This window comes from Enoplosus armatus, chromosome 2 (assembly GCF_043641665.1).
Source record: "Enoplosus armatus isolate fEnoArm2 chromosome 2, fEnoArm2.hap1, whole genome shotgun sequence".
In the NCBI taxonomy this organism is placed as follows: domain Eukaryota; kingdom Metazoa; phylum Chordata; class Actinopteri; order Centrarchiformes; family Enoplosidae; genus Enoplosus; species Enoplosus armatus.
In genome coordinates, this window is record NC_092181.1 from 22,080,364 (window position 1) to 22,319,309 (window position 238,946).

Here is a 238,946-nt window from a genome sequence, read left to right on the forward strand (position 1 = left end):
GAAAGATCGCGGTGGCCTTGTACCAGCAGAGAAAGTAGAAAACATGTTCATTTGGCTCTGCATGATTCAGATGTCTTCGATATCTGGTTTAAACTGCAATGTCACTTTTTACAAATACCTGATATATTAATATTACTACAATATATAAAGTCACAGATTATAAGCCAGTGTATACCAACTGTGGTACTCGTACCTTGTGTATGTATGTGTCAGTAGTTTGTAAATGTGTTAGAACTCCTCCATAATATCGTGGAGCAGACGTGCACGTAGGAAACGTTTCCTGTATACTGTAGGCTTACACACGATCAGTGCTAACGCTGTGAGAGAAAAGCATCTGAAACAACGCTGAAATGATCATCAGTCACGTGATTATTTTGACAGTCTGGTCTAATTTTTCTACTGTGAATGTAGTCATCTCGTATATTCTCTAGGCCTGCACCTTTCTTGACATGGTTAAACTACAGTTGCCCTGACTGGTCATAATTCAGCCTAGCTCCAGTTTGTGCCTCTCATGTGTTGCTACAGAGCTCAGTATCTTTTATTCCAAAAAATAAATACCCAGAAGGTTGTTTAACAACACTAATCGCTGTTTTGAAAATATTTACAGAATCCTACAAGACTTTTCTAATCACGTGGATGAAAAAATATTCGGTCTGCTGGACGATAAAAAGATTTTTAGACAGTTTCCCAAGTTGCGACTGTAGTTCCTGTGCAGGCAGCCAGAAATGACACACGTCCTTTTCATTTCATTTTGTACGTCACAAGAATAATATAAACGCATTATTCAGTATGGAAATATAAAGTAATACAATAGTTTCATCAATATGGACAAACATAACAAAGACAAAGGTGATAGATTTTGTTTCACATTATACAAATTGAGCACTTTGAGGCTACCATTTTTGTTTCTTTGGAAAAATATCCTGCTGCACAATAATGCAATAAAAGAAAAGATTTAAAACTAATTTCTCAAGTTGCAACAATGTTCCCCAATCCAAAGATGGTAGCCGGACATATACTGCATTTGTACAATGCGAAACTAAATAAAAAAGTTGTCAGTTATATTTGTCCATATTGAGGTGTTTTATATTTTCATACAAATAACTGGTTTATTTGTATGTTTCTTGTGTCATACAAAATGAGGATGGACTCATAATTTCCTGCTACCTGGAAAGGAAATATAGTCGCAATTTAGGCTTAAAAACCTTTTTAATCATGTGGCAGACCAAATCTTTTTTCATCCAGACGGTTAAAGTCTTTGAGGCTTCTGGAAATCCCTTCAGAACAACCTTCTTGACTTTTCAAAGATCCCCAGTTATTTATTTACAAAAAAAGCAAGGCATGCTCAGCTCCGCGACACAAATATAACAGAGATACATGAGAGGCACAAACTGGAGCTGAGTTCAGCCCCGTCGACCATTTCACACCACTTGCCTTTCAACCTGCATTGTGCCATTGCCTTGATGGCAACAACACTCACAACAGTGCATTGCCTTAAAGCTTAATGTAGCCGATCCATCACCAGTAGAAACTCCTCGACAGTAAAAGGAGAGTAGAAAGTTTTCCTACATTCCTGCATCACACTGAACTGAAACAGTGACTCCGCTGGTTACTGATTCTCTTTGTAAATAATGTAAAGTCATAGTATTTTTCTGACTATCAATATGTTTACATAGCATTAAAAAGTGAAGGGTAAAAGAGTGAAATTTGTGAGCGCGCAGATGTTTTAAAATGGTCAAAGCATCCATATCTTCTATCAGATGTTGAGCCCTGACGTCGCAGTGTGTTGACTGTGGTCTTCCTGTTCCTTGTAATGCAAATGAAGTGGATGAACAGATGACACAAAAGGCCCAGTGTGACGTGCCGCTGTGTGTGTGGCCCGCATGTAGCCTCACATGCAGTGTCAAGTAAAGTAATGGACGGCTGCAACTAACGATTACTTTCATTATTGATTAATCCGACAAACATTTTCTTGGTTAATCATTGGGTCTGTAAAAAGTCAGATAATTGTGAAAAATGCCTATTACAGAGCCCATCCTAAAGTAGACCTGTTCAAAATGCTTGTTTTGTCCAAACTCAAAGATATTCACTTCACAATCATATCAATCAGTCAATCAAGACTCTTTGCTGGTTTTCTAAGCACATTTGAGAAGCTGTAACCGGAGAATTTTTGGATTAAAAAAAATGATTAATCTGCTGATTGATAAATCAACTAATCAACTAATTCAGCCCTAAAGTGTGGACTGCCATTCCGCCTAAAATAAAGATATATTTGGTTTGAGTGTGAAAATTCACCTTGGAAAAAGAAAGTAATTGGACCTTGAGTTAAGATTGTCACACCCATTTGAGATATTTTAAAGTACATCCAGCTGAAAAAATCTACTCTTTTAACATTTTGTAGCATATAAAAGTTATAAATCACAACATCAAACCTGAGAAAATGTGTCTTTAGCATAAAAACACTAAATGTGCCACTTGGATTGTAGACAAATGTCTCCTTACAAGGTTTCATTGTGGAATCTTTTGTTTACATTATGGATCGGGCTGTTTAAGAAGAGGACACACAAACTTATTCTGCAGCCTCAGCAGCTGTAGAGATGCTACTGACCTGGACTCAATTTATACCAGACCTTGTTCTTCTGCACTCAGTCCGTCCTCAAGAGAGTCCTCCTTTGTGTATCCCACAATGCCCCCTGCTGCCATCTTTTTAACAGCCCCTGGCATTACAATGGGTGCCCTTTACATTACATCTGACTGGCTTAGAGCAGTAGAGCTGCTGTGGAATTTGAATACAGACTTGCCCTTTTCACCACAACTTCCTTGTTGTGGGGTGGTTACCATAGCAACAGTCCAAACATCAATTACCGCTATTTACTGAAGACGCTGTAAAGCTAAAAGGTCAATGCCGTCCACAAACTTTTGTCACGTTACAACCCCCAGAGAAGCCTGAACTGGTATTGTGTCATGTCACTCTACTCGAACCTGCTCACTAAATGTGACTTTATTTAATTCACAGTGAATCTTTTCTGGGGGTTTTTGTTTTTTTTTATTATTACCTGCAGAAATGCTGAGTCTCTTGTCGAACTACATGTATTCCCTCAATTTATCTTTCACCAAATGATTAATGTGTCTTGTTCTGGCATTCATTTCCCCAAATAAGTCTTTTGTACACTGGAATAATTAGTATGTGTATTTTTTTTTTTACTTTTTGATGAGGATCTGCTGTAGTTTTCACACCTGAAGATTATAGCAGGTGCTCCACTGCTCTGCCTGCTCTTCTACAATCTGAAGTCTCACGATGAAAAAGAAACGACTGATCACTGCGTTACAAAGCAAACGATCCTCTCTGATCACTCGACTGCAAAATTGTGACGTCATTGTGCTGCGGTTTATATTTCTGATGACGACGTCTGAGAAATAAATAAAATCACATGTTGCTGTGTAAACTGAAAACTTGTGTGTTTCTTTAAACTGATCGGTCGTCTTGCTACGTGAGAACGGACGCTGTTACGAATCCTGAACTTTGTCTGTTTTAAAATAGCTGGTTTACTGCAGTCTAGAGGGAATAGATATAGAATAGATAGAAGTGACTGCTAATTCCAAGCTCTGCATTCAATCTATAATGCCCACGAATCATAAGTAGTCTGTATTGTTGAAAATGTAATGAATATGTAACATAAAGATAAATAAGTTATGTTATTAAAAAGTGATGACAATTTCTCATTGGGATTATTGTCAACTGTGTATATGATCTTATATTTGCAATATCTTTTTGGGGAAAATATCTAAAGAAAAGGAACAGCTAATATCGACTGAAACCAAATGTGCAGTTATTTAAAATGACACACAGCAAAACAGTACAAAAACACTTTAATCGGTGGTGGAAGAAGTACTCAGATTCTTTACTTAAGTAAAGCTAACAATATCCCATTGTGACAATACACCATGACAAGTAAAAGTCCTGCATTCAAAACTTTATTTAAGTCAAAATATGTCAGTAAGTATTGTCAGCAAAATTTACTTAGAAGTAAAAGTATTCATTCTGCAGTAAAAAAAATGTATGTCATTTTAACTACTTTATACATATTGTTGGGTAGTTTAATCTACAGCGATGCATCATCTTCTATAAGATCATCATATGTTTGTGGCGTTGCTGTCCTGTGAGAACCACGTATCGCGCCTATAAAATCAGCCCTGTTTTCAGCTTTGTGACGATGCATTGTCCAGCTTTCCAGTTTATTTAGTTTAAGAAGTAGGAGAACTCATAAAGGAACTCTTCATCCTTCAGTTTATCAGAAAAACTCAAAGTCACCAAATGTGGAGATACATGGTTTTCACAGGACGGGAAGGGTTTGAACAATTGTAATCAGAAAAGTAACTAAAGACAAATGTAGTGGAGTAAAAAGTACAGTATTTGCCTCTGGGATGTAGTAGAGTAGATGTATAAAGTTACATAAAATGTAAAAAGTACCTCAAAGTACAGTACTTGAGTAAACATGCAGACTTATAACGTCACACCTCAGCCTCTGAACCACCAGAGTGCAGCAGAGTACCTTTTGTGTGTCGTCAGTCCTGGAAGCGACCTGTTCTCCGGTTCAGAAACTGCATTTTAGTATTTTACAGTATTGTGTTTTTACATTTTGTTGTTTTTGCTGTCGTATTGTTATTATTACTGAGAGAGAGGAGAGAGGAGGACGATACTGTTTTTAATTTCAGGCTTAAGAAACCTTATAGGACCAAACTTTAGCACCATCCTGAGCTCCTTAAAGGAGTTTCACATCCACTATAAATACTGTATATTAATCAAGAGGATTAAACGCCTTTTCAAGCAAAGTTTGTATGTAACTAAAAGAAGGGTTAACCACTGAATGAATTATACTGACCATGGTGTTATGATGTCTTATTCTTCATTTATTTGAATTACAAATAAGCACTCTGCTTTTCATAAATCATAAAATTTGATGGAAATTCTCTGTAATTTCTTTATAATATTTCAGGACGTGCCGTTTCACATTGTCCTCTACATTCAGAGCTTGAGTGGCATCATTTAGCCACGTCAAGAGCAATCTCTTGATTTTGATTTTATTTTCCTTCCAGAAGCAGAGCTAAAGCTGCCAGAGAGGAGCAGACAATAGACGATTGGAGACGTGATATACACACTGGTCTTGTGCTCAGATTTTTAATAATTTGAGTCAACAACATTGAACATTTCACCATTCAGTCATTTGCATCAGACAGAAAGCTGAGCACAGTTATTCTTACTCGCCTGTTTGTCTGCTGAAGGCTCCCAATTAACAAAGTCCATGTACCACACATACTATATGTGCAGCATATAAGACTCATATGCTGAGGATGTTGTATGAGTCTGTGGTGGCCAGTGCTATTCTCTATGCTGTTGCATGCTGGGGCAGCAGGCTGAGGGTGGCGGACTCCAACAGACCTTGTTGGGGTGGAGCTGGACTCTCTGACGGCGGTGGCAGAGAGGAGGATGCTGTCCAAGCTGCAGGTCATCTTGGACAATGTCTCACATCCTCTCCATGACGTACTGGCCAAGAGCACCTTCAGTGGGAGATTCATTCCTCCCAAATATACAACAGAGCACCACACGAAATCATTCCTGCCTGTGGCCATCAAACTGTTCAGCTCCTCCAGCTGAGTGTCACTGACACTCAGAATAAACAGACTGGAAATCTGGACCTACTTCACCTGCCATATACGACCTCATTATTTATTCTTTTAATCAGTGCAATACATATATATATATATGTATATATATATACACACATACACATTGTTTTTGTATATATTTTTTATTTTTATTTTTCACTTATTGATATTGTAAATGTGTATATTTTTTATTTCTTATTTTTTATATCTCATTTTAAATACCCCCCCCTGGGATCAATAAAGTATTTCTGATTCTGATCTGATTCTGATTCTGATATAGGATGATATGTTATGGCTTAGTTCTGTACATATAGGCCTGTATGCTAGAGGCTCTGACCAGTGTGGGAGACCACTCAAGACAAAGCACTTTGTACTGAATGGCATGAGATGTCAGAGAGCTCGTGACTTGGCACGTTTATCTTTAGATCAAAGTTGCTGTAGCCATGTGTGAGGGATTATGCTCCTCTCAATCCCTCCTTATCCTGCAGCTCAACCTAACACCTGAGGAGTCTTTACTTTCACTCTGATGCTGCCGCAGGAGGTAGTGACGGCTCGTCTCGTTATTACGTGTCATCCACAGCTAGCGAGGGGAAAGGGACTCATGTTGGGATTTTTTTTGGTTTTGTTTTGATGGATGAAAGAGCAGCTCGAGGATGTTCTCCTGCTCGCCGAGCACGTCATGAAGCAGACGAGTGGGATCAGACAACAACCTGGACAGGAAGGAGGTCTCAGCAACGGCGTCCCTAGAAAGAGTGAGTCACAACTTCTGTTTTATGAGCAATATTCAAGGCACATTAACAACAGAAGTGGTTTCTGGGAGTAAGACATGAAAAGCACCTCTTCTTCTGGTGACTTGCATATTTGCAGCTGATTTTCTCTGACATCAAGCATTGACAACCAAAATACTAAACTGTAAAATGAAAATATGCCACTAAAACGAGGCTGTGACCTTTTAATCATGTAATCTTGAGTTCATGTGAGTTCCTTCTTCAGATCTGGTTTTCTTTGCAACACCAGGTGACAGTCTATTCAGAGATTTACTGCAGATGACCTTACTCCCTGTCACGTCTGATTCTTCTCACTGAGTCGCTCTGACCTTTAACAAATACATGCATACCTACATGTTTGGGATTTCATAGACTCATTCTACTACAGCTACAGGGATTATCAGTGTGAGGTCAATAGGGGACCACTGAGATTAGCAGCCAGTCTAAATACAAGTGCCCACACTGTACAGAAAATCATCTAATAAAATCACACATTTGCTCAGGATGTCTTTTTATGAGAATTCAAGGACAAAACAAACGTGTAGGACAGTCGAGTGCTGATGTGGGTGATGCTGACGTCCACTTCTTCCTCCTGTCTCCAGATCTTCATGACATGAACACACAGTGAACGGACTCCACTGACGCAGAGAGACGAGAAAACTAGGAGATAAGCATGGGGTGAGACGCGCTGCATCGGTGTGATAAACTGCTTCCCTTTCCTGTTTGGACGCTGCTGTTTACATGTTGGGTTACAGTTCGACGCTGGAGTCTCTTTCTTCAGCCAAGCATAGACATGAGGGAGAATTTGTTGCTTTTCTATGTCATATTGTATTGATGAGAGTTTGAAGACACCTCATAGGGCTCAGGGAAAGTGTGACGGGCATTTTTTTAAATATTTTATGACTGTACAGACAAAAGGATTAGTTATCAGTTATCAGCAGATCAGACGCAGCCCTAATATTTGCTTTACAATCAAATTATTGTTGATTCAGTCCGTATATTATCGATGCTGATATTAAAGTTTAAATACAAGATTAAAGTGCCACTTACTGCATCAAAAAATGGTTTCTGACAGCATGTTGATAAAGCTGTATTCTGCTGTAAGAGCCAATATACCCTCTGAAGGTTTGACAACATCCAAACAGAAATCCTACGTCAGAGTCACTGCGCTGTTTTACGTCATACACCCGTCATCATTGGCTCATAACTCCGCTCTCACCTTGTAAATATCAGTGAATCTCCCAGTTACTCTGCAGTAGCTTGACTTGCACATTTAACAGCAGCCGTCCTAATAACTGTTTTGCTCCAGAAATGCCCCCCTAATTAACCATTTCCACATCAAACTTTCATTGCAATTTGGTCCTCAACATATGTTCAATCAAAACAGCATGAATGAGACAAAAGAAGTCGGTCAATTATTCAGCAGCCATTCACAGGACTCTCTCTGCTAATCCCGCCATGCTCTGCTGGACTAATGACAGCAGCAGGTGCAGGCAGCTGTGACCAGTGCAGGATGAAATGACGTCTGTATTTTCTGCTTTTGTCCTTAAAACTGTGGAGAGAACGAGCTCGGCTTGGTTTATGAAACAGTGTGGATGTATGGACTGTTTACACGTTGCTTCTTTGATGCTATGATTTCTATTTCATTCTCAATCACTCGAGGCAGAAAATACATTATTGATGTCCCCCCCCACCCCCCAGACCCCCCCCCGAACAAAGTTTGATAATGAGTATTGAGTTTTTACAGCCAGCTTCATTGTGTTCGGGTATAATTCTCAAAGCTGCAGCACAAAGCTGGTGTGGATCTAAACTGTCTGAAGGGACTTGAAGTTGGGAGTTTTTAAGCTGTTAAGTTATTTTTTTTTAAAACGGAGAAACGGACAGAAATCTTTGCACAGAGCCTGTGATTGTGCACTGCATGTTAAGCAGGTACCCTTTGACTGTGGTGCACACACACACACAGTGCACTAGTTTTATAAAATAGTTGTGAGGCCTTCGGATGCATTGAGACCCCCCCCCCTCCCCCTCCTCCGACACACACCACACAATAAACCTCATACCGCCTTTTTTTCTATCACACAAAATCTTTAATGGAAAAGGAATGCAAATAACTTGTTTCTGTCTTTCTTTTCTTTTCTTTTTTTTTTTTTTAAATCTGAAAAGAGTCTTTCATGGGCTGCTGCATAATGTGGGGTTGTCATGGCAACAGCCTCCCTCATAAGAAGGGAGGGGCTTGACTGGAAGCCACAGTTACTGCTGGTGTTGGGATGTCCCATCAGGAGACTGGTGCTGCTTAAAAAACTTTTGTAATTTTAAACAAAATGTTTGATTTTATTTTGTTCTTGTTTAGGTAGATCTAGTTTTTTAAGGTCACTGTTTACTTGAAGCAAAATGTTTCTGTGAAGAACGCTCATTCGCTTTCTGGATGATAATTAGATGAGATTATATCTGTCTGTTAAATATTAGGCCACAGCCAGCCGTAGGTTAGCTTAGCTTAGCACAAAGACTGGAAACAGGGGGAAACAGCTAATCAGGCTAAAGGGGTAAAGATCCACAGACAAAGGTCACAGGTCATAGGTGCACAGAAGGCCAAACATCCAACTTCAGTGGTGACTAGACAATGAGAAAAAGACATTATGTGACCAAGTACAGCAGCACAATCAGGCAAAACCTCAGAAAGCAGAGAGAGGAAGCATAGTGCAATCAAAAGTCACACAAAATCACATCAAATTCTACTTGATGTGATCTTGTAATGATTCTGATTACCAGATATGAATGTGGCATGGTCATGAAAGGAAATAAAGACAAACTGACTAATGAATGGTTCAGTGAATTTAGTGATCATGTAGATAAAGAAAATCACCACAAATGGCCAAGAAATGAACACAGTAGTTGTATCTGACTGCAAACTCACTGAAATTCAGAAAAGCTATATTATGTATTTAGCACAGTGCGCAGTCCTCATCAGTTAACTCCCACTGAGTCTGCTGCATCATTACTAGTATTTGTTTTAGTATCACCACTTGCAATTCCCTCTTATTTATCTTGTTTTACCTTATTTTATATTATCTTAAGAACATATATACATATATATTTATAAACAAACCCATATACATCTCAGAGACAGTGTTGACTCACAGGTAGAAATATATATTCTGGAGGACAACAAGGCATGACACGACACAAAGCAGCCTGTGTAACCACTGTAGGCACAAACAGAAATAATGCATGGATACCAAGGCTATTTTTACACGTGAATGTAATATTTATGAAGTTTTTTTTTCCGGACTGGTTTAACTCTTAACTGCATCCGGCTGCGGTTGCCTTTCCCTTTTATTGTCGGCGGGTCCCTTTAATGAGGAGGTGAGGTGGGAGCGAGTCTCAGCGGCTCTCAGATCGGCTGTAGTGTGTTTTTATGCAGAGCAGCAGACAGGACGGCGGACGCAGAGGAGAAACCGCCACAGCAGTTAAACTGGGACAAGTAGTCCAGCAAGGATCACCGTCATCACATCCTCATGCGTCATTGTAGCTTTCACACCGGCAGATAAGAAACGTATATTTAGGTGAGTGAATCGGAACTTCCTGCGTGTCTTTCTTTAGAAAACATTACACGAGACTGAATGAATGTCCGCACTGTGGCTCACTTGATTCTGTGAAGGATGCTTGGATTCATGCGTAAACCAGAAGAAGCGTTGAAAGGCAGAATCTGGATTAACATTCAATTTGCATCCAACCACATAAAGTGTGTTAATGTTTATATGATCGTCGATTTACAGCAAACAGCAAATCAAATCCGCAGCATGACGAGCTGCAGGCTCGCGTTCGTGTCAGCATCTTAAATCTGTGAAAACTTGAATGAACCTCTGTGCCTACCGATGCACCTGCTGAGCTATGAGTGTGTGGTGTGTTTATGTTTTATGTACACAGTTTCATGTTTAGAGTGAGTTTTAATAAGTCTTAAGTCCTTTAGCTCCCAGGTTAAGTGTTAAATTAAGGTGGAAGTGTGTCACTGTGTGTTTTCTTGCACTTCAGAGAAGAGATATTTAGATCTTGGGGAGTATTTTATTATCTGAAGTTGGATTTATGAGTCAGCGCAATTAGATTTGACACTAAAGTTGAGTAAAGCTTCTTTAGAAATAACAATTAATTGATGGTGCATTGCTTTTTTCTGTTATGACAAGTCAAAATATCTGCTGTGAAAAAGTTCTAAGAGTCTGATTTATTTGGGAACAATAAAGACACAAGAGTGCTAAAAATCTTTAAAATTTTAAAGCAGTTAGCCTACAGCACAAAACCCCCCATTTAAAAAACAACTTATCGTTCTTGCATATCTGATAAATAAAGACGTAACATTTATTCTGTCTAGTGAACTTTAGAGGTTTGTTTTTAACTTTGGAGAGAGCCGGGATAGTTGTTTCACCCCACCCGTTAATTCATACAGAAACAGTAACCAGCTCCATGGTTATATGAACAGATGTGAGAGTCAGATCTTCTCAGCTGAGTTTTGGCAAGAAAGTGAATTTCCCAAAATGTCTAACTTTTCCTTTTAACTTTCTACTTGAACACATTTATCAAGTGAAAACGTTTAAATAGCAAAGATGAAGTTGAAGCTAAACTTTGACGGACATTTTACATTTGACATTTTTTAGACTGGATGATATTCAGTTACAGGAGCCTAATTAATGGATAGGAAAACGTCTTAATATGTTATTCAATAAAAATAGTGTTTACTTGCATTACTGTTGTCATCACTTGTCTTTCTATCACATCGTTGCAGCACAACACGAAGCCATATTCATGTCATTAGATGGCTCCTCATAGATAAACTAAGTGGATTAAAGTCTCATTACATTTGCCGTCTCTTTCTGTCCTGTCTCTCTCTGTCTGCCTCTCTCTGTCCTGTCTCACTCTGTCCTGTCTCTCTCTCTGTCCAGTCTCTCTCTGTCCCGTCTCTCTCTGTCCCGTCTCTCTCTGTCCCGTCTCATTCTGTCCTGTCTCTTTCTGCCCCGTCTCTCACTCCGTCTCACTCTGTCCTGTCTCTCTCTGCCCCGTCTCTCTCTACGTCCTGTCTCTCTCTGCCCTGTCTACCTCTCTTTGCCTGTCTGTCTTTCTTTTTCTGTCCTGCCTGCCTCTCTCTGCTCTGTCTGCCTCTCTTTGCCTGTCTGTCTTTCTTTCTCTGTCCTGTCTGCCTCTCTCTGCCTGTCTGTCTGTCTTCCTCTATCCTGTCTGTCTCTCTCTGCCTGTCGGCCTGTCTCTCTCTGCCCGTCGGTCTGTCTTTCTCTGTCCTGTCTGTCTCTCTCTGCCTATCGGTCTGTCTCTCTCTGCCTATCGGTCTGTCTCTCTCTGCCTGTCAGTCTGTCTTTCTCTGTCCTGTCTGTCTCTCTCTGCCTGTCGGTCTGTCTTTCTCTGTCCTGTCTGTCTCTCTCTGCCTATCGGTCTGTCTCTCTCTGCCTGTCGGTCTGTCTTTCTCTGTCCTGTCCCCTGTGAGAGTGACCGTCCCCTCCTTTGATGTCTGATCTGTAGTTTTTCTATGGGGTCTGTTTTTTCAGTCATTGTGACATTCGAGGTGCTTGAATGCAGTAAGTGATTCTGGGAACAGGAAGTAGAGATCGATGCAGTAAAAGCTACATAACTCTCCCACCACTGCAGAGCACTGTGCTGCAGCTGCAGCGCTGCAAGTGTTGGAGTTTTCTCATGCTAATCAAGAAATAAACTAGCCACCAAGATGACTCATTATCAGAATCAGAAATACTTTATTGATCTCTGCGGGGAAATTATACATTAGACTCATCATGACTCACTCAGTAATACAAAATGTACACTCAACCTCACTGTTACATACAATAGTTGGCTCACTTGTCACAGTAAAAGCAGTTAATCTTAACTTGAAAACTTTGGCTTCTTTAGTGAAATTTAAAATAAAAATGTTTTGTAAAAAATAGGACTATCAAAAAGTATGGATTTGGTACCAAGACGCAGGTATTATATCAGCATTAGCATTGAAAAATGTCAAGCCACCAGACAGTCCAAGGTGGGATTTATTCCAGGACTGACTGACTGTCGCCTAGATGTGTATTTTAATGTTACTGTATCTCCTTTATGTTTGTATAGTAAGGTGACCATGAGCATTTGATTATCCAGATAGACAGACATATTTTTCCACTGTAAATGTCAACTGGTGGTTTTATAGTTGTACGTTGACTGAAGGCCCTGCAGGCTGAACTGTTGCCCTGTGACACTTTAACCTCCCAGGATCAATGCGCTCGGTGCTGCGAGCTCTGCTGGGGCTCTACAGCGACGTCTGTCTTGTTAAAGCTAATTGATTAGCATTGGACGTCAGCCAGCTCAGTGACTCTTAACTGAGTAGTAGCTCTGGGTATAAAGGATGTGGAGAAGTCACTGTGTGTTTGTGTGTTATGGGTCGTAACATTTACTGCAAAACAACAGAGGCACTTCAGTGTGGGACACTCTGTCACCAAGACAGCTGTTTAATCAGTGGATGCTGCACAAAAATAAAAACATAAAAACACCAGATCAATGCCACAATGCATGATCTGGTAAGCCAAAAAGTCACTAGCATTATATTAACAATTTTAGGATTCATTTTCTTTTTGTCTTTTTTGCAATTTTTTAGCTGTTATCTTAACCATCAGATATATAATGTACTGACCTGCAATTAATGATTATTTTCATTATTTGATTAATCTGTCAATTGTCTTTTGATTAATCCACAATTTGTTTTAAAGGAATAGGTAATTAATCTATACACAAATTGAAAGCATCAATATGTGGTTTTCTGTGGAGCTACGTGTTGTAACTTTCTGGCTAAATAATGGTCGGGTGCAGTGACTTCCTGGAGTACATAGGTTGCCAGGCAACCAGCTGAGATGCTGCACAAAAGTGCTGGGTAGACAGAGACAACTTGTAGTGAGTTGATAGCTGTATTTTTGAACGCGGTAAAAAGCCAGGCTAGCTCTTTCCCCCAGTCTTTACGCTAAGCTAAGCTAAGCTAAGCTAAGCTAACTGTCTCCTGGCTCCAGCTCCGTACTTGACGCACAGACAGGAGAGTGGTGTCAATCTTCTCATCTAACTCTTGGCAAGAAAGCAAATGCGTGTATTTTCCCAAAATGTTGAACGATTCCTTTAATCTATGAAATGTGAAATTGTGAAAAATGCTCATCTGAAGTTCCCAAATGCTCATATCATAGCATAATATCTTCCATCAGTCCAAACGAGCAAAAATATTCAATCATATAAAACAGAGAAAAGTATCAGCGAATTTCTGCCTGATAACTTAAAGTCCTGCACACCTACACAGGTGTTTTCAGTTATTCTGGCCGGATAGACATCTTCTTAGGATGATGTTGGGCACAGCTATGATAGGAGTTACACCAGGTCACCAGACGCCATGTAGAGAGAGAGTCAGGAAGCTGCCAATCAAACACAGTCTGTACAAAGAGTCCTGAGAGGAGCTCTAATCAGGTTGATTCAGTGAAAACACCTGTGTGGGTGGACCATGACTCTGTAGAGGCTTTAAACGATTTAGTGTTCATCAGGATCGTTGAAAATGTATTTTCTGTTTATTTCAGTACTAGTGAACACTCTTCAACTGAGGCTGGGGATTATGAGAGTTCTGATAAATCCGTTTTAGACTGAAACAACCTTAATACTTCCTTTTCCTGAAGCTACAAATCCTCCCTGTGCTCTGAATTCTCACACACGCTCTGTCATAATGTAATGTGCAAGTCATGCTCCAGCCAGCAGGGGATATCAGTGTTGCACAAAAGGCACATGACCCTCCCAAACAATCACAATAAGCATAAAAAAAATGGGCAGATGATGCCTCTTAAACATGCCCAGTCACCAGTTGGCATTGCGAGCCAACATGATTCCAGTCTGTTGGAGACAGTAAAGTGGTCCATAAATCTGTCCCTTTTTTGATGAGTTGTTTCACCTCATTGGTCTTATTTGAGAGTGATGAAGAGGTGAAGTGGTTTGCAGCAACCACTAATTGCGTGTTTGTGTGTCCACGTTCACCTCTCTTTGTCATTCAGACTTACTGTTTGTATTTCAGATTATTCTCTCGCTGTCTGCTCTAGGCCGAGCAAGTTGTCTTTGTCTTCCTTGCTGAAGGAAATGCATTTACATGCTCTCAGGGATCATTAGTTTGGTTGATTGTAAATTGTACAGTATATTGTTGAAGCTCCGAAATGCATGTTTGTGGGTTGAAATTTTGGATCTTTTTAAGGGATATATTCAGCTGGTTTCCTTTACAAATGACAGTCAAATCATATGAAGCTAAGCTGAAAAATGATTGAATCATAGTGTCCTTGTGTCCGTACAGAGCCAGTCTCTCCGCTGTAAGTAATCCAGTTAAGTGGCAGTGGATGTACTGGGGGAAAACAGATGCATTTAGATAATTACTACAAACTGTGTTTGTGACCTGGAAATAAGATTAAAGCTTTCAAGGAATAGGAAACTCTCTAGGGGCATACATGTCTCTGTTATGTAGCGTATGTGTGTTCCTGTCTGTAGGAAAGTGTGTTGGTGTGGGTGTGGGTGTGGGTGTGTACAGCCTGAAAAGACAGCATGAGGGATTTTGTTGTTTTGGAACCAGCAATGTTTCTCTGCCAAGATGGAAGTATGAAAAATGTGGTAACAATGAAGGGAAGGCTGCCCTCTTGGTGTCAGAACAGGATGCTCACATTGCTCTCATGTTTGTACAATTGTACTTACTGCAAAAAGGCCGGTTATCAGACTTTAATACTTTTTTGGTGCTGACCAAAATATGTCCATAGCAGAGTATCGAGAGGTAGCATCAAATGTCAGAATGTAGTCTTGTTTTCTGATTCTTTGATTCGATAGTTCTTGAATTAAATGAACACAACTCACCACAAGGTCCATTTTGTATCTGTTGGCAGCAAACTGTTGGCTTAATTGTTTTGGAATTGTAGATGTTCAAACCTCAATTTCTTTCTGAGCACTTGAAGGACTTCTAATAGTGAAAAGAAGAGAAAGAAGTCTTTAAAGTGCTCGGATAAAATCACCATCTGATATGATCAAAAGCAGAGCAACTATTGAATGGACTTGGTGGTGAAATTGTTCGCTCAACTGCTCTCAAGCAAGGTCAGTAACAAACCTTGAATCTCATAATACAATACCCATCCCTTCTGCAAATCATGAAATTGAAGAGTTTCTCAAACTTGATTTGTGTTCATTAGAGCACAGTGGATGTGTTGGTTTATCCCAGTGGTTTGTGGGTAAAGCAGTCCTCTCCTGAGTTGTAGTCTTTGGTTCTGTTGCATCATCTCAGTCTTGTTTACCAGCTTTGCTTCAGTCCCCCGGGGGCCAAACAGGACAGATGGTAATGTACCTGTTTAGCTGGTGAATAACTGCAGTTTCACCCTTTTGAGTGACCATGTTCTGTATTTGACTGCACTGTGATGATTATTCAGAGGATTGTTATGGTTATTATGGCTTTCTGTCGGACCTGCTTTCGGACCATCTTGTCTCACTGTGACTTTGGCCACCTGTTACTCTTGAACTATTGCGTCAATGATTCTCAGGAAGGGCACTGAAAAAACTGTCAGTTCAACTCTCTAAGGACATATGTTTTAGCTTTGTCAGTTTAGACTTATGTCCTTTAAAAGATAATGTCATTCCAGCTTGTTGAAGACAAAAGTAGAGCTCACGTACACTTGGTCTTTCTTGGAAATGGAGATAAACTTGTGCACATGGAACTTAACCATTGTTATTTGACAAAAAGAGACAAAACGGCATAAAGTTTGTAATAGAAAGACATAAAGGTACCATACTAACATATTGTACCAGGGTCAGCGCTTGAAATAATTTGGCTCCTGTTGGAAATGTTTGGTTTCTCGTCTTTCCTCTTTTTCCTCCGTCACTCCTTATCTGCTTCTCCTCCATGCGAGTCATGCCTCTGGGACTCTTGTCCTCACCGGGGTTAGAGAGCAGCACAAGCTTTAAGTCCAGCCTCCCGCAATCTCACTAAACCCTCTGATTGGTCCGTGCTTTCCCTCTACACCACCGACGGGCACTCCCACCCCCCTCCGTCTCCGCTCACCCGGTAGCTCCCTGTCAGTCTGTTTGGATTATTGTAACAGCTCAGGCCTCTCACATGCGCTTCCCTCTCTGCCCACTGCGCACACTACAGTATATCAGAGATGAGAGGGATTAGGTGACAGAGGGCAGCGTTTGTTTTCACCCCAGAGACGAGAGAGGAGAGGAGAGCAGCCATGGAGTTCAAGTAAGTGGCGTGGATTTAATGATGGAAAGGGGGACTGGAAAGAGTGAGTAATAGATGGAAAAATTACACAAGGAAAGAAAAAGGAAGGGGGAACTGTACCAGTGTTGATTTGGGAAAGTCCTTGCGCAGGGTACAATGTTTATGAATTATTTGTGTGTCAGTCTGTTTGGCTTCTGTAGCAGGAAAACATTGTTATTAAAAGATGCCTCTGTGATTCCAAGTTATTACCCTGGAAGTCTTGTGAACTAATACTAGAAATACAGGTTCCAGCTATAGTTCACATGCTCGCAGGTGTTCACATATCATTTACTCTCAGCAGATGTGCTCCAAGTGTCTTTTCTATGCAGGTATGTACCGTAGTGTATGCTTGCAAGAAAATATTTGCTTTACTCTCATTTCCTTTTCCTGTTTATCACACTCAGTGGCCTCAGATCATCTGTATTGAAACCAAGCAGGTTTACAGTATATGTACATATTCTGCGTACTGAGATAAAGCCAAGTTTATTTATATGACTCAGAGTTTGTCTCTAAGCGTTTTACAATCTGTACAACATGTTGCTCTCTATCTTTAGACCCTTGATTTGGTTAAAATGCTCTTATTTGAGCCATTACATATAATCAAAAGTGTTTGTAAGTCTGTTATTTATCAGTGTGAGAATAACAGAGAATAGACAACAATACAAGCAGAAAAGAGGACAAAGAAGTGTAATGTAAACACATAGCAGCAGATTGTGTATCAGCTGCTGATGTGATGAAATATGACATCCAGCAGCATCATTAAACTGTTGAGGCAATGAGAATTGGCGCAGTCATCATATTGTAACGCTAGTTACTCATTAACTGTTAACTAATTACTGCGTTACAGCTGTTTTTAGGACATGGGTATAAGTAAAAAGCACAGGGACTTCTTTTTTACTGCAACTTGGTCCGCTGTAATGACTTTAATGCCAAGAAAGTTGAAAAACTGACAACAAACACAATATGCAATTCATCACTTCTCTTCTTAACAACTGCTAATACGCCTATTTGTTTTCTGGCAGAGAGTTAGATGGGGAGTTTCTCATGTCTGTCCAGTAAATATAAAGCTAATGCCAACAGCTTGTTAGCTTAGCTTAGCACAAAGACTGGAAACGAGGGGATACAGCTAGCCTGGCTCTGTCCAACAACTATAACAAAACCAGCCTACCTTCACCTTTCAAGGCTCACTAATCAACTATATAGTTTTTCAATCTGTTGTTTTTACACTTCAATTCATGTACAATTTGCCATTTAATGGAGGGCTGTGTGCTGGACAGTAACTTCCTGGAGTCTCTGCTGGTTGCCTGGCAACTGCTACCAGCCAAGAAATAGTCTGGCACATAACTCACTGTAAATAGCAAATTGTTTATTGAACAAACAAGATATAGTGTTTGTTTTTTTAGTGAATTATTGAACTTTACAGGTGCTAGTAGGCAGATTATGTTACCGTCGAACAGAGCCAGGCTATCTGATCTAACAATCCGGCAGAAAGTAAACAAGCGTATTTACCAAAATATATGGAGGTACTACTTTAAATTTCAAAACAAGGGAAGTTAATCTACAAAATAAATCTTATCTTGCAGTACAATACGACACAACAGACTGCATTACACATACTTTTTCCAATTTAGCAAATAGCAATTTATCATTACAATATAATCCGTAGAAACTCTTAATGTGTTTCATACATATTGCTACCTTTCTCTCCTTGTATGGATATGTTAAGTGCCATGCAGGAGTATTAAGGATCGATTAAATAAAACACTTAAACCATTTTCTATTGGTGCATTTTGTCTGGACATGGAGCGACAATGTTTTACCGTCATTGAATTCTGGTTGACAGATGTGCAGCATGGACAGTTTCCAATGGCCCTACGCTAGCACATCTGTAGGCCTTAATTTGAGGTCAGTATTTAACACACACGCACAAGACACCCAGACAGAGCATTGTCTTATCTCGTGTCACCAGATTGCATGGTTGGCTGATATATATCCCACTGATGCATTGACATGAGGTTTCCTTACTCACTCTGAGTACAGCCTTTTTCTCTGAAACATGAACATTTGACCCAACAGACCTTTTTAAAGAATGGTAGGGAAATTGAGGTTTTCAGGAATAGTACACAACTCTTTGACGTCTTACCGTTTATTAGATAAATAAATTATAAATGCCTTAAACCTGCCCAAACAAAAACCCCTAAAACAGTGCTCACAAAATGACCACGGACTGTTGAACGAGGGCATAATCTCTCATCGTCCTGTCCCCAGTGGATGCTTTAGATTAGCATGAGAGTGTTCTTATAATGCAGCGGGGCTTATGTCACTTATGTCATGTCCCTCCTCAGCATTGAAGGCATGTGAAGCCCCTGATTCCACTGAAACTGAGAGCTGGAACGCACTATAATAAACTATATAGCACAACATAAAGGCGTGGCGTTTTGGCAGCTTCCTGGAGCTGCTGCTAAATGCCTACAGCATCTTGAGTATGGCAGTCTCTCTCTGAATTTAAGTATTTTGATGTGAAACTGCTGCAGCATTGATGACAAGGTGCGATTACCAGGGTCACCATGGACATAAGCCTTATAGACAGACCATCTGGCTTTAGGCGCTGAGAAGATTTAAAATACAATAAATGCTGAAAACAAACAAACAGCAACTGTCAACTCGCACATAAACATTAGTTATAATGATGATATAGTGTGTTGACTCTAAATATAGTAGTAGTGTTCAGACCATGTTGTCCTCTCTGTAATGAGCGTCTGACAGCTGTTGCCTGACTGAAAAAGTAATCTTAGTCTTATCTTGTGTCCCCAGAATGAATGGTTGTCAGATATACAGCCAAGTGACGCACTGACATGGGGTTTCTTTAGTCCTTCAGAAGACAGACCTTTTCTCTGACGCATGTAAAATGTGAACAGAGAACACTGAAATAATGCGATTACCAGTATGGAACTAGAGCAAGGATGCAATTAGCTTAGCTTAGCACAAAGACTGGAAGCAAAACAGCACACAACTTCCCCTAAAACCACAAAGGTTTTTAGCCATGCTAGCTGCATGGCCCCAGGGATGGCAATGTCAGTCTGTTGCTCAATCCACCGGACTTTCCCTCCAGTGGCATCCTGAGGTTCACTCGTGTGTTTTTGAGTGAAACGTCGACACAACTATTGGAATGGTTGCCATAAAATTTGGTATACACACACTCATGTTGCCCTCTGGATGTTTTCTAATAATATTTGTGATCCCTGAGCGTTTCTACAGGCTCAGCCTGTAGTTTGTGTTTTGTGTTAATTAGAAAATTTTAGCATGCTAAATGTTAGCATTTAGCTCAAAGCACCGTTGTGCCAAAGTACGGTGTGTGTCTACGGATCAAATAAGTGAGATTCAACGTGTTATTAGTAATTACTGAGCTTTAGAAGTGATGGTAAGCGTTCATCTCCCCTTCCCTTCAGTCTTTATGCTAAGCTAGGCTAATCACCTCCTAGCTCTAGCTTTGTACTTTATGCACAGACAAGAGAGCGGTATGGATTTTTGTCAGCATATTTCCGTCAACCTATTAAGTGTATCAGTCTTCGTAACTAGTATGCTGTGCTAGATTGCAGCCAACATGACAAATGTAGCCTGGTTTGAATATTCACAAGTTCTTATAAATAATCCTCTCTTTAGGAGTTTTAAGATAATTTACCTTCATTAAATACACTTTAATGAGAGCAAAATATTACTCACACAATAATGAAGTCTGAATTCAAATTGCTGATTTTAAGATAAAGTGTCAAAGTGCATAAACAGAGCAGCAATAAACTGTCCTGTGATCACTGACACCAACATGGTAGCATAGTAGTGAACCTGCATGTGACTGGACTCTTGGACTTCTGACCTGACAAACGAATGAGTCTTACATCATAAAACATTATAAAACGTTCAATAATGTGCAGGTGAAGTGAGACAAACCAGCTGGTCTCCATCAAACGGAGACATCTCCCAGTACAAACCCACCTATTCGTTTTCACCCGGGTTGTTTACATTTTGAAAGCGGCCGTTCTGACAGTATCCTTATTGTGCAGGGTGGCATGATATTTTGTGTGTTTAGAAACAGAGAGTGGCTGAAAACAGCTGAGGTCAGTGCTCTGGAAAGAGCTGTGGGATGAACACCAGAGGGAGACCTGGAGTAACATACAAGCTACTGCAGCCACGATGTCAACCAAAACCTAAAATATACCTAAAAGTTTGAAAACAGTTTGAAAACTGTCTCATACTTTTCAGTTAAAGTTAAACATTGGTTAAAGTTGTGTTTTCTTCAGTGGAGGATGGGTTGAAAGAGTAGCAGACCTTGTATGTTTTTTTTCCGCTTACAGCCACTAAGTCAGTTGGAAATGCTGTTTTTGCTTTACGGTAGTCTTTGAAGTGTCTTAATGCATCAGGGATGATGATGTGGGTGTGAACAGTGGAGCAACAAAAACAGGTTAAGTGACGTGTATACTCCTCAGTGTGTGAATGTGTGTGTTGCGTTGGTGCCCCTGAGCTATTAGTGACTTTATGTTGCTTTCACACAGGCCTTCCAGAGATGTGGTGGTCCTGCTGGCCTCTTTCACAGTAAAGGACTTAAAGCCCCAACACTTCATTTTTAACCGCGTGGCTCCAGGAGCAGCAATACCGATCTGTCGACCATTTGGTCCACCACTTTAGTCCAGATTATTTGTTGTTTTGAGGATTGATTGTAATAGCTTTGGTAATCCAGAAAAATGTTTGGGCTGGAGAGCTTCCGGGACTCAAAGTGAGTGATACATGCAGACTCGCATCACAAGAAAACTCCAAGGGACTCTCTTTTTAAACAATTAAAATGCCTTTATCCTTTATTGTCATGGCATGGTCACGTTAGACCTTAAAACAAACTTTGGTGATCCGTTGACTCTTTGTGTTGCGCCATCATCAGGTCAAAGTATTAATTTGTAAAATAGTTTGGTTTATGACCACATACCTGCTACACTAATAACGTTCCCATCAGTTAATTATCAAATGTTAGCACAGCATACTACATGCTACACAGCATACTAAACTCAGATGGTGAATATAGTGAACATTATACCTGCAATGTCATAATTGTTAGCATGGTAGCATGCTGACAATTACAACTTAATGTTAGCATTTAACTCAAAGCACCACTGTGCCTGCAGCCTCAGACGTGCTAGCATGGCCGAAGACAGTTAGTCTTGTTTAAGTATATTTTAAAAATGAGTGAACAGCAGTTTGTGTGTCTTAACTGATCATAACTGTAAACATTGCATAAAACGAGGCCTTTATTTTCAAACACTGTTGATGTAATGAAACCTTTAACCGCATCTGTTAACTTTGATTTAGCTGTTGCTAGCGTTAGCATTGAACGGCCTTGTCAGAGCAGGTTCGAGTGCTGTGTTTTGATTTCTAGTGGCGGGGGTTGACATTTTAGCTTACTTTCAGATTGCAGACTGTGCCTTTTAACAAATCAGAAACAAAGTGATGAAGAGTGCGTGTGTTGTTTCCAAAGTTTGCATTATTCAAATTGAAAGCAGCCTCTATAACCACTCATGAAAGGTATGCTTTGACTTCTAGTAGGGCTATAAAGCAATGTGTTTTTGTTTTTTTAAGGGTAGTTTCAAAGCATAAGGCTGGTAATCTATATTTTTCTGATTGCCCATGAAAAGACCAAAACCAACAATGTGATAATCCGTCTCTCAATACTTTCAGTCTCATCCCTATTGAATCCAAGTTGATGCTTTGGATACTAATTCATTGTTTTATACATCTGCATGTTACAGTAATGCTACGGGCACAAAATCGGCCATTATGTTTTCATCTTTCCTCCAGAGTTGCATTCGTTTCTCTCGTTGTCCCACTCCTCCGGCTGACTCAGAGCTCGCTGACTTTGGCAGAGGCTGAGATGAGATCACTGGAACAGCGTCGGAGCTGCCAGGCATGATGAAATGTGCGAAAAAGCTCTGAAAAGATCAACTAGTGTTATTTTTGAAATGGAAAGGTAGAAATGCAACAAAAGAATTGAAGGACTCAGTTATTCGCTGGTAGATGGAGAACAGAAACTATTACGCATATAAAAAGATGAGATCATTCAAATCAAGCAATAAATCCCAGCCTCAGAAACTAGATAAATCTTAGATAGATACATGTCAATACATGTCATGTTGTTGTTTCCCTGTTACTGACGAGGGAAATGCAGTGGAAATCCCCCTCACAATGTTTTTATTATTATTTCCTCAAGTAGACCAATTTTGATTCAGAGCAGACTGAGCTTGATCTTGAACTGACTTCAAAGTATGAATGTTATTATTTGAAGACATTTCCAAGAAATAAAAGTAACTCTTATTGATATATTGAAATCATTCAAGTCTTAAATGGACTCCCACTCTTCCCATCAAGGGTAAAAGTTGCTTTAATGTTTGTACATGATATGTTTGATCATGCAAACAAGATACTTGACGCAAACAACGGAGACAATTTAGCCTGATAATCTTTTATTGAATTGCGATTCTGTTTCACTTCATTCATTCAGCCTGACATTGCGTTCATGTTAACCGGAGGGTTGTGTTGTTTTGTTTTGCTCTAACCAATCAGTGGCGAGTTACGCATTCATCTCGCTGATGCAGCGATACTTCCACATGGATCAAAGAAAAATGTCAGTTTTAAGAGTTGTTATTTCTGTGCACAAACAACCATTTGTACCACTGTGTCCATCCCAGCCATTTGTCTGTTGCATATTTTCATTAATGCAGCTAATTAGCTAACTAGCTAATTCCCATTCATCATCCCGACCTTCTAAGATTGGTTGACTGTTTCTGTGAACGAGCACAACGCCAGACGAGATGTGGGCAGCCATTCAGAGGTCTGGCAGACAGGACTTTAAAGCAATTATTTTGTTGACTAAACACACACACACATCTCCTCTTTCTCCTGTCATCCATGTGCATACAGTACATAGTGTGCTGCTGATGCAAAAATATACAGTATTAGCTTCATTCAGACGTTCAGTGAGGTCAGTGTTTTACTGCCTGAAGGTTAAAACTTTGCTTTCGTGGTTTCGGTGGTATGTTCAGCTCATCACACGGAGGCCTTCATCTTCATCTAGTTTCACCTCAGAGTTACTATGAAGGAATAACAACATACTATGTTGTTAAGAATTTACCTACTTATGGTATGTCACACACCACAGTGATGTGTGTGAGTGTGTGTGAAGCACTCTGCTGAGCTCTTCCCTTTCTGTTATACCTCCATTTCCTTATACTTGGTAATCATGATTGTCTTTCTTTCATATTCATTCCCTTTCTCCACATTTTGCCTGAGTTTCCCTCTTACCTTTTGTTTTGTTTTGCTCTGTCTCTGCATGTACAGTGAGTCAGCAGCATGCACCCCCCCTCCACCCACACACACACACATACACACATACACACACACACACACACACACACACACACACACACACACACACACACATGCGCTCAGAAAGACCCCTTTGGCTTTAACTCCAGGAGGGGACCTATAACTGCTGCCCCCCTTCTTTCCCCCATTTGTCTAATCACCAGTCGTCAGCCGGTAGTCACTCACATACTCCTGATGCTGCACACGCTCTCTGCACTGCAGTGAGCCAGCATTTACTTCAGACAGAGAGAGAGAGAGGAAGGTAGGAGGGAGATGAATGGATGAGACAGACTGAGCCAAGAATGCAAGTGATGGGAGGAGAGGAAGTGGTGAGGGAAAGAGAGAGAGAGAGAGAGAGAGGGAGAGGGAGGGGAAGAGATGATGTAAAAACTGAAACACAATCTGGCTAAATCGCCCCTCCTCAACTTCGCCCACATGTGTGCGCGCACACAACCATAAACACAGGGAGCAGCTGCCTCGCTCGCACATACCCTGTCGTCTCCTGTTGGGCTCGTCGCTGCTACCTGCAGGGAGGCATAATTTTATGTCGGAGCTCACAGGACGTGAAGGCAGGTTTAGAGGGATTTCGGGGCATCAAATTCTGCCTGTTTCACTCACATGGAGCCGGTGTTTCGGTCTGTGTGCTGGAGTGGATGACGCCTGTTGATCGGCCTATAGATGCAGCACTGTAAGTCTTCCTATTAATAATAGTAATAATAATAATGTCATGAGCCAAATACTGAGCCTTTTGGAATAGCTGGTGTTGTCAGGAGCTCACATTTTTTGCATGATTATAACTAGTTTCTCTTGGAGTCACTACAGTACATGCAAAAAGGTAACATTCCTCTGATGAAGTATAAATTCCTCTAGTAATATTTCCCTTTTTTCACGTGTGCCCTCCACTGCGTAGTAGATGAATCTGCTCAATCCAGCAGGAATTATTCCGCTTAGCTGGTGCGGATCTGATTATGTAAGAGTGGAGCGCTGTGTGGCTGCTGCGACCTTGTGCACCGTCAGCACAGGGCTGCTTCTGTTGTCCTGTTGTGGCTGTCTGCAGGATTTAGGAGTTTTCGTTTTATAATCGGTGCCATATTTGATGCTCTGTTTATCTGCTTAATCTGGTCCGTGGAGCTGGTAAGTTATTAACAGTCAGCCTAAATCCCGAGCTTTTGTGATTGTGCATGTCTGTGCTACAGTGTATATATTATAATCTCACAGATGTAAATTATTTATTTCCTTTTATATATGGATGCATGTTTATGAATTAAGAATATGGGTTCTGGGCTGGTCAAATGTGAGACTAGATTGTGAACATCTTGTTGAGGTTTTGTTTAAGTCATCTGCTGCCCTGTAACTTGCTGAGCTGACAGCAAACACATTACATACCAGCCATGTAACATATTGGACATTTTGGTAATAACCCAATGACGGCATGACGTCTTCATTATGGCAGTAATTTCATCCATCGCTGACCAAATCATCACATTGTAGTTACAGGATCTGCTTTTCAGAGAGGAGAAAGAAAGGGAGGAGGAGGAGGAGGAAGAGAGAGATTAAGAGAAAATAGAAGAGGAGGAGAAAGAGAGCATGCACTGTAGAAAGAAGTACAATCCCCGAGGGTTTCCTCTCAGCAGCAGAGGTGGCCTGTTTCTGTGCCTGTCTTGAATGTGAAGAGACAATAAAAGCCCTGACACACTTTCTGTGTCTAAGTTAGCTGCCAGATAACGTTACAGAAAAGTCACACGTTAAAATAAAGGATGCAGTAAAAGGATGTTTCAGATAAAACTCGAGTTAGACTTCTGTAAATATTGTGAATAGTGGTATTAAAATGAAGTGTTTATTTTTGTAGGTTCAGTGTTCGGTCTCTCACTGATGAGTGCTGAACACAGTGTGCCATGCTTTCACTTTATAATCAAATATTTATCACTCAAAGTGCTTTTTATGACTAACATCCAGCTCATATTCAAGCTCCGCTCTGACTATCTCATACTGCAGTGCCTCCTGACATGGGGGTCGAGAGCCCCTGAGATAAATTCTGCTATGTTTATTTTCTCAGACTTTTCTCTCATGATGTAGGATAGTTTTATCTCTGTAGGACTCAAACAATTAGCACCGATTAGACTTTTTCTCACCCAATACCAATTCTGATACCTCAACTCAGCTGAAATCGAGTACTGATCCAATAACAGTGTTGTCTTTTTCCCGAATTTCAAAAATACATATTTTATGTGAGGTAACACGAGGCCAGAGATCGCTGTAGCAGCCAGTCATGTCTGAATGAATGAATGTGACTGCTGAATTTTACGATGACATTTGCAAAGAAACGTAATAAGGTCCGTACAGGTGCAGATAGTGGTGGATCATATCAGTGATCCCTACTAAAAACGATCTGAGAAGGTAACATCACTCTTTGGTCATGGCCTGGATTAACATTTTACAGGTGAGGTACCAAAAATGAATTGACACATTGACTGTGGGGCTATCGGTGCCCCTAGAGGTCCGGCACCACAGGGCAGTTGCCTGCTTTCCCTGGTTGGTAAGTCAGTTTTGGGATTGGTTGAATTGCTCGCAACTCAGACATAGGCAACCTGTGGCCTGCATGGATGTATAATAGGAACTGGATACCAAACTCAAGAAGATGGCACCCGGTCACTGGACGCTGTGTTTCTACTGGTGGCTCCACCCACACACTCCCACTCGGACCATAGACTTTACATTGGGAAAATAAAAATAGCTCTACATAGCTTTACAAATAGTTATAACTATAAAACCTCCATGTATTAAAAATGTATAATAGAAAGGGTAATAACTGACCTTCTTGCAGTTGGAGGTGTCCTGTCAACAGTTCTTAAGACATCTCTTTTACAATGGAGGTCTATGGGGAAAATGCCTTTTGGGCTACAGGGCATTTTTTCATTGGCAGCAAAGCTGAGTGACAAGAGGTCACTAAATCACTTTTGGGGTCATGAGCCAAAAAGGTTGGGAACAACTGTTTGAAAGAGCTCTATGGACACACTGAACACTTCTCAGAGGAATGGACATTTAAACATTTCAATGACAGTTAGGTAAACTCTATCTGCTGAGGAAGGTTGTGTGATTTGATCAAAAGAGCAGCTACTAAAAAGATAATTTGGTCAACTGCTGTCTCCAAAGGTCAAGAGTGGACTTTCAATCTCAATATTTGCTTTATAGTTAGAGGTTAATAACTCAAGAGTCTCTAAGAACTTGCATCCACAACACTGCAAATGCTTTAATCTTTAGTTAGTTTTTTGCAAACATTTGATGTTGAAGCCACAACCTCAGACCTATCACTCTCTTCACAGTCTCATCTGTTCCCAGGATGCCAGGGCCATTGACCCAATGAAAGTAATTATATGTAAATAAGTTTATTCCACTGACCAAAAGGAAAGACATCTACAGTTGGTTTTATCTTTTATCTCTGATTGAGGGGATGTTTCCAGTCACTGTTTCTAACCTTTATACTTCTGTGTTGTTGGGTTCGAGTTGAAGCCTGTAGCCACAGGCGCTGATTGGTGTGTCTGTTTGTGCTTTTGGCATTTCCTCTCTCAGTGAGGGGATGGAAGGAAGAAGGCATTTTAACTTTGATCTTTACAACCAACACATTTCCACTCACCTCTGTGAGTCACCATCACTGTGTGTTTGATCATATGTCTTTTTGCTTTGTCCTCACTTGTCCCGTCCTCCCTCTGTTTCACTCTGCAGGGTGCAGGGTAAGAGGAAGAGGGACTCGTATGTCAGAGTTTTAGGATGGCCAGTGAAGGCTCCACTATTCCCAGCCCCGTGGTCCGCCAGATTGACAAGCAGTTCTTAATCTGCAGCATATGTCTGGACCGCTACGAGAACCCCAAAGTACTGCCCTGCCTACACACCTTCTGTGAGAGGTGAGTGGAGTTACCATGTTGTTTTCATGTAGTTATTCCATGTGTTAATCCTGTAAACATATACTCTGTGTGTGTGTGTGTGTGTGTGTGTGTGTGTGTGTGTGTGTGTGTGTGTGTGTGTGTGTGTGTGTGTGTGTGTGTGTGTGTGTGTGTGTGTGTGTGTGTGTGTGTGTGTGTGTGTGTGTAGGTTGAAAAAGTGGTCAAACACAACTTGCGAGAAAAAAACCACTTTTGTAATCAATACTGTATTGTTTTTTTTGTGCATCTCTGTTGTTGACTGTGGTGTGTTGGTGCCATCCTCTCTGACAACTAGCCTTTGTTTCTGACGCACAAAAGAGAAACTATGGACTGTGCTTGTCTGTCCCTTCGCTCTGGTTGCTTCTGGAGTCATTAAGCTGTTGCATTTAACAATAAAGGTGTTTTCTTTTAGTATATTCATTTCTCCCTAACGTGTGTGTGTGTGTGTGTGTGTGTGTGTGTGTGTGTGTGTGTGTGTGTGGTACAAGAAAATGTGCTTGTAGTTGCAGGAGGAAGCTATTTGAATATTTCATTTGATCAGATCACACGTGTTGTGAAGTTAAAGTTGAAATGTTAATCTTTTTGTGTCCTGGGCTTTAATTTATCTGCCAGAGAGCAAGTACCTAAAACTATATTTGGTCATGATTTATGATTATGAAACCTAAATGTTTAAAGTGTAATATGATGCTAAACCCTCAATGGTAGAAAGGCATTATTGCACTGACCTGTACACATGCTGAAAGCCTCCTGTACTCTAACGAATTTCTGACCACATCCAACACGATGCTAGGTGTACTCACAGGAGTGACCACATGTACTGTTTCTCTACACTGAGTCACCATTTTATCAAATGGATGTACATACATTTGTGGAACAAGGTTTATTGTATCTGTTGAACTATACTGTACAGATGTAGATAACAAACTGGTAAGAAAGTCTGTTGTAACTGTTCTGCAACTGTAAATCACTTTTGGGCTGTAAATATTTCAACCACTAGATGGCATTAAAAGGCAAGATTTCCACCTGGGTTCATCCGCCAGTTGACAAGGTCAATGAACCGGTAGATTATAGTGTTGAATGTTTATTTATAGGCAGCTGTGTAAACAGAAAAAACAAGAATTGTTGTCAAGAGACGTTCCGGTACAGAAACATCTTGCTGTATTCACAGTAATAACTGCATATCTACTGTATATCATCACTCTGTATACAGTATAACTAGGTCCTTTGTCTTTCCAATGCCTTCTCAATGTCACACACACTCACCACACCACCTACGCCTTTCTCCAGACTCTCTCTGGTACAACTTCCTACAGGGTGCTCCCACTCAGAATCAATACCACCACCCCCCCTCCTGCTCTCCTCCTCCAGGTGCCTGCAGAATTACATCCCGGCCCACAGCCTCACACTGTCGTGCCCCGTGTGCCGCCAGACCTCGATCCTGCCGGAGAAGGGTGTGGCGGCATTGCAGAATAACTTCTTCATCACCAACCTGATGGACGTGCTGCAGCGGGCGCCGGACAGCTGCAGCCAGGAGGCCGCCGCTCTCAACAACATCACCACTGTGGCTACAGGCCAACTGCTCTCCTGCCCCAACCATGGAGGCAACGTAAGAGTCATACACGCTGTCAGCCTGGTTCTGTCTTTTCATTTGATCTCCTCTCTGACTTTCACACACATACATAAAAGACTTTGTCTACTCAAGTCATGACACTACTACTAAAATATGATACTACTACTAAATTGGGAGCTAATAAGAGTTGTGTATGTTTTTAGTTTAGTTTTAACTTTAGACTTTAGACCTATAGAGTTTTCAGCAGAACATGAATTATTATCCATCTTCCATGACTGGAGGTTAGTTTAAAGACACTAGCACAGCCTTTACTTGTGTGCAGTGTTAATAATGAATAATCACTGTCTAATAAAGCTGATAAACTTGAACAGCTTAGATGTAAAGTTTGTTGGTCACTGGTCCTTTTTTAAAGGTTTACTCTCAGCCAAACATTCACAACCAAAAGTATTATCATGAATTATAAATATAAAATTAACAAGACTAAGAGTCACAATGACGATGCTAACATGCAGATGCATAATGTTTACCATATTCACCATTTTAGTTTAGTGTGTTAGCATGTTAACATTTGATAATTAGCACTAAAGGCAAAGTACAGCTGTGGTTGATGGGAATGTCATTAGTTTGGCAGGTATTTGATCAAAAACCAAACATTAATCATTTGACCTGAAGATGGCGCTAGATGAAAAGTTGAGGGATCACCAAAGTTATTAGAATATTCTTGTCAGTCACACAAGTCTCCAGAAAAGTCAGTAGGCTTCATCCTTTGGGGAACATGAATGTCTGTACAAAATTTCATGGTAATCTGTCCAATAGTTGTTCAGATATTCCAATCTGGACCAAAGTGGTGGACCAACCAACATTAGCCAAATGTGGCTAAAAAACTTTAGTACTAAACCCCAAACCCCATATTTACGTGTAATCTCTACCTTCTCCTGTTGCTTAGGTCATGGAGTATTACTGTCCGCCTTGTGAGACGGCCATGTGTCAGGAGTGTACAAGTGGCGAACACGGAGAACACCCAACTGTGCCTCTTAAAGACGTAGTGGAGCAACACAAGGCCTCATTACAGGACCAGCTAGACGCTGTCAAGAAGAGGTACAACAGCAGCATTGTGTAGACTTCATTGTGCTGCACTGCACACTTTGTGCACATTACTCCCAAGTAACAGCCATGATGGCACGAATGCAACAAACACAATCGTCCTTTCTGTGCGCGCTCTGTCATATGACTGTCGACTCGCTACATGAAAACTCGTCATTCCTACAGTCCCTCTGTCGCTCCCAGGTTGCCAGAGATCGACTCGGCCCTGCTGACGCTGTCAGAGATCCTGCAGCAGCTGACCAATCAAAAGAGCTCCATTGAGGACGACATTCACACCACCTTTGATGAGTTGCAGAAGACTCTGAATGTCCGCAAGAGCGTTTTACTCATGGAGCTGGAGGTCAACTACGGCCTCAAGCAGAAGGTGAAGTAACATGGTCTGAAGTCCTCAATGTAGCTGACACATGCACACACAGTGTAGCGTCAGTGTTATGCTTGGATGTTAGGTTTAGATTTTGGTCCTCTCTGGTTGTGGTCACAATAACGATAAGTGTTGTTTGAGTTTCTCAGCTTTTTATCAGCGTAAAGCACTTTGCAGTCTTTATCTACCTCTTAAAGGGGCTGTATGAACTCGGAAGCTCTGATGTGTTCGTATAACGAGTTACTGGAGTGTCTAACAAAAGGAAATGGACGGAAAAAAAGGGTTAGGGTTAGAATCAACGCAACGCTGACCTAATTACAGTCCATGTTTGGAAAGCATTTAACCTATCACAGGCTACTCGTCAAGCTGTTTTTGCTCATCTATGTGTCAGGGGCTCAGCTGGTCTGATAGCCGATTAACAGGCAGAAAGAGGGGGGCCGGTGGAGCTGGTGCACCACCCCAATCCGGACAACCAATCGTGCAGTGTGGTTAGGAGCCTGCTGTTCCCCCCTCAGGGAGCTTCATCACATGGGTTGCTAATGATTTACAATTCACTGGCTGGTGTGCAGTCAAAACAGTGGAGCCCAGGGGAAAGTCAGATATGCGACTTTCAGCTGTGTTGTTGCTTGTAGCTAGATGGAGCCAGTGGACTGGATGTACACTCCGGTTGATTTGGGTGTGTCATGTGCAATGAGGGAACACAGTACAGCTTTGCTCTTCATGCAGCAAACACGTCCTCTTTCTCTGCGGCGTGGTCTCACAGTATGTATGGACAGTATCTTAGTTTTCAGAGCATCAGAGTGTGAATCAGTATACAGAGGAAGAGATAGAAGAAGGTGTTTGGATGAAACATTTGACTCCAGTGTGAGATAAATGGCTTAATGGCCTCTCTTGTTGGAGAAGAAGAGGAGCTTGAAGGCCAGATGGGGGTGAGTCAGTCTTGGTTCTTTCATCAGGGTGCCGGGATATCCCACTAACAAAGACATATGGTGAAGAGGCTTCTTAAAGTACATCAGCGACAAACAACTGAGCTGTTTCATGATCTAAATGTGACTTGTGTTAGCTTATTATTAGCTAATAAGATATCACTTGTATACTGATGTTACAAAACACAAAATGCATAACTAATGCACGACTCGTGATTTAATGCAGGATGTATCATGAATTCCTGTTGAAACGATCAATTAACTATGAGTATTATGTGATTAGTTAACACAGGAATATAGAAATAGACATACAGCTAAAAGCTACATACGTAAAGGAAAAAAATAGGTGTGTGTATATATAAATATATATAAAAAGCAACAGTAACCAACAACATACAATGTCTATATAAATTAAATAAATTGTAAACAAATACAAATACCTGTTCTCCCCTGTTTTTATCAGTCACTTGCTGCATGACCCAATGCTCTTTGTTTATGTCACATTTACAAGAGTTTAATTTACAAGAGTTTTTATTGAAAAATGTGGAGAAACCAAAAACATCTCGCAGGTGCCAGTAGATAGATCTGGTTAGAATGAACAGACATACCAAAGCATATGTCAACCGTTTAATTAAGTGAGAAAGAACAACGTGAGAGTACTGTTGGTGTCTGATTGTTTCTGTTGACCGTAACAACTGTAAGAGTAGCTTCACAGACAGATCTCTGCATGTCACCACAGGATGATGTAGCCATGTCTAACAGATATCTATCTGTGTTCGTGGTCAGTCACTGCAGAAAACCTGCAGCTGTGTGTGAGGACTTGTTGGTTTGCATATTAGGAATCATAACAATGTACATGTTTTTGCCAACATGCACGTGAGCCAAGGTCCCATTTCCCTGATTGATGCTTTATTTTCACAACGACATTGATCTCTCAGAGGAATTCTGTTTTCACTTGCCCTTCTACAACACAGTGGAGCTGGTTGGGTTTTATGTGTGGGCTTTAATGCTGAATCTCAGTGGTTCTGGACCTCCAAGAGATCACAATAAATCTGTGGGGTTGTGAGATGCATAAAGGGAGAGGGACAAAGAGGGAAGAACATTTTTGCTATTAACAATGGTGTTTTGATCTTTTTTTATCCAATATTCTTCTTTCTTTTAAGGCACTTTGTAATTTTACCTCTTCTGGCCTCTATAATGTATTCAAATGCATAACTACAAGAAAAGAAAATCATTCTTTGGCCCACAACTTGTTGACATGTGCAAACTGTGACATGGGGGTACAAGAAGACACTGCTTTGAACGACTGGTCTATATAACCACAAAGTAACCCTGCTGCCCCCTGGTGTGTCTGTGTGTAGGTGCTCCAAGCCCAGCTGGATACCCTGCTGCAGGGCCAGGAGGGTATCAACAGCAGCTGTAACTTCACGGAGCAGGCCCTGAGCCACGGCACAGAGGCAGAGGTGCTGCTGGTGAAGAAACAGATGAGCGAGCGTCTCATCGAGCTCGCCAGCCAGGAGCTTCCTCTGCAGCCCGGAGAGAACGACCAGCTGGACTTCCTCGTGGAGACAGAGGGACTGAAGAAGTCCATCCACAACCTGGGCACTATTGTAACGACTAACGCCGTGGCCTCTGAGACTGTGGCGACAGGTGAAGGGCTACGGCATTGTGTGGTGGGCGTGCCCACTTCCATCACCATAACCACTAAGGACAAAGACAGAGAGCTGTGCAAGATGGGTAACGCAGTCATCACGGCTGAAATCTCCTCACCTGACGGCAGCAAAGGTGAAGGAGAGATACTGGACAACAAGAACGGCACTTACGAGTACCTGTTCACAGCTCCTAAAGAGGGGACTTTTAATTTATCGCTGCGCTTATATGACCAACATATCAAAGGAAGCCCCTTTAAGATAAAGGCCACCAAGTCTATAGATGTGTCGCCAACTTCAGACGGCATGAAGAAGAGGCTGAAGTCTCCAGGCAGCGGTCACATCAAGCAGAAGGCCATCAAGAGGCCGGCCAGCATGTACAGCACAGGGAGGAGGAAAGAGAACCCCATCGAGGACGACCTCATCTTCAGAATCGGTAAGAAAGCTTTAAGACTTTATTTGGTACCAACCGAAATGTGGCTGTAGCTCCAGAGATGTCGAGTTCAGATTCAGAATCAGAACCAGCTTTATTGGCCAGGTATGTGTACACGTACAAGGAATTTGACTCCGGTTCAGATTCATTCAGAATCGAGATTTATAATCTTTTTAAAGAATTCTTTGCTTGTTTCTGATTTATATCAAAATTGAGCCAATTATAAACCTTTTTTAACCACAGTTCTTGAACAGCTGCTTAAGTTTAGATGACATTTTAAAGATATGGCTTCCTTCTTAAATGGGGGTTTGCAGAAAAGCTTTTTCTCAAAGTAAGGTATTGAGAAATGTATCAATGTGGTATCAACACCAGGTGTCATATTGGCAGTAATATAGATATATCTTAAGCAATAGACACCCTTAGCCTCGATCAGCATCTCGTTAATTTGTCAGTTGTAGTTAATGTCCAATGTGCTCAAAACAAACTATATTTTTAAAATCTTTTTGAAAATGACCTCCAACATGTTTTGCAAAACTTTGCAATCATGTTTTCACTACGTATATATGTTATTGAATAACTGTTTTTCATAACTTTTACTGTGCAACATAAACAGCAACAGTGATAGACAGCATGCATGTCAGTGTTTTACATAACATGGTGCAATTAACTCGATAAAACTACATTTCAAATGTCAGATTGATGACGAGTTCTAAACCAACTAGTCACGTCATCAGCCTACTAATATGTATTTGGCTTTATTTCATGTTTTGCAGGCACAAAAGGAAGAAACAAAGGGGAGTTCACTAATCTGCAGGGGGTGGCTGCCTCCTCTCTGGGAAAGGTGCTGATAGCAGACAGCAACAACCAGTGTGTGCAGGTGAAAATAGCTTCCTGTGCTCTCAGCCTACAGTAATAAGACGTCATTGGTGGAGAAATATAACTTATCATTGAGTGATCTTGAACAATGCTGCCTCTGCACTTTGCCATCTCCTCAGGTTTTTTTTTTTTTTTATGTGTTTTGTGCTGCAGATTTTCTCAAACGATGGTCAGTTCAAAAGCCGTTTCGGCGTCCGGGGTCGGACTCCCGGGCAACTGCAGCGGCCGACGGGTGTGGCCGTCCACCCCAACGGTGACATCATCATCGCTGACTATGACAACAAATGGGTCAGCATCTTTTCAAGTGAAGGCAAGTTTAAGGTAAGTCGAGCTTTAACCTGTTCTTAACTTTATTCTCTATATATGTAATATAAGTACAATGTAATTTAGTTATATTACTTTCTAAAAAATAGCAGGTATGTAGGATGCTGCCATAAATACTGGTATTAAATGGTATATTGTCTCCATACCACCACTGTATTGTTAAAAAGATCCTTATAAATTCTCATGTAAGCGTGACTTTTTTAGCGATTCAAACAGCAGCAGTCTGTCCCGCCCTAGATCATTTACAATTTGCACACCTCATTTGCAAATTTCTGGAGTGTTAAGAGCACTCATGCAGATTTTCACTTCCCTCTTCAGTCTATTTCAGTCTATTTCTACTTCAGTGTGCTGAATTGTAAAAGAGAGTGCAGATTTTAAAGTGAAAATTAATTGGTTTAGCTTTGTGCTTTGGATAGTTTGATAGAAGTTGTCCTACTTTCTTATTTACAGTTACAGCAGAGTTGCGATGGCAAAATGTAACATACGCCCATGTTCCATTTAGAGCAGACTGCAGCTCATTCACTGAATGCAAGCCTTCTCTCAAACATCGTCACAAAATTACACGCTACACTATGGCGAGTCTGTAATGTTCGATTATTCATGGGATGGTTTATTTTGCAGCCTGTTTAACTGTAAGTCACATATCTGTACATTTCATTCAATGTGTAATATTATGCAATATGATTTACTCTGGTATCACTCTATTCATACTACTGTTTGTTCCCCATCATGAAGTATGTGATTAAAAACAGAAATGTAAAATTGTTGACTCATCCAGAACAAGATTGGCTCAGGGAAGCTGATGGGCCCTAAAGGCGTGTCGGTGGACAGAAACGGCCACATCATCGTGGTCGACAACAAGTCCTGCTGTGTCTTCATCTTCCAACTCAACGGCAAGCTGGTCACCAAGTTCGGTAACCGTGGCAACGGTGACAGGCAGTTTGCAGGTACACTCAATGGTAATATGTGCACTGCCCCCTACAGTCTCTCTCCAACCAGCTCACACCTGCATGTGGAATGAAGACGAATGCCAAACCAGGAACCATAAAGATCCCATTATCCTTTGGCTTTGGAGGTTTTTCAAAATAATAATAATATTACATATAAACACAGAATTTTTCATTGATATCAGTTTAAATCATATGATAGACAATTTTTTTTTTTTTATGAATTAAATGGTCATGACATAATTATTAACTCAACTGTCCTAAAAGAGCATGAAGTTCCACTTATTATGGTTTGAATATTTTAGTACAATCTTAATTTATTTTGTTTTTCTTTGTCATTAAATGCATTTCTCTACTTATTAACTTGCATGTCCTCTTGAAAACACCTGCCATGAAGTTGTTTTCTAAACTGAACTACCTCTGTCTGGTTCTGAAACGGCACATGTCTGAGACCTTGTTGCTTTATGATTTGTTCAGGTCCTCACTTTGCTGCTGTCAACAACAACAATGAAATCATTGTGACAGACTTCCACAATCACTCAGTCAAGGCAAGTGCAATATCAGAGCAGTTTTTCTATTCTATTGTAATGTCTTAGTTTTTCACCTCTAATCAAATTTTTATTAAATTTTATTTATTATTAAATTAGCTCTTCTTTAGTTGATTTAGTATTTTAGTATTACTTTGTGTATTTTGTTTACTGTGTTGGAATACAGTGGCTCACTGTTTCGTAGTAACTTACCCCCTTGAAAACCAAAATGTAGGTGTTCAACACAGAAGGAGAATTCTTGCTGAAGTTTGGTTCTAACGGCGAGGGCAACGGCCAGTTCAACGCCCCCACAGGAGTCGCAGTGGACGTCAATGGGAACATCATAGTAGCAGACTGGGGCAACAGCAGGATACAGGTCAGTACAACAAGGTCACTTGTCTTTACAGCTAATTTCTACACCTTTATGACCTAATGTCATACATATATAAAAATGACGTACATATTTGTATGTCACTTTGGATAAAAACGTCGCCTGTACAGAAAAGGCTGATTACACTTTGGAGTCTAAACTTTGTATATAATTAAATGCATATTCTCGTCTTCTTCTAAATACTTTGCATATTTATGCAAACCACTTCAGTCAATGTGAATCATCCTTATTCATGAAATCATTCTCATCCTTTATAAAACAACCACAGGATCAAATACTGTGTTTTCCAGGAGGAATTAAAACTCATTTTTAATGTTCACTGGGATAACACGTTGGATAAATTAAACTTTCCTCTTCCACAGCAGTGTACGTACTTGTTTCAGTTTGAAGTGACAGAATACCAATGGTAAACTGAGCCCAAAATACAAACAATGAGAAATGAATAAATGTAACTTTTAGTAAAGGAATTATATTAAATTTTTCACTGAGTGAGAAAAACAATATTTTAATTGACTTTATTTCGCCAATACCACCCCCTAACTGCTGTACCCTGCACTGAATACCTCACACCATTGTATATACCAGGTAATTAATATAAAGTGGCACTTATTTCATATTTCTCTCTCTCAGGTGTTCGATGGCAGCGGTTCGTTCCTGTCCTACATCAACACTTCAGCAGATCCGCTGTACGGCCCGCAGGGACTGGCTCTCACCTCTGATGGACACGTTGTGGTTGCAGATTCTGGCAACCACTGCTTCAAAATCTACCGCTACCTGCAGTAGTAGCCCTTCTCCCTCAGCACACAAACTGTACAGTGTATATATATACTCACATGCACTTATTGGTATGGAGCGACAGTCAGATTTGCACTCATCCGCTCACCCTTCATCCTTGAATCGTGCTGTCGTTGTGCCATCCGTTTGACTGTTCTCCACCTGTACATCTGTGGCATCCTGTTTGAAACAACAGAGAGAATTACTTTGTGGTTTGAATGAAGTGCGAGGATCTATGATATTCACAGACGGCTGCTGCTGATTGGTGCTTCGTGGAGTCACTCATTACCTTGTTCACATTCCATCTTAATCTACACTAATTTGAAAAAATAAAACTTTAGTATTGTACATATGATAGACCTTTTGATTTGTTGTGACTGGAAAATAATGGTATTGCACTTGTTCCTACAAACACTGTGTTAAATGAGATTGAAATTAAAGTAAAGAAGTACCTTAGTCACCTGAAAAATAATGGGAATTCTATTTATAGCTCCGGTAACTGCAGCTTCCTGTTAAATGCTCTTAAAAGTCCTCACATTTTGCCTGTTCACTCTAAAATAAAAATCTTCCACCTACTGTAGTAACAGGGTATTTTAGAGCATGATTAAGCATTTCTGTGCATGCTGTTTTTACTAATAAACACCAGAGAAGCTACTGTGCACTATATAGAAATCTGTTTCAGGCTGATATTTAACAACATCACTATAAACGAACTTTAAATTGAAGAACTCTTTCAATAGTACTTCTATATCTGTGTGGGAAAATGACTAGTCAATGTTATGTCATCACTTTAAAAGAACACACACGTGGTTATTAAATTATGCTGATGACTTCTAGTTAATTGGTTTTAAAGAAATGTGTTTGTGTATTTAAGGTACCAAACAAAAGTCACTTGATATGGGATCTTGATCTTGTGATCTGTGTGTGTGTGTGTGTGTGTGTGTGTGTGTGTGTGAAGCCTCTTGACATTTTGACTTACAATCTGCTGTGATTATGCGCAAACATCTTAGAATGTGTTGCAGAATTTGAGTAAATGGCTAAAATGCTGAAAATAAACTCAGTTACGGTGCATCAGTCCTCACTGAAAGGGTTTGTTCATCAATCTAACAACATCAGACACAGAGCTGCACAACTGCGATCACTTTCACTCCTTTCCATGTGTCTTTCAAAAGATTCTGTAGAACTACTAACAAGTTGTATTTTAGTAAAACAATTTGTCTATCCTCAAAAAAAAGATGCAACGTGTAGTTCACTGTGCTTCTGTTAGAAACCCTTGTTTGTCTTCAAGCACACAGTTCTCATTACTTGTTACCCTGAATTTGGTCATCCATTTTCTACACAGTCCTGTTTAAATTATTTGTTTTCCATTGTCTTGTTTATATTTGTAATGCCAAATGGAATTAAAGTGCCCATAGGAAAAATTAGTGTTTGTTTTTGATTTTGTGTTGTATATACTGTATGTTCTACTAAGGTGCATTTATTATTAACTCCATACCTAGCATCTATTAGTTTACAATGTATTTTATAAGACAGCAGAGGGCGTCAGAAAATCATGAGATGAAGTCAAACAACGTCGCTCCTCCCCGTTAAAGTAATGCTGCCTCCCTTGTAGTCGGAAATAATACAGACTGAAGCGATCAAAGACACTAACGACTCAAAACGGTGGTAAACATGACAGTTTTTCTACGATACGCTAAGTTCAGACATGCGACCTGGAAAAGTATCAAAACCGTGTTAACAACATAACATGTTTTATTGATCCACAGTGTGTTAAAACGGTAGTCCACTGTTTTAAAATTAATTTATCATACACATTTTTTCTCAGACTTCAGGTGTTGCAGGACAAATAATCGATGCGCCTTGTATCTTATAAAATAAATATAATTAGCACAATCATTATTAACTGTTCGTACAGTTTGTTATCATATCCCATATTCAGTCAGTAGAGGAACTGGCTATATAGCGTTTACGAGGGGCAGTGAAGGCAGCACAACCCCGTGACAATCTACCGCGGGAAATTCAGTAGCGTCCTGCCTGAACGATATTTTTCTTGTTAGGATTACAAACATAACAACAGCGCTAAATAAAATCTTACAACGCAAGTGCCGAAAACATTAATACTAGTGGACGTTGATGGTACAGCCAACACAACAAAATGGTAAGCAGATGTTCGCATTTACCTGCAGTTGATGTGATAGTGCTTCAGAGACGTACAGGCTAGCATTACCAAGCTATTGCTAGCTCCTAGCTAACAATAGCATCAGCTTTAGCTACCAACTGGCAGTAACTTCACCAAACTAGTTGATACAATAGGATTATTTGGAGCTATACTCTTAGCAACACGTTATCAATTTACGTGTCACAGGGTCAATATTAGCTTACTTCAGGAACGTCGTACTCGCTAGATATCATTCCTGTATTGCTACCATAGTGATCCACCCACCTTATGTAATCATCGCTCATTAACGTGCCTTAATGGAGGGCGGATAAATACAGGAACACAGCCGAGGGAAGGTGAACTTGTCTGTTAACTATCAGGAGAGAAACAGACTTTGTCAGGCGGGTGGAAAATAATAAAAAAAATATTACAACAGCCGCTCGAATGGAGTTCGGGTAATTTCCATTATCCTGCAGCAACCCATGTAAATGAATAGCCAACATCGTTGCCCAGTGCTGCCTGTGGTGGCCGGAAGCTATATTACAACAACAGTGATGAAGGAGTTTGTGCTATGAGCCACCACAGACAGCAGCCATAGCCTATATTAAACATGCATATTTTAAAGTACTGCAAATGGTAGATATGTATTGGTACATGTTCATACTTTGGTCCTTATTGCATGCAAAATACTAGGACATATTTACACGAACGTGCAGTCAATCCCTCATACAGTGTTTACTGCCATTGGGATATTATTCTATTGTTGTGTAATGTCGTAGCATATTAGCTGCTGTTACTGAAGTTATCCAGGCCTTGTGTTACATGAAACTATCTGTTACAGTCAAAGAAGAAAGGACTAAGTCTGGAGGAGAAGAGAACTCGCATGATGGAGATTTTCTTTGAAACGGTGAGTTTTCCCATTGCAGGCGACCACATAACATTTTAAAATATGAACTATATCAATATAATATGAGGCCTCCCAGCCTCCATGTCCCGTTTGTGCTGTCTTGATTACACTTACTGCCTGGATTTAAAAGCTGCTCACTAAACTTACTAGTCAGTGTTGTTATGTGTTTTATTTTCTTTAACACAATCTGAAGGGAAAGTATTGATTTGATGTTGATTTAAGCTGCCCACTTTTTGTGAAGGACACAAAAGCTAACGGGCAAACTACTCCAAAATGTAAATGGACCTGTAAAGACTTGATACTGAGGACGTTTTAGTGTTTTAAAAACCTGCAACAGATACACATACACATCATCTGCACACACAGCCACACAAATACTTTTCATAACTACACTGGCCCAGCAAAGTCGGATTAGACAATGTTAAAATGAGATAAAACATTTCAGCACTACTAATTAAATACAATCAGTCAAATAAAAGTGCAGATAATGGAATGGTTATTAGGCTGCCTAAAATAGGTATACCATGAATACAAAGTCATGTTACTGTATATTATATTATTAATTTCCAGAAAGCCTTAATAAAATGCAGCCCAAAAACTAGTAATGATGCAGACTTCGATAGATATTAATATATTAAATAGTTCCCTTTTCTATGATACTACGATTAGAATTTTTTTTCCTTGAATATGTTCTCTCATTCTCTTTCTAGAAAGATGTGTTTCAGCTGAAAGACATTGAGAAGATTGCTCCTAAGACAAAGGGCATAAGTGAGTAATGATCAACAGTTTTAGTAGAGAAACATCAGTAACATTATTTAACACACTGTTTAAATGGTCTGTCCATATGTGTTCAGCTGGTCAAGTGTTCAGGTTTGCTGCCTGTTTAACAAAATGTGTACAGTATTGTTTTGTGTGTTCCCTTCTGGTTTCTAACTAAATAATTTAACAAATCTAAAGGTTAGTAGAGACGTCACTCCACTTTTAGCAAAGAAAAACATGAATGTGGAGACACTCAAGTGATTTCTAAGGGAAAAAACATTATGCACTACATTTTTAACATTTGCCATGTTGTGGGACTAATTTTTCTCACATTTTCATAGCGCTTACTGTTTTCTAACCACACTGACCTCATATTTCAGAGCTATTTATTGTTGCATTACACTTCAGTTGAACATGTACTTTCAGCTGAAAAGTCTGCACTTTTACACTCTGAATTGTCAGCCACGACTCATGCATACAAATGTATAACTCTGGCTAAATAAATAGTTCTTAAAGAAAATACAAAAACATCCAGGACGTATAAACCTAGGCACGACTGTTAGTGAGACCAGTGGAGAATTTTTTGCTAGTTTTGTTACAACGGGTGAATATTCAAAGATGTAAAAAGTTTGTTTTAGAAATGTTGTGTACATGAAGAGTAATAAATGGGATAAAACATGCTCAAATACCAACTATGGTTTTTTAAGTAAAATAGCATCAGTTTATTTACAAAAACCACACAGTCTGTGTCAACAGGCATTGCACCCTTATGCATTCTCGAAAACATTGTGGTGACATGCTCGCAAAATAACCATGGCAACCAGGATTAGCTGTTGCCATCTTAAATGTATTTAGTCTGTATAAGCAGAACCAGACCTATCAACGACAGTAATCTCATAGTGTAGAGAACTGCTGAAAGCTTTTGGCTTTTAAATAAAACATATTCCCTCAATGTCAACATTGAGCCAGACATTATGAGTATCGAGGGGAGGTTTATAAAAATATAAACTCGTATTTTTAAGTGCTAGACCCTGCAGAGGAACAAAACTGTGTTGTGTGTCTTTGGGTGAACTGAGGAGGGATTTTTGTTTTAAAGTGGACATAACATCAATCTGGGCAAACTGGATCGTGTTGCTGTGATTAAAAGCACATGTTTTTGACCCCCTTACTTGGGCATGATGTAGTTACTGAGTGATGGGGGAGGGGGGCAACAAGAGATCTGCATTATGGGCACATGTTCCTGTAGAAGGGGAGGAAATGTGAGAAAAGGCGCCAAGGGAGTGATCTCAGCTAAATTGGGGAAAAAAAGAGTGGTAATAACATACTGGTAACCATTAAAAGGCGGAATAGTTTGACGTTGAAAAGGGGCAAAAAGCTATTTGAATCACATGAACAGAGACGAGACAAAGGACTGGAAAAGACAGTCCTGAAGTCATGCACATACAGAGTTTGTTCGATCCATCCAAAGTGTTTTTTTTAATTTTCAATCCTCGTCTTTATTTTCGCTGCTGTTCAACATCCTCTCAGGACGCAGCTCAGCTCAGCCCTTAACACAGCAGATAAGCTCTTTCAGTTTCACAGTGGACCGGCTGAGCAAACGTGTGGGAGTATCACATTTCACCGCTGACACTGTTCAAGATGGAGCTCCTGCTCTATTACATCCTCTCATGCACTGTTCTCTCAGATAAGTATTAACCGGCCAGATAGGCTGCAGATGTGTGGGTTTAGTTTTGTGAACATTTGAGTGGTAAGCCTTGCCAGCAGGAAAAGAGGAGATCTGATGCTGAGTTGTATTTTTTAAATCCTCAGTAGAATGCAATACTATGCCTAACATCAGCTACATCTTATATTGCCTGAAGTCTTCTATGCTTGTAACAGTCATACCTCTATCATAAATCAGTGGACCACAAATCAAATCAAAATGGAGGATTGTGGACCTTTTTTAATGCCTCTCTCTGCTGCTTTTAAGCTCCCATGTCTGTGAAGGAAGTGCTGCAGAGCCTGGTGGATGACAACATGGTGGACTGTGAAAGAGTGGGTACATCCAACTACTACTGGGCCTTTCCCAGCAAGGCCCTGCACGCTCGCAAGCACAAACTGGAGGAGCTGCAAAAACAGGTGAGGAGACTTTTTTTTAGTGTGAATACAATGACCTCATGTCTCAAGAGCTGCAGATGTTATTAAACAAAACACACTGAATACTGAACAGCTTGCTCGAAACAGCATAGAGAAGTGATGTGTAGCAGAGCTTTCCATAAAAAAGACCTATATTTTATGAAAGGAGAAGATATATTTCAACAGATGTTGACCAAAGGTTGTTGTGTTTTCAGTTTGAGGACACTGCTCACTGTAGTTTACAGTAAATGGTCAGCATGTCACCCATAAATCACTGCTGGTAATAGAATAAGGGGAAGAAAACACAAATGAGCTGCTGATTATGGACAGGTTCATCTGAGTAGAGTGGTTAAATGTATTTATTGTTGTGTTTTTTCATCTTATTTTCACGTTTCTGATATTCAAAATAAACAGATAAATTCCCAAATAGAAAAAAACACCATAACAAAATAATGAGTCCTATTTCTAACTTAGTACTGAGAATCTTCCATGTTAAATTTGGTGGCCTTTGTGAGAGATTTGTTGTCACAGAACGTAACACTGCCTTTGAATTTCTCTGTGTCTGTAGAGTGCTGCGGGAATAAGCCCTAAAACCCGGAAATGAGTTTGAAATGAAATGACATTTTTGCACTTCCGGTTCCCTCGTCTCGAAGTCAATGGGATTTTTTTGAATGGGTTTTTGGTTAGATGCCTTAACAAAGCTTTTCATGTCTTCTATGACATAAAATTTGTCAGCAAATACCCTACTCGTGAATTTTGAACCTTATATATTAATATATATATTAAAAAAAGCAGTTGCTATTAAGTGGCTAAATGAGACTACAGAGGTTGGCGGGGACATTAAACGTCATCACGCCAAACACGGGAACTCATCTTTTCACTTCTTCGCCTTTATGGCCTCGTGTTTATACTCGCGCTCTTGCAAACTATTAACTCAAACTTTCCAATTGACACAACCATGACCACTAGCTAGATCATGTCACGCTAAGAGGAAAACCTTTGTAGAAGAGGTAAGCACACAAAATAAAATTGTAAGAAGTTGGAAGCTTAGTGGTGGAGAAGTCATATGACAGTGGTGTAGTTCGTTTCTAACCTAACGTCAGCTTTTTACTTCTGGCGATTGCATTTACGCTTCAGAAATTGTTCATTTGTGAAGATTATCTTGCTGAACAAAGCGTGTAACTATCATAAACTTGCCACAGAGCTTATTTTCTGCAATAATCCAAAAAAATCCCATTGGCAGACAGATGGTGTGAGGGAGGTGACTCCTCAGCAAATGCTTAAACGCTGTAGAGCAGCTATCTGTCTACTAAATAATGACGTGTGATTATACTATAAGCATTTCAATACACAGGCATGGGTGACATGCCACATCAGTTGATCATTAGATTTACTGTAGACTCGTGGTGGTTAAAATTATACCATCTGTTTAAAACAGCAATGTTGTATGCTTGATGTTTTGACAAAAAAACAAGCAATTACAACTCTTCTTTTCTTTCTGTCAAATTAATTATATAGCAGGCTTTAACAGTGCAAATTACAGCACTGTAATTGGCAATTAATGCCAGCAAACATTAGCCTCTAAAGCACTGTTGAGCACTCATGGTCACTTAAGATTTTTAGGGCGTATACAACGCAATTAAAAACTACAAAGGCCAGCTTAGCTTCTGATCTCTGGCAGAAGACGTGCTAACCACTGTTGATTTGTTACCTTTCAGGAGATTATTGGTTCATCTCATTAACTGTTTCACCACTTTTAGTTTTAATCAACTATGTCATGAACTGAATTGAAGAATTGACTTTATGGCAGAGTTCAAGAAAATCTCTGTTTTTCCTTTGATAGAAGTTTGGTGTCAAATATCCCTAATGTAAGACTCTTTTACTTTAAAGAAGTCTCAAGCAGAGCAGCGGAAAGTGTCTCTACAGAAGGTGATTGAAAAAGAAAAAGTGGGACGTCAAGATACAGTAAGAACATTATCATATGCTTCCCCACATGTATGGAAAAATATATGAATGTATAAATCTCACAAACACACACATGATCTCTGTGTGTGTAGAAGGAGAGAAGCTCTCTGCTGAAGGAGTTGAAGGCTCTGAGAGAAGAACAAACTCAGCTGCAGGCCGAGTTGGAGAAGTACAGAGAATGTGACCCAGAAGTCGTTGAGGAGATGAGTGAGTACAGATGCAACATGACCGTTTTTTTTTTCAAAAAGTTTTAAGCTTTCAATCGAGTCGCCTACGATCCATGACCAGATAAATATAGAAATGTAATACAATCCAGTACAATAGTCTTGAAACAAACTCTCCCTCTGTGAAACTTTAAATGTCGGCGTGGTGGTGATTAAACTCGTATCATGTTTGAGCTGTGGATGTTGTATGCAGTTGTATGAGACTGCATTATGGTCAATAATTTGTTACAATCTTCACAAAGGTGATATTTGTTACTGCTGTGTTGGATTGCATTACGTTGCACTAAAGTTACCGTTTTACTGGTCACTGAGTGCATGTAGCATTAAACAGCACTTTAATTACAAAGTGGATGTGGGCAAAGTACAAGCATTTCATTTGTTGATTTGTCGTAAGCATATCTCACAAGGTTGAATCAATTGTTGTCACTGTGGTAGAATCATCTGGCAGCAAAGATTGTTTGTTAGCGACTGTAGCTGAAAGCTTTGAGTAATTTTTTTCTGCATCTAGTGAAGAGCTGTTATTTAGAAGAGAGAGAGAGAGAGAGAGGAGAGAGTTGGGCAACGTCCAAGAAACAAACCATTTTTGGATCTTCTATATGACTCAAACTACCATGAGTGGTTTCACACCAGATAATTGAGCATTAGGAACTGGATTATTTCAATGCTGCCTCCCACAAGTTGTCAAATATTGGGATGATAAAAATAAGACCTTGGTACAGTATATATATATTTTTTTAGCTGTTCAGCACATTAATCATACAACACAGAGAGAGGTACATTCATGGAAATGATACCAGGAAAAACCTCCAATAACCAGTGCTGCAATGAACTTGGCCTCCAATCAAAATCACCTACTTATAGTGCAAAAAATAAAAATAAATAAAAACATAAGCAGGCCGCGGAAAAACATATTTTACACCTTCAAATTCCCTCCTCACACATTTCACTGAACGCTATGTGAATGCATCCAAATGCATTAAAGAGATGCCGGGATCCAGTTGGTGACCAGGGACACATTCATATGTGGTATAACTCTATGAATGACAATGCTTGCCTTGCACTGAAACACTGCCCAGTCAACTATATAGCACGTGTGTGTATAGAACAACAACACAGTGTAGTACAGTTTATTTGCTGAGTCACAGAACCTGGGACATGCTTTTGAGGTGCAGGTACTTGTCACAGGAGTCCTCGTCTCTAATTGGGAACATATATGTATTTTGTCTGGTTAGCAGTAGAGTCACGGTTTCTCACGGTTAAGCGAGGTAGTGAAAACTGATCACAAGTGGCGGCATGCATTTGAGATATACTCTTATATCAGTTTCAGCTTGAACCTCAAACTTGTTCTATGTTGATACAAGACAGACGGTGTGATCAGTGTGAACCTTCCTGCTGAAACAGGGGCGTCTTTTTTTCTAGTCTTAAGACTTGCATGGCAGTTTAAATTGCAGTCTAAGTGAACCTTGTAACCTCTGACCTCTCAGCTCAAAGGGTTTGGACTTAAAAGCTTTTAAAAACACAAAGGCAAGGCCACTGGCCATGACTTATTTACTGTCTGTTACACACCTCTTCCATAGTATGTCCACACAATGCACACAGCTATTAGTGGCATAACAAAAATCCTATACGGCCTTGTGTTCATGTTACAGCTGACCTGCGGTAAAGGGCGTGTGTTACTTTATATACATGTGACATGTGTGGTGTCATAAAAATATCTGGTCTGTTTACCTGCACCTCCCAATGTTGCACCAAGCATGCATTTAGTTTAGTTTCCCACTCCAACACGACTATTTTATATTGTTTAATCCCATGTCAGTACACCTGCAGGTAAAAATAATTCCTGACTAATCTACTTGTAATCCAAATGACACATTTAGATGTTTTGAAATTAGTTGAAGTACGTTTTGGGGCTCAGGTAGATAACCATTCAAGATAAACGTTAGAGAAATCTTACTGTTCAGGTAATTACATTCACTCAAGTCATCTCTGTCATCTCTGTCATAGTCTACTATGTAAGTACTATATCAAAGGCTGCTGGATGTATTATTTATAATGGATGTCCAGTATATTGAGTATTTGACACAGTACATCTATATAATCACATAATTTCTCCAAGGATTTAGCCATAATTTAGACTTAAGTGTAGATGGAAAGTGAATTTAAAGACTATGATATTTGTTTCCTATAGCTACAGTACAGACAAATGCGTGGAACCTAAAGTTTGTATTTTTAGCTTGGTGCCAAAACAAGCTAAAATCTAAAATGCCACCATGTCCTTTTAACATTTTTATTTGGGTCCCAGAGCAATGACTTCATGATGACATTGTTGGACCCTCTGCAGAAACTCAGCCACTGGTGCCAGTGATAAACGTATTGCCAAGTTTAATCACTGCAACAGCTGCTGGAGTCCCGCTCTTTTTACAACTATCCAAACAGTGTCTAAAAAGTGGTCTTTCCTCTTGAAATACTGACAAGTGTAAATAAAACATTCAAGTAGAGTATATATAAGTATTAAATGTCAAGCCAAACTGGTCGTATGATCATGTTTGAAAACGAAACAGAGATATTAGATGTTTATCTTTATTCCCAGAGGGTATATATGGAATCCAGGGCCTTCCTATCCATTAACGGACATCTGCGTGAACTCTTATATTCACTCCGTGGAGTTGCTCTCTGACTTGTGGCAGTGGTTTATGTTGATCTGGTCAAAGTAGATGCCACAACTCTCCACTGTAGGTCGAGGAGGCTATGGCAAAATGTCAGTCTCTCAACTGCGTACATGTTCTGCTTCGACTTGTATGACAGACAGCGAAAGTTGTGTAATACCCAGATTCAGTAGATAAACTTAATAGTTGGTTTCAATCTCTTGTGCTTTGTTTTCACATTTATCACCGTCTCCAGTTGCCTTCAGGTCTTCTTTTCTTCTTTTCTAACTTCACCACACACACACACACAGCTTTGTCACAGATAATCATCTCCCCTCAGTGAAACTTGAATATTGCTCTGAGAGCTGCGTGCAGGTATGTACAGAGTGTATGACATCATGTTATGTCTGCTGCTGGACAGAACTTGCAGAATGGGCTCAGACCTGTTCACGCAGATGTGGTTCAGAGAGCATCTTTAAGGCAAATGTCTGTTGAGACGAGTGGCGAAATGTATTTAAGCACATGTAGTCAAGTACAACACTTTAACAGTAAAATGCTAATTGCATATATATATGCATCAGGACTAATACTTCAGTAATATAATATATTATAGGACCATAGCCAAGAGTTTAGAAATAGGAAAGTCACAAGTCCAAGTTCCCCTTGCTGGTCGTAAAGTATACTTTACTCCACACTAAATTATGAGTACTTTTACTGTGGATTCTCATAGTACATTTCGCTAATAGTACTTTTACTTATGTGACGTGCAGTACTTCTTCTGCCACTGGTTGAGACACTGCTGCCACAACATTATTACACATTCATTTTAACCATTAATGCCTTTTATTTTTAGGACTTTTTGAGGCATTTTGAGATTTTGAATGATAAATAATGATAATTATATAAACAATAAAAATGAAAACCATGAAACCAGACCCATGCTACTATTTATTATGTACTGTGCTTGCTACGCCCAGAGATAAAGGCAGGGTTAAAACCACTAAATATTTTGGCAACTGCAAACCAAAATACATTTGTGGATTGTAGTCCGTGTTTAAGTGTTGGTCTTCTCATTAGATCAGACCAAACTACTATTAAAAGTTATTAAAATATTAGTAGTGGTGCCAACGAGTGGACAGACAACATTTTGATTGAAGTTGGATCTGTCAGGTCAACATGTTTGACAATGGCTACCACACCCATAGATACCAACAAACTGCTGCGGTAACAGGTGGGGTTAAAAACCACCAAACATGGGAAGGGCACCTCAAAGAAATCACAGTCATGTGCATGGCAGGTATGACACCATATGAGGAAGCACAAATCAGAGTTAAAAAGTTGGACATAAAATAAAAAACTTTCTTTTTTTCTTTTTTTATGTATGCTGTTTCTTTTGGCATCTAAATTCTCATCCATACTGTGAAATCACAACGTCTCCAGATCCATGAGTCACAAGTTATTCAATTCAGTCCCTCCCACTTGCAGCTGCTGTTTATTTTCGTGGATATCTTTCACAGTGTCATTATCAATAAATGCTTAAATAACTGATGGGATGGTGTGGAGAACACCACCTTTTCATGCAATGTATGTCACCAATTGTGACAACCATAGCAGATATTTCTACTGAACATTGCTACTGATGGAGTCCTTGGACCAGATCGATCCTCTGATTTTCATGAAGGACAAATCGGGGAGAAATCTGCTGTAAATTGAGCCTGGCCTGAAATAGCTTATATTGGCTGGATTTTAGGATGCTGCAGCCCAGTCTCATCAGCACAGCAGCCAAATAAGTGTCAGTTGATAGTTCACATGGATTCAACAAAAGGTTATTTTTAACTGCTGGTAAAAGGGCGAGCGATTATTCCAGGTGCCTAGCAACTTAATGACGATACCTGCTGTTGCTTTAGGATTCAGTTTTATGGGTCAAGTAAGTCACTTAAGACTTGAGAGCTATGCAGTCAGAGCACATTGTTCAGCTCTATTTCAGGTTTCTAGCCACAGCTGCAGGGGTGTTTTAGGCTGTCCACTTTAATTTAACAGTAAATCACCACTTCTTCATACAGTACGGCTGCAGCTATCCAACCATCACATCACTGACCAAACTGTCGTCCAGAACAGATATTGTTTGCCGCAGACCTTCATTTATGTCCAGCTGGGCTTTCACATTAAGCATTATTTGTTTGGCCTGTTTTACATGCGCACAGTGTGTAAGACTTGCTCATAAGCATGGGTCACAAAACATACACATACTGTATGGATTTGCAACACAAAATGGACGATGATCTGTTTCTTTCATCTGTAACATGACACTTTTCAGTCTATACTGTTTTGAGCGATAATGCAAAACTGACAAGGAACATTATTCCCTTCTGTCAGTATTGCATTATTGCATTTACCTGATAAAATGAAAGAAACCTTAACATTTTAATTGATTGCATGTAGTATTTTCCTTTCATTGCTGTAATTAATATGGCAAATAATAATTAAATCTTAACACACACTGCAGACATAATGTATAATGCACATATCAAACATTTTGTTTTGCAGGAAAGTCAAATGTTGTCGCAAAAGACGCTGTTTCCAGGTGGACAGGTGAGTCATCTTTTCTTTTTAATACATGTAATGAGTCTGGAATTGAGCTTCAACAATTAGTTGATCAACAGAAAATTAATCTCAAGTCATTTCTCAAGCAAAAATGCCAAACTTTTGATGGTTCCAGCTTCTCAAATGTGAGAATTTGCCCATTGTTTTCCTCGTTTTATATTGTAGTAAATTGAATATTTTGGGGGTTTTGACACTTTATAACATCACCTTGGGCTTTAGGAAAATGTGATGGACATTTTGTACAGTTTTCTGATGTTTTATAGACGATAAGTTGATTAATCAAGCAAATATTCAGGCAGATAAATCGATATTAGTATAATTAGTAGGGCTGCAACTAACACTTACATTTTGAATTAATCTGCAGATTATTTGCTCCATTAAGTGATTTATCGGTTGGTCTATAAAATGGCAGTAAATAGTGAAAAATTATAATTTCAAACAGCCTAGTGTGACGTGTTCAGATCGCTTGTTTTATTTAACCAACAGTATAAAACCCAAAGATATTCAGTTTGATTATATATAACGAAGAAAACCATAAAATCCTCACATTTGAGAAGCTAGAACCAGTGAACATTTTGCATTTTTGCTTTAGAAATAACTAAAACAATTAATCGATTATCTTGCAGCACTAACCATAAATTAGTCCTAGTCTGGATCCAACAATACAGTTATTGCGGAAGTTGCCTCTGAATATTCAGTACAAAAATAACTTTAGAATCATTACGGCAGAGCTTCCTCCATTGATTTCTCCTTAGTGTGCAAGCTGTAAGGGCACTTTGTGTTCAGCATGTCACCTCCCAGGAGTCAACACTTAAACTCTCTGTGTGCATTCATTGACCTAAGCGGTAACCTAGGAGACAGCTGACCTTTGGGGATCATGGTAACCAGCCAGGCCTGTGGTGTTTTGACTCTTTAGGTCAACATTGCCTGTTACTGGTCAACAAAGTCACGATGTCAGTTTGAGTTGGCACATTTTTGCTTTACTTCCATGCAATTATATTCATTTTAAGAAACTATGAGTCACATCTGCCTCTTCCATGACTTGTACTTCCCTCATCTGGGGTGGACACTACTATACCAATACATGTTAGGCAGCAATGAAAGTGTTTTCATCACAGTACCGTGTACAATGTTGCCTTAGATCAATGTAATTTTAACTACAAGCTGTAATATCCTCAGCTGTCCTGTTGCAACTAACAGCACTATTTCGTCAGTTCTCTCAACTGGCTGTCATTTCACATTTTTAACAAATTTGTTTCTCTGTTGCTTTTTGACCAAACACCAAAATCAACACAATAAAGCCTTCTAGACTTGATGGAAGAAGTGGATGCATCAAAACAAAACATAAAACAGGCACTGCTATTATTGCTGGCATTATTTCAACACCTAGAAGGGTACAAATTAATTACTAGTTGTTTTTCCAAAACTATGTATTGTGGTTTTAACCTGTATCATTGTCACACTGAGACACACCCACACATACAGACTCACATACAAGCCCTGGCACAGTGAAAGGCATTACTAATATCATGATTCAGAGTTTATTGACTTAAGCTCTTGATAAAGCTGGTGTTAATCTATAGGAAGCTATTTGATTTACTCTTTAAATGAATGACACATCCGCAGTTTTCAGCTTGTTTTGTGAATGACTTTGAAAATAAACTGCAATAGAAAGAATAGTCAAGTCATTCCTGATTACAGCCATGTTGAAGATTATCTCGGATACTTGTGGACTTACGAGCTGATATGTGAATGAAGTACATCACATTAATTGTGCGTTTGGTTCAGTACTTAATGTACCGATGTGTTTTGAAATATTATGCTTGTATGACTTTTGTGTACAAAAAGGTATCGTCACATTTAATATGAAGCTGAATTAATCATCATACATCAAACTCAAGTTATGCTTTTAACTAAGAGTTAAATGGAAATAGACTGGTGATTATACGCATTCATCATCAAGGATATGAATTGAATCAAACATTTTTAGAGTGAAGCTAATACATTGGCTGAGTCTGTCAGAAATGTTAAAAGCTTGTTATTATAAGGTTGTTATTCCATCTCTTGGTGGTTAAGGGCAGGTGCCAGAAATGTAAAATACAAACAAATTTACAACACTTTTTCAGGAACATTTCCAGACAAAGTTCCACCTCACGCACAGCTCCACCTGACAGATATATGGTATCAAATCTGCACTTTGCAAGATTTTTATGCAGATTACTGCAGTCTGCGTAACACAGAGTGCCCCTCCTTCGTTAAGACCCACCAGATTCACCCTAATTGCCCAAATTCTTTTCAGGTGTGGTAGATGGTCACTGGTGGGAAATGTTCTGTGCTCAGGAAGTAATAATCAAATCTTCAGCCAAACTAACTCAACTTTCGCCAAAACAGCATTGAACAAGTGCTTCAGAGCAACAAGACAGATGGTTTGTTCTTGGACTCAACCGTCATTCTCAAGTCCAAGAGTATTCTCATTATCCCAGACTGACTGTGCTTCCTATAATGCTATATAACACTGGAGGGGCAAGTGCATCAGTGGTACATTAAAGATTTTGATTTATTTTTTCAGACAATATTTTCTCCATCAAGTCCTGGACAAAGAAGAAGTTTGCCTTTGATGACGGTCGCATTAATAAAGCCTTTGGGATCCCAGAGGACTTTGACTACATGGACTGACTGCCAGCTTTTCTACCAGAATTCATGGTCACAAGAAGTGTTTAAGCTTTAGTTTGGAGCCAGTATACCCGGTCTCAGCAGGTCTAGTTTATGTTCTGTGTATTAGAGTGAAAACAAATGCACCAGGATTTATATTCATGGCCTGCGGGGGGCTTTGAATGAGGACGGATATCGGTCATTTTGCTGCTGCAGATGGACTTCATCAGCGCAAATGTTGCTTTGGTGCAACCAGAGAAGAGAAGCACCGACCATTAGTGACTGTGAGGGGTGATGGGGTTCTGTGATAAACACAAACCTTGCAGCCTGATTTTTGGGACACCTGTTTGCATGAAAACTGAGAACCCCGAATTGATGGAAAGGAATGAACACTTAACACATCTGTGCAGCCAATGATCTAATTTATATGGTTTAAACAGATGGTTTGGAATCAAATTCTTGTGCACTTTTTTCCTACGTTTTCCCCATTTCATTTTTGCTTGGGGGAGAAAAACTCTTCATTCCCAAAAAGTGCACCGTGACTGACGGGAGAATTCAATTACAGAGAATATGTTTAGGATATGTTATGTCTACAAGTGCTGTAAACGTTTAAAGTACATTTACTTTTTGTTGCGAATAAAATGTCCCTCTTGAGTTTTACAAGCCGTTTTCTGCAGTGTACAAATGTATTTACACCAGCCCTCCTATCTTTTCTGCCTTCATTTCTTTAGAAATTGCCACTGGAAAATTTCCGAATCTGTCACAAAAGCATAACTTTTTTCCAGAGCTGCACACTCACTTTCTGTATGAACAAAAAAGGAACACTGTTGTTATGACATGTCTAGAATGACTATTGCCCTGTTTAATTTCCTCCATTTTTCTCTGTCAAACCAGATGCAAAACAGGTAGTTGTGTGTTCTGTGTTTACTCAATGACCTAGTTGCCAATGTGTCTTGGTTTGTTTATTTAAATTTCAGATGTGCATCTCATCTTACTCATCAGTTTAGTTTTCTTTCCAGTAGATGAATAATTTGCAAACATATTGTTAGTTCTCTGTTGATTCATGACCTGCTTTTTATTTATGTTTCTTAGTGCAAGTTATTTTTATCTGTAATTCATTAAAGGAGGGACATGTTAGTATTAAACAGAGACATATTTTGTGAAAGATGTATCCTTGCAAACTACTTTAGCCTACAGATTAAAAGTGTTAGCAGTTTCCTGTTCATAAGGCTTCCTAATGCCTAGGTTTAGTTATTTATACTTTTAAGGATAATCTGCTTCTAAGCAATGTGCAGATGCAAATGTCAGTGCTCTCCCATGTTGTATATTAATTGTGGAAACCCCAAACTCTGTATTAGAAGTGTGCAGGTGACTGTAGCAACACTGATCCAGCAAAAAAGAATATTCTTAAATGCCTGGCTCCAGTTTTGTTTGGTGGGACTGACACACCCACAGGAGAGTAACCTGAGTGTATGTTCATGTGTGTACCTGCCCAACCTGTCCTAACTATGATTCATGAGTCGAACATGCTGAGTTGTTCTCTAGCTCTCCTAAAGGCGGTGCATAGTTTCACCTCGCTGTCATTAACTTGAAGACTATTGATTGCAGTGTCTTTGGTTAAAACAACAATACAATAATTACGCTGACTAAAGAATTTCACTGAACCTAAAGTATCGGCCAAAAGAAGGACGTAAGATTATATAACATTAAACTGATGCATAAATAGCTTTTATTGCATTAAAGGTATGCTTTCAAGTTCTCATCGAGCAGGGTACATACAGATTTTTACAAATCTAATAGTACATTAAAAGTACCAATACAACAATGTAAAATAAAAAGCATTACATAAGTAAAAGTCCTGCATTCAGAACACTACATTAGTATGCATAATGCCCCTTGGGAGTGTTGTACTATTTTATATGACATTATTAGATTATTATTACTGATGCAGTAATGTATAAGTATTTTAATGTTGTAGGTAGAGACATTTCTAACCATTTTATATATTGTTTGGTCCTTTAATTTATGGTCTAAAGAAATCAGTAACTATAGCCGTCAAATAAATGTAGTGGAGTAAAAAGTACAATATTTCCCTCTGAAATGAAGTGGAGTAGAAGTATAAAGTAGCATGAGATGGAAACAGTAAAGTAGAAGTACCTCAAATGTGTATTTAAAGTACAGTACTTGAGTGAATGTATTTAGTTACTTTCCACCACTGTTGGGCACATTATTCATGCAAATCTTTGTTTGATGCCCTGTTTGACAACTTTGTTTGGTTTACCTTCAGCAACGGACACGTAAACAGCCTTGTTGCAAGTGTCACTGGAGTGTGGCCTCACTGTACGATGTGATTGAGGAGGCGGGGAGGGACAGAGGGAGGGAGCTGCTGCCGCCGCCGCTGCTGCTGCTGCTGCTGCTTGGTGAGAGAAAGAAAGACCAACACAGCGAAACACAAGGTAGGCTGCTAGCTGAGAGGGCAGCATGGCGGGGCTACAGGACTTCCAACAAGGCAGCCACTGTCACAGGAAAACGTGGATCAATATACTACTAGGAATTCTACAATTACTTTTACCCTGCGTGCAGCACGGAGGGGCACAGCTGCAAGGTTTGTACTCACCTTTATTTTCCGCTTCGGTGGTGCAACACGACCGTTGGAAAAAATAATGTAAAAATGTTAACTAAGCTAGACTGACTTGACAGCAAACGTTACAGTGGAAAATTGTGGCAACGTAAATCCAAACATGTAAAATTAAAACGGCCTAAAATGTTCTGGATTTATTTTGAAATAGTGACTATAGCATATTTTGTGGTGTGTGTGGTTTTTTTTTACCAGCAGGGAAGAGGGTTGTAGCTAATGTTTTGTCACCCTGCTAGTTCATGCTAGCTCCCAGTTCCCTGTGCTGTTTGGTTAAACGTAACGTTAACTTGGTCAGACAGGGAAGTAACGTATTATCAGGATTTAAAAGGGACACTTAACGGTTACGGTTGTCACTGTAATAAAGCTACAAAATGCCGTAAACTAACGCTACACGGCTAAACAGTCGTGTGTACTGCAGTAACAGGAGAGATGTTTTCCAAGTTCGTTAGCCACCGAGCTAACCTTCCTGCTAATGAAGCAGCTAGCAAACAGCCTTTGTCAGCCTGCCGAGGCGAAGTCATTTCCTCACTTGTCTCTGTGATTATCATCCACATATTTTCAGTTTATTCATTTGTTATAATCAGTAATACTAATGTAGGTTGGTGGTTTGCAGTTTAATTCTCTCGGCTGCTTAAATTTGGTGTATTTTCAATCGGCTGTCTTTTCCATGTTGCCCAATTTCCAACCCTAACATCTCACTGATTCAATTTCTTGCTCCCACAAAGCTCTGAGTCAGATGTCCACCAACGTGGTCGAGGTCTGGCAACCGGAGGAGGCAGACCCATTAGTCCCACTTCAGGTAATCATAATTTCTCTCTTGGGTGTGTTTTGTATGGAGGAGGAATCGATAGTATCTATATGCAAAAGACAACTCACCCAACAACAGCTTTCAAATTGCAGCCAGATGCATCAGCACGTGTGTGGTTGGTGCAACCCCATTGTTTTTGGCTCCACTTTGCAACTAGTTGAGTTGTGTATATTTATTTATTTATTTATTTATGTGAGGAAAGATCAGTGACCATACACGACTTTGTGGCCATACTACTGTACAAATGTTGTAGTTATTTAGCTAGTATCCATAGTTCAATACTGAAATGAAACCAGAGCGGGAGGCCACCTGCCATGTGGCTCCTCCTTATTTTCTTTTGTACATAGTGTCCATTGTGGTGTTCAGTCAGTAGTACAGAGCACGTTAGGAGTGAGGCAGTCTGAGTACTTCTTTGCAGTCCTTTCCTGCATACGACTTTGCAATTTATTTCTTGCTTCTGTAGTTTGCATGCTATGTTGTTTGTTGTGCAGGATTTTTTTTAGGATCTGAGTTACAATTACCTAAACATTTTCAAGTAGGCGTGTGTGACGGTTATGTAATTATGTAGCAAGGCCAGCACAAACAGCAGGAGTTCAGTGTTTACTGATAAGTTGTCATGAGGTCACCAGCTGACTGTCATGTTACCTGAGGGGGGTGTGGCATTTTCTGCAGGCCCTTGTAAACGGATGTGAATAGCCTTGATAATTTGGTGCACATTACACCAAAGTAGTTTTGATACGTTAAGTAAAGTCTGTTTTTCAAGCGAGTCTTTTGGAAGTGAAAGTTGATACATATAGTAAATAATAAAAATAGATAATAGTTTTACACAAATATTTATACATAGTTGATTTTGTTGCTATGCTTTACAAAGTTTTTAAAAGACTTATTTTGCAATCTGCACACTGCAGTAATTACCATAGACATGCCCAGACCGGAGATAACACAAGAGGAGATGATTCAACATTGGAGGGTGATTATTGGAGGTTGTTGTATACATTGAAAAATATGGTTTAAAGAAAGGCCATAAAGCGTGGGGATGTCAGTGTTTGGACATGTTTTTTCCACTCATCCCTACCTTGCAGACCAATTGGCAGATGGTGGAATTGTTGACATTGTTAGGTGTCATGTTTAGATAGGCAGCGGTGACTGGAGTGACTGTCTCAGTTACATGGGCTATGTGAAATAGAGCATGACATGGGTGCCTTTCTTCTATGTTCCAGTGCTGTTGGTGGTCAGCTGGTTAAGTAGCGAGCTGTATGTTGCTGTGGGCACATTGAAGTGGTGATGCAGGAGATACTGTGTTGGGTGCCATGATGCATAGTAAAAATCAGATATCAGATTTGGGCAGCCGAGATCATATCCGAGCAGATATTGTGTGCATGACTAGAGCTTGTACTTGTTGCCATCTTCATCTCATACTCTTACTTGAGATTTTGTAAACATTGGCTTGTGTTGTGGATTTGATGAAGGATCATGTGTTTGGATTGGCTGCAAGTCTAAATAGGTGGCTTCCAGTCCCTTCATGATTGTTGGATTAGTTCAGGTTTCCGTCTCTTTCATCTTCAGATTTTGAGTTTTGTGTTTTGTATACAGACCCTTGTCATGCATGTTTTAAATCCCAGTACTCATCTTAAAATCCCTGCAATTAGAATCCAATTCATTTACAAATGGTGCTGCTCCATATTCCTCGTGCTTTCATGGCTCACCTGCTGCAACAAGCAGCAACAGAATGTGTTCTGTCATTGTTGTGCTTAATCAGCTGGAAAATCAGTTTTGTCTCGTTCACTTAAGCCATTAACTTCACAGCCTTCAAAGGTGTTGGGGGTAGTTGCTACCTCCGCAAAAACAATATTTACTGGTTGACAAATCTTAACGTCTCGCAGTATATAGTGTCATATATCCCAACCTTGCTTAGACTGCAGTAGAGACGACGCAGCATCTGATGTCATTGTAGCACTATGTTCCTTAAGGTGTGAGCTGGCTCGGTGCTTAACTTAAGTAGTTTGCACTAGAGTGCAGGTGGAAAGAAGGGAAAGGAGATAGTAAGTCTGACAGATCAGGATTCATAGTAGAGTTTTAGACAGCCACTATACTTACATACAGTATGTCCTCCATTGGTGTTGTTTTGTGGTGTGATCATGAAGCCACGATGTACTGTACATTCTGCATTTGAAGAGACCAAAGCTTATCTCTATAGGCCATGCATGGTGCACATAACCTACTACACTGTAGGTAACAGTGTGTCTGTTTGAACTGCTGTGTTGTCATTTTCAGTCCCTTACTTATTAGTAAGCCACATTCAGTAAAATGTACACCCCTTGTGCATGTTCATTGCTTATTGTTTCATGCACTGCTGGCGTGTGTACTTTTAAATGTTCTGCTGTGTGTGAAAGGATTTCCTCACGTATTTGTCAAACTGAGCCTCATTTGGCAGACTGGTCTCAAATATTTATGAAAATGTGGAGAAGATTAAACACCATTATTGCACAAATCCATGTTTGGTCCAAGCCACATCATTGTTACAATGATCAGTCAGTTGTCAATTAACTACAAAGTGCACTGCTGGTCAATTTTCCCCTCAAGAAGAATTAACTTGGTACATGCAGTATGTTGACATGTGCAGTGTAATCTGGTCAGGCAATAGTTGCACATGTGCGCATGGTTTAGCATAACTTGATTTTCAGGATTTGCGATAATAGTGTGAATATCTGGAAGCATGCGCTGTACTCTGGAGGAAACCTAGTATTTGTGCTACCAAGTGAGAGAAAGAAAAATGGAGGGACTTTGTTGATGTTTGTTATTTTACATGTCGATAAACACAAATTTCCTCCGCAGTAAGCAGCATTGATATTAGGATGGATGGATAGATATAAAGATATTTTATGAATCCTGCGGGAATTATTCTAGTCATCAATGCACCATAACTAACAGAAAACTATATCATTAACTAATGAATAAAAAAGACTAAATATGTAGAAGATATTGTATAGAATGTAAAAAAAAGAACCTCTCTAAGATCAAGAAAAATGAAAAACCCAATTTCACCAGTCATGTCAACATTATCTAGCGCTGTTTCAAAGTCACTGATCTTCAGAAATGCTGTATTCATTCAGTAATCCTGAATGCACAGCGTGAGAACATGTGGTGGACAACAAACTGGATGTTCATTGTCTTATTCTGAGAACTTCAGTATGCTCTGCCAACACTGGCAGAAATTGCTGCCTGCTGTCTAACCCTCAGAGTCCGGGTGGAAAAGATGAAATGCCAGTTTTAGTTTCCCGAGGCTGTTCCAGATTTCTGCTTGGATTTCCTGGTTTATTTACAGTGAAATCATATTTTATGCAAAATAAAACCTTTGCCATTTCAAGAAATAAATTGCAGATGCATAGTGAAACGCATTCGAGCAGTTGGTGGTGTATCAGTGTGCATCAAACCTCGTCTTTATGAAAATAATCACAGTAGCCAGAAGGCTGTTTGGCATACCAGTAGATTTATATCCCACAGAGCCTCCTGATATGGTTCTTTCTAAACCACAGTGTGAATGTAGAATAAATGGGTTGCACTCTGCTGTTTTGACCATATAGTGTATTTTTATTTTATTTTCAGGTGGAGAAGGAGCGAAGAAAAGATGGTCTTCCACTGGAAGACAGGTAAGCTTTTTCTTTAGTTTATCTTGTGTGGCAGCAGCATAAAACTGAAATTCCTCTGTGGGTTTTGCCACACATTTGTAATGTATTACACATTCATGACAGCGAACATGGCAGCAAACCCCAGATGAAAAGGTGTAAAAGACATTTAAACCATCTCACTTTGCTAGTTCAAACATTGGTCAGAGAAAGTCACACATACATTCAGCAATTTCAAAAGAATATTTCCAGTTGTGTGAAGTTGATGAGAAGTTTCCACCTGTTCATGAGTGGCACTTGGGAATGGGTAGAGACTTTCCACCAAGCCACATAATTACCAACAAACCTCAAACCAACACACAGATTGTATCATACTGTGTGTGTTTTCTCCTGTATAGTGTAGACTAAAATTATACTGTAAGACACAGAATGAAAGCAGGGCTGTGGCGGGGTTTGGTTTGTGAACAGCCTGATGGAAAAAACAAGCCTACCTCTGCAAGACCAGAGAATTATTGTGCGTTATAGTACAGAAAAAAATGTTCCAGTAACACATTTATCAAACTATAAAAAAATAGAGTTCTTTTACATTTAATATGCAGAATTAAACTGTAAGTGTGGGGTGACATGATTTTGTGTTCACACAGACAAATGATGTGGTGTAGTTTCAGTGTAATAGGATTGAAGATTTCTAAAAAGGCTTTTAAAAGTCCTCTCCCGTATGCAGGCTATGTTGTTTATGTTGGTGAGTGAGGGGGTGTGTGACGGGGAGAGTTTGGGGGGCGTGTGTTGGAGAGGCACAGAACCAAATTCCTGCCTAATTTTAGAACTCCTTGAAAGAAAAAAGAGGGGAGGTTTGTCTTTCCCAGCTGTTTTTGTTCCTGCAGAAAATTGTTCGGAAAATACATGTTTGCAGGAAAATATCAACAATTCATGGTATTATTTAGTGATAGCTTGCTCTGAGACAGAGCAATCTTTCGACTTGTTTACCCCTCTTTCTGATGTTAAATACAAGTCCCATATATATTCTAGCATTTGTGCTTGCTCCTGCTCCTTGTTTACCTTTACCTTTGAGCCCAGCCCATCATAAACCTAAACTGGCTCAGTATGTTCCCCACACTCGAGTGTTACTTGCCTATAAGTTTGTACCTTAACAAATAACATACAGTTTGGCTGGCTTGTCAGTATCACAATAATATGAAATTAGTTTCATGTCCAAATTCAATGAAGAGTGCTAATGCAGCCTAGCAAAAAACTCATCTCCTGCAACTATATGTTAAAGCTGCCTCAAACATTAAATAATAATGGACTAAATAGTGCCGGAACATTTTAAAAGCACCATTTGTTATTGAGGTTCTTACATTTTCTCTAGTAAAAGTATGTTAAAGGAGCATGCCACCAATTACATACTAGTGGGGAAGAGTACTAGTCATCCTGTGAAAACAGTTGTTTAATGTCTTATTTGGCTCTGTAGGGAGCTTTCCAAAGTCTGAATAAAATAGCACTGATGACATTGTGGTGATGTCAAATTTATAAGAGAAAGCCTGCATTACAAACTTTGGGTATGAAGTTTAAATTATGTGTTTTTTTTACTAGCCAGGGTCGATGTAATGGAAAGATGCTATCAAGTTGCATTATGGAAAATGTAGGATTCAGTGTTTTTAGAGCTTGGCCCAGTCTAGGGACTAAAAGTAAGCATATCTAGGCCGTTTCTGCTTTGATTTTGACCTTTTTCCCCATTTCTTTTGAATCCCCCAACTTTATGACAGTGCAGTACTAAATCACTGGAGTAAAGTGACAAGCTTTCAGTCTCGATATAAAGTTAAATTGGTTTACATGCAGCCAACTGTTGCTGAACAGTGGGGAATATGGCTATTTTTAAGTCCAGGGAGGGGAGAGGCCAAAGGAGGCTTCGTAGTAATGCTTGACCTCCAGACCTCCAGAGCTGTGGGCTGCGTAGGCCTCTCGTGCCTGGGTTATCAGGTACTTGGCAGGCCTGCCATCACTCTCTCCTAGCCTGAAGAGCAAAGCAGGCTGCAGATACAGAGGTTAATGATATAACTGTCTGAGTCCAGCCTTGTGTCAAAATGTCTTCAAATACCCATGTTCCTTCATTCTGTTGATTTAAACACACCTACTCTTTTCTGCAGTATAGTGTTAATACTGTGGCACAAATACTACTGTGCCTTGTGGTTTTAATTTCACCGTTAATCTTACTGTATCGCTCTCTTCTACAAATGCTTGTGAACACCAGTTGACCCAAACTCTCCACTGCTCCTAACCTCTCCCCTGGAGCACGGCTGAGGTCACTGCTAACATTGACTTATTTGAGTTGGATCCAGGGGATCAAATAGCGCCAAACATAACTTGTTATTTTTGTACTGTGGCAGTGGACAGAACCCTTGGATACAGCTCAGTGGTACGCTTGTTGAGAGTGAGTTTTTCTTTATGGGCAGCTGCTGTTGAAGAGAGAAAATACCAAGTTACTCATACATATGCAGTGTTTCCCACAGAATTAGATTCTATCTGTGGTGGTAACTGAACTGAACAATATATACAGATCTAGTGCTTCACATTGTGTAATTATATATATATATATACATTGCACCCTTTGTATGAACATCTTATTTTACGGGGCTTTCTGACAAAGATATTCCAATGCAACACCATATGAGAAGGTTTCAGGTCGGTGTTCTTTTTGAAGCTGGTTACTGAGGTCTGTTTTCACCTTAGGATAATTACGCATTTTCTTTATATTAGTGCAGTTTGTGGTAATGCTTTTTACAATACCACAAACTGCACTAATATAAAGAAAATGCGTAATTATCCTCAGAAAAAGAAAATGCGTAATTATTTGTTGTGATTCTCTTACCCTGTTCATCATCGAGAAATCACGTCCACAGTTCACACTGGAAACTTGGATAACTAGTGCAATGCCCGCAAGGAGGCTCAGTCAGGGGTAGAGGTTGGCCCACTCGTCAAACTCTCTTGCCAGTAGACTCATGATCTCCTCTTGGTTCTTGTGCTTGAAACAGTATTTGGTTTACCATGGCATTAGTGTGTTGTATGTGTGTGTGTTGTGAACCATAGTTGATTGAAGTCACAATCAGCTTAAATCACCCACCCTGAGTGCCCCAGTGAGGACATAATTCTTGAACGAGGACCACTCCTGCAGGACCTCATTCTCATATTGAGGGCCAAATTTCCTTGCAAGAGTCCTCAGAGGAGAGATGTGCTGATTGTATCGTCTTGTAGAGCAGCTGATTGCGGTCCCAAGACACTGAAGGCCCTAAGGATGCCCAGATCTTAGGACTTCGTGTCCACGTGTGTTTCCAGGCCAGTTGGATGCCATACAATGAGCAGATTGACATGTTTTTAGGAAGAGCCTACACCCACCTTATACTGTACAGTCATTAAGGGCCAGGCCGTATAGAAGCCATACAGTATTTCTGGTTATTTATTCATGATGGCACAAATCATGCAGATATTCAATTTACCATGCTGTGTGTGGTACAGCCACAAGTCTTAAATTGAGGCATATTCCGCCTCTCTGGACCAAATCCAATGCCTCAGTGCTTGCTGCTTGCTGATGTCCCGTCTACAAGGCACAGAAGAATAGAAATGAGGCCCCTTTTTCCTCAGAAATCTGCTTTTCTTACCTGTCCTGTTTCTACATCTCTCTGTGTTTGCTGTCAATCTCACCTGTTGCTTCTGCCTTAGCTGGCTCTCCCACAGCAGCATGTTGGCTGCCCTCCTCCTCCTCCTCCTCCTACATCTCTCTCTTCATTAGCTACAGCTATCCCTTCCTGACCCTCTCTTGCTGCTTCAGATGCCACAGCAGCACTGGTTGGAATCTGGAAATATTCAAAACAAATGAATTGGATAACTAATCACACTGGTCGGACTGTTCAGCTTTATCACGTGTGTTTTCTTAAGTTTCTAGTTACTACCTCTGGCCCAGACTGTCTTTGCGCCTCCTCAGGATGAGCCCTTTTGAGTCTCTAAAATATATTTCAATATTTATTTGGATTGAGGGAGCAAACATTCAGAGTTAAAGAAATAACATTAACGTTATCCACTAGCACAAGCAATCGATGTTGACTAGCAGCTGCGTGCAGCGTGCTAACCTCGACCACCCAGCTGTATTCTAACATTAACTTATAGCTCTCCTTACTAGCTAGGCTCCTCCTACGTGCCACCACAAATATAACAATGTATGGGTAACGCTGATGTGACAAGATGAATGCCCTCCTCCACCTTTTAAAGAAATACATAGGAACCTGAGACGACATGAGAACTTGACACTACTAACCATTAGAGAGAGTGCAGCCCGTTTTCCACAATCTTCCAGATTGTAAATGGGTAGTGCTTTCCTAAACATGGTCTTTAACAACTGTATTTTATTCCTAATCACGATGATTAATCTGCTTTTAATTAGATAAATGGCTATGTGATGTTGAAACTGCTGACCTTAGATTTCAAACAACAATACTAGATCTTTATCAACTGTCTGCCATCACGCAAGACTCCTCTGCAGAGGAAGACGACCTCATTTCCCCTCCACATTTGACCCCTCATATGCTCACCCACGCACACAGCTTTTCCGCTCTGACTAACACTGTTTGACAAGTTATGAATTAACAAACAATTAGAACTACAGAGAGCATGAGAGAGAGAGAGAGAAGCACTCGTTATCTAATAGAGGAGACAGTGTCCCTCTCATCAAGTCAAACCCCACTGCCAGCTTATTTTTTGTTCTTTGTGTTGTAGTATTACATTTGTTATAATGGGCTAAATCTACAGCAGGGGGAAAGAAAGTGAGATATTGTAATTTCACAGGTGGTAAACCATGAGTCAAAATGGCCATTCAGACCTTTAGGAGCAGGTGAATGATTGGCTGTAACTGGTAAAGAGTAGGTGTGTGTGTGTGAATAGTGAATAGGTTCATTTGACAGCAAACAAGGAAGACACTGAATGCTAGACACTGCTACTGTGCTTTGGTCTCGCTCGTTGGAAGCCCACAGTGAAACATTTTATCAGCATCATGAAATAAAAAGGACAACGAAGGGATTTTGTTGTTGTTTTACTTTTTGCTTCTGTTTGTGTGTTGGATCTCCACTGGCTCACTCTGTGGAAATCAGACTAAGATGTACACTGTGGCTGTAATGTAAAAGGTTGACGTTGAATTGGATACATTTGGCAGTTGCTTTTGTCCAAAGCAGCTTACAAATAAATGCCTTCAGCCTTAATAGGAACAAGAGCTAGCAAGGTGGCAAGTTAACTATGTATGTGCAGCTGTATGTAAAATAAAATACAACCAGCCATGTTTAGCTTTCCTCTGCAGAAATAGCTCTTCTCTGATGTACATCACCACTAGTTAATATGTTCTTTTAGCCAGTGGTAGTTTACAGATTCATACATAATTCATTGTGCTTGATACCTCCAGTGTTTCAACTCTACAGTATGTCTAGGTTTTAATTTCATCTTCCAGCAGTAGACTAGAAACACTGTACTGTGGAACACTAACCGCACTTACCAAAACAGAAGATACATGTCTTTACAACACTCTCAGACTTTCCTGTAAAGTGTGGCTGTCCCCACAGTCAACAGATTGAACTGAGATCAGTCTGATATCCTGCATATTAACTTCACATTGCGCTGGCCTCAGTAGTCGCTCAAATCGGTCTTGACTTTGGCTTATTTTTTGTTAAGTAATGGCCACACTTAAAGAAAGCAACTACATTTGTATCGACTATGATCGAGCGGTAGTCTGTACATTGTTATACAAACAAGTTATTATGTGTCGGACTGTTTATTTTTAGGAAAAAGATTGGCAAGTTAGATTACTTGCTTTAAAAGGAAACTATCCACTCAGAACATTTTCTAACATTTGCATTTATTATATAACCTTGTGTACTTCCATGTTGTGTATGCATATGCATTCATCACTGGAAGTCTATACAGCACTTCCTGTTTTTCTTGTAATATATTTTACATAGTATTTCAGCAGAGGCAAACAGTCATGAATTATAATTTTGTTGGTGTAAAACATGCTCTTTTTTTTAGAATAATATTAAAGGAGCTTGACAGGGAGTCCTGGTGTTTTGGCTTGGTCCAATAACAGATTCATTGTGTCACCTTTAGAGTCATGCAAATCCCGTAGCTGCTTCCTTCCAGTTGTTATAAGGAGCCTTATGAGGCATGTCCCAGCAGTGGGAGAATGTGTCAGCAATCATTTATAGAGACAGTATCTCACCACAAAGCCCCTGTGGTTCCTTATTCATGGTGTGAACTGTAAAATGCCCCATGACAATAATTACATTTAGCTATTAATGAGACATGTTTGCAAATGTAAAAGTATTCTTCAACTTGTACATTTATTTGCACAATAAGACACTCTTGTAGTCATGTTTTTTGAAAAAAATCCATGCTTTTAAATTTACCAGACGAAAGAAATGTAATCAATAATCTGCACAGGTGAGATGGATGGAAAAACCCAGTTTTAACAACAAAAAAATGATAAGCAGAGGGCACAGCTGATTTTGATGATTTAAGTGCGATACACAGGGTTAACATCAGGAGGAACACAGACTTAGTCAAGGTAGTTGTGTAATGTTAAAAAGAGAGTTCCCGTAGGGTGATCTTTGTATTACAAAATTCCTTATTACTGATGTTCACAATTGTTTTGAAATAGTGAATGCTTGTAAGACTAAACCTGCACTCTGTCACCAAAGGCACAACACACCTTTTTTTATATATTAATGTTTTAAACACATTGTTTAGAAAGTCTAATGAGAGAAACATTTTGCACTTAAAGTGTAATTTGTTAGGAAGTGTATATATTATGTAGATAAACTGAACTTAATTAGGGAATACTATTTAAGGATTTGCTGCTTTTCTTTCTTTGAATATCTTTGAGTTTTGGCTTGATATTCGATTGATGGTAATAGCATCTTTTTAATCGTCTTTTTCTGTGCTGTTGTAGCAGAGGGGACAATGAGCAATTTAGGTGAGGATTAGAGTTAAATAACACACAAAAGACTCTTGAATCCACTCATGAAAACACACAGAAAAGTGACTTCCTTAAAGATGGCAAATACAGTATTTTGCAGGGGTGATCTACATGAACACTTGAACCGTAGGTCTTCCACTTGCTTGCTCCTGTTGGTCAACAGCTATGAGAGTCTTCTGTCAACAGGGTTCAGTCTTGTCTTCATACATGCACACACAGACATTCACAACCACAAATCAGCTGCTGCTTCCCTCCTTCTAGGCACCCATTCCCAGAGCTCATTAGCACAGGATGTCTCGCACACCGTCACCAATAAAAACACAGTGGAGCTCCAAAATGAGCGACTGGAGAAAAGAGTTTCCTGTTTCAACCCTGACTTGTGGTTGGTTGCTTGTATTCAGCGTTGCTTGCATGCTGTGCAAAGCAGCATAGATTCTATATGCACCTGCTGTGTTGTGTCTACAGTGGGAAGTTTTTATATGACATTAATATGGGCCTGTTGTGGGTTGAGAGCATTCAAGTGAAAAAAATAACTCATAACTGGTTAAAAATAACTCCCCTTTCCTTCCTGCACGGCTCTCTATAGAATTAACTTGTGAGACATTGACTGGTTCCAGTACTGCACTTGTACAACGCTGTACTTGTGAGCCTAAATGTATCCTGCCTTTTCTACATAAGCTAGTGTCATCATGGTTCATCTCTATGTAAAATTCCACCTATGAATACATACATCCACATTTTTTAATCAGGGTAGTCAGAGAAAATAAGTCATGGTGAACTCTCACTCTGAACCTGTGATCTTTAATCGAGGCCTTTTTTTAAACATAGTTTGATGGCAACCTTTTTTTAGTTGTGGCCAGTTTTAGGAAATTCATTAAAATACAGAATAATACAAAATTGTAGTGTTATCCAACAGAATTTAGCCATGTGTTTTCTAGTTGCAAACTTGAGTGGAGTCTGTAATTATTATCATATTATTTTCAGATTATTTTCATTTAAATTATGATTCATACTTGCCTCCCCTCTTTGAGTAATAATCATCAAATTTCTGTGCTGGCATGATCCTAGTCGTGGGAAGTAAGTGGTTTGTGAAGCGACCTGGGGCAGTAATAGTTTTGACTGTAAATTAATCTCTGAACTGTCACATGCTCTGTTGGAAAGTGAACACAATGTTCTTGTCTTAAGATAGTAAGATATAAAAAACATAGATGTTTTTCTTCTCATGTTTTATGTTTTTGGTGAAACTGATGAGATTCAAATACTGTGCTTTGGCCTTATGTTTTTTTTTCTCTTCTCATACTTTTCTTCTCTCCACCAGCTCCTCTCCATATACACGGGAGAATGGGAGGCCCTTGCATTTTCAGCCCCCAGCGTTGGAGTTTGGGACACAGTAAGAACTGCTCTCACTTCCTAGTTTAAGATGACGCGTCTTAACAAGCATATATGTCGTTCTCCACTGACTTACTTTAGCAGTACATAGCAAGTGGTTGTGATGAATGCTACAGAGGGGGAGGTTTTCATAAAGCAGTGGGCCCTTCAATCCTAAAGAACAGACAGGATACCCAAGTATGGCAGTAAGCTTCCTTTCTCAGCTTCCAGACACATACTGAAGAGGGTTGACCCCAATCAAAAGGGTTAAGAACTTCGCTGTTTGCCTCCCAAAACAGAAAGATTATCAAATGTAATGTTGTGGTTGGATATCAGTCCCTATTGCCCTATTATTTGGAATACAAAATGCAGGCAAATTACCAAAAATTAAATAAAAGTATTTAAAGTATTGCATAAATGTTTGGTCTCATATTCCTGTTTTGATGTCAGCTATTATAATTTCCTGTAGCAATATTTCCAATGTTTCCAAAGTCCCACACGGCAGTTAGAGGTTTCCTTTTTTCCCGTGCAAACTGTGGGAACAGTCTTAATTATAATGTTCAGTTACACCAGCAGTATTGACTGCAGTATCCTCAAGATGTGACTAAAGGAAATGGGTGTTGGAACTACTGGAAAACACTTGGAAATAGCAAAAACAATGACACATATATAGAAAATTAAAAAAAATGATAATAAACTAGATGTAAAAGATGAGAATGATTCAGCTGCTTTATGTAACCAAACCTGTGTGAAAGGGACTGCAAAGTCAAATTAACTGAACTAAATTAGACTGAACTGCAAATGACCAGACATACCCCTTTATCTCTGTTGAGCCTGCCTGGCTGTCTGGCTTGCTGGTGTTGGTGATTTTAGGGACAATATCTGCAGCAGACTGCATTTTGATGTGGTTAGGAAGATCCTGTCTGCTCGTGTCCAAAAATCTGTTTGTGCTTACTAGGCAGAACGCAGTGTGAGGGTTAATCCAAAATACTGCACACTTGACCAGGTTGGTAGCTGGAAAGAAAAAGCAGAAACGATTTGATTGGACCACTCTTATCTCCTGATTTGAATGCTGTTGGGCATGCGTTTCAGTTGTTTATAGTGAAAGTAAAGTCAAACTCTCACAGACAAACAGGAAGTGAAAGATGATTCAGTTAAGGCTTGACAGAACCTCTCGAATGAAGATGTCAAGAATGTGGCAGTGATATTTTGTAGACTGAAAGCATTTACAGAGTGAAGTTATTTTAAGTTGTTTTTTCTCTGTTTTACCCACCTGAAATTGGCTCACAACAAATTACTTTTATTTTGTAAAGGTAAAGTACTAAAGAAAAGCTGATTTTTGCACTCTTTATGTTCATTTTTTGACTAGAGACATGTTTTAGATGATATTTCTCAAATATCCAAATAGAACTGGCTCACAGTCTATGTATGCTGAACAAACTGCTGCTGTTTTGCATTTTGTCTGCAGAGAAATGAATCGTGCAATAAAGATGATGTCTTACTCCACATAACATTTTTAAAAAGTCAGGTTAAACTGTAAAAATTATTGATTTTAATACACTATTCCTTTCCCACAATGAAACAAAGCAGTAAATATGCTACCTTTTGTATTCCTGGGCTTCCTCTGCAGAGAGAGACACTCATGTAAATACAGACCACCACTGAATTACTTCAGGGTTTCTCCTCAGCCAGACTCCATGCACTGCCTGGTGTTTCACTATGTCCACCTCTGTTTAAGCACAACACACTGACTGTTGACTCGATCTTGCACATGCACAGCTTCTCTGCTTTGACTGAATGGAGAAGGAAACACTGTGTAGATAAAGTTTGTAATATCAGGGGACGTAAGTCATCAAGGATGAAACAAGAACCCATGACGAGGAAAAAAACGCATTGAACTAATGTGTCAATAAGCCATTATTGCTGTTAAGTATCTTTTTTATATTGTTTTCAGATCAGATGCTTTTTTTGATTCAATTTGTCATCATTTGTTCGCTTCACCGAAGAGATTAAAGTATGAAAATGTCAAATAATTTTAAGCTTCATATATAAAAAACAATTCAGTCCAATACAACATCACACACTGTGGCATCAAAACATAACGTAAAGATGAACCAACACACACTCAATTAACACTGAACAATAAAAACTTCAAAGTGGTAGTATGTGTTGCAGGGCAAGAGTATTGGATTGCAGTATATTGTACAGAGGTTACTGTTATTGTTACAACCCTTTCATCTGAAGGAATAAAACTATAATTACATTAAGCCAGGCATACACTTTGCATTATCCAAGATTATCTGTAAATCAACTTGTAATGTATCTCACATGAAAGTACCTCTCATCCCTCCTCAGTCAACTTCATGAATGTTGGTACACATTTAAATGACCTTATTATATTCCACTTGTGTGAGAACACAGCAGTTAAAGTTAATTAAATTCATTACATTTCCAGTTTACTTAAAATACAAATCTCTGTTCATAACTTTATGTTTTAAGTGCTTGTGGAAAGGGTGAGGTAAGAGGCATTACTTGGTTGCTTTAGTTTGGTTGTCCACAAAAAATGTTGAGCGGTGTCCCTGTAATAGCAGAAACGGCCAAACCCAGAGAGCTAATCTTTGTGCTGATGTGACCCAAAGCCTTTTCATGGGCTTCCTTATGTCCTTATTTGTATATGTGGTTTTACTTATGACACTGGGGCCTTTCTCAGATTAAACATGAAGAACTTATAGCCGTTAGTCGTCTGTTGACAAAGAGGCAAATGGCTGATTTTCATCTTGTAGCTTTCCCATATTGACAGAAAGCAACACACCAGTTATTCAGTTACTTCCATGACTTTATTGTGGTGACTGAATTACTAAACTAATCTCTAACTTTTAAACACTGACATGGCATGAAGTTTAATCAAACCTTTTATATAAATGCAAATCAACATATGTGAATTTGTTTCCTAGTTTTGCTCATCTACATATTAAAAGTGACAAAGAATTAAGCTGTTTGTCACATTAATTGCTGTGTTACATAGAACAAAGTATAAGAAGAAGAACGAAAATGTTTGATGTTTTATATATAACCTTAAACTTGTGATCCTGTGGAGAAATGTTGCTTGCATAATGTGACATCATGTAGAATTATCAGTTTGACCCTAAATGTCACAGTGAAAATTCACTATTAAATCATGAATTTTTTAAATGAACTCCAGTCCTAATGGGTGAAAGGATCAGCAGAAGGATCTAATTTAGGCGCCTCAACCTAATTAATAAAGTATAAAAGAAAGATAATTTGGTGCCCTTAAAATTTGGACAGTGTATTTCTCAGTTGGCCGTGGTGCTCTTTATTGATGATGCTGTTTTGTCTTATTGTCTTTACAGGCTGCTGGGGCTGGCAAGAGCTGAAACCATATATATACATAACCCCAGCCAGGAAGTTCCTGTGACACTGCTGTCAATGTTTACATCCAGCAGGCATTTTTACATACCTTTCTTTCACAGAAGAGTAAGTGTGTATCTGTGTGTGTGTGTGTACACTTTTGCTGCACAATATATTCAGTAATTTAATGATGTTATGTATTAATTCTGTTCTCAGTTGTGTGTTGCATTCTTTGTAGAAATGTCTGAAATAACATGTTTCCTGTCTGTCTTAGGTGATCCCACCCAGAGGGAAGGCATCTTTTAAACTAATTTTCCTCCCGTCTGAGGAGGGCAATGTAGAAAACACATTATTTATAAACACATCGGCCCATGGGCTGCTTTCATACCAGGTCAGTTCCATTAATACACCTCTTACTGTAAAGTGTCAGACCATGTTGTGTAGGGATCAGTGGCAAGTGGTCTTTCTTCTTCCTCAGCTTTTATCTACAGATGGGGAAAGTGAAAGATGCTCACATGTTGGTTGTGTTACCACATTATGTGTCCTTACACATAAGCTTACAAATCATACTTTAATCATATCAAACTCTGTTTTTCTTTGTGATCCAAAATAGCATCAGACCAGACTGCTGAAGACATGGCATCCACGATTTGTTTTAAATTAACTTTTTAAAACTGCTTTTGACCTCACATTTCATTATCTGGACCTGGAAAGTAAAAAGTGCCACAAAAGGCCATTGTTAAACTAGTAAACATGCAGAAAAGGTGGCCCAACCAGTGCTTTTGTTCTTACGGCTTATGCGGCTGCTTAGTGTGAATTTAAAAACATTGGCCTGGCTATTTAAATATGGAAGGTTTGTCCAGGATGTCCCATGTTCTCTCTGACCAATCAGTGGTCTGCAGTGTTTTTACTCCGAATTTTAGAATCTGCTCAGCTCGCTGGAACCTCAACCGACGTGATACCCAAAAAAGTATCCGGTATTATCCACAACTTTGCCAATGGGCGACCAAAAAAACAACAGTTCCAAGCGAGTCAAGCCGTGCAGTGGAAATGAGGCATTAGTAGAGCCATGTATGTACTAGAAGAATAATACAGTCTGGAAATGTGCATTCACATGCTTCAAACTGCTGTATCCTCCGGGCTTATTTGCACTCCAGTCCCTCAGTCTATCTTGTTATTCCACCCGAACCGGTTGTGCTACCACTTTAAGGTTTTTCTGACCTCGGTTTCCTTCAATTTTACAGGCTTTGGTAATTATTTAGTGATAGTTATGTCTTTCAAATTCCAACTTAAATTTGTGACATGCTTGTTGCATATTCATAAAGAGCAAAGAAGAGTTACCTGTAGAGATTTATTCCAAATACATGTGTATTAGGTTGTAGTTGTGAGTGTTTCTTACATTTATTAATGGCGAACAAACTCGCAGACACTTGGACTCACATGCACTTCCTCCAATAGTGCCACTCCCTTCACATGCATCAAAGACATGCAAATGTTTCAATCATGCTTTATTTGTGTTGCCTGTGAGCCCAACAACACAAAACTTTGATGTACATGTTTCTCCAACATTTATTTGTTGACTGTTTACATAATGTCAGCCATTGACATAATGGTGCCATAAACCTATGTTGTTATGAAGCTAAAATTAGCTTTTGTGCTCAGGACTATGCCAATGGCTGTTGAAAGATAAACAACCGCTGACTGAATAGCAAGCATATAACAATGTGTTATATTCAGCTTAAATGCAGGACCAGTTAATATCTTGAATACAGTTAATATGGTTCTTTGTCACCCTGAGGCGATAGGCTAGTTTTACAGTGTGCAAATCTTTTTTGCAAATCTTCTTTTCTATATTTGTTGGGCCAAGCACTTAATATTTAAGCTTGTTGGTGTTCATTCATAGATTCAGAACTGGAATTACTCACTAAACGTAGCAAATTAACTATGTGTAGTCAGTAATTCCAGGTCCATGTAGCGTTTGGAAGTCCAGTGCAGGTCCACTAAATGACACTATTCATTTGTTTGCTTGTTGACTGCCTAGCCTTAATAATAATGAATATGGTGTTTATCCTTTTATAAATGTTAACTGCTTCTTTTCCAGGTGTTTGGTGTGGGAGTTCACCAGGGTTCATTAAAGTCTGTCCAAAGAAAGGATAGTCTGTTAATATTCCCTCACATCCAGAGCATTAAGCTGACCCAAACTCAGGTATGTATTTAAATGTGTGTGTGTTGGTTTGTGCGGGCTCATCATTGGAAACAGCTGATTTCCCCTTTCCTGGCAGCCTTGATAAACAGCTGCATACATACATGCATACAGAGGCTTTGTGATACACACTGACAAGCTCTTGCCGTCACTGAATGACTGAATGTGTGTGCAGTCAACATGGAGGATGTCACAGTCACTTTTTATTTTCTTGTTTAAAGATTTAAATGTGTGCTTGCAGAGTAAAACACTACTTTAAAGTGATGCATGTTTTGTGCGATCATTCATGTTTCACAGTCATTCAAAAACACAGAAACCAATAACAAACTAGTGCATGGTTTTAGAAGCAACCCGAGGCATATCTGAAAGGCGTCCTCGCCTCCACGACAGGAAGTGGGGTGGCAGTTGCAAAATGTCAGCTTGGCCAAGTGCAGAGCGACTTTTTGAGAGAGCTCTCAAAATCACTCAGACTGCTGCTTATGCTGAATGCAGCCTTTTGTCCTCTCAGCAAACACCCCATGTTTCAACATATGGTTAACAAAAACGTTCACCACGTATACAGTTTACTCAACATCCACATAGGTTGGTACACTTGTTCCAAACTCCTATTGTGTCAGTTTTTATGCGTCCACGCTGGCGATAGCTGTAGCCGAAGGCATTAAGTTTTCGTCAGTCTGCCCTATTCTCATGACAGCAATATCTCAGGAACGCCTGGAAGGAATATCTTCAGATTTGGCACAAACGTCCACTTGGACACAAAGATGAACTGATTAGAATTTGGTTATCAAAAGTCAGTCAAAGTCCTCACAAAGCATGTTTTTGGCCACAACTCAAGAATTTATGAACATATTTCACAGTTGGTCGGACAAGGAATACGTGACACTTTTGACTCAAAGTTCAAAGGTCGTTGTGACCTCAAAATAGGTTTTTAGCCATCATTTTCCAGATTTCACACACATGTTGACTGGGACAACCCAGTGAGTAAACAATAACTAGCACAGTACAGGTCTTCCTCCATCTCGTCCATTCTGCCTTTCACTTCCTGCCTCATTCTGAATTTCGAGCATCATCAGAATCGCGTAACTGCAAACAACGTGTTGGAGCGCGCCTCGCTAAACGTGATCCTATGACGAGTGAGTTTCACCTGCACCTCATAGAGAGGCTTAACATCTAAAAAGGCCAGGAGAAAACAAAAGCACCACAAGCTGCACTGTTGGAAGTATTGGATTTCTAAACTGTGTAGTGCATGGTTAGCACCACTAGAGTTCAGTCAAGTGTGGCATTGAAGTTGCCACTGATCATTGAAGGCTTTGTATATAAAATATAAAAGATGAGTTCCCAACTCTTTGCCAATGTTTCTATATATTCTTTGATACTTACATTCATTTTCTAAACCCCTGGTTACATGGCCTGTCATGCTGTTTCTCCTGCAGGAAGATGCCTCCAACATCACTATACTGGGTCTACTCCTGGAGTGCAGCTTACCGAAGAGTTTGTCCAACAATCCTCAGGTACTTATTAATCTCACATTTATTTAAAGATACTCTAAGACATATTGAAATACTCTGCTTGGACTAATAATTTGTCTGATAAGGTTTTTCCACAAAAAACGTTTTTTCTTTAAATTACATCTTCTCTCTCCTTCATGAAAAAAAATCCACAATCTATGAATAAGCAAATATTTATCATTTCAAAAGTTTAAGTGCTGCACACAATATGTTTCCTACTTTACTGTAAAGGAAATTCTCTGTGTCTGTGACTCAGGTTTCCTCATCACACTTGTGCAAGTTGCAAACTGGACCACAATTGGCTTACAAAGTAGCTGTGAAATCACAAAATCATCCTTGTAGGTACATGCCTTAAACTCAGGTTTGAAACTTTCCACTTTCAGCAGATGAATGTGGAAACAGACTTCTAGTGCACATCATTCTGCACAGTGAAGCTCAAAACTCCAAAACACAGTTTTGAGTGGAGCGGGACTCTACGTAGTTGATGTAATAAATGTTGCAGAGCCCTTTTGTGGATCGGTCAGATCTTGAATTATTTTAATTTACGTAAAAGTTCATCGGCCGTTGCAGCCAGTTCTGACCAATCGCCTTTTCCCAGTATAAAGGCACCAGAAGTCAAAACTCAAATGCAGTTGTTCAGTCCAAAGAGATGGCTCCCCAGCTCTCTCATATGGAGACAGATACTCAACAAAACCTGTATTAATTTCTCTGAATGACATTTGTTAATAAAAACATATTTGAATTTACGAGCAGTTGGACCATGAAAAGAGGCATACGCAGACGTACAAAGGAGAGCATTTAACAAATAACTTTTTTATGTATGATACAACACCGTTTTTAGTTTGTTTCTACTTTGCAGTGAGTCTTTCTCACTGCTCTCGTCACACCCACTCCTCTAAGTTCCAGACTAGCTGGCCTTCTGCTCAAACAGACAGCCAGGCTCGTCATCTGAGCACCTTCTGCTTTCTCCAGAACCCCTGAGGAGGGTGAGATCTCTTGCCAGACTTTTAATTGCTTTCTCAAGAGACTCTATAATTGATGTGTGGCTCCCAGCGCTCAAGTGGAGCAATACACATGATGCAAGAGGCTGATGCAGACAACCTAACTATATTGTCATAATTGTACAAACTGAAATCATCCTTACGTTCTGTTGCACGAACTGTGACCTTCGGCTCGTATCCAAGATCAACACCTGTTCCTCAGTTCTTTTTCAAGTCTTGGCTAACAAAATCAAGAACTGGCCTTTGGTCAGCGTCGATACCACTCACAGATTAAAGCCTCACAGGAAGTTAGCAGTAGCCTCGGTTTCAAGGGATTAAGTTTGCTATTGCATCTTTTAGCCCCCGTGGCTCTAAGCCAGGGCATCTGTCTACAGGTCGTCAAGTGCTGATTCACCCTCTGAGACGAGCCCTGGTTTGCAGTGAGATTTGCACTCTCCCAGGACTGATTTGTCAGCTTCAATAGCGTGTTAGTCACAGGGTGGGGTGGAGGGTGGAGGGTGGTAGTAAGTTATTGCCCACTTGTTTCTGTCTGTGGATGTACAACATGCATCTGATTACACTGATGTCTGCCACAGCAAAGAAAATAATTCACACTTTTCCTTCACCATTTGTTTTCTTTCCACCGTCGCCTCAACAACTTCATTCATACATTCTTTGTCTTTTTTACATCCATTGTCTTTAGTTTGTGTTGTTTGTATTTGTTCCTATTTACTGAATTTCTTATCTGTCAAATGACTCCTCGTTCGCATGCTTCTCCTTCTGTTTGGTGCGTGACTGGTATGCCTTTCCTGTCCCGTCCCAGGGGTCCTGCCTCCAGAGTGAGGAGCGCCTCAGTCTGCAGATTAATCTGTCTGCGCGTGGTGACCGGCCCACTGACCTGGACAAGCTCAAGCCTTACGTCATTGAGCACATTTTGGTGCTGCTGGTGGCCCCCACTGCTGGACAGGCTGCAGTAGGTGGGTTTGTTTGACCTGTCTGACCCGATGTCTGGAGGCAAATTAGCTGTGGGAATTTGACGGTGTTTCACAGCGTCACTTAAAGATACCATACAGCTTGATTCGTCATTTATAGATAATATTTCAGTGTGGAACGAGAAACATCTAATTTCACACTAGTGTATTTCTGCTTCTTCAGCCTCTACTCAAATTACAAAGGGTTAAAATAGTGTTTACATTTTGACGCTAGAGGTAAACTTAATGAAGCTCTCTGAAATGTTGTGGCTTTTGAAAGATCTGTCAGATGAGGCATAAGAGAAATATAAGAAGACATCAGTTCTGCTTTCCTCGACTCACTTTACAGTAACACCGGGTCTGGAGATCAAATGAAATCAGCTGCAGTCACAAAGCCTTTGTCTTTGTTGTTGAACCACATCAGCAAACCAGCAGCAGACGGTGACTTGGTGTATAGTCTTGTTATAACTTTTTTTTGTCACATCGGTTGTGTGAACATGGAGGCCATTTTCCATTTTCACGTTTTATGATAGCTTTGCTCAAGAAATCCGTCTCTGCCTTGGCAAGCGAGTCTCGGCAAGTTCTCTTAATGACATATAAAGAATGTGATGGAGACCTTTCCATAGCAGAACATGTAGATTTGTACATACAACAACTGTATAAATCTATACATACATTTAGTCTACTTATACTGTACATATGTGCACTGTTTTTATTTGTCTGACCTTTTGTTTTTCTTCAGGAGAACCAAAAATAGGAGTTTCTATGTTAAATTCTGGAGGCAAGAAGTTCTATGTAAAGGTGAGGTGGTTTTTTTTGCTGTATTGTGGGTATTATAGGTAGCAACTTATAGGCCTTAACAAGATTTATCTCCCCAGGATATGCAGGTGCTATCAAAAGTGGAGGCCAGCCTGGAATTTAATCAGGTTCCTCTGAGACCAGAAGCAAAAAACTTCACAGAAGTGGCTACGCTTGCCTGCACAGGTTCAATGCCAGGCCATGGAAGGAAATGCAAAAGTCATATCAGTTTAAAAATTCTGGGAAACCGAACAACCTACAGCTTCCCTGGACTACATATCTCTCACAGGTAACAAGACCTTTTAGAATTAAAGCAAAACTTAATATTCCTTTTGTTTGAAAACGTTATGGTTGTAGCTAGTCACAAGCACAATACATATATATATTGTCTCTGTTGTGATGACGATAAGTCCATTACAGAAATTGTTAAAATGCTTAGGAAGTGGTATTAACATGTGATACTGAATAACTGAGTATTATGGTGTCATTTCTATGTCATTTTGTTTTCTGCAGACGGACTGTGGGGGATTTATTCAGCCTGTTCCAGGTGAAACAAAGAGATGCAGACCAGGTGGATTTGTGGCTGACAAACTCCCTCCTCCTGCCCCTCACTGTGATGAATGTCAGCCTCTCACAGAAGCTGCAGGGAGTAATGAAGGTATGCACCACTGCCTCATGTAATGATAGGAAGCAGATCTGATTGCAGCAAACTTTCTCTTAGTTTGTGCCGAGTGAATTCTTCCATTGGCAAAGCACATCACACGTCACCCTGTTATCATAAGGATCTCAAGTTAAGGACATGACTTGACACTCATGTCTCTGCTGCCTCCTGTCTGTCAGGTGGTGAACTTCAGCGGTCCACTGATGGTTCCCCAGGGCTGCTGGCGTATCCTGTCCCTCCAGCTGCTCAGCAGGGTCCTGCCCGTGAACCAGCTGTCCACCCTGAGTCTGGACACCAGCCTGGGCACAGCCCTGCACATTCCCCTTTACTTTCACTCCACTCCTTTCAAGGTAAAATACCATCTCTGATGGCTAGTTAGTAGTGTATTGGGTTGGGGTCAGTATACAGGATCGGATGTGGTAATAGGTGATGTGTCTGTCAGCAGGGGGAAGTGGTTTTTGAGGCGGAACGAGAGTGTGGACGACCTTGCCCACTCAGATTGTCTGAAACAGGTGAGACATGGCACCTCATAACCACTTGTGTGAGTGAAAAAGTCATTATCTGATTTTATTTATTTTTTTATTGTTTGTTTATTTATTTTCTTCCTCTAATGTCCCATCAGGTCGTTCAGAGTGGCAACGTTCCCTCCTCCCAGACTTTTTCTCTTCGTCTTGGGCTACAGACAGCAAACTGGCTGCTGAGCTCTGTTCTCGATGGCAGAGCCACAAAGACAAACTGCCTTGCAGGTCAGTCTTATATGCAACACAACACTGTTTTTCGTGCCATTGTGTGTCTTGTAATCCTTACACACCACTAACAGCATTAACCATGTAAATCCTTTTTTCTCCTCAGGTGGCCCAGACTCCCTGTAGAGACGTCCTTTCCTCTGGACTTTGGTGCTACACCCGTGAATGAGAGCAAGGTGGGCAACAATTAATGACTCCTGTACAAAAAATGGTGTAAATATGTTTTTTAAAGCTGGACTTTGTGTCATTTGTCTGCAGCAAAAAAGAAACCTTTTGTTTTTGTTTCAGGTGAAAACGTTCATGCTGAAGAATCCTTCCTCTTCAGTAGTTTCTGTAGAGATTCGGATCCTCTCCCTGTACCCTGCCCCCCTGGAGGCTCTGGACCTACTAACCAAATGGTACGCTGTCAAGAGTATACGTTTGATATTGCAGAGACTTATTCAACTGTTGTTGTTTTGTGCCTTGGCATTTTGAAGCATTGTACCTTATTGCTCCAGCTCTAATTGATTTGTCTGTTTTCTCTTTTTTGATTGGCAGGTTTAATATCAGCCCCCTCTCTGTCAACATCAGCACTACAGAGTTTTCTCTGTTGGCTTCTCCCCCCAAGGTAAATCCCAAGAATGCTCCAGGGAAATAAAGTTGTGGCACTGTTTAATCTTTTTGTATTTATTAATTGCTTTTCGGCTCTCAACATGTAATACTTATCTAACTTGATCGATTCATTCATTCAACGCATGTATAACACTGTCATTGTTGTGCTTCAGTCTTGCCTATGTTGCTGTCCTTTCCAAACCTCTTTTGCCTCTTCCTGTGTGTTTGCGTGCAGGCGGGTGAGAATGTGGAGGACATAACAGGAGAGGGTGTCCTGCGTCTGCTGCTGCAGCCCTGGGAGGCCAGAGAAGTTGCTGTGGTCTTTACTCCCTCTGAACACAAACCCACCACTACCATTCTCATCATCAGGTACTGATTCATATCAGTAGGATGAGTCTGTTGAGGCCTTTTTAAATGTGTGTCTTCAGGTTTCATAACAGCAGAGAGTTTTTGAAGTTTGGAAGAGATATTTCGCAATAGTGAAGAGTTTCATAAACATTTTTCACAACAGACATTTTGACTTAGGAGGTGTCATAGTAGGAATAGTAGTAACAGATGTTACTAATGACATTTACAATGGCTCTGTTCTGTTCTGGCACAATACTAGGATTTTATTATTTACACCTGTGCGTTTCCCACTGTGACATCTCAAAATGGCGTCCTTGGAAAAAGGCCTATTGCCTACCAATTTCCGGGCATCTGCTTTCCTGGTTAAGTGCATTTCATTATGTATCACAGTAACTCTAAAAACTTTCTGATAAATATATTTATATATATGCATTTTGATTTAGTACAGGGTAAAATAGCCTAAAATTGTTGAATATTAGTTGAACTTTGATTCCTTCATCGCAAATGCTGCTCATTTTTTAAATTAAAGCATGTTTTTGTCAAGCATGTTGTGTGCACTGTCAGTTCTGTGAATCATGGTCTTGGTTTGTCTCTTTAACTGTGTTTCAGGAACAACCTGACGGTGTTTGACATGATGGCGGTGCAGGGCCACGGGGCCAAAGAGCTGCTAAGAGTCGGAGGCAAACTGCCCGGTTCAGGAGCCTCCCTGCGCTTCAATGTTCCTCAATCAACTCTAATGGAGTGTCGTGACGGTGAGATTAATGTTTAAACTTCATATCACTACATGACTGTTGAGCAATAAAGTTTAGCGGTACAGAATGATAAGGCAATTCAACGAACAAATGGCTAAAGGTTGCTGCTTGTCACTCCTAGGCCTGCGCAACAACAAGCCGCTGTTCGCCATCAGAAAGAGTTTCAAGGTGGAGAATGCAGGAGAGCTTCCTCTGACCGTCATGTCAATGAATATAAATGGATATAAGTGTCAGGGATTTGGCTTTGAGGTCTTGCAGTGTCACCCCTTCAGCCTCGACCATAACACCTCCTCTGAGATCACCATCGCGTAAGTGGATTTCAAGCCTGCTTTATTGGTTTACAGTGGATTTCTGCTGTTGTCACTTAATTTTTGTAATGTTGTCATTTAACTTTACATTGCTGCACATTAGTTGGTGTTAAAATTGACATTTTTATTCCCGGTGGCTGTGCCCACATCTGCTTACTCATTTTCTACTTTCTCTCTTCCTCTTTTACATCTTTGTGCAATATGTTCTAATTATACCTTCCTCTTCCTGTTCTGTCTCTCCTCCACTCTTTCTACGTCCATTTCTTTGTCTCTCGCTGTCTCTACCTTTCTGTGTCGTCAGGTTCACCCCAGACTTCACCTCATCCTGGGTGATCCGGGACCTCACCCTGGTGACATCACGCGGCACCTCTTTCCCTTTCACCCTCAATGTGACGCTGCCCCACCACATGTTGCCTCTCTGCGCTCAGGTGGTTCCTGGCCCCAGCTGGGAGGAAACTTTTTGGGTGGTCACCCTCCTCTTCACATGGTTAGTACCTTTTAAGTAACTGTGAGGTCAATATCCCCTCCACAAGACTTAAAAAAAAAAGCTTCATATCTGCTCCCTCCTCCATTGAGTTTCAGAGTCTATTAATATGCAAATATAGAGATACCACACCTACCACTGTTTGTACAATTACTCTGTTTTGAACATGATAACTATCTAACATGATGAAGAAGAAAAAATACAGTCTCAGAAACCACAAATATCAGTTAAAAGTAGTGTTTTTATGGAGGGGCCAGGGAAAGAAAAGGGACCAGTGATGGTCCTTTACTGGTTAGAGGTGGACATTATTATCAGAGAAACATTATTCTAATATAAGTTGAACTATTCACAGTAGTAAGTCATTGTTGTCTAGTTTTTGGGTGTGTATCGGTGGTGTAACACATTGTCAGATGCTCTGATAATATCGGTTTGTGTTGCAGCTTCTCCCTGTTTGGTGTGTGTCTGATGGCCTTCCACCAGGCCCAGTATATCCTGAATGAGTTCTCCACACCCAGCATCAGGAGCAACCACAACTCTGTCCTGTCCCGGGATAACGGCCCCGTCAATAACATCACACCCAATGGAGTAAAGTATGTCCAGAGACATTTTACTATTTGCATGACAGACAAATGCTGCAGATGGATTCTTTTATGTTTTTGTGTTAAAATACTTTAATTTGTCATTTCTGTGTCTTGTGTGCAGTAAAACAAAGGGCAGTTGTAAGAGCTATGTGGACACCTGTCACACCTCAGACAAAGGTAAAGGGCGTGGCTCTCCAGCCTTGGCCAACAGCCCCGCCCCGCGTCCTCAATCGTCAAAGAGAGGCTCCTCAATCACCCCGTGCCAACCACAAAAGAAACACAAGGTTTCACTCTATTACACCAAATACAAATCCAGCTTGTCCACAGCAGCGGCTGGTGCTGTGATGATGGATGAAGAGCTTGAAGACCTGACAGCGGACGCTCCCCTGACCCCAGACTCCGACGTCTGCAACAACAACGAACCAGCTTTCATCAGTGAGCTGGATAAAAAGACATCCTCAGACTTTAAAGAAGACCCCCACAGCACTATAGAAGATAGAGTCCCAGCTGCAGTTATGTTTCCCATGGAAATGCCTGCTGGTTTCCCAGATAACGTCACATTGAGTCCAGGACCTAGACCAGGCCTGTTACTGTGCAGTCCTGTAGAGAAGAGCTGCACTGAGCACTATGCAGAGAAGATCGACTCTGAGAAAAGGGACAGTTCTGAAGTGGAGGTAAGGAAGGTGCTGAAACTATGCAAGCACTTATTTGATTAAATTTGATGTCTTGGTAATTGATTCAGGTATTTTGCAAAGCTTGTAATTGAATGGCTTCCAATTTTATAAAAAACAACTATCATTGCTTCGTTTTTTTTTTCTCTCTCCAGCTGAAAGAAGATGGCAAAGGCCAGAAAAAGAAAGCACAGAGCGCAGAGACTGGCACTGCATCAGGAAATAATAAGGGAAAGAGGAGTCGCAGGAAGACAGAAAATGTCTCCAGGTAGACCTCACCTGTATTTTCATCCATGAATCAACTTACATTTATTCTGATATTCTATAGTAAAATACCACATGATCCATATTGTGTAACATTTAAAAAGTGACCAAAGAGCTACATCAAAAAGCAGTGAAACTAAACATGACAGTAAGATAATGTGCTATCATTCTTTCCGGCTGATTATTGCCCTAGTGCTCCTGAGCACAATGTTGTAGTGATGCCTGAGAGGGAGAAAGAACCTGATTGGAAAACAGCAGACTGTAACATCAGTGGAACCCGCAATAGGAACCGCTGCTGCAACGGATCCAAGCCAGAAGCACCAAAGCCTGGACTGAGTGCTGAGAGTCCCCTCAAACAGAATGGTGAGCGTCCCCCCGACCCATCACAGTTCTCTGCAGCTTTACTAACTCAACAACACTTGATTTTAATCTCACCGACCTTGTTAATGTCCAGCAGGTGTGTGTCCTGCTCGCACTCGACGGAAGTGCACTACAGAGCGTCGTGGCGGCGGAGTGTGCGAGTCGGGCTCGGACTCCGGCAGCTCATCGGGCAGCGTGAGGGCCAGCAGAGGGAGCTGGGGCAGCTGGAGCAGCGCCAGCAGCATGGAGGGAGACAAAGACCCCAGTGCCCGAACACACGCCTGCACTACCTCATCTAGAAAAAGTAAGGAGCTCGTGTGCACTACCTCATCTAGGGAAAACAACAAAGTGCATAATCGTTATGAACTGTAGCTGTAATTTTATCACAGACAAGATGGTGAATTACATAATTTTGACATTTGTGCAAACTAATTTTTGTCTTGTTGGTTTTTACAGGGGACTCTATGCAGTACAGCATCTACCCAGTAGATCGAGACTGCTACCAGACCATGAATACAAATTACAAGGCAGTCAGGTACCTCAGCAAACACACACCTAGATACAAGAACCGGCTCTGAGCCTCATCAGAAACATGCTCTTATCTTGGAATTTGTTAGCAATTGTCAGCAAAAGATGAATACTAGTTTATGTGTGTGTTAGTGTGGACATTTGGTTTTTTAAAAATCAGTGTGAATGTATTCCATATGTGGTTTGTATTGGACACTTTTTAAGTTAATTAAAACATAAGTAATAACTCATAAAATATAGTAATTTAAAATATACAGTTCTTTTGCACAGGAATGTTTTAGTGTTTCTATTGCCACAAAATATTAATTTTGAAGACTAGATTAGATTTTACTCAAACTTTTTTATGTTTCTGTTTATCAATTTTGCGTCATGGCCAAGCCACTGATGAAAATATTTGGATTATAATTAAAGAGCTTATGGAAAATAAACAATTGGGTTTTTTATCCGTTCCCTGTTTAACTTGTGACCTAATCTCCGTCCAGCATGAACAGCTTGTATCGTAAAGACCAGTGCCAAAGCCCAGATCCCACAGCGCCCAGCTTTGCCCCGAGTTTTGCTGCTGTTGCTGCAGGAGTGGACAGGAACATGGGTAAAGACTTTCATTGTAAAAACATTCATGAAAAGCAAAGTCTGAAATAAACACATGTCCAAGGTTCCTGCATTGCGTCTGGTTTCTAATGGAAAGTTGTCGTGTACTCCCTCAGACCTGACGGGTCAGTATTTGCCTGAAGAGACGTGGTCTGCTCCATCCATCCCCCTCACCAATGAGTTCAGATACAACACCACCGAAGCTCTGCCCTACATACCTCAGCCAGCAACCACGGCGGCGTACAATGGGTAGGTGTTTAATGCATGTTTGTTAAAACTCTACTACTAATAACAGTCTTTATATTAACAATGAATCAATTGACGATCTGTAATGTGAAAGGTTTCACTTAGACACATTCAGCACCAAACAGCAGACAGACAGTTAGTGACAAGCTTATAAAGACAGTTGGACATTGAACAACCTGAAGAGACAGATATTTTCCTCAGGGGTTGGTGGAGACTGAAACAAAGCAAATAAGAGAGTGAATATTGGACACATGGATGCTAATGTTGTGTCTGCTGGATGTGAAAGTACGATATTGTTTACTAACGTTAGCCACAACCACGTTATGTTAGGCTCCGTAATTCTTCTGACCCCAAAGTGCCCTAAGTTTACTGTGGGAGGAGAATGAGAAACTGGACAGAGAATGTGTGCATCCCTAACTGCTTGTTAGTTAACACGTACTGTAGATCTGTCCTGGTAACTGCTACTGGTTTACAGTTTGATTAATGACCTTCCCAGTGCTGCTGTAATGTGTTTTATCTGTCCCTGTTGGATCAAATGTTTCCTCATTCCCTACAGGTTTACTTGGAGTAGTGCCAACAGCCAGTGCAACAGTCCCTACACCTACAGTGAGGAAAGCAACTACATAGGTACAAGCTCATGACATTTTTTTTTTTTTTTACACCTTAATGCAGTTATATATTTGTATTACCCTCGAAGCATTAAATAATGTGAAACTGGTACTGGAACAAGCATCGACTCTGCTTCCTTAATGTTTCTGTGGATTCAAGTTCAGCATTTGTTTGTTCCAATCATCTCGTAGGTAATGGAACATTTCCCAGTGGTTTTCCCGGTCAGGAGAGCCAGAGTGCACACGGCAGTCAGACCAGCTGGAGTGAGGAACAGCCTCAGGAATCGCCCTCAACCTGGGACACAGCAGCCTGTGTGGGCAGCAAGGTGATGAGTCGCGATACTGATCTCAGATGGTTTAAACAGGACCACGTGGTCCGGCTGCCCTCCTGCTGCAGCTAAACATTATTTATCATAGTTGCAGCCCTTCAACATCGCTCTAAATTTATTGCCTGACTAACAATTATTATCATTATTGATTACATCTGCAGATTATTTTCTCAATTAATTGTCAGAAAAGGGAAAAATGCCTATTTATAATTTAGCCCGAGGTGACATCTTCAAATGTTGTTTTTGTCCGATCAACAGTCCAAAATCCAAAGATATTCACTTTGTTCTAAACTAAAAACTAACCACTAACCAAGTGTTTGTGGTATAGACTCCTTTTCTGTTTGTTGATATTATGCATCCATCCACCAGTATACTACCTCATCAGAAGTAATGTTTTGATAATAATTAAATATTGTCATATTAAGTTTGACTAATATTGCCCAACTTCTGGCACATGAATGAACTCGAGAAGAAGAAGAAGTTTATTTCCCCAAGTGTTGTACAATTGCCCTCAAATATAGATGTACAGGATGTGCTTAAAGTTGTGTAATAATGGAAATGAAAAACGAAATGCAGCAGGTTTCGGTAACATGGCGGTTAAAATATGATATAAGTGAAGAAAACTGAAGTAACACTTCGTCTTTAAAAGTTACCCCGGTGCTGTTATAATGCTGCACTGTAAACACTAAACTGATACTAGGAGGAAACAAAGGGGAATTACAGATGCTTACAGGACTGATGTGCTGTGATTACAGTGTGGCCGCAGTAGAACTTTAGTCGTTGCATTACAAGAGCTACAGAAAAGACAATTTGGGAAATCGCACACACGACAGACACGCGAGTGTGTAACATGAAGCAGGCCAATCAGAGAGCAGGTTGCTCCCTGACAGTCAAGATCCTCATTAAGCTGCTCCCTCTCCTGTGTCCACTGAAACGTCTGTGATGCACATGTAAACTCCTAGATTTGTTGTAAAACGGGATGTTTTTTCTGTGGTTGCGTCATTTTGAAGAGCAGTTCACACACAGACACTAAAGACACCAGTGGATTTTGTTTTGTGACTCATTTAGAGGAAGTTATGAGCTCTTGTGATTGATCACTCCGCTCTCCATGTCTAAATGAGGAACAGCAGCTTCTGGCGTTAATAGACTGGGGGGGGGGGGGATTATGAACTCCTCTTTTGTTTGCTGCTTCTTTTTTGCACTATGAACTCCTTTTGTTTGCTGCTTCTTTTTTGCACAGCTGTATAGTGAAGATCTGATAAAGATGATATTACCAGCTAATATTGGTATTTGTGTGTATTTTAGCTTGTGTGCAAAAAGAAATTGCAGCACATAAATGACCTGTAAGCTGTAAATGTTTTTATTATTTTTTTTGATTTTAGTTTAATACATTTTTGTTGAAATTGCATTTTTAATTGATTTTTCAGTGTGGTTTTCAAAAGTTACTATTAATCAGTAATAGTTTGACAACTGTAAAATATATTACTGCAGGACAAATCTTTCCAAAAGTGCCCAAAATATTTGTGCCCAAAAATGGTATGTTAACCAATTGGCTGATATATTACCAGATCTTTTATTAATAAATTATTAATTTAAAAATGTTTTTATATTATGTCTCAAATATTCCAGTATCTGTCCGGTTTAATACCATGAGGTGATAATTGCAGTAATTGACATTTAAACAGACATCAAACAATGAGGAATCACATTTTAGCCAACATACCTACATACGACTGCACAATAAAATACATTTCTAAATCATAAATGTTACATGCAGCATGTTACATCTACTGCGTCTTGACAACAGATGTAGAAAAATATTCCTGTGTTCTTGCATGGTTGAGTCAGGTACTGTAGGCAAGTTCCAGGGCAGAAAGTACATTCTTTAATAAAGGAAAGCAGGCATGCAACAAAACTCCCTGGATTTGAAAAGTGGACATTGTGGTTAAATGGCGTACGTCTTAACCACTTGCCGCTACGACACCCGAAGAAAGGGTTTTGGTTTTTTTTTTGGACGAAGATGATTAGAAACCTTGCCGTCTTGACTAGAGCGTGAAGGTAATTTTATTTTAGCTGCAAAGGAGAGAAAAGGCTGAGAAACGACAGCCAGGTCATCACTGCAGAGAACAGGCAGCCACATGGTCGATGGTAGCAGAGCACAGTGGCAGGTAAGGTTAGAAAATGTCGTGCGAGTGCAACACTGAGATACGACTTCTTCAGACAGCTTTGGACAGCACACAAACCAGCTAGAATCAGCAGAGAAAGTGCTAAAAGCTAATGTGTCTCTCTCACACGTCCTCCACAGCCATACTTCTCGGGTACCCGCAGTCTATCCCCCATGTCCAGTCTGTTTGGATCCATCTGGACGCCCCAGAGCGAGCCCTACCAGAGCCACTTCCAACCTGAGCGGTCAGCCCCGATGTCCCCCGTGTCCCCCATCACCCCGCCTCATTCTCCCTTCAGTCGGGAGCCAGAGGCGAGGTGCGCACCGATCCAGTACAGCAGCTTCAACCCGTTCGGCCCGCACATGAACCTGGACATATGGAACTCTTCGTCCAACCGCAGCTCCAACTCACAACTCTCCAACGACTCCGGCTACTGTGGAGACGTTTGAAATAAAAAACAAAAACGGCAGACCTTAAGAATAATTGCAAAAATATAAAAACATTGATATGTAAAAGAAAGGAAATAAAAATGAATGTTCTTTTATCATTAATGGGGAAAATGTGAATATTCCTTTTCTTTTATGTTCCCATTTTCAAATGTTAAATGTTGTGAAAGGTTAAGCATTTGTTGTATATTTTTCTAGATGTTTTGCAGTTTTGATCATAGAAAATAAAAAAAAAGGTTTTGTACTTGAAGTCAGTCTTTCTTTAATTTCATAATGTAGTATTTAACTTGCGTCTATCCTTATGTCTGCCTTTCTTTCTTGGCTGCCATCTTTGACTATTTCAACACTTTTTGAGCTCACAAGGCTTTTGGTTTGCTGGCTGAGCTTTTGTTTTTAACAAGAGCAAAAACCAAAGTGGCTTGTAAGTAGCACCTCCCATGGTCCCTGCGTTAATGTAAAATACATATAGACACGTTGGCAGGCTTGCAGGTTAAAAAAGAGCGGTCCAAATTTGATGCAGCAGAAGCTGCTGAGTTATAATTGTTATTTTGGGTCAAAAACACTGGATCCTACATTTAGTTTGATTCTGTCATAAACGACAAACACGCAACTAAATTAGGAAAGAAGAAAATAATTTCCCATAATGTAGCTTAAAAATGTGTCATCCTGTCTTGAAATGCAGAGTTATATCTGTTCAAAATAACACATATATAACGCTGATGACATCACCTGAGTGACTGATCACCTGAGTTTTACTCCTTATGACAATTATGTTTAGTGGACAGTCGTGGAGTTCCCCTTTAATGTCCACAACAATTTAATAAAAGCTTTCAGGTGGAAATTTGTATTTGTCCTAGGATTTATGGTCAGGGGAATATCAACAACACATTTCAAAGCAATCTGGCTGTTTGTGGCCGTTCTCCAGATACCTTTTCGTAAACCAAGTGTTGGTCAAGTTAAGTAGTTGTTAAAATACTTAGAACTTACTGTATACTTGTTCTGGACAGACAGACAGACAGATGGCTTAATGTTGTTAGCAAAAAAAAGAAAAACTGACCAGATAGAACTACTTAAAGTTATTCAATAACAATAATAATATAATACATTCATTTATTTTGATCCTTTCAAAACAGAGTTACAAATCAGAGTCAGAAATTACACAAAGTGCTTAACAGTAAAAACAAATAATAAAGGTAAAATATGCATATTTCAATACAGTACATCCATCAATCAGTTGTTTATACCCACTTCCCCTGTGCAGGGTCAAGAGGAGCTGCAGCCTCTCAAACATGCAGACGCATTCACATTCACACCTACAGGCAGTTCAGAGTCTAACTGATGCATCTAGCTTGGTAAGTGAGGCTGGTTTGTTTTGTCTCTCAGCCACAATAAAGACGCTTTCATGCGTTCATTTATTTCTCCTTTTCGCCTTTGAGAATAAATATTTTGTTCAGATAAAAGATAAAAGAGTGCCCATTAGTCGTGTAGCAACCTGACAGAAAACTCTCTCCTGAACTGTGAAACCAAACAAACCAAACCAACAACTCAAGTGTTGTTGGTGAGATTATCTCATCCCAAGGCTCTGCCGGGAAACTCATTTTATTTCTGTCACTCTACTTCCTAATATTATGAGATATGAGGAAACAATTTGCAAACTAGAGAAGTGATGCTAAAAAGGTTTGAATCAGTGAGTTGTGACTCTGTCCTGCTGCGACTGTCGAAGACGGACAAGACACTTCAGCTGCAAGTAAGACGCAGAGACTCATCAAGGTACTTTATTTTATTCATTGCTTTATTTTCAGTCCTCTGTCATGCTTTACTGCTTTACAGAGTTTGGAGTGTGCTGCTGGACTAATTATAGACTGTTGTTTTTGTTTCATTATAGATAATAAAAAGTCAAATTTTAAAAAGTTATTATAAATTGATTCATTTCATGTGTTTAAATGATGCATTTAAAAACTCAACAATAAAAAATATCAACAAAACAAAACTTAAATGCCTTTTTAACATAATTTTGCAGGTCTGTTTGAAATTCTCATTAATGCATAATTTAGATACAGAATCAACAACATACAGCGCAGTACAATGTTGAGCAGCATTAAGTATAAAATGCAAATTTAAATCATATAATTGCTTTTTTTTAAATTAATCACTTCATGAATTGATTTTATACCATGGCCATAGAGAATTTCCAATACTGATTGGCTGGCAGGTGTGGGTTATTTTCCAGAAACCGAACAGGATAACCGGACACCTATGACGCAGCTGTTCACCATTTTAAATCAATGTGCCAGTATTAAACTGTAGGTAGTCTGTGTTATTTATAACAACAAAACAGATACAGTAAATATATTGTCATTGAGAACCACACAAATGTAATTTAAACTTGTTTAATATTTGCTTGAGTCTGGCCAGCGGATCGAACGATGTGTCGGGTATCATCCTTTAAGAACTTCGATCACACACTCCAAACTCCATAAGAAGACATTTTGACTTGTCACAGATGGAAAAGCGCAGGTGTAAATAAAAAAATGAATGATGGCTGGTTTCCATTCAGGGTCCTGGTTTTGTACATGCAGGTTCACTGTCACACTGTCATGACTCACTGGAACACTTGAATAGAAAACAGCAGAAATAGAAATCATTAATGTTATTAGTTACACCTGTGCTTTACCTACTGTGGTCCTGCTGTGAAAAAGGCCACTATTTTAGTGAGCAGGATGATGAAGGCTTTTCTCTATGGTATAATTACCCAAAATGCCTTTAGGAAGGACGTCAGACAGCATCGGTTTAATTCACAACATTCATTTGCATATTTTTATATTTATCTCAGATGGCGTAGGGGTAGTTTGGTAAATATGATCACGTGTACATCCTCTTATTAGATGGTTGGTTTTCTTTTCTTTTGTGTTTTATAGGGACTCAAGATGAGAATCCTGACATTTCTCACGTTGGTCCTTCTGCTGACGCATCAAAGCCTCTCGCTCTCCAGACCACAGTGTCACGGCTGTGACCAAACATCCTGTAACTGCTCGAGACAAGACCTGATGAAAGTCCCTGAGGCCCCCTCAAAGCTCATCACTGAACTCGATCTTTCCTTCAACAGACTGGAGACAATAATGGACAATGACTTTGTTGCATATGCAAGTTTACAGTCTTTGTTCGTGAATAACAACAGAATCAAAACAATCCAGAAGCAAGCATTTGTCCCACTGACTAATTTGGAGAAATTGGACTTGTCCTTAAACAGACTGGATACGTTGTCTGCTGAATGGTTTGAGAACCTTTCTTCTCTTCAGTACTTAAATCTTTTGGGGAACAGAAATAATATGTTGGGTCAGGGCAATCTTTTCCAGCCACTGAAGAGATTAAAGACCCTACATTTTGGAGGACCCTACCTTAAATCTGTCAGAAAAAGTGACTTTTCTGGCCTCAATGGTCTTGAAGAGGTTGTTTTTGATGGACAGAATCTGCAAGTCTATGAAGAAGGAAGTTTGAGACAAATCGGGCCAATTAAACATCTAACACTTGGTCTGAATGGTCCGTTTCAGAGTAATCAAGCGCTCTTAGGAGATATACTGTCTGATGTTGTACACCCAAACACAACCCTGACATTCACTGACACATGGTTCTTCACAGAGTATCAAATGTTCCCGTTTAAAGTGGCCTCAGACAGCGGAACAACAAAAGTTATTTTTAAAAATGTTAACATTACGGTTGCAGCTTGTATTGCACTTCTAAAACAGCTGTCAGACTCGAATATAACTATGTTGACACTTGAAGATACAAAATTCTTCTTGGGTTATTTGAGTGACATTACATTTCCCCCAAACATGAAACATTTGGAGACTGTTGTCCTCAAAAACATTGATGTCCCTCAGTTCTACAATTTCCCAGCCTTCCTTTTCCTGCAACCTCTTCTGAAAGTGGTGCGACGTTTGACTGTGCTAAACTGCAAGCTGTTCGTCCTTCCTTGTGAATCCACTGCCGCACTCTCAAAGCTTGAGTATATGGACATCAGTGACAACATTTTGACTGATCTGGCCCTCAGCCAAATGATGTGCGATGGCAAAGGTGGTCTTTGGAGTCTGCAAACCATCAATATCAGCAGGAATCACCTGCTGTCAATCAACAGCCAGCTCTTCACCAAACTAGACAGGCTTGAGAACATTGACCTGAGTGGAAATGTGTTTCATAGGATGCCTGAGACTTGTTACTGGCCGCCAAGTCTCCGATTCTTAAACCTTTCATCAACGCTTTTAACAAAAGTGACCGCTTGTTTGCCAGTGAGTTTACAAATCCTCGATGTGTCAGACAATGACTTGACGACGTTCAACATCGAACTACCTTTTCTCACAGAGTTATACATCTCTGGCAACAAGCTCAGAAGTTTGCCAGATGGAGGTACATACCCTGGTCTCGCATTTCTGTCCATTCAGAACAACAACTTACTGACGCTCAGCCGTAATAATCTAAACGATTATAATAACCTGACGATTCTGGAGGCTGGCGCTAACACGTATGTCTGCTCATGTGACTTTGTAGCGTTCATGTCAAGCAACTCGACAAATCATCGCGTCACAATTGGAGATGAATTCAAGTCGTACACCTGCATCTCCCCTGACGCAGTGAGAGGAACCAGCGTGGCAGACGCGAGGTTGTCAGTGTTTGAGTGCCACGCGGCTTTAGCTTTCACTTTACTCTGCTCAGGCATCCTGGCGGTGTTTCTGCTCGTCGCAGGTTTGTGTCACAAATTCAGCGTTGTGTGGTATATCAAGATGACGTGGGCCTGGCTGAGAGCTAAGAGGAAGCCAAAGTTAAAAAAGGGAGAGCTCGAGTATGACGCCTTTGTGTCCTACAGTGAAATGGACTCTGGTTGGGTGGAAGCACACCTGGTCCCGGAGCTCGAGCAGGCCGAGCCTCCTCTCCGGCTCTGCCTCCACAAGAGAGACTTTATTCCTGGAGGCTGGATCTTGGACAACATTATGGACGCCATAGAGAAGAGTCACAGGACTCTGTTTGTCCTTTCGCAGCACTTTGTCAGGAGTGAATGGTGCAAGTACGAGCTGGATTACACCCATTTCAGATTGTTCGACATAAACGACGATGCAGCTGTGCTGATTCTGTTGGAGCCCATTGACCAAAAGACCATCCCCAAAAAGTTCTGTAAGCTGCGGAGGGTCATGAACTCCAGGACGTACCTGGAGTGGCCGGATGATGACAACCAGATCCCCAGGTTCTGGCAAAGCTTGAGAGCAGCTATTGAAACACCTGAGAAGGAGAATGAAAATTTCGCTATGGACTTAATGTAGTGTTCTGCTTTTTTAAAATCTGTAACTTTCCGTGTTTTTAAGAGTTGCATAAATGTGGCAAAAGCCGAAGAATGGATCGTCTCAATAAAATATCTGTGCTTAGCCTTTTCGGTCATACATTGTGCCTCCTCAATATTTGTCGTATCCATTCATTCTTTTAACTGAAATTGTGTTTCTATACTACTAATTTGTTGTGACAATTACATTTTGTGAGGAAGTATAAGTGCTGCCTGGATTATGTTTCCTGGTTACATTTATTCACCCCACGTCGTAGAGAGGTGGTTGGGTTGTATTGTTGGACATGTCAGCCCTCGCATGCTGTAACTGAGGCCACTTGATGTGTTCTTTCAATTCAAAATTACTCAGCAAAAAGACATTTTTAAACACGTGAATTCACGTCAACACATGAAAGCATGTTTTGTAACACAAGAAGTTTTGTAAAACAGTTAAGAAAAAGAGTTAACATAAAAAATGTATTTAACAGAACAAATCACAAAAAGAGTCACATTTTGTTCATTAATCATTAATCCCATATGAAACAATGTTTATATGAAATACTAAGTTTGTACAAACTGCTGAACTACTGTTGTTACATCTATTCATTTCAAATATTTTTGCATGTGTGTTAATTTGTTATATGTATGTAATATGTAGAACGGCCTCCTAATCTTCAACATGTAAACAAACTTACCTACTAAAAATGATTCATTATTTCAAAAAGCTGGTGTCTGAAACATTGATTTAATCATTGTAGCTGGAATGATTTTGCTTAATACTCTCAAATTATTATGATTAAATTCACATATAAGACAAATCCATGTGTGTGTGTGTGTGTGTGTCCATGTGCTTGTGTGCCTAAAAGTGTGTGTAATTCATTGTCAGGCTCTTGAGAGCTGACATATTGCCGCTATTGATCTTTAGTCCTAAAATCAACACAGAAGCCTGGATACTGATGACAGGCAGGCCAGGGGAGTCAGGGCGTCCTGATAACACACACACACTAACACACAAACACACATTAATGCTCAACATGCACATAAACAGAAGCACATGCACATATTTACAGAGTTACAGATGTCTGTAAAGGTCAGTAAAATGTGCAGGACTTAATCAGTGAGACTTAAAATTATCAAATCATTGCTTCCATGATTGACACGTTACATGTTCTGTGTTATCTGCAGCAACGTAAACCGACGTGACTTCATCTCCCAAAAGCAACATGGCATTTATAAACAGTGTATACTTAATATTGTGCTGCTCAACATTGTTCAACTCCACTGCACTTTATTTTAGTTGTAATTAAAATCTCAACGCTTTCAAAGAGATTTAAATATTTCTGGTTAAACGTTGAGGAAATGCAAATAAGTATAAAATTGCATTTTCATTGGATGAAATGATGTAGTCGTAAAAACATCTGTGTCTCGTTTCAGTTTTAAAAAGCTATAGTGAAGTGTGAGAACATGCATACACTATATTTGGGTTTGTAAGAAATAAATAGGAAATAATATTCGTAGTAGATGTAGAAAACAGAAGAAGATTTATTTATTATATTAGATAAGTTTACTGTCTACATTTGTTGAACTTTACATTGGCTTGTCATATATACCCACATATTTTTACATAGTCTTTAATAGAAAGGTTCCTAAGTAAATACAGGTGCATAATGTTTCTTTTTCTTTTTTTTACGAAGTTATTACAAAAAAAAATTGTCTCTCTGTAACTTTAAAGCTAGCTTTGGAGCAACACTTGGGGGACGTTAAAGGATTCAGGAGGACATTGTTGCAAAACAAACCGTCTGAGTCATGTTTTTGGGAAATTAAGTGTGTGTTAAGATACACTGTATGATAAAGTTTCTTTATTCTCAGCAAAGCAAAAAGACCAAAACCAACAACGAATTGATCCCTTTTAACAAGTGTTTTCTGCGAAGCCACAGGCTGATATAACTGGAGCCATAGAGCTCCATTGTTGAACACAGACACTGTAGTTTATATTGAGTCGATCACACACACACACACACACACACACACACCTTTCTGATGCTGAAAATACTCACTAGAGCATCAAATGTGTATTGATCCGCCAGTGAAAATAGTGCCCAAACAAATGCACTATATGGCCATGTTTGAGTAACATGTTTTAGGAAAAGGAGCCTTTTTTCAAAATAAAATCATATATTTGTTTTTAAGATTAACTGGCTTTTGTGCTGATGGCTTTTTATGGGATTGTTGACAATAACAAAAATAGAAAATAATTCAAGCCTTATCCTTTAACCAGACCTTTTCTAGGATCAATGAGAGTAAAAACATGCAAAGTGCTAATCTGCTCATCGGGAGGAGTTTGTTGCTGGAGGGCACTTTCTTCTGCTCCACCACCTGATCTATTGTCACCCCTGCGTCTGTCTTCCACCAGCCTTTAAAGAGTTTCTGTTCAGCAAGTCAGTCAATAGCCACAGGTAAAACCGATGATGTGTCTGAGCATACAATCATCTTCTTTAAGATTGGATTGGCAGTTTGGGAGGTTGACGTGGGTGACTCTCATGAGTTTGATGTCGTGTCTTTATGCTTTCATGTTTTGAGGGGAGCTGTGTCTGACGAGGTTGTACTGGATCTCAGTCTGCTCATGTCAGTTCAGAGTGTTCCCCTTTAGAAGTCAAAACAGCATATGATTTGATTTCATGCTCTTTTATCCTTTAACTGGCCTGATAACAGGGACGGAAAAAAGCAATGATGTGTGTGTGTGTGTGTATAGCAACTCTCCATCATCCCCTAGCAGAGGATCCATTAGCCTTGGACCCCCTCCCTGGTTGCCCAGTGATAAAGTAAACAAAGTGTGTTTGACCAATCCGGCACGCAAATATTTGTTCTGGAAGCTGCCTCATCCGACTGGAGACACACACACGTCTGCAGCCGTGTGCTGAGGTATATATACAGTGGCAATCCTGACGGTCGAGTATTACATATACACACACATAGAGAAAAGAGGATCCATCAATGACCTGGGCCAGACCGTTCCTTGTACTTCAACACAGACTCACCTGAACCTGGTGGATGATTGCACTTAGGTAATAAAACTTTTACTTTTTCAACTAATTTCAAATGTATATCCTGTCAACAAACTGCTTACCTATCTGGTTCTTACTTCTTCTCTTCTGTCACTGTCTCTCCAGCGTTAATAATCCAACATGGCGGCGGGTGTCATCAGAAACTTCCTCATCCAGGCCTCGACTCCAGCCTACTTCCCCCTGATTTTCCAGCACTCACCGTGCAAGGAAGTTGAAGAGGAGATGCTGGAGGAAAAGCCAGAGGTGAGGGAAGATGAAGAAGACAGAGAAGTAGAGGAGGAGGAGGAGGAGGAGGAGGAGGAGGATGAAGAATCTGAAGCTCAGGAGGAAGAGGAGGAATGTTTAGAGGTGTTCTTAAACCCCGCCCACTACGCTTTGGATGTGACCACGCAGCTGCTGAGGTTTGCAGATCTCATCAGCCGTGACGTCCAGCGGTACTTTGGTCGCTGCTCTGGTGATCAAGACGCTTGTGACATCTACAGCGACTCGGTCTCCATCACGACCAGCGGGCGCCTGCGTTACTATGACGACCTGCTGAAAATCGCAAGAGCAGGAAGTCCAGAGGAGCAAGAAAACAGCTTGGTGACTTGTGCTGATGATCAAGGAGTCGGGGTTGCTAAGGGCAACACCGGTTTGGGGCCCCTGGCTGAACTGTTCGACCACAGGGGTCCGATTCAGGGCCGCAGCCGACCCATGATCAAGCGGCATCTCCCGCTCAGTTTCTGGACTGAGCCGATCCCCTGCTGCTCTCTGGTCAGTTTCAGTGACACACCTGACGCCACACACACAAACAGTGACGCGCCTTCACAGGACAGCACACACACAGACGCTGACACACACATGCACTTCAACCACAACACGCACGCCCTCGACAGCACTCAGCCGGACTTCAGCGACTTGCTGGCGAACTGGGATCCAAACCCGGAGCTCACACACACACTGACGGAGAACACACACATGCAGCATTAAACACAACAACAGCCTGCTGGGAAAAAAAGACTTTATTCATGTTCCCTTTTCAAATTAGATAGATACTTTAATAAAAAAAAAAAGAAAAACAGAAACAAATCAATATGTGTTGTGACAGTTTTTTAACTGCAGCTTATCATTTATGTGATGTGTTTTTTAAAGGGTCAGTTCACCCAAATATACACACATTTTCTCTGTTACATCTACGTAGTCATACAGACAGTGTTGTTAAACTGAATTAATTCAACAGTAAATTGCCTTTGCAGAGACAGTTTCCTAGTTACTCTGGATAATCACAGACCTCACAGTGAACTACTGTGTACTGAAGAAAGACTTCCAAACAAACAAATACTGTGGATAATCCAGAGTAACCGGGTTCCTAGAAAGACACACAGTTACTCTGCAAAAAAAAAAAACACTAAAACCCCAATAATGTTATTTTAGTCTGTAATTAAGTCCTTTAGGGTTTTTTAAACAAGTGAAAAACCTATAAATGCAGTAAAAATGTTTCAGCTTCTTTGTGATGCAATTATTTCAGGATTTTTTCTTTCTTTCTATCTTTTCTTTATTTGTTCAAGTTTAAAGAGTAACTTCCCCTGAAAATCTTGTGTTCGCTGATCGGGTTGCACTAACTGGTCTTCACTAAGCCTGGTCCAAACAGTAAAGACGGTCTTTGTTAAGACCAGTCTTCAGAATGGATTTAAAGTCGGTTGCACCAACCAAACTCAAGCCTATTCTTAACTACGCCCAATCTTAGCGATGTGAGTCCATGTGAGTGCCCCTGCATGCGTTGCTATAATTTGCGGCAACGTTATGGAGGATCAAAGAAAAAGAAATGGCCATTCATGGACACTGAGATAAGCCAGCACAAGAAAACAGTGACTGCCAAGCAGTCCAACATAATAACAACAAGAGGAGGCAGTCTTCATGCCTTGCTGCAGTGATGTACAGGTGTACTCCAGGACAGTGTGACATCACTGTTGGGTGTGGTTACAGGTACAAAGGAGCATATTTCAGATGAATATTTCGTTTTTTAATGGAAATCAACTATTTTGATTATTGATTCTATTGCAGAAATATTTGTAATTATTCATGTTTCAAGATACATTCATTTCCCAAAAAAAAAAGATCTGTTGATCTGTGTTGTTTTTCTTGAATTTGATTGATGAGAATCAATTATAGAGAGAAATGACTTGGTAAGATGGAGATTTTGTTTTTGCAGTGAATATATTTTTTATTAAAAATGCTCCAGAACAGATACTAAATGCACCTTCTGGTGGTTTCCAAGGTCAAGAATCAAGCCAACAAAAACCTTGAAAGTCCTTAAAATGCTCAGAAAAAAATATATTTGTTTTGGAGGTGGTTGAGGCAGATATCTCAAAACCTCAGCACATGCAGTAAAACCAAAATGATCTGAAAGCCAGACCCTTTAAAGGGGATTAAAATATATAATCACATCTGGTCCAACACGTACTGTGAGTCTGCTGACAATTTTTTAAAGTCACTGACAGAACTCATCTCCAAATAGCCCTCAGGTCTGTCCTGTCTTTTCTGTTAAACAGTAGTGGGAGAGAGGAGGGAGAGGTGAAAGTGTTTCCTGTAGTTTAAGTAAACAGAAATAGCGAGATGAAAGAGAACAGTGAAGAAGAGAGAGCTAGAAATCCACATAATTACTGAGCTGTCACTGTTTTTAGGTAAATGAGGGTCTGATAAGACCCAGAGAGAGGAGCGAAAGATTAAAGTACAAACACGTACATGCTACCATCTGGTGGGTGATGGGCTCTGAAAGCTAAAGACGCAGTGAAGAAAATAATCAAGAAAAATATTAAAAGTGAGGAGAGAAAGATAAAGAGGTGTGATGAGTGTAGAAAGCCTTAACAGTGGACCAGCCAGTTTTTCCCAATTCTGAATCTACAGGGCACCATTTGATTGGTTTAGACTGGAGAGAGTCCCCCGCAGGCGTACCGTCTGATTGGATGAGCGGGAAGGCCAGTAAAATTTCGACACACACTCTCCATCATAGACAAATAAAGGTACAAACTTTCAGTGACACATGTATTGTGGGTTTCCATACCTGAGCGGAGGTACCTGAGCAGAAAACGGCAACATGAGGACGCGCACGCTTTTGTCCATGACTCTGCTGGGCCTTCTGCTGTGGGCCTCCTGCACCCAGGCCAACGACACAGACGCCAACGATGACGAAAAGACCGAAAAACAACACAAGATATCATCAGACGGCGCAGAGGACACAGAAGAGGCACCAAAGAAAGAGAAAACGACGGAGATAGAGGAGGAGAAAGATGTGATGGTTCTCCACATCAACAACTTCGCCAGAGCTCTCAGCGAAAATCAGTTTTTACTGGTTGAATTCTGTAAGTAGTTGTGAATTATAATGTAGAAGCAGTAGAGGGATCACTGTTAATGATGAATGAACTCCTTTGTGCCCATTAGGTGACATTAAACTACATATATTAGGAGTGTGTTGCTTTTTAGCTCAGATAACATCAGTGGCAACATATGTTGGGCCCAAAAGGACTGTCGTTGACCAGTTTTGTGTTAAAAGATGTATTTTTCCTAAAGACGACATGCAGATGTGATGCAGAAGTACAAAAACTAAAGAGTAAAATGAACATGGAGGTTCCTTCTTGACCTTGGGAACACAGATACTAAAATTAAGCTGAAGAAGGCCATGGGATATGACCGAAAGCTTCAGGAATAGCTAACTAAGTGGACCTTGAGTTTAGAATTTTTATCACAGTATAAATGTAAAATGTCTTGTCTTGAGTTTTCCACCATTACGCGCTGTGGTGTTATCATACAAACGTGGCCTGTCCTGTCCAGATGCTCTCCTGGTTCAACTCTCCCACAGATGAGCTCAGAAAGGAAAAGAGCCCAACTGCCATGGTTGCTATCAGCAGCTCATTTCCATGTGTATCTGTGCATGTGCTGCTGATAGCAACAAGAAACTGGACTGTGGAGTTACTGCATGTCTGCTGCTTGATTTTCTGTAATTCTACTACACGGAAACACATTTAAACTCCCATGTTGTATAAAGAGATTAACTATCTATCTATATATATATACGTGTGTGTGTGTGTGTGTTTGTGTGTTTAGATGCTCCCTGGTGTGGCCACTGTCGACAGCTGGAGCCAGTTTATGCAGAGGCTGCTGGGAAGCTGAAGACGGAGGAACGCGCGATGCGTTTGGCCAAAGTGGACGCCACGCAGGAGAAGGAGCTGAGTGACGAGTTTGACGTCAGAGGCTTCCCCACCTTGAAACTGTTCGTCAATGGAGACCGCAAGCAGCCCATCAACTACACTGGTAAACACACACACACACAATGTAACTGTAGACTACACTGGTAAACACACACATACACAATGTAACTGTAGACTACACTGGTAAACACACACACATAATGTAACTGTAGACTACACTGGTCCAGCCTGACTGTAGCCTGAACAGCCATTCCTGAGCCTAGTGTGTGTGTGTGTGTGTGTGTGTGTGTGTGTGTGTGTGTGTTACCACTGCTGAACCTGTCTACCCTCTTTAATGCCTTAAGTTATTTGATTGGATCAACGATTTTTTTTGTGTCTTCAATGATTGACTGTAGAAATCAACTGTCTTTTATTTTATCTTGTTTAATTTTGTTTTCTTTTAATATCTTTTTAAAGAAATAGTTCAACCTTTTGTGGGAAAACACACCTATTTGTTTTCTTCAAGAGAATTAGATGAGAGGATTGATACCAGTCTCATGTTTGTGTGACTATGAAGCTTTACCCAATAGATGATTAGCTTAGCTTATTTTAGCTTAGCATAAAGACTTGAAACAAGGGGAAACAGCTACCTATAAGGTCCTCTTAATTTTGGCACAGGTAGTACCGGAAGAATTAATTGTTGTTACGTCTAGGGGAATTAAAAAATCAACAAAAAAATATTCCAGCACCTAACCCCTTGTAAAACCACTAGTGTTGGTTTTACACCTCAGTTTTTGCAAGAAGTTAACAAACGAGATATAGCAGTCTTGTCTAATGTGTTATTTAGTTAGATTTAGTGGTGCTGGAAGAGCCAGGCTAGCGGTTTCCCTGCTTCCAGCCTTTATGCTAAGCTAAGCTAACTGGTTTGCTGTAGATTTGTACAGATATGAGAGCGGTAACCCTAACCCTAATGTCAAATTATTCCTTTAATTTGTTAACTAAAGCACTGGTAGGCATATTTTTTAGCATTGGAGAGAGCCACGCTCGGTGTTTACCCCTGTTTCCAGTCTTTATGCTACTAAGCTAACTGGCTACTTTTCATATTTAGCATACAAATATTGAGAGTGGAATCAATCTTCTCATCTCTCAGCAAGAAAGCGAATTAAGTGTATTTCCCAAAATGTCAAACTATTACTTTAAGTAGTGAAATGTAACGCTGGTGTGTATTTTTGAACTTTGGAGAGAGCCATGCTAATGTTAGCTCTTTTCCCATGTTTCCAGTCTTTATGCTAAACAGCTTCATACACACATACTCATTTTAGTTTAACTCTCACAAAAAAGTGTGTTTTCCAAAAGGCAAAAAACTTTTCCTTTAATACTGTTTTACAGATATATTATATTATACTACCTTCTCAGTATACCTGATTATGACACTAACTTCCATTTCTGAGCCTAGTGTATACAGTATGTGTGTGTGTCACACGCCTATTTGTCTGAATCAACATATTTTTGCATATTTTTATAATAACCTAATTGATTTGAGCTACACAGTTACTTTTGTTTTCTTTTTATTTTACATCGTGACATGACTTGATTTGTTTGTGGTTGTGCCTGTTTTCCAGGTCAGAGGTCAGTAGAGGGAATAATCCAGTGGATGAAGCGTCGTACAGGCCCCGGTGCCCCAGCGCTCGACTCTGCAGACTCTGCAGCTCAGTTCATCGATTCCCATAATGTCGCTGTTGTAGGATTCTTTAATGTAAGTTCATCTATTTTTATCCTAACTAATAAATCATAAAACCACATATTTGTATTCATATTCATGTTTACATTTTGATTTATATTTTTGTTAGGATCTAGAAAGTGAGGAGGCCAAGGTGTTCAAGGAAGTTAGTATGGATATGACTGACACCGAGTTTGCTGTGTCAGCGAGTCCTGAAGTTTTCCAGAAGTATGAAGTAAAAGCCAACTCAGTGGTGCTCTTCAAAAAGGTACGAACATGTTATGATACCAACTGAAAGGCTCAAGTGTTTTATCGGAAGGTAGTTCCAAGATACAAGAAGCTGTAATGATGTGAGCTTTGCTGCCATCTAGCGCCGAGAGATAGGCTCTACAGTATGTTACCGAATGTCCTCACAAGGATAGAAAGGTGAGGATATTTGCTGATTCTGACTTCTTTAAAAGTTTTGCTAACTTTAGAGTCTGGGTTTAGTTTAGAATAAGGACAAGCCTTGAGTTAGGTTTAGGGTTATATTTAGCCATATAGCAGAAGGTAAAGATTAGGCCCACAGCTACTATAATGACTATTTTTATTATGGATTAATCTGTCAGTTATTGTTTCAATTAATCGACTGATTGTTTAGTCGATAAAATGTCAGAAAATAGGAGAAAAAGCCAGGTCAATTTCCAGGACCCCTATAGAAATAAATTATATTATATTTTCAGTGTTTTATCCTGTGTCATGCACTTTTATGCAGCAACTTGTTTGTGTTACATGCATGGAAGGATTTCTGAATGGGCCTGAGGGGTCAGAGCCTCTATTTTAAGTGTCTGTTGACATTTCTGTTGGAAAGTCAATCAAACAACTACAAAGAGATTCGTGGTTATATCCTAGTCATAGTTTGTATTATTTAATATTATTTCTTAGCTTGTCCAGGTCCCATGTTTGGTTTAATCTGTTTTTTTTTGTGTGTTTTGTGAATATTGTTTCATTTGTATCTTGTTTATGACTGAATCAAATCAAATTCCCTGTGGCTGAAGGTTGCTTGTTTTGTCTGACCATCAGTCCAAACACAAAGATATTGAATTTTCAATTAAATAACACAGAGAAAATCCTCACAAATGAGACGCTGAAACCAGTAGCTGTTTGGTATTTTTACTTGAAATATGAATTACAAAATTGTTATTGGTTAATTTTCTGTTGAATGACGAATCGTTTTATTGACTTTGCAATAGATTAGGAGGTTAGGGTTAGGTTTACCGAAGTTGAGTAAAACAAACGTGTGTTTTCCAGTTTGATGACGGCAGAGCAGACTTTGCATTGTCAGAAGACGGGAAGCTGGACAAAAGTAATCTGACCGCCTTCATCAAGGAAAACAGCCTGGAGCTGATCATCCAATTCAGCCTGCAGGTAACACACACACACACACACACACACACACACACACACACACACACAATTACAAAATTCAAATCAAAGGTAAAATTATATTGAAATTATGAAATGATGTGTATGTGTGTGTCTGTTTTCAGACTGCAGATAAGATCTTTGCCTCTAAAATCCTTCTGCACAACCTGCTGTTCATCAACTCCTCTGTGGAGAGTCAGACAGCCCTGGTGGACGAATCCAGGACTGTTGCCAAAACGTTCAAGGGCAAGGTAACGGTCTGGTGTGTGTGTGTGTGTGTGTGTGTGTGTGTGTGTGTGTGTGTGTGTGTGTGAGTGTGTGTGTGTTTGGGAGAGTGTGCCTTTGAGACAAAGTCAGTGGCAGAAATACATAAAACGTATTACCTGTGTTTTATATGTCTCGTGTGTGTGTGTTACGTAGATGCTGTTCATTACGATCGACGTGACAGAAAGTCTTTCTCATGTGCTGAACTTCTTCGGCGTGTCCGAGAAAGACGCCCCGACAGTACGCATCATCAACATGGAGACAGGAAAGAAGTTCACCATCACTGCTGGAGATATCACAGCAGATTCACTGAGACAGCTGTGCCAGGAGGTTATAGACGGCACTGCCAAGGTAACACACACACACAAACACACACACACACACGTTTCATAGTCAGTCACACAGCAGCATTAAAGCCAGTAACTGGTCTTGTTTTGTGGTGCAGCCCTACTATCGGTCTGAGGAGATCCCAGAGGACTGGAATAAAGGACCAGTCAAAGTCCTGGTGGCGAAAAACTTTGAGTCTGTCGCTCTGGACCCGACCAAAAACGTCTTTGTGGAGTTCTGTAAGTCCGTTTGTCTGCCCTGGAAAAAACGTTTTACTTTAGTTTAAACTTTAGTGAAATAAATTCATCTTTTATCATCAATTTATTAGCTCTTGACTTAAATGATGAGTTGAATTAATGTCCTGCTCAGAGTTCATTAACTAACACTGGCTGTGTCTGAAATCACTCCCTGTTTGCTGCCTAATGGACTGTGTCACAGCACAGGTAGTACTAGTTAAATGTTTTGTTATTAGGTCTGCGGGATTTAATTACCGCTAAGCCTTGCTAGCTTTAACAAATAGACGCCGACAGAAACTAAACCAAGATGCTTCAGGGATGAGGGTTGTTAGCAGCACACCTCTCTCATGTGTCCATCTCTACTGTCCTCTCTCCTCAGTCTGTCCTCAGACCAGCTCAAGACCCGCCTTCTTGAAGCTTGGTAGCAAATCAAAAATGACAACCTGTGACATGGACTACTATATATATAACTATATTTACTTTCTGCCGTTTTTATTTGAGTGCACAAAAATTCTTACAATGGAGCAAAGGGTTTACTGTCCACAGTATGAAGCCTACACAACTTTCTGTTAAAAAATCCCACAATGCAATTCTTTGTCTTTGCTGGGTGTGTAAATTAACATTGATTAATGATTGGTTCTAACTTAAAAGTCATTAACATCAACATTCACGTCATAATTAGGACTAGAAAACTTGGATTCGTCTGAAATCTCTAATGTCTTCAACCTGAAGCTAAATATGCGACAGCAAACAAACATGGACGCCTCATCAGTCGTCATTCAAGGTCCTTGAAGACTCGTTTAATGGATACTGTGCTGTATTGGCGATGGATTGTGTAACCCTCAACATGACCAACACTTACTAACGTTATACATTCAGTGTTCAAAGGCAGTGAGACAGTCGGAGTCTCCAGTAATAAGAGAAGCTGACACATGATGAGACTGACAGCCGACATGGAATCTTTTCCATCCTCACCTTTCATCCCACATGACCTGAATGTGGAATTATTGACGTGCTACCCAGCTTGCATTGTATTTGATCTAAGACCCTGCAGAAAGCCACCGCTCTAGTATGAAAAAAGTTGAATAAATCAGGGAAACTTGTTGAAATAACTTTAAATGTTTTGCAGTGTAGACGTCAGGAAACCCACTGATGTAAAACTGATATAAAAGTTACCAGATGTGCCCTGTCATCTTCTAACAGCGGTGTGTGTGTGTGTGTGTGTGTGTGTGTGTGTGTGTAGATGCTCCATGGTGTGGACACTGTAAGGAACTGACTCCCATCTGGGAGCAGCTGGGTGAAAAGTATGCCGACAGTGATGACATTATCATAGCCAAGATGGACGCCACAGCCAACGAGGTGGAGTCTGTTTCCATTGAAGAATTCCCAACACTCAAATATTACCCAGCCGGTGGCAAAGAGGTACACATACACACTTCAGTCCAGCTACACAAGCTCTACATACAGACAAACGTTTGTTTGTACAAATTTTCTTTTGATTATTTCTCTCTCTCACTCATCCTGTCCTCCATCTTTGTTCCTTTCTCTCTCTCTTTTCTGTCTCTTCCTCCTGTGTTGTCCTGTAGGTGGTCAGCTACACTGGAAAAAGGGATCTGGAGACCATGTCTAAGTTCCTGGATGATGGAGGAGTGTTGCCTGAGGGGGAAAGTGATGAAAAAGAACAAGAGGATGATGAGGAAGGCGAGGACGGCGAGGAAGGCGAGGAAGGTGATGACGACGCTGGTGATGATAGCAAGGTTTGTATTTTTACTGCTACTTTATATATTTTTCTGGTAAATAATAAATCTACTCTACTCACCAATCCATTTAATTTTTCTCTCTTACAGGAGACTGATGAGTCTGCAGAGGTACCAGCCAACACAACATCTAAAGATGAGCTGTGATGTCACTTCGGTTTCCAGCCAATCAGGATCAACCTAGCATCTTCCAATTTTTCTTAATAAAATTGCCTTGGGTTACAAACATAAAGATGTTGTGTACTTATGACTATTTTTAACAGACTTTAATCACTGTTTTGTTTGTATTAAACTTAATTTGATTCATATTCACTGTGGACAAATATTACATTACATTTCTCTAAATCTCAGTCTCATGAATTCAATTCAAGACACTTGAATAGTTAAAGTCTTTCTGAGTCGTGTGACGGAAAACATGAATAACACATAAATCAGTTTACCGTACAAGATGAATCAACATGTTTATGGGAAGCATCATGAAAGTCAACATTATCAGAACTTCTGCAAGTGGAAAAACAATTAAGAGGAGACAATATGGAAGAGATTTATAGTTAACTATGAAGAGTGACAGAGCACAGGAGGAAGTAGATCGAAAGATAGAGTTTCACATTCCTGAGTGACATCGACAAGACCAACAGACAAGAGTCGTAAACAATGGTGGACGAATCAAAGGAGGCGCATTTTATGTAAACACACAGAAACAATTGATAGACTGAAACAACACACAGTTGTTATATGTATGAATGATAATTAACAAAAAGTACCTTAAATAACTAGGGCGAGTATTAAGATATAGCGCAACAAGACTAAGTCTATAGCCAGACTAGCGGCATGCTAACATGCACACAATGACAATGCTAGTGTGTTGATGTTTAGAAGTTATAATGTTTACCATCTTAGCTTAACGTGTTGCATGCTAGCATTTGCGAATCAGCACTTAACACAAAATGTGGCGTCAGAAAGAAGTGAGTTTACCAGACCTCTGTAGCCCACTCCTCATCTCTGTTTGGGATTAGTGGCTTGAGGCTACTAGCATAATAAGTCTCGACAAAAAATAAGAATGCATGAAGTAAAAAAGATGATGTCTCTGGTTTTGCTGCATCTATCTTGATACTTTTTTTTTTTTAACAGGAGCTGTTGTTGAGCTTGCTATCTTAGGAGTCAGGAGGCATGTGATTGGCTGAATGGCAAGCGGGAGGTGACAAAACCACTGTCATAAAAAGTGCCGTTATGAAATAAAAAGTGACATTTGAAAAAGGACATTTTGTAATGAAAATGAACTATGTTTTAAATAAGAATGATGAAATAACATCTCATGATAGAGTTTTAATAATTTCTTTAATAATTTCACTAACTATTGTTTCATTTATATATTTTACACAATCGAATCATGTAATTATTTCATAATTATTTATTTAGTATTGAATACTTAGGGGCTCCATAGCTTACAACTACATCACAGTGTTATAAACCAATGATTTAATGTTTATTTACTGGTTATAAATGCCAAATAGGGGGTGATTAAAGTAAAGAATTGGCTGTGTTGATTCCCTTTTTTAACTTTCACCATGCAAAAGAGAGTGAACTACTGGCAATGGACCACCCTGTATAAATAAAGGTTGAATGAATGAATGAAAAAGGCTTTAGCATAACAAATCATAAAGAATATAATAAGAAACTGCCATACTACCTTTTTTGAACCACTGAACTACCATAAATGAACTACCATATATTTATGTAACATGTATGACTAATAACTAACTTATAAATGTACTTACCTTTCCTACAAACAATTACTGCATAGTTCTCCAGTAAATACTTTCATGTTCACATACTTGATTCTATTTTATGTCTTGGTAAATAAAATAATGTATTTATGTGAAGGAAATATTTAAAATATTACTGCATTATGTCTTAAGTTAAGTGCTGCACTGTAAATAAAGTGCTACCAGAGAATGAGTTTGCATTTAGGAAACAGATAAAAAAAAGTAGACTTATATGAAGGTGAGTTTGTAGAAGGGAAACAGCTGAAGAGGGTTGGTTTTCAGTCTGTGGGAAGTAAAATGTTTCTAATTCCAGAGGGAAACAGGTTCAACAGGCTGTGATGTCACGACTGACACCAACATGGTACGCGTTTCCTCCTACCAGCAGAGCTTCCTCACTTGTCCAAGGTAAGACCACTGCTCTGCCAGATCTCACTCATCACACTGTTTAATTTCATGAAGGAGGACACGTACTACTCTTTACAGGCAGTATTTGGAGTTGGTTCATGTCGGAGGCAGGCCTGCGCCTGTTTGGATCAGATAGCAGGGTTTTGGATGTACCTTGTTTACATAAGAGAAAGAGTACCATGTGAGATAGAATTACTTGGCTGCATTCAGGAGGTGTGTTTAATGGCTGATACAGTCGGTTTTCGATGACAGTATTGGCATGAAAACACATCTTGGGGAGAAGTGGAATCACATGATTCAGGATTTATCTGTGTTCAGTGACACATACTATAATGACACTGTGTTATTTTGAATGTATTGTAAGTGTTTAACTGAGCATTTGAACTGTGTTAAGGTGATGTGAGTATGACCTATTTAAAAATGTAGATACTTCACATCAATTTCATAACAAAGCAGAGTACAAACATTTTGAATTGACGTTCTCTCTGAATCTACTGTTTGTATTCATGTGTGTATGTATATATATATATATATATATATATATATATATATATATATATATATATATAATATATAATTAATTAAAAGTAATGTAGTATCAAGAGTGTTATACTGGAGAAATGTGTGTGTGTGTGTGTGTGTGTGTGTGTGTTGTTGACACTGTCACTTTAAAGCTCTGTTGCTCTGGTAAAGTACAGAGAGACTGAGAGCTGAGATGTTCACAGTATCTTCAGTATTTAGAAACTGACTGACTGACTTTTTCACCTATGTTCAGTGTCCTCATGCACACTGAGCTGGTAAAAAGTAGAGTCATCAGTCAGGAACCAAATAGAGTCGACAGTGCCAATATAGAAGAGTATATTACAGGTACGTTAAAAACTGGGAAAATGCCACGTTGTTAATTAAGAATAAGACAGCACATATCTCCACCAATGACAATAGAAAATCGAAATGGAAAATCTATAATTGGGTCCGGACCTACATCATATGATAGACAGTCAAACGATACATGCAGTAAAATGCTCAAAGACACCATATATCGAAATGTTAAGAAATCCTTTATGAAAACGAATTGCTAGCTGTTTGACACTTACTAGCTTTTTCTAGAGCTTTAAACGTCATCTGACAGTTTTTTTTTATCAGCGGAGAGGAGTTTGCTCAGTTTTCAATAGACTGAATGAACTCCAGAAACAGACTTCAGCTGAATATGAACATGAGGAACAGATGGTCGTGTGGGGGCCGTTTAACCAGACGTTCTCTGGTCAATGGGGATGTGAGTGGCCTCCTTGATCTTGACTGACTTTGACTCCTTCCCAGAGGATGCTGGAGATGCAATTTTGGTCCATTGTTCCATCTGTTTCCAGTCTTCTTGACAACTGAACCGTCTCAATGACAACTGAGCAAATTATATCTGCTGATTAAGGCTGTGAGATGCGGCCTATCTTTGCTGTCTTTGCTCAGCCCTGTTGTCCTTGTTTTTAGCTGTATGTCTATTTGTATCTATCTTCCTGAAAATTGTTCTTGGAACTGTGTGTAAGCAAAAAGCAGTTAAATTCTTCGTGTGTAGACATACTTGGCCGATAAAGATTCTGATTCTGAAAACTGAGGAAAAAGCTAATAAACTGACTCTGATTGAAGATAAGTGTGTCAAACTTCTGTTTCCGAGGTTAACAGTGAACTTTCATGCTAAATCTCTCGTTCCTTAACTTACTAAACACCATTAAGTGTCTTTGTGTGTGAATTCTCTGCTGTCTCTTCTCCTCTTTATCACTAGCTTCCTGTTTGACTGGATGATCTCCTGATGGAACCTCCTTCATATGCGGAGGCCAGTCTCCACCCTCCCGCTCTGGGCACACAAGCGCTCAACATCCCCCCTCCCCCATCCTACGACGCCTCTCTCGACTCCCCCTCGACACCGCCTCCCACTTATGGAGAAGCAAGTAAGTTAAAATCTCACTGGTATTTATTTCACAGCTCATCATCATATGGAGAATACATCCGCACTCAGTCGGCTACATTTCAAAAAATTCATCTTTTGTTTCTCTGTTTTGGCCTGAAAATGCCTGTTTTGTGTTTTAGTCTTTAGCCTGCTCAGACACAGTCTTGGACTAATGTGTCAGTAATGTTAAGAAACCAACTTCCTCTCGCAATCATTAATTTAAATTGTCTATATAGCCGATCGCACAGTACAGTTTTTGTCATTAACCTGTATTCATATTCAGTTTGTCACACAACTTCAATTTTAGGCTCATTCTGATGACATTAGTCTCGCATAGCCAGACCAATCTCCACACTTTGGAGACAGGTCTGGCTCAACCTATCGTTGTTCTGGGACAGGGGGGGAAAAACGCTCTGGCTTGTTTGTATTTCTTTAAACCAATCACAATTGTCTTGGGCGTCACTAAGCCCAGGATGCCAATGTGTCCTTGCAAAATAGTATGTGGGAGGAACATTTGCACGTGGGGAGGTGAGCCCCGGTGTAAATCCCTGCAAAAGAATACGACAAAAATGTAATCGACGTATGTAAGTCGATGATGTAAGTCACTATGTGACTTTACTACTTTTACTGTTAAAAAAGACAAACATAACTTGATCATCGGTGTCCTACAGGTGAAGCCTACCTATAGTTTAGTTCTGGAGGAGCTTTCTGGACCCGTTAAAACCACAGATGATCCAAATCTTTGTCAAAACTCTGAGGTTGTTGTTTCACGTAGCGTGGGAGACTTTGAAAACAGTAACACCCAGGTAGCGGAAGGGGAGGAGAATGCCAAATGAAATAGTTGCCCAATGGCAGACTTATTCCAGCAGCCTACATCCGGTGAGTCAGACTATGACAACACAAACAGAACAATTTGTAAATGACAACAACTAAAATGTAAATTTGCCTGTATTCAAACACAGTATAGGTGATTACAGAGAGCAGCAGGAGGCAGAAAGGCTGTCTGTCCCACTGCAGCTGATTTCACGATATAGTTGTTCTCATTTACATATTTTTCTGTTTCTGCACTGAACAAGTATGAAAAAGTTATTAACTCCCAGAGAAAGTTAGAGGCGACTAAAGGTTGTCTTCTTAACTTTACTGGCACACCACCCCGACCACTGAGCTGGCTTACTTCAGTGTTTACCCCATATACGCTGAAACACCAAGCAGGAGTTTTAAGGTTTATACGCGTCGTTTTGATGAAGCCTCATTTTGGAGGAGAAACTCATGAGAATTTTTTTCTCTTTTCTAGTTACAATCCAGCCAGATCCTTTTCCTCTCCTGACTCCACCCAGGGTGCCAACTGCTGTGACATCACCTTCACAAAACACTGGAATCATAATCCATCCAATTACACAAGGTATTAAGGCTACATCTTTAATAGCATACATACAAACCAGCTGGACAGGTGAAAATAATATTAATTTAATGCTTCTTTTTTTGTTATGATGCCAGTTGGTGTAACGCCGCCTGTCAGCGGCAGACAAGCTGCGACAGTAGTAGTCGTGACCCAGCCGCAGCCTGTTCCTATCTCAGTGACATATCTGAGAGACGTCCCCGGTGTGGTGCGCTGCCCTCACTGCCACCATACTGTCACCACTAAAGTCACATACCTGCCTGGGGGGGCTGCCTGGTGCATGTGTATACTTCTCACTGTGATGGGGTGAGACGCAGACACACACACATGCATGAGTATATTAATGTCAGAGTGCCAAACCAGCTTTAACAAAAGCGTCATCTATGTCTCCTGTCTCTGCATGTCTGTGTGTGTGTTTCAGGTTGGTCTGTGGTTTCTGTCTGATCCCCTTCATGGTACGTGGCCTACAGGATGCACATCATTCCTGCCCACAGTGTGGAAACCATCTGCACATATACAAAAGATGACGCTGTCAGGATCAATAAGGCTCGTCTTGTCCTCAGTCCACCCAAAATCTCATCTCAACATATTCTTGTCACAATATGGATAAAGAAACTGTTGATGTCCTGATGTAAACAGCTCACTGCCCGAGCTACATGAGGAAGCAGGAACAGTTTCTACGGACGTTTTCATACATTTCTTTTGCCATAAAAACATGGAATCACCGTTGGAATCTTCTGGAATTCAAACTCACCACTGATTTTCACTATGAAGGACAAAACTCCCATCTTTTAACAGCTACAGGGGATGCGTACGTGACACCAAAAAATATATGATTTTCAATTTTTAATGTGATGTTTCTCTGACAGGCTGAGATACACATTTTGAACATTTGAACTCATTCTTCACAAGCAGAGAAGCATTTCTAATACAGAGAAGAAAACTAGGCAAAAACACTTTTTGCACTTTTGACCTGTTGTAAGAGTGTATTGTGCGGGTTTTAATTAAAATTAATGAGCACGAAGACAATCCTGAATCCGTCCCTGCATGTGAATACAGCACCATTTTACCACATGTGTGCAGGATGCTTTACAACATTAATGAGTGGAGGCAGAAGACGAAACAGAGAACAGTTATGATTAACATTATTTAGTTTTTCATTAATTTGACAATTGTGAATGTTTGTTAAAGCAAACAAGTCTGTTGGAAAACATACTGTAATTAATTGTTCTGCATAATTGTTCTTTCAAAGGCCCTGCACATCCAAGGTAAACCCACACCTGTTGCACCTGTTAGGGTGGTAAAAATAGCACCTTTATCATACATATTTTACATAGTAGTTAGGTGGCCTTGGTGTAATTCCAGCGTATACTTCTGCCCAATTTCAACATGAGCAGGTGTAATCAACCAGAGTAAGTGAACACATCTGTGTGATTGTGCAGGGCCTTTAAGGTACAATCTGCTACTACTCTAATGAACTGGCTTGTAATTCAAAGAGGTACACAAGATAATAACTAAAATAAATTAAAAAAATATTTGTTTTGGTTGCTGTAAAAAAAAATGTTAACATCAGTAAACTCCAGTCAATGAAGCTGATTATATTCCATATCTTTTTTTAAATTCCATGTTATAGATTTGCCTTTGCATTACTTTCCAAAGGTCGAATAACCACCATAACTAGAAGTTATAGCGGCAGTGTCAAAGTAGTTGCACTCCTCTTAACAGATTTGTAATAGTTTGACATTTTGGGAAATATGCTTTATCACTTTCTTGAAAATGAATACCACTCTCATGTCTGTGTGTCCATATGTGAAGCTACAGACCTAGTTTTGCATAAAAGCTGGGGGCATGGAGAAGCACTTAGCATGGCTAGCTAGCAGTGACTTCCTGGAGTATTGTCATTACCGTGAGGTTGCTACGCAACCAGTGAAGGCTTTATTCGACCAGAGCCTTGTCACACCTTGTCATACATAGCCTAAATTAGATTTCTTTGTCGCCGTTTGTTAATAAGTGAAAGCAGCTACCAACAAACAGCGTAGAGCTTCTTATAAATTAGTTGAATATATTGTATTAGCATAAATATTGTATATTTTGATGTAAATAAATGTGTTTGTTGATACTTCTTTTCGCCATGTGGGAGATATCTCAGATAGAAATCTCAGATATCTTGATTGACAATTGGTTGTTGTCATTGCTCCTGTCTCTTGTCATGTGTTTTCCTGTGAATCACTTACCCTGCACTATTAATAAACACTAAAGAGGTGACTGCTCGTCATTACAGTCTGAACGATATGGCAGTGGCAGTGGAAATAATCCCGTTTTTACACAAGATATCCACGTTTTTTTGTACGAGATATAATGTGTTGGCTTCAGAGATGCTGGTAGTAAGACTTTGTTACCTTTGGGCAGAGCCAGGCTAGCTGTTCCCCCCTCTTTCCAGTATCTATGCTAAGCTAACTGCCTCCTAGCTATATCCCCATAGACAGGTACTGTATGAGAGTCTAAACTTCTGCAAGAAATCGAATAAGCATATTTCTATTCCTTTAACAATAGACTTGATATATACTGTGATATAGACCTGCTGTGAATACCAGGTATAGAAAACAGGGTGAAGGTTGTGGTTGTGGGATACGTGCGGTGCCAGTGCTGCTGAGTCTATGCACTTCAATACAATGACTGATTGATGCACCTGCTTTACCTGTCCTAGATGTAATAATGTGTGACTCTCAGTATCTCTGCCAAGTTGGACTCAACTTCCTTTTTTTAATCAAAATGTTGTCATGTATTATTTATCATTCTATCATGTTGATAGGGAAGTAAAAATGGTCTCTGATTACTTTGACAAAAGTTGTTTTATTTTTCCAACATTTGTGCAGGTGGGTGGATTTTGCATATGAACAGACATATGTTTGAGTGCTTGAGCATAATGTGTGTGTGTGTGTGTGTGTGTGTGTGTGTGCTTTTGTGCTTCAATTTTGTCCTTGTTGAGGGTGTGTTAGGCAAAGGGCATTTAGATATTAGTGATATACTTGATATGAACAGCAGCCAATAGCAGAGATACAGCAGGGCTCAGATAAGTTAATCAGCTACAGACTGGTGGGCCTAGTCGGCAGATAACAAAAGCATTCACAGCACACACACACACACACACATATATATATATCAGCCCTTCCTTTCACTACTCCCTCCATACCCTCCCGTCAAGCTTGTTCCAGTGCCCAGTCTGTCAGTCTGTGGCTGAAGCGTCATGAGGACACTGTTGCTGCTGGGGGTGACGGCCTTGTGTCTCTGTGTGTTTGTCGCCACTGACACACAAGCCGACCGACAGGCAGACAAATCATCCCCCGAGAAGGATGAAATTTTACAGCTGAAGAAAGGCAATTTCAACAGGACACTGAGAAAATACAAGCAGCTGCTGATTCACTTCTGTAAGTTACACACACAAAAAGCTCCTTGACCTACATGTTTAGAAACTAAATGGTTTGTAAACATTCATCACGTTCACTCACTTACTGTGTGCGGTCTGTTTCCGTGTACACGTAGACGCTCCTCTGTCTGGTGAAGGCCATCGAGTCTCAGCAGCGTTCGAAGGTGCTGCTGCAGAGCTTCAGGGGTCAGAGGTCAAACTGGCAGTGCTTGATGTGACAAAGGAGAAGGACCTGGCTAAAGAACTCAATGCGACAGGCCTCCCCGCAATCAGGCTGTACCTTTCTGGAGACAAACACAACCCTGTACCCTGTCCTGGTACGTGCACATAACATTATACATGTATCATATAATTTATACGTACATTAAGCAGTTAATGGAGGTGTAATTTATCACTTTATTAAGAACTAAACCTTGAATAGTAGGGGGGAAAGTAGCCTACTTCCTTTGGAATATCTTTATGTATATTTCATTATATTCATTGCATAAAAAACAATAATAGCGCAGTACAACTGTACAATTAACCTGAACTTAATATCTGCAGGACGTTGTGTAACACTAGCAATTTGTATAAAATTATGAATTGACTATTTCCTGTGGATATTGCAATGTATCAGATGATTTGTCCTTATATTTATAGGAACACCTAGCTTTATAACAAATAGATAGATACAGAAAGACATAAACTTCAAAAATAACCCTTAAAGGTAGCTGTTTTCTTCACAGAAATGTATTAAATGCATTATATTTTATATATATATGTATATAAAAATTCTTACAAGTTTAAAATCAAGAGGGCTTCACGACCCCCCCATGGAGCTTTGGCGACCCCTGATGGGAGTTCGGACCCCCAGGTTGGGAACCACTGCTCTATAAAAACCAAGCAAATCAGAACCAGAGTTGTATTAGGGTGAACAGATTGATCACTTCTCATGATAATGTGCATGTAACCATCAAATAAATCTAAACTAAACATGTATATAAATTTCCCAACATGTCTATATACTGCATGATCTTATTCCTTTTGGAGAAAAGAATAAAATCATGCAGATCATCAGTATTTAACCTGGCTGTGCTGGCTTGCTAGCTACATCAAAATCTTTCCAATACAATCCTGCTTCAACCCACCTTTTTTCCTCATGATGAACCAATAAATAATAATTTGTTAAAAGTTTGATTTTTGTGGCAGAATACTAGAAATGTGAGGAAAAATACTCTCAGGATGGAAGCAGGACTGTAACAGTTGATAAACTGAGTTAGCTAACTTGCTAGCTAGCTTGCAAGTGGCTAAGCAAGCAAGTCTCAGCCACTAGCCGTCTGTTGCTAGGTCGTGCTGGCACGGTATTCAAAAAAAAATTTCTTGATGACTTCAATTATTTGTCTTACTGAGTATATTAACCTCCCATTTGTTGTTAAGCATCTATGTTTTAACATTAAACTACAATATTCTCAGTGTCCTAATTCTGCACCAGACTCGGTGGAGGAAACTTATTTTGCCTCATGGAGGCTTATTTTCTTCTCATACTGTAACACACCTCATCATTATCGTTTATTTAACAAGCAAATTGTCATTCAAAGTATGATATAGCAGCTGTGTGCATGTCTCTGTATGTTACAGTGAAATCAAATCATTCTACCACAGAAAAAGGCTAACAGGCTATCAGGCTGAATGCTAAATAAATATTAAACGTAGGAGCTGTAACCTCTAACTCTGGCTGCTTTCTTGCCAACAGTTAGAGAAGAGAAGTGATACCTCTTTCATGTCAGTGAACTAGAACTGGGAGGCTATCATGTTAGCTTAGCATAGACGCCGGGGGAAACAGCTGGCCTGGTTCTTCTCCAAAGTTAAAAATTTGCCTTAAAGCTCATTGATGAACACATTATATTGCGTTTGTTTAATCCCAGAGTCCTGTTGTCACGTGAGGTTTCCAGGCAACCAACAGAGACTCCAGGAAGTAGCTGCACATGGCTACTGGTTGCCAAGAAAAAGTTATAGCACATAACTCCTGTGAAACAAAACTTGTTGTTTTTACGTTTCAGTTCGTGTACAGATTAAACAAATGAGATACTTGTGAGCTTTAGAAGTTTAGGCATATATTTATTTTGGAGAGAGTCAGGCTAGCTGTTTCCCCCTGTTTCCAGTGTTCATGCTAAGCTAAGCTAACCACCTCCTGGCTTTAGCTCAGTAGTTAATAGTTGAAAATGTTTTGTTTTCCTGGATTGTGATTAAGTTCCTCAGAGCTCAGCTTCCATCTTGACCTGGTTGAAGAGGAGGGCGGGGTCTGCTGCTGACCTCATCACTGATCTTAGCCAATCAGAGGCCTCAGAGGAACTGATAGTGGTTGGGTTCTTTAAGGTGAATGCCAACAGTTTGATTTCCCAGCTTATCACATGTAATTAATTGGCTGAATAACAATGTGTGTGAGTTATTATGTATGCGTGTGTGTGTAGGAGCTGAACGGAGAGTACGTCCAGTTGTTCTACGCTGCAGCGATCGACCTTCCTGATGTTAGCTTTGCTGTGACACAGAACAATGAAGTTATCAGCAAATATGGTCTCACACATGATGTTGTACTGCTGCTTAAAAAGGTATACTGTATATATATACTGTATATAAAGTATATATAGTGTATATATATGTATATGTCTGTGTACTGTTTATGTTTTCTTAGTACTGACTCAATGCAAGAGATGGGATTTAAAACCATTAAACCATCACATGAAGCTGGTGCAATGCATTAACGCATAAAGTAGTTCAAGACCTGAGGTTCATTGCATTTTGTGTGTGTGTGTGTGTGTGTGTGTGTGTGTGTGTGTGTGTGTCTGCTGCAGTCTAAGCTCATCCAGGCTTACAAAATGATGCCTCAGACATCTAAAGAGGAGCTGATCGTTTTTATCACTGTCTACCAGATGGACCCAGTCACTGAGTACACTGGACAGGTAGAGTATTAGATGCATGGTACATTTTCACACTCATATAACTGCTCTACTCCCAAGTTTTGGAAATGTTACGTGTTCATTTATTTATTTATTTTTTGTATTTAAACTCACTGAGATGGGTTACTTAACTATATTAATACACTGAACAATGTCTATAGTCTTTGTTAGTATGTGTTTTGGTTTCAGTTGCCTTTATCTTTATAGGTTCAAAATCTGAAGGTCAAATGCATCTTTGCACGAATATGAACACTGGGAGGTTATCCTACATGTTAGGTCTAACATTTCATTCTGTTTCATTTTGTTCTCATATTTAAAATTTACACCCTAACCAGGCAACTCACCTGGGCGATACAGATAGTAAAATAAAATAAAAGTCATATTGTTGTTACTGAAACGCATGAGGTCAAAAGGGGATGAGTCTTTGAAACTGAAAAGATTTTGGGTGGAGTATTGTGTGGTTTTGCATTGCATCGTATTGTATTATATGTCTTTTCATAGGTCTCCTATCGAACTACTGTACTGTACCTTGAATGGCCAACAATGAAAAACAAAACAAAAGAAAGTAGACATTTTTTGGCATTGTCTTCTTTCATCTTGCTACTGTCTGAAAACCCACTCAACAAACAAGATACTCTATTGCAACACAGCTGAGATTTATTTCAACAGTTTGTACTTGCTAAAAGCCTATTTAGACACACATAACTTTATATTGTTAATGTTATTCTCTCTTGCAGACAGCCACTCAGATATTAACAGCGCCTGTGTTAAGCCATGCCCTCCTGTTTGTCAACAAAAGCTCTGCTGACTTTAAAGAGATCTACTCCGCCTTTAACAGCGCTGCAGCAGCATTCAGGTTGAAGGTAAATTATTTCAAAACAGCAGCATTTCCACGCGTGTTAGAACAATCCTCTTGCGAGCCGCTAAAGTATCTTCCCCGCTGCATGTGTGTGCACAGATATTGTTTGTGTGGGTGAACGTGGATGAGCCTCGTAATGGCAGGCTGATGGAGTACTTCCGGGTTCGGGAGCTCGAGGCTCCTCTCATCCGACTGGTCAACCTGACAGACCACGTGACCTATCACCTGCCGTCTGACACTTTGGACGAAGAGACCATAAAAACATTCTGCCGCTCCTACCTGGAGGGCAAGGCTAAGGTAACACTGACTCTCATCTAGTGTGTGATACATAACAGGAGGTGGAGAAACAGCTTGTCCCGATATCAATAATGTGTTTGTGTGTTAATGTGACAGCCTAAGATGCAGAGTGAACCGATACCTGAAGGATGGGACAAACAGCCGGTGAAGGAGCTGGTGGGAATGACTCTGGAGAAAGTCGTTTTTAACCCCAGCAAGACTGTTTTTGTCCTGTTCTGTATGTAATCACACTCTTCATTTAAAAACTACCCAATAAGCTTGGATTTGGAAATTTGCAGGTAAAAAGACGTCTAGTCACATGGGTTAATACTGGGCTAAGTTTGGCTGAAAAGTGTGACGCTTGGGTTGCATGTAAGCATTGTTTTAATAGCCATTTTATGTTAACAATGGATAAAATGACCAGGTGTTGCTCGTAGTGATGAACCCACCCAATTATCACCTGAGTCTGCAGTTCCCCTCAGCTCTACGGAGCGTTTTCAGCGTCTTTCAGCTCATTTTTTTAAAATTTTCCAGACCATAACCAGACAGCAGACAAAGTTAGCAACTAACGTGTGAATGTAGTGGAGCATTTAGCAGCTAAAGAGCCACATATTTACCTCAAGAGTTAGTGGATTATCATCATCATCATCAAACTCTAAATGCATGATAATGTTGCTCCACGTCTGCTGGATGTGTAAATACAGAACCGCTTGCTAACACATTTGCCACAAAAATTTAATAATAATAATATGTCAATCTTATGTTTTCAGCTTGTTTTGTTGCCCCCAAGTGGATAGAAAAGAAATTAACGCAGGTTTAAATACAACAAAGACAACCAACTAACTTGGCCCCTAGATGTCATTTGACTTTCAAATCAACAAACCCATGCTTCCTGGGTCACACTGCTTAGCTTTCTTAGCTTCTCACTCTTGATTTTCTATGCCACTTGTACTCACCACCTATACTCAGTAATCTATACTAAATGTGCATTCCAGATCTTTCCTACAGTCAGGAGTCCCGTGATCTGTTTCCGCTGTGGGAGGAGTTAGCCGAGGCCTTGAAGGAGCGAGAGGACGTGGTCATCGCTCGCATCGACGCCTCGGCCAATGACATCAACATGTCAATGCAGGGCACCTACCCATCGCTCTGCCTGTTCCCTGCTCTACACGCTGAAAGAGTATGGGGCATTTCAATTGTCTTTTTTAAAGGATTTTTTGGTGTGATGTCTTAAATATTTTCTTTTTTTCTTTTTCATTTGACGGTTTCACTGTATAAAGATGTGAACTAGTTTTGAATGAACTATCAACAATCAATTCAATTTTTACAGAAACAACATACAGTGTGTAAATGAGTTTGTGATGATTGTGAAATGACTGCTGTGTTCCTGTCAGATGCTGATTTACTCTGGTAAGAGGAAGGTGAAGGACCTGGTTAAGTTTTTGGATAAAGAGATGGCGAAAGCCAAAAAAGACAGAGTTAAGGTAAAATTATCTCCATTATTACAAAGCAGCACTGCAGTGGTTTGAGTTTGTATGACTGTGTGTGTTTAAGAGCTGGACTCTTTTTTTCTGTGTTAAAAATAAATGTCTTTCTTTTGTGTCTGCAGGAGGATGAAGACAGGAGGAAGTACATCGAGGCCATAAAAGCTGAAGAGGCAAAAAAAGCTGAAGAGGCAAAAAAAGCCAACAAAACCAAAGACGAGCTTTAATCCAAAAACAAAGAAAGTACAGTGTGTATGTGTGGTGTGTATGTGTGTGTGTGTCTGTCATACCTTTTAGTCTGTACTTTCTAAACACTGATCTGGTTTTATCTACTCAGCCGAGCTGTCATTAAACGTCTGTCCAATCAAATCTAATAAAGTCTTCAGTTAGAAACTCTGATGGTTACAAGACTTTTTATTTATTTGACCTCAGGTGGTTCTCTGTCGTTGTCATGTTGACCAAGTTGAAACAGACTTGATGTCGTCTTCAACTAAGTTAAAATGATCCTTGACATAGAAGTGTAGACTAATAATGAATAATGAATAATATATAGCCAGACTGATACATCAGCATGGTTGATATTAACGTCGGCAGACTTTATCTCAACACAGATATCTCGTATTTGCTAATATGTTTGGCCAATAGGTCACAAAAAACTGCTGCACAGAAATGCTAAAGACCTTCCTGGTGCTGAAAATCCTTGCTAACTCACCAAATGTGTATTTATCCGCCGGTGAAAATAGTTCCCAACAAATTAACAATTTAGTCTTGTTTGAGTAACTTTTGCTCAACTCTATAGTGCCCAGCTGTTTATGGAAATTACTTGTGTTTTTAAAAAAATGAAACTATATTTGTGAGACATGTTTAAAGATTTATGTCTTCAGTTAGAACAGATGGGTTTGAGGCAGAGCGCCACAAAGAGGGTCAGGAAGTCAGAAAGTCTTGAGAGATGGACTGACAGCTTTTCATAGCATTTACTGACACTAACGAAATGTAGACTATCTACTAATTTACTATCTACTAATTTACAAACAAATATCTGAGCATTTTTTCTTCACTTTTTTTCTTTTAGCATCATGAGGGGAGCTTATATTTCACAATGAAAATAAACAACACATGTGGTGGATATTTTATAGGCTGACTGCTGCAATTATTTAATATATTTAAATTTGATAACTTTTGGGCCAACAAAATAATGATGAAGAATTCACAAATTACTAATATTCAATTACTATTGAAGTACTTGTACTTTACTTGAGTATTTCAATTTTACTTTCTACTTCTCCTCAAGCCAATGTTGTTGTATTTTTACTTAATTTATCTGACAACATTAATTACTACTTTCTTTGCAGATTCAGATTATTAATACAAAATATAAATCAACTAATACATTGCGATGGATTAAGCTACCCAGCAGTATATAAAGTAGTTAAGATTTGCTCCACCTTTAACAGCTGCAACATTAAAGTCATGAACACATTTATGCATCCATAATTATAATCCAATAATATAATGCACATTAGTCTGAAATTAGACATTCTGCATAATGAGTACTTTCACTTTTGGTACTTTAATTTTGATGCTAATACTTTTGCACTTGTACTACTGTTTGTAGCCTAACAGAGGATTTCAACACTGTGGTATTCCTACTAGTACTTTTACCACTGATATGGATCCAATGAGAGCTGATAAATGATAACACTGAAATATGGCCCAGCCCTAAATTATAGCCACAGCCTGCCATGGGAAATTTAGGTTAGCATAAAATGTATGAATCGCCTTTTGGGGGGGAAAGAAAGAAAAAAAACATCTTCTTCACAAGCCAACAAACAAAGCAAAAACAACAACGCTGAAGACAAAGCAAAGGGCTAAATGTGGGATTGTAATTGAACACTGGCGGTTATCTGCGGTGCAGCCTGTGATCTGCGCTCAGTGACGCGGTGTGACTTCACTCGGAGGCTGGAGGACGCCGCCGCCGCCGCGCGCAGCTCTCTGACCGTCTCCTCTCGTTGTCTCAGCGGGCTGACAGGCAGCAGAAAGCCGGAGGGATGGAGCCAGCGGGCGCGTACGGCGCCGGGAAGGCCGGGAGCTTCGCCTTCGATCCGGTCGCCTTCTTCACGCATCCCCGGACCATCCTCAGACTGATGTCGTGGGTAAGCCTCCTCTGCAATGTGTGGGTTGATATCAATGGACAGGCCTACCTGCTCCCCCTCCTCCCCCTGTCTCTCTGTCTCCCTGTCTCTCTCCCATTCACATCGTCTGTGTCTCTTCTCTTGTCGCTAATGTGTCTTTTATCCAGTCAAGATTAACATAAATCAGTATTTTTTTTATTATAAAAGGCTGAGTATCTTTCTGTTAAATCTCTGCCTTGCTGTTAATTTCAGCTCGGTGTAATAAACAGAACTATATTTTTGAGTGATGCAGCTTCTGGAGCTTCAGGCTCGGTGTCTGATTACCATATGTTTATCTGGAGCCTCTTTGTGTCTAGATTGAGCTCGTGTGAACGCTTTGGATTTAAATGTCCGCTAACCAGAATGTAACACCTCTCTGTCGTCTCTCCGGCGCGGTGCTGTGCAGCTGTGAGTCACCGTACAGCATTTAATGTGCACTGAAGGAACCAGGAACAATTTGGTCTTTAAAAGAGGCAAAGCAAGTCCCTCTGTCTCTGCGTGTCTCATGATTCAATTCAGTCCAACATGATTTGTCTTAACCAATTTGCCGGAGCTCCTTAAAACAAAACACATCTGGATCACAGCAGGATGAATGAGGGAAATAAATTACAGTTGTAAAAACAAGATGAAGACATGAAGCATTTGTTGAAGAAAAAACAGACATTATTAATTGGAACAGATGGATTGTAAGTTACATTTACTAAAGTACTGTACTTTAGTACAATTCTGAGGTACTTGTACTTTACTTAAGTATTTCCATTTTATGCTGCTTCTACTCTACCACATTTTGGAAGCCAATATTGTACTTTTACTCAACTACATTTATTAGTCACTAGTTACTTTGCAGTTACTTTGTTATTAATACTATCACACAAGACAAAGGAAAGCAGCAAATACTCACAGATGAGAGGCAGGAAATGTTTCTTTAGCTTGAAAAATGGCTTTCTTTCTTTCTTTCTTTCTTTTTAAGTTGTGATTATTTTGTCAATCAATTCAATTAATCAACTAACAGAGATATCTAAAGATTGGTAAATGAAGTTCTCACATTTATTTAGCATACTGTTGATAGTCCTTCATTGTGCAGTTACAGTAAGGGCCACATGTCCATCTCTATGTCGGTGTCCTGTATTTTATTCCATTCTTGAAGGAAATGAAAAAACAACATTTCTTAAAGTTTCAGTTCGCAATTAAATTGAGACCCACAACTCACTTTTGCCCCCTTTTGGGTTAATCCAGTCCAGGTGAATTGAATTTTGAAAAACTTGACAGCAGTGAGTCCTCTCTGAAACAATGTCCATGGTTACTTAGTAAGAATCCACAGACTCACAGAGTTTTCTGTGTTTTCTACTTCATACAGAAGATGGTTCTAATATCTGTTGACAGCGAGGTCATTGGATTATCAACAGTTACCAGAAAATTGCTTCTGGGAAGAAACACCGCTCTTAAGATTTCCTCAGAGGTGGATCTTAAAGTTAATCCCGGCAAATAAAACTGAAACCGTCTTCGTGGCTCAATACCAGTAAGAGCAAGTGGGAGGATGTTTTGTAATTTACGTGAACTGACCCTTTAAGAAACTTAGTTTGCTCTGTAAACTGTGTGTTATTAGTTCTGCAAAAGGAGTAAAACTTTGCCAGATAAATCTATAACTATCATGGCTAGATACATATCACGAGGGGTAATTGGGAAAATATGTTTTTTGTTTGTTTATTTGTAATTTGGTTGAACTAACCCTTTAAAACTATTACATAATTATAGAGAAGGAGTGTATCTTTGTATCTAGAGGTGTGTACTGGTGTGTCTGTGTGTGGCATGTATGAGGAATGACAGGCATTCATACACCAGTGTGAGTTCATTCTCTTCTCCCTGTTAGATAATAAACCGGCCCTCGTGTCTCTCCCCGCAGGTTTTCTCCATGGTGGTGTTCAGCTGCATCGTGAACGAGGGCTACATCAACATCGGCAGCGAGCGTTTGCTCTGCGTCTTCAACAACAACGCTGACGCATGTAACTATGGCGTCACTGTGGGCGTGGCCTGTTTCCTCGGCAGCATCTGTTTCCTGATCCTGGACATTTACTTTCCCTCCATCAGCAGCATCAGGGACAGAAGACGCGCAGTCCTGCTGGACCTGGTCTTCTCTGGTACCTATACACACAGATATCATGGACAAATATCATAACATAATTAAGTATTATGAAATATGTAGAGTAGTTTACAGAAGAAAAACAATATTTACAGCAAATGGAACAACTTTTAGTTATATGGAAGACAAAAAACTGTACCAAATAAAAAATAGAGTAAAGAAATAAAACTCTCATGTCTGTAGAGCAAATATGAAGCTACAGCCAGCAGCTGGTTAGCTTAGCTTAGCACAAAGACTGAAAACAGAGGGAAAACAACACATTATGATTTTACTCGAGGTTATGCGCGGCACTATGTCTTGGCAGGGATGTTGATGTTGTACAAAGATTCATGGTCTCCAGAGGATAAACTGTAATTACTTTGGTGATCTCCTGACTTTTCATCTAGCGCCATCATCAGTTTAAATATTTGATTTGTATGATTTTTTGGTTCATGCCAAACCAAAACTAATCAAAACTCTCATCAGCCTGCAGCTGGACTTTGTGTTTAGTGCTGATTAGCAAATGTTAGCATGCTGAACAAAGTTTGTTAAAGTTAAACTTGCTAAGTATCAGCACGTTAGCATTCACTTAAATATTGTAAATGTATATATTTTTATTTTCTATTTCTTATTTTTCTATTTTGTACATACTTTTATTTCTAAATTTATGCTGCTTTCTACGCTTGAATAGGAGCACCGGTACTGTACAATTTCCCCCCCGGGGATCAATAAAGTATTTCTGATTGTTATTGTGAGCATGTTAGCATGCTGATGTTAGCATTTAGCTCTGCTGTGCCTAAGTAGAGTCTCACTGCTGTCAGACGTTGTTAACAACAGCTGAGACAATGTTATCTGTATCTGAAGCAAGTTGCTCACTTAAAAGATATTATTCTTACCTTTTCTGACTCCTCTGTGTCCCGCCTCCAGGTCTTGCCAGCTTCCTGTGGTTCGTTGGCTTCTGTTTTCTGGCCAATCAGTGGCAGGCTACCTCTCCGGACGAGCTGCCATTGGCCCAGGGCTCCGACGCCGCCCGAGCCACCATCGCTTTCTGCTTCTTCTCCATCCTTACCTGGGTCTGTATGTTTATATGTGTGTGTGTGTGTGTGTGTGTGTGTGTAAACCTGACGTCTGTCTGTGTGTACACTTGTGTGTGTGTGTGTGTTCACCATCATGTTTGTGTGTATTTCAGGGTTATCAGTGTCTGCTGGCAATGAACAGATTTAAGAGCATTTCCTTCATGGAGGACAAGCAGAGGCTCCTGCCTAGGACCCCTCCCACCCTCTCTCTAGTCTAACACACACACACACACACACACACACTCTGAGTCCCACCTGTATATTACTGGTTGATTAAGGACAGTTTGTCATGTAGGCTCAGGTTTCATTCAGTGATAGTAGTTAAGTAGAATTGGCTGATTCAGAGTGGACTTGGGTGATATGGTTGAAGTTTATATGAAAATATCAATATACATAATTCTATAATTTATATACAATTTCTTTCCAATATTGATACATATGCACTGTATATATGCCATGTATCACATACAGTATAAGGTCATCAAATTGACGCTCAATGCATTGAGCAGTGATCCACTGTTTTGCATCAGATTTTAGAAGAATGATCATATAGTATTAACGTATCATGATATAATTCCACAGGAAGTCAACAAGCAATAACAATGACTCATTGCCAAATACCAAATCAGAGTTTTCACTTCTCATAGATTTGTTTATGGTTAATCTGTCTTCACTATAATCAAAATACATGTTCATGAGTTTGCGGGGGCCGAGGTGAACTGAAGGTTAGAGTTTCCTGAGTTTGATCCGCTGACCAGCAGGATGAATCTCGGTGGGGAAAGTTAAAGAGCAGTTCTTGCACGTCCTTCGTGCTGCTCTCAGCGAGACTTCCCCGGTTAAATAAAAGTTAAAAATAAAAAAGAATTGCAACAGAAACCGACTGATTTATTATCCATTGATAACTCAATGGAGCCCGTTAAAACAATCTTACCACCAAACCTATAGCAGCCATTCATCTCACTGTCAGACGAAGTGGAGAGGTTGAGCTGTAATTGTGTCAAGGAAGTACAATTACAAAAGATCTTTTTTTTAGTCTGTCAAGTCATTTTTCCCCCCAGTAGTACTGTGATAAATTATTCCAATATTCTTCTGTAGAGGATTTAGAGCATGTGACGGAGAGCGAAATCAATGCTCTTTTGACTTTTGCTGCTCTTTGGGGAAGTCTGCTGATTTTACAGTACTTTAAAGTTGGTGTACTAGTCGTGAGGGGTACAACTCATTGTGTAACATCTTTCTAAAATCTGAGAGTGACGTCATTAGGATTGTTTCAGCTTGGGCTCGGAGACTACTAACCTTCCGCCTTAGAAACTGGGGGCATGTAGTTTGAAAGAGGGGATTTACAGACCAGAGAGGGTAAAACATTTAATGCTTACGTAACGCTACAAGATGCTCCCAATTTGAAATGGAGGATCCAGCATTTTTGTAGTCTTAACACATTCTGAGGACTAAAAGTCGGGACATCTCGGCCTCTGCTGCACCGAGTTTGATTATTCTTTGAGTCCACCAACTTTATGAACGTACAATACTAAATTGCAGGACTTTTCTTTTAAGAACAGTTTTCCGAAGTGACCTAAATCTTTTGTATTCAGCTGCTTTTGTTTCTTCAATCCTCCTTTTTTTGAGTAACAACACTTCTAACCAAACTGTGCAGGTGTCCAGGTTTCTGTAATATCCATTTTCCACCACAGGAACTTAATGAAATGTTATGTGACATGTAAACATTGTCATAGGTTCTGGTTTTGTTTCCACTGTTCTGTTCACTTTGGGAACGAGTTCCTGGAACTCAATTTCAGCACTGCTCAGGATGTTATAGGAAATGCAAGTTTCAGGGACTTTCGGGAGTTGCCGTCAGCACTGTCGACTGTGATTAAGCTAGCAGATGTGTTCTACATCATAACAAGGATGTAACCACCCGTTTACCACTGAATCTGCATCAAATAGGACCACAATGGAGAATGCAATTCAGAAAGGGCTGGTCAGAGATTAACAACGAAGAGGTGCGTCAGAAGATTTCTTAGTGTCTGGCAGAAATGCAAATACAACACACAGCCGAGCAGTGCAGGAAAGAAATGTAAAGGATTATAACGAGATTATAGAAAAATGACAGATCACAATGGATCTGGTGGAGACAATCACAAAACTGTGAAGTGATTCGACATGCTGGATTCCATTTTGGGCCACAGACCAGCTTCTGCCAGCCAAAGCTATGATGTGTATCCATTCGTCCCAGCTTGTTAACGCTGTATACAGCCGACACTGAAGGAGGAACTTAGAACCAAAGCCTCACAAGTTACTTAAAAGTTTAGTTCATGGGAATCCCTAGATTACAGTTTTTCTTTTAGCCATGGTAGCAGAGTGTCTCTAGTCTATGTCAGCCGGTCCACCACTTTGGTCCAGAATGAAATATCTCAGCAACTATTGGATGGATTGGTATGAAACTTTGTGCAGGCACTCGAGGTCTCCAGAGGATGAATCCTACCCACTTTGTTAATCCTTTGATTTTTCATCTATTGCCAACATCAGGTCAAAGTTCCCATGTCTCCAATACGCTTGTTTATGCCCAACTACCTGCAAAACGAATGACATTCCCATCAGCCTCAGCTGTGCTTTGTGTTTAGTGCTAATTAGCAAATGTTAGCAAGCTAATACGCTAAACTAAGACGGTAAGCCTAGTAAACATTACACCTGCTAAACATCAGCATGTTAGCGTTATCATTGTGAGCCTGTTAGCACATTGATGTTTTGCTCAGAGCTTCTAGCATGGCTGCAGACTCTTAGCCTGCAACAGTAACCATGTATTTCTAATGCAAATCAGTGTGTGACTAACAGCCTCTGCTAACACGTGTGTGTGTGTGTGTGTGTGTGTGTTAACTAACAGGCTGTACTGACGTTGAGCGCACTGCGGCGCTTCTTAACTGGCAGCAACACGAACTTGTTCACATGGCAACACCTGGATCCCGCCCCCAGCAACGCCCGAGCTACACCGTACCCCATCGCCAACGGAGCTACCATAGTAACCACCAACCCCTATCAAGCCCCGCCCTTCACTGAAACCCTGGACCCCCAGAAACTCACACAGCAGAGACCCATGGCTCCTGCCTTCTAGAGACAGACAGACGGACAGACAGACAGAAAGAAAGAAAGAAAAACGAGGTGTGAGTTGAACGATGCTGCAAACGGCGCGGGCGCGGACAACTTTCTGCCTCGCTGATTAGCTCCCTTTCCATCCTCTCCTGGGATTGGCGGGATTTTGGGTCATGTGATGTATGATCTATTTTCACCACGGCAACTGCTGGCTCGGCTAAATTAGTTTGTAACTTTGTGTCAAGAATACTGTCTTCTGTTCACGCACACACATACACACACAGATATCGACGCACGCAAACACAGCTGTAGTCACTCACACCTGGAAACAGATATTATACATGTACACCTGGAAAACGTGTATATACACCTGGAAGCACACACACCTATACACACACCTTGACTGCATGTTCATATGGTGAGGTGCAGATTAACATAGATGTAGATCAGTGATGATGCTCCATCTGCCTTATAAAGGGATACAAGGTCTTTAGTGAAGGAAATATGGAGGACAGTGAAGCTGTTCTATGTAGCGCCTTTTATCTTCTTGTTTGCCCTCAGTCAGTCTGACCAATCAGAAGCTGCCCTGCAGACCCGTGGCCTCCCACTGTTTGAACTTAAGACAGACAGGCAGCTTGACCAATAGATTGTGAGGCAGCGAGTGAGGGTGGCAGAACTTACAGGAATCGGTACATTTTCTTGGCAAGGATATAAAGGCAGGACAGCTTAATGCATTCTGAATGCTATAGTGTTTTGGTGTGAAATATTCATGTGATTAAATATTTTATTGTGATATGCTGAAGTGGTAAAATGAAAAATAAAATCTATCCACCAACACCACCACCACTAACAGAGTTGTGAGTCTGCCTTTGTTCACATTTAAATAATCCCCTCTTTTGCTTCTTGCAATGTGTGAAACTCTTTTTTTTAAATATAATTATGTATTTAGACCAAGATCCAAGGATGTGTTGTGGCTTATTAATCAACATCTGCTGGAGGACCATAATTAGATACATTACTGGAGTTATGTTGAATTCATTAGCAGCAGCAGGCAGCAGCTGTGTGGTAGCTTTATTTTTGGATTAAGCGGCTCATGTTGAAGAACTGCAACCCATCATACTGTGTTTTTTCACCTCTTTATATGTGGGGGAAAGGACCGATTTAGAAGCAAGGTTACGGAGTCAAATGAAAGTCAGACAGGAAGTGGTTTTATTCCAGCACTGTCCAATGTTACTGCAGGTGAGCTTACTGTATATCATTCCCTGCTTTCATTCTGCAGGAACATTATACAATATTATGAACTTTTGCATCATCCAGAGTCATCGTCATCATCATCATCATCATTATAATCAACATCCTATGACGCTGACATCATCATCATCCATCATCGCCAGTGGCAGCAGATACATTGACATTCAAAAATGTAGAAATTCACCTTTGTAGTTCTTATATCATCTCTGCTGTGTTAATAAAATATAATCTTAGCCTTTGTCTACAAAGTTTTACACCGTTATATCACCTGAATAAGCCCTTCTGTACAGCTGCTTCTGTCTAAATTTCGCCCCGCACCCATACAGCATAATGTCCTCAAACATCAGTAGAGACAGGCCAGCTCCAGCTTCAGACAGCAGGGGGCAATCTAACTCTGCAGACCTCTGATCACATGCTTCATACTCACCTGCGTCTGAACTACCTCTACCCTGAGAATACTAAGACAGAGAAAAGGAAAGTGGAGGGGGTGAGAAACTAAGCTGACTGAACATTCGAATGGGTGGGATCAGGAAAAAAGCGAGGTAGAGACTACGAAAGCCTAGGTCACACTACACGATTTTAACTCAGAGGCTCTAAGCGCAAGTTGATTTATTTTTTCTGACTGTCAGGGTTGGGTGGATCCAGGCGTGGGAGGTTTCTCAAAACATCCCAAAGATGTCCAAGTTTGACTGCAATCTGAGAATAATCAAGCAACCTCCAGTGGCAGTTTACTGTAGGTACGAAAAATAGGAAGATCAGTCATTTTAAAAAACAGAGACTCCCACTCATTTAGATATAAGTTTCTCACATTGCTCCACTTTTAACAAGCTGCTGTACAATTAGTTTTTCTTTTTTGAGGAATAAATCTCTAATAAAATGTGCCTGCACCAATCTATATAAGCGTGCAAATTACAAATGAAGCATTTACATATAAAATTCTTTTTCAGCTTTAACGTTTGTAAGTTTATCATCTAAAAATCCATTTCTTTTGTAAACATAAACTAATTTCTGCACAACAGAGTGAGAAATTAGGGAATTGTACTTAAAGTAAACAGTTCTGGCAAATTTGACTAAATTAGATGCCGTGTGTAGAGGTGAAAAAACTGGTTGATAGATAAATCACCTGAAAATTTATTTTCAACTATTTTGATAATTGATTAATCAATTTTCAAGCAAAAATGCCACATATTTGGGCATCCCGGTAGCTCCCCTGGTAGAGCGCATAACATTTATTAAGGCCGAGTCCTTACAGCAGCGAACCCGGGCCCTTTGCTGCATGTCATCCCCTCTCTCTCTCCTGCCTTTCCTGTTTCTCTTAAGCTGTCACTATCAAAAAAAGGCAAAAACAACAGAAACCATGTGTTTCTAATGCAAATCAGTGTGTGACCAACAGCCTCTGCTAACACGTATGTGTGTGTGTGTGTTACTAACAGGCTGTACTGACGTTGCACGAAATATTTGATGGTTCAAGCCTCTTAAATGTGAAGACTTGTGGCTTTTCCATGTCAAACATTATAGTGGATTGAATATCTTTGGATATTGGACTCTTGGTGGGGAAAAAAAGCTATTTGAAGACTTGAAGACGTCACCTTGGGAAATTGTAATGAACCTTCTTCTATTCTTTCTGATGTTTTATAGACCGACAGATGGATTTATTTATCAATAAAGTAATCTGCAGATGAACTGATAATTACAATAATCATTAGTTGCAGTCCCTGGCTGTGTTATCTCTTGGTCAACATGTCTATGTGCACATCAGTCAGTAACTTAATCTGTACTGCACCTTTTCAGGTCATTTTGTCTACTTCTCTGACCAAGGCTTTAGGTGCGAGGTAAAGGATGACAGTGAGGGCAGAAGGAGGAGAGCAAGCAAGGGGAAGGTTAAATAGAGTAAATATAGCAGGGGAGTGACTACTATGTCTGAACTAAAGCTAGGACTATGATAGAAGTAAAGGAAACGTCTTCTCGTGTGCATCTTGTGTGCAAATAGCACAAAGGGTCTTTGAACACATACACACTCATACACACACAGTCTGAAAGAGTCCTGCTCACACACCATGTGAAAATCTTGTGATTGAACGGGACGAGGCGAGGGGCGGGGCCCAAAACAGGAAACAGTTATCCTTCCTGTTTTGGATTGTGGCTCCCGCCCCTCTCGTGTGCTTCAGCAGCACATCTGGCTCCTCCACTTCAGAGAATAACCAATCCAGTGTCACCGAGTTTCTTTAGTCATCCACAGAACTTCCCTCTGGTTGATTAGGAGAGGGGGTTGTGGCATCAAATGACAAAGTCCGCCTTCTCAAATCAACACTGCTGTCCATTAGCTGAGTTGCCATAGTAACCGGCTCCTCTCCTGGCGGTGGGCTCATCCTCTGCTTCCTGTTCCTGCCCGACACCGGAGACACTGATTGGCTGAGGCGGCTCCTGTGCTCCCCGGGGCTCGGGGTGAGGTGTCTGCTTTTGTGTGAGGAGCTGGGAGGAAGTTGTGTGTGCGAGTGCGTGTGAACAGAACTGTTAATACGGCTGACTTCCTCATCTGCGTCGTCTAACTGGGGTTCTGAGCTGGACCCGGGGCTGGCCGCTCTGGAGCTGCAGAGCGCCGCTGATAAGGTGGATTCACCGCTGGGGACTTTCAGACTGGACAGGCTTTGCGGACTGACAGGCCTCTTCTCGACATCTGTTTCTGGCTGCGAGCCACAGATGGCCTGCTCAGGTACACGTTCTTGTCCAGTGGTTTCACTGTGGCTCCGGCTGTGGCTCCTGCATGAGATGACTCTCTGGGGGTGTGTATATTTCAGTGTGTGGACACTGGACGATCGCTGGCGTGGTGGTGTGGAAGAGACAGTGGGCACAGCGAGGTGAGGCTCTGCCAGATCATCAACTGAATCGCTTTGATCCACAGAGTCACAGCGCACAGCCTCCTGCAGAATCAAACACACAGATGGCACAAGCTTCATTATGTGTCAGTTTCTGCAAGAAAAACAATTTTCAAAATGTTTTATAAAAAATACACTGTGGTAATTTGGCAATAGTGACAGGATTTTGCAGAGGCAGTCTGTTACAACTTTAAACAAGTTAAACAACAATGCTTGCATTCATGGATCAAAACACAAATGCAGAATGGTGACAACATGTTTTTAATCATTTTTTGTCATTATAAACCCATTTTGTTCGCTGTAATCATTGCTCCTTTCCATACTGGTCATGAAGCAAAGAGCAACTACACTGTAAAACATGGCAGACAAAATCCACAGTCCTTGTTCTTTATTCTTAATGTATTCTTAACTTGAGGCTTCAGCAGGCTTCTGAGTTGCTGAGCCAAACAAAGCGGGTATTTTCTTATATGAGAGGCTGAACAAGGAAACACTGTCCAGGGAAACACCAAAAAAGAATTTCATACAAAAATGACGGTAATTTTGGAAGATACCCAGCTGATTTGTCTAACTCAGACTGCTGAAGCCTCATATATATATATATATATATATATATATATATATATATATATATATATATATATTAGCTTTGTCTGAACTTTGAAATGCATTTTTGCACAGAATGAGGACTGTGGATTTTGTCCCCCATGTTGAACAGTATCGTCACTCTAGGAAGGGATCTCTTCATGGTCAGTATGGTGGGGAGAAAGAATTACAGCAACTAATAACTCTTTCAATGTACATACAGGCATGCGAGTGTCATATTCAGGGAGAGCTTTAAAAAAAACATGCCAGTTGTTTTGGATGTTTTTGCCCATTTTTCTACAAGTAACTACATATCACATATTCTTTCCATTAGAGCTGAAGATGAAGATGCAAATGTTGCTTTTATGTTTTAGGTCTTCGGATGTATTTTTCAATTGGTTTCCATTCATTTCCATACAGTATGAAAATCAATTAGCAGACTCCATCCATCACAGTGAACGTAAGGTCTGCTGCACAAATCTTTGTGAGAGCTTTTTATCATTGTGCGTTAATGCAGTTTCATTGCAGATTCAAGTCTGCAGTGTATTTCCATGCAACCACAATGAAAAAAATAAATGTAGGCTTAATGTTCAGTGACGAATTACATAACCCAAGCACATTCAAGAGTCTGCTAATGGATTTTTAAACTATATGGACATGTATGGAAACCAATGGATGCATAGACTGGCAGTAAAACTAATAAAAGAAAATCTAAAACTGTACAGCATGCTTTTGAAAATGGTAAAAAATTAAAAACACGTGTGTGTGTGTGTGTGTGTGAAGAGAGGAGAGGAGGTGATAATAACACACCTGTCTCCGTAACTGTCTGCTCGCAGTGCGGAAGGATGCTGGTCTCCTCGGGACTGAACTATCTGGAACGTAGGAGGGACTCAGCTTGTTTCTGTCTAAACTGTCTTCAGGATTGAGCCAATGAGAAGGACGTCTGCTGCCACTGTGGGTGGGACTCAGTCTGAGTGAGGGATGTCTGTCTATACTGTGGCTGTACATGAGTTTAGGTCTGTCTGTGTTGTGGTCTGGATTGAGCCTGTATCCGTCCATACTGTGAGTAGAGCTGAGTCTGTGTCTGTTTATCCGATGGGCCGGGCTGAACTTATATCCGTCTATGCTGTGAGCTGAGTTGAGTCTGTGTCTGTTCATTCTGTGAGCTGGACTAAGCCTGTATCCCTCCATACTGTCAGCTGGACTGAGTCTGTGTGGGGAGTGTCTGTCGATGCTCTGAGAGGTGCTGAGGCAGATCTTTGGCCTCAAGCTGCGTCCAGACCCCAGCGAAGCGTGGCTGATGGCCGGCAGAGCTCCTGGAACCTGCAGCAGTGAGCCGCCTCCACTGGAGCCCAGAGAGGACATGGAGCCTGCAGAAGAATGATGTGGCAAAGATCATATGGAAACACTAATGAAAAGAAAAAGACAGAGTAAAAGACAGAGTAAGGCGCAGTATTTCTAAAGAGGGAAGTATCATTGAAAACAAGAACTGTCTAGACTTTGGATGGATTTTTAGATGATGTTAATGTTTTCCAAATATATACTTTTATATTCAACATGCAATACAAGAGGGAGGGAAAGACTTACAAACTTACAAAAACGAACACAGATTCACTCTTATCCGACCAGACAGTCTTCATATGATTAGCAGATGTCAGTTTTCTATAGTATACTGTATATGAGTCCTATCTAAGGGAACAAGTATTAACAAGTATAAACAAATATTCCAAAACCTACTAACAAGTATTTTCTGTGTATACAAAGCCTGATATTCCTCTGTGCCATAGACTTCCATTTTTGTCCAAAAACATAACAATGAACCACACTGTTGCACTGAGTGACATGTTCCTTCATCCCTGTGAATATAAACACTGTAGTTTATTTTGAGTCGACCTGGGTTTTATCACAGTATGATTTTTTTGGGGCTTTCCTCTGCTCTCTGTTCATTCTTTGATTTAAACTTGTACACATAAATAAAACTCGAAATTGATTAATTTGCTATTTTAACAAAGCTATTCTAAAGTGCAGCAGACCAGCAGTAGTGGAAAATAAACTGTCACCCATGTGCTTCACAGGCATACACTCGGCCTACCAATCTGTCACTAATATTAAAAAAAAAAAATCTCCCTCTCAATAATAAGGTCTGTAATAACAGTAAGGTTGTACCACATCACATCTCGACTGCCTTCTATGCTATTTATGGAAGCAATAATCTTTACAGCAATCAGTTAGTGGTTATAGCACGTTAAATCTGTTCCTTAATTTAATTGGCTATAAACAACCAAATTACCTGAGTAGCTGTAGCCGGAGAGGGCCTCGTGGCCAATGGGAGGATAAGGGGAGCATCTGAGTGGCTGAACGTAGCTGTCGCTGGGGAGAGACAGCATGCGTCCCATGCTCAGCAGGTTGCCATGGGAACACTCCTCATCATCAACCTGCACCTGCCACATGAGATCATCAGCGCTGTCACCGTTATTGTCACTTCCACTCCCTTCCCTCTCACACATGCAGAAACATGAACATGCACTCTGTCCGTTACCTGGGCAGGTGTGTCCACATTTGGCCCCAGGTCTCCGCCCACAGACGCAGTGCTGAGGCGTCGGTTTGCCTCCTCCCTCTCCCTCATCTCCTCCCTCTCCCTCATCTCTTCCCTCTCCCTCCTCTCTTCCCTCTCCTCCATCTCCTCCAGCTGGGCCTCCTTGTTGCTGTCCTCCAGGTGCTTCATCAGAACGGCTACGACCACGTTGACCAGCACGAACTGAGCCGTGAGGACGAAGGTGACGAAGTAAACGGGAGAGATCAGGGGCAGGTAGGTGAGGCAGTGGCGATCCTGCGGACGACACTCTCGCAACGTGTCCTGAACAACGAAGGTTAGAGGAGAGGATAGAGATTATGAAGCAATAAAGAAAACTCATAATAGATAAAGGGATTTAAGGTGATCTATTCATGCACAACCTTGTACTTCCTCTCTTCTCCAACAGAAGGAGATGTTGTCCTGAGTGTGAAAAGACCTTGAGCCTGTCACAGAAGAATAATACACTCTCCTAACCCTCTGATGTCAGCAGCTCTTAGTCTGTCATAAAAAACAGTGATCTTCTCTCTGCTTAATGCAGCGCCTGTCTCATAACCGATGCTTTGAGACACACTCATATGCACAGACACAAACATGGAACTGGCCATCTATCCATCCTCTTAAAAACTCAGCACAGAGCAGGGGACAGGAAGAGAAATAACCTTCATAATCCCATTCCAGTTGTCCCCGGTAGACACCCTGAAGAGTGTGAGGAAAGCCATGCCAAAGTTGTCAAAGGTGGCGTGGCGACTAAGACCCTCACATGGGTTTTCGTCTGAACACTCTGAAAGAGGATGAAAAGAGGAAAAGAGTATTAGAGGCAGGAAGTGTGAGAGAGGAAGGCGAGGGGAGAGAAGAAAGAGAATTGTGTGTAGATTAGAGCACTGATTAGTACACTGATTCTAAATTGTAAATAAATAATTAATGTGTGTAACACAACAGAATTTATGCACGTTACGTAATCCACTGATATCTCACCAGTGTCATCTGAGGCACACACACCAATTTATATACATGCACACACTCATGTGCCTGCGCGTACACGCTCACACCCTAACCCACGAACATGCATGCTCGTACACGCACACACACACTAACCCAGTTTTCCAAAGAGCTCAACTCCCAGAGCTGCATAGATGAAGAACAGCAACATGAAGAGCAGACCCAGATTCCCCACCTAGACAGACATATTACACGCACACACAGATATATACAGTGTATGATACATAGAAAAAAAGACATGTACAGTATACATCAAGAGAGACGCAAACATGCAAACAGATAGAAAGGGGCCATAGACAGAAAAGCCCTATTGCATTGATGTTTGCTACACCTTGAAAAACTATTAGGAACCACCATGATACCTGGAGATGAATCATATCTCAGATTTTAGTTACAGAGGTGCACGTTCATAGCCTGGATCCAGTCCTCATGACTTACAAACGTGCCTGTTAATTCTAATTACGAAGCAATTCACAGGGACTTGGCTTGCCTTCCCACAGAGTAGGAGGTATGGAGATGTCTAATTAGATGACGGATAAACCTATTGATGAAGCGCAGCGAAAGCACTCGGACACCACTGCGAAGACCTGGGTTCAATCCCCAGCGGTGATCCGTAAACTTCAAAGACAATTTGCATTATTTGTGGGTGGGAAGGAAGTGAAGGATCATGGGTATTTTGCTGCACTAGAGATTCATCCCGGTTTGTTGGAACACCTGTGTAGACAAACATGGGATCTAGGAGGGATAATGCGCTATGATTTTGGATTTACCCATTCAAATTTGGGATGAAAAATTTAAATGGATATAATTTAGCTGCATTTCAGGAGCAAACAGTTTATAAATGACTACTTGCCCTGCATACCTGTTTGTTCTCATTTACCGTGCACCACCCTTCCCCTTTCTCCCTCTACTCTCATTTCTGGTAGGGTTCCCTGAGGGTCCGCTGAGCCAGGGGGCTTTGGTAGATCCTTCCTGAAGCCTTCCCCTTCCCCTCCTTAAGTCTAAGAGTCACACAAGGGGCTGTAGGCACAGCAGTTAAATGCTAATGTCAATATGCAAACACGCTCACAATGTTAACAGGTTGATATTTAGCAGTAATGTTTACCATGCTCACCATCTTAGTTTAGCGTGTTAGTATGTTAATATTTGCTTTTAACACAAAGTACAGCTGAGGCTGATGAGAATGTCATTAGTTTTGCTGGTATTTGGTCATAAACCAACGTATTGGACAAATTAAAAATTTGATCTGATGATGGCGCTAAAGTTAAGGGATCACAGAAGTTATTACAATTCATCCTGAGGGGACATGAATGTGTGAACCAAATTTCAGTCTATCCAATAGGACTATGCAAATGTGAACCTCATGGTGGCGCTAGAGGAAAAGGCAGAGAATCACCAGTCATCACGATTCAGCCTCTTGGAAACATGAATATCATAGTTGAGATTTTTCAGTCTGGACCAAAGTGGTGGACCGACCAACTGAAATAGCCATCCCCGGAGCCACTAATGTGTCTAAAGACAGTTACATGTGCAGCTGATGGTTTAGTCAATGACACTGCATCAGAAAATGCAGCATCCTCAATGAGACAGGCGTTCCAGCAAACAACACTTGAACCAGGCCTCACAAACCGCTGTTGCCGCTTCACAGAGCAGTGTCACCCTGAAATGTTTTGATCAATCAGATATGTGCAATTGTCCATAGCTGGTATTATATTTGGTTGTATGTAGCTTGTAGCATTGTGCTACTTTTACTCTTCCTCTCGCAAGCAGGAGAAAAATACTGCAGCTGTGATAACTTGACAGAGTTTTACGATCCTGCCTCAAAGGAGAATAAATTGCTGTGTGGTGTCTTTGTGTGTGATAAGCTTTCAGACTGGACTTTCTGGTTCATATTTTATCTACTCACAGATACCAAGTAGCAAGACAATCGCACCAAAGCAGCCGTGAAGTTATGATTTAAGTGGTGGTTTATCAGCCACACTGATACATTTAAGGATCAGCAATTAGCCTTTAGCTAAACATGAGGATGTCTTTGTGCTTATTTGGTGCTTATTTGGTGTCATTAGTTTAACACTGAACAGTCTGTTGGGGGAATCGTGTGTGTGTGTGTGTGTGTGTGTGTGTGTGTGTGTGTGTATGTGTGTTTGGGGGGGGGGGGGGGGGCTGGGGGGGTAATTAGAAAAACAAGCTGTATGCAATTCTTCAGATCTGGAAACCAGGCTAGGAGTTAAAGAGACGTTGTATATTTTACAGCTATGAGTGTTGCCTCTTACCTGAGGCAGCGCTTGAATCACTGTGTCCAACAGGGCTCTCATTCCTGTAGCCATCTTCAACAGCTTCAACACTGAAACAATGAAATGTGTCAGCTCTCATCAGCCCACATTGTGTTTGTGTCACTGTGTGTGTGTGTGTGTGTGTGTGTGTACCTCTTGTTATCCTTAGGACTCTCATGATGCGTATGATTGTGGGGTTGATGGGGAGGGAAGCATTCAGGTCTATTTCCTCCAGTGTTATTCCCATGATGGACATCAACACAATGGCGAGGTCCAGCTGGTTCCATCTTGACACACACACACAATTTAAATTTCTCTAAGGATGAAGCAGTATGTTTGTGAGTGTCTTTGTATTCATGTGAGAGCTTGAATACCTCTCTTTGAAAAAGCGGCGCAGGCCAAAAGCGATAAGTTTGAGAATGGCCTCGATGACAAAAACCACCGTGAAGACGTAATTGCAGTACTTCAGTATCTCCTCGAGGTACTGCAGGACACACAGACACAGAGACGCACACTTCAAAAGCCCACTGTGGCTGTACTGTACCACCGCTGTACCGCTTCATTACTATGGTTCTAGGGCAGGTGGTAGAAGGTGTTGCCATGGTTACCTGAGGCTGGTTGTAGTGCTCCATGCTCATGGTGAGGAGGTTTGTGAAGATGATGATGGTGATGAAGAGATCCATGTAGTGGCTGGTGCACACGGTGTGGATGGATAGACGCAATGGGGAGTAGTCAGCGTAATATGGCTTCTCCTGGGCCTCTGCGTCACACACACACACACACACACACACACACACACACACACACACACACACACACAGTCATTAAAATGCTTCTGAAAGAAAAATATGATAAGGCCTATGAAGTCACTGATGAAGTGGGTGCCAAGTGGCGCACTGCTGTGAGTGTGCATATGTGTGTGTGTGTGTGTGTGTGTTTGTACAGACTAAAAGTGCCACCTCAGGAATTCAGTCCTATCCATCATGCACACGCGCACACACACACTTCATGGCACCTCAAGGTGTCTTTGGGCAGAAACCCTCGCTGTCTGCTGCCAGACAGTTAACTGACTAAGAGGAAAGCACTACTAGAGATTACACTGCAGAGAGAGAAGGACGGAGTGAGACAGAAGTGAGGTAGAGCGAGAGAGAAAAAGAAAGGCAGAAAGTGTTAAGTGTGTTTCTGAGCATAATATAGGCAGAAATTATGCATGTACTCTCACAGTATGTATGTAGAAAAAAAGAGGTTTATCTTATGAACAAAACAAAACACTAAACATTTGAACAAAAGTATGTGGACGCTTGTGTATGTTTGGTCTGGAGATATCCTTAGGGTTACCGCTTTGTGACAACCTTTTCCTCCTTCAACATGACAATGTCCTGGTGCACAAAGCCGGGTCCATACAGAAATGTTTTTTTTCCAGGTTGGTGTGGCAGAACTTGACTGGCCTACTCAGAGCCCTGATCTGAACCCCATCCAGCACCTTTGGGATGAACCAGAACGCCTGTGGGCCAGGCCTTATCGCCCAACATCAGTGCCAGACCTCGCTAATCCTGGAAGTCCACTGGATGAAGCTGCATCACATTCTGGTTTTCGAAACATTTCAGAGGTGGAGAGTCTTTAAATGGTCTAATCTTGAGCAGCCACATTTCAATTATTGTTTAGAGCAGTTTGACTTGAGGTGATTACACATTTGCTGCTGATTCCTGATCAATGAGGCAACAGATAGTTTGTGGCTGTATTTTAATTGTTTTAAATACTATACACAGTGCGCCATCTTTCCTTTATTTTGTGTCTGTTATATATTAGCAGAAGGAAAAACGTAACCTTCCTTCTCTTCCTTCACAGACATTGAAGGAGAAGTTGTTTTTGCTATATGTATGTCAATAACTAAGGCATCATTACATAAAATTCATGTTAATTAAATAGTAACGGTAAAAAATGAATTACACACTTAGGAGACGTGAACGGCAAAACCAGACCAGATTTGAAAAGATCCACACATAGTCTTGTGTCCAGTGGACACTGACACACCAGTTAACATGACAGCAGATCATCTCCAGCAGCTGCGATGAAGCCAGAATGAACTGGACACTGGGAGTAATGGGAGTTGTGGCTAAATGGAAGCATATACAAGCCAGGTTTCAAAATCTTGTGGAAAGCCTTCCTATAAGAGGCTGTTATAGCAGCATATTAATGCCAATGGTTGTGAAATGTCATGTTAAATAATCACAATATGGGTGTAATGTTCAGGTGTCCACATACTTTTGGCCATCTATTGTATCTCTTTCACTCCCTCTCCCCCCTTCCCCTCCTGCTCTCTCACTTCTCCTCCTCTTCTCCAACCGTCTCTGTCGTTTCTCCTCCCTCAGCCGCGCCTCCTCCTCCTCCTGCTGCTGGCGACACTTGTGAAAGTTTTCCACCACCACGCCCACAAACATGTTGAGCACGAAGAAGCTGACGATGAGGAGGAAAGAGATGAAAAACAGCAGCATCCAAGGGTTGTTGTTTCTTATCGGCTGCAGAGATATAGAGAGAGAAAATGGAAGAAGAGATGAGGAGGGGTGGCATGGGGACAAGAAGGGAAAAGAGGAGGACCAAACAGTGACGAGAGAGGGTGAGGAGGAGTGGAGAGGAAGATGGGGAGAGAGCATAAACAAGAAGACAATGTAAATCCTGAGTCAGCACTGAAACTGCAAGCACTGTCAACTCACATCTATTTATCCGTCTGCCTTTTTTCTTCCCTTACACCTCCCTTCTCTCCTGAAATATTTCCCCTTTATGCTTGAAACAAACACGATCAAATGGTGCCCTAGACTGACACAAAACAGAACCAAAACACAGTGAAATACAATAAACACTGGCTGAATGGTTTGTATGTCTCCCTAATATTCATTTTTTTTACTTCCCACAACCTCCCTCTTCCTCTGTATGTGTGTGTGTCTCTTCACCTGCTGGTCCACTCCGACAGCATCCAGGCCATCATACATGATGCTGACCCAGCCGTCTTTACATGACAGCACAAACAGAGACATCAGCGCCTGGAAGCGTGAGGCACATACAAATTAGTGCCATGCTGTCAATCAGCATGTAAGTGCAGGTGTCAGTCCTGTAGGTGTGTGTGTCAGTGTGTGCACATGTGTGACAAACCTGTCCCAGGTTGTCAAAGTTGTATTTCCGACGGACCCAGCGGTATCCTGTCTCCAGACACTGGGTTTTATTGGTGATGTTACTCACATCGAGCCCGTCACAGTAGAAGAACTTCCCTTTAAACAGCTGCATACACAGACAGATGTGCGAACACAGACAGAAGCATAAAAGAACACTGTATCCTCAAGGTAATGTAAATAAAGCTTCATAGGGCGAGATAAGATTGATGTATTGGTGTAAAGTAAATTACTCCGCGAGTGCCTACAGGTCCACTGCATGTTACAGCTAAGACATCCAAGTGCCATCTGGTCCAGTCTGCCTCACAGTCATTACAAGCACAGAAACACTCCGTACAGGAGAAGATCATTCAGTGGTAGTGTGTTTGTAAGAAACATATGCCTGCGGGTTAATATTAGCTTCAGCGTTCATCAAGCATCATTTCCTGTGCAATAATTGATTTGAATATTTGCAAAAATGGAAACTAGCATAAACTCTAGAGGAGGAGAGCTTACAAAAGGCCTTTACATTGAATGGCTTTTCGTACAGAAATCCGTACCTTAAAATGAAGTAATGTGGATGTGAGTTATGGGCAGTTCAACCACAGATTACAGATAAAGGATTTCTGAAGGATTTCGAGGCCTTAAGATGTGAAACTATCCAGTATTTCAAAAGAAACAAAAAGCAGTTACTCGTCAAAAGTAGCAATGAAATAAACATATTTTTCTTTCTTACACCTTTAACTACCACTGTTTTACAACATGATCATTTTATTGATCCTTCCTTTTATATCTTGTACAACTGGGGCTTGTTAAAGTTTTTATTAAAAACAAGTAATTTATCAGTCTGTTTTGAATATTGAAAAACTGATTAAAATTGCCTAAAATAAATAAATAATAAAGTTAATTTATTGATAAAATTAATAATACAAAAATCCAGGTGAAAGTCGGATTTAAAAAATACATTCTCAGCACAATCCCTCTGCAGTTCAACCATTGTTTTTTAATTACTTCCAGGGACTCTGGTGCATAATCAGCAGCTCATTTGCATTTCCTCCCAATTTTTCTCTTCACTTTTTATTACCTGAAGCATTTTCAGAGATACGCCTCGTTTATTTTAAACCAGGACGAACAGTTTCTTCTTGTAGAAGAAAAGACAACAAGCTTTGGATGTTTGGGCACATTAAACCGGGTGACAAATAAAAGTATTTTTCAATGAAGACCTGCATTAAACAAAATGAATGGGGCTTATCTTCAGCCAACAGACGATGAACAGGGAATATACAGTGTAAATGTTTACCTGGACTCCCAGAATTCCAAACACGATGAAAAAAGCACAGCAGATGAGGACAATATTCCCAATGGGTCTGAGAGATGTGATCAGAGTCTCCACCACCAGTTTTAAACCAGGAGCTCGACTTATCACCCTGCGACACACACAGTCACAGACATGCTACAAAAGTACAGATACAGGTAATATTAATGGAGTAAACACAAGAGAAAGTCTCCCGTACTCCTACCTGAGTGGTCGCAGCGTGCGCAGCAGACGAAGCACGCGGAGGATGCCTAAGATTCGATTACCACCTGCTGATGCGATGGAGACCAGGATGTCCACCATCGACACAAACACCAGCAGTCCGTCTAAGATATTCCAGCTGCTCTGCAGGTACACACCGTTTCCAAAGTACAGGCCCAGAGCTACCACCTTGACACACACACACACACACACACACACAGATCAAGTAAAATTACTGGAATAATAAAATAATATGAGGTATAAAATGAGACTGAAAGCTATTCTGATCCCCACCCAGGGAGAAAATTGCCCTTTTACAAGATGAGAAAATGACTTTGGAGTGAAGTGCTCATTCAGAAAACGTGTCTTGTTATGGTTACCTTGATCATCATTTCACCCACGAAGATCACAGTGAAGATGTAATTGGACACACTGAGGAACACCCGCTCCTGTCACACAGACACACACACACACACACACACACGTGAGAGTGTGTACACACACACACAGAGAAGCACATTTGTCAGTTTAAAGGTTTCGCTTCCCAGCTTTAATTCTCAGTTCTAACTAACTGCAACATGTTACATAACAAGCAGGAAAAAAATCTGTTATGATTGTAAAAGAAACATAATAAAAACATACCGAGAACAGCATATGTTCTTGTAATGACTCCCCAAACTGCTCTTACATCAGCAACAAACATATGAGCTCCACTGTAATCGACAGCTTGGGTTGTGTTTGTGATTTTCTACCCTTCTATCTTTGTGAGGACTGATATTTAATTTTAAACCTTGACAGTGAGGACGTTTTGGCCGGTCCTCACTTCTTTAAAGGGCCAAGTTTATTTGTATTGCAGCTTTCAGACACAGTGCTTTACATAAGGAATAAAAATACATTAAAACAATATTCAAAAACACATTGATGATGGAAATAATATCAATAGAATAGTATAAAATAGACCAGGCCAGAGAGGGGAGACAGTTTCAGTGCAAAATTACAACCATGAATTTAGGTTAAAGGTTGGGTTTAGACATTTTGTGCTAGGGAATGCATTATGTCAATGAGGGTCCTCACAAGTATAGAGGAAAAAAAAAACAAATGAATGCGTGTGTTTGTGCTACCATGCTGTTGGACTGTATGTCAGGTCTCTCCAGTGCAATGGTGATACAATTAAGGAAGATGAAGAGGAGGATGATGTGATCAAACATCTTGTGACTTATGACCCTCTGACACCACGACCTGAACCTAAAGAGAGTGAAAGAGAAGGAAGGAGGGTCATCAGCTACTCCTCTATTTATGATATGATTTGCACTTATCACTCATCACCTACATCACTTCCATCACTGCATTTGTCAACACAACGTGAATGTTTTCACTTGGCCAGATTTAATTGATAAAATTGTATTACTAAGCCTTTGCTGCAACCTTCACACTTTAACTGTGAATTTCACACATGCTGTGGTTTAAGCCACCTAGGCCACTCAGGGGGCTATCAGGGGCTGTGTGTGTGGAGTGTGTATTTACCGGTTTTGTGGAGCAAACACATAGAGAGACCACTCTTCATGCTCGAGGCACCACTGAGGCTCATATGGCTCCAGTATCTTCTTCAGCTTCTTACATAAACTCTGGAAGGAACACACACACACACATTTGCACATGACAATATGAGCACACTTGCATAAACATACAATTACTTTTTTTTTTTTTTTTTTTACGTTAGTTCAGTTTCTATATCATATTAATTAAGATCATGCAGTGTTCTTATAATTTAGAATGAAGTTAAAATGATTGGACTTGGTGGTAAACAGTTAATTGTAGCAGTGACCTCATGTTGTATCAGTATGTGTACATAAAAATTCCAACACAGCAGGTTTTTCAAACAATGTTCTCAATATTTCCTCCACCCTGCTCATAATTAAAATTTAGCTAATTAAATATTTTCAAAGTTACAGTTTCAAAGTGTCTAAGGTCACTGAGGTTGGAATTTATGCCTTCGCAAGATAATTAGCAGAAGTTTTTACAAGCCTAAACAAGTTCTTTTATTAACTTGTTTTAACTCGAAAATAACAGAAGCGGGACACCATCAAAATGCCTTCTCCTTCTGACTTTAACATGAACCACTTAAACAGCCTAACATCTATATGTTTTCATCTGAGCTGCACCTCCTCGATCTCGTCCTCTTCCTGGTCGCCGTGGTAATGTGTGGTCAGAGGAGCATCGTCGTAGCAGTGGTCAGGGAGGTGAAAGGTGGTGCCATTGCAGTCTGGCGGGTGGAGCATGGGCACCTGCAGGTACTCCGGCAGGTCCAGAGACTGTTCCCTGCTGCTGGGGATGGAGCTTGTGTGTGTGTCGGACAGCAGGGACTCCATCTCCCCTGACTGGCTCTTCCTGTGGAGGCTGGGAGCTCGGCTGAGGCTGGTCCAGCTGGAGCGCCGGCTCTCTGGCCCGCTGTCCCACAGAGACTGTGAAGACACCTTAGAACAACAACAAGTGGTTGGATTTCTGACTGACTTTTCAAGAGCACATAAAGATTTCAATCTACACAGATTAAAGGTACCCTGTGGAATTTTTGGCCAGTAGCGGTGCTGTGGAGCAATGTTTTGCTCTACCAGCCTGCACATGAGGACAAACATTACGGCTGTACGATTAATCGAAACGCGATCACGATCTCAATTCAGGCCTCTATGCAATCTCATTTATATGTGACAACGATTCTGCCATATTTGTTTTAGCAGGGAGATCTGTTGCATCAAAACACACACTCCTAATTCATGCCTAAACTGTATCAACAAGTGACAAGTGAGCGTTACTCCACGTGACAAACTGTGCACAAGAAAAGGGGGCCATGACATCAATGTAAACAAATCTAACGTGTGAGAGACAGAGGAGTAAAATGCGGTGAACAAAAAAGCTCTTTAGGAACAACAAAAATATGTCATAGTTGCAGAACCTCATCGATGGTGAGGAAGAACAAATATATTTATCCACCTTGTGTTCTGACAAAAATGCTGTGCTTGTACCATAAAAAAAGAAGATGATGACAGTCAAAAGCACCTACATTAGTACAACCACCTGAAATGTCATAAAAAAGGGCAGGAAAACTTCAGTGGAAAATCCCTATTGTCAACCACTCAAACATACATAGCTGGAGAGAACACCGACACTGACAGCAGCGTGCCACCAACAGACAGCGACGGTCGAAAAGAGCAGCAATGCACCGCACAGGTTACACTCTCTGCCACACATTTTTCTCCTGCGATGATTGTGACACACCACATGATCAGAGCTGACAGCACGTTTGCTTGGATCAACTTGAGTGTTAAACATATTGACACATAGACCCGAGACATGAGTCAACAGAACAGGTTCCCAGCCGGACCCAGTTAGACTGTAGACTAAACCCTGTAAATTGAACCCCGCCCGACTTGTGTCTATGGTTGGACGTCGGTTACTAGGAACCAAGTCGACCCATGAAGACCTTTAGTATCTGTGAAGAAGACAAACCGGAAAACAAAAGACTTTTGCTAGGGCATGGTTGGCATTATCATAGCTAACGTTTTTAGAATGTCTTACCTCAGCTGGAAACATGTCATCAGTTGCTAGCTAGGTCTGCTCATCAAATCGCCCAATGTGATGGTAACCTGGCATTGACCTCAAACCTAAGCTATCGATGAAAGGAGGGCTCAACTGATCAACAGCTACTGGTAGTAATGCGCCAAGGAAAGAAAGCAATGTCAGCCAAAGCAAAGCAAAAGGCCTGTAAGAAGATTGCCGAAACAACAAAATAATATTTGGCTTTACCCACGATGGGTTTTGTTGAGAAACACTGAATGTAAACAAACAAAACTCTGTATGGTACCTTTAATGGAAGATAATTAAGATGTTATTTTTTCTAATTTATATTATACAACTGTTTTTATTGAAGGTTTTTAACTTGTGCAAAACAAACACAACTCCCCAGATTTTGAAATTGATCTTTATCAAGCACAGCTCAGCCTGGGTTTACCTCCTTTTTATTATATTATAACATTCCCAGTTTGCGTACTTCTGTAAATCAACTTTATTACTGATAGTTAACGTGCTGATAATATACTGTAGGTAAAAGCGTGTTTCCAAGGCTCACCGGTGACCTCGGCTCAAGGCTGTTGATGTCCACGGAAGCGCCACTCGCACGACGTGACTGGCTGGAGTTTATGGTGGGCGTGGCTGCAGTGTGTGTGATGACCGGCAGAGGAGGAGGAGGAGGGTGGGGCATGGAGGCTTTTGGGTTCAGGAGACCATTGGGGCTCAGCATCATGGCCTGGATCTTAAGCTCTGCACACACAAACAGACACAAACATTTTTGTTAAAAGATAATTCCTGTTTCTTAAAACTTATTCTGGCCATCGTTTGTTTCAGTTATGATCAGGGCCGTAGCTACCAATGAAGAAACAGAGGTCACGTCCACAGTATTTTTTTTGTTTTGTTGGGAATTTGAGGACCTGAATACATATTATAATTTAAGGATAAACATGATGAAATTTTAAACAGCAGATACCATTTTTTTGACATTGCCAAGAATGTTTTTTTTAAATACATTAATAAATAGAAAAGTTTAACAATTGATAGTATTTATCCCTGGCAGAATAGATAACAATGATAGAAAACTGCCCTTAGATCTCCATATAGAGATACTCTGGGACATTCAGCTGTTTTTAAATGAGTAAAGAATTTTACAAAAATGAATTGAATAAAACATTTTACAGATTTATTGGGTTCCTTCAAAATTATCTGAGGGTGGAAGGAGCTGCTCGGCCATATGAGCTCTAAAAGGGAAAACAAAGTGTGACATACAACATCATCAATTTGGTAGGTCAAAGTTGAACTAAGAAGCTGTAAATTGTGATTGAAGTTTAGAGAGTTTGAATAATTAGTTTTCTCTTCGAAACAACTTTTGGTTAACTTGAATGTTTGTTTAAAACCTGTATGATCAAGTGACTGGTTGTGTTTCTTTTAACTGGGTGAGTACACCTTTAAGGTGATTGTAGTTGAGTGTATCTAGTGTGTGTTGATGTGTTGATGTAAGAGTTTGTACCTGCGGCATACAGCTCTCTCAACTTCTCCTCATCCTCGTAAGAGAGCGATTGTCTCTCGTCATCAGTCTCAGATCTGTTGGCATCACCCTAAACACACACAGCATTGGGATCACCACTATCATCATAATCTTCATCATCATCACTTCTCACTGTTTGTTGACTGTTGTAAAAGTGAAAAATAGAGGGATAGACTGAGAAACAAAGAGGCAGACGGGCAGAGGGGATCTCCAGTGTTCTCTAGTTGAGTTATGTGCATGGCTTTGGCAGCTATCTCCTGTAGTCATGCCAATAAAGCTTTACTGAATTTAATTAAAATTCACGCCAGAAAGATGGAGGCAGACGGCTTTGGCAAAGGGTATCTGCATGTGTGTGTGTGTGTGTGTGTGTGTGTGTGTGTGTGTGTGTGTGATAGAGAGAGAGAGAGAGAGAGAGAGCAAGTGTTCTCTGATGCTGGAGATAAAAGATGAAAACTAAACAACAAAAGCTCACCAGCTGTGAATGGCAGGCGATATCAAACACATCCCTACCCCGGAGAGTATTGTGTGTGTGCATGTGTGTGTCAGCGAGCAAGAAAGATAGAGAGAAGGGGGGAAAGAAAGAGAGAGAGAGAGAGAGAGAGAGAGTAAGGGAGGGCAACTGAGAAAGAAAGAGAAAAGAGAGTGATGGGTAAAGAGAGAGGAGGGTAGAAACCAAAACCACACAGGCAGGATGGTACAGATTATTCTCTTGTAGGCAGCTTTGGTATCATCAGCACAACAGAGCTCAATTAGTCTCGTTCTCTCTGCCTGATTCTCTAAGCAGCTCAAATAAAACTGCATCTTTGCCCTTACTTCAGCTTGAAAGCCCTCAACCAAAATGGCCACAAGCAAGTTGAAGAGGACGTAGTTGCCAAAGGTCATGAGGGCTACAAAATAGAGGGCAGCCAGCGGCGAGGTGGAGGCCATCCCGTTATAGAGCACCGCATTCCAGTCCTCCTGGGTGAGGATCTGTAGATGGGAAGAGATGTGGAGAGGCGGTGGAAAACACCATCAAACACAAAATGGAGCAGAAATTCAACCTGCATTGCTAGTAGCATAATAGGAAGAATAATAACAGCGGATTCCCCCTTTAATATCTCATTGTCAGTTGAACAGTAATGATGCTCATCAGTGTTAAATGATCTCCTGTGGAGTGCGTGTTTCATAACTCTTCCTCCCCCTCCTGCCCAGCGGGAGAGTTTTTATATTTTGTTGAAAAGTCGAGCGTGAGCACTCCCAAATTGGAGCAAATGAAATAATGGAGATGATCATCAGATCTACTACTGGTGACAGCAGCAGCTGCAGTTTGAATGTCATCCCAATTAATTATAAAATTCCATTTAACTGTTATTCATCGACAGGGAAATTCCTCTCAATTAAATATTGTCGATGTATTTGTGTGCTCGTACACATCTGTACGTTTGTATTTGTGTGGGAGCAAGAGCATGTTGGTGTGTTTGTCTAACCTGAAACACAGTGACAATTGCCCAGAGCAGAGAGTCAAAGTTTTTTCTGTCAGGTAAAGTGTCTCCACTGTCTTGTCGTAAACCGAATTTACAGCCGAACAGATGCATCCCCAAGATACTGCAACACACAGACAAACACACACACACAAAACAATGAGAAATACATTACTTTCATTACATGCTAATTTAATATGGATATTGTGTAACAACATATAGCAATGCTGCCTGTAAGAATAATTGTGTTTGTGTAAAAAGATAATACATGTAAACACTGAAACAGAGTAAGAAAAGGTCAGTAAAAATGATTGGGATTTTTGTGAGGTATAATCAGTATAAATAAAGCTACGAAAAAGCTGAGAAAACAGTTTGTAACGTCTTCAGAGAAAGAAAGAAAATACCTGAATATGAATATAAAGAGCATCAGCAACATGCAGAACGTGGCCACATTGTCCATGGTCTTCATCAGCACCACCAGCTGCCTCCTCAGGGCAGGAAGGAACCGAACCAGCTTCAAAACTCTCAGCAGGCGGAAGGTACGCAGCACTGACAAGCCTCCCTCTGCCTCACCCACAATCTCCCACACACTAAAACACACAGCGCCGACAAGCAGATTAAAAACACAAAGCTAAATCCACATTAAAGCAACCAAAGAATCAATATGTACTTAACCTCAGCTGTAACTCTTTTGAAGTCAGCATTAGTATCACTCAAAAAAAGACCTGCTTCCAGGTAGGGAAAGTGCTACATTACTTTCCCTGTGACGTGTGGCAACTGAAAAGAGGAAATGGGCCAATGCTGTTTACAATTTACCAGCCAATAAAGACGGGTGCGAGCAATGGGCACTGGCACAGTAAACAAGCAAAGCCTTCAAGCACAGATGCATAATTTAGCTTGTAGTACTACATAATGGAGTGAATACAGGCCCCCTGGACTAAGAGTGCAACCACATGGCTTCACTGCCAGAACCAGCTTCCCTGTGACAGTTTGGGAGCTGCAGTGCTGACTCCCTATGAGGATTTTCCAGTCACAAGACGAATATCTAATAACAAAATTCCCATTTTGGGGTTAACTTACAGACCCCTGCCCCCCCCCAGAGCCCCACCTGATGATGACAATGACGCTGTCAAAGCCGTTGTAGGGGTTCTTGATGTAGCCAAAGAGCCCGAGAGCCAGGACCTTCAGCAGCATCTCGAGACTGAACAGACTCGTGAACACCATGTTACTGATCTCCAAAATGTCTGTCAGCTCCTGCGGCTGAAGAGGCGCAGTGTTTGTGGAGAGAAAAAGGGGGAGAGATTGATGTATAGATACTGGACAGGCACAGAGAAAATGGAACAAATAAACAGAGACAGACAGACTGGCAGCGAGGAGCGCACGAGAGTCGACATGCTAGGAATTTCTAAAATGCTACTCAAGGCTACAGTGTAGGTTTATGTGGATAAAAGTCTTAGATATTGAGAGAGAAGCTGCCTCAGGATGTGATGCAGGTGGGTTTTTACTCATAATCCTTTGGAGTAGAATGAGTGAATGCACTCTTATTTTTAATGTTATTGATATCACTCAAACAGGGGCTTAGGGTCGTGGAGGCATTGCAAGAGGGTCACACGTGAGTGGAAGGAATACATTTTGGAGCACATCTAAAGTAGAGTTAATGTGATTCATGTGTATAGCGAGGCTATCGAGATTGATTCAGACTGCAAAAAGTACAAGATGGCCAGATTTTTGACAAGGAAGGAAAGACAAAACAGTGGTGCTCATCAAACAAACATGTAAGTCAAAAGTAGTTAAGAAAACATAACAACAAAAAAATCTTGCAAGTAATAAGTAGTCTATTGTCCACATATCCAAAGCATAATATATCTCTGTTTTCAAATAAAAACTATGGTTTCAAAACACATAAAAGAGCTATACAATGGCATTGGGTGACATTTCTTCATTACAGTGAATACAAACATTGTGGTTTATTTCTCAGAGCTCGTCAAACCAACAAAGCAGAGCAAACAAGTAACTGTGTCTCTGAGCATGCTCAGTGACATCTGCAACACAGCAACACAGCAACTCTCCAGAGAAAAAAAACAACTCTCTGAGGCGTTTCACACTGAACTGCACTGGTCACGTTCACTGAAATGAGGGAATGTCGCCTGATGAAACTGTATGGCTCTTTACTTGTACTAAATAGTTTTCAGATGACAATAGATTTCTATGGCAAAGAGAAAAAAAAGCTAAATCAGGCTTTGGCAACGTATTCATATATACATTTTCATTGTTGGTTTTGGTCTCTTCAGAAGATTTGTTGATAATAGAAAAAGGATAAAATAGGACTGGCCTTATCCTTAAATATTAGTCATTCAAGAACTTAAGGCCATCCAGATCTGTCATATTGTTCAGGAAATGGGCCAAATCCAATCTTCCCCAGTCCCCCACAGTCTACCCTTGCCTTTCAGCCAATCACAATGTCAGATCTGTCCTCCTCCTCCTCCTCACTCCTCCATTCGCTCTTGCTTGCTTCACTCACTCTGCCCCGTCTCCACACCGCTCACTCTCTCTCCTGTCCCAGGGTCACGCTTTAATTAACACTTCAGGTCTTATGAGTTTCTCCATCTCCTGATACATGCTAGCACACACCCACACACAGCCACACACAGCCAGACACGCACACACACACATACACACTTCGTGATCCCATATGCTTGGTGCTGCTGTAAGTGTTGATTGGAGGGTAAGTTCATTGACTCACCACACACAGTGATTAGCACATCCATTTTCAATCAAACTGTAGTCACATACAATCGGCAAGAGGAGCGCAAGAAGCCATGCACATGCACACACAAACGTGCAGCCTCTTACACTAACACACACACAAACATACCTGTTCGTGGTACTCTATGCCCATCGACAATGTGTTAATAAGGATGGCAATCATGATTCCTCTGTTGAAGTATCTGCTGCCAACGATGAGATCTAGTTTAATTCGGAGTCCCGCCCAGCAACGCTCGCACAGCCTTTTCTTTGGCCCAGACACCTGTGTATCACCGCGGCATGGGCTGCTACAATGGCATGGGCTGTTACTATGACACGGGCTGTTGCCATGGCATGAGTTGCTGTACCCATGATGCCGGTCCTCAGTCTGCACATTAACATTTTCGCTGTCACTAAGTTGGTTGTAGTAGATGCAGTACGGGCATACTGAGGACTCTCCTGGGACTTCACCTGGCAACGGTAACGCAGGATGCCCAGCGCCCCCACCTGCACAGAAAGAGGGGGGGGGGGGGTGATGTAGGCCACAAAAATTATGCATGCACAAGGGCACAGTAAATAGTTGGTTCTGTATGTTGCACTTGTGTAGACTTTCTGTCATTCAATATATTCTCTGCTCGGTAAAGGAGAGCACCTTCATTTCATTTCTGGGAGACAAAATTCAATAACATGGAAGCTACTGTGCAGTTGGGATGCTTTTGTGCAGAGGGGGAGTTCTTTTATTAGAACAGGGATGTGTGTGTCTGTGTGTGTGTGTGTGTGTGTGTGTGTGTTGGGGGGGAGGGGCATGGAGTGAAGCGGGAGTAAGATTTCAGCGGAATTCATTAGCAAGCAGCTCGGGAGGAATGCTCCGATGACATAACAACAAACACTAATCTAGCACGAGCAGTTCACTTGTCATCACAATTGCAACAAATTCATGTTTCACTGGAGACTGATATAGTAAATCCAATCTAGCCGTTCTGTGGTGTGTGTCTATAGATAATGTGGGCTGCAAGGAAACTTTCGGCAGGCAGACTTGCTGAAAACGGCTCTGCACTACATACGCAAAAAAACACACACCAGAGCTGTGGTTTTCAGCGTTTTGACCCAGGATCCCTCGTGCATGTAACTGCATACTGAATAGTTTCTGCTCAGTTTCTGGTCTATGGGATGTGTCCCAGCTACAATTAGAATTTCTTACTGAATTGTATTAAAACTCAATATGTCTTTTCTCTGTTACTTAACAGATTTTACACATCAAGTTCAGTTTACTCATCATGGGGAGCACTACTCCCGATGTATGTCGTCTAAGACTGGAGGAGCTTACTTAAGTTTTAAAGTTTTTAATGGAAAGCCTACATTAGCAACTGGGTGTATGGAGTTTGCAAGACCTTTTGTGGTTTTGGAGCATGAACCATACAAGGGATTAAAAGTGTAGATATCTTGGCTGCTTTTATTTTGACCATCCATTTTCATGTTTCTCTGAAAAGAACCCCCCACTTTTGTAAAAGTGCAATTTTATGGAGTACTCCTTCAAGCCCCTCACATCTGGGAAATACATTAAAATCACCTTAAAATCCTCAAGGACCCAGTGGAAGCCATTTTTGACAGTTTTCAGTATTTTCTAACTTCTTAAGTCAAAAAAATGTGTGTGGTTTATCCAGTAACTTGGCATTGTCTCTGGCAAGACATGCTGCAGTTGTATCAAAATGTATTTTTATAATGAACTCCCCATGTGGCAACTGCGCATCGTTCCACAGCACAATAAAAGCACAAGTAAAAGATTTTCAGTGTCGTTCATCACATGTAATGCAAAGAATGTTGTGGCAGAATATCTTCAATATCCAGTTGAATGTCATTTTCATAAATGTTCACATGATAATTCAGAGAATCAAGCATGTTATGCTGCACAGAGGAGGAGATCTGGACAAAAAGTTAGGTCAGAGAGAGATGTTTTGGATCAATTGTCTGGAGACGCCTCAACTTGAATAAGGAGTTTGATTTGAGGTTATACTATGGTGTTGCGAGGTATGACAGTATTTGCCTGATGTTTTTCATACATCATATCCCTTATTCTCCATCTTGCCATGGGACTATAATACCCAGAGTGTGGTCTTATGTAAGGGATATACAGATGCACAGTGCTCTTGCATTCAGTTTGCCTTGTAGGCCTGATCAAGGTCTATGACTGAAAGCTTGTCAATGTGTTAAATAAATTGTGCAGACTGTGAAGGAGTGCAGGAAGCTCTTCTTCTTTCTTATAATGCTTTGAGCACCGAAAGCAAAATTAAATTCACTTCCACCGTATCAGAGAAGTCTGGAAGAAGTCTGTGATCTGCATGTCTAAATGCTACTGAAGGTAAGTGGTAAAATATGTTCTTTTGTAATTTGGGTGAACTGACTCTCAAAGATTATTTCTTTCAAGAAATAAAGCAAAGTTACCCAAATCACTCTGACACAAACACAAACAGAGGCACATTAAAGCTTTGTTGACATCAGGGGGTGCCAGTGCTGGTCTTTGCCAAGGGCCTCCAAATCTGAGCTTCCATCCCTGAAAGGCCCAAGTTGACAAGCTATGGCCTTGAGAGCACTCACACACACACACACACACTCCTTCGTTCTCACCATGCTCCACCACCAGCTGCGGCAGTCTGTTGATGGTCTCCGTGGCAACCAGACTCTTCTGGTACCGGCCCTTTGCATCCAGGTGACTGAAGAGTGGCGATATGAAGGGATAATTAAACCCATTCCCTCCATTACTGACAGCAGGCTCAGACTGAGGGTGATGATGCTGGTGATGATGCTGGTGATGATGATAAAGCTGATGAAGGTGTGACAGGTCATTGGGAGCGTGGCCTGAGTGCCGGTGGGCAAGTCCGTTCATTTCCCCAACTCCGCCCCCTCTGGCAGCTCCACTGAGTCTGTCTTTCTGGCACACACACACACAGTGAAAGTGCGTGCGTGTCTGCGCGTAGTAGCGGGACAGCCGCCGCCACGCCTTGCGGCCCAGGTGCGCCACGTAGCGGATGATTTCCTCGTAGCAGCTTCCTGGTTGGCTGTCGCTGGCCAGTGTGGAAGCTGATTGGTGGAGCTGACGGGCGCGCTGCTCTGATTTCATTAAGGCATGTTCTCTCTGCTTCGTTTCAGAAAACTGGGTTGCTATGACAACCAGGCACAGGTTGATCATGAAGAAGGAGCCCACCTGGTTATGACAACACAAACGTTTTCACTGTTGTGACACACAGTATAGTACATGTCGTCTAGCTGTTACACAAGCAACAATTTATGGGTGTGTGTGTGTACTTACAATGATGAGGAAGATGAAGTAGATGAAGTTGTAGAAAGAATGTGCATCCATAACGTAGTACATGATGTCGACCCAGCCTTCTAGTGTAATTACCTGTATGAACCAGAGAAATCATAGTAAAGTGTGGTGTGTAGTGTGCACATCATTCACTGATTAAAGATCAGTATCCCTGTATATGAACCCTTTGAACATTTACCTGAAAAATGGCGATCCATGCATATCCAATGTTATCAAAGTTAATAGCTCCTTTGTGTGGGTTTATTTCCCCAGCCCGACACTCATTGTAATACTGGTACCAGTTTACACATGACACTGGCTCATCTACTTTAAGTCCTATCTCTGGACGGGCCTCCTCAGCACCCAGGAAGCAGGAAGTCCCGGCTACACGGCGGCGAGGCACATCAGTGCACCGAAGCATCCCGTTCTCTCTTTCCATTGAGCAGATGAAGGGGTGGTCATCGGTGCCATCTGGCCGATAGTAGCCACTCAGGAAGGAAATGTTATATCTCCTGAGGAAGAAGGGCAGAAGGTGGATGAAAAAACATTTTATTTTATTACATTTTTAGGCATGTATAAAAATGATTAACTAATATACAGTAATTAAATCTAATAGAGGAAACAAACACAACTGTATGCTTCCTTATTGTCAACAAATCCCAAGAAAAGACCAAACCAACAATTCTTTAGACTGTTTTTGATTCCACCTCTCTGCTGTCTGTGGCACTTCGCCCCCAGCCGATCCCTTATGAAGATGTAAATCTTTAAAAATGGGTCACAAAAATATAAATGTAGTTTTATTCTTACAAAAAGAGCTGGACACTGTGTTTTTATTACTCAGACAGGAGTAAATATTGCATTTGTTGGGGACTATTTTCAGCCACGGACTAATAGACATCCGATGTGCTAGTGGGTGCTTACAACAACAGTATGTATGTGAGATTGATTCGAAATAAACTACATTGCCCATGTTCATTTAAATGAAGAACAGAACACCCAGTGCAACGGTGTGGCTCACTAATGTGTTTTTAATCGTTTTTTGACAACAATGGAGCTCTATGGCACAGAGGAATAAGCTGTATCAGACTTTGGCTACACAAATAATAATTGTTAGTGGAATCAATTCATTGTTGGTTTTGGTCCTTTCATGGGATTTGTTGACAATAACAAAAATGTAGAATATCGCTAGCCTTATGCTTTAAACCGCCAAAACAAAAAAGTGGGTCTAAAATACAAACAGTAAGTTTCTGGACAAATTCAGGTAAAGTTCGGACAATTTGTAGGGAGATAAATCATTTTAGCAACCTTTTGTTTGTACAAAAGGTCTGTTTACTGGAAAAAAACAAAGACAGTATGAAATACACAAGGGGGAAATGAGGAAACAAAGAGAAATACAGATGAAGGGAAAGGAAGAAGAAAGAGTGAGGATGCAGAGGAGAGATAAGCAATCAATCATCTGTGGTGTAGAGAGGGGTCACAGAGGAGCGGTGCTCCCTCACTTCTTATTAGGAAAGGTCATTTTGTTTATGAAGCAGAAAAGAAATCCAATTGCCAAAATAAAATCTAGTGAAGGATTAGTTTTTAGTGAAAATGAATAGGCTACTGTACAGCAGGCTAATGTGACCACAAGCCACTAATAATATGATAATACCTTTCCTGTTTCCTGATACAGATGTATGTTAGAAATACAATCACTACTCCTGGCTCTGTGATAAAGTTAAAATAATAAAAAAAAGTTTTTGTCAGTGGTGATGCTTCTGTTTTTGTCTGACATAACACTGTCTTAAATTACAATCACTTCTTAAAAAAAGGCTTTTATTTATATCAGCCAAAGCTACAATATTCCAGTTCTACAATGTTTTATTTGTTTTTTACTGTTTGCATATAACTTTATTGTATTTTGTTTTATTTTATTCACTGTACTGTTATTTGCTGTATTATATTATATACATTTGGTTGGGCAAATATTATTGTTTCATTTAATTTTTCTTTTGTAAAGCACTTTGTAACATTGTTTTGTAGCTGCTACATAAATAAAGGGTTATTATCATTCGTAAGTATTCAGTTACAGTATGAACTGTCATCATCATCATCATTATTAAACTACTATTATTACTTGTTTCTGACTACTCCAAATAGTACAACAGTATAAAGGATGTTTTGATGCACCCCTATCTCTTCATAAACCACCATACCACTGTCAGGGATTATTATCTAATCGGGATGGTTGAGCAGATGTAAGGCCAGGAGGTGAATGTGATGTTATCTGATGTTATGTGATATTATATGGCCGTGTTTGTGAACATGTGAGCGAGAGTGAGAGTGATGGTGTAACAGTGTCAGTTAGACAGTGATCGAGTATGACATGAAGGATCATGTAGGAGAGAACAGGAGTGACAATGAAAGTCTGAAGGTTTGTGCTGAAACAGAGTCCCTGAATAACGACACACAAAATTCACTTAGCCCTCTTAATCCCTTGAATTGTGATCTCTAATGCTGGAGGTTCCAGCAGGAAACACATTTACACATTTACTTCCTCCCAGACGGAGCTGATAAGAGAACAAACAAGATCAGACTATGATATTGATCCCCTCTTAGAAATAAATAGCTGGGTGATAGAAGCTAATCAGTTATGAGCAAACTTTTGAGACAGGGTTCAGAGTAATGAGGCCAGTGCATCCCTTGTTGTGACACCTGTCGGTAACTATAGTAACTCACATCTTGACATCCTCTCCCATGAAACAGCGGTTCCTCAGTAGCCCCGCCCACAGCTGCACGCCAACGATGCCGAAGATGAAGAAGACAAAGAAGCACAGTGCCAGCACGTTGCCCAGCATGGGAAGTGTGTCTAGGAGGAGGGTCACCAGGATACGCATACCTACCAACACACACAAACACACACACATACAGCACAAACACCATAGGCAACTGCGCACTAGACAGGCGAAGATCTGCATGTAAACTTTAGCAAATGTCAGTCACAGGAGGTGTTGGCCAGACAGAATAAATGAGAAGAATTAATGTATTCTGCACAAAACTGGAGCACTGTAATTAATTGAATGGCAAATAATTAGAGTTCAAGCACTGATAATTGGCCTCCACTCAACTCTGCTGAAGAGCTCAGATACAAAATCTTCCTCCTTACTGCTTCTTGTCTTGGCTACTTCAAACATACTCTCCAGTTTCACAAGAACTCGGTCTGAGCTGTGCCAAGGTCACAGAGTGTAGTAAAAAATAAAGGTTGGCTGGCCAGTTTGTGCACAGAGCTGTAAAGAACAACACGAGCATCACAATGATTTCCATGACTTTGTTCACTGTGTCCTGATTTGTTTACACATGCGTCCATCAAAAGGAAAGCTGCAGCTGTAAAGAAATGAAGTGGAATTTACTGTGCAGCCAGCGACTACAAGGACAGAGACACATTTTTCATTGTCTTGGCTGTGACTAATGAGGTTGCTGACTTTCAGCTGAGTGTGTTTCCACATCAGATGAACAGTGTAGCATCTCATCTTATACATGGTCCACCAATTACACGGGGCAAAGAGTTGATTGGACAAGTTAACATAACCTGAAAGAAGTCTTGCACAGTCATCATACATATTTTGTTCAGTCAGTGACTTCTGCGGTCATCTTCACTTATTGCTTGATTCAGGGGCTTTTTGTCGTCAATCTGGTTTTCAGCAAGTCAAACACACGATGAGTTAGACTGTTGTCAGGTCAGCGACTTGTCCAGTCAAGAACGTTATGATGTTACGCTTGACCATAAAAATCTCCTTAGTTGCCTCTCTCTTCTCTCTTTACAATCCGGCTGCATTGTCCTAAAGTCAGGAGAGCCCCATACTGTTCACACAAATTGGATGCGAACACACAAGTCAGCACTTTAACCTCACAGTCACTGTTTAATTTAAAATCCAATGTGCTTGAGCACAGAGCCAAAACAATGAAAGACAATTAAAAAAATTGTCCTAAAACTTCCTGAGTGCAGTGTGTGTTGGAGGAAGGAGAAAAACTCACTGGGAACTCTGTTGATGGCTCGCAGTGGGCGGAGAACCCGGACGGTCCTGATAGCTGATAGGCTGACGTTGTGTCCATCAAGCGAGTACTCCAGCATTCTGCGGAGAGGGAAAGCCACCGCTGTGTCACTGGCATCCTGATCAGCCTGACCTTGGCAAACCCTCAATGTCTACAGGGAATCCAGCAGAACGCAGTGCACTGTCTCTGGGATACATAGCCTTTTAACTACCAATCACTGAGGTCTCTGTCTCTCAGGACCGAATGATGCCATTGTCATTCTACGGAGCTGTCACACACACACACATACACACACCACGCGCACACACACACGCTTGACATTTAACTGGCATTAAACAAGTGTCTAAGCTTTACACAAAACACACACATACACACACACTTTTGGCTCATATTTAATGTCAGATGCGCGTGTGTACGTGTGCATGCGGGTGTGTGCGTCTGTCAAAAACTCACCCCACTATAACAATGAAGAAGTCCAATCTGTTCCATGTGTCGCCTAGGTAACCACTCTGACCTATGACCCCAAGAGCCACCATCTTCATCAGCATTTCCCCAGCAAAAAACACAAAGATCCCATCATCCAGAGCCTGTGCGCACACACGCACACACACACACACACACACACACAAACCCAGAGGATTAGTGTAAACTGATTAAGTGGGAAAAAAATTAAAGCAAAAACTTTTCAGACCCTTGATAATAAAGTCTCAGAGCTCAACATAATTAGTTTGTAATTTCAGATTGTGTGTATGTGAGTGTGTGAATGTGTGTGTGTGTGTGTGTGTGTGTGTCTGTGTGTGTGTGTGTGTGCTTTACCTGCAGCAGGAAGGGGGTGTGGTCACAGGGCTGGAACATCCCTAGAGTCACACAGTTCAGCAGGATGGCCAAAATGCTCACACGCTCAAACCATGTGACACAAGGTTAAGGATCAACACCGTGGAAGAGTTTGAACATTGATTACAAAAACAATATTCAATATTAGCATATTTCATCAAGCTGTGCTTGTAAATTAAATTCAATAGGTTGATTGACAGGAGTCGGTGTTGGTTATGTTGGTGAGCAGTAAACCCAAATCCAAGCTGTCAACGCACCATCAGAAACCAATAGGTGATAGTATCTAGAGTCTATCTATGGAGTTGACAGAGTGTTAAGAATCAATTAATGGAATTACAAATGGGTGAAAACCGACATAAAGTGTCTTAGTAAGGTGTTGGGTCATCACAAGCTGCCAGAATGTTTTGTCATAGAGTCTCAGGAACTCTACTGAAGTGATAAACACCATTTCCTCAGTTGGTGTTTTGATGATGCTGTTGGAGAGCACTGTCTATCACCCAATATCTATAACTGCTTATCCTTAGAAGTGGGGTACACCCTGGACAGATCGGCAGTCAATCACAAGGCTGACACATAGAGACAGACAACCATTGACGCTCACAGTCACACCTGCAGTCAATTAACCTAACCTACATGTCTTTGGATTGTGGGCCCACGCAGGCACAAGGAGAACATGCATAAACTCCACACAGAAAGGCAGCCGGTGGGTTCAAACCCACTGCACTGCACTGCACTCCAAAATCTCCCACTGAGATCTGGTGACTGTGACAATCGGATGTGATTCATATAGTTTTCATTCTCATCAAAATATTCAGTGACCCCTCGTGTCCTGTGTGGAGTTATCTGCATTCATTATGTTTCTCCATTCATTTATTCAGGTTTTTCCTTTGTCACCAATCTGTGTCTAGCCAATGGTAATGTCTGTAGCAACCCTGAGGAAATCCTGAGGAGACTGACTGGTAGATGTTAAAGGTCCAGCCATGTCTATCTTGCAGTGCACAAAACATTACCAGACTGAACTTAAGACTCTGTAAGATCTGTCTGAGCATGCACACACAACTCCATGTGTGAATTTTATGCCTCACGGCTTGTAAAATCAAATTTGAAAGCGCCGAACTGAATGCACTAACCTAAGATGCAATTTCTATATGGGTAGAAACTTGCAAGAATAAGCTTAAATGTATCAGCTTTAATTTACAAGCACAACTTCTGACAAGGCATTTTGACATGTTTAATATTCACAACTACAAAAGAAAGACAGCTACCATGAAACAGTCTGCAAGACATTTGAAGTCAGTTTAAGTGTAAACTTGCGTAGGGTGTGTGCTTGTGCATCTGTGTTGCTTGCTAGCTGTCAAACTGGAAGAAGGAGTGCGGCTCAGAAGTGAAAAGCAGGGAGGTTTAAAAGGGAAAATAGTCTGAAGTAGAAAGTTAAAGGAAAGATTGTGTTGGCTTCATACAAACACGCACACACTCACATTTGAGCAGAAATGTGAAAACTGCTGAATGGATGACAGGGATGTATTCAAGAGCCAAGGACGCATACATAACAAAGCCTGGAGAATGCACATTGACACATAGACATAGATACATGTGCACACACACACACACACACGCTCACACACAAAGTCCCCTGCCCGGACACTTTGCTCTCGAGAGGGCGAAAAAATTAATGAGAGTACAATCCTTTATCACCCTTGAGACAGAGAGAGAGAGAGAGAGGGAGAGAGAGGGTAATCCAGTGTCCTCCCTTTGCTGTGGTTGCCATGGGAACCCCCATCTCACCGTGGGAACTGACTTCTGAGTTTCACAATCCGCTTGCATCCTGTCTGGACTGGAACACAATTAATACAAACACACACACACATAAACACACTCACACACAAAATAGAAAATGACGTCCTTCAGTCCTTCAATACCTGCTGAGGCATCGTTCATTTCCTCAATGCTGAGGAGGGTCGTCTTAATCCTGCTCCATCTGTATAAATTACAGCAGCTTAAATAACCCTGTTGTCCATAGAACACACACTCACACACGCACATAGACACACGCACGCATAGTTAAACAAGGGACGGGGCAGGGTCAAGGTGTGAGTGATGGATGAGATGGGAGTATTTCCACGGTTGGTCCATCATTCAACATCAGTGATGAAACACGGTGGGAACGTCCTCTCCTCCGTCTCTCTGTTTCACTCTCTCCATTGCTTTTCCTTTATCCCCTCTCACACTCAACCTTTCTCTCTATCATCTCTCATTTTCCTCTACAGCCTTTCCCCCCTCTCTTTGGCCCAATTATTTTTCTCTTCTCCGCGGTCCTCCTGTTCTCTGTCTGTCCCTCTGCCTTTATATAGTGCGGTATAATTTCCCATCTTCATTCCATATAATTTCTCGCATATCTTTTTTTGCCTCTCTCATCCTCTCTTTTCTCTCCGGACTGCTTTTGTTCACTGCTCTCCCTGGCTGTTTCTACCATCTCCACATATGACTGCCCTTGGGTAGAGCTTTAGTCTCTCTGTCAGAAACCTGAGTCTCAGCCAACAGATAAACTACAACTACACTTAATAATTAACATTGTTAGAGAGATGGAGAGACTGACGGGGTGAGAGATAGATATAGATACAGTAGGGGAGGCAAGAAACCAGGGTAATTAGAGAAGGGGTTAAGAAAAATGGCTAGATGCTTCAGAAAAAACAAGCACAGTTGAACAGCGGGATGAGAGAGGTTAAGACCCTGACAATTCTTTTAAATGTAAACAACTGAAAATGTTACGTGGCCTCCATGCTTTGCCTTCTCTCCCTAATTGCATCATCCTCTCATCTTCCTCCCTCTCTGAGAATCACCACCTCCCCCATCCTCCTCCTCCTCCTCATCATCTCCCATGCTCTCCCCCTCTTGAACTCTCTCTCTCCTCGAGTGCCAACACAGGTAATAAAGGTCAGGCAGACATTATAAATCAAATCAGATCACATCACCCTGATCTTTCTGGCATCATCCTCCACCCTTGGTTGGCATACACATGCTAAGGCTGCAGCGTGTGGGAACGTATTCATATGCAACGTTCCTTAACTTAAAAGGATCTTCCTTAGGGACACACAGGCCGTCTGGATGTACGCAGGATATGGCCAGATTTTATGCATGCTTGAGAAGGTTTTAGATTTTCCAGTGTGGTACCACTGTCTAATATCGCACGCTTTATAAAAGGTTAGAAGTAGCTTTAAATATCAGTTATAACCCATTAAGAAGATCAACTTCAGGGCTGCCCGGCTGTAAAAACCTCTTTGGGTGGTGTAATATCCTCCTCCGGCAGGACACTTGCTTTGTCTTTTTACATAACTCTTAAATGAATGCGGAAGACCTCTCCAGTGGATCATTTGACCACTTACCTTCTGGAAAAACAGAGAATTTGGATCAAAACCCATTTATTAACAGCTTATTAACATTTACTTACTGCAGACTTAATGGACTGTTGTAAAATCCCTTCACTAATAACATTTATCCACTGGCTTATTACAAAGTGAGAAACCTGTGAGTCCTTATTAATGACCTCTTAACTAAAAGATGCTGCTAGCATGGCTCTAGTAGTTGATAGATTTCAACTACTATGGATTGTTGTGAAATTTGATAGCTATCCATAGTAAGCAGAGGATGAATCTTAAAGACTTCGGTGATCCTCTGACTTTTTCTCTAGCATCATCATGAGGTTCACATTTGTGGTTTTAAGCGAAAACCATCACGAACTATGGGCTGGGTGGTTGGGGAGCATGCCACATGGCCGTGTGTTTCTGATCTGATTCCAGCTCAGGACATGTGATGCACCTCTCTCTACCCTTGTTTCCTGCCACTACACTTTCCTGTATGATAAAGGGAAAAAAAGATATGTAAAAAGTCATTATAATTGTTTTATGGATTGCCATGAAATTTGGTACACACATTCATGTCACCCACAGGATGAATTGTTATTGTTGTCGTGATCCTCTGACTTTTCATCTAGCGCCATCATCAGGTCGAAACTTTAATTTATCCAATACTTTGGTTTATGATTAAATATCTTGATGGAAAATATATGATGGCTGGGTTTTTTGAAAAACCCATTAAAAACAACTCTTAGTCAACAATGTTCAAAGGTCTGTCAAGCTGGTCTTCTATGAAAAAATGTAAATTTTTAACAAAGGGAAAACCAAAGGACTTTGAAAAGATGAAGAGGGTTTCATTCATGAACTTCATGGTCTATACTTTTAATAGATCTTGCTGCTTTTGACTCGTTACTTTTTTCTTGTGATAAAGTTCTGCTTGTGTATATGTTTTCTTTCTGATTGTGTTTTTGTATGTCTGAAAGTCAGAATAAATACATTGCATTACAAAAAGGCTTACTACATTTATAATCGCAGACCTTTAGAAAAGGATAAACTCATGACCTGCATGACACTTAAGTGCAGTTAGAAACGTTAGTAAGTCATTAATTAAGTGTCACGAGTTTGTCATTTTCTTAGTAGGCCATCACATCTGCAGATATTATATTGGTATGTTATTAAAAGGGACAAAGCAAGTGTAATGCCAGAGGAACACCAGTCATTAATGTAATTTAACTGATCTATAATGCATTGGTAAATGATTTATTAACTATTATTAAAGCCATTAGCCAGAACTTATAAACCCCATAAAGGGTGCCTTACTTGAAAGTAGCATTGATCTAAAAATCATGTGGTTTGGATAGGAATCCCCAAATGTGAACTACTGTGTATGAATGAGCAACCTGCTCACTAGTTTCCTCATGCTCTTTGCTGCTTGGATGCACACTTTCACTCTGGAATCCATACATACAGACTTGATTAAACGTCACCTAGTTAAGCTCAAAGTCTGTCATGTGCAGTGTGTGTGTGTGTGTGTGTGTGTGTGGAGAGAGTGTCTGAAAGTTAAGTTACTGTCAAGTTGTCAAGTCCTCTGGCTCCACCCCCTACGAGTGTAACCATGGAAACACTTGCTGGAATCATGTTAATTGGCTGAAATGATTCTGACAGCTCACCCTACTTTGAGTAAGACCTCTTCCTATCCATCTCCCTATCGCAACCCCCCCCCCCCCCCCCCCCCCTTACACATACACACACACCTCAACCCAATTAAGAGGCAGTTTAGGAAGAGGAAAAGAGAGAGGGATAAAAAGGAAGGCAAGGGATTGATATTGAGTGAAGAGGGATGAGAGAAAGAAGAAAAGAGAGGGAGGACAGAAGAAGAAAGACAGGCAGAGAAAGGTACTTGTATAGGAGTGACAGATACAGCTTTTCTCATCTTTAAACAAAAGGAAACGCTCTGAATGTTTCATGCACTGCTGAATAAGTTATGTCCTCTGTGTGTGTGAGTGTGTGTGCTTGCCCCCGCATCTCCCCACATGTGTGTGTGTGTTTCTGTGTGTATCATATGTTACACTTTAAAGGAGCGTGATAACTGCCACGTGGAAAGCTCAGCACTTCACAAAGTAGGCGCCTTGTTCCACACAGTGAATCTAACGTCTCCTCCCGAAGAAACAGGAAATAACAGAAATCAATGTAGCTTGGAAGGAATACAAGAGAATGTTATATAATAGCAAAAGCCAATCTTGTTTTTGTTCCAAGTAAATTTGTTCGATGTGCTGTAGGGTGGAGAGATGTACAGTATGTTGTAAACATGGCACAAAGGAGGATGACTGTGTTTGTAAGAGGGAGGAAATGGAAGGAAAGGAGATGGGAAATTAATTTGTAATATGTACTGAGTGCAAGGAAGGAGGGGTCACCTCAGGAAAAATGGGACTTACAGCTCTTGGGGACTGCCCCCCCCCCAAGTGCGCTCACATTAATGTCGCTGTCGCACAACGTCCACCCACATTACTTCTCCCGCAGATCACTCACAGTCACACACACACAGACACACACACACGCTGTAACTCTTAAGTACAGAAGAATATACGGATAAACATAAAATGGGACACATGCCAGTAGCCATGCTGTATGGACACACAAAAATGGAAAGGAAGACAGACAGACAGACACGCAAACACACACAAAAACAAACAAATACTGCAATCGGAAGTAACCGGGCCGTCGGGGCAGAGAGCTACGCTGTTGCCAAGCAACCAGGTGATTCCTCTAAAGAGCCTCTCCATGGGAGATTCCCTCGTTTGTGTGAGGGCATTCACTTGCTTGTGTGTGTGCGTGCTTGCATGTGTGTGTATGATCGTGAGTGTGTGTTTTTAAGCGTGTCCAGTAAGTTAGTGCTGACACAGTGAGCGTACAATGTTCTGGGATGCGACCATGGTAACAGCCCAGCAGGCTACAGAAGAGTTTAGTTCATGGCATTTGTAGTTTTTTTTTCTTTTCCTCTTGGTGTACGTTTTATTTATTCAGCAATTATGTATTTATATTTTATAGAGTGCACAGAGTGCTGACGATGGCAAACACCCGCAGACGAGCACAAGCGCACAACGACACGCGCACGCACATAGGCATGCACTCATAGAGTCATAAGCAGTGGAAAATATTCAATTTGGAAAGTCTTGACAAATCCCTGAGGTGTTGCTGACGTTTATGCATGCTTCGGAGTATTCATAGCTGCTCACACACACTAGAGCGCTGATAACTACACACACTCACACCTTCACGTCTACAGCAGAAGTGGATAGAGGCTGAGAAAGAGAGTGAGAGACAGGGAGGGGAAGGGGAGGTGAGACGATGAAGACAGAAGCGGAGCGAGTTTCGAGAGGTGACGTGAGTTTCTACTATTTGTGACTCGTTCTGCTCTAGAAACGGAGGCCAGTAACAATGCTACTGACAGGCAACTGTAACCCTGGAGATTCATTAGGGCTTGTCACTATGGAAACCACCAATCAGGGAAAAATGTTAGCCATCTTTTCCTCCAGCTAATGGGTCCAAGGAAATACCTGAGGTCTTCCAAACACCCATACACACACATGGACATAAACAATACTGACCTTCCCGTCTCCCTTGTGTTTAAATGTAAAGTAAACATCTAGGCGCTAGGTGCCTTGTAGGTACAGTGGCTTAGAGAAAGCACAGAGCTGAAACACAAATAGACAATATCTCTTTCACATTATAAACAGAAACACACTCATACGCACAAGCACACACATGTTCGCAGTGCTTAAGATGCACTACTGGCAGTGAAGGATATGGGTGGCAGACAGCTCGAAGGCACCAGGAGCGGGGTGGGCTGGTTTGGGTCAGAACCAAAAGAACGACTGGTGCTAGAGAGGGGTACGGCAGCTCCTCCTTTTCCTCCTCGTCCTCCTCTTCCTCCCCGTCCTGCTCCCTCTCCTCTCCCTCAACTGACACATGCACCCTCTCCCCCTCCTCCTCCTCATCGCCTTCCTTCTGCGTTGGTCCTCTGTGCTGCTCATACAGGTCTGGCTCCTGGGTGCCCGTCATGGCTGTGCTGTGAACAGCCTGGACCTAAAAAAGGGCGCATGGGCACCAGCAGACCATTCAGGAGACGACAACATATGGATGCATGTGTGTGTTTCTGTTGCGCTGCCTTGTGGCTGACGCTGTGGCTCCCTGAAACAAACCGGAACTACGCTGACTGTCAAGCCTGCCATCCTGTCCACGAGACCCTTTGCCCTCTAGCAAAGCAGCATATAAAAAAAGGCTTCTCTGTTTTTCTCTGAAACAATAAGCGACCTTCAGGAAGAAGAATCACAGCCAGAAAGCAGTACTGTGCAGGAAACATAAATCTACATAAATCCAAACAGACTGAGCTAATAGACGTGAGAAAAGGTGCAAACAGTGAGTCAATGCAGACAACAGGAAGCACTTAGACCCCTTCATTATAATCCTACAGCTGTACAATTTAGTGATGACAACAGGGCATTACTGTTGATGTTTTTAATCCAGACTGGCTTTAAACAATCCGGACATACAGGGAGAAAGTAGCTTAGACAGCTTTTTCATACTGGTATGAAGAGAATAAAGTGTGGAGTTGATTACTGATGTTGTCAGTTATTCAATTTATTTTTCATTTTCAATAAATTCCCATGATGGTTAGGGTTACTTATATATTTTTTTCCTTGAGCTATAATCTACGATAAAATCTCATGAAACACTGTGACATTATCAAGCGACAGCAGCCTGTGGTTCATTTTTATAAGTACTGACTGGAATTTCTTGAAGCATTGGAATATCATGTAGGAAATGTCAAATTGAATGATAATCTCAGTTTAAATTCAGAGCGTGATCACAAGAACTGATTCATTTCCTGGCTTCAGATATCATTTTTTAATTTCATCACATTTTCTGCATTATTGGGCAGTATGCAGTGGAGTTTGGCAGGAAAAGATGGGAGCTGGAGCATGTGACACAGTCCACATTGTCACGAGTACACAGCAAACGCTTCGCACTGGTCCACCGTGTGCTCATTCCATTGCTTATTGATCCCAAGAGATTTCAGGCAAATTTATTCCAAAACTACCAATTTGTTATTAAGTTGGAGCAAGAGCTGGATTATTTGGAAAACTAACATAAAGAAGAATCAGGACAATAGAAGTCTGAGCCAGCCACGAGTCCATGCAGGCATATATACTCTGCCTACAGTGTGACAGGACAACAGGAAAGCTGGCATGCAAGTCCACAGCGTAGAGAGGAGTGTATCTGTTTGATGAAAATAATGAGATTGAATCTGCCAGTATCCTTCTTTCCTGCGTATTTTCATTATGGGCACGTAGCCTAGACTATGTCAGGAGTCCAGGGCCGCACAGTTTAAGGCTTTTTGTTGTGATTCAATAGTAGCTGTTGGGCAGACATCAATTAACCATTGAAAAAAAAGAATGCCATTCTTCTGCACAGTTAAAAACCTGCTGATGAGTCCTTTCAAAACATTTTAAAAACTCATTATGAGCCTCCCTTGCTAACAGCCAGGCCATGTGGAAATTAAATCATCCTATTGAATCTCAACCAGTCACCAGAGCACAAATATATTCATACCTCTATAAGACCTAAGGAAACCCATTAAGTTTTATATTCATACTATGCACTCATTACAAATGCATAAATTGCCCAAAGTCTTTACCAAGAATTTACAGCAGATTTATGCTCAGTAAAACCAGAGCAAGCTCTCCAGAAAAGCAAACATTTTCTTAGTGTTACACAGGGATATACATTCTTTTGAAGGCCAGCCAGTATCATATACCGACGACATCTATGAGGCTACAGCATTTTCCAGCTGCACTCTGGTTCGGAGCACTCAAACGAAACAGTCTAATTAATCCTATAATAAACTGTAGAATAATATAAAACCAAACATTTTTGTGATTTTATATAATGTAAAAAAATACATAGGCCTACCATAAAGTACGATAAGGTCACTAACTTATTACACAGTACCACATGCACTTATAACTGCCTATGAGAATATCATTTTCATTTTTTCCTCTTTGTGGAAGACACATCGCCATTCAGAAGGAGCGACATCATAGGACCTGGACATTTTCTATTGTGCCACGGGCATTCACCAAGCGCAGTGCCCGGGACAGGAGAGCAAAGAAAAAGTACATAATAGCACAAAAATCAAAAACTTTGCCTGCCGTCCTTACCGGGGAGCAGCGTCCATCCACCACCGTCATTCACTCCGGGTCCGCCGTGCGCCCTGGGCTCCCGGAGCCCTGGTGCTCCATCTGAGAGCAGCCCGCTGGTCCTCTGCCTCCTCACCCCCTGCCGATATCCAAACTCAGCCCGTCAGTCGGGAGGATGCAAAAGAGAATACAAAAAATGATAGAGGAATGTGACGCAGAAGTTTTAATAATAAAAGTAAAGTTAAATAGGACCAAGCGGCTCCCCGTGCGTCTGCGTCCCTACAGCCGCTGGACACGCTCTGCGGTGTCAGGTACCGGAGTTCAGGCGCACCGGGGAGAGGGAGAGCGGCGTCAAGCCAGCCGGAGAGAGGCGGACCGGACATACTCGGAATTTACCTTCAAAATAATACAGTCTAGTCCCGGAAGCTACACTTTACAATATACCTTAATATTGCGAAACACTAGTAACGTTAGTTTGATAAAATATCGGCTAAAAAAGACACAGACTTCAGCTTACCTTGTGGGCTATAACGTTACTCACTAAGTTATGCTGGATAGGATGGCTATTTCATGTAATTACAACAGGGCAGTTTTTGGTTAGTTTGAGCTACTAGCCAACAGATTCCTTGTTGAACACTGTAGCATAGGTCTATTCTTTGGGCTCTCAGTTTACATTTAGTTAGTATGAATTACAAAGCATAGTAACTTAGTTATTCAGAGCGAAAAAATCCCTTTTTTCTTTGGGAAATGGCTGCCTCAAAAAAAACCCATGGCAACCACATGGTTAGCGGCTACTAGACTAGGCTAAATATGTATTATGTGGCGTTTACCATCAATAAACAACTATTTGTCAGGTAATTTCCCTAATTGCCATTCTGACTTTTAGATGTGATTGTTTAATTGCGGTGGCTGAACTGAATTACCGCCTCTTGTATTGTTGTCATAGCTTCCATCCAGTGTGGCACCGCCCCATCATACAGACTAATGGTGAGTGAATTTGAAAAAAGGAAAAACATTCTAATAATAATAATAATAATCTCGTCCAATTGTTTTATTGTGAAAGTTTTGAATAGAGAACTTTATTCTTAATGCTGGTTAACTTGACACTGATGGAGCAAGTCAGAGCATGTGACTTGTCCCCTCTTCTCCGTCTCACAGTACACCTCTCTATGCCTCTTTCTGTCTCTGCCTGGCGGTTGTCTCACCACCCAGCGACCCGGACTGTGTATGTGTGTGTGTGTGTGTGTGGGCGGAGGATGCTGCTGTCATATAAGAGATGATGCTTCACACTCACTCAGCAGGGATGTCGATTCACTAAACCCAAAGGTGTGGCAGAGCTCCCACACAATACCTTGAAATCAGCTTATGCTATGACAGGTTACAGAGGACAAGTATTACTAATGACCGTTACTGTGCTATGAAAAAACAACATTTCTATAATGGTGGTGGAAGAAGTATCCAGATCATTTACTTAAGTAAAAGTAGCAATACCAGAATACTAGATTACAAAGATTTTACTTAAGTAAATATGCAAAGGTTTCAAGTATATTTTCAAATATAAGTATTGACTATGCAAAATAACTAATTTCATAACGTTTTTATACATATTATGAGTTTATTATTACTGTTGAATTCACATATTATCAGTATTTTATTGTAAAGCTGGTCAAGGTGGATTTTGTTTTTGTTGGGTGGTTTAATCTATCACACCATATAGTATTTTAAATTGAACATTTTCCTCTGAAATGTAGTGGAATAGAGGTATAAAGTGGCATAAAATGGAAACACTCAAGTAAAGTACAAGTACTTCAAAATTGTATATGTATAGCTTTCTTGAATAAATGAAATTTTGTTACTTTCCAGCATTGCCAGCATTCCCAAAAATATCATGTTTCTTATGAACCCTCGTTAAAGAAAAGACGTGCGTATTTTACAGTAGGTGGTACCAACAAGGCAGAGAGTGAAAAAGGCAGAATAGGCATCCTTAGTGTCTTAAAATAGTGCTGAAACTAAACTACTGCTCATTTTTCTGGGGGCTCCATCCAATTCCCTAAAGGGCCCCTGGCAGTCCCTGGATCCCACTTTGGGAACTAATTTTAGAGCTGCATTATACAGTAGGTCTAAGCAAACAGCTTACAGGGAGCACTAGTCTTAAATGCTCTCCTGCTAATTTTTTAATTTCTACATATGGCCTCCAAATAATTTTCTGGGGATGTTTTGTTTGATGTTTACACTCCATTAGACAGAAAACAAGAGTCCCACAGTAGTGGCTCTCAGAGGCTATAATGCTCATTACATGCTAGAAAACAAATTTGGATGAATTAAAAATAGACAGACAACTTTGCTATTCTTAGATCCTACTAGCGGGGCAGAAAATGTTGCTGTGCTGGAGGAAAAGCCATGTTGTTACCTAAATTATAAAGGTTTATACTCTGCGTGGTGGCCATTTTCAGGCATCTCAGACTCAGCTTGTCAGGCTTAGTTCTACATTGTCAAAGTGTGACCAGACGGAATATGAAGCAGATTTTAGTGGATTGCATGTGAACTCAACTTGAGTGAAACATTCACACTTATCCCAACAAATTTACAGATACAATAGATCAGGAAAAGGGAGAGGGACTGGAGGAAGTTATCAGAAATACCTGAAGTTCATTGAGGTTTTCAGATCTGAGTCACCCAAAACAACACACTCCGTGCACACGGTTGGTGTGTGTATGTTGCGAGTTAGCCACAGCTGACGTCTGTACAGTTGGTACTTTGGCTGTTTTGGGCAAATAAACACATACTGTATGTCAGGGACCAAGGGACACAAGGATAAGTTTGAGAAGTTAAGACTTTATTTGGCCAAATAAAACTTTCAAGCACAAGAAAAAAGAATGCTTCAAATGTTTTAAACACAAAAGCAAAGAAAACTAACTAAATAAAATACCATTACCACCAAAACCCAAAAGAAGTATCGACATGCTGCCATTCTTTAAGAATGTCTTGTGCAGTTCACAGCTCCCCTGCTCAGTACAGGAAGTTGGCTTCTTCCACTTCCTGGTTTAGTATAAAAGGCTGCCTTAAACTTCAGCTCATCTTTTGGGCAGATTAATCAGCAGCAGGATGTGGAGAAACAAAGAGAAAACCGGGTACACTACATTAGCAAAACACATATTTAGAACTTTGCCATAGCTGCCTGTAAGTTTTAGCCTGTAAGCATGTTAACTTGCTAATATTAAGCATGTTAACTTGCTAATATTTAGCATGTTAGTGTGACATGCTCAGCTTTAGCTCATTAGGACGCTAAAAACAGTTACTTATAAACATATGTTATACCTATAAACATATACACACAGAAAGTGTGTACAGTGTGTGCAATATTTGTGTAATATGAGTATTTTAAATTATAGTCCAAAAAGAAAGAATTTGGTTGAGGTTTTTGGTTCTGAAACTCTAAATCAACTGCACTTTATGTTGGTTTTTGTTTTAATTTGTCACCCATTTGTATCTTGTCATGCTGGTTTCATTCCTCTCACGTCAAGCTCCTCGGTCCCCAGCAGCAAGCCCCCCCCCCCATCTAACAGTGTGCCAAGTTATTGCAATGTATGACTACACCGCTGCCAATCGGGTTGAGCTGAGCTTCTCCAAGGGTCAGCTGATCAACATACTGGACAAGACCAACCCTGACTGATGGAAAGCAGATGCCAGCAGGGGTCATAGGCCTGCTGCCTACCAATTATGTCAAGATGACACGTCTGTCAGTCCTGTCAGTCCTGGGAGAGGGATCCCTCCTCTGCTGCTCTCTCTAAAGTTTCTTCTATTTTCTCCCTGTTAAAAGGATTTTTTAGGGGAGTTTTTCCTCATTTGAACTGAGGGTCTAAGCACAAAGGGTGTCGTATGCAGTACAGATTGTAACGACTCTAGGCAAATTGCAATTTGTGATATTGGGCTATATAAATAAAATTACTTTGACTTGACTAAAGTGGACAAGTGGAAATCTGATGGCGCTAGATATGAAGTCAGGCGATCGCCTTAGTCAATCTGATTCATCCTCTGGGTCTACAAATGTCTGCACCGAACTGTTGAGATATTTTTGCTCTGGACCAAACTGTTGGACTGAATGGATTCACCACTAGTGTGGCTAAAAACTAAGATTAGATTTTCACTCAGAGGAGGGAAACACCGTGCAATACCCAATCAACGCCCACAGCAGACAGACTCCTCGCAGCTATCGTAACTCTTAAAGCAACATCATACATCAAACATTTAGTGTATCTCAACAACAGAGTTCAGGATATCTAGGACACATTCAGCCACACAAACACTCGCACAGACCTCGACGGCTAACATCTCACTCTCCCCGAGAAAAAAACTGATGAAGCCTCTGTGTATGTGTGTGTGTGCGCGCGTTGGTAGTAATCGGTTGTTATTGGGTCTCCCTGGCTGTGTGCTTCCACTTCCACTCCCACTCAGTTTTCCCTCTCCTTCTAGCTCGTCTCATCCTTCTCACACTTACAGTCTCGTGTAACTCATGCAAGACTCTTTCTGCTCCACAGGATCATTTCATGCATTTTTTACTCCCGCTCTGTCACTGTGGTGTGTTCAAATGATGGTTTACATTAGTCTCTGAAATACATACACACACACACACAAACACACACACACACAGAGGCAGAAATACATTCCCTCTGTTATCGGTTGAGGATGGGTATCTAGGCCAAACATTATTATCAGTGTGTGGTAGGCGCCCCTTGGGTGTGTTTCCATGGTGACCATCACATAACATTATATATGGGGAAGGGTTTTATTCCATGCCATTGTCACAAATACGCACACACACACTCACTGTGGGAATTCGATCACAGATCAATAATCCTGATCAATCATTGAAATTGCCATGACAACCACTTCAGGGCACAATCCTTATACAAAGCGTGAACACACGCATACTGTACAATCACATGTGTGCAGCAACACATGAGCAGTGTGACACTGAGCCTGCCTTCTACTTTACTTGACCTGGTTACAGTCGTAGTACGTGAAGAGATTAAGGAGAGCACACACACACACACACACACACACACACACTCGCACACACACATATGGCATGGTCAGCGGTGTCAATATCAACTTCTCAAAGTTTCAGTTTTCAGAGCAGGCGGAAAAAGGAGACAACAGTAATTATCTGTCTCTGTTGACTGTCAATCTGTCTTTTCTGTCTTTACCTTAATGTTCATTTACAAAGTTCATACAGGGTATCAATAACATACTACTGTTAGGTAGGGGATGAAGCGCAGGAAATAGGTGGGTAACACATTTGCATTTAGGAGAGAGCAGAGTAGAAATACACATATAATTAATAATTTCAGGGTAAACAAGGGATCAACAGGAAGTGTAGGAAAACAGGGTGATAATAATAATATTGTGAGGAAGTAGTTATGGTACATTTAATTTATAATTACTAGTAAAAGAAAATACACTAATAAGTTTTAAATATGAGATGTTTGAAACATCATTGGGTGTCATGTCGTGTTTGGGGGTGGCAATGTTGGTCTGTCCACCACTCTTTGTCCAGACTGAAATATCATAACTTTTGAATGGACATTCATGTTTTCCAGACAAAATAATCTAAATGACTTTGGCGATCCCTGACGCGTCATCTAGCATTGCCATGAGGTTGATATTTGTGGTTTCAAGTAAAAATATGTCAACAACTACTGAATGGATTACCATGAAATTTGGTACAGACATTGATGTTCCCCTCAGGATGAATATTAATAAGTGTGATCCCTGAACTTTTCATGAAACCTGCAAAACTAATGACATTCCCGTCATCCTCAGCTGAACTTTGTGTTTAGTGCTTATCAGACAATGTTAGCATGCTGTTGAAACACACTGAACTAAAATGTTGATGTGGTAGACATTATACTTGCTAAAAAAAATCATCACGTAAGCACTGTCATTGTGAGCCTGTTAGCATGCTGATGTTAGCGTTCAGCTCAAAGAGTCGCTAGCAAAGCTGTGGACTCCTGCAATAAATCTTCACCTTCATGAAGGTTATAATGTTTTGTTGAGAGGTACTGATTCAACTTTATGATCATTCTGGGAGGCTCAGGTTTGTGGTGATGTTGAGCTGTATTCGTTTACACTGAGAGGTGTTTCTAATATTTCATCTACCCTCATTGATATAAATGGGTTGTCTGCCGTATTACCCAGTAATTATTGAATCTGTAGTCCGTAATTAAAAAATAAAAAGTTAGTAACAACTTATTCCCTAGCCTCTTGTCTTCTTACCTTGTACCTAAATGTGTCCTCAAGTGAGTATTTTGTTGATATTTACATACTGTATATGTACAAAATATTTACACTGTAATTGCAGTGTGTAATTTAAAACGTTACTGCCTTTGGAATCACAGTAAGACTGTTAAGACTCTCAAAGACAACCAGTAACTTTTTCACCAGCATAATAGGCTGCTCATACTCAAATATGTTGCTGTATTGTAGACAAACAACTGGAGAGATTCTGCCACGCAGCAACATTACTGACTCATCCCTTTCATTAGTTCTCGGAATCAGAAATCTATCAGACAATTCATTTCCACACCCCGCTCTCCTCTCTCTCTCTCTCCCAGCTTTTTTCTGCACCGTGTTTGCAAGCATAAATGCACAGTGGTCCATACAGATGCACGGGCAATCATGCACACATAGCCAGCATCTTCCCCAGACGCTACATTTATGACAGAGGATAAGGGAGAGTTAGGTTGTGAACCAGTCAGTGGAGAAGCATCTTTTCTGACAATCGGCAGAAGTGAAGTTGCTTAGCAACCTTTGGCCTTGATGACAGGAAATGATGTCATGCTTGTAAGACAAAACACAAGTAGACACACAAATACACAGGCAGATAACAGGTGCACACATGCGCACACATGTGTGGCCACGCAGACACACACATGCAGAGTGAACCTTGCAGGACGGTGGACTAGAGGAATAATGAGTTGTGACAATAATCTGGTCATGGGTTAAAACAATATATTAATCTCCTCTAATGGTCTCACTGATCTCTGAGTCCATTAAGGATGACCTTAAATATATGTACACACACACACGCACACACACACACATACAATGCATGGACTAAGCTGAGAATGTGCTTTTATGTACTGCTGTTTGAGACAAATACATCTGCTGCTCTCTCATTTCTCAGTGTTCCCTCAACCCGTCTGTGAACCCATCTCCTGCCTTCAGCCTGTTTTATCTGTGATCCACCGGTCACGCCATCTCTCCACCTTTAGTACACACACTTACAACATGCACACACAGACACACAAACACAAACACAATGAAGCTTATTGCTGTGTGCTCTGGGAGAGAGACAGAGAGAAAGAGGTAGTGACATGTGCGGTTGTATTTTGGAGCTGAGGAATATAGGAGAAGATTTCTTATTGTTAATCTGTTTCCCTCCCATGTTAAAAGTTGCAGGGCTTACAGTGCCACACAGTGTTCAGTCCATCACACTGCACTTGTTTCCTTCTGGGACGTTTTACTTTAATTATTCATGTTTGTAAAAGGATGAGCTGCCAAAGACCCTGAAACTCACCATTGTGTCTGAGAAAGAGCTTTCGAGGACACACTCAATCCTCTCTGAAAAATCCAGTTATTTCCAAATATATCTGATACTCCATGTGCTGCAGTACATCTTTGTTCTATTATCACCTATATGTGTTGTTTATATATTTGTCCCACTCGTATTTTGGGCTTCTTGTAAACAAACATCAACAGTAGCACATGATTAAACATTTAAAAAGGTCTAGTCATTATGTCGCATGTAGAACCATCATTCACATCAAAGCCAGTTAATACAACAAAGAAATTAACACATTGGCATCTATTATATCTATTGAGGGATCTATTATCTATCATACTTGGATGCATTTTTATTTTTGTATCAGCTCCAGCATAGTTTTTGTAACTGTAACTGAAATGGGTTTCTTTATATAATGGTAATTTGAAGTTGATATCTAACTGTCTGTCTGTCCTTTATAGTAACTATCCTACTAAATGTTTGACTTTTTAATTAACCCAAATATATAAATAGTACATTTCAATTAGAGCAATGCACCTGTGTTTACACATTGCTAGATGGTGGTAAAGTAATGTATGATTACACACAATTGAGAGCTCAACTAATTAAATTCAGGTCTCACGAGTATTCCAATTTTAAGAAAACAGAAAAGGTGCAATGTACAGAAGAAATATACACACAAAGAGCAGCCAACTGTCCTCAGATGAAATTTTTTTTTTTATCACTAACATGCCTGTATATGAGCATGTTTTCTTCCCTAGTAACACTATTGTACCCTTAGTTACTGTAGAAATTGAAGCATGGTTTACTTTAACTACTGTTGCCATTTATATTGTGTAATTAAACCGTTTGATACACTGTGGTAAAGAATAATTCCACTATATTATGTTGGACTGTTGCAACCATTATTATGTGCATGTAATATTTAACGTTTAAGTTGCTTATAATAAGATCGTTTTTACTGCAACTCCATTTAGAAGGCTAGAGGAGGCTAAATATAAAGCCTTCTTTTAATCACTGGTACATTCTGGTCTCCATGTCCCTGATGAAAAGAGGAATACTTAGATTGTACTTTAAAGTCCTAATGTTTATTTTCTTTGTCAATTTGGTACAACACAGTATATAACCTTCATTTGTGTCATGACACAACTTCTAGTTCAAATGTTAACAAAATACAACTTGGGACAGTTTCATGAGGTCAAAACATTTTAATTAAAAAAAAAGAAAAGAGGAACAACTCATTTGTAAGAACACTAATCCTCCAATTTGTCCCAATTCTGTCACATTTCACTTTCACACCATCACACACACATTCACTCACTCAGACAACGTGATAGACGGCTACTGCACCTTTGGAACAAAAACATGCAGACTGATTTGCCATTAATAAACACATCCTAGATTTATACAATCCAGTGTAGCACGGATGCATAAAGGTTTGTTTTAACTTAAAGGACCACACTGCTGATTTTGCAAGTTTTAGCACATCAATCACAAATACTGTACTGCTGACCATTTCCAAAGAATGTCATAATCCCCCAGTTAGATAGTGGATTTAATTCATGGTTACATTTGGTAGGAAACCTTGCTTAGATAGGTGATATAACAGAGAACGTATTGTATTTTCAATTTACATTAACTCAGGGAAAAAATTAACTTAAACCAATGGCTGCCTAAAAATGAGATAAACGTTGAAAATGGTTAGCAGTAACAGAAAATATACACGATTTGTAATAAATGTGCTAAAATGTGCTAAACCAAGAGTACAGTCCTTCAAAAAGAGCTTACAATGGCCCTCAATGCAATGAAGGTTATTCAGACTTTAAGCATTGAACAGCACACAGGGATGTGAGCAAAACAAACTGAGGAAAAAATATTATGTGAAGCAACAGTTAATCTCTATTTACAAATGAATCGGGAGCAGAGGAGCAGCAATTCCTCCTCTACAAAGAAGCAATCACATCCCTGAGTACAGTGTTTGTTATTTCTATCATTTAGATTGACTGCTCTGAGATCAGTTATTATCATCAAGTCCTTTCTGGTTGACAATGGGTTGATCACAATAGTGCATCACAACATCACTCTTTTTCTTGACCCAAAGTCCTATTTCGTCCATTCCCTGCGAGCATCACATGGAGCAGCAAGCCAGTGTTAGCCGGTATTTCTAGATACATCATTATCTCCTTATTAACAAAGAAGGTTACAGATTTTGGCCAGCAGTCTTAGCTTGGCGCCTGTTAGCATGGAGCCCCTTCCTCTGCTTTCTCCAGCTTCTCCAGCTTCTCCTCCTCCTCCTCTTCCTCCTCCTCTTCCTCCACATGTTTGTCCTTGTTCTTTTTGTGTTTCTTTTTCTTGTGTTTGTGCTTGTGCTCCTTCTGCTCTCCTTCTTTCTCCTGGATGCTGTGCTTCTTGTGCTTTTTGTGTTTTTTATGTTTCTTGTGTTTCTTCTTCTTCTTGTCTGCCGTGGTGGTTCCCGAGCCGCTGTGGTTGCTCGGGGTGGGGCTCTGGGAGGGTTGGCTGAGGGACGGGCTGGGGCTTCCGCTCCTCCCTCTCTCCGGCTCAGAGCCTTCGCCTTCGCTGTAGTCGGGCACAAAGGCCGCCTCGTCTGTCTCACGACCCAGGTCGGAACACAAACGCTGTCTCCTGGGCTCTGGGCCACGACTCTCCTCTCTTCCTCCTCCACCTCTGCCTTCTGCTGCTCTCTCCTCCTTCCCTGTTCCTCCTCGCCCCTCTTCTCTTCCTCCTCCTCCTCTCCCCTCCTCTCTTGCTGCAGCTCTACCATCTTCTCTTACTCCTCTGCCCTCCTCTCTCACAATTTTTGTTTTTGGTTTGTCAGAATTTGCCTGTGCCACCCTGCCACCTTTACCCTCTTCCCTTAGTGCCCTCACTTTCTTCTCTTCTCTCACTACCCCTCTCCTGTCCTCCCTTGTGACATCCCGAGATTCGCTCCTGACAGGTTTAGGTGCTTCGGTCTGCACCTCTCTGCCTCGGCTCCTCTGTGGCACCGGTGAGGGTTCCTTGGGTGCAGTAACGCCGTTTTCCTGACCTTCTTCGTCATCTTCTCTCTCCCATTTGGAGCGAGGAGGAGGCTGAATAAGCGGCTGCTCCCTGGCTGGGCTGGGAGGTGGGCTGACACTCGGGCTGCGGCTACGGCTGTGCGCAGGGCTACATGGGGGCTGTTCTGCAGGTTTGGAGGTCGCACTCTTCTGGTCTTTGTCTGAGTCCCGCTTTGTTTCTTGAGTTGACCTAGCGTTGAGGAAAAAACACACGTTTAAAAGAGTAATGCACCAATTTAGCATTGCACTCCTTGAACACCGTTGGATTCACGATAGAGTTCAAAAGAAAATGACAAAAATTGATGCAGCAGAACCACATCTTTCTTATTCGCATTCTTCTTTCCCTCGAATATCTTCTGTCAATCAATTGATTGTTTCAGCTCTTTTTTCTTCATTTAACAAAAGAAACCTCCTTTCTGAAATTTAACATGTTGGGAAATGTACTTATATGCTCGTTACATGCGAAGACAGACACACTAAGACTAGAACTCCCCAAAATACTAAGTGTTGAACTATTCCTTTAAATTTAGTCTAAGCATTAGCAGCCATACATGAACTTTGCCTAAATTATATAAAGATGGTAAAATGATAAGATAAATCTGGAACTATTTGATCAAAACAAGATTATGATTCAGACTAGACTTTCAATGAGTTTTTGGCACTGAATAGTTTCAATACTCAGTGCTACGGACACATTTTGGTTGGTACCAAAAAAGTAATGATTTTACCCATCCTTAATAACCACCCATAGGCAATTTCACCGCAGTAAACTTGGACCCAAAGCTACTGTATTTCCAAGTAACACCACTCATAAATGTATTATTATCCTCTATGAAATTTGGTTTACAAGGGATTTATCCACTGGATCACGATGCAAAAAATGACAATAAACAAAACATAAAAGTAATTACGCGATATAAAATCTTTTGATTTCAAAATCAAAAGGTAAATAAGAGGCACAACAGACTCACCTAGTGGTGTGGCTCGTCAGGGCCTTTCGGCTGATCCTGGGTTTTCTCTTCGCAACAGACTCCTCAACATCTTTCACTGCTGGAAGAGGGTGGAGGAAAGGAAACAAGCATTTAATCGACGCTTTTATGGCACAAGACAAATCCAAAGTTATCGTTCTCTTCACACATACAGAGATTCAAATTACCTTCTCTGTGAGAAGCAGCTGGTTTCTCTCCTGAGGGGACGCTCCTCTCTGTTCTGTCCTTAGACACACTCCTGGGAAATGAGAACATAATTACACATATTAACAACTGTGTTTACAGAACCACTATATATAACCACTATACCAGGCTTTCTTTCAATCATGGATATGGATGGTGGTTTGACAAGCAGCAGGGAAACAACTGTAACACACCTGTCAGATTTAGTAGATCTTTCGGACCCCTCCCCTCTTTCCTTAGAGGATACGCTTGGTTTCTCCTGATGGTCTGTCACTCTCCTTGTAACAGATGATTTCTCTCCGATGGTCATTTTATCCAGAGAGACAGACCTCCCTCCTGCACTTCCACCACTGCTGTTCTTTCTTTCGGTCCTCAATGACCTCTCTCCTTCAGCGTCTCTCTCCACTGTAAGTGCTACCTTCTGTGAGCCTGACCCCGAGACCCTGTCCCTCTCTCTGTCAGACGCCATGCCTCTGTCTCGGTCTGATCCAGAAGCTCTGTCTCGCTCTCTGTCCAGTCCCGAGCTTCTGCTCTGTTCTCTGTCTGAGCCCTGCAGCCTCTCTCCAGCACTTCCTGGTCTCTCTCTGGAGACTCCCCTCTCAGCAGATGCTGACTGCTCCTTTCTTCCAGCACCTTCTGCTGTACTGCTGGGTCGGTCTCCTTCAAAGGTGTCAGCAGCAGCTGATCGGTCTGAGGTTGTCTTCTCAGGATCAGATGGCGCTCTGTCTGAGGCGGCTGTCTCAGTGCTGCCTTTTCTCCCCAAATCTCTGTTCAACTTGATCCTCTTCTGGGTCAGTGGCTTCACCTGAACATGGACAAAAGAACATACAAAAAATTACTGTAGTTAATCAGAGATTTTCATGGCAAGTTCTGAAATAAATCGATTAATCAACATATTTTACAATCGATTCATATTTTAAGGTAATTATTAAATAAAAACGCCAAACATTCTCTGGTTCCAGCTTCTCAAATGTGAGGGTTTGCTGCTTTTATAGGATTGAAATTTGAAAATCTTTGGGTAATGGACTGGAGAATAAAAGCCATTTGAAAGTCACCTTGCACTGAGGGAAATTGTGACTGGTATTTCTTTTTTACCAGTTTCCCTTTATATCTAATTTATTCATTTTCAACACTGTTACTAAGGATTATTTTCATTATGAATTAATTTGCAGATCATTTTCTTGATTAATCCATTGGTATATACATCGTCAGAAATGAAAAAAGCCCATCAGAATTTTGTGAAGCCAGATTTGGCATATTCAAAACAGCTTGTTTTGTACGAGCATCAGAAAAACTGCAAATACTCTCACTTGAGAAGCTGGAACCAGTGAATGTAGGCATTCAACTTTTAAAAAAAGGACTTGATTATCAAAATTCACCTAACTGACCTAATTGTTTCAGCTCTAACGAAAATAATCATTAGCGGCAGCCTAAGTGATGATGTGAAGTTCAACACAATAAAACTGTGGATCTGATTTTTTTTTTTTTTAAATACAGAATTGCAAATGATGAAAAATTGTCATTGATTTGATGAACACATCTGTAAAGACTGTGTTTGCGAGGACGGCACAAGCAATAGACTCACCTGAAGGTCCATTAGAGGTCTGATGGATCCTCGATCAGAGTCTCCCCGGCCCATCTCACGGCTTCCTGGAAGTGGAAGGAGAGCAGGTCTGTCTGATGAGGGTGGGAGCCTGTGGGGGGGGGGCTGATGAGACATGTGTGAGTGAGAGAGGACGTCACCTCCACCCCCTAGCCCGTCTATTCTCCTCAGCTTTCCAGGAGGTCCGAGTAAAGAGCGGCCCTCCTCTCCTACCCTTCTCCGACTGTCCACTGGAGAGGGAGGTCGGTGGAAGAGTGGGAGCCCGTGTTGATGGGGGATGGGAAGGAGACCACCGCTCGGTGGAAGATCTCTTCTCCCCCGGATGTCGTGGCCCAGTCGGGGGCCATCATGAAGAGAGGAATGATGTGGAGGCAAGTTCTGGGAGGACAGTGGAGGGGTCTTAAGCAGGGCAGGCCTCACTGCAGAGCTTTTACCCTTATCCTTTTTAGGGGTAGTTGAGTTGGGGGCATCTTCGGGTTTGGTTTTAATGGTCTTTAACGGTTTAGTGGCAGAGGAGGAGGAGGATGAGGAGTCTCTCTTTCTGGTCACCACTACTTCTGTCTTTTTCTTCACCTTGTCACTCTTTACCGTCACACTCTCTGTCTTAACTTTAGCTTTTACCTTTTGACCCTTGTCTTTCTTAGTCTTATCGGATTGAGTCTTTGACGTTGACTTGGTTGAGGGTTTAACAGGCGCAGCAGTGCTTTTAGAGGCTGGAGATTTAGTGGTTGCAGTGCCAACTGGGGGCTTTGAGGAGGTGGGAGGCGTTTTAATGAGTGAAGGGATTTCGTCCATTGGTTCGTCTCTGACAGGAGTAGCGTCACCTCTGTCCACTGACTGGTGTGATGGCTCTGGTTCCTCACCCGTCTTCTTCTTTTTTACTTTCTTTGTCTTCAGGACTTTAGTGCTAGACTTAGTACCTGATGAGGAAGAGGATGGAGGATGGTGAGGTGGACCACCTCTCTCTTCTCTCCCCCTTCTTCCTCTCCCCTGGGGGGAGTAATCTCTAGATAATGGGGACATTCTGTCCCTCCCGTCTCTCTCCCTGTCTCTGCTGCCACGACCTCTGTGATGCACTGAGGGATGTTGGCCATCATAGTTTTTGTAGTACCTGTTGTACCAGTCGGCGTACTCCTTCTCCCACTGTCGATACCTTTCTCTTTCCCAGCGCTCATGGCCTCCAGGACTTGGACCTTTCAGTTCATAAGGGGGGAGCTCCCGAGGCGGTGGCTTTCGTCCACCAGGGCTACGGCTCCGGTAGCCACCAGGGGAGCGAGACCGTGACCTAGACCTGTAGGGTCCTGCTCCTTCTGCTCCCTCCCAGCCTCCTGCCCGGTAGGGGGGAGGAGACCGTGGTGAGCCAGAGCGCCGATAACCAAAAGACCTTGAACGAGAACGGGACCTTGTCCGTGAGCGTCCATAACTGCGCCCATTGCGTCTAGAATAAGGGGAGCGGGGATAAGATCGGCCTTGGGAGCGTGAACGGGATCGGGATCGACTGGGGGAATAAGAGTAAGACCTGGATCTTGATCTGGATCTAGATCTTGATCTTGAGCGAGAATAAGAACGGCTGAATGGAGAGCGACTGTATGACCGAGACCTAGAAAACAAAATAGTTGAGAAGAGCAGACGGAAAGAAGGGGAGAATGATTTAACAAATGGCTTTAAGGATTATGCATATGTAATTAATGTAAGTACTAAAACCAATTTTGATATGCCCTCTTAATGAAGTTACCTGGAATAAGACGGTCTTCGTCTCTTTGGTGCATTTCTGTACTTCATTAGCTCTTTGTGGAAGTCTTTAGTAAATTCATCCAGTTTGGATGTAACTCTGTGGATACAAAGACAAAAACACTGAAACTTTCAAAACTACCCAAGAGTAAAAACTTCAATAGTTTTATCTTAATGAATTTATAATCCCAACCCTGAATGATGATGAGTAATATTCTTTCTGTGTAAATTCCACATAAGCAATCAGTAGCTGTTTGAAGACCTAAGAAGAAAAAGAAAAGACTTACTTGTCTTGTCGGTGGTGCCGCTGTCTGTAGAAATCTTCCTTAGAGAGGGGGGGCTGAGAGAGGGAGGGTGGAAGAGGGACAAGAGGGGGCTGGGTACCAGGGGCAACCCAAGGAGGGTTGAGCACTGGTGGACCAGGGGCATAAACAGGCTGGGGCTGGTAACCGATGGCAGGAGGAGGAATAAGGCCAGTGCCAGAGGTGTACGGAGGGGGGTAGGGCTGTGGTGGGGGCGGGTACAGGGATGGAGCTGGGAACACTGGAGGAACAGGTGCAAGAGGTGGACCTGTCTGGAGGTGAGTGGCAAGGTGGTCTCCTCTACCTCTGTAAGACCTGGTACAAGAGAGGGACACAAACCATTGTGAGACTCACATATTGCAATACAAACTTTTCATAGATCAGATAGTCCCATAGACTTTAGTTATTACCTCTCCCACGGTCTGCCTCCCCCTCTGTGAGAGTGGTGGGGCCGTGACTGGTGACCTAATAGAGCAGAGAGACAGTTCGTTAGTTGCTGAATGTTCCTTCAAGTTCACTTAATCTCCTTAAATTGCCAAAATTAAACCTCTTACCTGATGGATAAGGCGGCCTTGGAGGTGGCGGGTGGCCAACAACCCTTAAATGGTAGCTCTGTGGGAGAAATCAGTGAGAAAAACATAGTTACCTCCAAGAGAAGTTACAGTTTCTCATGTTCAGTGCACATCTGCATTTCAGCAACAGAGGGAGGACAGATAATGAGCAATGTCTTAATGTAAGGTTTGCAGCCTTTCTAAATAAGTCCAATGGCTTAACCATTAACTAGTCTTGGAGTATATTGAACCTCTTGTTGCGGCAACTACTTTTAAAAGTCAACGAGATGGATATCAAATAGTACGCCTTCATTCATGTGATCAAACTGGACTCACCTGTGATCTACTTTCTGAGGCTCCTGATGGGTCCGGAGTCCCAGTAGGTTCTGGATCTGTCTCACTAAAACATAAAAAAAGACACATTATGACTAGTAAAAATGGCTTTTCAAGCGTCACTTCTTCTGTATGCGGTTTCATGTAGGTGTATAGACTGTATGTTAGACTAAACTTACCCTGGTGGGGGTGGTTCACCCTGACTGCTGGAGTGCAGCGGAGAATGGTGGTCAGCAACAGGTGCAGGAGCTGGTGAAGCATCTTGTCCTTCAACAGCAGCAGCATGAGGTGGGGTAGGAGCAGAAGTAGGAGCAGAAGCAGAAGCAGAAGCAGAAGCAGAAGCAGGTGCAGGTGCAGGGGGCGGGACCTGTGGTTGAGGGGCGGGGGAGGGTACGCTTGTCGAAGAAGGGTGAGCGACATTGGCTAGCAGTGGGTCCTGCTGTCTTGAGTGCAGAGGCCGAACCAACTGAGGGCGCGGTGGGGGCGGGGCTGCATTTTGGACCTGCTTGCGCACATGTTTGGTGTATCCTGTCTCATTCTTAAAGTTGTTCACAGCCTGCATGAAGGAAAACAGATGACACATAATTATAAAAAGATGTGCTTTTTTCTTTTTCTTTTTTTGCTTTGAGTTCAAGTAAACTGAATCAAACAGTACAACACATAAAATGCATGCATCTGAATGGGTTACCTGTCGAAGAAACTTGTTGGCAATGAGATTATCAGGTGAAACATCTGACTGTTTGCATGTGAAGCAAATGTGCTCCTCTGAGTCCAACAAGGCAGTTCTGATACCTGAAAACAAACAATGCTTAATTAGACAAAAGCTCACATTAATTTGAATTTCAAACAAACTCAAGTCTTTACACTCTGATGATGATAATAATAATGTACATTTTTTTAATGAAAATAACTTCTCAAACTCCTCATCTACATATATTTTAAAGCATAATTTTCTACTTTTTCAAGAACAACTTTCGACAATCCCAGAGATTGAGCGTGAAATCATTCCAATACACTGTGGAACATAATAGCAAGAGAATTGCCAACCATCAAAAATGAGAAATTCAACAACTACTCAAAATGCAGCATGCCCTGGGGCTGCAGTGCTTTAGAGAGACCTCTGTTGGATAAATGGGTATTTCTGCCATTTCCACAGTGGAGTTTTCCCTGAACAACTGTTGAACATTTGTGTAAAATGAACACCTAACGGCACTTTTTGACTTTCTACTTTTTGTGTGTTTGTATTACTTTTCTTTTAGACCTGTGCAAATTCAGATTTTTATTACTAATGCATATTACGAGTAAGAACTCACAATCATCGCAGTAACTGTTTCCACAGCAGGGTATAACTACAGCATCAGTCATCAGGTCATTGCAGATCGGACACAAGAGTTCATCAGGAATTGGGTCCGTATCGTCCTCAGATGATGACTGGTCGTGTGGAACAAACGGAGGGCGCTCCTTCTTCCCTTGTGCATACGCCTCCCTGTATTAACAGAGATTTATTTTTTCTTACTTTGAGGACTATATTGCAAGCAAAAAGAGAGCAACCACATGTATTTATAGACAAAGATACAAAATGGGTTATGGTTATGACACTACTTAAAGTGCTAAACAGTGTGTATTTGTGAGTGTCCTTGACACGTACGCATCTATAGCAGGTATAGCGTATTCTCCAGTGCTGGTTAACATGGCTCCTTTGGTGCCTGGCTCTGCTTTCACCATGAAGCTCTGAGGAATGCCCTTACTAATCCTTACTTGCTTGGGACCCTCCACACTCTTATCCTGGACCTAAAAAGGTTAAAAACAAAATAATCATCCAAAATCATTACTTTCTTACAAGTTACACTGCAATGTAAATCAACACCACAGATAATGAGGATCAAATGATGCATAATAATTACCATCAGCATGGGGCATTGTCGAATGTAGTGACCAGTCTTTCCACAACGAAAGCAGGTATAATGAGCAGGTGGGGGTCCAACAGCCTTCTTGGAGTAACTATAGAGACAAGTTCAATTATATTTTTAAAACTATATACTGCTAGTGAATGATGATGTTCAGTACACTGATTCATGAGCTTTAAACACAAAACAAAAATCTGACTTTAATCAAGTGAAAGAACAGAAAGTGTGAGTTTACTAACTATATTGGGTCGTATTCATGATTGGACTGAGACATCATGGCTTTAATCTTGTCCTCCTCTGATGCATTTGCGTCAACCAGGTTAGCAGTCTAAACGACAAAATGGAGAGAGGGGAAAAAAAGATAAAAGGACATCAAGCCCACAAGAAAAAAGCACATTATCTGTTCAACTTAAAAAATATTTTCTAAAAGTACAGCTAGCATGCTCAGAAACAGTACCTTGGCAAGTTGGGCGAGGGACAAAGATGGAGAAGAATCAGTCTGCAGGAAAATCAGAGTACATATTAAAGGTGTTAACATGTTATCTAAGAGACATACAGTGGAAGATAAGAGCCCAGATAGTTCCCCACCACATCTGTGTCCCTTAGAGGGTAGATCTAAGTCTTCACACCAACATTAAAGCCTTTGTTCGAGTATTCGAAGTGCATGAAATAATGCAGGTATACAAGAGTGAGCATTTAAATCAAGACACGGTTTACTCAGTCTGTGCGCGATGTTAATCCCTCTACTGACAGTATTGTGTCATGATCCTTTGAATCCTATGAAAATAACATTGTGAAAGCCTCATCTAGGGTTGCGTCTTTCGGATCTGTGGGAGAGATCTAACTTGTTTGGAGAATAAATTAAGAAATTATCCAGACATTGAAGTGTAATCTACAAAAAAGATGACTTTTAAAAGAAAGCAGTTGTGTCCATTAAGTATTTTACTTTTTAAAAATGTTCCTGTGCTGAAGGTAGTAATGTCTATTCCCTTTCCAGGTGACATTAAAATGATAAAAAAAAAAAAACATTGCAACTGTACAGAAATCCTAGAGAACTTCAACACTGCTAAACTACATAGAAATTAAGTTGCATTAACATTTAAGAAGCAAAGCAAACCTTTACTCTAACAGCCTACTTATATTCTGAGCCTATAAGTTCTAACTACGGTAAAGAGCATCTGCTTAAGCACCTTCCTGGCTATTTGGGCTTCATCAGCACATTCAAAATGTACACTACTGACACATCCCTCTGTAGAGATCCTAAAGCTTCTCCTGCTACGGGAGGGAGAGGGCGATTTTCTGAAAGGAATACTTGACATTTAATTTTAGTATGCAGTTTCCCTTCACCAGGCCGCAGTGATTTAGGTATTTGCACCAGCTTGTCAAAAGAGGTTGTCATAACTGTAAAGAACTCATCAAAACCAGTTTAAGACTGCTTTCTGAAAACGAATGAGCAAGCAAGGAGCGGTGGCAAGCGGTTTCAATAAAAAAAGCAAACACTGACACAGGTGTCAAATATGTAGGGCTGACAGGACACAAATGTAGAGATGTACATTATAAAAAAGTGCCTGATGAAGTAAAAAAGAAACCAACACGAGTTGTCAAGTGTTCCTTCAAATTGTTCCCTAAATCAGCCCTACATCACTACAGAGTGAAGGGTGAAAGCAGGTGGGGGGATGCCTCTGTAATGCAGGTCAGGAGACAACGAACCATGAGAATTAAGTCTCATGCACGGACAAAAAAGGTCATATTTTACAACAACAAACAAAAAGGCTACTCTGCCTAATTCTTGTAATTTTTGTCTTTAAGTAAAGGGTGGGTTGTCCATGATATGCAGGGCTCAAAGGAGAGACTGGGTATTGCAGAATGCTGTGGAGGGAACACACAGGGATCTGGTGCAAGCGGTTCTGACACTGAACCACTGAACAACTTTATTGACAGGTTCTGCAGCTTACAGCTTACAGGACACACTACACCAGTATACTTCTCACTGCAGCAACCATGGAATGCCTCCAGTGATTGACAAGATATTTACTTTACTGATAATGTGTCATCGTACTTTGTGATCATGTCACAACATTATACGTCAGTGGCCAAGTCACAGCATCTCACTTACCAAAACTAGCTTCTTGCTTACTGATCCCCCAAACCACAGTTGTAATAATACACTTTGAACTAGTTCCTGCTTCTTTGTACACAGACACTTAAGAATCTGAATTAATTCAAAGCATTAAACTCATCAGGATGATTTCTGTGAGCCTTTAAGGTTTAAGGCTTATGTGCAGTCCAATACTCAATGCAGAATAGAACATCTTCATGATGAAATTGTACAGGACAAAACAATCGACATTGGAAAATGTTACTGAACAACAGATTTGAGTATGTTAAAGTTTAGCAGGGTAAATCACTGGCGAGTCTCTTCCACTCACACAACTTTAGTATTGTAATTGTAATCAAAGTTAATTACAATAAATCCCAGCCACACTTTACTTCATTGGGTTCTTCAAACCACATAAATAAAATATTTTCACAGAAAATAAAATGACAATGAGTTATAAATACAAATATACCATATTTTCCTTTTACAAACCCCTTTAAAATACATTTGCCTGGCCTGAAGCAGGCTACAAAACCATTTCATTATGAAATACAGTCATTAACAGTTTAAATGGTTTCTCAATCAATCGGAAAGTGGCAACAGTTCAACAATTGGTCAGTTCAGAGAATTCAAAAACAATGGTGGCTAGTCTGTTGTTTCTCATCTCATTAAGCCACAATTTAAAACTTTAATCTGCTCGTTCCAAAACAGAAACCTGGGGTTTTTAGAGAGAAACAACAAACTACTTTAACTGTGGTGACTCCAAGAAACCCTCCCAAAAAGACATCAAATAACATAGAGGTTGAGATCTCAACACAAATGTAGCCAACACACAGTGAACAGAGGGTACACACAACTCAATCATTGTTGACAGAATGTTCTCAAGAAAGGTGACTAAAGCCAGAAAGAGGGGGAGAGGGAGAGAGGTGAGAGGAGGAGGAGAGAGTGTTGATTTTGGGTTTGTTTTACATACGGGTCTAGAAGATCCCACCACAGCTGTGTCAGAACGATCTCTGCAAGAGGACAGAAAAAAACATCAGTAATTGACATAACTCGACAGTCAACTTATGACTGACTAAAAAGGATCAAGTTTTCAACTATAATTGTTTATAGAGAGACTTCTGGTCTATACCACACTACAAGAAATGTAGTGTAAACCTATTCATAACTTCAACTTATTAGAAATATTATTACAAGTATACATACACAATGAACGTCCTGCCAGCAGGTTTTACTCCCCCAATCGGAGTGCGGCGGACGATCACGGATGAGTGTTTCGGGATGTGGGCTTCGTCATCTGTGTATTCTACAAAACAAGAGACAAATTATTAGAAAACATAAAACATGATGACACCTTAGCAGCATTACCTAAATTTGTTAAGTAGAATAAATAGCATTTATGGAACTTGGGTCAACTGTGGTTTACTGTGGCTTGTATCATCTCACAATTTCGACTAAAGCGGTAAAAATAGGATTTAACGAAATTAATCGCACAATCTGAAGATGCCATCTTGGGCTCCGGGAAATTGCAATGGGCATCTTCCGCTAATATCTGACTTATTGAAAACCACATCATTGATTGAGAAGACAATTGATGTATTCATTTGAATCTGATTATCGTGAAAATAGACCTTATTTCCAGGCCTAAAGTGGTTCATTACAATATATACTTGTAAGCAAATAAATATTTAATAACCAAGCCTAAACCCACTGTTTGACACATTTTTTCACCAAACCTACTGTTGAGAGACAAATCTGAACGCCTATCATCTACCGTTACTCCCTAAAATAACGGATGACATGTTTGTCACCCATTTGTTGTGTCACGTGTGTCAGCTGATAACGTACCTTCTCGCGTCTGCGCATTGGTGATCTGCAGGTCGCAGTCTGTGGCCTTGAGGCGCTCTCGGCCCATAATCTGCCTTTTAAGCTCACTGAGGGTGATATGCAGCCCATCGAAAGTGACTGTGTTGTAGTCCAGTTTGGAAGAAAACTTATAATGAACACACGACATTTTTACAGGTCTAAGCACTTAAGTCAATCAAGCACAAGAAAAAAAAACACAGGCCTGGTATGATAACAAAATAAAACAGCGTCAACACTGAACACAGGAGGCTAAATCTGGTGACTTTAATAGGTAAACTTTCTTTATATTCGCTGAAAACACTGTGGACAAAGAAAGGACTAAAATTGGGAAGGGTTCAGGTCGCAGATGACGACAGTCCTTGTTATTGCCAAAGAAAAATAATCGAGGTGTGAGGCCAGAGCGCCATTGAGCGGCGCCGTGTGCCTCGTCAGTTCTTTAGAGTCCGATAAAACACAACAGGATGCCACCAAATCCAGAGTCCGTGCAGCACAAATCTATCACATGGATGTAAATGAGGCCAAGTCCGTCGTGAATTGTCCTTGATGGAAAGCCCGGACCGCCCGCGCGGCAAGCCGCTAGTGTGGCTAGCAGCGGGCCTGGGGACTCCCGAGCAACAGTCGTTGTGGGTAATGTTTTGCCTTTTTGTTACAGTTCTTAATTTACAAGTCAAGACAAACACTACCGAGCTCCACAAAAAGTCCACAAAACTGCGTGAAAGCTTCCGCAACGAGTCCACAAGCTTTACGTTCTCGCTGTTAGACCTTGAAAAATATTATTTTGAAATCGTAATCTACCGTATAAATGTTAAATTAGCTAATGCCAAGGCTAACATGCTACACCTCGAGATTAGCTAACGTTACCTCGCCACTCAACACAGTATGAAAACACTTGCCTAACAAAAGCTAATGGTTAACGGTGCTATGCTAACAATGTTGCCCAAGTTAGCTGTCGAACAATCTAACAAAATCCACCAGTTACGCAGTCAGGACGCATAGATTCCTCTTCAGTGCACGGTTATTTTCCACCATGAAACGTTGAAAGTTGTGTATCCAGGTTAATCTTCAATTTAAATCCATAAAATCCATTTCGGTGATCCAAGCAGCCTCTCTCCTCGCTGTTTCATCAAAATGGCGCCGTACGGAACCGGATGTATCCAGGGTTCTTTCAAAGACTAAACACGAAGGCAAGAGGTTTATCGTCGGTCTATTTCAATGTGGAAGCCAACTTCCGCCAGGGCAAGAAAAAAAACAGATGAAACGTTTGGCAGTTAAAGTTGATAAAAATACCCATGGTAAGTAAAACGTTTGAGATACTAAGCCAAAAACATGTGACATGATCAAATTGCGCTTACCGTCTATTTTAATAATAAATAACCCGTCTAATTACTATTTGTAATGTGAGAGGTGTTGCTTGCGTGATCATGTTTAGCCTTTGTGTTGGCTCGAACGCAAGGGTTTCAAATTAGGTGTGAACTATCTTGGTTTTCTGATATTCTAGTTTTGTGTCGTTTTAAGGTAGCGTGGCCGAGCGGTCTAAGGCGCTGGATTAAGGCTCCAGTCTCTTCGGAGGCGTGGGTTCAAATCCCACCGCTGCCAGGATTTTGTGATGTATAGTTCTGAAATAATGCCAATGAGTGAAGTGCCAGGAGTTGAATTCATAGTCATTACATCTGTCCTCCTCCTGTAGACAAATATCTGACGTGGTGATAAAAACTGTATCTTGTGTGAACGGTATGTGATGGTACTGTGCACACGTTCATCACAACTGCCATGAATGTTTGCCTGAACGATGCCGCTGCCTGGCAACGCATCAGGTTTCTCAGCCTGCCTGCTGTTGTAGGTCTGTGAAACTGTTTATATTGTCGTCATCATCATCATCCCTAACACAGCTTACTCATGCATGTTCACACACACATGCAGGCCGTAATATTTTCCAGCACAGAGGGGTGTCACTTTTGATAAATTGTTTGTACCTTTGCTTATTTGTTTGTACTTGGCTTGCACATTTGCTTCTGTGCCCACATCTGCAAGGACAGACTTTTGAATATTCTCTCTCACTTTCTCCTACACACACTCAGACACCTGAGATCTGATTTGTCATGAATAGCTGAAGTTAAAAACTTTGATACTGCAAACAAACAAGAAGAAACCTTTCAACTCTATAGTGGCCTCCTATTGTGCACATTGTGGAAAAGAAAGTAAATGTGCACCCGTTTAAAAAAAATCTGCTTGAAGTTAAGGTACTTTGCACATTTCACATGACGTTTATAGTGTAAGATGATGCTTTAATGTATTGTGTGGACATTAGGCTACAGAATATTACAATTATGAAATGCTGTCAAAAATGCACTAATCACAATTAAAATTTTTACAATGGATCAAATGACTATGTGCAATGTGAGAGCCGTCTATAGGGACAAACCCACAAAGAATGGCAGGCTTTTCCCAACAGCGTACATCCGGAGAGTCAGACTATTGACTAGCTAATAAACACAATAGTGAAGCGTGCAGCTGCTAAAGAGAGGAGATATCTCCCTCAGAGGTTGGTGGAGACCAAACCAGAGCTAGAAAAAAAGTGAGTATAGGAATTACCTTTGTCAGTATGTGTGTAAATATATTGCATATAGATTGTTTGCTCACATGTCCACCGTATAACCTGTTTAAGGTGATAGATAATAAATGTGCTCGACCCTCAAATGGCAAAAAAGAAAAAAACATCAATGAATGCTGCTTTCAGTCAAAGTTGATGTTGTCTCTAATAACTCAGTCAATAAGATTAGTAGTTCCATCATTCCAAACATTTTTCTTTTTTGGCAGGAACTGGCTTCCATAATAGCATGCTAAGTGTCCACTACTATGTCACAAATAGAGTACAATCCCTACATGACCTCATACAGGTTTCTGCCTTTTATTTCTCTTCAATATTACTACTGTACCCTACTATTTCAAATCTATTTAATACTCAGTAGAAAATAAAGCAAATTGCCCATTCCTTTAATTTTCAGGTAGCGTGGCCGAGCGGTCTAAGGCGCTGGATTAAGGCTCCAGTCTCTTCGGAGGCGTGGGTTCAAATCCCACCGCTGCCAAGGTTTTGTGATGTATAGTTCTGAAATAAAGCCAATAACTGAAGTTCAAGGAGTTGAATTCATACATGTAAGAGAATCAACAAAACTCTACTCAATAAATGATATCTTAGACACTGTGGAGGAGAAACTAAATGTGGACCCATTTAAAAAAGTGTACTTGAAAGAGATATAGTTTGTGCAATTTTTAAAACGCTTCTACGAAGCGTTTTAGCTCACATTTTGGTTTTGGTTTTACAGCCTGAACAACTTTCCACATTTCCAACCTCAAGAGGCACTCAATATAAACCAATTAGAACAACTGTATGCTACCCATTCATGTGGTAGCGTGGCCGAGCGGTCTAAGGCGCTGGATTAAGGCTCCAGTCTCTTCGGAGGCGTGGGTTCGAATCCCACCGCTGCCAGGATTTTGTGACGTATAGTTCTGAAACAGTGCCAATGAGTAAAGTGCAAGGAGTTGAATTCATAGTCATTACATCTGTCCTCCTCTTGTGGACAAATATCTGACGTGGTTTGTACAGTTGATAAAAACTGTATCTTGTGTGAACGGTATGTGATGGTACTGTTCACACGTTCATCACAACTGCCATGAATGTTTGCCTGAACGATGCCGCTGCCTGGCAACGCATGAGGTTTCTCAGCCTGCCTGCTGTTGTAGGTCTGTGAAGCTGTTTATACTGTCGTCATCATCATCATCCCTAACACATCTTACTCATGCATGTTCACACACACATGCAGGCCGTAATATTTTCCAGCACAGAGGGGGGTCACTTTTGATAAATTGTTTGTGCCTTTGCTTATTTGTTTGTACTTGGCTTGCACATTTGCTTCTGTGCCCACATCTGCAAGGACAGATTTTTGAATATTCTCTCTCACTTTCTCCTACACACACTCAGACACCTGAGATCTGCCCAGAGCAGCACAAAATCGACACCTTGAACCAATTTTTTTTCTCTCCAAAGCACATTTTGTGTTCATTTATAAGCTTTATTTGATGTAAACAGAGACTTGGTGACAAAACCATAAGGGCAGAACCTTTTGTTACACTTATGCTCACATGCTTACGCAATACAAACAAACAGACACAGTGAGAGACAGATAGAGAGAGCTCTAATGCATTTAATGGGGTTTCGATTTTGAGCATAGGTCCACAAAAAGGAGGCCAGCAACAGGACATAGTTAGTTATGTCACGCCCAGATGTATGTCTGTGTGTGTGTGTCTTGTATTTCTATGTGATAGTTTCTTATTTTCATGGACAGCTCCTCCTTTCTGTCTCTCTCTGCACGCCGGTCTGTCTCATACACACATTCCTTTTACTAAACACGCTCATTCACACACACACACACACACACACACACACTACAGATATACTGTAGATATAGCTACTACAATAGCAAAGCAGAATGACGTACAAAGAGCACAAAAATATTAGATCTCAAAATTGTGTTCTTGTTTACTTCATCTCTTTTTCTTAGAGCTCAACAGTAAATCAAAGATACAGATCGCTTCAGTCAAGAGCTGTAACGATTAATCAATTAGATTGACAGAAAAATGACCTGCAACTTCTCTGAGAATTGATTTCTCTAATTGATTTATTTTTTTTACATTTTTTAAGCCTCTCAAACACGAGGTTTTGCTTAATTTCTTTGTTTTATATCATCATAAATTGAATATCTTTGTGTTTTGGATTGTTGGTCAGAGATGTCACGTTGGGCTCTGGGAAACTGTAATTGTGATTTATCACTTTTTTTGACATTTCATTGACTGAATGGAAAGAATAACCGGCATATTGGCCGATGCAGCCCTGTTCCAGACTTCCTCTCATTTAATGTTCCTCTTGTGTTTTAGTTCCTGTACACCTCCCTCCCCCAGCTCCTCTCCTCTCAGACAGGCGTGGTCCTTCTGTTGGCAGCACAGTTTCCAGGCAGCATCTCTGAGTTGTTGTGAGCAGCTGCAGTAGTTAAATCATCCACAGCCATGTCAACCTTACCATCTTTGAGAGGCGAGGCTAAAGTGTAGAGCATGAACTCTGAGCCCACTGTCACTGGCGTTGGCAAACCTGCCATGGCGTTGACTTTGGATTCAGCGGAGAGTGACGGCTCACGGTCTCGCACAAAGGATGCTCGAAATGAGTCCCCTGTGCTGTGGTTGCTCCTGTAGCTGTACCGGCGGCTGCGGTTCTGGTAGTAGCGGTTACGGTAGTAAGATGAGCTGCGGGAGATGGGCGGCTTCATGAGGGAGGGCCGGCCTTTTGTGCGCAGCTGTCTGTGCTTTTCTATGAACACGTGCACTGCCAGGACGCCCACCATCTCAGCCAGCACGAAGGACAGAGCTCCAAAGTAAAAAGACCAGCCGTAGGAGTAGCTCTTCTTGTTGTCGCTCTGGCTGGGGTCACCTGAGTTGGCTGATATGTACACAATGATGCCAATGATGTTACTGAGACCTGGAGGAGTGCAGAGGGATGGAGAGGGTCAGATGCGTGATAAATACTGTAGTTTGGATGCATGCACATTAGATTTGTGTGTTTCTGACCTGCAGAGACAAAGAGTATACCCGCGCTGAGGATGACGTTGTAGCGTGACTTGTAGAACTCGCTGGCGGCTACACACACACCTCCGAGAAATAACAACCCCACGCTGAGGATGGGGAAGAGGCTGGAGGCTCGTACTGCTCCTGAGGAGAGGAGGAGGGGAGAGGAGAATGGGGTATACAGTATATAACATTTGACTATTCTAATGACTTCCATTATTGATCTCACAGTTATATGTGCACATTTGTTACCCACGTAGTAAATACTCTGCAGCATCCTGCTCATAGTCTGCATCTTCAGCAAAGTGATCAATGTCTTTGCAAACGCCCCGAAATGTCCCTGCAGAAAAAAAAAAGAAAAGTAAAGTAAATACATTACAGTGCATCCATTTGATAACAGCTGTGGCTCTGCGTCAATCTGCTCTGTATCATTTCATAATATGACATACTGACTTTATGATTTATAGAAGTCACAGTGTTTTTGACCCAGTACACTTTGCATGCTCCCTCTAACAGTGACTTGCATAATGCTAAATGTGATGTTTACCATCTGATGGGCTGTATTGTATTGATTTCTTTTGTCTGCTTTTAAACAGTTCAGCTCCAAGCTAAACAGAAAATACTTTTGGAATATGATATTTGATATCCAGAATATGAAGTTATCAGACTAAAGCCCAGAGAAATCATACGGTTGGGGGTAATATTTGTCTGTCTGAGCTCTTCTACTGAGCTGCTGTGTCCTTTGACCTCTTGTGTTCATTCTGGACATGTAATAGAAACACTGGCCGGGCTGATTTAAGTCAGTGCATCCAAACCTTTTTGGCTCAAAATGAAACAATATTGTGGTTTTTGAGTTTTGAGCAGTTTTACTGATTTGCCTTCCCAGCTTGTTTGAAAGAGGCCTGAGGTAATCAAACTGTTCAATATTTCAAGGAATATTGCAAGAAAAATGCAAAAATTAGACAAATGTTGTTAAAATAACATCATTTTTTCTAACCAAAATATCTATTTTTCCTCTCCCATCCCTTAAATCATCTTAGGACCCCTCTGTTTTGTCTTGGGGAAAATACAATTAAATGACCAAACAAACAAGGGCTGAGTGAATAAGTTAGTAGAAACAAGGCATGTTTAATATTTTAAACTCAACTTAGGCATTTAAAGCTCTGCCAGCTCCTCATATTTCAGTTTCAAAGAGCAGACTCAAGGGACCTCAAATCAAATTATTGTATTAAAAGATTATTATGTCAAAAAACATGGGCCTGGCCTGGTTTACCAGCTGACTTCCAGCAGCAGTGAACTACATTTTCGAGAGTTTCCAAGACCAGAGTTACATTCACATGACGCTAACATGATTATGTTGCCAAATACAGTTTTTGGATCATTTTAGTGTCTCTACAACGCCTTCATTTCTCTACAAATGTGATAATTCACAGACAAAAGGAGGGAAGCCGTCAAATGCAGAAAAGTGAAACGCAGTGGCTGCCATTACGAGCGTGTTCTTCATGTCATCGAGTGCCTGTGTTTGTGTACATATTCAGTGCATTAAATTCTCTCACTTCTCTGCATTTGACGGCTCCCCTCATTGTGTCTGTGAATTATCACATTCGTAGAGAAATTAAGGTATTGTAGAGACACTAAAATGATTTCAAACAGACAGACGATCACCTTCATAACCTGCAAAGTAAACCTGACATATTATAACTGACCTAACCTTTTAACCTGAGATGATTCAAAATATCAGCTGCTCTCAGTAACCTTTGGCCCAGCAGTGCCTTTCAACATTTGCACACACACACACACACATAGAGGAATATATCGATAAATGTGTCCCTATGCGCTGCTCTGATTGACCAGTATTGATGATGTGACTCGGTCGCCATGGTTACCAAAACAAAACTCATTCACTCGGCTACAACTCGGCCACGGTGAACAGGTCAGGGAGAGAAAAACGCACCACTGAGAAAGCATTTATTCAAATGATTACCGGGTTGTTTTGCATCTGTCTCCTCACTCAAACCAAGAATAGATATCTTCTGAGCGCTTGTATTATGCAGCGTGTTTGTCTGCCAGCTTAGTGCCATTAGTCTTTATTCAAACTGTTTCACTGGAGGACAATTTTGTTGTAGCTTGACATGAAAATAACCAAGCTGTACAGCAGCTGGAAGATACTAATAGTATCCCATTATAAATGTCTGTTACTGTGCTGCGTTCAATAAGTGCACACGACCACACGTCAGCCTGTTGTTCTTTGTGTCCTCATGTATTTCTATTTTGTTTCTGTCTTTGTTATTCCTGTCATGTCACTATTTATTGTATGGTTGTCATTCTGCACTGATTAAAAACATCTAGCAGACTGATACAGACACACACAAACACACAGCATTGTTGAAGGATTGACGTCCTCTGCATGCTTTGTTACCTCTCCATTAAACCATTTTGGAGATAGTGGGGGCAGCAGCAGAGGGAGGGGCTGAGAGGAACAGTGGGATGAAAGTGAAGTGTGTGAGGGAGAAATAAGAGAGCTGAGCATGTTCAATTCATTCAGAAAATTAGCAATGCAAAGCAAACAGAGGATGTAGGGTGAGAGAAAGGGGGGTGCTATTAAAAAGCAATAAATAATTGAAAATGTCAATTCCATCCATCACATGTCCAAGACTAAAACTCCTCTCCCTCCCTCCCCAAGATGCATCTTCATGAATCTAAAAATTGAACCATAAATCCATCTGAGAGTCTCTGAAGACTTGCCGTGCTCAACAAAACAGTTTTTCATTGCAAATAGAGACATAAAAATAAAGACACTGTATTTTTAAATGACCACTTTTGGTAATAAAGGCTAGTTAAGTTCTGTTTAACCTCAAATATTGTGGAACAAACCCCTTAAGTAAAGGATCTGAATACTTCCTCCACCACTGGGTGCTATAAATAACATTTACCAATATTATTATTTAGCCTGTTCTATAAGACCCTGAACTTGGCTGTGATGATAGAAATACAGGGGACGTTTCATAATGAAAAATAACAATTATAAGCTGTAATAATATCAGTGTAGTGTAGGCTACGACTATATTTTCCATCTATATAACATTTATTAGCCAATATACAGACATGCTGTACATGGAAGTAACAGGCTTACTGTACTTATAGGAACTAATATGAAGCAGCCTACTCTAACCCATTCATTTTGCACTCACATTTTCATCTTTGATGTATAATCCTCTTAATAAAGTCAGTAGTGACAGCACAGATTTACTTCCTACCCTCAGTGCAGCAGGTCCTCCACAGACCGGAGTGGGTCAGGACCTCCTCGTTCTTGTGGACGGTCTCGTTGTCGCTCAGGTTCTTGGAGCGGCACATCCCGCGGGAGTACAGCCAGTAGTCCGTGCCCACGGCGATGGTCATGAGGCTGAAGGCGCAGAAAGCCCCCGCCGTGGTCAGCAGCATCATCACACCCCGGTTACACAGCCTCATGTCGGCCTCCTCCTCCTCCTCCTCCTCCACAACGAGGAGTCCTCCAGCGGGATTTAGAAACTGTTAAAAACTTCCCCCCGGTGTCTTATCTTTGTGTGGATCCAGTCGGCGGAAGGAAACTCTGCTTTCGTGCACATCTTCTGCGACCTGCGTTAAACTCGCATAGCTGAATAACTGCGCAGGTTTCGGGACGGGTCACCCGCACTAAGCTTCATGCGTGAGACTTGGTTCACTGAGCTGGGCTGGTTCCATGTCACGGGCGCAGAGGAGGATCGCGGGATGTTGCAGTTCAGTCAGAAGAACAATGAAAGAATCAGAGAGGAAAAACAGGGCCGAGGGGCGAAAAGTGGGAAAAGCCAAAATCCTCCATAAAACTAAAAGTTGTTGTGAGAAAACAGCAACTCAGCATCTCTCATGTGGAAACGTTTGCTGTAGCTCAACTCTGTATGGCACTAACTGCAGGATAATCCCGCCTCCCTGTGTGTGTGTGTGTGTGTGTGTGTGTGTGTGTGTGTGTGTGTGTGTGTGTACTCAGTTGGCAGTGCTGCCCATCAGTTCAGCACCATGGACAGCAGCACAGTAGTGAACACAAGGGCGCAGGTTTGGTTTCAGAAGTTTAATTATGATTCAGTTCTTGTCTTCCATAATAACAATGTTAGTATGGGGGAAAAAAAGCCACATACATTTCTGCGTCATAATGCACTAAACCAATAATCACCTTTAATTTCCTTGATAGAGACCTGATACTTACTGATGAATATATTCAAACTACCATTTCCAATGTCAGCAATGAGCCTTCACACTCAATAAATAATGTTTAAGTTCTATCTTTACCCAACAACCGCCACCAAGAAGGCAGAGCAAGTCCTGAAATACTCAGATGAGCATGTCAACTTTTTGATCAGAGCCTCTTCCATCTGGATGTTGGTGGTTGGACCGTAAGAGGATGAGGTTTATTTGTCTTTTAGTATTAATCCGCTGTTGTTTCCCGACACCAACTTCTACGTGAATTTCACTAAAACTAAAAAAAAAAAAAAAAACTAGATAGATTTCAGTGAATTTCCTGAATTGCTTCATTAGCTGCAGATGTAGTAATGTTGCACAAAGAGCAAACATTTCCTCAGAAATGTATTTTATATTTTATTTTTAACGCCTTTGTTAGAGCTTTGGACAGTTAAGAAAATACAGGAAATGCATCACAATGTAAGGTGTTTTAAATATTTTGCACACACTTAAATGAGGATGACAAAATATTAGAGACCCTGTCAGAACATGTTGAACACTTTGCAGACGATACAGCCGGAAATATTCATTTCTGAGGACCTTTTTTTGGCCAATATCATAGCTGTTTACTCATTACATGCCCTTCATATTAATATCCTCATCAGGATTCAATCCAAGACTAAGTGGGAGAGGAGCTGTCCAAGGAGCGTACAGGCTCCTTCATATGAATGAATAAAAGAATAAATGAGAATATGAATATTTAAGTCTTTTGAATATAAAGTGAGTGAGCATGTATGAGGAAACCAAAGTGATCAAAGTCAACAAAAACATTGGCTGAAGAAGAAAACTATGGGAGTTCACCTACCTTTATATTTGTGAAATATTCACATATATTTGAAAAGGGCTCTCAGTCTGTTTTCATGTGCTTTACTGTGCTCCTTTATTTCTTACCAATACACTTAATATCTTTTATTGTGTGATCGCTTTGTGTTTAAACTTGGATTTATTTTGATGTAATAGAAAACGTAGAAATCTCAAAACTCAACCACTGAACAATGAAAGAGAGATATTCACCTCACAAGTAGAGCTGCAATAATTAATCAATTAGTCAATCAACAAAAAATGAACCTGCAACAATTCTGACAATCGACTCAAAAGTGTGGATTTGCTGTTTTCCACCATTTCGTATAACTGTAAATTGATTATCTTTAGTTTTGGACAGTTGTTCGGACAAAACAAGACATTTGAAAACTTTTTACAGGCTAATCAAAACCAAATTATGTACAATAACAATAATGAAAATGTCAGCTATACTCATGAGCAACTTCCTTGTATTTGTGTGCAGAGCCAAATTAGGAAAGACTTTCCAAACATTTAAGAATTTTATCTTCAAAACACAAGTGACTATAAGCCTTGAAAGTTATTCTTATAAGCATTCTGCAGATCTGACAGGGATTACAGTTACAGATTACAGCAGGCTGAGATCTGCAGGCCCGTCTCAGAGACAAAATGTCACGAGAATGTCATCTTCTATCTTTGATCTATTAAACTGACTACTTTTAATAAAGAAATCAGGTTTGAAATTGTTCATTTGTAGTTTTCTCCTGTTTTGACTCAATTCATTTGTTACAGAGAGCATGCAGGCAAGCAAGAGTCACCATAAACTGAATCGCTGTTGTAGCTGTCAACACGGTTATGGTATTCAAGATCTTTTTCAACTTATGTCATCATGTCAAGTCTCATACCTCGGCTGCTGGGTGCAGAAAACTACAGCACCATTCTCCACAGAAACAAATAAACCTTTCAAACGTGGCATCAAACCTGTTGTGTGCAACCCAGAAAACACACAGTTACTGAAATGGTATTATGATAATTCACTTTAATGTAGGTATCATACTTTAAGTGTCTCTCACGCGCAGGTAAAGACGGCGCATGCAACACATGTATACTTGTCCTGTTACACAATTTCTTCAGGTTGCTTTATAAAAGGTGCCCTCTTCTCCTCATCCTCTTCTTCTCCTGTCTTTTGCATAGTAAACACTTTATTCTCCCCTCTCCCTCTAATCTTATCTTATTTCTCAGTTCCTTCTCCTTGAAATGTACTGATGTGAGTGTTAGCTGGGGGCAGGGGAGGACTGGGGGAGGACAAAGAAAGAGCAGAGATCAAATGAAGATTTCAAGGAGAGGAGAAGAGGAAGAGGAGGAGAAGGGGAAGAGATAAAAATGGGAAACAAAGTTAGAAGAGACAGCGGAGAGTGCTGGCAGGGATAAAGTGCAGAGAGAAAGGGAGGAGGGGCTGTGAGGAATACGAGAACATGAAAACCACTTCTAGCTCTAGCTCCCGTTCTTATTTACACATACACTGAAACACAAGTCATACAGAATTATTACATCTACTTTATATGTTCATTTCACAGAATCTTGTCAAGGACGGCAAAACAGTCTTTGCTCCGTGCTTTGTAAAGCAAACTCTTTAGCCACGCATATTTTGACACTATTAGAGACGGCGTACACAGCATTCAGAGTGGAAACGAAAACTTGATTTGAGCATGGATATTTCAAAAACTCACTTGCATCTATAAATTCAACACACCAAGGGTTTTTTTTTCTTCTCCTCCGTGATGTCAAAAGCAAACAAAAAAAGATCTTAAGGAGCTACTGTACCAACAGATATGGCATGCATAGAGGAGCTGCACCACAAAGACTGTATAGGCCTACACAGCACTAACCCACTGCATACACAGTGCCATAGAGAAAAGAGACAGAGAGAGAGATTAAGCAGGAGAAAAAAGACAGAGACATTTCACTGCCAAACAGGCGTCTGGGGGATTTCTCTTCTTTTTTTAAATTTTTTTTATGTTTTTTTTTTGCATCAATTTGGAAGACGAGACGTGCTTAAGACTAAGTTCAGGACTAACTTAGACATGAGGTTATAAATCAGGACTTTTATCATTCAAAACCTTCCCTCCTCCAAACCGCAGCCTGCACAGACACGTGTGTGTGTGTGTGTGTGTGTGTGTGTGAGCACATACATGACATATTGATCGTGGAATGTTCATGACGCAACTTTTACAGGTCGAACAGAAGAAAATCAAGTAAACAAACACACACTGTTGTTGATCGATAGAGCACATACACAGTTACACATTCACTATGACTCTTGATCACCGGCCTTTTGTATTGACCCGCTCACCACGAGGTCCTGTGAATACTACACACGCCTGGAGTTTTCTCTGGAAACTGGCCCGTTACTGGTCTGTGGTTACTGGTCAAACTCAGTCCCACTGTGACCAACCAGCAGCTAAAGCCATCTGCAGTTTGTATTTTATTCTGCTGCTTGTGTGTCTGTAGGTGTGAATATGTAGCGAGTGTGGTCGGTTTGTGATTATTGTCCAGTTTAGATGCTGGTGTGGGCTGAGTTTAGAGATTTTTGTGTGTTAATGAGACGCTGTGGTTTGAGTCTAGGTGGTTTGATGAGATGCTGGATGAGTCTTGGATGAATGTAACTGGACTGTACGGGTCGGAGTAAAGTCTTGTCCGGGCTGCGTCTAACCAACAGGAACTCCTCAGACTTGTATGATGAATTCAGGGTTGGTGTAGGAGAAGCCTTGAAACTCGTTCTGGTCCAGATTCATAATGAAGAGCTTGTCTGTGGGCGTCAGCTCCACCACCATCTTTGTGAACTCCTTGTCGAAGTTGCCGACATCACGGCGAGATTTCTGCCACAGAGAGAAAAGACGGAGAGAGAGAACGTGTTAGATAAAGTTAAGAGTGAATTTGTGCAGCGTTAAAAAGGCAGTTTAGAAAGAAGAAGGTTGACAACGAGCAAAAAGAACAACTCTCCCATAGAAGCACAGAGATGAAGGGAAGAGGAGGCCTGTTTCAGCAGACGGAAAGACACATTTTAATAATCGGCAGAGGTGGAATAAAGTCACTGTTGTGCAAGTCACAAGTGTATGAATTACAGACTCAAGTCACAAGTCAAATCAAAGTCCTTAATGTTGTGTTTAGAGTCCTAAACAAGTCAGTATGTGCCCATCACCAGATTTAATGCCATTTAAAACTATAAACATTAGTATAGTATATTTACAAAAATAATAAATGTGCATTTATTTTTAAAAAAAGAAGAAGCTTTTTTCCAATATTTCAAAAATAAAATGATCAGGTATATCTTGGCGTGTTATTCTGTTTCGCAGAGACCAAGAGTTTAGAAAATACTGAAGTCAGGGGACCAAATTCCTCTTATGCAACCCACCCATCACCGAAAAAAAGTAATTTAATGGTATAATTATATATTCTGTAAAGCTTCATTTACATAATGATATTCTGTTTCAAAGACTTCGCTATGAAAAAAAGCTAATTTAAAATATTTAGATGAAGTAATATCAGCCTTGACAACACAGTTTTGAGTAGTTTGTGTGTAATTATTATTAATTATCAAAAGGTCCTCCTCAAGTTGTGTAAAACCCCCAAATTCACATTGAATTGAAAACAGGTTGTGCATACTGTAATCATTCCTCCTGTTCATACTGGCCATTAAAAGAACACTTCCTAACGCGCCCAAGATCTAGAGTCATCGTTTTGTGCAAAAATGAGGCTGCAGAAGTTAGTCAGAGCAAGTGTGGATCTTCCAAAGTTCCTGTCTTTTTAGCACAAACATCCCTCCATTTCCCAGTTGAGCTGCAGAGGAAGGATAGCAACAAAACAAGTACAAACAGGAGGAATGATTAAAGGAAGCATAAATCAAAAACATTTGTACTCGTTCCTTTAAGTCTGAGTGCAGTCATGAGTCATTGGTGTTAAATAAGTTGAGTTGTGTGTCATGTGTTTTTTGATTTTGTCAAGTCAAAGAACAGTCTGAACATCTGTAAATTGTGGCACCACAAGGAGTCTAGACTCAGCAAAACACACCACTGATTCCATACAGGACTGGGGGGGAGGAAGAAGTCGACAAAAATAACGAACACACCCCGCCGACAAACCCAAGAAACACAGTCAAAAGATGAAAAGGACCCACCGAAAAACATTTCAACAGCACAGATGCAGAAAGATCCAAGACAAACTTCCAAAGCCAGAGAGAGGAAATGTTCCAGTACAGAACAGACGAGGATCGATAAAACAGACCAGCTGCAGACCAAACCACAACCGGAAAGGATTTTACACAGGGAAGTGAAACAGTGAGCCCCAGGCAAGACACATCACATCACACACACACACAAAGCATTTAGTTTCCTACCTCCTCCTTTTGTCTCATCACAGGGCCTCCAGCTGAAATGAGGAGGTGCTGGAAACCTTCCCACCTCTACCACCAGTCCACGAATTCACCACTAATTCAGCTCATCTTTGTGTGTGAGGCAGGTGTGACGCTGCATATTTCATCTCTGCAGTGTGTGTTTGGTTGTTTTGTGGATTACATTTTATTTTAACCCTTGTATATAGCTATTATAAGCAGTACACAACAGTTAATAAACGGTTGATAACACACTATAATGTAGTTACCTTGTTATTTGTAAGCAGATATAAGGAGTCTGGTATACAAGTATTTAATTAATGTATTGGACAACAACTTTACATCCTGTGAAGCATCTAAAACTGGTGTATAATTTTTTAATGAAAGATTGACACTATAACACAGTTTATTCTTTTTATTATTAAGTATTTATTTATATAATTATTTATATATACTTCTTATTCCATGAGAACTGAGCACCATGCATTGGCCATGAGATGCAGCTGAAATCAGGTCAAGTTCGTACATGTGTACAAACAGTTAATAAGGATCTGTTCATGTGTTTATAATAGAAAATAATTAAATATGATTATGGCTATACTATGCTGTTATTAGTCATTCATAAAGAAAGAACTCCACATTAAATTAGATTACAGCTAAACAACTGCTTTTGCTTTGGTGACTTTAACCGATTAAACCAAGTTGCAATGACACAAGTACCCACATGTATGAAGCTACAGCCAGGAGACGCTTAGCTTAGCTTAGCATAAAGACTGAAAGCAGAGGAAACAGCTAGCCTGGCTCTGAATCCCAGTAAACTATGTTAAAAGAGAATTGTTGTTTTACATCATCTAAAAGCTCCCTTATTAACACATGATGTCTACAAGACATCATGTGTTAATAAGGGAGCTTTAGAGATGCTCATAATTCTCTTTTAAAATCTTTGGACAGAGCCAGGCTAGCTCTCTCCTCGTTACCAGTTTTTATGCTAAGCTAAGCTAGTCGTCTCATGGCTCTATCTTAGCTTCCAGATATGAGAGTGGAATCGATCTTCTCCTCGAACTCTCAGCAAGAAACCAAACAAACTCACAGATGTTTCTATTTCTAACTATTTCTTTCAAGTGTTACCATTTTGGGTGCAGCAGTAACAAGGCAGACACAGCAGAGGGAGTCTGGTAGGCACCAGTGAGTATATTATCAGTTTCCAGTCATACAGGACAATTACACAATCCACAGAAGCATCTCTCTCATCCAGAACAATTTATCCAAATATCTCTCTGATATAAAGAACTCAATATATATATATATATATATATATATATATATATATATATATATATATATATCTTTTTTCTGTCATATCTCTCATTATGTCACCATAGACCTGGCAGAATTGATCATCTTTCCCAGCGAGCATCTTTTGTATAACAGAAACAAATCTGCGATGTCTCCAACCTGCCGCCTCCCTTTTTGATACAAGCTCAAAGAACAAGATTTGACACGTTGTTTACTAACCTGCATCGTCACACAGTTACAAAAGGATAATACAACCTGACAACCTGCCTCACAATGAAAAACACGTCTTCTCAGACAATTCATTTTATATATGAAAATGACTTTCCAAGGATACTGTACTGTTGGTGAACAGATAAGCTATACTGCATATTCTAATAATTATACATGTACTGCAAAATGGCACAAGATGGCTGCCCTTCATCACAGTTGTTGAGGACAATATTTTCCCGCATCCTGATTCTGAACCCTATTTTGGCACTTTTGGACATCCTGTTTTTGTAAGCTAACAAACTACCAGCTTCACAAGACTCGACAAGGCTTCGTCATATGTGAAATTCTCCAAATATGGTTGTTCACAAGCTAAGAGATATGCCCTCTGTCATTAAAAACACAGTGTAATGTGGTGAATGTTTACAGTAATGAATCAGGTAAAAGGTAATGAGCTTTCAGTCAAAAATCACTAACTTGATGCAGACTTACACTCCTGCTGACTGCATGTATAAAGACTTTTAACCTCTGCTGCAAAATGAAATCAGCGAAGATTTTAAGATAAGCTCACCACAACACTGAACAGAAAGTGTAGAAGTATTTGGTCCTATAGACAAAATTAAAGTCAACATTAGGAAACTGATTAGTACTCAAACAATCATAGCAAAGCAATTGGTCAGTTTTCACTTACACTGTATGTATATTACCAATATGTGATCATAGTACACTCATCAATATTACTGATAGGTCGTCATAGTCAATATGCAATTACAGGGAGGGTGATACAGAGACGGAGCAGGTTCAGGTCGGCCCTGAGGTCGGACTCGGGCATGAACCTGCTTGGTGTGAGCAGCTGGGCAGCATTCAGGAGCAACATTTAGAAATACAGCCAGTAGAGCTGATATGAGAGCAGCAGTGTAACATGACATGCTAAACCAAAGTAAACTGAAAACAGCTTGAAACGAGACTAGTCTCCTACTGGCAACTTGACACATGAATATCTGATTATTTCTCCTGATTGTTAGCATTTGAGCACCTGTCTGCATTTTCATCTGAATGTTATTTGAACAAATAGTTGGCATTTTGGGAAATACGCTAATTCGATTTCTTTCTGGAAGCTGGAAGAAAGGATTGATACCACTCAGCTGGAGCCTGGGGGTGCTTAACTTAGCTTAGCATAAAATTAAGGTTTACTAATAAGACATTGTATCTCATTTGTTTAATCCAAGCACAGAGAATTATTAAAGTGACAATGTGTGGGGGTTTTTTTACCTGCAAGGCGAGGGCTACGTGACCGATGGGGGGTAACCAAGCTAGACTTTTGCTCGTGAAATAATCTGTTAGCATGCTTACTGCCGGCTGACTACTTCTGGCTGTGCGGGCTCTTAGTAGTCAGGCAACAGACCTTCAACATAAAAGAATTTGACAACAATTTGACGACAAGACTAAGAAACTACAGCTATGTTAGAGGCTCTATGAGGCTGTACATAGGCACAGAAGTACTCTGAGCTAAATGCTAGCATCTGCATGCTAACATGCTTAAAATTACAATGTTAAAATGCTGATGTTTAGCAGGTTAAACAGGGTAATAATCGTTGACCATGTGCAGCATCTTAGTTTAGCGTGTCAGCATGCTAACATTTGCTAAGTACAGCTGAGGATGATGGGAAGTTGACTGCATTTGAATCACAGTGATAAGGTAAGCTACTGCTTTGTAAAAACTAAACAGAAAGAATAAACACTGCTGGTTGATTTAAAAGCTGTTTGCTGTGGAGGGTTCTACAGTTGTTTTATGCGCGGCATCACTGATAAGCTTCTTACAGTACCAGTAGACAAGCTAGCAGAGCTAACAAAAAGTAGCTTACTGATGCCTTCACATGTCTCTGTCTGCCATGTGACCCTCACCTAGCAGGTCGTAGTGGTTCCTTGGGAATCTTCTCGTTTTAGGAGGAGTTATATGGTGTAAGTCTTTATTAACCCAGCCTCACCGTGATGACAAGACTCCAGTAAGTCACCGTGTGATAGTTACATCACTTAACATCCCCTTAAACCTTGTATTTTTTGGACAGAGCCAGGCTAGTTGTTTCCTCCTGCTACCAGTCTTTACGCTAAGCTAGGCTAATCGCCTCCTGGCTCCAGCTCCATACTATAAACAAAGACTGGCTGACCGATCTTCTCATCTAACTCTCAGAAAAAAAAACATATACGTATTTCCAGAAATGTTGAACTATTCCTTCAACGTTTCTCTGTGCCGAATGCAAACTGGATATGACATCATGGTGATTTTTTTTCTTTTTCTTTCATTTTTGTGTATATTTCCGAGGTGTGGGGGATTACTAGTGCAGCCCAGTGATATGTGGCATGGTCAGTGATTTGTGTGAGGGTACTCAGGGTTAACAAATGAGAAGCCTTGGAACTCTTCCTGGTCCAGGTTGGCTATAAGCTCCTGATCTGGGGGGGTCAGCTCTGGGGGGTGGCGCGTGAAAAAGCGATCAAAGTTCTCCGCATCACGCCCACACTGCCGTGGAGAGGAGAGGAGAGGAGAAAGAGAGAGATGGGGGGGAGGATGGAGTGAGTTTGATGAAGGATGTGAAGAAAAAAAGGACAACAACAAACGACAAAGAGAAAAAAGAGAAATACAACTAAAACATGGCGTCAACCAATCAAATCACTCACAGCCGAAACTGTGGATTTCCATTGGTCCGTGTGTGAGCCAGTGACATCTCAGCTTCATCATTGGTGACTACACTCACAAATCTCAGCTCTGCATTTGTCAGAGTAGTGAGCAATGGCAGGTGATGGTTGGGTTTGGGGGATGAACGCTCTAATCGTGGCTATAACTTACCGTGAAAGTTTGACTAAGTATGTCATTTCCTTCTTTACTGTGACTAATTTAAGGTAATCAGTGAAGCTCAGGTAATACTCAACAGCTGAAGAGTGCGTGTTAGTGTGTGTGTGTAATATACTCACAGCTTTAGGTTTGAAAGGTGGCTGGACCTCTTTATTCTCCAGTTTTTCCCAGTCTATATAGCGGAAGAAGGCGTGCTCTTTGATGTCCCTCTCCCCCTCTGGACCACAGCCCAGACGCTTACCTGGGTGTTTGGTCATCAGCTAAAATCACACACAGACATACAAAATGTATATAAACTGGCAATAGCTACAGCAACAACAGCCACCCAACTAGAAAAACAGCCAGCCAATCAACTAATAGCACAATATCTTTAAAAGGGAATTCAAAGTCTGCATACATGTAAAAAGTTGTATTAAGCCTTTTGTGGCTCCAGAGGGAGCTGTGTCAAAATGAAATTAAAAAAAAAATATATATATACAAAAAATAAATCGCCTCAAGTGATGTCACTGGAGTCAGTGTCGGTTGGGGCTGAAGACGACAGGTTTGAAAATCAAATTAATGTGGTGGTGTGGAATAAAAAAAGAAGTGAGATTATCACTTCTTTAGCCTGCTCCTCATCTCTGCTTGAGGCTAGAGGCTCGAGTCTGCATCAGCCGCTACTAGCATAACACATCCAAATCTCTGACTGAACTATCAGTGGGAGACTTGCATTGTGGGTAATGTAGGAAGAATGAATGGAATAAATCTCTGGTTCTGCTGCATCTATTTTGATAAATTTTATTATGTGAGTCCGACAATTTTATAGGAGTGTAATGCTACATCAGTGGAGTACTCTTTTAACAAGGACTATTGCAGTTAAACTGTAAAAACATATCAGCCAACATACGAAGGAAAATACATGAACTAGTATATTTGAAGTAAATCTAATTCATTTTGATATAAATTTCAGGTCATATCGTCCATCACAATGGATACAGATGGATGGCTTGCTCACTCAGCTGTTGAGTTACTGTGCATCAGGTACTCCTTTCTTAAATGTATTTAGAACAAAAGTTCTGGGCCATACAATCAGCATGTGCTTTCAAAAAGACAGTGCACTCTTTAAATTATAGTTCTTTTCTTTGACTTTACGGTACATTCAAGGCTTTAAAACCCAACATGAAAGTGCAGCGTTAAGAAAGTGTATCTACAGGTTTTACGTGCTTGCTACCAAAAGCAGGAAGATGATGTTTCCTCCATTATCTGACACTCACACTTCTGGTTAAAGGTAATGGAGAATGATTAGTCAGCTCTGGTGCAGCCTTATTCTTACACACTTTCACTCCAAACTAAGAGCCCTTACTATGGCGTACTGTCCAGTGTTCAGAGTGGATAGGGAGGGAGGGAGAGGTTTATGGGCCAGATAAGGACTCAGTCTCTGTATGTTATGTGCATGTGAGCATGAGCCCTCACCCCCTTGCAGATAGCAACAGCTTCTTTGGACATGGACTTAGGGTAAGAGACATGATGCTCCATGATTGACTGGAACAGCTCATCTTCATCCTCCCCATCAAAAGGCGGCTGAATCGGAAGAAAATATACTTCATCATTTCCAGTTCTTGTCACAATTGTCTGTTCTCAATAAAAAAAAAGTTACGACAGTGAATGCATAAAAACCTGTCCAGCAAGCATTTCATAGAGCAATACTCCAAAGGCCCACCAGTCCACAGACTTCCCATAAGGCTGATAAGCAATGATCTACAAGACACAAGGGCAGAGTTTTGAGTCTTATTCAGAAGTTAAAAGATATAAAAAATAAAAAAAGCACCAATCCACTACTTCACAACACGTAAACACACCTCTGGAGCGATGTAGTCTGGTGTTCCACAAAAAGTCTTTGTGGTAATTCCATCGTACATGTTCTCTTTGCACATGCCAAAGTCAGCTATCTTTATATGGCCTTCAGAGTCCAGCATCACGTTGTCCAGCTTCAGATCCCTGACACACACACACACACACACACACACACATATTATTCACGCCTGTAAGTGATTGTAAACTGCACAGTCAGACTTGAGCTGATTCACAAACTGACTCACCGATACACAATGCCTTTGGAGTGAAGGAAGAAGAGTCCAATAGCAATCTCTGCAGCATAGAACCTAAAATACAGACAAACACCAGTTTCTAACCATTATTGTGTCTGTATTGACAGAAATTCACAGTATGGTGTGTTCATATTCATGTCAAAATTGCACGATATCTTTCTGCTTTTATATATTTTATGTGGACAACTAAAAAAAATATTGTTGTAGTCACCAGCATAAATAACAACACTACTTTTGTATCATCTTGTTCAAATAAGAACTAAACTCATGTTCTCATGCAAAAGCAAAGCAGACTTTACAGTTTAGTTAAGTGTCATGTTAGCAGCTAACATTTTCTTTGATAAGGGTTTATCCAAAATTGAATTAGTACATCCTTCAACATTTTTTTTTGTTATCAGATCAGCCCAAAATATTCCAAAGGTGAAAACATCACCACAACTGACAAAGCACAGAGGAGCAGAGTAGAAGAAAAATGTAATTACCAGTAAGAAGAGAAAAGGAAAAGCACAACAAAATCAGTGTTTTTCAGGTATGACAACGTTGTTACCATACCATTGTGTGTGTGTGTGTGTGTGTGTGTGTGTGTGTGTGTGTGTGTGTGTGTGTGTGTGTGTGTGTGTGTATGTGTGTGTGTGTGTGTACTCACACAGCATGAGGCTCCTTGAACTTGCCGACCTGTTGGATCTGGTACATAAGGTCTCCTCCATTTATGTACTCCATGACAAAATACAATCGGTCCTAGAAGACAAAGACAAGGTAGGAGAGGAGAATGAACGATCAGTGATAAATCGATCAGTTGTCAGGGCTGTTGCCATGTTTCTGCATGTGCTCGTCTTTGTTAATGCCCTACCATGGTTTGGAAACAGGAGTGCAGCTGAGTGAGGAAAGGTGGTTTCCCAGACAGAGCGAGGACTCTCTTCTCCACCATGGTGCACTCCACATCATCGTCCTGGATCACCACGTCCTTCTTCAGGATTTTAATGGCGTACAACTCGTCGGTACCCTTCCTCTCAGCCAGCATCACCTGAAGGGAGTCAATAAAAGAGCTTCAGAGGGATTTCATTTTTTTTTACAGCCACTGGCTCACCATAGAAAACACGTGTCTACTAATGTGCATCACCTTGCCAAAGCTGCCTTTGCCCAAAACCATGATGAAGTTGAAGTCTGAGAGCTTGACCCTGTCCTGATTGCCATTGCTGTCATACTTGCACACTGCTGAGGAGGAAGAAGAGTCCGTGGGCTTCCCTGGACCCACCCTCGCCCTCTGGAGAGTGAAGGAATTACAGGAAAATAACAGGATTATGAGGGAAGAATAAATAAGCCTCATATTAAAAAAAAACAGCATAGAATAAACCTGTTGCCATTTTGTGTTTCCATCAGTCGCACCTCAAACTTTTGTCGCAGCTCCTCGTTACCATCCTCTCCATCTGGCTGGACAGGAACATTAAAGTATTCTCCTTCCTCCTGAGACAGCATCTTAAACCTAAAATAAAAACAGAGCAATGTCAGATAAAGTCCAGGAATTATCACCAGACTATGACAATAAAGCCCTTAAATATTCACACCCCTGTTCCCTCAGCCTTTGTTATTTCTGGCTACCCTTTTTCCCCAATTATCCACCATCCATTTCCTCATCTTGACATCTTACCATCCATCTACCCCTTGTTTCAGCAGCTCTGAGATCCCAAAGGAGAGGGATCCCATGAAGTCGTTCCTGCTGGTCAAATCCCAGTCCCAGACCTCCACTGACAGACGGCGGTCTTTGTCACTTTCTTTTAGGTTGCTAAGAAATGAGAGAAAAGGGGGATGATGAAAGAACTGATGAAGGATGTTCCTAAAATAAGTAAAAATGAAAAGTTGATTTCAAAGCCACATTGCTCATATCTCTCCTTATTTAAACTGGTAAACACCTCAGCAATTGACAGTTTTTCATGCCTGTGCCTTTCCTAGCAGTCACAGAAACCCAGAATAGCTACAAGCAAAAACAGGAAAGAGAACGGGGACAGGGTCACTTGAATGAGCTCCAGTTAGCTTTGTGCTTTTGTGACTGAAAACGGGGCCAAGAGAGAAACTTGACACCAAACAAGTTATGTTCCAACAATGCCAAAAATAAGTTGATCAGGTGTGTGAAGCCTCAAAACTCAACCGACATATTGTACAGAATGAGAGATGTCTCACAAAGTGAAGGTCTCGTTCCAGGTGGGGTTGAGGCAACATTTGATGGTCTTGGTCTTCTGCTTGCTCTCACTCTTGGGATCTGGGATCAGCTTGAGCTTGACGTAAGGGTCTGACAGGCCATTGGGGTCCATGGGCACCAGGTTCTTAGCCTCTTTGACTGCGAGAGGACACGGTTAAAACAAAAGTGTTAGAAGAGGAAGAAAACATCCCAAGATGATACACACTTTTAGACTATTTAGTGTTGAAGTCTGGAATTTGTCCTTTCCAGAGGACAGCAGGACGGGAACCTGTAAGTGTTAGTCTGAGTCTCATTCTGGCCTGCCCTAAATAACTCTGGCTACATTTGACAACACTTAACAACAGTTTAGTTTCTCTTCCATAATCAATCCACAGCTGTCTGAGAGAGAGAGAGCTGGCACGTGGATGCGTGTCCCAGTGGCGATGTGGGTCAATCGTTGGATCATTGATCCACTAATGGACTTTCCAGTTTTAGTCTTAGGCTGATAGAGAGCTTTGAGAGGCGCTCAGTGAGTGTGTGTGTGTGTGTGTGTGTGTGTGTGTGTGTGTGTGTGTGTGTGTGTGTCAGAGTGAAAACAGTGAGAATGAAGAGACAGACAGAAGGAGAGTGCACTCACTGGTGACGGTAAGAGTGTCCTCAGTGATCTGGGCAGAGATTTGGATGCGTCCTCTCCTCTCGGTGTGATCTGTCCCACACAGGCTCGGGACGTTGGCCACACACCGCTTGTGGATGTTCATCATACAGTCTGAACACAGACACACACAGATGCACTAGTCAAGTCAACTTAATTTCAAATGTATGACTCGAACCCTCATTTTCACAATGCTTTCAGTTCTATATTAAGTAAAGTAAAGAGTAAAGGCTCTTCAGTGATTCAGTGTTGCACTTTCAAGAAGTTGGGGGACTCATAAGAGACAGATTGACAAAAGAGTTGGTCAGAAACAAAGCTGCAAAGGCCGAGACATCCAGACTTTAAGTTCCAAAAATACTGGATCCTACACTTCCCATAACACAACTCAATAGCATCTTTTTGTTAGATGATAAACATCGGGGTCTTTCAAATTCTATAACCCCAGTTTGTAAAGCAGGCTTTCCTCCAACATTGACCCCTGATGATATCACTAAGGTTATGAACTCCCTCCAGAACCACAGAAGACAGCATTAAGGCTGGGTAGTACTTCCTATTAAACAGATCTTTATGTGTAAACCTGGTGGAGTGTCCCTTTAAGTGCAGACTTCAAGACTTTCGAAGTCTCAGAGTTGCTGTGCTGCTCTCACCACACAACATTTTTTATCACTGTTGTCATGTCATTGACGTGAGGAACGAACTACACGAGTGCTCTCAGATGAGGTGATTACAAGGTCTTAACTGGCACAGAGACAGTGTTAAAAGACTACATTAATTTAGACAGTAATAGTAAGTTAACAATTAAAAAGAAAGGATGTACAGTGCTGTGATTTTACAGACTAGTGATGGGGAGACAATTTGACTTACATCTTAGATTCATTTGCATTGAGTGCAGCTTCACAGAACAACATTACGCCAGATAATGGTGTATTGGTGTAACGGTGAACACTGAATAAAAATACCCCAGCACACATGATGTAGTTTCTTAGTCTGTCCACTAGATGTCAGACTGCTCTGTTGCACAAAGCTCCACATTTTACTCCACTCACTGGAGGTGGTGCAGAGGTGGAGTGTGAGAAGGTCATCTTTTAATGGCCTTTCATATGACAACTTCTTTTCATTTTAAATCTCCATCAGGCAGTGCACTAAACAAGTCATTTATTCATGTAACTTTACATTGCTATCTGGCTCTACTCAGCTTTCCATTAACATTTTATACACTCTAAAGAGGGATGACCCAGAAAAAAACAAGTGTTTGATGTGGCAGAACAGCACGTCTCATCTCATCATGGTAGCAAACCTAAAACATCTAAATCCCCTGCTTGTGCATTAAGAGCCTTGTAACCCTGTTTTAGGTCCCTCCAGCCCAAAGCCAGCAGACAGAAAGCTAGGAGGGACTGGATCTGAGTCATATTAGTGACCTGAGTTTTGAAGAACAGCTGAAAAGAAAAATGTGGTCTCGCTTCCAACAACTGAGAAACTTAAAAAAATGAAACATCAATGCTTCATTGAGGTCATCAAGGTCATTATTATTTCCCTTTGAGATTTTAACTTAGTCATAACCAAACTATCCTTATCCCTAATCAGTGATATATAAATGGAACATGTTATACAGAGAACCCAAAGAATATTGAGATCCCAAATATATCACAAGTCTTAATTGTTGTTAATAATTTAGCCATATCAAGTTCATTTCAGGGACATGTCAGCAGAATGTGCATTTCCAGTATTTGGTAATATGAATAAAATTAGCAAGAAACACAGAGCTTCATGTCATGTTGTTTGATTAGGTGGATTAATATATAACCTGGCAACACTTGTGAATTGTGTTAAATAAGCTGCTCCAGTATTTTCAGGAGGGACACCAACCATCCTCCAATTTTCTTTTCCTTTGTGTGTCCATCTGGTGTCTAAATATAAACTATAAAAACTGCCACAAAGGCCAAAGTCAAAGTCCATCAAACACTGTACTGCACACAGGAACAATGGGGAACTGAATACCTATTAAATAATGTTGGTCATGCCTGGAGACGGCATGGCAGAGATGTAGCCCACTTCCTGTTTGTGTCTTTGTTGCCAACAACAGACAAATGGTCAGCAATAAATATGACAGCAGGAATGAAAAAACTATTAACTTATTGTTAAGAGAAGCTGATAATATATCTCTTACCGTCTGTCATTAAGCTGATGATATCTATTTAACTGTTTGTCATTATGACTCATGAACGGGTCAGTTATTGTAAATTATGTATGCAATCTAAATTCAGAGAACGTGTTTCTATAAAAGCTTTTAGCTGAACTAACAGTCTACAACCCACATATCACAAGCAATATGTGGGTTAGGGATGCTACAAAGTACAACAGTATACATTTGAATGACAGAAATGTAATTGTAGGCATCCATTTCTTTGTTTTCTAGCCAATGGCTGAGTGTAATGCTGCAGAATTTGGAGAATTGGGCTCCGTAAAGCCGAGGATGGCTGCAGACTCAGGTGATAATTCTCTGTTGATTCATCACTACGAGGTACACCTTTCACATTGGCACATTATTATCAAAATGTAAAGTATAGCTGCTTTAAACAGAGTACTCTTGAATGTACTAAGGAATCTAGATCACTACAGGACAAAGCAATGTGGAGAAACGGCTTCCTTACACATATTGTACACAAAAATGTGGTTTGTCGAACGTTTTGAATGATGGCAGAATAATTGACCAGATGTAAACACCAAAGAGTGGAGATGCTAACCTGTGATATATTGACCTTACGCGTTTGAGTAACATGGAAGTGCTCCGACTCTGTTATTTACACAATTAGATCAGATCGAAATTAATTCGATCACTTCCCCAGCGCTGGGATCAGCTGGTCACCTTAGTGTTATAATAGTCATTGTGACTGGTCAATGCGTTTGCATTTGTGTTTTATAATGTGTTTATAACAATATAATATCATAACAGAATAAGTTGTCTGATTGTGAACTTTCAAACATCAAGCTTTGTGCAACAGGCTCAAACTGTGTGATCACACAGATATACACACACACACACACACACAAAAACAGATATTTGTGTACGTACGGTCACATTTCATGCCCTGGTGTATCAGCCCGTAGAGGAGGGAGCCACAGTGGTCGCAGAAGGTCGGGCTGGAGTAAGTGTGGACCTTAAACTTGTGTTTACTACGCGGATCCTGCAGAGGCACAGAGAGGAGAAGTGAGATACTTAAATTCAATAGTTAAGCAGGTTTCAGTAGGGCTCCTGCTCCGGCGGTGCTTAGACTCCATGAAGAGATTCAAAACTGCAAATTCACGTGTTCTCAGATGTCCTGTTAGGCGGTATTTAAATAATCAGTTCACCCAAACTACAAAAACATTTTTCTCACTTACCTCTTGTGGTATCTAACCATGGAGATAGTTTTATTCGCACAGGTTTTGAGATACGCTATATGGCCAAAAGTATGTGGACGGCAGAACATTTCAGTCACATGTGATTGTTGGACATTTTACTCCTGAACCATGTGGATTATTATGGTAATAAAGTAATTTGACGTCCACACTTCACAACATTTTGGATCCTGGCTGAAGGGACTTGCGCACATTCAGCTAGAATTGCATTAGTGAGGTCGGCAACTGATGTTGGGTGATAAGGCCCGGCTCACATTCATCCCAAGCGTGTTGGACAGGGTTGAGGTCGGGGCTCCGTGCAGGCCAGTCAGGTTCTTCCACACCGAACGGTGAAAACTATTTCTTTGTGAATGGAATCTATTTCCTATTTGGGTGAACCGATCCTTTACATATTGCCTCCATTATGACAGAGAGCAAAAAGAAAAGAGAAAATGAAGTACTGATTGAGTGAGTTTGGAGGGTGTTTAAAAATAGGAAACAACAAAACAGATTTGATGATATAACAAAAACAAAGGAAGACTGAGGAGTTAGAGATTAATAAACATCAGTCTCAGAATGTGACTTCAGAATCCATGCTGACTCACAAATTGTGTGTGTGTGTGTGTGTGTGTGTGTGTGTGTGTGTGTGTGTGTGTGAATGAGAGATATTGGCTCATTAACCCGAGGCAGCCAGGCAGCACATTCTCTCTTTATTGACATGTCTCAATGTGATTTGGGGCTGACAGCTCAGCAGGAGACAGGACAAGAGGTTACATCTGTGTGCGTGTGTGTGTGCGTGTGTGTGTGCGTGTGTGTGTGCGTGTGTGTGCGTGCGTGTGTGTGCGTGTGTGTGCGTGTGTGTGTGTGTGTGTGTGTGGGCATCTCGCAGCAAATACAGGAACTACATAGAAAGCACCAAAAGCCAGTGCTGACCTTGCTAATGTTATTAACAAACACCATTCAATAGCAAAACAAATCACTAACCATGTGTTTAACTTGAGCACATGAGCGGAGATGATCTCCTTGGAGATTATACACGTTTTTTTTCTTCTTTTTTTTACTTACATCGGAGGCAGGCCCCTTGTCGGCCCCCGGACAGGAAAAGGTAACAAATTCATGACAGCGCTTGTGGACCACAAAACAGCACACTGTGGAGGGAGAGAGAAAAAAAATGTCAACTCTTTTTTGTAATGTCAAATAAGGCGACACAACAGCAACAAAGACATGAATCAATATGTCAATTATGTGGCATTAGTCATTGCACAATAGGCTACTCATATTTCAGTTCCCATTTGTTCCTTCCTTGCTGTCGACATCTATATTTAGTTTTATTGCTTCAGTCTCTGTGATTTTATATTTAACCACAGCATGGTGGGATATCTCTTAATCACGCCCCATAACATTAAAGCTGCTACAGGAAACTTCCCACGGTGGCAGCTCCAAATGGCAAACCTGGTAATTTGACTGCTTGAAGTTGACTAACTGAAATAAAATACCCTTCATACTCTCAGACTAATATAGAACATGGCTGCTGGTCCAAATTGCTCTTCATCAGAAAATAAATAGACAAAAAGAAGCTTAAGATCTTTAGATGGATTCTCACTCGCTGGTGGTTAAGACAGAAACTCACACAAATTTTGGAGAACGCATGGGATACATTTTAGTTTTGCTTAGTTCTTGACCGTCTACCACACGACATCAAGTAGCAGCTCTGCTCCGAAGTAGGGAAATACATTAAAACTGACATTAATAAGAAGGATGGCTGGCCTAACTGAAGTAATGTAATTCACGTCTGTCTGGGCTGTTGATGAATCAAATCATTGGAGTCAGGGAGTTTCATCATTTCTCAGCACAAGCATCAGACTTCTTGCTTGCATCAATGTCCACAGTAAATTTTGAGAGAAGAGCTCAGGCTACACAGTTCTACAAACCAAATCTTCTTCATCTCAATAGATGTATGAAAAACATCTAAAGTTTGGTTTCACGTTGAGCATTTTAAAGACAACCCAGATGAGCTGAAATGGAAACTTTGTTATCAAGTAAATGGTGAAATTTCAGGCGTGGTAAATTCACATACAGTCATGTCTGGTTTTCAGATATTTCACACAGAGAAGTCACATGATATGGCCACATGTGGCTGTCAGACAGGGTTAGAGTTAGGTGCTTTTTTAATGAACTGACTTTTGGATGCTGAGAAAATGTAGATATAATGCTAATAGGTACCAAACTGTAGACAGGAGTCAAGTAGGAGAGACAGATGAGCTTATCTAATTCAGTCTGGAGAGGCTGATGAATCACCAGGGCTGCAACTAACAATTGTTTCCATCATTGATTAGTCTGCTGACTAATCAATAGATTGGTCTATAATGTCAGAAAACCATGGGAAATGTCCATCACAACTTCTCAAAGCCCTGAAACAGCTTTTGTCCAACCAACAGTCCAAAACTGAAAGAGATTCGTTTGTCATCATAGAAGACTAAAAACCAGCAAAATATTCACATTTGAGAAGCTAAAATCAGTGTTTAAGTTTGCCATTTAATCAAATAATTAATTGATAACCAAAGTTGGCTGATTGATTAATCAATAAATAATTTCATCTTCACACTTCAATGTAACGTAAAAGGTACAATGTATGAATGAAAAGGCATCAGTAATAACTAATAATAACAATCAAAAAACAAAAAGAAAATCGTGTACAGCCGATAATTTTACTAATAACGAATAAATAAGACTAGATCAGTTGTCCAGTTCACTTGTTGTTTACATGTGCAAACAGCAGGTACAGTTCCAAACTACATGTAAATGTTGGGATTTTGTAGGTACTTGTGTAAAAAGTAGACCTAATGATAATCCCTTAAATAATTAATTCATCAAAAAGCCAAACAAGTTCTTGTTCTAGCGTCCTGATTGTAAGGATATGGTGCTTTTCTGTTTTTTATAGCTTTGTAAATATAATATTTGTGGCCTTTGGACCATTGGTTGGACAAAACAAGCTACTTAAGTATGTCAGCTTGGGCTTTAGGTTGTAATGTTCTGACATTTTAGAGAACAAACAATTAATCGAGAAAATAATCTGGTGGGGAAAGTCTGTTGGTTATCTTTGAGCAGAGCTGCTGCTGATCCACCACACATCCAGCAAACTGAACTAAGATCACACCATCAGTCAGTATACCTTTAAACTGCACACAGAGTGAGTTTGTCTCATTCTGGGTCAGATGGAAATAAAGTACAATCCATCCCTTTAAATTTTGATCAGTTACTTTCTACAGATGAAGACGCGAACATGACCGACACCAGAACTCCATTTAGATACACAGGGCAGGTCAAATCATCTCTACTGTAGCCCGACTTTGCGGTTTAGCTTCATATCACTGGTGTATTTTTACATAAAAATCTTGCACAGTGCTCATTTAAACCACTTCCACAGTAGACAGTGACTTGCAGTATCAACCAAACATTGAATTACGACATCAGTATGGTTTCACATTTCTCACACACACACACACACACACACACACACGTTGCAACAACGACAGCTACTTCAAATTAAAAGAGAACAAACCAAACACACACACAGACACATACAGAAGACACACGCGCACAGGGTGACATTAAGCTCTGGTTTAATCTTAATTATTCACATTCTCGTTACACTTTCATGAGGCACCGAGGCAACTGGCTGCACTTTCCACGGGTTTCTAGCAGTTAAGCAACAGAGTGCTTAACTATTTGTGTGTGTTTATTTGTGCAGGAGAGAGGGAGGGTCACACCTGGACCTACATGTACAGTAGATTTCAGTTTGTGCAGCTTTAACTCAAAATACTGACGGATACCGCAGACACGCAACAGTCGCTGGTGGTAAGCGGAGTATAACATGGTTGAACTCTGTCCATCTGCAGCACTGCACGATGCAAATGAACAGACAAACTGGGAGGAGAGCAACTGGAAAAAAAAGGGAAACACAGAGAAAAAGAAGAAGACGACAAGAGGAAAAGAAAGCGTGAAGAAGAGATAAAGTCAAACAAAAAGATAGACAGTGTGTGTGTGTGTGTGTGTGTGTGTGTGTGTGTGTGTGTGTGGGCAGGAAGGGATGGGGCACAGCTGGGTTTGAGGCAATGTGAGGGGGTGGAGAATTCATTTGTGTGTTTGCAGTGTGTCAGAAAGACAGAAACAAAGAAGTGGAGCAACAGACAACACAGTGAAGAATGCAGTTTTGAGCTTTTTGTTCATAAATCTGCTCTGTCACTCACACACACATACACACCTGTGCGCGTGCGCGCACACACACACACACACACACACACTACTGAAAGACAGGCCTAGTGACCTGCCGAGGAGGTCTTTGCTCTGTTGCCTAGCAACCAGGCTGAGCCCTACAGTCGAGTCTACACACACATCTCGGACTGACAGCGATAACAGCAAATCAGAGCCGATCCAAAAAAAGAGCCCTGCCAGGACGACGGCGGGCCGACAGTTTCACATCAACAGGGGCTTCAGGAAGTTCCCTTCCATCTTGGACGATTACCAGTCCACAAACCACAGATGGAGACACTTGTAATCATCATGCAGGACTCAACATGCCTGAATAAACTGAACCACAGAGATTAGACCCCCCTACTGAACAGCTCTCTATAGCCTCTGGCTAATGCCGCGTTCACGTCATATCCTTTGGACCGTAAATACGAGCAAGTTGGCAAAAACGCTCACGTCAGCCTCCTAGTCCCAATTCTGAGCCGGATGTATCGTCAACAAACTGTTAGCAAAAAGGCTACAAAACCTCCATCAGTTACATCTAAATAAAATCCAATATTAACACTACAACAATCCATTCAGCAAATTTAAAAAGGAGCTATGAACTGTTTGTTTGTATCTGGATCTTCTTCTTAACGAACACTTAAAAAGAAGCCAATTTAAGGTTATTTAAACCAGCAATAACCTAATTTTTTGGCAGCAGAAACTACTTGTGAACACAACTCTGACATGTCATCCCCTTTTAAATTGATATGCCGAACTTGTTAGCAAACAGTTGCTTATTTACACATCCAGCAGTTACAGAGCAACATTATCATGTATTTGGAGTCGTGTTTCTGTCTACCTGATGAATGCAAATCCAATATTCACTCTCTTTTAGCTCAGTTTTTGGTCTCTACCCACTCCTGAATGAAATATGTGTCTCCTTAGCTGCTAAATGCTCCACTAAATTCATCAGCTTGTCTCGAACTGTCTCTAGCTGCCTGCTGCTGCTGAAAACGACGCTATATGAACGGTGAGAGTGAACCAAAACAGTAAAGTTGTGTGATGGACAGCAATAATGAGCTGAAATTCACAGAGGCTAAGACAAAAAGGTCTTTGGAGATACATATATGCTCTTTTAGCATCCAAGCATCTGAGTTGGTGGACTGGTTATATGTTTGATTGATAACTAAGCAGTCAGGGGAACCTGACTACTCAAACACTGAGATACAATGGAAACAAACTTGCGCTGGTAACTGTAGCTTACAGGCAATGAACAGTTGTTGTTTTTTTCCAGTGCAGTGGTGCTTAAGAAAAAACACGCAAGTGTCTCTTTCTGTCTGTCTGTCTGTCTCTCCCCCTCTCTCTTTCTCCCTCCCTCCCTATGTCTCTCCCTCTCTCTCTCTCTCCCTCTCAAACCCAACCGGTCAAAGCAGATGACCGCCCACCTAGAGTCTGGTTCTGCTCCAGGTTTCTGCCTCTTAAAAGGAAGTTCTTCCTTGCCACTGTCGCCAAAGTGCTTGCTCATGGTGGGAATTGTTGGGTCTCTGTAATAACATTATAAAGAGTCGGTCTAGACCTGCTCTATTTGTAAAGTGTCATGAGATGACTTTTGTTGTGATTTGGCGCTATATAAATAAAATTGAATTGAATTGAATTGAATTGATGTCATCGTTCCCTGATGTTGACCCAGACTGGGACGGACCTGGTCCAACTTGGTCAAAATCATATTGATAATCGTCCCAGCATTTATAATGTGTCCCCATCTTTAAGCATATTGTAACTATTAAATGAAACCTTATCAGTTGAGTTCATATTGACAGTTATCAGCAGTAAATCTGGTACTGATTAATCAGTGTAAGGCAAATATCTGCCTGTTTATATTGCTAGAGCTGAAACAACTTGTCAATTATTAATTCTCTTTCATTTATGTATTGTATGTATCTAACTAATTCGTTTTGTCTTGCTTTTGTTTGGCCTTACTGTTTGGGTTTCTGTTGTTATATTGCCTTTTGAGTATCCTGCATTTGCTTTGTCTGTCAAATCACTTTGTAAACTTTAATAGGTGCTATATAAATACAGTTATTATTATTAATTAATTAATTAGGAAATAGACAGGAATAGACAAAATGAACAAACTGATCACTTATTTCAAGCAATTTGAGGTGAAATACCAAACATTAACTTGTTCAAGCACTGTGTTTTTCTGTACCTTGTAAATCAAATATCTTTGGGGTTTTTTACTGTAAGTAAGACAAATTACGCAAATTGAGGAGAAAATAAATGAATCTATATGAAAGATCATCATTAGTTGCAGCCCTACCTATCAACAAACCGATGAACTGTCTATTCTTAATACAGAGTGTTAAAAAAAATTACATCCTTAAAATGACACTGAACCCCAAAAAACTAGTTCATACTGTTAAACATCATTCTGTTGACATTTGCTGTGATTTGTTCATTTCATCTTCATCCTGTGTAGTTTTCCAGACATATTAACGTCCAGTCAGTAAACCTGACATCTGCCATTTTCAGAGTACTGCCGACTTTAAAATTCATTGTGAAGGAGCTCACTGACTACCAGGCACTGCAGTGTGGACAGGCGCACTCTAAAATATGTGTTTGTTCTCTCAACCAGTGTCACAAGCGTATCCTGTAATCAATATCTTAGACTGGCTTGCCTGTCATCCAATCAATAACAAAGATACTACTTCAACCGCTGATCAGTGAATTCAACCAATACCTTGATCCAATCAAGAACAACGACACTTCAAGCTGGGGGAAATGAGCAGTACTTGATAACATTATTTTTGTCATTTTCGTCATTGAAGTTGTAACAGTTGTAATGTGGGCACAGAGGCATGACAAACTCTCAAGATGGCTGCACTTTGATCATTCTTGCTGTGTTGAAAAGCAGAATGTATTTGTTGCCAGTGAGTGGAGGCCAGTGGGGCGTGGAGTGGAAATATCAGTGAAAATCACCTCGGCAAGACAAAATGTTTCGCTCTAGTCAACTTTTGGTGGGGTTGAGCAAAAAAAGAGCAAATATCAATCAGAAATGAGACACCTGCAACCACGCCATAAGAACAAACTGTATGATGAAACACTGATTGCTTTCTGTTAAAGTTATACATGCTAGTAGCTGCTTTTTAGAAATCTTTAGACTGTCCTTTGAAATGTCCTCTTAATACCGATTAAAATGAACAATGCATGGATTCAGATCACTTTGGTCCAGACTGAAATATCTCAACAACTGCTTGGATTGCCATGAAGTTTGGTGCAGCCAAACGTGGTCTCCTGAGGATGAATCCTGCTGACTTTGGTGATCCCCTGACTTTTTTTCTAGCTCCATCATCAGGTCAACATTGCCATGAGCCTCAGCTGGACTTTGTTTATCGCTAATTAGCTAATGTTATCATACAAACACACTACCACGTTAACTATCTTATTTTAAACATTATACCTGATCAACACCAGCATGTTAGCATTGTCATTGTGAGCATGTTAGCATGCTTTGCAGCCTCACAGAGACACTCGGGTGGACTCTTAGCCTTGTTACCGTTGTCTGAAATAATCTAAAAGTAGTCCGAGTTGTGTTTTATGGTCTGGGCTCCTGTCTCTCTAAAATATCAGACAACCTCGTGATTTCTAAATGCTTCTTTTCAGCATCTCTTTCCTTTCTTTCCAGACTAGCGGTGGAATGTAAACTAAGTATATTTACTATTTCAGGATACTTGAGTACGTCCATTTTATGTGACTTTATACTTCTACTCCACTACATTCCAGAGGGAAATACTGTACTTTTTACTCTACTACATTTATCTGACAGCTATAGTGACTAGTTACTTTTCATATTAGTATTTTAAATAAAAAACATATGATAAAGATCATAAAATGTGCCACATTAAAGTTGTTAGCAGTTCCACAGAAAAGACATTTCCCCACTAAACTTTTTACATGGTTTCATTAATGAATTCATAAATAAATAATATATACAAAAATGTTTTGAGGCCCACAGAGAAAAAAAAAAGTATGAAATATTTGTCCAAATGTTTTTTCTTTCTTCCAACCACATTAATCATCTCACGATCCCTCAGATTTATCTTGTGACCTTTTTGGAGGGGCCCAAACCCTATGTAGAGAACCACTGACATATCCGTCACAGGGGCTGATATTCTGTAAAACAAGTACTTTTTACTTTTAATACTTTAGGCACAGTTAGCTGATAATACTTCTCTACTTTTAGTATGGTTTTAAATTCAAGACTTTGACTTGTAATTGAGCATTTCTACATTTTTGTATTTGTACTTTTACGTAAGTAAAGGATCTGAGTACTTCTTCCACCACTGCTAAAGCCAATACTTTTATAACCATTCGCTGTATTTAAAAGGAGTTTGTTTTCAATGTGGAAAGAAGTGGTTTTTACTTTTCTAAATCAGAAACCGTCTTGTGAAACTTTCCCTATATATATATATATATATATAATAACTGAAATTGACCTTATAAACACTCGAGAGTCCAAACTCTGATCAGACATCTGGATCTCTCTTTAGCAGGAAATGACACGAGGGTAACTTCCTCTTTTTGCTGTCAGCGCACACAGGTGTGCACACACATACAAATAAAGGCCAATAAAAGAAAAGCTGAAGGGAGGAAAGAAAGAGTGATGAATCTCTACCTGCAGAACAGGAATTCAAAACACACCCACAATGCTCAGAAGACACCTTTGTCACACAAACACACTTAGAAAGTAATCTGCCCGGCACGTCAGAACAAGTCTACACCTGATGTCTGACATTCCTCCTGACCGAGATGTGTTGGTGACTTGCATGCAAGTTTGAGCACCTCCCATTCACACTGAACTCTACCTTGTTGCTCCTCCAGTTCTCTTTAAGACAGCACTTTTCTCACAATCCTCACTGTCTCTTCTTTACAAATCGCCCACTTTTCTCTCACATTAAGTAAAATAAAGGAACAGAAAATCCAGTAACGCTTTATTAAGTATATATACTTCAAATGAATAGGACTCATAAGCTGGTTTTCACTGTTTTCAAGTGGGCCAAAGGCTAATGTTTAAAACAAGACTAAATTTAGTTGAAAAGTTTTGGGGTTTTTTGTTTCAACAACATTTAAATGACTTTATATTAACTGTGAACGTGTACGTTTTAACCACAAGTTGAAATATCATCAACAAATGCTGTTGAAATGAGGACCTGACCTCCATTATTGGAGTAATGTGATGAAGTTGAATTCTGTATGAGTTGAAATCTTCCTATTGAATGTTTTGATAATCCAGTGAAAAGAGCATTGCAGTAATCTAATCTGTTCACGACTTCTTGTTTACTAAGCTCTGTACCTGACTCTCAAATTAAGGAAAAGAAAATCCAATAAAACAGAACTCACAATTGTTTTCTACCTCTCATACCAGTTTGAATCTAAGTCATTTCAATTCTGTTTCAGCAGCATTTAAATGTGAAGCAGGGCTGCAAATAATGATTATTTTCATTATTGATTCATCCGTCCATTATTCACATCCCAGTTTCCCAGAGCCCAATATGACGTCTTCAAAAGTCATTTTGTCCAAAACCCAAAAATATGAAAAAGAGAAACTCCTCACGGTGCTTCAGGAAAAAGCAAATCTCTACTTAAACGCTTTATTTTCTGTCTGTCAACTATCAGCTCTAATGTGAAGCAGGTCCGTGAAATACAGCCATTTAAATAGGAGATTTCATTTCTGTGTCATGCCAAACATTTGGCTGGTCCCATATGGGACTACGAGACGTTGCCGTTTGTCAAACATCAAAACAATATAGCAAGACATCATCCGGTCTTTCATAATTTCTGGATATAACTTCAGGTCACATAATATTTATGTACAAAATTTCAAATGCACCGAATAGCAGAAGAAAGAAGCTGCTTGTACTATTTTTATCCTTGTAAAGGGTTTACGCTTCATCTCACAGGTTTTCTCCAACTTCAGTGTTTCGTATGTGAACCGTCAACATACTGTCCAGTTACAACATTAAGAGGTAAAACACCAGATCTGAACTGAGCACTAACAAATCAACGCTTACTGAGAACTTGAGAGGAACATTTGTTTGCTTATAAATCTCACTCGGTTAGGTCAAATTAAAATTTAACCTGCACATCACCAAATGAGTGCTCACTGGGTATTTGAGGTGAAGATTTGTTGATCCATATTTAAATTAAAATGGCATAATTCCTATTTATAGCTTCAATGTGAAAACTGAAGCCACAGGAAACTGTTTGACCAAAAAACTCACTTTTGTTTGATCCACAGTTTAACTTAACGACACACTTCAATGTGACCTTTGATCACTGATTTACAAAATTACTAATAACCTTTAGTCCTGTTTATATAATACCACATTTTTGAGCAGCAACTAACTGTTTTTATTATCGATGAATCTGCTGATTATTTTCTCAACTAATTGATTCATCGTTATGTCTTTTTTTTTTTTTTTAAATTAGAAAACAGTGAAAAATGCTCATCATAATATCCTCAAGCCCAAAATGACTTTATCAAATGTCTTGTTTTTACCCAAAGATCTTCCATTTTTATTCATAATATAGGACCAAGACGAACATTTTTGTGTTTTTTTTCATGAAAAAATAATCAAAATAGTTGCTGATTAGTTTCCGGTCAACTGATTGATTTAAGGTCAATTCATGGTGATGCTGGAAAAAGCTAGTAAGTGGACGTTGAGCGTTAACCTGGAGGCCTGCAGCACCTTTTGACCTGCAAATCACCAAATCAGTGCTTACTGGGTAGTTTGTTTGTTTGATTGATTGATGGATTAACTATTTCCTGTATATTCAGTGTGAACAATGATCACTGACTCACAACATCACAAACAGCCCTTAGATCAGTTTGTTGTATAAGAGGCCGTCTAATGAATCTAAGTTACTTATCAGTTAACTGTCGGAAACTCACCACGAAACCCGATCTGACCACAGCTCTACCTGTGCGAGGCTCTGATAGGTCAGTGCTTTCTACAGTGTGTGTTCCTACATGTTATCAGGACAGGGTAATTCACCATACACACACTAGCTCACTAAAGTTCAAGAGGCTGTGCACGATCACTCAGGCACATAGTGTGTTCATTTTCTCTACCCCCGATGCATTTCCTGTTTCACCCCAGAGCGGTTGACAAGCCTGTAGCTTGTCTGTAGGGGACTTGGGCTGTTTTTTCACTGCTAATAAAATGACTATACAACTTTGTACAAATCTTCCCTGTCAATAAAGTCTGAAGCAGGAGCATGATGTGGAAACTTTGGTCATTTTGGCTGGTCACATGACAGGGGCCAGATGAGTTTAGGTGGGTGTCTGAGATGGAACAGTGAAGAGGAGGAAGTGATACAGCGAGCTGGACAACAACATTAGCTGCAGCGCTCTACCACATGCATGTGATTGAGGGGTGTCACCATGTTGCTGCAAGGGCCTGTTTGTGAAAGCATTCTGTGCAGAGGTTCATGTCTAGACACCCACCTGCCACCACCACCACGACTAGCCACCCACCCACAGACACACATCACCACCCACCCACCCACACACACACACACACACACACACACACACACACACACACACACACACACACACACACACCGTGTACAGTCAGTCAGTCAATCAGATGTCAGGCTCAATGTTGGGGGAGAAAATAAAAAGCTTGAGAAATCTAACTTCCTGGTCCGCCTTCCTGCCATTTCTCCCTGGCCAAAACCAGACATCTCAGCTTTCACCTCTCCGCCGACACTTCTACTCTTACATCTCACACTGTCTCTCCTGCCTGAGCCTCTTCAGAGTATTCTCACTCTCATTTATCACTGTTGGCAAGCACCTGCTTCGAGTTTGACACCTGCCTGCCAACACCAACACGCCGTCAACGAAAGAGCCAACAGGTCACTCTAACAGTGTGCAGGCCAGCGGCCCTGAATACAACAAACGCACACACAAACACATAGCAACACTCCTTCAGACAGTGAACATCCGTCCACACACCCACAGGCATATGCAGCAGAGGGATTTGTGAATGAGACACTGCTCTTACCTTGGCACTGGAATCCCTGCTTCCCAAAGCCCCTGTGGACAGAAGACAGGGATGTGAAAAAACACATACAGTTATTCACATGGTCACCTACACACACACACACACATCAACACACACAGCTGCAGCAACAGTGGGGCCCTGTGTCTCTGTGTCTCCAGCTGCATTCCTCCACCAGACCTCCAGTTTCAGAGATGGGTGTCGGGTCGATGCGGTAAACGCCGAGCAGCAGCGACTGCTCTGCGGCTGCATCCCCCCGACAGGCCTGGCGGTGCTGTCGCATTGTGGAAAACTGGGGGAATGGCGCATCGCAGTGTTTTTGACAATGACAATGAATGAAACACTGCGGTGTCTGGACACTGTCAGTGTGGAAGGAGGCCGATTAGAGCCGCAGCAGCAAGTGAATCACCTGTGTCCTTTCCCCTCACGCACACTCACCAGATGAAGTCCGTGCAGTGGCTGCAGAAGGTTGGCTGCTTGAAGAAGCGCGCGATGAACTTGTGGTTCTTCACCTCGTGCACATTCTTCTGGCGGAGGGCTCCCTGACGAGCGAAGCCGCGCGCGCTCTCCGGTACCTCTCCGTCGCTGTTGGGGTCAGCCATCTTAACGAGGAAGCGGCGGCGGCGGTCCGAGAGGAACGAGGGGGTGAGGAGAGCGAAGAGAGAGAGGGAGAGACGATGGAGGCAGCGGGGGAGAACGAGTCGCGGTGCAGGTGCCTCCTCCTCCTCCTCTCCGCCCCGCTGACCGCCTCGGTGTCGCTCGTGCAGCCGGTGTTTTGTCGGTCCGAGTCCAGCTCGCGCTGAAGCTGCTGCTGCTTCTTCCGGCGGGTCCCCGGGCCGCGCGCCTGTTTCCCCGTCCTCACCAATGTGTTGCTGCTTACAACTCTCTCTCTCTCTCTCTCTCTCTCTCTCTCTCTCTCTCTCTCTCTCTCTCTCTCAGCCAGTCGTTGATTTCAAAACTAACACATACTGTATGTGTGTGCGCGCGCAGCTGTCATACCTATGAAGCAATGCTTCCCTGTCAATAGCAACACAAGTGAAACCACAAGTACTGCATACTTTCAGTAGAGTATGACTATAGGAGGCACAGACACACTCACCAGGCTGGATCACTAACCTGCCCCGGGGCCCCAGCCTCAGGGGCCTACAAGGGTTAGGTTAATTGGTTTTGGTTACTTGGTTGATTGCAAATTTGTTTGAAATTAGAGCCACTAAAGAACAACATCAACTAAAGCAGGACCTTCATTGTTACCTAATTTTGTGGCCCTGTCTTGTCGAAGGGCCAGGTGTCAAAGTCTAGTTTGGTTATGCATGTTCCTAATAAAGTTGTGTTTAATCAAGTTACAGCAACTCAACGCAGATTAAGTATCATTCCAGCATTGCACTGGAATTATTTTGGGAAATACATTCATTCACTTTCTTGCCGAGAGTTGAGATGATTGATACCGCTCTCAAGACTGTTTGGCAAATATGCTGTCAGCAGCTGGTTAGCTTAGCTTAGCATAAAACGACCAGTTGTGGTGAAGGCTTGTCGTCACCCTGAGGTTGCCAGGCAACCGGCTGAGACTCCAGAAGCCACTGATCCCTGCCAAGAAATAGTCCCGCACACAATCACAACATGTCATTTTCAGTCAAGATTTTTGTACAAATGTAAAGGAAAGGAACACTGCTGTTACTGACGGTTAGAAAGATGGATGAATAATACCTGTTTGTAATGGGAATATACTGTGAAATACTATAAATAAGATATGTTGGTTTCTTAGTTAATGTCACAGCGATAGAAATCCACTTCTCTAGTGACTGTTAGGTTTAAGACTGCCGAGATGGAAAGAAATCAGTCTGTGTGGCCACAGGAGCTGAAATTCTGCAGCAAACTGTGTTTATAACCAAAATTAAGGAATATTATGTAATTTCTCTTGTGTATTTGTATACGCCAGATGTGTTTAGTAGTAAGGAGAAATTGTGTTTGTTATATTTTGTAACTTAACTGACATATTTCATTGTGTTACCAAGAATATAAGTAGTACATACTGGATGCCAACATGCAGTGTTTTGTGTTGCATGGTATGTCTGGTATTTCTGATGTATTTTCTGACTGGAATTATTTTGGATTTATATGGACGACATTACTGCAGAGATCTCCTGAAAGCCATCGTCTTTTGTACACTTTTATTTTATTTTGTTTTCTTAGAAACAAACCAGAAAATACTCTGGAAAACTATAGAAGCAATCCTCGCAAAACAAGACATAAAGACGCCACAAATAGAATTTGAAGTTTTGTGCATCAGTCCCTCGGGCTTCCAAAACATGATCTAATGTATTGATAAGTGAGCTTTAGAGGTTCTGGTATGCAGATTGTGTTACCTTCGGACAGAGCCTGGCTAGCTGTACAGACGCATTTAATGGAAGAAAAAAAAAATTTGGTATTACACAAATGATGTAAGAAATCTTATAAACATACATGTAAGTTTGAGTTGGTGCACAAAACACACTTTCATATATTTTATTCAATGCTGAGGTGACCTCACTGACTAGAAAACCTTGAAATGTACCCTCCCCACCTCTCTGCCTCTGTGTACATAAAGATACAAAACACTATAAGCTTGTTTCCACTTTCCTCTTTTTGAGATTAAAATATAATCTTCCTATCTAATTTTACTGATATTTGTCCAGATATTTTGCTGATATATTTATATGACGAGTTCATGGAGACGATGAAAAGATTCAGGTTGTCTTGAACGCTCTTTGCTAACCAGGAAAGGCTAGCAATAAGGAAATAAGTTGCAATAATAAATAAATAATCAAACAGTCGTAAACGTGGGCTAGAAATAAAACCTTGTTTAGCTGCTCAAACAATCTGCGTTTATGCCTGTTTGGAAACCTGATCGTACGCTCAAAAAGAACAGGGTTGTGCAACATGTTGCCCGTCAGGAAAGGTGGGTGTAAGGATAGAGGCTGTCACATGCTGTACACATTGTCAGTTTAAATAAAATTGACTTGACTTGACGAGTTGAGCATTCTTCTCAGAGCAGCTGTCTTCATATTTGGGTGGAGACACTGGTGATTATAGTGAGATTATCCAGTCAACAAGTAGTCATAGGCACAAAAGATCAATAAATAGGACGCAGAAATTCAAAGGCTGCATTTACAGGGAGTGCACAGGTAGTGCTGGAGTGAAACTCTGTGCAGACCTGTCCAGGCTGTTGTTCTGAACTTGATCCAGAGTTCAGTCACACTCCTTTTTCTCTGGATGCACACTTCCTCTTTACCACTGCCAACTCTTAGGTGACGGTGCCGATCAGCAGTGATCAGCAGGACTGTGGGGGCAGAAGTTGATAGACGAAGAACAGAAAGAATTTGCAACATACTTAGAGCTTTGCCAGTTTTCATGCCTGTGCAGAAATTCTGTGGAAAGTGGCTGTGCTTTCTTTACCCTCTCAACAGAAAATC

At 40.7% G+C, this 238,946-nt stretch overlaps 13 protein-coding genes and 3 non-coding genes across 22 annotated transcripts; 12 read left to right on the plus strand and 4 right to left on the minus strand.

The window, feature by feature from the left end:
• Positions 1-27,891: 27,891 nt before the first annotated feature.
• On the plus strand, positions 27,892-39,330 carry trim2a (tripartite motif containing 2a). Of its 5 annotated transcripts, none has more exons than XM_070927287.1 (11): positions 27,892-28,025; positions 29,412-29,649; positions 30,560-30,711; positions 30,901-31,081; positions 33,366-34,089; positions 34,860-34,963; positions 35,116-35,283; positions 36,065-36,284; positions 36,711-36,781; positions 36,996-37,136; positions 37,782-39,330. In XM_070927287.1, exons 1-11 carry the CDS (start codon positions 27,892-27,894, stop codon positions 37,932-37,934), a joined length of 2,286 nt encoding a protein of 761 aa, XP_070783388.1. In that variant the 3' UTR covers positions 37,935-39,330. The 5 variants fall into 5 exon arrangements, with proteins under 5 accessions (XP_070783388.1, XP_070783404.1, XP_070783396.1 ...); XM_070927303.1 differs by having other exon boundaries at positions 36,065-36,245; XM_070927295.1 differs by having other exon boundaries at positions 36,065-36,233.
• A 1,616-nt stretch (positions 39,331-40,946) lies between these two features.
• mnd1 (meiotic nuclear divisions 1 homolog (S. cerevisiae)) lies at positions 40,947-54,040 on the plus strand. Its single transcript, XM_070925015.1, has 7 exons — positions 40,947-40,990; positions 41,701-41,758; positions 43,719-43,867; positions 45,755-45,829; positions 45,922-46,036; positions 51,246-51,290; positions 53,872-54,040. Exons 1-7 carry the CDS (start codon positions 40,967-40,969, stop codon positions 53,976-53,978), a joined length of 573 nt encoding a protein of 190 aa, XP_070781116.1. The 5' UTR covers positions 40,947-40,966; the 3' UTR covers positions 53,979-54,040.
• Positions 54,041-56,413: 2,373 nt separating this feature from the next.
• tmem131l (transmembrane 131 like) lies at positions 56,414-90,123 on the plus strand. The gene is made up of 33 exons (XM_070916038.1): positions 56,414-56,559; positions 57,318-57,391; positions 61,007-61,050; positions 69,354-69,425; positions 72,775-72,898; positions 73,047-73,163; positions 74,874-74,978; positions 76,409-76,486; positions 78,287-78,440; positions 79,177-79,235; positions 79,313-79,521; positions 79,746-79,890; positions 80,073-80,243; positions 80,336-80,405; positions 80,516-80,639; positions 80,746-80,815; positions 80,928-81,037; positions 81,177-81,246; positions 81,466-81,599; positions 82,188-82,330; positions 82,452-82,638; positions 82,940-83,125; positions 83,563-83,712; positions 83,825-84,377; positions 84,530-84,642; positions 84,832-85,001; positions 85,093-85,302; positions 85,455-85,533; positions 86,009-86,115; positions 86,231-86,363; positions 86,917-86,987; positions 87,161-87,294; positions 89,603-90,123. Exons 1-33 carry the CDS (start codon positions 56,436-56,438, stop codon positions 89,909-89,911), a joined length of 4,599 nt encoding a protein of 1,532 aa, XP_070772139.1. The 5' UTR covers positions 56,414-56,435; the 3' UTR covers positions 89,912-90,123.
• Positions 90,124-93,741: 3,618 nt separating this feature from the next.
• Positions 93,742-95,220, plus strand: LOC139290963 (toll-like receptor 2). The gene is made up of 2 exons (XM_070912812.1): positions 93,742-94,058; positions 94,188-95,220. The coding sequence occupies exons 1-2, from the start codon at positions 93,742-93,744 to the stop codon at positions 95,218-95,220; spliced, it is 1,350 nt and encodes a 449-aa protein (XP_070768913.1).
• A 3,181-nt stretch (positions 95,221-98,401) lies between these two features.
• LOC139290097 (protein PERCC1-like) lies at positions 98,402-99,250 on the plus strand. The gene has a single exon (XM_070911795.1). It carries the CDS (start codon positions 98,402-98,404, stop codon positions 99,248-99,250), a length of 849 nt encoding a protein of 282 aa, XP_070767896.1.
• Positions 99,251-101,357: 2,107 nt separating this feature from the next.
• pdia2 (protein disulfide isomerase family A, member 2) lies at positions 101,358-108,358 on the plus strand. Its single transcript, XM_070921688.1, has 11 exons — positions 101,358-101,622; positions 102,365-102,571; positions 104,070-104,203; positions 104,298-104,435; positions 105,458-105,574; positions 105,697-105,822; positions 105,992-106,186; positions 106,281-106,401; positions 107,642-107,820; positions 107,985-108,155; positions 108,246-108,358. The coding sequence occupies exons 1-11, from the start codon at positions 101,358-101,360 to the stop codon at positions 108,300-108,302; spliced, it is 1,710 nt and encodes a 569-aa protein (XP_070777789.1). The 3' UTR covers positions 108,303-108,358.
• A 2,135-nt stretch (positions 108,359-110,493) lies between these two features.
• Positions 110,494-115,266, plus strand: LOC139298960 (lipopolysaccharide-induced tumor necrosis factor-alpha factor homolog). Its single transcript, XM_070921794.1, has 5 exons — positions 110,494-110,539; positions 112,101-112,266; positions 113,560-113,667; positions 113,763-113,970; positions 114,086-115,266. Exons 2-5 carry the CDS (start codon positions 112,128-112,130, stop codon positions 114,189-114,191), a joined length of 561 nt encoding a protein of 186 aa, XP_070777895.1. The 5' UTR covers positions 110,494-110,539; positions 112,101-112,127; the 3' UTR covers positions 114,192-115,266.
• A 1,645-nt stretch (positions 115,267-116,911) lies between these two features.
• LOC139301968 (protein disulfide-isomerase) lies at positions 116,912-122,924 on the plus strand. Its single transcript, XM_070925508.1, has 11 exons — positions 116,912-117,092; positions 117,208-117,408; positions 119,322-119,446; positions 119,542-119,679; positions 119,923-120,030; positions 120,765-120,890; positions 120,986-121,183; positions 121,280-121,400; positions 122,158-122,339; positions 122,554-122,643; positions 122,769-122,924. Exons 1-11 carry the CDS (start codon positions 116,912-116,914, stop codon positions 122,868-122,870), a joined length of 1,572 nt encoding a protein of 523 aa, XP_070781609.1. The 3' UTR covers positions 122,871-122,924.
• A 1,767-nt stretch (positions 122,925-124,691) lies between these two features.
• On the plus strand, positions 124,692-131,943 carry LOC139298831 (synaptogyrin-3-like). The gene is made up of 4 exons (XM_070921618.1): positions 124,692-124,796; positions 126,718-126,952; positions 127,861-128,006; positions 130,888-131,943. The coding sequence occupies exons 1-4, from the start codon at positions 124,692-124,694 to the stop codon at positions 131,113-131,115; spliced, it is 714 nt and encodes a 237-aa protein (XP_070777719.1). The 3' UTR covers positions 131,116-131,943.
• Positions 131,944-134,569: 2,626 nt separating this feature from the next.
• LOC139300098 (voltage-dependent T-type calcium channel subunit alpha-1H-like) lies at positions 134,570-173,382 on the minus strand. Its single transcript, XM_070923089.1, has 35 exons — positions 173,353-173,382; positions 170,940-171,217; positions 163,761-163,854; positions 163,398-163,531; positions 162,927-163,024; positions 161,631-161,790; positions 159,112-159,424; positions 158,916-159,008; positions 158,234-158,810; positions 155,739-156,115; positions 153,972-154,123; positions 153,268-153,453; positions 152,870-152,987; positions 152,217-152,372; positions 151,386-151,473; positions 150,435-150,625; positions 148,474-148,785; positions 147,836-147,936; positions 147,433-147,556; positions 146,692-146,760; positions 146,316-146,500; positions 146,096-146,222; positions 144,800-144,925; positions 144,601-144,690; positions 143,976-144,168; positions 142,258-142,409; positions 142,024-142,133; positions 141,803-141,936; positions 141,650-141,720; positions 139,473-139,551; positions 139,037-139,158; positions 138,342-138,659; positions 138,093-138,243; positions 136,613-137,172; positions 134,570-135,265 (listed from the first exon to the last, which is right to left on the minus strand). Exons 1-35 carry the CDS (start codon positions 173,380-173,382, stop codon positions 134,570-134,572), a joined length of 6,765 nt encoding a protein of 2,254 aa, XP_070779190.1.
• Positions 173,383-181,961: 8,579 nt separating this feature from the next.
• On the minus strand, positions 181,962-196,618 carry LOC139293898 (E3 ubiquitin-protein ligase RBBP6-like). The gene is made up of 20 exons (XM_070915567.1): positions 195,497-196,618; positions 194,855-194,954; positions 194,622-194,661; positions 192,008-192,049; positions 191,790-191,878; positions 191,548-191,644; positions 191,292-191,434; positions 190,957-191,129; positions 190,332-190,435; positions 189,823-190,199; positions 189,647-189,710; positions 189,314-189,371; positions 189,170-189,224; positions 188,745-189,074; positions 188,462-188,557; positions 186,709-188,326; positions 185,318-185,928; positions 185,108-185,178; positions 184,923-185,001; positions 181,962-184,141 (listed from the first exon to the last, which is right to left on the minus strand). Exons 1-20 carry the CDS (start codon positions 195,660-195,662, stop codon positions 183,133-183,135), a joined length of 5,322 nt encoding a protein of 1,773 aa, XP_070771668.1. The 5' UTR covers positions 195,663-196,618; the 3' UTR covers positions 181,962-183,132.
• Positions 196,619-197,028: 410 nt separating this feature from the next.
• trnal-aag (transfer RNA leucine (anticodon AAG)) lies at positions 197,029-197,110 on the plus strand. The gene has a single exon. It is a non-coding gene; the product is annotated as a tRNA-Leu (tRNA).
• A 1,408-nt stretch (positions 197,111-198,518) lies between these two features.
• On the plus strand, positions 198,519-198,600 carry trnal-aag (transfer RNA leucine (anticodon AAG)). Its single transcript has one exon. It is a non-coding gene; the product is annotated as a tRNA-Leu (tRNA).
• Positions 198,601-198,919: 319 nt separating this feature from the next.
• trnal-aag (transfer RNA leucine (anticodon AAG)) lies at positions 198,920-199,001 on the plus strand. The gene has a single exon. It is a non-coding gene; the product is annotated as a tRNA-Leu (tRNA).
• A 1,480-nt stretch (positions 199,002-200,481) lies between these two features.
• Positions 200,482-204,595, minus strand: cacng3a (calcium channel, voltage-dependent, gamma subunit 3a). The gene is made up of 4 exons (XM_070921123.1): positions 204,385-204,595; positions 201,384-201,467; positions 201,131-201,271; positions 200,482-201,041 (listed from the first exon to the last, which is right to left on the minus strand). The coding sequence occupies exons 1-4, from the start codon at positions 204,593-204,595 to the stop codon at positions 200,482-200,484; spliced, it is 996 nt and encodes a 331-aa protein (XP_070777224.1).
• A 4,289-nt stretch (positions 204,596-208,884) lies between these two features.
• LOC139298589 (protein kinase C beta type-like) lies at positions 208,885-236,325 on the minus strand. 3 transcript variants are annotated; one of them, XM_070921269.1, is made up of 17 exons: positions 235,936-236,325; positions 235,501-235,532; positions 224,261-224,343; positions 222,891-223,002; positions 219,803-219,931; positions 219,168-219,324; positions 218,638-218,772; positions 218,376-218,472; positions 218,110-218,253; positions 217,840-218,013; positions 217,636-217,727; positions 216,981-217,043; positions 216,741-216,879; positions 216,559-216,639; positions 216,355-216,462; positions 215,022-215,162; positions 208,885-209,037 (listed from the first exon to the last, which is right to left on the minus strand). In XM_070921269.1, exons 1-17 carry the CDS (start codon positions 236,097-236,099, stop codon positions 208,885-208,887), a joined length of 2,004 nt encoding a protein of 667 aa, XP_070777370.1. In that variant the 5' UTR covers positions 236,100-236,325. The 3 variants fall into 3 exon arrangements, with proteins under 3 accessions (XP_070777370.1, XP_070777362.1, XP_070777353.1); XM_070921261.1 differs by lacking the exon at positions 208,885-209,037 and adding an exon at positions 211,713-214,569; XM_070921252.1 differs by lacking the exon at positions 208,885-209,037 and adding an exon at positions 211,713-214,569 and having other exon boundaries at positions 218,110-218,251; positions 218,344-218,472.
• Between the last annotated feature and the right edge of the window lie 2,621 nt (positions 236,326-238,946).

Bases quoted from the DNA above. Each gene is read 5' to 3' on its own strand.
- trim2a (XM_070927287.1), top strand. From the start codon at position 27,892: ATGGCCAGTGAAGGCTCCACTATTCCCAGCCCCGTGGTCCGCCAGATT. The intron at 28,026-29,411 runs GTGAGTGGAGTT...CTCCTCCTCCAG, and splicing joins CTACACACCTTCTGTGAGAG to GTGCCTGCAGAATTACATCC. The intron at 37,137-37,781 runs GTCAGTACAACA...TCTCTCTCTCAG, and splicing joins GGGGCAACAGCAGGATACAG to GTGTTCGATGGCAGCGGTTC.
- mnd1 (XM_070925015.1), top strand. From the start codon at position 40,967: ATGATGGAGATTTTCTTTGAAACG. The intron at 40,991-41,700 runs GTGAGTTTTCCC...TTCTCTTTCTAG, and splicing joins TGGAGATTTTCTTTGAAACG to AAAGATGTGTTTCAGCTGAA. The intron at 41,759-43,718 runs GTGAGTAATGAT...GCTGCTTTTAAG, and splicing joins TCCTAAGACAAAGGGCATAA to CTCCCATGTCTGTGAAGGAA.
- tmem131l (XM_070916038.1), top strand. From the start codon at position 56,436: ATGGCGGGGCTACAGGACTTCCAACAAGGCAGCCACTGTCACAGGAAA. The intron at 84,643-84,831 runs GTAGACCTCACC...TTATTGCCCTAG, and splicing joins AAGACAGAAAATGTCTCCAG to TGCTCCTGAGCACAATGTTG. The intron at 86,116-86,230 runs GTAAAGACTTTC...GTACTCCCTCAG, and splicing joins AGGAGTGGACAGGAACATGG to ACCTGACGGGTCAGTATTTG.
- LOC139290963 (XM_070912812.1), top strand. From the start codon at position 93,742: ATGAAACATTTGGAGACTGTTGTCCTCAAAAACATTGATGTCCCTCAG. The intron at 94,059-94,187 runs ACTAGACAGGCT...AGTGACCGCTTG, and splicing joins AACAGCCAGCTCTTCACCAA to TTTGCCAGTGAGTTTACAAA.
- LOC139290097 (XM_070911795.1), top strand. From the start codon at position 98,402: ATGGCGGCGGGTGTCATCAGAAACTTCCTCATCCAGGCCTCGACTCCA.
- pdia2 (XM_070921688.1), top strand. From the start codon at position 101,358: ATGAGGACGCGCACGCTTTTGTCCATGACTCTGCTGGGCCTTCTGCTG. The intron at 104,436-105,457 runs GTACGAACATGT...TGTGTTTTCCAG, and splicing joins CAGTGGTGCTCTTCAAAAAG to TTTGATGACGGCAGAGCAGA. The intron at 108,156-108,245 runs GTTTGTATTTTT...TCTCTCTTACAG, and splicing joins ACGCTGGTGATGATAGCAAG to GAGACTGATGAGTCTGCAGA.
- LOC139298960 (XM_070921794.1), top strand. From the start codon at position 112,128: ATGGAACCTCCTTCATATGCGGAGGCCAGTCTCCACCCTCCCGCTCTG. The intron at 112,267-113,559 runs GTAAGTTAAAAT...TCTCTTTTCTAG, and splicing joins TCCCACTTATGGAGAAGCAA to TTACAATCCAGCCAGATCCT. The intron at 113,668-113,762 runs GTATTAAGGCTA...TTATGATGCCAG, and splicing joins AATCCATCCAATTACACAAG to TTGGTGTAACGCCGCCTGTC.
- LOC139301968 (XM_070925508.1), top strand. From the start codon at position 116,912: ATGAGGACACTGTTGCTGCTGGGGGTGACGGCCTTGTGTCTCTGTGTG. The intron at 120,031-120,764 runs GTAGAGTATTAG...TCTCTCTTGCAG, and splicing joins TCACTGAGTACACTGGACAG to ACAGCCACTCAGATATTAAC. The intron at 122,644-122,768 runs GTAAAATTATCT...TTGTGTCTGCAG, and splicing joins CCAAAAAAGACAGAGTTAAG to GAGGATGAAGACAGGAGGAA.
- LOC139298831 (XM_070921618.1), top strand. From the start codon at position 124,692: ATGGAGCCAGCGGGCGCGTACGGCGCCGGGAAGGCCGGGAGCTTCGCC. The intron at 124,797-126,717 runs GTAAGCCTCCTC...CTCTCCCCGCAG, and splicing joins TCCTCAGACTGATGTCGTGG to GTTTTCTCCATGGTGGTGTT. The intron at 128,007-130,887 runs GTCTGTATGTTT...GTTAACTAACAG, and splicing joins TCTTCTCCATCCTTACCTGG to GCTGTACTGACGTTGAGCGC.
- LOC139300098 (XM_070923089.1), bottom strand. From the start codon at position 173,382: ATGACGGTGGTGGATGGACGCTGCTCCCCG. The intron at 159,009-159,111 runs GTAAATGTTCAA...TGGTTCATACAG, and splicing joins CATGGATCGCCATTTTTCAG to GTAATTACACTAGAAGGCTG. The intron at 137,173-138,092 runs GTAATTTGGTTG...ATTCTTCTGCAG, and splicing joins CTCCGGCTACAGCTACTCAG to GCTCCATGTCCTCTCTGGGC.
- LOC139293898 (XM_070915567.1), bottom strand. From the start codon at position 195,662: ATGTCGTGTGTTCATTATAAGTTTTCTTCCAAACTGGACTACAACACA. The intron at 185,929-186,708 runs GTGAGTCTATTG...GTCCATGTTCAG, and splicing joins GACCTCTAATGGACCTTCAG to GTGAAGCCACTGACCCAGAA. The intron at 185,002-185,107 runs GTAATTTGAATC...ACCCTCTTCCAG, and splicing joins AGCTGCTTCTCACAGAGAAG to CAGTGAAAGATGTTGAGGAG.
- cacng3a (XM_070921123.1), bottom strand. From the start codon at position 204,595: ATGAGGCTGTGTAACCGGGGTGTGATGATGCTGCTGACCACGGCGGGG. The intron at 201,468-204,384 runs GTAGGAAGTAAA...TTTTTTCTGCAG, and splicing joins GAGGACCTGCTGCACTGAGG to GGACATTTCGGGGCGTTTGC. The intron at 201,042-201,130 runs GTCAGAAACACA...GCACTCCTCCAG, and splicing joins TATACTCTTTGTCTCTGCAG to GTCTCAGTAACATCATTGGC.
- LOC139298589 (XM_070921252.1), bottom strand. From the start codon at position 236,099: ATGGCTGACCCCAACAGCGACGGAGAGGTACCGGAGAGCGCGCGCGGC. The intron at 216,463-216,558 runs GTTTTTATGCAT...CTTCCGATTCAG, and splicing joins ATGAAATGCTTGCTGGACAG to CCGCCTTTTGATGGGGAGGA. The intron at 214,570-215,021 runs GTGAGTATATTA...TCTCCACGGCAG, and splicing joins CACCTTTCAAACCTAAAGCT to TGTGGGCGTGATGCGGAGAA.